The sequence below is a fragment of the Anas acuta genome, chromosome 1 (genome assembly GCF_963932015.1).
Source record: "Anas acuta chromosome 1, bAnaAcu1.1, whole genome shotgun sequence".
NCBI classification, from domain to species: Eukaryota; Metazoa; Chordata; class Aves; order Anseriformes; family Anatidae; genus Anas; species Anas acuta.
The window spans coordinates 96,124,258-96,386,700 of record NC_088979.1 but is presented as its reverse complement, the minus strand read 5'-3'; the positions used below and the strand labels follow the sequence as shown (position 1 = coordinate 96,386,700).

General features: G+C 46.1%; 3 protein-coding genes and 1 long non-coding RNA gene across 22 annotated transcripts; 1 reads left to right on the top strand and 3 right to left on the bottom strand.

Moving 5' to 3' along the window:
• Positions 1–36,071: 36,071 nt before the first annotated feature.
• Positions 36,072–37,250, bottom strand: LOC137859937 (uncharacterized). The gene is made up of 2 exons (XR_011098681.1): positions 37,055–37,250; positions 36,072–36,719 (listed from the first exon to the last, which is right to left on the bottom strand). It is a non-coding gene; the product is annotated as an uncharacterized lncRNA (long non-coding RNA).
• A 4,271-nt stretch (positions 37,251–41,521) lies between these two features.
• On the bottom strand, positions 41,522–193,155 carry TIAM1 (TIAM Rac1 associated GEF 1). 18 transcript variants are annotated; one of them, XM_068689424.1, is made up of 29 exons: positions 192,872–193,155; positions 175,500–175,579; positions 160,158–160,217; positions 126,384–126,564; positions 120,560–121,539; positions 107,242–107,689; positions 105,516–105,688; positions 101,340–101,564; positions 99,713–99,898; positions 97,154–97,300; positions 95,143–95,217; positions 93,953–94,123; positions 88,048–88,152; positions 84,082–84,163; positions 79,610–79,696; positions 76,364–76,588; positions 65,843–65,949; positions 57,816–57,995; positions 57,322–57,390; positions 56,864–56,989; positions 54,591–54,699; positions 52,292–52,471; positions 52,043–52,161; positions 50,068–50,176; positions 48,787–48,845; positions 47,716–47,818; positions 46,889–46,976; positions 45,867–46,039; positions 41,522–43,936 (listed from the first exon to the last, which is right to left on the bottom strand). In XM_068689424.1, exons 5-29 carry the CDS (start codon positions 121,526–121,528, stop codon positions 43,452–43,454), a joined length of 4,800 nt encoding a protein of 1,599 aa, XP_068545525.1. In that variant the 5' UTR covers positions 121,529–121,539; positions 126,384–126,564; positions 160,158–160,217; positions 175,500–175,579; positions 192,872–193,155; the 3' UTR covers positions 41,522–43,451. The 18 variants fall into 18 exon arrangements, with proteins under 18 accessions (XP_068545525.1, XP_068545589.1, XP_068545520.1 ...); XM_068689488.1 differs by lacking the exon at positions 126,384–126,564; XM_068689419.1 differs by lacking the exon at positions 175,500–175,579.
• A 16,316-nt stretch (positions 193,156–209,471) lies between these two features.
• On the top strand, positions 209,472–214,066 carry SOD1 (superoxide dismutase 1). Its single transcript, XM_068689370.1, has 5 exons — positions 209,472–209,632; positions 210,297–210,390; positions 210,884–210,953; positions 212,665–212,779; positions 213,507–214,066. The coding sequence occupies exons 1-5, from the start codon at positions 209,558–209,560 to the stop codon at positions 213,615–213,617; spliced, it is 465 nt and encodes a 154-aa protein (XP_068545471.1). The 5' UTR covers positions 209,472–209,557; the 3' UTR covers positions 213,618–214,066.
• Positions 214,067–216,512: 2,446 nt separating this feature from the next.
• On the bottom strand, positions 216,513–262,119 carry SCAF4 (SR-related CTD associated factor 4). Of its 2 annotated transcripts, XM_068689357.1 has the most exons (21): positions 261,809–262,119; positions 249,862–249,945; positions 249,188–249,232; positions 247,725–247,886; positions 245,593–245,728; positions 242,980–243,119; positions 242,248–242,424; positions 241,838–241,938; positions 241,254–241,301; positions 239,992–240,100; positions 239,489–239,656; positions 238,231–238,316; positions 237,428–237,618; positions 235,172–235,272; positions 234,031–234,144; positions 233,161–233,317; positions 231,547–231,701; positions 226,381–226,543; positions 226,166–226,246; positions 225,876–226,064; positions 216,513–218,098 (listed from the first exon to the last, which is right to left on the bottom strand). In XM_068689357.1, the coding sequence occupies exons 1-21, from the start codon at positions 261,836–261,838 to the stop codon at positions 217,257–217,259; spliced, it is 3,279 nt and encodes a 1,092-aa protein (XP_068545458.1). In that variant the 5' UTR covers positions 261,839–262,119; the 3' UTR covers positions 216,513–217,256. The 2 variants fall into 2 exon arrangements, with proteins under 2 accessions (XP_068545458.1, XP_068545461.1); XM_068689360.1 differs by lacking the exon at positions 241,254–241,301 and having other exon boundaries at positions 261,809–262,118.
• Positions 262,120–262,443: the final 324 nt, after the last annotated feature.

Genomic DNA, 262,443 nt, shown 5'->3' with positions numbered 1-262,443 from the left:
AACTCTAACCAATGAAAGTATGCTAAAAAATAAGTTGTTAAATAAAAACCCAGCATTTTTCACCGTGTCATCTATTTAGAAAGCCAAAAACTTTTTCTCTGCCTACCAAGAAGTACTATTGAATTGAATTTTATATGAAAATTCCTATGGAAAACAACAACAAATTCAAAAGCAAACTATTTAAAATATATATTTCTCTATCTATTTCCTAAAGTCCTTTTTTTCAAATAGGTAAGAAATTTCCATAGACTGTGTTCCCTCACTTCGCATATGCACATACACTTTTTTCCCTCCTTTAGAAAGGCAGACTGTACAAGCTGCTGTTCCTTGGTTATGTCTACTAAAGGAAAAAGGAAAGCCAGTAACACAGTGCCACAGCCATGTCCCTGCCTCAGGCAGCAGACCTGACAGGAAAGCAACAGACTTGTGCCTGAAACTATGGAACATTTACAGAATTCTGGGCCCCGACTAGGCATATGCATCTCCTGGACTATAAGAAGAAGAAAAAAGCAGTACTGATCAAAGCTCTGCCCCTGGCACAGGACTGTGGAGAATTCACAAACCAAGCCTTGAATTGGTTTCAGCCACCCTGAGCCACCTGAAGCCCCAGAGCTTTGCAGGTGCCCACGGGAGCTGCTTCAGCCCCAGAGCAGTGATATTCAGGTGCTTGAACAGGCTTAGAGAGAAAAGGGATGAATGTACCCAGACCAATACAACTTTGGTAGAGCGAACATATCAACCAGAGTCCCGGGAGATGAAGGATTTCTCAATACATCCATTGCCATCCCAGGGGCTAGTTTCAGCCCTCAGTCCTGTCTAGATTCACTGTCAGCTGCTGTTTCTCACCCCATCCGGCCAGGGATACAAGAATGAGTCCCAGGGTCTAGATTAGGGTTTATCTGCCCTATACACTATACCACAGCACAGAGACACAGGAGCTCCAAACCAGGTTGGGTGTCCCAGCAGCTCCAGGTGAGATGATGGCTGCCTTGGCTAGGCTACTTCTTCTGCTGAGCACACAAAATTATCTTCCCTCAGCCTGCCAATCTGCAGGCTACGTGCACACTTCAGGGCATGCACCCTTTTATATATATTGACAGATGAAGAGACCATACAGTGTTGCAGCATTTAATAATACAATATTTCTCGTACACAGTTTCTTAAGTCCATCCTTGGAAACATGTAGAGTAAGGGGGCTGTGTAAGTCAGTAACTGCTCACCCCTTCTAATCAATACCAAGCAAAAAAAATACAGCTTATTACAGACATAAACAATCCCTTAAATGTGCATTTCAGGAACATTTAAGTGATTGCAGTCTGTCTAGCTGCTTCACACAGTTCTCACCTCAGTAGTATCTGAGCATCTCCCAGTTTATGGCTATAATGTTGGGTACCCCTCAATTAAGCGTGACAATACCTGGCACTTGTCAACAGCCCTTGCCAGCTGGTAAGCACATTACACTTATTAGTTAAGCTTCGTGATATTCATCAGATGTAGGTTGCTAAATACAGTATGGTTACCTCTGTTCAGTGACAAAAAGCCACTAAAGTGGTTACAGCTGTCCAGTGATCAGAAAATGTATGTGGTTCATGCCTCAAAATTTCAATATTCTGTTATATCATGGTTATCATCCCTCTCAAGGACTGAAAAGGCTCTTTTCTTCTGTGCTTTCCTGAAATACATACCTGCATTGTCAGCATTTCCAGCTCATTTTCCCTTCCCGTTAAATCATCAGCAGTTTAGAAGCCATTAGGATATAAAACTTGCTTACTGGCTGCCTGGTCTCTGAACACGTCGGTGAAACAGACTCTCAAGCATGCACATGAGGGTAGGGAGCAGGACCCTGCCACTCTTAAAAAATTCTGCTACTCCAGCTTCAAAATGCCACGTATTGCCTGTAAATCAGTCAGTGGGCACAAGGTGCATGTGAAGAGCAGGAGTGCACGCGTCTGTAAGCAACAGCAGACATCTCCTAAGAACATTAGTGGGCCAAAAGGTCTACACACAAGCCAGCCACCAAACGTGTGGTGCAGTCTGCTGGGACACGCACCTGGTAACAGCCCAGTTCTTCCTGAACAAGGTGCAAGCACCGATAACCTGAAACAGTCAGGGCAAGCTCAGAGGCACGACTTGATTCCTGCCTCTCTGCACAAAAGCATTGGTGGAACCTGACGTCTTTTGTTCACAATGCTTTGGTTTTGGTGGAAAGGGGAAAAAAAAAATCATAGGAATCGTGATTTGGAATACTTCTCCTGACTGCTGCAAGGCACCCAGCAGCTTCAGGACAATTCAAGGTTACATGTTGGCCCATTTGGAGAAGTCAACCTTGAAAAGAGATAAGTCTTTGCTTTTATCTAAAACAGAATAACATTCCCTTATAATCCCAAAGATAGGAGGCTCAAGAGCACGTCTGCAACAGTGATTTAAAGCAACCTTTTGACTTTGTTCTGAAAGAGCCTGGAAGGCCTCATGCAGTCACTTACAGCTGTTCCTGGCGTCCTGCTGTGGCCCGAGCTTCCTGTACCGTAGCTAGGAGGCTAGATGGAGCATGGAAGGACAGAGCTGAGCCGCCTCTGCCAAGGAAGGGACAGGGAGAGATGAAGGGCAGAGCTGAGAGAAAAGCCCCAGAGAGTGAGGCTGCCTGCTCCTGCTGCCTGGAAAAGTATCCTAGCAGCTCCCTCCAGCTCTGGGACCTGGCTGCACTGGAGTCATCACAGGGGGGAACTGACCATTCCCACCACCCCACTGATGGCCACCGCCAGCTCTGCCAACACCTGTCCTCCAGACAAAATCTCCAGTGCTTTTTTCTGCTTGGCCAGGCAGCAGAAAGGTTTTCCCCTGTGGTTTTTCCCCATTGCTGTCCTTAACCCACAGCCAAGAGCTGCCCTGTGCCAGGCTGTTTGGCGGGCAGGTGTCCTGGAGGTCCATCAGCTCAAGGCCATGCTAGCTCAAATGAGCTGGTGGGCCTTGGGGTATTGCAGGGCCTTTGCCAGCTCAAGGCCACACAATTGCTGGTTTCTGTGCCTTTGGGAAAGACTGGCATAAAACATCAGTAAATACTTCCAGGGTCTGTTCTATGCCCATTGAACTACGTTGTGTACTTATGCCTGTTAGGTTAACCAAGGCTTTTAAGTTAAGTTCTTTGAATCTGTTTTGGTTGATTGGCTCTAAAATCTCTAGTAACTGCACTCATTTGTAATATAAAATATATGTGTGTGTATATATATATACGTGTATATATACACAACCATTTAATGCAAAATAAAATTAGTATCAGGGTTCCTGAAAGGTGTTTTACTGCAGTTGTAAAAATTACTGTTAGCTTTTAAATTGGACCATCGGATTAGTGTATTACAAATAACAGCTCCTATGCCTTGAAACGTTACATCCCAAATATTACAGCAATTTACTATCAAATAAAAATGATAAGGTCACTTCTTCTGGCAACATTGACCAACAAATTCTGTTCAAATTATTTCAAAAGTGCTATCCAAACATCACTTTCTTACACAGTTAAAAGAAGAATTATTTGTCTTTTGACCATAAAACCTTACACAGAACTACTAGTCTTGGTTTCTGTCCAAAAAAATTAAAGATGTGATAGGTAATGACTGAAAAAGTAGTAAAAACCTGCCTGTTCCCAGTGACACTGGTGATAAATTCTCATTTTTGCAGTTGATACCAAAGAAGGAAGAGCTCCCATTCAAAGGGACCTGGACAGGAACCACGTTAGGTTCAACAAGTCCAAGTGCAAGGTGTTGCACCTGAACCATGAGCACAAACTGGGAGAAGAACTCATTGAGAGCAGCCCTGCAGAGGACTTGGGGGCTCTGGTAGACAAAAAGCTTGACACGAGCCAGCGGTGCGCACTTGCAGCCCAGAAGGCCAACTGCATCCTGTGCTGCATCAGCAGAGAAGTGACCAGCAGGTCCAGGGAGGTGATTGTCCCCCTCTGCTCTGCCTTTGTGAGGCCCCACTTGCACTGCTGTGTCCAGGTCTGGGGCGCCCAGACCAATAAAGATGTTGATCTGCTATAGTGGGTCCAGAGGAGGGCCACAAAGATGATCAAAGGGCTGGAGCACCTCTTCTACGAAGAAATACTGAGAGAGATGGGGCTGTTCAGCCTGGAGAAGAGAAGGCTCCGGAGTGACCTTATTATGGTTTTTCAGTACTTAAAGAGGGCTTATAAAAAGGTGGAGAAGGACTTTTTTTCTCAGTCGGATAATGACAGGACAAGGGTAATAGTTTTAAACTGAAAGAAAGTATGTTTAGATTAGATTAAAGGAAGAAATTCTTTTTTTGTTTGAGAGTGGTGAGGCATTGCAACAGGTTGCCCAAAGAAGCTGTGGATGTCTCATCCCTGGAGGTGTTCAAGACCACGTTAGATGAGGCCCTGGGCAACCTGATCTCAGGAGTGGCGTCCCTGCCTATGGCAGGGGGGTTGGAGTTAGATGATCTTTCAGGTCCCTTCCAACACGAGGCATTCTATGATTCTATGATTTTCTTGTTTTGGGATTTCTGCAATAAATGTATGATAAACAAGATGTTAATCCAAAATTTGCCCACTATAGGAAAAGGCTATACAGTTATGAATCTTTTTTGTTAAAAACCAAGGCAGGTCAGAATTCTTTGTAATGATACTTTCTTCAGTGCAGTCCTTACTAAGGGATAGGCACCACATGTAGGAAACTGAAGGAGACTGAAAACTCAAATGTGATGTAGATAAATGAATGAGAAATATGTGGAAGAACTCAGTGTGAAGACAAACATACTTTTTTTAGTTAATCCCTTCCCTTCCCTCCTCTGCAGCATCCCAAATAATCCTTATCTAAATATTTTATTCTGGAACTATGTTGTCTCTTATCTTCTTACACCATGCCTTTGTATTTGATCTTAATCTTCTTCTGTTTAGCTTGTACCAGCCTCTGGCCCTTTCACATTCAAGAATTTTCTTTCTGCAGAAATTTCCCATTAGGAGTAGAAAAATATAAGTGTTTCTGTGGGTAAATAACATAAGATCTAATGTTATATGTGGAAAAAAGATATGGCTATCTTAGAATGAATTCATTTTCCTAAAACTTAAAGACAAGTCACATAATTTCTTTCTTGTAATGATATCTTCCATAGGGTGGAGGCATGCTGAAGGCAGTGCAATGAAATTACAACAATTTACAATATTGCAACACATCAGAACTCCAACCTCATGTCTCAGGAGTGTGCCTCCAGCTCCCATAAACAGCTCTGGAGTTCTTTGGAGGAAACATTTACTTTATAATTTCACCACAAACTAGAAAGTCAACATCAGCTATAGTGTTGCGAAATTATTCCCCACTCACAAAAGCAGCTGTGAAAGAACATTATCATTACAGACCTCAAACATACACTTTTTTTTTTTGGTTACAAATTCTCATTTAAGATTGTCACTGAATATTAATTCTCATTAACTCAAAATACCACTGAATGTTCATTCAATCATAAATTCTTTGTCAGACAATCAAGATGTCATATTTTCTATGGCCACTTGAGTTTATTCTGGTAGACAAGGAACACCTTTTCATAACTAGAGTCTGAATTTTGGTCGTAATTCAACCCTGCACCTTTCAGAGCAAAATCAGAAACTTTGTTCTTGTGGTTTCTCCTCTCTGCTCTAAGACTATTGCCAAGACAGACTGTTTACAGAATCAGCATTCCTCTTCCTCACTGATTTCAGAGCAGGGGTTGAGACAAATAAATCTAAGCATAAAAAGAAAAAGCTTTTCTTTACCAAATATGTATTTACTCTGACCTTATCATGTACACAAAAGCTGGACCTGGAATATATCTTTACTGCCACAAAGTTGTAACTGCAGAGCACGTAGGGAAGCCAGCAGTACATTGACCCCTGTCTGCCACAGGTAAGAAACGAAATGCAAGGATGGACTTTAGAGGAACCTTTAGTTCAGTCTTCAAACTTATCCTGAAGTCTGAGCCACTGACAAGCCATTACTACTGTTGCTTTTAGTAACTAAGTAGAAATTGGGACATGTCCTAACGCTGTAATCACATTTCTATTTAAGTAGATATGGCAATTATTGTACAGAGTTATCAGCAAAAGCTGTGCAAAATATTTACAGTGAGTGATGAATCCTCAAGCTTATGTTTCCAAGAACTTGGACCCCAGTTTACTGGCTTCATAATTATAACAGAAACCTCCTCCCACTTAGCCACCCTCACACCATGCTGCCTGAAGTTTTCTAAACTCATATAACAAATGAAGACACTGAGGTCAAGCATAACTGAGAGAGGGGGTGAAAAATCTGCTGTAATGAATTCAGCCTGGATATTTATTAATTTTCCTCTTGCTAAACACCCAAACAAACCCACACAGGATGTTTGCTTCCAACCAATGCAGACTGCAGGGTTTAATTAGCTGAAAGCTCCACAAATTGAGCCCTGCTGAGTTTGCTGCTGTGGTTATAATCCAAGTTTTAAAGGAGACAGAAACAGCCATAGGACATCTCATTATGTCCTGCATCAAAGTGAAATGGTGAACACCTGAGTTCAGGTGATAATATCATCTTTTATTATTATTATTATTTTTTTTTTTAAGTGCAATGAAGATTGTCATATTTGTTCCAGGGTCTTTTTGAACTGTTGAAGTACTGTGCTGTCTGGAGAGAGGCACAAAAAAGCAGCTAATGTAGAAGTATCAAGCACAGTCAAGGTGAGATAGTGTGCTGCATTCTTAATACTTTTGTGGTTGTTCGTAAAAGATAAATAAATAAAATAGAAGTAATATCTTGGCAAACTTGGGAAACATTTAACCCTTATTTTTCTTTCTTGTATTTTAAATGAATATAAAAGTATCAAAAATAGTGAAGCTGCAGGAATAGCCTGCTTTAATAAGTTGATTATCATTTTGTCAAATATGGCTTGTAGGGCTTAATATCTCTTCTTTAGATTTAATAACACAGTTACTTTTACCATTCTATACTTAAAATATATGGTTGCTTACTGGTTCCGGGCAGGAGTGCAATACTGAATTCTCATAAATATGATGAAATCTTGCACCATTGTCTAGCAGAGAAAAGAAAAATCGAGTCAACCACACAGCAGCATTCTTCCTGAAGTCAGCCCTTGTTGGAAAACCTACCTTCAGGAATTGATCCCTTTGCTCACCAATGAACTTCCTCTCTCTTCTCTCTAAAATGGCCTGGAGCTTTTCTGCATCACTCTCTGCAGTCCTGGCTGCTAACCCTTGAATGAAAGGGCTGTTGCTTTTGGAAAGCTTTCAGGAAGCTGTCCTCTCCCAGGAAGAAAGAAGACTCTAGAAGTCTGCCTCAAAAGAGGCATGCTGTTTTGCTTGTTTTCTTTGGCTTCTCCTGGTTTGGTTCCTTGGGGAACTGGCTTACAAGCTCTCATCCCTTGGGAGTCCAGCTGTCTCCTGACTGTAGCACTGGCAGTCCTCCTAGCTTCCCAGTGCACTGCTTATCCTCCCTCTGCTGCTCTGGACAGTATCACCCACACTAGTTTGTTCTGCATAGAGGTTCAGTAAATAAAGGAGAAATTCTCACCTGGGCACCCAAAGGGCTGCACTGGGAACTCCCACCCCCAGAGTCCACAAGGTTGAGTGCTTTGACAGAACACAGTACTGTGACCACCTCTTATTGCCATTGTCACCGTATTATTTGTGTGCTTACTGTATATATATACATACAAAAAAATAGTGATCATTTGCTATGCTATGTCTTTTAAATAACCTTGGCTAGAGAACTTTCTGCTCACCTGAAGGTCAGGGAGGATCACTTATAAAGCTAAGGTAAGAACTGGGGAGTCCCTGGCCTTCATCCCAAGGGTATAACCTCATTAAATGAACTCACCAAGTGAAAGAATTTGAGGCTAGTCTTCATCTGTGTATATACCAAATTTTATCAAAGACTCTCAGGAAAAGTAACCACATGACTGTGGCACTGCATCATGCCAGCTCACGCTACTAGGTTTGCTTCCTTGAAATCACTGAATTTGTATCAATGCTGTGTTAGTGTAAAATAATAGAAAAATAGGTACATGCTCACTGATATTCTGGTCAGTGCTGTGATTGTTTTAATGAAGCCTGTTTCAATGAGCTGGTGCCAGCAACAAACTGTCCGCTATTTCCAAACTCGTCTTCCCATGCTTTGCATTTTGAGCACTCATAGATATTTGTGCCAACTACATGTCATCTCTGTTCTGCCATCATTTCACACCCACTTTACATAAAAGTCAGCAGCCAGACAAGGGGATGGCAAGGAAGAACATCTCCTTTGAAAGCAGCCTCCCTGTCTCTTCCCCTGACGCCACCTGACTGCAGGTCCTGGGGGACAATCCTTGGTGACTGAAGCTTATGCAGGGCTTGGGGACAGGGTGGTTGGTCCCTTCTCCAGCTTCATCCTCCCTATATGTGTGGGACCAGCAGCAATGGAGATAGCAGAGGGGTTTCCACCCCCATCTCCCTGGAGAGATTTCACTCTCCACACAAATCTTCACCAAAGCCCAACAGAAAATGTCAGCTTGTGTCTACCCCGAGAGCATCCAGCAAAGGATTTATTTACCTCCAGGGAAGGAGAGAACACCAGCACTCCACATAGCAGCAGATCTTCTTCTAGGCTATGAATGCTGAAGCCGTGACCAGGAAAATGCCTCCCCCCAGAGCAGCACAGGGCTGGGCAGAGTCCCATGCTATGTGGACCACTTTGCATGAAGCACTGCTTAAAAGAAGGCTGCCAGGAGAGGCTGTCTTGCTAGGAGCAGTTGCGGGGGTGGAATAAAGGTGTGTACACTAGGAAGTTAAAAACAGCTCTGAGCCTAATGACTGTTTTAGTGGTGACCTGGAGACAACACAAACGCAGGAAAAGCACGCTGTATGTGCTCTCTGGTTTATTACCACCTATTGTCTAAAATAAAGCAAGTCAAAAAGATTGTTAAGCCCTGCTGTGGTCTCAGGTACTAAATCTGCCAAATAAATAATTCCGTTGCTTGTTGTTAACACGTCCCAGAAATGTGAAACAAAAGGTACAAGCCATATGTTGCTCCCCTCTCTAATTCTAAATGCACTCTTTCAGACAAGATGTTTCTTAGCACAAATTCATTACAAAGCAGCAACAATAGAGAGGCAAAGTGAAATAAAAACTCCACATCTCTCTGGGGAAGTACAATCCATTTCTGCTTTTGTGTAGACAACCGGCATTAGAAGGTAAGCAGACATAACAGAACGGCATGCTATTGCCAAGCCGTGGTTAAAAGAAGAAAGGCTAATGTGAGATTGCACTGCTCTTCAGCTTACAGTGCAAGAGAAGAAAGGAATGACATCAGTCCGAGGCACAGAGGTGGGAAGAATTGCCCTCAGTTTTATAAAAGATGGACAATTGTTTCTCTGTGTTATGGAAAGATCCAGATTAAATATTATAATTAGCACAGAATGGAAATGGATGTTGCTTTCATACCAAATAGCAATTACCAAGGAGGCCTGGCTTTAGAAGCTAATTTGAGTTTGTAATGAATAGGGACCTATGGAGCGGATATACAGGGAGCAATTTAATCATCCCAGGGATATACGGGGCCATGGTCAGCTCCAGTGGGCATGGAGGAACGAAAAACACACGTATTAAAATATCAATACAGGGAACAATGCAGCCATTCAAAATGTAGGCTGAGTTAGTCACTGTGTATTTCACCAGACTGCATGGTGCTACCAAATCAAAAGCTATTCATTCCACTCACCCAGGATGTAAAAAAAAAAAAAAAAAAAAAAAAGAAATGCATTGTCCCTGCACTGGAAACACAGAGAGGCCTGCAGGTCCTTCGTGAGGGTGATGGTCACCCAAAACTGCCCTCCAGGGACATGGTGGGGAGGGGGCCTACCTCCTGCACTGCTGTTCTACGTGACACAGAAAAGAACAATAATGTTTGCCAGGTGAGAATAAAAAGGAGTGTAGAAGTTTCTAAGGCAAGCAGAGGAAGATGGCAATGAGGGGAGGCAAGGGCAAGGCAGGAAGGGAGCAGTGCTTTGGAGAAAGGGAGGAGAGGGTTAAATCTTCAGGGGAAGAGCAAAGTAACAAAGAAAGCAGCAAAAAGGAGAGTCCCACAGAGCAGGTGGAGGAGGGTGGCACACTCAAATGTTCCAAAATCCCAACAGCGTGAGCCTCGCTCAAAGATTTTGGACTCTGTCCATCTGTCTCTTAATACTTATCATCTTCAAGCACCTGCAGGAACATTAATCCTAATACCAGTCTTATGAGGTAGATTTGCAATGTTATTGTCCTCACCTACAAATAGGGCAGCAGCACGATGAGAAATGAGACCAGACAGAAGGTCTTTAAACTGCGTCTTAAAGAAGGCATTAGGTGGTGTTTTAATTCACTTTAGCCAACACCAGTGGGGTTTCTGCACCTTTTCTTCCAGTATGAACATGCCATACTTCCTCCTCTGTCATACCAGCACTGATGTATAGGCTGAAACTGCATTTAATCACTGAGGAGGAGAGACCAGCCTTTTCAATATAAGGGTAAAAAGAGGACTTAATGATGGAACATCAATCTGGCTGAGGGAAAGTACCAAAGAGGAGAGGGGAACAGAGCTGAGGAGCACCCTCACCATCAGCCAAGGGTGTGCAACACCAAGTTATTGCAAGCCAGATGACATGCGTGGAAAGGGGGAACTGGGAGCCACTCCTCAGCCACAAAGGAGCCTGCAGTTTGGTGCCCACTGAAATATCATTGCTGTGAGGGCTGCCGATGCTGATTAAATTCCCCGCTCGCAGCTGACACGTGGGCAGCAGCGGAACCTGCACATTCATCCAAATATTTCACTGAATTCCTCCCCAAGTGCTTTTAATATCTAATCGCTTTTATTGTGAGCTGATTTGATTTCCTTTTAGTACCACCAGCTGCTCTGCAAACAAAAACAGTTGGCTGTGAACTTTAAAGTTTAGTGCTGATTTTTGCTGTGGTTTCATACCAGGGTTCCTGTAGGAGAAGATGGAGAAAGGAAAGCAGCATGTTGGGATGCATTTCGCTTCTCTTTGTCCTGTAAAGGTGCTCCTCAGGTATAATATGTTCTTCTGCATACATAAATACAGGAACAATCCAGCAGACCACAGGCCCATCTAGTCAACTCCCTTTTCCAAAGTAGCCATTGGTAGAGCACAGCTGTGTAGTGGTGTGCCAAGTGATACTCTTACCTAGAAAATCCGCACAAGACCCCCTCAAGCAATTCTCAGCTTAGAGTCTTTTCAGTGTTTTTGTATTTAATAGCCTTCTTTTTTTTTCTTTGTTCTCCCAATAATTTGTTCAATAACATTTTGAGCCATCATAACCAGCTATAACACTACGCAGCTCAAGATCCCACACCTGAACTGCTCCCCACGTAAGGGATTATCTCCTGCAGCAAGACCCATGGATGGCTGTGGCTATCTCATTTGACCCATCCTAGCTCTCTTATTGGAAGAGTCAGTAAACAACCATTCCCTGTGCACCCTCTCCTTGTCACTATTGATTTAATACATCTCTCTCATATCCCTTTAGTGTCATTTCCTTCTCAACCTGGAGAATCATTGCTTGTACAGAAGCCACTCCATACATTTGATTACCCTTGTTGTCCTCCTTGGTATTTTTTCTGTGTCAGCTGCATGCTCTCTGAACTGAGAGGACCAGATGCAAATACACATTTAGGATGCAGGCATGGCATGCTGCTTGCCTGCTGCTTTCTGTTTTGATCTTTATGCTTTTCCTAACAATTCCTAATCTTCAATGTGCTGGTATAATCAATAGCAAGCACTGTGATGGTGTTTTCATGCAACAATCTATTAGAAACCTAAGAAATCCTTCCTGAAAGGCAGCAATCATCTTAGAGGCCATCATTTTATATGTGAAATTAGTATTGTTTTTCCTATGCATGCAAGTTCACGTTTCCTGGCAATTAATTTCACTGACCACTGCATCATCCCATCATTCCCTCTTACAATGTCCTTCTGTAGTTCGCACAGCCCTGAATCACTTAGTATGATCTGTGACTGTTGTCACCTCATTTTCTCCATTTCAGATCACTGTGAATATGTAGAAAAGCATGAGCACCACACACAAATCCCTGCAGGACTCCAGTCATGACCTTCTTCCACCATGAAAGCTGACCATTAAGTTTTGCCTCATGTTTCCTTTTAACTACCCATGCAAAGACCTTCCTCTTTACCCATGGCTGTTTGCTGCTATGACAGCTGATGGCAAGGGACCTTTTTAAAGGGGACCTTGGAGAGTAGTCAATTAAATGAATCACCCTTACCTACATGCTTGTGGAATCTCTCAGCACGTAAAAAAATAAAATAAAAAATTGTGTAAGCAGATGTGATTTTTTCTTCTCCTGGATGTGAAGCCACATCCCAAGGCAGTGAAATTTCTAGCAGTGATTCACAAATATCAACAGCAAAGTTCTCCCCATCCTCACATGTACAGCTTCACAGCTGCATAATTCAGCAATTACAGAACGACTCCCCCATCTTCTGCACAGTTTATGCTGGCCTGGGCACTTCCACAGAGCTGCTTTCCTCGGAAGCAGAAGAATAGACTATAAAATAACTGGGAACAGGAGTTGTAACCTGCAAGTAATACCAAATTTTACATCAATGTCAATATTTGCTATTTCTATTTGAATTTGACATTCCTGTTTGACAAAGTGTTACATCTTTCCAGTTATGTATACATCTATATGTCACAACCTTCTTACTGCACTGAGAGTGGTTCAATCTTTTTTCTTTTAATTAACTGATTTCTATCAGTTAGAGAAAGTTCTCATAAAGGCTGGGTTCATGTATGTTAATCAGCTGCCTTCCTTTATCTGACTTTGGGCAATTCACAAGGAAAAGTAGTGCATCAATTCTCCTAAGTACATAAGAGAGGATCTGAGCCGATGATTCCCAAATACCAGCATTTTGAGGATTTTCAGGCCAGTAGCTCTCAAACTCTAGGGCCAAGCTTCTCCCATTACTTAAAGAGAAGAAAACAAGCTTTTCTGCTTTTTACAATACCAATTGGTTGCCACATTGTGAGTGAACCAGGCACTGACCTGAAGTAGCTGAATAAACTAAAATGGAAAAATAATCCCTCTACTGTCAGAAAAGACTACTCTTGTCAGTATTCATTCGGAACCTCGCTGAGTGCTGCTTGGTCAGCGAGCATTCACCAGCTCAGCAGCCTGCCTTTTGTTTAAAACTTGGGCACCAAAAATATGCTGCTTTGTGTTATCTGATAATCTATTTGAACATTCTGAAATAAATTTGATTATATTCCTTAAACTTTACCTTGTCTTGATTTTAGATTGTTTCTCAATGAAAAAATAATAATTAAATTTAAGGAATCAATCCTTGCAGCAGACATCAAATTATATCTACTGTGAAGTCTCTAGTATCACATGCTCGGTGGATAAATCGTGCAATTGTGTGGGGAATATTTCAGGGGTAAGAAAAAATTTGCAAAGCGGGGGAGTGCAAAAAGCTTAATGAATTCATCCACAGAAAAATAGCCACTTCTGCTGCCACGACAGCTCCCTGTCCCCAGGACTGCCATCCTGGATTGTGCAGTGCAAGGGTTTCTATGGGGCTGGAAATATTGCAGATAATATGATTTAGTTAAACAAAGCACCTCCTTCCCCCCCCCAGAAATGGCTTGGCAGCAGCTCCAGCCGGATGGCTGCCAGCACGGCACACGTGGCTGAGGAGCAGGGCTGAGCCTCGGCAGGAGCTGTCGGACACAACCGGGGTGGGCTCGCATGCATCAAAGGGATGTTTGCCTGCACCGCTGCTGCTAAAGCTCTTCTTATGTCTGGGGAAACTGGAATAAAGCTGTTGCAGTAAGTGGTAGCAGACAAGTGTAGGAGCTTTACGGGAGTGGGAAAAAAAAAAAAAAAATGCTTCTTTCTGCTTATTTCAGGTTAGAAAACATTTTTAAATACTCTTGCTTCAAAGGGTGCTGGGACAGGCACTGGCCAGCCAGCAGAGGTGATGATTGTACACAGAGCTCTCCCAAAGAAGTTTAACAATGCATTGTCCCTTACGGTCCTCTGCCACTGTATTCAAATATTTTATCTCTTTCCAGCACTCAGGATTATGTATTAGGGAAAGGAAGGAAGGATCTGGAAGATTGTTTTCCTGTGTTCTGGTTAAGCTTCTCTCTCTCAAGCCTGATGCCCATATGGCCTGTTAATAATGCAGCACCGTAATTTAACACAGTTTGCCTTCAAATAAATCCCAAAGTAAGCATGGTCCAGGATAATGCTCACTTAATATGAAGTGCATGTCCCAAAGGGAACCAAAAAGCAAGCCAAAATATAAATGTGAAAAGGAGAAGGAAAAATACAAGCTGTCCCAAGCACTTCAAAAGTTCCTCTTATTATTGTCTTGAGGTTTCATCCTGCCAGCTTAAGTGAAAAAAATATTGGATCTTAACAGCCTTCTGCAGTTCTGGTGACTTCCAGTAAAGTGCAAAGGTTTAACCAGAACATTAAAAGTTTTGTGTGTGGGGTGGTGTTTTTTTTTTTCAAACATACAAAAAGCTTGTATTTTTCTTCTAGTATAATCAAGGGAGGGCGCTTCGCGGCAAATGGTGAAACTTGTCATAATTTATTAGCATAAAAAAGAAAGAAAGAAGGAAAGAAGGAAAATGAAGGAGCTAAAGAATTGGACCAGAAGTTCAGCATGGTGTTCACAAAGCCAGGAGTGAACTAAGTTGGTTTTGCAGCAGCAGGTATCGCTGTGATACACATGCAGAGCTCACAGGTTTCAGGTCAGCTGCTGGGGACGGGCACACAGCTAGGTCAATGCTAGGACACCCCAGCTCTTGGGGTGACACAGCTGGGAGGAAAGGAGATATGACAACCACAACCCCGGTCACTGTCCCACATTTACCCTATGTGGGCTTTGAGACACAGCCATTATTTGTTCTTCTGAAAGCATAAGGAAATGTAATGAGCCAAAAAGTAAGAGACATTTCAACTTGAGAAACAGTGTGTCATCTCCAGCACGTTATGACTGTGATTAAACTGTGCCTTTTCATTAGCAATCATAGCATTTAACCGTGCAGGCCCTGCCTAAAGAGAACAAACAGAAAACAAACAGAAGGTCAGCATATGGTTTGGCCAGTACATTTAATTTTAGTGCACCTCCCAAGCCATGTCCTGCAAGGTCAGAACAGCAGCCGGAGCCAGCAGCTGGTAGAGGTCCATTAAGACCTGCAGAAGAATTTCTAGTGGTCATATGGGCATTTTTACTGCCAAGAGCTGGCCTGACCTGACCTGACCGGCAGGACAAGGACAGCTCTCCTACAAGAGCTCGTTTCCTCCAGCAGCACTGCACTGCATGCCCTGTGCTGCCTGCTCTCACCTCTGGGTGACAGCAGGATCAGGATGCAGCCCCAGATGAAGTCCACAGGGCTTAGCATAACAGGGCTCTCAAAGGGCTTTTATTTTTCCAACAGAGAGACCAAAAAGTTTTACTGAATGTGAAACTCAATTCACTTAACGTGTTTCCAGGGATAATTCACTAACAGTTACACTTTTTATTTGATTTCTGCCCACAGCACCCAAGCTAACATAATGCTAAAGTATTCAGAGGAGACAAAAACAATTATGTAGCTTTGTGATATCTAAGCAATAATAATGAAAAAGCTCCATTTCTTTTACAGTTATGGAAAAACAAGACCTATTATTCACATAACATTTAACTCACTTTCAATATGGCAGTATAGCTCTCCTGTCTCAAAGCATTAATAAAATGCAACTGCACTGCAAATACTGTTGAGAAAGCAGTATTTACCAAATAGATTTACCAAATCTATGAAAATATCTGAAGCTTTCTGTTTAAGCATAAACAGATAGCTGAAATATTACTGCAACCATGAAATTAATGGCTTGCCAAAACACTATCCCCAAAGTGCACATGCAGTCTGAAAAATAGATAAATAGCTATGAGTTGAGGAACAAAATATCAGATTCAGTTTCTGCTTTAAAGAAATTATATTTTTTCCCTAAAATTACAAGTGTAAGGATTTTTTTTTTTTTTTTTACCAAAATTGCATTTTTTATAAAAGGCGTTTCCAAAACATGGAAGCAGAATAAAGTGCATTCCTCCATATGTATCACTAGGATCTGTCAAGTTGCATTCTGGTTTACATGCCTGAAGCCTGTACTGTTGACATGTCCATGAATTTGGAAATGAGAGATAAAATGCCCAGTAAAAAAAAAAAACCAGGGAGTAGCTGCCTACACAAGAAACACTGCTGAAAAAGATCACAAACCATTCACTGATCAGCAACGCGACACTGGTTCTGAAAGAGTGAGTCCTCATGGTGTTCATTTACAGGATTATTGTCCATGAGGCCTGAGAAGGAAATGATCATTTCTGTCCATACTGGGGAGGCCTCATCTATGCAGAAGTGTGTACCTCTGGGAACTGTGCTCCAGCAATGCCCTAGGAGAGGTGGAAAGAATACAGAGACAATCTTCATAGTGGGTCATTGGACCTACAGGTCTTCATGAGGAAACAGTAAAGGAACTGACTTCTGAAAACACTTTAAGGACTGTTAGAGAGCTAACCATCAGAGAAGAATAGGACTAAGCTACGTTAGAGTGCCACAGAGCAGATCATGGTATGAAAAAAGCACCATGTAAGGATGTGGTATGCTCTAATGCACATTTAAGGGTAGTAGAGCAGTGGAAGAGAACACCCCATGGTACTGCAGGTTCTTCTTTGCTGTAAGATGGAAGAACAGGTGAGACGAACATTGGTCGAGGGACGAACTGCCCTCTGTTCTTATTCCTAGCCAGCAATTTCTATCCCCACTGCTTCCAGGCTCTTCATGGTGCTGGGTGGCACCCTAAACACCAGTCACACTCACATCTCACTGAGTCACATATATATACATATATACATAGACACCCACACATGTATATACCACATGTCTAATTTCTAAAGAAATACCCTAAAAGTCAAGAGCACTACTATAAAGAACAAATCTGGCATTTTATCAATCTGATAGAATAGCCCATGTCTGAACAAAACGGTCCAGCACAACACCTAACTGCAGATTTCTTGATGAACCCTTCACTGTATTGATTACATGAAAAGCTAAGTAAAACCTACATTAGCTATTGATAGAAAAGCTTGGATTTGGGCTGAGGATTAATTTAAGAGTTTTTATGTGATGCAGGCAAATCTACTTTAGCTTTGCAAGACTATAGCACTCCCAGGTTCAAGAGAGTTTACTGTACAAAAATCCGCTTTTCCCCATACTTAAAGTACGTGTGAGAACATAATAGCATAATTCTTCATGATCTACTCATAGCTATCATGACCCAGTTATACCAGCTTTTGTAGATTTTGACTTTGTAGATTTGTCATTGCCAATGGATATATTTATTTCTGTTTCTGTTTCAGACTTACATAAATATGATTGTCCGAATTTTTGCTTATCTTTCAAAGTTTCTTCTAAAAGAAATAGCGGTATGGCATCCAGACAGATGACTGCAGAAGGAAGTTACCTATGAATGCATACAAAGGATTTGTACCCTTAGCATTTTCATGAGTGCAGACTTTTTAAAGCCTACTTTGTGACTTTTGCAGTTTAGATTTTTAAGTCTTTGGAATGGAAGAATTTAGGGACACGATGGTTCAATATGGAGACAGGGATTTTTCCTGCTAAGCACTATCTGCAGGGAACAAGTAAATATGCTAAAAGTCCTGTCTGTATGCAATTTTCAAATAGGACTGTATATCCTGAAGATTTTCTGCACTGCATCAACACTGGAAAACAATTAAATCAAGTTTATATATATATATATAATGAGACACTTCTGAAGTACAAGGACGAGCCCAAAGAGGACATTTCACACCAGGCAACCACCAGATGGGTATTTCTGTTAACTGCATGTCTATCTAGCAATGACTCACAGTTTGAGATATTTTCATGTTTGTTTGCATTGCATTCCTATGTCTGTAAACAGCAGAAGCGATGCACCAGCTAGAACCAGTGTCTCTTCTGGAATACATCCACACCATCTCTGAGGGATTTGGCAGCCCCTTACTAACACAGACAGCTCTTTAAGGCTGGTTAAATGGTGAGCATCCTTCTCACTCTGCAGATGGGCTACAGTTGCATTAGCATGGGTCTCTTTAGCTCTGGTTCACTTCATCCCTTGTCCAACCTTCCTTCAACAGCCTCTCTGCTTCCTCCAAAGAAAGTAAAGATCCTTTCTGTGCAATCATCCTAAAGCTTGACCCAGAGCCTCTATAATAACTGGTTAGGACTAGGACAGGAATAAGCTTCTCTCAGCTGTTTATCCAATGTGAAGAGCCCTGGGGGAGGAAAGGATATCATCCTCCTTATAGTAATTACCTTTACATGTTTTGTTTGCATCTCGCTTGTGATATTTGTACCAGCATCACTAGGGCATTTAAATGGCAGTCATTTTAGGAAGCGTGTACTAAAGACATTTTGTCAATTATTTTTAATTTTCTAAGCCAGATCAAAAGCCACCCAATTGTGGGTGTCCTCATGTGCAAAGCCTGCACTGTACTCAGGAAGGGAATGGGAGCGATATCACATTTCTCTCAGTACACAAGACCTCAATTTGTAGCAGACCCAGTTAAATCCTAACACACCTCAGCAAAATGGATCCCACTTTTTGTTGTCCTTTTAGCTATTACAAGCCATCAATTTGTGTGTGAATTACGGGTGTTTTTATGCTTCCTCTTATGTGTAAGGCATTCTCCTCAAAACATATGTTTCTGCTAGATCTTTATAGCTGCTTTGTTAGTGGGCAAAAAGATTCCTGTATTACACAGTTTAAAGTATGTAGGTGTTGCATTGCTAATGCATCAGTTCATTTATGCTTATGGTACGTTTAGCTTAAGCCTCTATTGTAGCATTTCTGAAATACCTGTCTGTTTTCATTGGGTACATTCAAAACAGGGCATTGCTATGTGCAAGTTTTGTAAAGCCCTGTTACATTGATCACTATGTATTCACAATAAATAGCATTATATTTTAATTGGATTGGGGGAGGGTTGTTGTTTGTTATTTTTTGCTCGTCGGGAAGCAAATTTAATATAGATTTTCATTAAAGGCATGAAGCCAGAGCATGCTGAAGATGGTGCCAACTGCTTGTTGCAAATTAAACTGAGGCAAAGCACATGGTAAAAATATGATAGACTCCCTCATTCATGTACACCTGCAAAGAACTGCTGCTTCTCTCAGATCCTGACAGGTACACGGACCTGGTATGAAGGGTCCAAGGATTTTATCACTCCCCACAACTCCAGCCAAAAATTTTCTATTGTTTGGTGCATGCCTTGGTTGCATTCACTTATGATTTTGAACTGGCTAAGAAAAAAATATGGTTATGGGTTTCTGAAGTTGCTTTCTCAAATGAGATACTAATGATGGGTTATCTGTTCTGCATTTCTATTTTATTAAGATGAGTGCATGCAGATTCTCATACACTTTCTTTCTTCATGCTGCATAGCTCTACGACAATGTAAAATCCTAACTCAAAGGAGATTAAATTAGATTTGGGAGATGCAAACTCCCAAAAAAGAAAAGAAAACAAAAACTCTAATCAGCATATTGTGATCATGGAAGACAGTCTAAAGAAATTTAGTGCCATGCAATACATATTTAAAGGGCAGCTTTTTACAGCCATACACATTTCTCCCCTTTGCTTATTCACGGTAACAAGTAGCACCAAGACACAGTATGCATTAGAAGCCACCACACAGGAAAGCTACCCATAGAAATGACAAGGTAATTTAGCATCAGCTTCTTTTGGCTTCAGACAGAGATGCAAATGGCACATGCTGGCAGTACTGGGGTGATGCAGCTGTTTGTCCTGTGTCTTTTCTCTTATTCCGTAAAGATACCACCTTGGTAGCTGGACTCTTTCAGTACATGATTGTTAGGGGAGCACAAAACATAGTCTTATGAGTACCTGCCTGAGCCAAGGGGTCTCACAAGTGTCCTGTTCAGTGGCAGGGAAAGGAGTATGTATGTCACACTTGGCTCTGTGGAAATGCCTTCTAATGAAGGGCCAGACTGAAGATGGAGCTGCTCTGCAGGAGTGCACCTCATGCACTTGGCTGCTAATGGCATTTAGTGCATGGGACCAGCCTCACACTAATCTGACGTAGTCCTTCCAAAATGCACTAATGTACTGTGGTTATCAAGTCTCCAGCACCAAGCAGTTCTTTCTGTCTATACATCTGTTCCTGCTGGACCACAATACACGCTGATGCAGACAAAAGCACAAGCATGATAATCCAAGCTGTGCAGAGACATCATGCTCCCTCTGAGACTCAGAAACCCTCAGCTTCCTCCTACATGATCATCTTTCCTCTTATACCACTCTATTCCTCATACACTGCTGACCACTGGTACAAACAGAGACATGAAACAGCTACGGATCTTATGCCATCTTTTTCCTAAACACCTCAGAGACCACTGGGAAAGCATAGGTACACAGGAACTTCCCTTTCACCCCAGTCCAAGCAAGACTTTTGAAGACGTATTTTTACTGACTCATGGTTGTGGTCCCAACACAGCAGTCTCCTCCCCTCTCTAAACTCAGCTTTCCTTTCTTTAGAGTAGTACCACTGGTATGTGTAAGTGCTGGGAGATGTTACACACTCTCCAAAAACAAGAGCATTCTGCTCACAATAAACAATATTTTCAAAGGATGTTCAAGCTGTTCTTAAAAGTGGGATTGAAAAGGGGTAAAATTCGTCCAGTGAACTGTACTGTACTCTGTTCGGGCAGTGCTTTGGCTCTAAAAGGGTAAAAGTCCATGCTAGAAATACATTTCAGTCTGTACTTTCACTATTCCTGAGAGCCCTAAAAGTCATGCTTCTGAAATTTTGAGGACTTCCATCAAATCACTTATTGCTGCCAAATGCATAGAACAACTTTATTAAGGTAAAAAAATAGACCATTAAATGCAATCAGAATCCTATTAATACAAGAGAAAACCATTATTCCAGTGACCCTAAACCCTTCAGAAGAAGATACAAAATTGTTTCTGCAGACAGATGGAAAAATGCTCCTTAATGAGTCACCTTTTAACAATCAAGAATTAAATCTATCTGGACTTGCAGAATTACAAAAGTTTTTTAAAAGATGGTTTAGTTTGAGAGAGTTTAAGACAGGCATATTACAAGTAGTAGCCTTTTAAAGCAACAGGGTCAAAGACAGTGAGTAGGCCAGTAGCAAGTAAGATTTCACTTTGCACAAACTGCAAGTTCACTTCAAGAAGCCTGGAGTCTTTTTGTTACCAATAGTTTACAGGCAGAACAGACCATTATGGAAAAGGTAGCATCCCAAAAATGTAAAGGGACAATAAAACAAAGGATACATCATGAGACACTAAATCAGATATAATCAGGGAAATAATTTTAGCCCAAACTCTTAAAACCTTCCCATAAGAACCTCTCGATAAGTATGTTGATATAAGAGTGCAGAAAATATACATTTTTTTAGCCGTCAGGCACTCAAATAAATCTTTAAATTTATCCTTAAATGAAGCAGGAACTGTTTCAGTGTGTGTTGGCTATATCTTGTCCTGTTCTGCGACTCTGTGTTGCATTGAACTGAACTCCTGACAGTACTCCCATTCCCTGTTTGAACTCTCATTTTTCTTTCCTTGGGAACAGGGGTATGGAAAATAATAAGGAAAAAAAGTCATTCCTGATGTGTCTGCAGATTTTAGCTCACACCATGCACAATTTTCTACAGAAGTATGACAGGAAGGGTTGACTAGGCCAGGGAACTGTGAGCCCCCTAGTCCTGGATGGCCCTTCCCATGTGGCACCGACCAGCAGAGACTGCCGGATCACCCTCATGGCCTTGGCACAAAGCAGTGATCCACAGGCTCTGGAGAGCAGAGGACCAGCACTGGAAAAAGCATTGACCCAGCTAGAGAGCAGTGGCAAGACAGGCTGGTGATACCATGCTGGACATGATGTGCCGGACAATGCTGATGGAGGGAGAAAGCTCCCACAGCCTGGGTGCCTGCCCATATTCACACCTAACACTTTTCATATCTCCAACAAGAAATCTTAAAATAAAGATCACTAAGAGAGAGGAATCATATTTTTCACCTACCCCACCCTGGGACTTTCTGGATCTAGAGCTTTTCAAGCTCCAGGCATGTGAGTATGCCAAACCTATCACAGATGGAAACCACCACACCATTTTGTTTGGGTGTTCTTCTTTGCCTAGGAGAGAAATTTTAATAAACAGCTAGTAGAGAGGAAGTCCTCACCATTAGCCTTATTCCCATACCTTCCATTTTCACCAACATTATCAGGATGCAGCAGGTCAGACAGCATGTCCAGCTGGATACTGCAATGTGCTCTTTTGGGGAGTCTGCAAGTCCCATGGCATTCTCTGAGATGGCAAGGAGAAAGGACAACCTGCAGAGTCTTGCCTTCGTAGGATTTCCCTTTTTAAAGAAAACTTCCCTACAGGATTTGTTTTGTCAAATACCATTTGTCACCGTTATTCTTTACAGAGATGTCAGAAAGAGGCAACCTTTCCTTTTCAGTCTTTTTCAGCAGATAAGCTTTCCTGGTCAAAAAACAATACAAATTTTTATAAAACACGTGAGTCAAATATGATAATTGTCATATCTTTGAAAGGAGAGCTGCAGAGGCACCTGAGGCTCCTGCATGGTTCCAACATATGAGAAACTCTCTTTCCTTCTGCTGATCCAAAGATAATTAGCCAAGGGAGGCTGGATATACAATTTTCTTCTTTCACTGTGTCTCATCTCACAGCACAGCATCTATTCCAAAATCTGATGAGGCTTTGGAATTTTTCCCTTTGATTTAATTGGTGTTTTGAAGAAGTCTCTAGTTATACTTCGGGTTTTGGAGTTGACGTGTTGATTCTACAAAGTTTGTAGGAAATAGGGGAAGCTTTGAGTGACCCTTTGTGAATCTCCTTCCTCAGTGCAGAGCTTTCAGAAAGTATTCAAAATCAGCAATATTAGTAAATCTGTTCAGATCACCTCGTTGCTATCTATAGCTGAGGAATCAAGAACATTTAGTGGACCAAATAACCTAGGTCAGAGTCTTCCTGTACTGAGTACCTCAGCAAGGTTAATCAGTTCTCCAGAATGTAATTGAGAACAGAGTCTAGGGTACTTGAGGCAGAATTCAACAGTCTGTAATGTAGACATTGTTACAGATTTCTTTTGTGCATCCCCAAATATAGAACTTACTGTGACTAATCATGTTCCTGTTAATTCTCTTCTTGAGCATTTGTCCTTTAATTTTCTTCTCTACAAAGAAAAAGCTGAAGGACTCCACCATATGGATACAAAAATATTATCTGAGATTGCTTGTTATTTTATATCATCCTGTTGCCCATCCACAGTATGAATACTTGCATGCTGCCCATACATTAGCAGCAACTACTTACTGTTAACATCTGCCCATTATTGCTGCTCTCTGCTCCCCAAGGAAACACAGTTATGCAGTTGCACTGCCCATCCATCCTTCCACCTGTCTGACAGTTTCCCCAGTCCCTCCTAAACAAGTGCTGGTTCTTGGCCAGTTGCAGTGACATTCGACAGAAACGTTTAAAACCAAGAATTAACAAGCTTCACAGAAATGAAAATCGGACGAAGGAGACAGGCCCAAATTTCTGTCAGTGTTGCGGGAAGAGCGGGCAGAGCTCAGCCATCCTCCACCTGGCAGCAGCCACCTGGCCAGCAAGCCAGCACATCCTGCTCGCTTGCCCATCAGCAGGCAGGGTCCCTGCCTAACCTCTGCATTTGCTGTCTCTTGCCTTTGTGTTCACACAGGAGCAAGTGCAGGGAGGAGAGGTTATTATGACAAGGAAGAGGGCTAAAGGACACAAACCTACAAAAAACTCAGCTCAAGGAGCTAGAGGTTTCACTAGCTGTGCAGCTCAGGGAACAACCTCTCTTATTCCTGTGGCAGCCATGCCTGAAAGCACCTTTTCTGCACCAGACCCCAATTTTTCTCAGTGTTGTACAGAAACTGGGTGTAAAGACAGCTCTCCTTCTTCCTATCAGAGCTTTAGTCATTCTTATGGCAGTTTCTCTCTGCTGATTGTATGTCAAATAAAAACAATAAAGACAACAAATTGCGTAATAAAGATAACATAGAGTGACAGGAAAAACACACGTAAAAAATGTGTAATGAAGCCAAACCATTTCAAATATAAAGCCTCAAGTGCAATTAGTAACTTTGGATATGTTACTACATTTATTTTCTGTTGTCACTGGATATGTCTCTGACAGTACCTTCAGAGGGCCAGATTTCTCAGAAGTAGATGCTCAGCACTGTGAAAGAAAGTGAAATCTGCACATGGTGTTTGTGCAATTGCTGATCCAATGTGAAAGGATGAATTTATTGTTCCCTCAGCCAGAAGTTCCCCTCCCCGTAGCTGGGATGAGTGAGCTGACCATATGCATGCTCCTAATCTGTTATAATATGAAAGAATAGGTAGCTTTTTTCACACTTGGTCTATTTCTGGCTCCCATAAATGAAAATAAATCTGCCCTGTCACCTCAACAGGCATGATTTTTCCTCTTTCTCATGGGCACTAAGAGCTTTTGACAAGAAAACTGCCTTTTATTTGAGGAAAAGGGGAGGAAGCAAAAATACATATAATGCAATGTCTCAAAAACGCAGCCAACCGTGCAATTCCAAATTAACCAGGGAGAAGCATAGCCCTTCACCCTGGCCCACCCAAAATCCTCTCCAGGGTCACCGTGAGACACAGGGGAACAGGATGGGCACTAACCCCACCAGATGTATGTCAGCCCAGCAGGGCCGTGGCATGGCGGGTAGCCCATCCAGGTAAAGCTAGTTTTCCTCCTCCATGAATCTAACACCATGCTGGGCAACTTTCCCCTGCCAAAGCATCCCACAAGCTCAATATAACCTGTGTAACCCAAGTATCCCTTGCATAAATTCTGTGCCCTGACCTGAAGCAGCCAGAGGTGCACGAAATAGGAAGGCAGACAGGCATTAAAAGCCACACAGGATCTGGGGAAAGTGCCACTGGAAAGTACTGGGTTCCTTCAGCTCTTGACAGCAACAAACACAATCAATTCCAAAGCATTCCCCACCACCACCACCAGCACCCCCAAAAAATAATAAAAAATAAACAGCCCAAAACAAAACACAAGCATTGGGTAAATAAGGTATGTAAACAGAGAAAATAAATGATGGTCATGAAAGCTGAGTCCCCTTGCTTTTGACCATATAGAAGCACAGAAAATTATCTCCAAATCCACTGATGATATAGTTTTCAATTCCAGAGGCTTATGTCTCAGTGAAGATGATGAATGGTCCCCCAGTTTATTTGGTCACATTCTGTTTTAATTTTATTGCTTCTTTCTGCCCTAGTGTGCAAGTATTTGGGTGGTTCAAGAAATCATGTCGGGTGATGAGGAAGGACCTTGGTGCTCTGCACCACTCCACATCAGCATATGTTCACAGAAAAAAAAAAAAAAACACTCAGGAACAGAACATTCTCCTTTGTTTGCTTGTGTTGTGTTTTTTTTTTTACCTGCCCAAGGGCTAAGACTCCTTCCCCTATGTCTGAATCAGGAAAAATGGGAATTGATTTAGGAGATCTTTGCCTTAATCCTCTCCACTGAGGAACAGTGTTGTCTATATCATATCACCTCAAGGCCTCATACCAGAGGATCCTCTTTTTAAGGAAAAAGAAAACTCAGTAGTCCCGTTTTTATTCAGTGTTTATGTCAAAACTATTTGCAGGCTCTTCTAGTGGCTGAAGAGCTCTTTCATCTACATTCAGTTACTTGACTTAATTTCCTTCAATTCATTCCATCGGCTGCTGCAATTATTTCTCTTCACAGACACTCCTCGCCTTCTGTTATCGAATTCACGGCAGTGCTCATGAGGGGTGTCAGATCCTGAGCAGAGCGCATCTCCTTCTAAAGGACAGATTAGTAAGTAGGAGCTGTTTGCTTCCAACACTTTCCTCCCCCAGGGCCATACAGCAAGCAAGCCCAACTGAAGAAGAAAGGAAACACCATTCACGCCTGTATGGTTTATTCTGAAAGACTTTTTCAGGGGAAAAAAAAAAAAAAAAAAGGCAGCCAGTGCAGAAGAAAAACAGAAGTGTACCCCCCCAGGCTTGGTTTTGGCTGCAAGACGTGTTTTCCTGTTGCAGCCATTTAGCATGCTGCTCTCTGGTATGGTCTCAAATTAGCAAGGCGACGTGTTGTGGCAATGCAAACGGCACAGAGAAAACAAGAGCCCCCCAGCAAATCCATGGGTAAGGCAGGCCAGCACCTTGGCCATCCATCCAGCAATTTGCCTGGCCCCACTGCACCAGGGCTGGCGTGCTGCTGCGGACAGACACAGAAATCCAGCCCTGCTCTCCAGGGGCCCATTTCAGGTGGTTTCCAGGTCTCCCATCTTTCTGTGCAGCCAAAAATGCCTCCCCATTTAGACTAGAGTTACTTCCCTGCCACCCATCCACACAGACCTTTTCTCTACTACCTCCCTCACCCCTTCACGGCACATTTCAAGTTCATTACTTGATACTTACCTCTCTGGTGACTCTGCTTCTGTTTTGAAAGTGGAAGGCTCTTGCAGGCCAAAGTGGGTGATACCCTGTGGTGTCCAGTCTCCTCATGATGAGCTGAGGGGTGAGCGCCATGCAGAGCTCAACTCGGGGTATTTTGGGGAGGGATCATGCATCCCGCTGCATAGCACAATAAAAAGTGAGCTGTGCTCCTGAGGCACTGTAGCTGCTTAGCAGGGTGTTGCTTCTGAGACAGTATGTCCTACTCAGTGGGGTCAGCTTGCTTTGGGGCAACTCCCTCTGGAGTGGTGATACCGCTGCTGGGTGCCAGGGCTGGCCTGGTGTGTGCTTGCTCAGGGATTGCCAAGCTGGCCTCCTGCTCCTGTCCTCAGTGCAGCTGCTGGCTTTGGTCATTCTGCAGTGACCAGTCTAAAGAAAAGCAACAAACTCGCTTACTTTTCAAGACATTAACTTGGATTGGGACAAAGAAATTAGATGACAGTGACTTTGTTTCTGCTTTCTTACCTTTTTATCTTATTTCCTAACTAATTTCCCTCCTCTTTACATCTCTTTTTCTCTAATCTTTTCCTCTCTTTTGTGTCTTCCACTTTCCTTTGTCCTCCTTGGGCCTGCACATCACCACCACCTCCCTCCAACCTGGTTCAGAGCTGGGACAGAAGAGCCCAGTGCAGGGCAAGACTGACACGGACAGGCCTTGTTGTACCCTGCTTAGCACGTAAATGCAACAAGCTCTCTTCATGAACACAAGTGCAGAAGTCTGATGGCTCTTTCCAAACATAAAGCTCACAGGTCCACCTGGGAAATGCTGTCTGAAAGGAGCTGAAGGAGCACGATCCATTTTCATTTGTTGATGCAGACAGAAGCAGTTTGCACAGAGTGGGGGGGGAGAGAGGGGGGAAAGAAAAAAGAAAAAAGAAAAAAGAAAAAAAGAAGAAGAAAAAAAAAAAAGGTGTAATTTTCTATACATAGTTTTCATAGAAATCTTCCATATAGCAAGCAGTATTCTTCTCAGCTGGATTTCACAGGGCTGTTCACCACCACCAAGTTCATTCTTCTCTGGTCCAGCCCCCTGTTCTGCCCCCAGGGCCTTGCAGAAAAGTGGCCCTCAGCAGCAGTGACTGAGCAGGGCTGGTGAATGCTTTCCCTACTCACACACCCGGTCTGTAGGCAGATCTGACAGGTTCCCTGGAAGAGGTCTTTCCCCTTTGCAGGCAGGGTTCCACAGGAGCATATGGTCTGTGTTGGGAGCACCTTGCTCTTGCACAAAGCCTCCGGAACTGCACAGCCTAATGTATTCTTGGTGTACGTCTTATAAGCACTGATGCCTCCGGGCTATTGACTCTTTGTTTTCCTTTGTGTTCTCTTCTACACCAGTGGCATTTTATCAGGTTGATAATTCAGCTGTATAAGAATCCCCTGGTATCAGCATTAGTTTTGTCAAATCCCTTTTCCCCCGCATGAAGACAGACAGGCATTCTGTTGAAACAATAAATCCATTATGTCAACACAATTAATTCTGTTCGCTGACTAAAACATTCTGTCGAGGAACAAAAAGCATTAACCTAATATCTTCATCTAGTTGACAAAAAACAAATTAGTTCAGAGTCTTTGATGTCACTGTGTTTTACGCCAAAGAAAATCCTTCCTGTTGACATGCTATTTTATCTTCCTTTTGCGCGGGCTCTACCAGGGCTCTGCCTAGTGACACGGGGAGAGCTAATACCTTTGCTCGTGCCTGTATTTCCCTCTGCCTGCCTGGGCTGGGGCTTCTGCAGAGAACTGTTTCTAATCGTGTGCTTCTACCGCGACGGTCTCTTCCCTGGGTCAGGGACCGCCATTCCTCTGTGCATTTATTTATATAACACAAAAGGAAAGAAATGGGTTCCCTCTCTGCTCTTGCAGCACTAACAATAAGCGCTTGATTTCTCTTGGCACTTCCTAATGCTATTATGAACCAAATCACTTTCAAAGTCATTGGTGAACACAAGGGGGTTTGGGGCTCCAAGTTTCTAAATGAGATCTGCTATCCATGCGTGCCTCCATATGCCTTGAGCAAAGTCCCTGTCTTCTCCCATGCATGTTTTTTACTACTGCCATTGAAAATAAGAGGTTCAAATCTCACATTATTTCTTCAGGGAATTATTTCATGACAAAACGACCTCAAGTTTCATTCAAGACATTAGCAGTGGGTAGCATACGCAGAGGGAAAGGAAGTTTTACACCAGGGTCATGTTCTTGCCTTCCTGCTCCTCCTCAGAAGAGGTGAGTTACGCCATGAGATGAGGGGGCTCCTCAGGTCCCCTGAGGAAGGCCCTCTGTCAGAGATGCCCATTTTGTTTTGCACTAACAGTGTTAAGCGCAAGCATGCAGCTCAGCTTTCTTGTCCTTTTCCATGGAAAGGCAGAGAGCTGTCAAATCTCAATCAGTTCTCTAATCCACCACAGAAAACAAGCATATGTCCAAGGTTTCCTTTTATTCAGTGTCCACCTGGAAAGTGCTCATAGCAGCACTTATTTTCTTCATTCTGAGAATAAAGGTACCACTTGAGGGCAAAGATAGTTGTGAACTACTACTGTATCCAATAATCTGAGTTAAAAACTACTAAGAAACTACTTCAGGAAGGTGGATGTGTTGCAGTGCTGGCTTGCCAATCCAATCCAGCCTCCTTATGTACCCTCCTTATGGGAACGCAGCAGGATGCCACCTGTCCCTGAAGTACTGCAGGTGCCACGTGCAAAACTGAAGCACGGGACAGGGTAGGGGATTGTGTGAGATTCATCCCACCAAATTGCTTATTAGGAAGTTATATTTCCCTTGTCTATGGGACTGGAATTGCATAGCAGATTTTAGGAGGTTTGTTTTAAAAGGAAAATTATGAAGAATTAAGAAGATGCTTACAATAAACATCTAAGGAAAATGCTCAAATTACACTTCATCATATTTAAATCTCTTTCAGGCTACTTCTCACATTTCTTTTTATAACTGCTGGTATCTGCGTTTTCCTCCTTACACTTTCTAAAAGGCAACAGTGTAACTCCACATAATGCAGGTAAGATGATTGTGAATTGTGTGGTTATCAATGGATTCCTGATTAGCAATTTTTCTTCCATTTATGCCTGTAGTGATTAAGAAATATCCATCTCCATCTCCTTTTTTTTTTTTTTTCCCCGATGGAAAAGAATCTGTTTTGGTTGATCTATGATTTGGCCCTCTGCTATTGTCATGCATTGTTTTAGAGTCACTTATGAATCATGGCAGTGAGCTGAATTCCTAATGTACTCATGCGTATGCTTACCTTTAAGCTGGCGAGTGACTCTTGCAAGATCAATAACACTGTGTTTAAGTACGTGCTTAGGGGCTTTTTTGTGGGACTGAGACAGGAGTGTTCAGGTTCTACAATGCTGAATTCCTGCTGGACAAGTGCTGTAAGCCTTACATGCATTGTAGTTTTAATTTTGAAAACAAGGATTTCTTATTTATTAGATAGGTGCTGTCCCCTAAGCATATTTGCTATGACTTTTTTTTGAGTGATCACCTCCATGTTCCCATAGACCTCATCTGTTGTATCAGCTAGGACAGTCTGTTCTCTGAACTTCAGAGGCAGCACAGAAGTTATCAGCACTAACAAATTATGTGATACCTATTTTGCTAATTTGGTTAATGAGATGCTTTTCCAGTGTGAGACAGATGTTGCAGTTACACACAGGCACGGAGAGAAACCTAAATCTCTGGAAATTGAATTATTGCCTTCAGGAAATGTTCTGTCCAACATACTCACAAATGCTCAGGGGAAGCCATCCTGTTTTACCTAGCTGAACGAGGTAGGTAACCGGCTAGGGATTTTCTATCTCCAATTTTAAACTTTTCTGATATTATCTAAAATGCTTCGATACTCAGTCTCTGAAGTTTTGATGTGTTTCCTAAGCTACACTGACTGAAATCAGCTGCAAAACCTTATTAAAACATTGTTTGAAAGCATTTCGGGTTCAAAGCCAACCTGCCAAATGTACTGTCATAATATTTTAGATAGCATCTGCACAGACATCTCTTAAAAAATAAAGTCTTAATTGTGTATTGTTTCTCTGTTATGTTTTTCCACTTATTTGCCCAGTATATTAAATCTGCTGTACACGAATTGTTCATTCTTCCTAAACATAAAAATAAGTTAAGCTTTCAATACAAATATTTCCATTCTAGAATCAAAAACACCTCTTGTTTTGCAGCAAATAAAATGTTAGAACATAATATAAAAATGTGTAAATACTTATGGCCTAGTAGAACAGAACCAAAAGAGGGCAACACCACATCGAGTTGTTATTAATATGTTGTACTGGGAGAAGAAATACAGAATCATCAAATTACAGGAGAATGGGTGAGGTGGGATGGGATCTCTGGAGGCTCTCTAGTCCAACCTCTGCTCAAGCATGGTCACACAGAGCAGGTTGTCCAGGACTATGTCCAGATGAGTTTTGAAGGATGAAGAGTCTGCAACCTCTCTGGGCGACTGCTTCCAGTGTTTGATCAACCTTGAAGTAAAAACAAACAAACAAACAAAAACAATCAAACAAAACAAAACAAAAGAATATACATTTTTTCCTGTCTAATAGAAAATTATTCAGATGATGGCTTTCACAGATGGCCACCATGAAGTCAGCAAGATGGTGGCAGTCCCAACTGCAGTGTCACAAAAGGGTACCAGGGTGACAGAGAGACACTACAAATTGTATCAAAGTAAGAAAGTGTTGATGGTCTCTTCTAAATAGATGGGCACTATCACAGCAACATAGAGCACTCTTGCTTTCTGTAGGCCACACCTAGGACAAGGACACACAGTAACTTGTAGAAGGGACCAAGTGAAGTAAAGCAGAGTTTGGGGTTGACAAGGGACACTCCGTTTCTCAATATATATACATGAAGTGGGGGTAGGAGGAAGGGAAATTGCTGGCTGATGAGTGGTGCCACAGTGCCTGGTCCCTGAACCACCCTGCAGCTCCAGTTTTGGCCATCATCCCTATGCACATCCCCTTGGGGGACACTGCAGGCTTACTCATGTGGGTGAGGCAGACACACCAGGACAGCCCACTAGACAGCCCATCCTTGGCCTTTGTGGGTGTTTGGGTGGTTGAGAGGGAAGGTAGAGCAATGATGTCCTCTGGGTCCTTGTGCTGCACCTCATCAGCCACATGTCCTGGGTGGATGTGTTTGGCTCCACGTTGTCCTTGGGATGTGAATGGTGGTATGCCAAGTGCGGCGGGGCACATGATTTTGCTACAACATTGTCCTTGCCAGCTAGTATTTTGGGAGCCCATGCTTGCAGTCAGGAGGATAGCTACTGCCCTCTGACGACCCATGGCTTCCCTACACCCACCAGTCAGCAGCTAACCCATTGGAGATGGTGTGATACTACACATTTACACAGCCTTCCTCCAAACTTCCTGACTTTGGACTCTGACTAGCAGGTACCAGCAAAAAATCACCTGACCCTGCACTTCCCAGGGCTTCCCAAACTCCACGGTGGCTGAGACCCAGATCCCCATCCAGAGTCCATCCCCAATTAGCTGTGGTTACTCAGGCCACACAGCACCTGTCCCACCAGCCCTATGGCAGGTGGTGCCAGGTGGAACGTGCCTCCAGCCCTCCTACTGGGGGCTGCCATGGGAAAGGCTGCAGGCAATGCTGCAAGCACTGCCCTGTGCAGCTTGTCGTTGTGACCAGAGCAACAAGGACCAGATTTTGGCAGCTGTATGCAGAGCCCTCAGCACAGGGTCGGTGTGGCCACCCACCTCCCTGCCTGCACTGCAGAGGGGGGCAGCAGCTCTGGGTGTGTAGGGGTGGGCCACGTCAGGACCCAGATTCCTTTTCAGGGTGGCAAATGTCAGCAGATGACTAAAGAGCACCAGATGGCTTGTCAGGTTTGTCTTCTCACCCTCTTCTCTCACTCCCTGACAGCACTTGATCACGATATCTTCTAGGCAAGCACACTGTCTTTGCCCACATCTCTTAGGGCCCCCTCCCAAACACTGCTATGGGGAAGCAGAATTATTCAAAGCACAACCAAAACATATTCCCCAAGAGGGTTAATGTGGCCCCTAAGTATCAGGAAGATGAGCGAGGGCTAGTGGGGAGGCCCTAGACCTTGTGTGGTAGGGATCTGGAAAGCAGGCAGGGAGGGGTGAGGGCAAACCAGGTGCAAGCGTTACTCACAGGATCAGCCCATCCCTTCAGGGACTAACAGCAACAAACCCTGGCCACCACACCAAATTGAAGCAGTAGGCATGGTGACCCATGGTGTAGAAGAGGCTCCAGCCACCAGGCCCTCAGCAGGGCCTGGTGCTGAGCCAAGGTGATGCAGGGACCACCACTGAGGCCCAGGGATGCAGCAGAGCTGAGAGAGGGCACAGTCCACCCTCAGGGGCAGGGCACCCTTCCCATCCCTCCTCCTCCATAACGCTGAGGGCGTATTTGGCCTCTCTGTTGCTGAAGAGGCACTTCAGAGTGCTGCATGACCTCCTGGTGTTTCAAGAGCCTCTATTAGCACACGCGGCTGGTAAGAGCCCCGAAGTTCTCAGGAGCTGCCTGGCTGGGTCATCGGTGCAGACCCTGACGTCCTCGTTAGAGGCCAGAGTGCATGAGGTGTGCTCCTGGAGCAGATCCTGCAGTCTCACTCAGCCCAAAAGGCCGTCAGGTCACTGGCAGCAAAATCCCTCTGTGACACGAACTGTGGCAGGATAAGTGGGGATGATTGGGACCTTCGCTTGGAAAGCACACCCCGGAGCCAGCTAACGCTATTGCAAACGTGTGCTGAGGGCTCTGGTCTGTACCTGCTGCTTGCCTGATCTAGTGTCCAGCTTTTAAGTGAAACAGGGCTTTTAGACTGTCCTCAGCCACTGATTAACCGGTCCTCAAAGCAGATTTTCGTGTGGAGTCTATTAGGGTGGTCTAGGGCACTTTCTTATTTGTTTTGGAAGTTAAACATGAATCAGAGTGCAGAGGGGAAAATAAATAAATAAATAAAGGAAAAGGAAAGAAGGAGAATAAGGATGTATTTTTGCTACTTTTTTATTATTTGAAGGTAGACTTTTCAAAGATGAATGCCTGACATTTGACTATGCAACCTGTTGTCACACACGGCAGCCAGCAGTCACCAACAGCTCTCCTGAAACTCCCATAAACGCAAGCTGCAAGACTCATCGTCCTAACTAAACACTCAGTGCGACACCAGAGCACCACAAAAACAGCCAGAGGAAACTGCTGAAACCCACTAACATGATGTGACAAACCACACCGAGTTGTGATACAATGTGCCATAAGTCACAGGGCTTTGTGCTCAGCACTCAAAGGCTTGTACACCAGTGGTGCTGTGAGAACAAGACTTGTTCTCCTGTGTTCCCCTGTTCTGGTGTGGAACTGCCTCCACTACCAGAAGAGAGAAATTTTCAAGGGGTTGCTATCAGGTAGATATATCGGCACCTCTTTAACAGACAGTTTTAGGAAACAAACATGATTCATGCCCATGTTATCCACAGGCACAACAAGGCTCCCTCTAAATGTCGTAACATTTTGCATCGCCTTAGACTGAGCTGCATCTGTTCAGGAACACAGCTGGGCCGTAACCGCTTCCTACATGCCCACTAACGTGTCCCTGCAAGCAGGGAGAGAGAGAGACAACTGGGATCAGGAAGGGCAAATACACATTGCCAGAAATTATGCATTTCCATCAGCACCAAGGCAGGCAAAATGCTGGCACCCCATACCACACTGTAGACAACGTGTGTTTGTTTGAAATGCAGTGTTACACAGAATATAGTGCATATCGTGTTCTGTTTTCTCCTTAAAGATGGAAAACAAGCCTGCTTTCTCTCTGCATTACAGAGACTTACATATCCCAGCCTCCAAAACAGCCCCAAAGAGGCGATCGCCTTCTTGCTTGATGGGGTAAATTTATGTTAGCTCTCCATGAAGGAGTTACAGTGGGAGGAACTTCCCCTGGCCAGTGGTAGGCCTGAGCACAACTCAGCTCTCATTGTGCTTTGATTTTGATTTACTTCTTTTTAAATCAGGGCTGTCAGGGGTACACTGAGCCTGCCAACTAGTGATACCTTTTTCCAGCTCACGCCACAACAGCATTTTCACAGAGCGGGAGGCTGCAGCGTCCCCATCGCCTGCATCACCGTGGTGCCGCGTGGGAATGGCAGTAGCCAAGTGATAGAGCTCACAGTACAAACACAGCTTTAATAGCACCAGCTGAAAGAGCTAATGCAAAGCCTCCTTGTCGCCTTCAACCCCACTGCTGCTCCAAGGGAAAGGGCTGTACATGTAATGGGTTTTTACCAGCCAGCACCTGAGCACGAGATGTTTACACGGGTGCAGGACTGGTTTGTCAGCATTTCTGTCTCTCGCTTACACCGTGCTGTATTAACAGTCCCTTCAGGCTCAAATTCAGATGAATTTAAATGAGTTAGCAAAGTGACATTGTCCCTTCACAGGACTAACATCGGTAGGTTTCGGAAGCACACACTGCATACAGCGTCTCAAGGATGTTCACAAAACAACCTGCAAGCGATGTAGGAGCTGTAGGAAGAAAATGCTCCATCAAAACCAGGTGTTACAGGGCCACTGATATGGCCGTCAGCTTACAGCTGGAGAGAAGCCCTTGCCCAGCTGTAGAAGCAACATAGGCAGTTGCAGTTTGGGAGCAACCTTCATCCTTTCTTTTCCTTAAATGCTTTCAGGACCAGAGTGGGTCTGAAAGCTCATTCAGTACGCTTTGCTTCCCACAAGCACATCTGTTCTCTGGCTGGAGATCAGTATTGCACACTGGTGCTGCAGCTTTTACACAGCTGTGGGATTACTTGTCCATGTTATGATACTGCTCTAAACTTCTGCGTTTTGGGGATCAAGGTTTTATCATCCTGTAAGAGTCTTCCTCATTCCCCAGTAGCAGTCATTCCAGGGATGGGACATCTTCGAGGACTGACAAAGTACTTGGGACAATTAATAGCTTTGCAGAGCATTAGTTCATTTGATTAATGCCAAGCACACCCTCTGCCTATTAGTGCTGTGTATGTTAATGCTTATTTATCAGTGCAGAGCCATCAGCCAGCATTTTACAGCGTGCATGATTTCTTTATAGTCCGTTCCTAGAACTGTCCAGGTGAGAGCAACAGCATCCGTGTGGGTTTCCAGTGTCAGAGCCAGCACAGATCTACCCCTGTGCTGCAGACCTGAGCATAACACAGGGCTAAAACATGGCTGTGAGAGCTGGGTACGGTGAAATTAAAATTCCTGGGAGTGGGGAGCCCCTTGGCAGCCCAGCCCAGCTCTGCGTGGTGTGGTCTGCCACAGCCCTCGCCATGGAGCAGGGACACGCTCTGCAGGTTCAGGCTATTCAGCCTCAATACCCCAAAGTAAAACATCCTCCCCAGACCTCACCAATGCTTCCAGACAGCAGATTTAATCCCAGCACGCTCTGGTTTATTTTACTTTTAACAACAGCTCCCTCGTTACTTTCTAAAGGGGAGGCAGGGAAAGAAGGGTCACTTACAAATCACTTCATTACCGGCCACCTCATTTTCTCACACTTTGAGGTTTTGAGGGGGCATAGGAGTAGCTTTTCTTATCATTTTTAAGTTATTTGCTGCCGTTATCTCCTTTTCTTGAACTATTATTCCAGTGTATAATTCAACTAATAGCCTGTTATTGCAGTGACCTTGAAGAAAGCTGGTGCTCTTCCTGTAGTTGAGTCTTCTAGCTGCTTCTTCTATGATCTAAAGCGCTTTTTTATGCTGTGTTAGGAGCCTGGGGGAGACGAAGTGGATCCTTCTGAACTATATTTCCACTAATGCCAATGTTAAGCATGCCTCCATGTCCCTCTGTCTTCTCCAACAACAGGTTTGATTTCCAAAACTCTCTGTAGTGGCACAAAGAACTCTTGAATGCTCTTCACTTGCCATTTTTAAGGACATCGAAGCATTACTCAAAGGAAACTTCAGTGATGCCAGGTTCTTGTGTTGGCCCACCCAGCCAACGCACAACCACGGAGCAGGGCATGCCAGAGAGCCTGTGCCAATCTGCAAATGGTGGGTGGCTGTTGGCTACCACAAAGCCCTGCAGACCCTGCAAAAGCAACAGGGTGAGTACAGGCCATTTGTAAGACGTGCAGGTACAGAATCAGTTTCTCCTTTACGCAATACCTATATCCATAACCCAAGCACCATCACCGTGCTGAGCAGCTGGCCACCTTCAGCACCTTTCCCTGCTAGGAGGTGCTATCCTGTCCCTTCCCTCCTTCCCAAATCCCTGTTGAGCTCCTACGGTCCCTCTGGGGAGTCAAGACACAACACTGGGCAGCCCTTAGGGAGAGCCTGCCCTCGTTAATCAGGGACGATGCCCACCGCTCTGAGGATCAGTCCCGCTGCAATTAGTGCTTGGACGACTACAGAGATACCAACCTCTCCAATATCCCTTGAGGAGTTAATTAAGGGGGTTTAATCTCCACTGAGACGAAGCAGATCCGGATCTATCCCTGCAAATTACTTTCTCCCGCCGAATGACGCAGGGACCACCCAGCGCCCTGCGCTCGCAGAATTGCCTTGTGTAACGCACAGCCCGACTACCGCCGGAGCACGTGTGCCTATTTATTTATTTATTTTCCTGCTTGTTTGCTTAATTAAAGCGGTCATTAACGCTGGCTTTTAAAGCCGGTTCGCGATGGGGACGCGGGAGCGAAAGGCAGCGCATCTGCAGGGGAGGAGCGACCTCCGCTGGCCGGGGAGCGAAAGGAGCCCGGGCACCGCCGGCAGCGGAGCATCCCCGGGGGGGGAGCCCTGGGGAAGGACCCGCTGGGCTTTCAGCACCGCAGCCTCTGCAGAAACACAGAAATTCACAGAATCACAGAATTTCTAGGTTGGAAGAGACCTCAAGATCATCGAGTCCAACCTCTGACCTAACACTAACAGTCCCCACTAAACCATATCCCTAAGCTCTACATCTAAACGGCTTTTGAAGACTTCCAGGGATGGTGACTCCACCACTTCCCTGGGCAGCCCGTTCCAATGCCTCACAACCCTTTCAGTAAAGAAGTTCTTCCTAACATCTAACCTAAAACTCCCCTGGTGCAACTTAAGCCCATTCCAGGTGAAGAAGACTTTAAAAAGAAGCTGCCCCCTTTTTAAAGCGAGGTTCATGCCACAAAACGCAGACACGGTGACCCTTCAGCATGGAGGGGTGCTGGGCTCTGCCCTTGCCCCGTTTCATGCACTTGGGCCCGGAGCCTGCTCTCGCTCCCGAGGCAGGGCAGCAGCACTTAGCATTCAGCTCACGTGTCTCTGCAGCCTTGTGACTCTCCCTTCCTGGCTTTGATCCGGTTCCTGCAACAGTAATTAATTTCAGGCCCTCCTGCTCCCTCTTTTTTCTTCCTTTTTTTTTTTTTTTTCTTTTTTCCAGCATGCTATTTCTAATTATTCCTTCTTTCCTCGGGATACCCGTTTCATCTCGACCACATTTTCCCCGAGAGCAGGTTATCTGGCTGTAGTAACAGCGTGTGATTTCACACGGGTCGCCAGCTAATTGCACGGCTGTGACACGGGGCCCCGGCACACCTCTCTAGCTCACACCCTACCAGAGCCCACCCTCAGAAATGCATTCGCCTCTCCAAACCGTGCACACAATCGCAGGAGAAAACCACAGGAGGAAGTTTCCCTCGTGCTTCCTCTGTTTCAGGCAGGCTGCTGGCTCATGGTAGCTCTGTGCCAAAGCGGTGGGGAGGATTTCAGCTCTGGCACGGCGAGGTGCACAGCGAGCCGGCGGGCGTGAGCCACTTGTCACCACGTGGTGCCTACTCCTCTCGCTGTGTGCTGCTCGCTGCCCGGGCCCTGGCTCGTGATCCTGCTGCTTCACTGACTTCCCAAAAGTTTCAGATTAGGCTGGCAGGATCGCAAGCCGAAAATAATCCTGCGTTAAGTAACAAACGTTAACTTGCTGCAGGAGATGCCGCAGGTATAGGAACTGCTGCGTGTAACCATAGGGCATTTCGATGCAATTTCTTTTCCATGCCTTTTTACTGTCATCCCCAAGGGGACAGGGCGCTCTGCAAAAAGGTTTATAAAATTACGGATGGCGTGGAGAAAGTAAGTAGAGATTGGCAGAGTTTCCTCCAATGCAAAATAAATAAATAAATTATTGGGAGTCAAATGAAACTCTAGTGGGATCAAAATTCATAATGAGCAAGGGCTGGGGGCACAGCCCTGAGCGCGAAACAGGCCCCGAGGCTCTGTGCCAAAGGATGTCTGAACACAAAAAGTTCCTCTGGCTTCAAGGGCACACTGGACAGCCTCCTGGAGCAGAAGTTGTCGAAGATCTCTTAGACCTGCAGGATGGGGTTCAGCTGCCTCGTGCCATCTGAACTGCCCCAGGACTCCCTGCCATATTCTGGCTGCCCCTCCGGGACAGCATCACCCACCTGAAGCTCCTGCCTCCTCCTGGCCCCACGCAGATGGTGTCTTGCACCTCTGGGGAGGCACCAGGAGGCTGGATGTGGGCAGCAGAGTTGACCTTGGGCTCTGCGGGATGCCATGGTCTTCTCAAGTGTCTCAAGGTACTACACGGCAAAACAGCACCACGTGCCTGTGTTTAGGCAACTAAATCCACCCCTTCTGATGACATCCCATTCAGAAAGACCCTTAGAATGCATGGAAGCTGGAGTGCAGTGGGGAAGCATCACAGATGTTTGCTCTGTTCTTCCCTTGATACAGGTCTGTGGGTGCTTTCTGAGGCAGGACATGGGGCATGTCTGCACAGGAGCCCTGAGGCGCACCCTACCTTCCACTGTCCCCTGCAATCAATCTCTCCCAAGAGGTCCCTCCTTCACAGGAGCTGTGTTTTGGCTAGGATGCTGGCCTTAAATGCCTACCAGGCTCTGGGATGTGGGAGTAGCACCTTTGTGCTAAACCAGGGTGTTAAGGGGAGAATTTCTCATCTCAAGTATTCTGCTTCAGCTGGGAGAAGACAGCATAGCAGAAAATGTTACTTTTGAGTACCTAAACTTAGTTTAGATCTAAGTCCAGTGATGTTTCACTCCCACGCTCCCTAGGCAGTCAGTATGACTTTTTCATCTTTGTTACTCCGCCACGAGACATGATTCCTTACTAATTCTGGTTACTTCCTTACATTAATGAAAGGGAAACATCACCCAGCCTGATGGACAACCAGCCTTCTGCCAGCGCTTCACTGGTACCACGGGCTTGCTGCGTGACCTTGTGTGTACTCCTCTACCTGCCTTCGTTTGTCAGGCTTAAAATGGGAGCAATTTACCCAGGCCCTAAGGCTACTGTAAGACTTCGTTACTGCAAAAAGCTGCTCCAGCTCGTGACCACGGATGACACAGGGGTGATGCGTGTTACCAACAGGACGCAGCCAAAGGAAAGGAGAAACACAAGAAGCAACCTTTTAAAGAGTGTCTTTCCTCTCCTTACCTCCCCAGCAATGACGGGTCTCAGCAGGCTCCCGAAATGCTGGACTAGATTTGTTCAGCAGCACCGACACGCTGACAGCCTTCAGTCACCACGCAGGGCAGCTCTTGTAATTGCAAAGATTGAAAAGGAGAACTCCACTGTTCAACCCTTTCTCAGCGATTGTTCAGAATGAAATTAAAGGGAAAGGAAAGCAAGCTGTGAAAAAGCTTACGACATCAGGAGTGGGAAGAGGAGCTGCGGGGGAGGCAGCACTGCTGTCCCCACGCTTATTTGGCTGCATTTCAGCCAGCAGCACACAGGCAGTAGGGTCACATCCTCAGCCTGTTATTTGCAAAGACAACCACCTCAGAAACAAAACACTCCCTGTGCTGTTCTGAAGCAGGTGCAAGCAAAGCAGGCCTTTGAGGAGGCCTAGAGAAGACGACAAACTGCCTGCTGAAAAAGAGTTAAGGGCAGCACTTCCCAAACCCCAATGCTAAGGGGTGCCTGTGCTGTGCCCACTGATGACTGGGGCCCTGCACGGCTCTTGTAGCCCTGTTTTCTAATAAACCAGTTCCCTGCTCCTTACACTTGGAGTACAATTCAGTGCCCCAAAGGGACCGGCTTTGGCCAAACCAGCCACAGCAAGACTGGGGAAACTCTGCTAATATCAAGAGAATTCTTCTGGCATTTGCTACTTCCCCCTCTCCACACTCCTATTTTTTTTAAATACCTACTTATATTTCTTGTGAGCATCACAGAAAAAAAAAAAAAAAAAAAAAAAAAAAAAAACAGGCATAACTGGCTATGAATATAGTAGAGAAAATGGCAACTCTCACGTCTGTAAGGCATGAGCTGAGCCCTACCCACATCCAGTCTGCACGGTTCAGACCTCACGTCTTTCCTAAGCTACAGAGGCTGGCAGGTGGGAATACAAGAGCTACGCTGAAGCTTTGCACTTCCCACCTATCAAACCCTCTGTGAAAGGCTTGATATGAGATAAATTAGCTACATAATACTAATTTTTGATGCAAGGCGTGATGTTATTGCAGTGGGACGAGCTCTTTGTATACAGTCTGAAGGCTGCAGTCAGGTGCTGGAAATACTGCAGTAGCCAGTAAAAACTAAACCACAGAGAAGATGAACGTGTGAACACAGCCAAACATCACACATTAAAGAGAGGTTATGGCTTTTAAAATAAAAGTTCATACTTGTTCACGTTTGTTCTCAGGTAAACTCACAAGCAAGCATTAGCATGCTTTTCACTCTTGTTTCATTAGAGGATGAAGTTTCACACGTTTGGGGAAAAGCGTTGATAGTTAGACTTGAATATATTATTTTAATATGGCTTAGGCTGCTGAAGCAGGGAGAGTGATCCTGCAGGCTTCACCTGCCAGAAGACATGCTCCTGCTTGCTGTCACCGAGAAGGACCTGTCTTGGAGCACACATGTACACATACCAGCTGGTTTTTTTTTTCCTCCATTATTTTATTTCTGACAGGCATTTACAACGTTCCATTCATAGAACTAAAAACATAAAAATAGACCTTCTTTCAGCTTATAAAAGAAATATATAAGAACCTTTGACATAGACATGTCATGACATTATGTACAAGAACAACGGTACCTTTCCAGTACCAGCCTTCCAGTATTCCAGAACTGACTGTATTCCGCTGGGTACAGCACAGGACAGCTAAAACCTCTGCTTTTCTAGTATGCTGGGACACAACTGACAGGTGGGTGATATAAAACAATGGCGTGATAATACAAAGGGTATAGAAACCTTTCTAAAGCTTTTTACGAAAAGAAATGAGAGGATAGCAAAAAGTTTAAGAGAGAAAGCTATCGTAAGAACAAGTATAGTGCACCAGAAACCAGAAGGGGGTGGGGGGCAAGGCAGGAATGCTAGCTGGGACACAAAGACAGTGATGGATTTCGGGGGGAATAATTTTCATTATGTTTTAAAATATAGTCAGAGTGGATTTTATAAAATATAATCCTAAAGCTATTATAAAATTTCAGGTTTTCAAAGTACCTACCAATGTGTCAAACATCAATAGATACCAAAAAAAAGAAAACTTCATATAATCTTCCTTTTTTTTTTTCCATAGGTGAAACTGAAATGGGAAAAGCTATATAAATCTTTAAAAAAAAAAAGTGCTATTTTGTGTTTTGTATTTGGAAGTTACTTAAAAACCTTTTATAGTCACATTTTACCCTGTTTTAGATGTTTAAATAAAAGATTTAAAATGCTAAAGAGGTTTGCTTGTTTAGAACTTACTCATATTCTATTGCAGTGGAAAAGCTTTTATAAAGGAACGAAAATACACTAGTTTCACCCACAGCAGGAGAGTGGATGAGGTCAGTTTTTTGGCCATGAATTCCCTGTCCCCTATGCCCAAACTGTGTCAGAGAAAGCAGACCAAACAAATCCATGATGTTGCTGCACTAGCTCCAGCGAGGTTACACCATAGATTGGTTTGCTCCACTACAATTCGGTCATGCCATTTTATTCTTTTTATTACCTAACTAAACTCCAGTCTCAAACATATACAGTAATCCTTTTCCTGAAGAAAGTTATACCTAAATAAGAGTTTCCAGTTCATATTTTAATATAAAAACCACCTTTCCTAACCCTCTGCAAAAAGCTAGCCTCGTATCCTAGACGTGGAGCTAAGCTAACACTGTAAAATTCTTATCCCTTTGTGCCCCTGCATCTCAGGTAAAATACAAAAAAATATTTCTTCAAGTGTTAAATTCGGGTCTCTTAAGAGAGTTTGGCATCTTTATAACATTATGCAAAACTAGAGCTTCCAACATTGACATTAAATTAGACCAGCCACAGACCAAGAGGACTTAACACAACATAAATCCCAAACCTTTCCTCACACATCCCTAAAATACATGTATATTCTCTTACATTTAAAGAGGGAAAAGTAGTAAGAATACTGCAACTGTACAGGTTAAAAAGGCAGTTTCCTCATTAAGGAGATGAACCTACGGTTGACGCTTTACGGTTAGAAAACCCTTTTTTTTGTTGTGCTATTGGATAAGCTAGGTTGCTGCACGTAGGTTAAAACATCCAGAGTAATTTGTTTTCCAGTGATGATGTTCTCCCCACACTTAATTTCAGCCCCTGATTATGTTAGAATAAATAAAAGTGTGTGAAAGCCCTTGGTAACGTAAGACAGGACCTTAAGCTTACTCCGTTCCAAGTTTTGAGCAGTTTACAGTTGCCTAGAGTGTGGCCGCATGGCTTTGGACCAATTCAGCTGCCGAAATGGTGTGTGCAAGTGTGCAATCTACGGGGACCGGCTCTTGGCGGTGTGCCGGGGGTGGGCGGGAGGGCGGGCAGGACGGGGAGACCTACGCATCCAGGCGGGGAAGGGGGACCGGTTTAGAGCTCCGTGTTGAGTTTCCTGCTGGGAACAAAGTCTTCGCGCCTGACCCAGATGACCTCCTCGCCGTGGCCCTCCACGTCGCCGTTGATGCCGGTCAAGGCCGCTTGCTTCTTCAGCTGGGTCATCCTGGAGGCATGCGTGTCCATGGCCGGGCGCGCGCGGTCTCCCCGGCACGGCTGGCTGCTCGTGATGGAGGCCGCCTGCAGCCGCTCCCGGAGCTCTCGGTCGGCCACGGCGCCTCTCACGGCCTCGCAGTACTCATCGTCATCGCTGAGGATGTCCGTTTCCTTGATGTCCTCCTGCTCCTCATACTGAGCAAGGTCAAACTGTTCCTCTACCCAGCGGTCAGTGTCCCCACTGTGCGTGGGCTGCTGGGGCTCTTTTTCGGGGCTGCTCGCGAAGACGGCATCTGAGTCAATGGTAAACCTGTTTCGGGCCAGCCGCCGCCTCCTCCTCCCAAGAGACTTGCTTGGGGCTGACACTGTGCACACACAAAGATAAAACCCCAGAGGCTTTTTACACACGGTACAACTCCCTTTAAAAAGTTAGTCTTCCAAGGGCCCTTTATTTAACACCGCTAGGCACAAACCAGGGCAGACTCCCAAGAATGACCTAGTCATTCAGCATCCTCCCTGCAGGCAAGTCATACTTCACTCAGCTCCTCGGCACAGGTCTCTCTCCAGCTGAAAAAGGAGTTTCTGCTACTCAGATCCACAGTTGGGCTAATGGCCCACAATTACTGTTCCTCCTAAGCGGTAGGCAGCCAGCCAGCACAAAGTGCATCTGTTCGGCTCAGCTTCTCAGAAGCAGCTCCCTGCTGTCAGTACACAGCAAAACTCAACTAGCCTTACACGTCGATACGGCAAATTGCTTTGTCTTGGCTAAGAACAACATTTTAGGCTTCCAAGTAGCTACCTCGGTACTGAAGGTGCTGGCACTGTTGCTTTATGGGGAAGTTTCCTATCCAGGTTCTGCTACTCCCTTCCACACTTTCTCCTTATTAGAGAGGAAAAAACAAGAAAACCAAAGAAACCTTTCAGAAGTTCCTTATGCAGCATCAGCTGGTCTGCTAGCTTTTGCATCTGGCCCAATTAGCAAGTTCACATCTTCTGTGTTGGAACATTTTCATGAGAGGCTTGTGAGACAAAGCAGGGGATGAATCCTGCAGCCAAAGGAGCTGCAGGCGTTCCAGCACTTTATTTGCACACACAGGTAGCTCCATCACAAGCAGGTGAACTCCAAGGTTACAGTTTGTCTCTCTCCACTAAACAGCACCTTAGCACTTGCAGTTTTTATTCATCGAACTCTAGCAGCTTGAGGGGAAAGGGTTACACTTTAATATCCCTGACCCTCAAAACATGCATCAAGTTCAACAGTTGCAAGTCTCAACTATAGGGAAAAGTCTGAAGATTTTAATTGCAGCAGAATTCATCATGCAAATGCACTGCCAAGCCAAACTAAAATAAGTTTTGGCATCTACACATCAATCCCACAGGCTGACTGAAGAAGCACTGTGGTAAAACAGAATGCATTTTGGTCCTCTGAATCTTCTTACTTAACATTTTAAGTGCCTCTGAGGCTGATCTTGAGGTTCTGAGGCATCACCTCAAGTCAGAAGCCGTGCTGCAAATGTTATTGGTCTGGCCAGCCTATTACAGAAGAGGAACAGAAAGCCTGGTTGTCTACATTGCTGGATCTAATGAGCAGAAAAAAACAGACCAGAACAAAACACGCAGCAGTGCTGTGTATTTTCCAGTTGAAATCACGTGTTTCTTCCCTCCATCATCTAGTATTCTGAAAGTGAAACCTGCTTTTCCCTGGGATTTTCTCATTGCTTTTGCCTGAAGTCAACCAAAGAGGAAAATCCATGCTTTAGGACAGACCATTACAAAAATAAAGCATCAAGTGCACGCCTCTCAAAGTGTGAGAAGTACAAGTACGTGCCCTCTAGCAATAGAGCTGAAAAGGCTAAAAACGGAGGACATACAAAGCTGTCTCTCCAAACCACATCACGCACAAGAAAAATCAGCTCCCCCAAGTGAATTTTAGTTAAAAGTGCTAGGGTTAGCTTGAAAACTCTGTACATGCTTTTGTTTAAGAAATATGCAGCGGGCTTCTGTTTTGTTCAGCTGAAACCCATTTCCAGATTAAAGTGCACAGCCAATTGGTATTGACAGAAATCCTGTTTCTTCCTTCCATGCCAGAAGGACTTCTCTGAAGCTGAACCTTGAGTGCAAAGCAAGGTAAACAGAGGCAATTTAAGGCTCTCGAGGAGGTGAAGCATGGAAAAACAGCAGTTTTTACATACACAGGAGAGAATGCCAATCCTAATACACAAGTATCAGATACCACCACGTCTTACAATGGTGCTGGGGTTACTGGGATCTTGAAAGTCTGTAGCCCTACAGTACCTGCCCTGTTCATGGCTGGCCTTGCACCTTTTAGAGCACACAATCTTTTTCCACCAAAGGGGACATATTGCTGGGATGAGGGCAAACTTTCGGTTTTAAGAAGCTGTCTTCTGTGTTTATCCCGCAGAATCGAATGCACTGCCTTCAGAAAGTCCTTCCTGTGTTCTGGTGAACTGAAAAACAGGGGAAAATACAAGAGGCAGAGTTATCTCTTGCAAACTGCTGAAAGCTCACTGTAAATAAGATAAATAATAATCAGTACTGCAATTTAAAACTGAAGACTGACTGGCATACATTTCCCCAGAGAAGATTCAATTTAAATCAGTATTTCAAGGCAAAGCTAAATCTATAGTAATTGCAATGGACATCCAAGGAAATAAATACTCTGTATGTTAACAAAACATTTAGCCTTGAGCCTTCCTTTTCCTTCCAATACTAACCACAAACTTTGCTTTCTCTGATAAACATCAAACTGACCTATAGTGACTAATTCGATCTCGGTTTGTCTCCCATAATCACACACCAAGAAGTAGCCCTGCAAATCTTTACTACCTAGTAGTGGGAACTGGCTTGATATCAGTTCTGTGGGACCCCAGCAACCTTGCACACCAAGTTCTGATTTGAAGCCTAAAACACATCAGGGCAAACACTGTGACACAGACAGACAAAATTCATTTAATAAAATTGTAATGTCCTAAGAACAGGGGTTGGAACTTGCTGGCATGGAAGGTCAGCTGAACAAGACATGCAAACATCTACCTAGCATAATGCTGGAGTTTAGTTGGGTGTAAATCTGTGAAAGAAAAGTTGTAATAAGGACATTCCCATACAAGTGCAAGGCTGATCAGATCTGTGCCTTTATCTTAATGGACTTTATGAAACTCTGCCTGCCAGAAACGAGGTTCTCACACCCTCTGCTCACTTCCCCCACCAGCTGTTCCCAGACTGCCTTAAAGAAATGACATAGGCAAGCTGGGATGCAGAGATGCAGCTGCTACTAGAAAGTTTGGAAACATACTTACCTACAGCAAAGGTGAAACGTTCTTTCTGGCCTGCCTTCAGACTCAGATTTAACATGGACAATCTCACATACAGAATTGGTCTCTGCATCTGGAACAAAAAGTAAACAGCATTTCATACATCAGGTTCTCATCGTAAACCTCAGTTACAATATTTATTCCATTACCCTAAAAAAATGGTTTAAGACTGTCTGAGACAACAAATTATACACTGCAAATATTATTAACTTATGGATGAAAGGCAGCAGTGGGGAAGTGGCCAAGAAAGAACAAACACCTGAACTGGCCAAAATCTAGTAGAACTTCATATTCAGTAACTCAGTCCTATAAAATATGGGGGGGGGAGGGGAACAGCTTTTTGGATATTTCATATAGTATTGTCACATTTTACAGGCATAACTTCTACAGGCAGCTACACCCTATGCTCTTTCCACTTTCACTTATGCAAAAGAACAGGAACATATGTTAGAAATATTGAAGTTTTAAACAATAACCTTCACATGAAGCCATTTACCACAAGAATTCACTAGCCCTATTTTCTCACAGCTGCAAGATCTCCTTCAGGACTTGAGAAGAGGAACAAAACAAACCGGAGTCAGCAACTACGTCGTCCTGTTTTTCCAGGACCTTGTCTGCCTTCAAAAAAGTACTGACAAGGCAGAGATATAGAATTGGAGCTTCTGCCCCCTTCTTTTCTCTCCAGAGCTATTAGATTCCTTTCTCGGGTCCCCAAAGCTGCATACACATGTACTAAGGACAAACACTGATCAGCAAACGTCCCCAAAACAAACATTAAAAAGACTGCCAAATTCATGCAGCTGGAACATTACCTGCACTTGCCAATGCTCGAACCTGCAGTGCTTCCAAAGGTATCATGTGGCGAAAGCGGAACGGATCCCAGTCTTCATAAATTGAAGCTCTATGTGATCCTCCCTGGAAGAATTTCAAAATACCCTTAAGAAATTAGATACCTTAGGATATTCAGACACCAAGGTCTCCATTGCTTTGTACTAAAAGTGTCCAGCTAGAGACCTGCTGCAGTTCTTTTCTCACTACAACATCTCAGTAACCAGCAGCACTGAAATGCCTGTCTATGAAGATCTTGCTAAATTCCAGACAAAAGCAACCATTAGACCAATCAACTATCAATGCCTTCAAAATTTTGTTTGCAACTAATCCTGCATTCTCACCTTCAACTGCACACATACTTATGAACATGCATTCATTTTGCTTTGGTCACTCCAAGCTTATTTTATGTCCAGTTAACCTTAAAAGATGAGTATTTCAAATAACGCTTTCGGTTTGTGCCACGTGTGGGAACCAAAGTGTTTCCTGTAATACTATCAACTGTGTTCCCTGTTGTAGCAAGTCATGTGTTCACTGTCAAGCTTAGCTTTAACTTCTAAATTCTAGATTCTACTAGGATCCACTGATACAGAGTGTAGGCATACCTAGTTTAGCTGAAAGCAGCCAGCTCTTGCTTAGTTCCATATTATACTTGGAGATAGTAATAGCCAGAACTGAAGCAAAGACATTGTGCATCACAAAGAAAGCCAACAGACAGCTCTCATGTTTGATTCATTAGCACTGGTTGAAGAACCAAATGGAAGAGACATGCTCAAGGTGGTACCTTGTTTCATCAAAGTCCACTCCACGGCATAAAATGGATGTGTCGTAGGCAACATGGATAGTCCAGCAGAGAGCAAAGGGTAAACTAAACAAACACTTGCAAAGCACTGAATAGCAGCCCACTCAGAATTACTCAAATCCTCAGTTGTGTGGCAGGGGACAAGGACCACATATGCAAAAGCACGCTCTCACACCACAGCTTTAGGGAAAGTGATCTTGATCACTGAACTACAAATGTACACAGCATCACAGAAATAGTTAACACAACTTACAAGTTTCTTCTTCTGTTTGGAACCATCCTTGTACACAAGGACCACAGCTGTTTTGAACACTGGAGAAGAAAGTTAAAAAACAAAGGCCATGTAGTCAATAAGGTTGGGAATGGGTCTCCTACACACCCAAGCTCACAGAACTTTCAACTCCTCAGATAGCTCTCAGCTGAGCCAGGGAGGGAAGGCAGGAGTAATCCTATCAAAAAAAATAAGCTCAACAGCTTTTAGCATGCAAACACAAGTTTCAAATGACTTGAAGTAACCTAAGAGTTGCCAGTTATCTGAACAACTGTTCAAAATCCAGCAGTTCTATTAAAAGATAATTAAGCAAAAGTAATCTGCCTGGATAAGTCCACCTCAGACAAATGAGCAGCATCCCACCACATGATGCCAGTCATCAGGTGAGACCACACAAAGGCAGAATTTGAAATCTGAACCACTCCCAGGTGGGGAACAGTGGTCTATACTGAATTCAGAAGTGAACAACACTTGTAGACAGAGGTGCAATTTGATTCTCTATTATCATGTAACATCCACATGGAGTTAGAATTTGTCTTTCAAGACTGTTTTTCTTCGTGTTCTCTTTTGTCAGGCCTCAAACACACCCCTTGTCTTAGAACTGAATTGCACTGACACTTTATTTTGGACTAAACACACACTGCTTAACTTGACTTCAGTCTGAAAGTAACAAATGCATGATTTGAAAGTATAAGTGCTCATGTACCTTTCCAAAGAACCACGGTTTGATACAGTGGAAAGACCTTGAAATCTATGCCAATAACAGTTTCAATTTCTCTTTTGGCCACCCAAGATACAGTTCTTGGAGGAAGACAGATCACTCCAGGACTCTCTGGGAGTCCTGGCCTAGCTTTAAGACCACCAAAATTTAGATGCTCGGGTTCTTTTTGCCAAAAGGCACGGAAAGAAGAGGCAGAGCCTCTTCAAGCTTGTCCAACAGGATGTGAAGCAGAGTTACATGGTATGCATCAGACTACTGAAATGTATCTTCCCAGATACAACAAATACCTTTCTGCATAGCTCTCAATTTATAGCCTTGGATATGAGTTTAAGAAACTCTTTCACTATTAGAGCAGTCATCTCCAAATTATTCACCAGATTTAAATCAACACAGAACAGAATTTGACCATTACAGAGACAAACACAGTTTTAAGTTCCAGCCAACCCTGCAGAAGGCAATGCTCAGCTACCTTCAACAAATATCTGCTAAGGCACATTATACAGTCTTTTAAACATCTGAAATGAAATTACTAGGATACAAACCAAATGCTGCCAGCTCGGGTTCCTTCTTCCATTTCCCTAGCGAAGCCGGAGGATTAAGCCATATCACGGTATTATGCAAGAGCAAGTCCCCCATAGAAAGGTCTGCAACCTGCCAATCACAAACACATGCACAAAGACAGAATGTGTTTCAGTTCAAAGTTTTCTTCAGTTCTAGAAAACTTTCCTGGACTTGATTCTTAAATAAACAAACACAAATAAATTTTTGGAATAAGATATTCAACCAGATGACTGCATGTATGTGCAAACAGACTCTGACAGTTGGCATTAGACGCACGTAAATCTTTAATTGGTTGGCATAGATTGGGAGAAGACAGACAGAGAGCCTAGCTCTCACAATTTTATAAGTCAGGGCTTGCAAAAAAAACACAGAGGAGCAGAAAAGCCACACTGAATCTTTTTCTGCTCCTTTGTCCATCTTCTCCTTCACAAGTTTCTTGCTATTTTGTTCAAACATTTAAGCATAACCCCATCACACACACACAATTTGGGGTGTAGTTCAAAGACAGCACCAGGTGAAGCAGTCACAGCAGCTTCTTCCCCCCCAGCAGTTGCCATGGTTCTTGATTTTCCCCAGATTTTCAACTGAGGAAGACATATTGCTAGAAATGGACTAATAAACAAGTTCAGAATGACTGTTGGGAAATGCATACTAATGTCACTGCAGCACCCAATCTTTCTTGTTGACTTCTGATCGCCTGAAAGTGACAATTCAAGGGCTATCCCCAGTCTAGGGGCCATCTTACACAATTTCTCCCCCACTTCTCTCTGTGAAGTCTGCCTTTTGCAAAAGAATAGCACAGAGAGCACCAGCAGAACAATCTGAACTCTCCGTGATAACAAGAGTAAACACTAAGATATGTTTGCTGTGCCTTGGTGTTCATTTGGGAGAGGCGACAACTGCTCTGCCAACAGAAGTCCTTACATGCTTTCTCCAATCCTTCTTGCCAGCATCAGCAAAGGTTTGGCAAAGGCACCTGATCTCTGCCCTCTACCCTCCTGATCTCTGCCCTCTACCCTCCATCTGCTTCTCCCCAAAGAAGATGGTGCCCAAGACACACCCCCAAAACTTCTCCAAGACCAGACCACTCAATCCCAGTCCCCTCTGTGTCCTGTATTTACCCAGTGACTCTTAGGCTTGATCTTCACCCCAATTGTTGGCAAAAGCCCACAACCATTACTTCCTATGGTCATGTCTCCCCAGCATTCACCCATATCACTGCTCACATCAGCTCTTCAGCACGTCTCTCCATCATCCTTCAAGTCTCCCCTGACCTTGCCCATTACTGCCCACCACTCTCCTTCACTGCACTGATGGACCGAAAACCTACATTTTAAATCAGAAAATGGTGAGTCCAGGTCTCAGTTTGAGTTTTCAAGACAACTTCCACAGGTTTCTGAGATGGTCACCAAAGGCTGAGCCCACATTCAACCTTCACATGTTTCAGTATGTGCTCTGTGAGACCTAGACCAAAGCCCAGGGCTCTGTCACATACCAGGTCCGCTAACACTTTCTAAAACAGGAACACTAGTTTCTCACGCACTGGATCTCACACTTTGATATCTTTAAAGTGATTAAAGACTTAAGTACAGACTCGCCTCAGCACATCAGACCACTCAGATTGTTGGGGTGAGATTGTGTGGAACGAGGAGAGTCAAGACAGACAAAAAGGTAAACGACATGGTCAGAATCCCAGCCCAGCAAAGCACAACTTTCTAAGAGAACTAACCCACTTCTTTACATCGGTCCCACTCACTGGAGAAGCAGTTTTTGTACATGGAGAAGCATGTACATGGAGTACATGGAGAAGCAGTTTTTGAATTGGATTGGGATTTACCTGTTTGCACCAGGACCTACTGAAATGACACAACAGGGAATATAAGCATTTGATAAAATTTAACATTCATGATACAGACACCAAAATATCAGCCCATCTTCTAAATTTGATCATGTTACCTCCTTTTTTTCCCCCGTTTGTTCCGCTATGAGTTGGTCAAACACCGCCCCATATTCCTCATGGATTTTCTGCATTTCATTAATGTGGCTGGCAACTTTGTTCATTGTTTTTATGGCCACTAGAAGAGAGAGAAAACAAGGAAAAGAAAAAAGGTATTTTTAAGCCTATGAGAAGAAGGGTAGGAGAAAGGCTTAGAATTTAAACAGGGAAGTTTAAACAGAGAAGAGGAATGTAATTTAGGTCCTTACCATCAAGGTGATAATGTTCTTCACTGTCTACATCCGTCAGAGCAAAGAGCTCCTTCAGCAGGAGAGGGTATTTCAGTATCCGCTGGATGGGTTTGATGAGGTAAGACTCTAGTGTGGAGGAGTGCTGCCGTCTGGGGTTCTGAGCATCCAAAAATGCCTTGAAAGCAGTGTCTGTCTTGGCTAGGAGATTAACGTGAAGCAATTGGGTAAACTGGAAATAATAACAGCTGCCCCAGTAAAGTGATTTTTCCAGCTTTAAATTAGTTTATCCAGACATTTTGCAAGGAACTGCAGATTTATCTGATCCACATTACTGGATTTCTGCACTTTAGGTTTTGTGCTCCTGACACTTTACCACAGAGATTCTATTTAGGTTTTAAAATCAAGCACCTACACACTGTACCAAAATACACAGTTTTAGATTTCACTATCCATGGTATTTCTGGCCCTGTAACTCTTTTAGAGAAGCACAAATTCTTTCTATCACCTGCTTCCTTAAAGAAAAGGCTCCGTTGGATATTTGTAATAAGTCACAGTAATCATGAGTCTAGTCTGACAGGTATACCCATAATATTGGCAAGTCTGGGTTTTGTGTTTGTTTTTTAAATATCATTAAACTTTAAAATGCAGTAGTGAACAACAACAACAAATAAATCAAGAGCTACTAAGGAGGCAGGAGGCAGTAAATTTATACATCTTATGTTGATAGTGCAGGCAGACTGGGTACCTGATTGCTATCATCATTTTTACTGTACTGTTACTGCATTTCTAGAAATACTATTTCCCCTGTTGCTCCTTCTACTAGAACATACATTTGTACAGGGAGGGAAGCATGGATAAGGTAGCAGTATTAGACATACAAGTTATTCAGTGCAGAAATAATTCCCCACAACTTATTTAATGGGAGCCACATTCCCTGCTCAGGTTGGGTGGTTTTCTTTCTGTTTCTTTTTGCTTCATCCCTCAGGCAGTCACCCACCCTAATAAGGCAACTTCAATTTCAAATCCAAAAAGTCACCTGCACCTCAGCTGAGGACACTAAATTACACTTAAAACACACTCTCAGGTTTTAAAGGAGATTTAGATTTCTGGAATCAAATACGAAGTTCTGTTTGTCTCATAATTCAAGCTCAACCATTTTTCATTTATAAAAATAGTCAGCAATGAAAAAAAAAAAATCACTAGAACTACCTAGTCTATGCCCTTAACATTAAGGTGAAACGGATGCCAAAAGAAAGCATGAACATGACTAGCAACAAATCATTAATTCATGTATTCCACAGAGCTGCCAACTATTCTTTGCAACATAGTAAATGAAAGTTTACAAGAAGATATGAAAGAAGTTGCACACCAAAAAATGAACAACCCAAGCAACAACCCACAAAACCCTTCATATTGACAGACATCCAGATGTCTGGATATCTCCCCCCTTAATGGCAGAGCTCCTACAAATGGAACCATCTGTTTATGTAACATCTCAGCCAGAAATGAATTGCATGAAGCAGCGCTAGCTCTATAAGATTAACAGTTTTATGGGACAAAAACCATCACTCCAAGGCAAGGGGGCCGGCGAGCACTTATATGCCAAACCACAGTTCATTCATCTCCAACTCAGCAAGCCAAGCTCTGCTAGGAATTTGTACGTGTAAACTTCTCAGGCAAATTGGATCGAAAGCAAGAAGAGGAAGAGAGGGGAAAGAGCACGGCGAAGTTAAAACATTTAGACAGCTTCCATAAAACAGTCTCCCAGGCTCGTCTTTTCCTAGCAGCTGTCAGCATTCAACCACATTTGCTGGAGCTTCAATGGAATTATGACAAGCATGGATTCACTACACATACCCTAAGAGGAACCAGAGATCATCACCACTTCTGGTTCCAAAATACATAGTGACCCATTCGTACAGGCTACACTGCCTGTTTATGAAGACTTTTCATCCCCCACATGACTGAAGAGAAACTGGATGTGTTGGGGGAGAATAAATAAGAGTGGAGGAAAAACTGCACCTGTTGTAATGAGTTAGTTGGGTATCATTACATCAGTGGTGGTCTAAGAACATCCATGGCACAGAGCAATTTGTGAGCCTGTCAGGACAGACAGACTGAATTCCTCAAAACTGCAAGGACTCCTAGAGAGCAGCCAGGCACATGTGCCCCCACTCCTCAAGCACAAATCTCTCCACATGGTCTCTGGTGTACAGTAGACACATTTCATCATCCACACAGCAGCCCAAAACAGCCCAAACCAATGTGTTGATGCCACAACTCTTTGTGGTCTGTTTGACCAGCACACCGCTCTTACCTTTCACCAGTACTTTTGGGACTTTTGTGTGGCTGGCACAGAAGGCACTGTACAGCTTGAAACGGTCAGCGTAGTAGAGGAAGGATCCACCCAAGGAAAATAACACTTTCTAGGATTAAAAAAGAAAGAAAAAAAAAGCATAGAATGTTTTTTTCCTCCAACCTGTGCACTGGGGTAGAAGCATAGGGGAATAGTAGAGAAGCATGAGTGGGATGGAGCGTTTCCATTTAGCTTTCAAATGGCAGACACTGCCTTTTTAGAATATTTTCACACTACCTAGCAGAAAACAGGACCAGCCTTGGCACCTGAATCCAACCTTGATACAGCCTATGTTGTTTACATAATTAGCTGTGCTCCCAGTCAGGCTGATCTGAAGACACATCACCTACCAGGGAGCTAGGTTCACAGCCCCACAACTGTATTTAAATGCCTGAGCTTAAAACCTTCTTGTTTAAATAATGGCCATAGGAAGGACTGGATGTATCCAAATTTGCAGTGGATCAGACATTGAGGAAGTGCAAGCAAGACGAGCATCCCTCTGCACGAACACAGCAAGGCCTCTACCCTGCTGAAAAAGAGTTTGTGTTATGGGCCAAACACAATCCTTCCCTCAGATGACTCTGTCTTTGGCTCCACTACCCTCTAAGGAATAAGAGAGTGGCATGGGAGGGAATGTGATAACATACAGGCAGCTTGCCTACACTCTGCTGAAGGAAACAAACTACAGAAATGAAACCAAGCCCCAAAGTCCCATTTTGCATGCTGCTTTCAGACTATGCCCATAGGACAGCAGTGAAAATTAAGTTGGTACACATTTTATGTAAAGAGGTAAAAGTAGCAGTACTCAGAGCACAATTCTTTCTCTCCATAAGGAGGAATTTTTAACAATTTTTCTCTTAAAGGTCCAAGCAGTGATTACAGAGGCTTCTACCACTAAAAAAATGTATTTGCATTCCCCATTATGGGCATGTGTCCTACAAAACAAAAGCGGTGTTCTAGTTAGGACAGCAGCATTCAGGACTGATGCTGATTTTAAATGAACACCTGACGGCAAAAATTGCATGCACACACACAAACACTTCTTTCAGTAGTTCTTCCAGGGCTATATGTTAGCTGAAGAGCAATCCCAATGGAATTATTATTATTCATCAAGACATCCTGTCCTCTGCCAAGGTGAGTTGTCAAAGCATGGGTAAAATTCCCCGAAGACTAAGTGCTGTATTAGCTACTTGCCATAAATTCAGTACATAACTACAGAAAGCATAAAACAATTCCCACTTCCACAATTTTGTATGTGTACGTATATATATTTATTTATATATATATATATATATATAGAGAGAGAGAGAGAGAGAGAGAGAGAGATGGAAAATACACATCATAGAATCACAGAATGGCTTGGGTTGGAAGGGACCTTAAAGATCATCCAATTCCAACCCCCCTGCCATGGGCAGAGATGCCACCCACTAGATCAGGCTGCCCAGGGCCTCATCCAACCTGGCCTCAAACACCTCCAGGGATGGGGCATCCACAGCTTCTCTGGGCAACCTGTGCCAGTGCCTCACCACCCTCTGAGTGAAGAATTTCCTCTTTCCCTCTTTTAGTTTAAAAACATTCCCCCTTGTCCTGTCATTATCTGAGCAAAAAGTTGCTCTCTATCTTTTTTATAAGGCCCCTTTAAGTATTTAAAAGCTGAATTGGAAAAAAAAAAAATATATATATATATAGGAGAAAAAAATATACGTATATATTTTTAATGCAGTATATAGGCCTTTAGTTTACACTTCTACATTTCACATACAGGTGCTGATACCCAGAAGTACTTGCTATATAGTTCTGTTATGCACAAAAAACTAGATGCAGAACTCAATTTATGTTCTGAACCATAGCCCTAATGGGTTTCTGAACTACTGCATTAGGCCTGTCAGAACAAAGATTTTATGTAATATTCCATTTCTAGATTCTCCTTACAGCTCGAGACAAGAAATCTCACAGAAGGGCAAGAATAGCATCCTGAAGCACATGGCATGACATATTCCTAGTGCTCCATACAGTTCAATGTAACATGAAGTACAATCAATCACAGATCTTCAAATGGTCCCAGTAATAGCTCACAATTAGTCTCCAGTGTAAGTACATACAAGTTTTCACATGCAGACTGACAGTAGCCAAGACAAGTATAATGAAGCATGTCAGAGGACAGCTTCTGGGATATTTCATCATTATGTACAACATCAAAATGTAAGTCTACTCTGAATGTAAATAATGATTACCTTAAATTGCTCAACTTTCTCAAGCTTTTCCAGGTCTGGAACCAGCCTTACTCCATCTTCAAGAGTTTTCAGGAATTCTACCTGGAATGCTACCATTTCAGTCAGATTCCCAAAGAGAACATCCAGCTAATAAGAGAAAAAAAAAAGCAACATGCTCAAAGTATCACTGTTAAGGTCACTTTGCAGGTAAATCATGTTTTTTAGAACTTCAGTAATTCTCAGTCCAGTTATACACGTATGAGTGATGTCAGGGATGAAAAACACTAACTATCCATTATTGTATAACGTGTTAAAATAAAAGCACGGCATAAAGGTGCTGCTCAATCAGCTGTTTTAGAAGAAATTGAATTCTAAATTTCTCTGTAGACTTCACTGGGACTAGCAAGCCAGCTCTAGGGAAGTGGAGTACTGTGTGCATGTAAGCTATCTAGCAAAAAGGTAAGGAAGAGTTAGCATACCTCATCTGGTGTGAGGAATGTTTCTTTCTGTAGAGGCTTCAGATATCTCTCCATCAGACAGTTTAAGTCCTAAAAATTCAGAAAAAGATTCCCATGTTGGTTTCTTGAACTGCTTCTGAATATATATTGAAGTGGCTAAGACCACAGTTTTCCAAGCCTACACATGTTTCCTCCGCACACATAAAACAAGAGTCAAATTTCACAGAATTTACAACTGTGTAAAAGGAAACATCTACATAGTTACCCACAAAATCATGGATCACATGGAATGTTGTTCTTCTGCATATCAAACAAAGTCATTTCAAAATGACTGAATGAATTCTGAATGCCTACTTATTTCAGAGATTTGTTTAAGTTATTATTCTAGTGACAGATTATGGAATTGGAGGTAAATTGACAAGAGATACATGCACGGATTTGAAGCAGAAAAGAGACTAACAAAATTTTCCAGAAGCAATATTAGCAGACTGAACCGACACACTGAGATCCCTTACTTTGACATAGGTGCGCTCTGTTTCCAGAAGTTCACAGATAACCTTTCGCAGCTTATCCGCATCTGTGAGCTGTCTCATGGTGGCCAGCTGGGGTCCTGTGAATTCCTGAGGATGAGCACTTGAGTCAGAAGGGTTCATTTCATGAAGACTGCGACAGAAAGCAGCAACCTGTTCTGTACTCTTTAAAAAGAAAGAGGAAAGGCTAGAGGTAATATCTTAGCCAAGAGCTAGAGGAACAACAGAGCTGAGAAGCCTTTGCAATTACACAGTTGCAGCTTGGAGGCTTTATAATAGTCACTGAAGTCCAGAAGTGTAGACATCATTTCATACATCTGTCTACTTTATCTTTTAGCAACCCAGGATAAGGGAAAAAAAATGCACAATTGAAGTTAACTGAAGTGCTGTTCAGTAACATTCCTGGTTTCAGATAAGCACTAACTTTAATAGGCTTGTCCAGCACTTGCAATTGAAACAAACAAATGGGCCCAAGAATTGAGAACTAAAAATGACTGTGAAAACAAAACCCTCCAGCCCTCTGCAGTTCCCTAATCTAGTCTGCAGCAGTCCTGTGAATGAATGGCTGTGTCAGTAGAGCCACAGAGACAATGCAGAGATAGAAACCCTTTCAGCTGTTTTAGGGGAAGCAGAGCCATCAGGGTAACCAAAGCCTAAGGCTTGAAATGCAAGCTCTTTGGGAAAGTAGCTGCATTTTTGTTCTGATCTGGAAACACACCTTGCAGGGTGAAATTCCTCCCTGTAAGTCATTTTCTTTTTTCCTTTTTTTTCCCCAGAGCTGCTACATCTAGCTAGTTTCTTTAATGTTTAATCATCTGACTCTATATAAAGAGAATTATCCTCTCTTCACCTCCTCTAGTCAGATCTCCTACTTGCATCTTTCATTTCACTGAGAAGTTTGGAGCAGGTACAGTCTCCGGTGTCAATGACGACAGCCCCAGGCTTCTAGGGTTGCTAAGGCTGCAGCGTGCCCTATCTCCTTCCCTCCCCAAGACCTGGCGAGGGCACGGGAGGGGAAGGAGCTGCTTTACTTGATCACACCTCTCTAACCTTAATCCTGCCACAGTATCTTAATCCAGATTTACAGACTTCCAGCAATGCCTCTACATCCTTCCAGTCCACGCTGAAACTTCCTGAACTTACCCCGAATTATCATTTTCAGAGGATACAGGGGCAGAGAGGGCAGAAATAGGGACAAGTTGGGAAGAAAGAAAAAAAAAAAAGAGAGAGAAGAAACAAGCATACCATCACCTTACAGTTTGGGGATCCAGCCCTGCCCCCTGGGAGATGACTCCCACCAGGCAGTAGCAACAACAGCATCAGGAGCCTGAACCACCCCACACCTTCTGATGAGCACATGCCAAAAATGCTCCACATTTGTTGGGCTGCAGAGCCTGCTCACACACGTTTTCATCTAAATTCACCTACAAGGCTACACAGCCATGAATCCTGAGAGGAGCATTAACCATTTGAGTGGCAAGTAAGGGATTTCACTCCATAATGGAGTTCCTTTCCCTAAAGGTACCTTATGGCTGTAAATGTTTACCCACATTTACCACTGCAAGGTGGCTTGTTCTGCAAAGGATAATTTTCTCCAGGACACAACTGGAAACAGTGAACTAATTGCAGCTGTCTACACAAAAATGCCTCCTGGACACGGTTTCCTAAAGGAGAAGTATTCATCTTCAGAGTCTTAGACTTAAGCTCGTATCAAGAAGAAAGGAAAAGTGGGATAAAAAAAAAGGGGGGGGGAGTTGAACCAATCCATTTTTTAACTAATTCAGCTCTGGTAATGGAACACGTCATTAGATTTATTAGTCAAAGTACCTCCTTTTATTTCTCATCGAGGTTCCACCTATGCTTGCTGGACGCTTAAGTACAAAGCACACCCAAGCCTTTAGGTTCAGTTTGCATTAGATTTCAACATGTGTCACCTTGATCTCAACAGCTCCAAATCCAAAAAGCACAGTAGGTTAACGCCCGGCTTCAGTGCAGCCAAAAAACCTGCCTGAGCTACCTGCTCTGCTGGAAAGGGATGAAGAACTGACAGTTAATAGCTGCTAATGTAAGCCTGCAGAGACCCACAATAGGCTGGATTTTCCTCAGAAGCATTTAGCTTTGTTAAGAATACCTCTTGAAAAAAAAATACATGAGGAAGCCTTACCCAGTGGCACTTCATTTTGAGATCCACGCGTACAACTCAAAATAGTTCCGATGTAAAAAACAGGGTAAGGAATCAAACTCCAAAAATAAATGAAGTGCTTGAAGCAGTTTGTGCTCGGTACCCTGCAGGCAGCTCACCATCATGCTTTCGCAGTAAGCTGCCGGGAAAGATGGGTCACCCAGAGAGAGGGAGTGCAAATCCACTTACACCGTGAAACATCAGCCGAACACTAACAAGTGGCTGAAAATTGGATAACTGTCACACAGACACTGACTCTGCCCTAGAGGGAACAGCTACGCCCATAGGCCAAAAAGGAAGTCCAAAGGACTTTTAAATGCCTTATCTCCACACGTGCACACTCCACAAAATGCTTGCTGGCTTCTCCCACAGCCAGCTCCAGCTCTGGCTTCTGCCTTGCCACTCCCATGCCCCGCATCTTTGTGCATTTCCCAAATATCATTCGTCCTGTGCTCTCCAGATGGATGAAAAATGAAAAGGCTCAAGCACATCTACAAACCTGCTTGCTTGCTTGTTCATTGAACAAACTGTTTCATGCCCAAACATGATCCTTTCTACCTCGTATTTACTTAAAAATCAACTGCTAGACAGGAAGCAGGTGTGTGTCACACCCAGTGAGGTTCAGAACAGAGCTGCTTGCTTCAAACTCCCAAACAGCATGAACAAAAGCACCTCTGCCCCCATTTCCCTAAGGAAGTGGATACAACAGGGAAGGCCTGGAACAGAAGCACATCCCTTTATCTCCCAGCACCAGCTCTGCTTGCCAGCCACTACTGAAGTGGGATTTCTCCACAATTACAGCCTCACACTTGATTCTGCCAGCAGTCCCATCCAGCAACCTTAAAACGAGCCAGAGTCCTTGCACAACTGGGCTGTAGGGTGAAGTTTACCTTGCCAGTACATTAACCCCTCCTCTGCAGGGGGCTCAGCAGAGGAGCTCAGCTCACACCCTTCACATGCAGGGGAAGCAGGTCCTGAAAATCACCAATTAATTGCGTTAACAGTGCCCACAGACAGGAGGTTTGGCTGCCAGCCCTGTAGTTGGGAGGGTGGTCTCCGATTTCCCTTTTGCATTCCCCTTACCAAAAGATACGGGTGCCTGGGCATCAGACAGAATAAACACCCTCTTGAACTGCATGCAACACCTCTGCTCCACAACAGGCAGCAGACTCGAAGCCATTGACCTCCCAGCCAAAACTCAGGCAAACTGCATCTTTTCAGGCACTGGCAGGGCCGCTAATGACACTGCACAATAACAAAAAGCCTCTACAGGGTCCGTGCATCACAGCTCAGCCTCGAACCCACAGCCCTACAATTAAGACAGCATGGGAACTCCCGTTAGCTGCTAATTACTTCTCCCAGTCACGCCGCGCAGCTCTGCTCACCAAGTACAGCATGCGGTACAAGGAGTCGCCAGCTCGCGCAGCGCCTTCGCTCTTGCCTTTACGGTTACCTCGCCACGGTGCCGACATGGCCGGGAAGGCAGGCAGCATATACTGGGGGAGCCCTCACTCCGCCTCTCCAGGCTCGGCTGTGAGAACAATCCCAGCTCGCCACATCTTGGGCTGATGCGAAATGCCTCCCCGCTCCCGGGAGAGCTCCCGCGCCGCTTCCTCGCGCAGAGGACAGGCGCGTTTTAATGAGGAAGGGCAGCGACAATATTCATCCAGGCAGAGCCTCTCCTCCTCCTCCTGTGTCACTTGCCGTGGGCCTCCTTCACTCACCGCATCAGCTGGAATTAAAAGCCGGCCAGGAGCTGCAGCTGGAGATTTAACGCTGCTTTTCGTAGCATCGCGTAGAGGGAAACTTCAGCAGGAAGGCTGAAATGCAGCAAAGGGGAGGCGAAGGCAGCCCCGGAATATAAATGTCTCTTGCCTGTGGCTGAGCATGAGCCGATTGGCTACGAACTGCGCTGCCTAAGAATATTAAACATCTGAAGGGACAGAGGCAGAGAATTAAAAGAACTTTAAAAAGCCAGTTATGCCACTGGAAAACCTACCCCTCAAATCCCCGTTTTAATCCTTTCACGTCTATTGCAGCACACTGAAGGTTTCTGAGGCTTAATTCTGGTCTTCGATAATGGTGCACACAGAAGACGACCTATTTTCTTCCAAAAAAACACCTCTAACTGGTATGTGTGTACACACACACACACACACACATACCCTTACAGCATGCTCCCCAAAGCAGGAGCACTGCAGGGGTAATTAGCTTCACTTTCAAGAGGCAGATGCCCCAAATTAAAAGCAAGAAGGAATGAGCGTCCTGCAGCATTGCAACTGATTACAGGTGGTATTTGGGTTTTGATTTTTGAAAGCATCCCTATCAAAGGACCATTATAGGAAAAAAAATACATATCCACAAGGACTGCTCTTGGGATGTAACACAGCACGCAGCTCAGCTCTTGGCAACCTGCAGCACTAAGCACTTACACATATCCTCACTTTTCAGCGTACCTCCTTTAAACCTCAATTTATTCTAAAATATTTAAAAGGCCAAAACAGGTCACCACACAGGCAAGTAACTGTTTAAGAAATTACTCTCCCCCCTTATTCTCTCCCAGCTCTCTTCTCCTCTTCAGTGCTGGCTCCCACATGAAATGAAGAGAGAGAAAATGAGGAGCCCATCCCAGAGAAGAAGCAACTGGGTGTACAATTCAGCTGCAGCGCCTACAGGACCAAAAAAGTTGCACCCAGAAAGTACACATGCTTGCTAGTGTTTACGAAGATTTCAACCAAGAGGTCCCACACATAGGAGTGCTGGCTGATTCAGAAAAGGGATCATGAAATTAGACAGGAAGGAAATTCGGAGAAAAACAGCTGCCCCATACCACTGCACTGCGAATGCCTCAACCCACCTTGGAAATTGGATTCTAGTATTTTAAACCACTTTAAAGTAATCTTATTTTTGCTTGTTATTATAATGGTTCCTTCGAGGATATCGAAGGAGAAGTAATTTCTGTGTTATCAGGTCTGTAGGATACACAGAAGATATGACTTCCAGAAAAGGGGGGAATAAAAGGGGAGAATCCTCAAAGCTCCGTGGTATACCCTCCAAATCCACAACCACCATCAACAGCTTGGAGGCTTTTGCAGATTATGACACAAATGCACCACTACTAAGCAAACACACACCCACATGCACACATGCTGAGCTAGGGGAAGGGAAAGAGACAGCTGGAAGGGAGGAGGAGGAGGAGATGAGCCACACTGAAGTACCTCCTGTGTTACCCATCTACCTATCACCTACATGACAAAGTTACAGGTAGAAGGGATCCCAGTCCAGCTTTTGGTAGGATTTCACATAGCTTACCTTCATAACAAGCCTACCCAGTGTGTGCTACAAGAACGCATGAAGGACAGCCGCAGCGCTACGTTCCTCTCCTTTTCCCATCAATTATTAACTCTCATCTAGACTCACATTGCTGGCTGGCGAGCTGGGAAATTTCCTTGGAGGAGCTGGGAGCTCTCCTCAGCAGCGCGCTGCGGACATCAGCAGGCTGCCACGCAGTGATGATCTTTGCAGGATTAAGCCCTGTCCCTGAATCACGCTATTGCACAACCCAAACACTATTTTCTGATCTTCAGCTGCTAACGCTGCATCTGCACTGAAAGATGGGGAACTTTGCATCTAGCTAGGAGGCTCCAGCGTAGCTCAACTGGATTTCCTCTGCTGCCCAGCGGTGAGTGGGTAAGAGTGCTCCTGCTCAGCTTTGCCAAGATGGCCAGTAAATAAACACGTGGAACAATCAGAAAGTCCTCTTCGGCATCCAAGGAAGACTGGAAGTTGTGGTGGAAATGGTGATACAAGGAGCATGTCCCTTCTGGTGACTTGAGGGCAGCGTTTCACTTCCCGTGTACAAAAATAACCCGTGTAAAACAGCACTGAGGACACCAACTTAATCTGCTCCATAATCCCACGAGCATGGAAAGGTACAGCAGTGCATAAACAGGAAAACACCTTTGCCGTTATCCTCATAGTACCGGCCAGGAGGTGATTTTCCACGGGTCAAAATGCCCTGCAGACTCCTCACTCCCCATGCAGATTGGCTTTCCTAAGCACACAGAAAGCAAAAGGACCAGGAAAATCTTACCATGCATTTAGCTTTCTTCAGTTAGGTGCCCTTTCTTTTGTTCATTTGTTTCTCCGTATTGTTGCTGTTATTTAAAAATTAGTATTTCAAGCACTAATAGTGCTCTCTACTATCGCCCTTTACCATTTACTAGATTTCTCAATAGGCTTAGCAAAATAATTTGGGGATTTCTATAGATTTAGTTCATGAAAAATCAGAAAGAAAGCCTATGTAGTACAGAGTGTTTCTACAGGGGAAGTAAATATCACATAAACAACACAAAATACCCTTCTGAATTGTAAAATAAAATATGCACAAACCTTTTTATTTACAGAAAGACAGATTTTCCTCTCATTGGAAGGTAAAGCTCGTTGGAGTATGGAATTATTCTTCCATTGCATGAATATTAAGTATTAGAGCTGCTAATGCACATTTCTCAGTTTAACTAAATCTGCTGAGCCGCAAGGCTAATCATGTAATCCTTAGGTCTCGCTTTAGGCAATTACAGCTCTGAGGATCAAGGAGGAAAGATGCAATATGGAGCCCCCCAGCCTGGCACAGTTCAGAAATAAAAGAAAACACAGCATGCACATTTATTCCCCAAGTAGCTGTGTGTTATACTCAGTGCTCTTCCCCAGCCCCCGTGCTCAACAGAAGAGAGTCTTTTCAGAGCACATGAAATTCCCACACCCTTACAGTTAAAAATAGAGAAGTGTCAACAACCGCTTCCACTTACTCGAGAAGAAATTCTCTCTACTTACAAGAAAAAGTTCTGCAGTAAAGCCTGGAAGCAAAACATAAGAATAATCCCTTTCTCCACATGCAACCTCTGCATGTATTTCGTGCACAGGAATGTTTTCTGTTATCTGACTTCCACTCCCTGGCTATCAGAGACAAAACTACAGGCTAGCATGACATCAGAGGTCAGGAAACAAGAGGCCGGGGTCTTTTCCTTTTCCTACAATGAGTAAGTAAAAGAGTACAGGGCTCACTATAACATATTTTAGCTAAAACAAGAGCTAAGAAAAACCACACCTGCACACAAACAAAAACTGAGTGAGATCTCATACTCATTAGATCAGGAATTCTGTGGAAAATTAGCTGGAAAATCTCACCATCACTTATGCATGAAATACATACAAACAATCAGTGCCTTTAAAATAATCTCACTTGATTCTGCCTCAAAAGCCACTAATCATCGCAGATAACGTTGTGTGAAACTCCCCAACACCAGCCTAGAGCAAACTACCAACTGCTGTGAAACCCACCCCTTAATAGATAGCAATTAGCAATCCATTTGCACAACCTCTTAGCTATAATTGGAGAGTATTGCTTCAATTTAAGGTAGATTGGCTATAATTAGTTTGCATTTAAAAACTAGCATATGCACTATGCTATTGATTTAAGGAAATAGTGTTTAACTTACATTCCTCCCATGCCTAGAAATCAAGAGAGAATAAGAAATAATAATAATCTGTCTGATTTTCTGGTTCAGCTGCCCTGCTCTGGAGATGATAAACCATCCCATTTAGAAAATATGTGGGAATATTGTCACAAGATAGTGAAGATACGAACCATCCCCAGCAGAAGGGTACAAGTTCTGATGGTGATTCAGTATCATCTGTAAACACCTTAAAAGTAAGATTCACATTTTCCCAAGGAAAGATGTTCTAATCAGGTGCAGCTGGGAAGTCGGCACATCAGCTGGGAGCTCGGTGTGCTTTCACTCCTTGGCATGTGAAAATGAAAATTTCTCACCTTGCTCATCTTATCGGCCTCATCAGATGATTCCAAGTCTTGCGCTTCTGCCTCCTCTGGAGCCGTCTCAACGGAGCTGTCCGGGTCACCACAAAGCGAGTGCCCTGCTGAAATTGAGATGTGTGTGAAAAGCCACCCATAATTTCCAAAATTTCAAAAAGCTGCGGGCAGCAGACATTGAGTTCCCATGGATGGCCAGGCCTCATCCCGCACACAAGTAGATGCTGAATTTATGCCTGAGGCACTCACTGACCTGGTAGGACTGCCCTGTTTTGGAACAGGGACCACGTTCAACTGCAGGTGTAAAAATAAACAGGTTATGGCCAGACAGCACCATTTAGTTGGAAATTACAAATGCTGATTCTGAGATAAGGCTAAAATGCCATGCTGAAATTCTTGCATTTATTTTTAAGTTCCCTGCTGACAAGGAATTGCCTGCCTTTATACTTGACTGGTTTTAAATGGAAATACCAGGAAGTGAATGAGTGGGCAGTGCCAAGGAGAAAGCCTTTGGTCAGCCCTTCCTCTGAGCAAGCTGAACATAACGATTTTAAGTTGTACACCTATGCCTTAACACCCTTCTGGAGACTACGTTCTTGATACAGATAATAACTGCTTGCAACTTTTTGTAAATAAATGGTGGATTACCTGCAAGAGGCAAAGGGATGAACAGAACTAATCCCAACCTCACAGCTCTGTGTGTAAGTAGCTTTTTTTTTTTCCTCCTAGGATCTCATTCTCTAACTTAAATAACGATAAGAAGCAGTATTACTATACCTTAACTAGCCTCCACAGAAAGCAGATTTCACATACACTCAACTTCTAACTATCACAAATCATAATGAACGCTGATTAAATGAACTCTGCTATGAAATTCCTGCGTGCCTGGGTTGAGCTTCAAGCCAGCGCAAAGACTTTCCAGAAGCAGAGTCCAGATGCTAATTCCTTTCAACTTTCCTCCCTCCTCCCCCCAGCCCCATTAGGAAAAGGTTTTTCATCAGTACCACTCCTGGGGTGGATTGGGAAGGGTGTTTTCATGGTCACCCCTCCCTGCCTGCATCCTGCCACACAAAAAAAGACAGTGAGCGTTCCACCAGGGATTATGCTTTTTATGCCATTATGTTTATTCTTCACATAATGCAGAAAAACATAATCAAAATTCAATGGATGCAGCAAGACAGAAAATCCCTGCTTCTTCAGAAACCAAGACTAAGCAGCCTACTTTTTTTTTTTTTTTTTTGGTCTGGAGAGGTTGTTGCTAGCATGTAACATTTAAACATTTTGGTGGAAAACTGACTCTTTTCTGTAACAGAACAGATTTTTTGCAGGCTTGTTTTGTTTTGTTTTGCTAGCCTTATCAACAGATGCATCCCAATGGCGCACTATCTTGTTGTCAGAGCCCACTGGTCCTGCAGCCATCCTCTCTAATTCAGTCCTAGGCTGAGACATGAACTTTTTACAAGGAACAACAGTAATTTAGCACATCAGATGCAGCACCATTTCTATGTTAGTCCCATGCTGACTCTCACGTTCCTTGCTATTTTCAACTAGACATTTCAATTTAGGTAAGCCATGTAAATGTGTCTGTAAGGAGCATTTGGCTAAATAGCAATGCTGGAAGTAAAAAGGCCACAGTGACGATAACACACATCTGTTACACTGATAAATTGCAGTTAAACATGGTGTGATTTGGCCAAAAAGGCTAGAGTAGCGTGGATGGTCTATTTATTCAGCTAAAATGGCAAGCTGCTGTACAGATTTAAAAAAGAAACTCATTAACCACGTCTAGTATATTTGTTTATATTTGTACTGCTCTGAAATATGGTTCATGAAATAGAAACAATACTCTTTAAGAAATATGTTTCCTAATTGAATAAGGAGATTAAATTCTGCTGCCTCTTTGCCTCAATTGAAAAGCCACTGATCTTCTTTCATAGTTTTTATGTTAACACATAACATTGGCTCAAGAACACATCCTAGATAAGGTTCTCTACATCAAGACCGAGGGCAGTGATCCAGGTCCGGGGTTTTTGTTTCTTACAAGCTTCCAACCACCATTACAAAAAATAAAATAAATTAAATAAATAAATATATATTTTAAAAGGCATGATTGTACAAGACTTCCACTTTTAATGGGTCTGAAAATTCAGAGAAACTGGAATTCAGAAATTCAGATATAAATTCAGAGAATATTCTGCATACTGGGATGGATCTAAATTGGACAGCAAATAAAATGAAAACAACATAAAAGGCAGTTCATAACTGAGCTTTCAGAAGACATGATTCTATTCTGAAAAGATGAGAGCTTACCTTTTAAAAAGATGCGCATGCAGGGTATGTTTGGCAAAACAAAATCTATTCAAAGAAGTGTTTTATCTGTAAGAAGTTACATTTTCTGAGTCTCGCCCATACTTTTATGAACTTGGACTGTCATTTTTTTGGGTGTTTCTACTAATGTGTAAAAAAAAATTATTAAATCCCTTATGCTATCCATTAAAAACCAAGAGTAAAATGTGCTATGTGTCATAATTCGGTTTGGGCAGTCTGTGCTCACTGCAATTAATTTTCCATTATAAGTTGTATGAAATACATCCTACAGCTGCTTCTCATCCCCAAGCCAAGGCAAATAATGTTTGTTAGGGGGGTTGGGGTTTTGCTTTTAAGCTATCACTTTTTCTTTTCCTGTATATTAAAACACCACTTAATCTGTTTCCTGCAGTATAAACACTTCTACCCAGTAGACAGCAATCTTTCACTTACGTCTTAATGAGCAGTCACACAGTGCATGTGTTTAGGGTATTTCTGATGTCTTAAGCTGCCAAAGCCAACGTCAACTTCAGCAGTTCTATCTGCTGGTTGTTAAAACACAGGCAATCGGTTCAATAATGCTGCACGTTCTCACAACAGCCTTTTAATACCTTCCAGTTACTGCCCCATTTCTGTCAGGTTCATTACATCGTTTTATTTTTGCCCTGCAAATCTTTATTTAGCTCTGCAAGGAGCTCCGAGGGGAATGCGCTCATTTCCTTCTGTAGCACCTGAGTGCTGCCCAGCAGCTACCATTTGTTAGGGACAATAACACATGGGCTTCACTTGACATTAAGGAATGGGAAAGGGAAATCCAAAAAAGCAGCAGGAAAAGGGGGTCAAATCCATGTGGCCACGAGCACAGGTGGAGGTCACAGGAGCACCCAGGTTGCCTTGGCAGTGCAATATCCATGACATTATGACTCATGCCCATTAAATAACTTCAACTTATGGCTAGAACTAACAAAATAAAAGGAAGTCTTATATCACCCGAGCAAAGGTGCAGGGGCTTAAATGCCTGGAGAATCACGTAAAGCTTAAGGAGCACACCAACAGTTGGCTACAATTTTCCATGGCTGCTGCTTCCCATTTGCAGAGCTGCTATCGCCTAAGATTTTAATGAGAATTCCACAGTATTTGGTACTGCTCTTAAAACCTGGCTCTCGGTGCCAGATGATTTATTTTTTTTTTAGTGCAATGGAAATAAATATTCCTAGCCAAGCTTTCTCAGCTGTGGTGCAAAGCTCAGAAGCATTTATCCTACTAACACAAGAAGCAGAATACAAATCAGAAAACCCTCCATGTTCATAATATTTGTATCTTGATGCTTTATTCCTGCATATGTGGAACTGGCAATACTGAATTTAGTCCCTTCAGTGGGAGCAACAGGGAGGTGTTAGCAAGGCCAGCCATCTGCCAGCATGTTATGCGCTGCGGGCCAGAAGCAACAACAGGCCGAGATGGCTGAAACCTTTGGCTTGTAACTCCTAGGGTGCCTCAATCTCTCAAGCAGGGTGCTTTACACATCTCAGCTCCCTACACAACACCTTGTATGTCTTGTGGGTGAGGCACTGGGAAGGCAACAGGGAAGCAGCTAATGCTGGGTGGTCACCCAGGAGGGCAGCGCTGGCTCCAGCCCAGCCCTGTACTGGCTCCCCCACTGGGACTGTGCCACAAAGGGATCCCATTTCCATGTTCAGGTTGGGGTAAAAGTGGGGTGCAGAGTATCTCAGGATAAACCACTACCATGCATGCTCAAAGCACGAGGTACCTGCTTTAAACAAAGGGGGACTTTGAAGTCAAAAAGGGAGTCACCTAGTGAGCAAGGGTATGGCTTCATAAGCATTTCTTCCAGCTTGGCCATGCCCTATTCATTCTTCTTCTCTTGTCCCCTTGCTTCCAAGTTATGCTGACACAGCTGTCTGTGCAGCCAGACAATAAGATGAATGGGAGTATCCATTTATTCATTTATTGCTTTCTGCTGGCTTCCCTAACCTAGTTCATCGCAGGGCCACACAGGCCTTTCCTACGGGAGGAAAGCCTTGAGCCCTGACGAGGACTGCTGAAATTGAGCTTGTAATTAACCTGCTGCCTTAAGCAGCATCAAGACAGCACCGAATGGGACGTTTCTAAATCGTATTTCTGAAATTAACCAAACTGAGGGGCCTATGTCCCATGACGAAGATGTCCTCCAGCAAACCAGGTGGCGGAAGGGATGCAGAAAGCCAGCAGACCAGGCCGCAGACCCGTGCCCAGCCACCATGGGCTCTCAGCTGGTACTGCCACGAGAGGCAACTCTGTGGGACACTGCCTGTGGCCCAGAGTGACAGAGGCAGAGATCTGTCACCTCTGCGGTCAGCCAGCAAGTGTCAGTGCTGCAGAGCCCAGCCCCGTGCCCTTCCCTGCCTGCCTGCGACTGCCCCCTGCAAAAGGTGCATGGTCCTCCTCTGTACTCCTTCCACTGATAACACTCAGCGGTACTGAAGGAAAAAATACAGTGATTCCTTAATTCCTTTTGTCAGGAAATAAGGGGTGACCCCATGACTACCCACTCTGAGTCCCAGCCAAGAAGCTTGGGAATCTGTGCTCCTGCAAGAAGTGCTGTGGAGGTTTCAGTGGCCAAAGTGCTTTCACAGGGTTCACGTCTGACTTCTTAGAATTATGGTTAGCTTTGAAACACTGGAACATAAAAGGAAACATCATTTTTTACATTGAGGTGTTCTGTCCCTTTGGGAAATCCCATAGAGTTGATAGCCTCACCAAGGATTCATAAAGCTGTGTTACAGCTACCCCAGTGACAGGCAACTGAGTCACCAAACACCACAGGAACAACTGGAAAAAGCTGCCTTTTCTGGAAAGCTACAGAAACAAGAGCAATGAGTCTCCTGTCTTTCTGCCAGAGTGCTATTGCTTCCCTTTCCATTTCAATTAGATCATAAATTGCTCAAATGTAGAAAAATCTATGCTGAACGTTATTCAGTTCAATCACTCTTTTTAGGGAAAATGCAGATTCGATGAAACTTTCCCTGCATCGATCACTTTTATCCCTCCTCAGTTCAGGAACCTGGTCAAATAAATACCTGCACCACGCTTTGTTGCCTGTTTCGAATAAACAGGAATATTCACAGCCAGAAAAACGAGGCAGTGCTCAGGGACCCTGGGAACCAGGGGCACTGCAATTGCAGAAGTGGAAGATTCCTTCCACACTTACCGAGTTTCAGCCTGTGGTTCACGAAGCCAGCAGAGGGAGTGGCAACACAGCAAGAAGATAAAGATGACAAGCCCCACTGCTAATGAAGTAGGCATGCTTACTGCAGCTAACATGGGAAGACTCCAAACCCCAAAGCTGCAATCCCAAAACCAAGGTGCTAACAGCCACACCGCTCATTTCAACAGCAGCTCAGGTAAACTTCAGAAAAGCCAGAGATTAGCCCTCCAAATATAATTCTGGCTGAGGTAACTTCCATTAGCTTTTGCTTTTAAAAAAGCTCATCTTGTGACAACAGTTCTGCACATCTCTGCTTAATTACATGCCACAGCCTCAATGGCTGCTGCAGTAAACGCTGCTGGAATTGTTATCAAGCACTGAATGATAACATTATTTTTTGAACATGCTACAAAAGATATGAAATTAGTTGCTGCCTCAGGAAAATAACCCAGAAGAAATTAAGGTTACTGTTAGTCTCAGCTTGTTCTGAAATCCAAATTACTTAGCCTAAGGGTAACTGCGACAGGACCAGGACGGAATGAGAAACAGCAGCAATTCTTGGAGTGCAATGCAAGTTTGTTTCATGTTTTTATGCCATATTCTTCAGAGCACGAGTTAACTTTAGCCTCTAGTTCTCCTTTTTTTTGAACAACAAAATAATAGACTCCTTAAAAACGCTGAGCTGCTTCACATCTAGAAGATTAATATACTCATTCAGAACAGGGAAATACTTCTTTTTTTTATCAGCTACCTTCAGCACAATGATTTATTTGGCTCTTGATTATCCCTGCAGAGCTATCCCTCACGCTAGAGGTCTCCAAAATACTGAACTATACAAAGCCTAACCCTCGGAAACTCTACCCTGGACTGCAAAAAGGTAGTGAACTGGGGGGAGACCACAAATAAATATGAATAATACTCCCCACTCCCTTTCCCAAAATATGTCCTTTATGCTTTGATCATCTGGAGGAGATGTGACCCTGTGTTTCCAGCTTTCAACCTCTCATTCCCTGGACTGAGTGGAGCAGGCTGTGGAGATGAAGCACTCCTCATGGGAAGGGGACAGAGCTCTCACTGATCCCTTCAGGCAGTAAGGAAAACAGGTTGCGGGGCTCCAGACGGAATCAGAGCTGCTCCTCCTCAACCAGATTTATGCAGGCTGTGTTAGGAGAGAAGATTGAAAGCCAGGAAAAATATTATTAGATGAAAGGAAGAAAACTCGTGGCTCTGCAAGCCTGACACGGAGCAAATTCCTAGGGGAAAGTATACATCATATCCGAGATGGATTTTTTTTACATCAATTATAGACCTAAAATCCAAGGTCATCTCCAGAACAGCCTGTTAAGAAATAACACAAAGAAGTACCAGCTGCCAGAGAGCTGATCTGCAGGCTGTAGCCCAAACCTCTCTGTATACAAGGTGGCTGTAGAAAATGAAGCAGCTGTACGTCACACTGTATTTAACAACCGCACTGGCAGGCACTTCACCGAGGTCAGCTCCCCGAAACACGGTGCAGGCTTTGCTCATGGAAGACCTCCCACGGAGTAACAAGGCATGACCAAAGCTTCCTTAAAAACAACTTTAAAAAAAAGTGACTATTTTCCATTGAAAGGATGCAATATGGTATGCCTCACACAGGAACTCTGCCCTTTGCTGACTTCATGGGAGATGAAGAATTGCAATAGTGAAGAAGATGACAGGACATCAGCGAGATCGGTCAAGCAGACCAGGAGGTTCTGGAAAATGGATGGGTCTATAGGTGATTTATACCTGCTGGCATTCTGGCCCCGTAATGCTTCACTCCCCTGCTGAAACAGAGGCTGTACCAGTTCAGAACTGAAGAAAAAAATCTGTGTGCTATAAATAAGACATCGAATAGAAACAACTGAGCTGATTTGCCTAGCCAGCCAAACTGCCAGCAATCAACAAGGGCACAAATAAATGGGTCAGTGGGTATTTCATACTTGACTGCTCTCTACAAGGAGCTGCAGAGCGGAGACCAAAAACCTACGATGCAGTTATGGCCCCCCAAATCAAAGCATGTGCCCCTTTTTAAAATTTCACACGGATCCAGTTTGGGGTAAAAGAAAAACTGGCACAGCACAAAGCCAGAAGAACAAAGGCTTCGGTACAACATTGTGTTCTATTAAAATCTAAGTAGGGAGAAATTGATGGAGAAGATCAAAACACCTGCCTCCAAATCGCGAAGCTGGATGCAGATCGTCGCTTTCACTCCCACCTCAGGGTAAGTCATTCCAAATTAGAGCATTGGCGTTGTTTAGCTTTAAACACTGTCTTAATGTCGCTCTTCAGAGGCATATTTCATACGGCAATTACAGGCACTTTCAGAAGCTGCCATAAACACCTGCACATTTGCTGATGAGCTATTGCGCTGCTTCGTTTGGTTAAGCAAGCATTCCTACCCCTTTGAGGAGCGATGAAGGCAATTGCCACCTGATTTGCTGCACTTTGAGGGAAAGTAAATGTCAGGACTGCTCTAATTTCTTTCCGCCTGTCTCGTGAAAGAGAAACCAAAGGACCTGGCTGCAGCACACCACAAGTGCTGGACAGCTGTGCCAAGAGAAACCTGAACGGAGAAGGAAGCCCTGAAGTTGAGCTCCAATCCTGGGGAGCTCCTGAAGATGCAGGTACTCTGGGGCAGCAGGCAGTGCACAGGCTCTCTGCAGGACGTGGAATGACAAGCAGACCTTCCACGCCGCTGGGATAAATACAAAAACCTGGCTTGGGAAAAACTGCCAGAAGATCACAGATCAGATCTGAACCGAGAGCAGCACCAAGGAAGCAGGACCTACAAAGCAGCAGAGGCAGGTGGGCTGGTTTTGCTGAGATGTGTTCATCAGCCACATCCTGTCTTCATTTCACATGGTACCCACAGCGCTGTTACTGGACAGCACGAAAAGGTTCTGCAGGCTCTGCAGATGCACTTGGCAAAGCATGCACTGCCTCTCAGCAAGGAAAAGGTCCCCTCCGTGACCTAAACATTCAAAATAATGATGCAGAGCACTGACAGAGGCAGGGAAGCTGCTTACTGAGCCCAGCTCTTGAGGCCCTGTGTTACGAAGTGTGACTGCTCTGGCTTTGAAATCATCACGCTGCATAAATATGGAAGTCTCAGATCCCATTTGTTGCACCCAGGGCAGATGCTCCAAGGGGCAAGAGTACTCTGCAGGGATTTTACAGGAAAAGTATAGGTAAAGACAGAAGGATGGGGTCCGTGATGAATTGGTGTTACATAGGAAATGGGGACATCTTGTGGCCAGCTATCAATGTTTATAACACGAGTTTAAATTAAATGAGTTGATTTTTCAGAACAGAAGCCTAACTTGGAAAAGTTCAGTGAAAATTAAAAATGAAGAATGCCCTTCAAAAAAATGTTTAATTTTAACTGCTTCTGGGAGTTTATTCCACATCTTACATGAGGCTGCTTTTATCAAGATCCTCAGAGGATATTGATATTGATGCAAAAAGCTGATTTTAAGCTTTCTTGTTTGTGCTACTCCACCTGCTATGAATGTATTACACTCCCAGGCTTGGGGTCGGGCTTGGGGTCCATTTTTCTCCATCCCCACTATGTGTTCCTGTTACCAGAACAAGGACGTTTTTGCTAGATCACTTTCAGTAAATACTTTTCACAGAACAGAGCAGCACCCAGAAATGTTGAGAGGCAGGCTGTACCCACCTGACCCTTCGCAGGCAGAGATGAGTCAGCTTGGTCCTGAGTCCAAGCAAAAAAACCTTTCACTGTGGATTGTTTGCCCCTGCTCAGCATGATACTAACGCACTTACACTGCTGCTGGGTTAGCTCAAGTGTGCACCCAGAGCCACCAAAGGAGTCCCTACACTGGGTGACTGCAACAACCAGACCCACGTGTCCTGGGAAAAGGCAGACTTGAACCCTGAGAAGTGCACGAACAGCCCCTCCTGCTCCAGTTCTTATTCCAAATGCCCAAAACAAAACCATTTCACAGATGTCAGAATGATTATTTTGACATTTATGAAACCTTTACTCTGGGGAAAATAGTAAGTATTTTGACATATTCAGAAAACATTTACTTTTTGGCTGGAAGAAAAAAATTTACCTCAATTCTGAAGAGTTTTGTTTATCTAGAAACTGCTTCTTTTGGGCCATTCTATTCATTTTTCCTGAATTTTAAGTTATTCAAAAAAAAAAAAAAAAAGCAAACATGAACATACAATATCCTCTTCTCTTTTCAAACAGGCAAGTATGAGGAGACATAGTGCAGGAGCTTTCCTGCTACCCCAGTGCAATTCCCACCACTGCTCTCTTAAAGAGACATAATGGCTAGATCCCAAAGAGGTGGTCCTGCTCTCCCACAGCCATTTCTCTTATCCCAGCACTGACACTTGTCCTCAGCTGGTTCGGGAAGCTAAACTAGCAAAAAACAATTCACCTCTTCCAGAGTTTATTTTTCTGCAGTTCAGTTCTCTGAAAATCCCAGCGTGGAGGGCAGGAATGACTTTTCCCCCCCCCAGTGTGCTGTGGGGCCAGTTAGGTTTGGCTGTAATGTCAGCCTCTACCTTGAGGGGTTTTGAACTGTCCCTGTGAGTTATTTATGTGTCTCATCAAACACACGGGGCTCCTGGCTGATCCCAGAGAGGGTGAATGCTTAACCCTTCTTTCTTCCCTGCCCAACACATACCCTGTGGGCAAATCAGGAGTTAAAGGCACCTCTTTGTGCAGCCCAGAAGTGAGCGAGCCATCAGGTCTGTGACTTGCTGGAGGCACAGCTAGATAACACGACACACATTCGGCGATGACATATTTCACAGCCTAACCATGTACACATTAATCCTTCATTGCTACTGTAGCTATACCTCACAGCTTCCAGAGGTCTCATTTATTATCCACGCAGTGCATTCAGACTGCAATGCTGCTCACTTTCATCACAGAAGTACCAGATCAATGGGACTACACCAGCACACTTTAAGTGTGAATTCTCCTCCTCGTAATTTCGACACTGTACCTTGGTTGCTCCCAGCAAACACCAGCGTGCTGTCACTCAAGTCAGATGGGTTTTCCAAGCGACGTGGTGGTGGCTGCATTAATTTCTGCCCTTCCTCAATCTCAGGATAGGTACGTACAGTAAGACACAGTGAAGGCTGAACAAGGACATCTTTCAGCAAAGCTGAGTCCAAATCTTCAGCAGCTTTTTTGTTAATCTCCACAATTTCATCACCAGCTTTCAGGCCTGCAACGCAGAAGGGAACAGGTAAGACTTGCACAGCAATGCTTCTGTTACCCACAGACATCAAGGAGCTCAGCTGGGTATTTATAAGGTGCCAGACAGTGTTATGTCTAGACATAAAATAAACATTTATGACTGCAAATTACATTGAAATTTGATGGACTTCTGCAAGATCTGCTGTCAGGCTGGTACTCCAGTACCCATAAGAGTAAGGTGCCCAGGAAGTCCCTCAGGAGGCACCAGCAGGCACATACCCTGTCCTTCTTCACAGCACTCTGCAAGGGGACAGCTGCTGTGCAGCAAGCCATCATACAAAATAAAATTCCTCATAAATAAATGGATGCTTAAGGACAGAGCCAGACTTCTCAGGCTCTGCACACAGCACAGGGGAAAGACGGAGCCGCATGAAGCATTGTGAGCTGGGTCTGCACCTCTCCTTGGGAAGCAGAGGCTCCCAATGGGCAGCCCAGCTAATCCCCTGGGATCACTGTGTCAGCTGTGCTGCTGGATTGGGTTGATTCTTGCTTTTAATTTCTCATACAACTGTATGCTTTTATTTGAAGTGATCACCCACTGATACACTTAGGAGGAGGGAGCACATTTCCCACTTAATCGGTGTTGGAATTCAGACAACCTCCTCTCCGGCCCTGTCCGAATTACATCCCAGCATATGGGGCTTCAAAAGGCAAAATTTAGCAGTTGGTAGGTTAGTGATGGTCTTTTCCAATCCAATTTCAGGAGCTATTTATAGCCCAGGTGCCCGAGGGAAAAGGCAACCCACAGAGGAAGCAGCTGAGTCTCGCTTGCCCCCGGGCAATGCAGCAATACGACAGACAGCGAGCAGCCCCCCGGGGTCCCACAGGAGACCTGACCTTCCCCTCGGCCTGCTCTCCAAATCACAACAGCGAGATGGAACAGGCTTTAAACCCAAATAACTTCCAGCGTCACTCAGCCTACAGCTCAGTCGCTGGGGACACACTCATCGCTGGTGGGCCCCTGCAGGCATCTCCCCGAGAGAGAGAGGATTGAAAAGCATGCTCTGCAACAGCCACCAGAGGGACCGTTGTGGCATCCTAGTCACCATCCTGGCATTTTCATGGTGGAAAGCTGGAATTTACAGGGCCAGAAGAGCTGCTCCTTGCGGGCAAACCTACCCTTGGTGACCTGCTGTTGTAATTGACTTGCCTTGCTGGCTGGGAGACCAGGGCAAAGGATGACTCTTGGCACCTTTCAGCGATGAGGAGAGGCCCCAATTTGACAAGCCTGAGCTGCAAGAATTGCTCAGCTGAATCCTCCAGGACAGATTACCTACCCTCATCTGAGAAAGAAACATGGAGGCTAAACAGCTCCAGCCCTCTTTAGGAAAATTGAGATCTCTCTTAAACGCATGTAATTGTGCCCAGAAACTGTAGTGCAGAGCGCAGATTCAGAAAGAATAAAATGAAATAAGTAGAATGGCTACGAAGTAAATGGACCATAAAATCATATTCAAAATGAGGACAAAACAAAGCAAGTCGAGCATTTCACATTATTTCATTTATTCTGCTCAGTGATGCCATGTCATAATAGCGGCACATTAATATGCTTGTAACCATAAACATCTCATCTAGGGCTCCATTTTACTCATTGTAATCCCTCTTTTGAATCATTTGGGATGAAGCATCATCTATATCTCACTACAATCAGGCATCGGTATAATTCCAGCAATGGCCTAGCTAATGCAGACCAAGAGAAAAAGATAAAAGCATAAATCATAAAAATAATTAGGAGAAAATAAAATTTCAGAGTTTTTCATTTGGAAAAAAAAATAAAAAAAGATTGAAGAGGAAATACTGCAACTCTTCTAGATAAATTTACTGCAGGAAATGCAGTCAAGTGCAAACATAAATGTAAATAATGCGAGGAAGAGAGAAAGAGCTTTCCTCTCTGCTAACTATGCGTATCTTGTCATAATATCCTGCCAAATCCTGTTATTACAGAAGTGGCTTTTTATATCAGTTATGAAGAGCAATGGATCACTGAAAGTGTGTTTTAGCATGACAGCCCCACAGGAGGCAGTGTGTGTTCATGCATTCATTTAAATTTTCATTCAAACTTCTCCCGAAAGCAAAATAAAGACCTGCTGAACCCTGTACCCTCACCGTAACACTCCCTTTGCTAACGGGTCTGGGAAACAGTGATGGCAGTTTCCCAGGAAGCAGAATTGGTTCAGCCAGAGCCAGCACCAAGCAGGGGGCTGGAGCTGTCTGGGGGACAACAGGCCCCAAAGCTTTCAGCAGCAGCAAGCTCTTGAGTGAGCTCTGCACTACCACTTAACCACTCCCAAGAAAACTCTGCAGGTGCTTTTGAGGACTCTGCATATACTAATGGGCAATGATGAGGCGAGCATTTTCCTGCTCTCCTTGTTCCCCATATTACTCCTTAAAATTTGGTTAGATTTCAGCTGCCCAGCCCCTCCTGTGGCTGCAGGAGCAGCAGTGCCAGCACACGAGGGAGGGAGATGAGTGGGAAAAGCAGGATGGGTATGGGAGTATCAGGGTTGGCTTCAGCTTGGGTACGGCATGGCAGAACCGTACCCCTCTCTGCACTAGGACTCGCATGGCAGCCGAGTTGTCTCTGCTGCCTTCTGGCGCAAGTGCTGTCATGCTTTCTGAATATGCTGGGAGCAAAACTAGAGGCAGTAATCCCACCCACAGAGGGTAACCTGAGAGCTTCTACCGTACCTGTTTATCTTGCAGCCACTGACTTGAGAGGGCCCTGGCATTTCTTTCTAGCTGCAAGGGAGGTGCTGACCCTCCTACACACAAAGCAACTTAAAATTAAGAGTTTGGCTATAGAGCACAGCTGATTCCGGGAGCAGAACAACCCTATATGCATTACCTCAGGTTCTTGCCAAAAGAGCATGATCTTTTCTGGACTGGGATCCTGTTTTGGTGTGTTTATAAAACTTCCATCCCAACAAGCTCACGATGTACACCAGGATTAAACAAACAATACCAAACGTGACTTAAGAACGTCTTTTACCTTTCTTGAAAGCTAGGCCTGTCTCTTTGACACCATTCACATAGAGCCGACGAATCCCTTCTTCTTCCACGGAGGACAGAGAGAAACCTAGGGAGATCCCCAATGACATGGTTAGACAGCAGCAAACAATACAGCATTACCTAACAACTGCACGCACTACAGTTAGGGCTGTGCAGTGCCTGTTGCGAGCACTGTTCCTGACAAAGTGGTGGAGAATTCCTCCCTTCTCCCTTTCCTTCAACCTTTACAAATAGAAAGCGAAAAAGTGAAAGTGGCCGTAAGAAAAAACTGAATTGAATTTCTGAGCTTGCACGTATAAAGTTATATTTGAGTATACCACAGCTGCAAAATGTTGGAACACACTTCCAATTCTCTTGCCACAAAAGGTCACTGCGAGAAGTTTGCTGTTTGCAGACAAAGGCTGCACAGAGCTGTGGTTTGTGACCCAAACCAACAACAGCCAGGAAACTGGGAGTTACGGCTGACATGCCATCCCTAGCTCGTACAACACAGACCAGTGCCTGCTACAGCAAAACGTCAGCTTCGACTTTCTGAATTTCCTGGGCTGGCCGAGTTTGTAAAAATGCTGCCTCCCCCTCTGCCTCTTTCTTTTCTCAGCTGCTCCTGGCACGACCTGCTATTTGCCAAGTCTCGGCTCAGCCCACGTTTTATAGCGGTGTTTGAGAGCCCCAGCACAACCTTACCATGCAAGTACTGACACAGCCTGTAATTTTAACAGCGCAAATGGTGCTGTTATGTTTGGTTTAGGTGATTTTCTTGCCATTTGTGTTTGACACGGTCCAAGATAACAATGTGTAAAGTAAACACAATGTGTTTAGTTAAATAGGCTTTGCTTATTTACTGGTGAGAGTTATCTGAAGAAGAACATTTGCCTTTCTGAAACTTCATTACTCCCTAAATGGGTGTAGGAAACCATTTGCTCCGTCTTTTTCCAACTAGAAAAACATTTACAAACCTCTTGGGGGGGGAAGATACTTGTTTAACATGGAATCAGCCACCAGCCAAGAGGAAGCAGATGTGCTGGGAGCCTGTTCTGACTTTAGGACTCCCTTCAAGTCGATGGTTATGGATGAGAAGTTATTTTTTCCATATATCATTAAAAAAAAAAAAAAAGGAGGGGGAAGAATGTGGCAGCCTAGAAGCTAGGAGCATATGGCCCTTCATGGCTTACTGAGCTACTTGGAACCCACATGCAAGCTCCTCAGCCTGAATAAAAGGAAATTTGTGAAGCTCACTCAACACACCAGATTTGGCAGAGGGAGAAACTCTTGACTAAACAGAAGAGCAGATGTAAAACAAATAGTAGCTAGTGATTGTCATCGCCATGAAGCCTACCTGGAAAACCTTCACCACAGGCCCAGTGGAGCGTGCCCAGGACTTCGGTTTGAGTCAGCACAAATTATCAGCTATGACAACAATCACCCTCCTGCAGCTGAAATGCTGTTTGACTGTACTGCCTTTGCTCCAACGACCACACAGTTAAAACAAGGCAGAGCTGCTCCTCAAGTTCTTGTGGCTAACTGGGAGAAGGGACACAACCTTCCCCAAGCTATCCTTTTTTTTTTCCCCAGAAGACAGCTTCCTCCTCCGATCTGTCATTCAACTTCCAGTCCAAAAATAAAATCCAGAGCAATAATTACTAGCAGAACGGGTGGAAGGAGACAGGGGGATCATCTGGATGAGAAACACTTCAGTCAAGTGTGTATGTACATCCACCTATGCTTGCACAGATGCATATTTGCATGTATGTGTATGTCTGCATTGTATATGGACACATACAAACGTACAGGTTTTGTCTGGGTGAATTCTCCAGGTGCTGCCACAAACATGTGCAAGCACTGCGTGAGAGGAAGGGCAGGAGTGGGTGGACGTGGCAGCGGTTGCATAAGCTGGCATCGCTGCCAGGAAGATTATCATCAGACTGTGCACAGACCCTGAAACACAGCTGTGGAGAGAGGGGTGGTGACCCAGCCAGGGCCTTTTCTCCACTGCAGCGTTTTGATGGCAGGAGAACAAAAATCAGCATCTTAGAGCACACAGGGCCACAGAAAACCAACACAACACCAGAACAAAGCTGCCTGCACAAAACGACCTCAGCACAAAGGCAGGTACCAGTGAAAGAGGAGAGTATACGTGTGCCCAGGCAGCACAGCTACAGAAACCAGCTGACATGTCCTGAAGGCAAGGTCCAGCACACTGGCCAGGTACCTCGAGAGCGCCTCTTATCGCAGAGACGTTGCCAGGATTAATGAATGGCTGCTTGTGAAGGATCCTGAAAATTCAAGGTGATTTGCAAACATTATTATTACCGTATCTGGGATACTAGCAACAGCAACAGGCAAGGCCACTAATGATTTTCATAATTTTATTCGTTTGTCTTCGTTTCATAAAGACTTTTCCAGTTCTTCTGGAGGAATCATGGCCCAGGGGATTTGGACATATGTTTTTAAAATGTACAAGAAGCATGAGAAGGGTTGACTGAAGCTGCAGAGAACAAGGAAAGCAATCATAAGAATGAAAAATCCCGTAGCACCCTGGCTGTTCAGCTGTGGTACTGGCTCCTGACCCCGTTCCCAGCACTTGTGAGGGGCTGAGCGCGCTTCTTGCTCTGCCCAGCTGCCTGAGAACCAGCTTCAAAAGCAATCCTGCTCACGGGAAGACTTAGGCGAGATGCTTGGAGACTCTGCAGCCACGTTATTGATTTAGACATCTTTCAAAACAAAACCAGTAGCAAGAGCCCTCGAGCAACCCCGTTAAAAAGAATCTGCACGGAAACCAGACAGCTCTGATCTTCGTGCTGCCGTAGCTCGTGTATGGGCTTCAGCTTGCTCTCTGGATTGTAAGAGTATGTGCTGGCAACGCTCATCCCATAAAGAGACTGAGAGGATGTAAATGTACTTAACAGACAGGACTGGAAAGAATTTCAGAACGAAGCCCAGCACCAAGAGAGGGTCAGCACAGCTCTGTCACCTCTCCTCTGTTCCCCTGCAGGGGAGGATTTCAGCTCACGCTTGTCACTCTGTGACCACATGGTCCTGTTTCAGAGGCACACATAGACTACAGAAATTCTGCTGTTGTTTAAAGTCAAAGCAAGGTTTGCTGTTTCCTTTCAATGAGAGCAAAGTCAGCTTTTTTGGGCGCATTCAGCATTTGCCCTCTGCAGGGTCAGAGCCACTGAACAGATACACCCCGCATATCGCGCAGCTGATCCCCTTTCACAGGGCATGACAGTGCATTTCGTTGTCTCTCCCATCACTTAAAAAAAAGTGAAAGGAAAAAAAGAGAAAGAAAGAAACAGGAAATGCCACAATACCCCTAATTCTTGCAGTCCTTTCAGCCCTAGCATAATTACTGAACCTAGGGCCATTGCTGTGCTAGTTCTGATTTCTTTCTCAGGCCTTCAGTATTCAACCCACAGTCAGTACTACTGCTTTGTAGCAGTGCTCTCTGTTCGGATGGCCTGCAGCTGTATAATAAGCAGTTCGGGAATTCAGAATTATTCTAGTCATTAAAACTGAATATTTAGATAAACAGTAAAAAGATGCAGATTGGCTTCCCGCAGGGTGGGTTGCACAAATAATGTTAAAAAACACTACAGAGCTGTAATTGCTAGACCAAAGGGCAACGTCGCCAGGCTAGAGGTTTACAGCTTCAAATACTCAAAAGATAACACAACCACCCCCACGGAAAGACTGGGAATTTTGCTGAAATCACACAGGGAGGAGTTCCCCCATTTTACATGCAGATCTATATATGATGTGCCAGATTCTGGCTGCAGGAGTCCAAAAGGGGCTCCTTGAGAACTGGGTGTGCTTGGGGCCAGGCTCCCGTAGCCTCAGGAACAGCAGGGTAGGATAGGGACCCACCTTACAGACCTGCAGCAGGCAGGGAAAGGGGACAAGGAGCTCACAAAGGGATGCAGGCTGCATCCCTGCCATGGTGCCTGGTGCTGCCCCGGGGGGACTGGGAGAGGATGGGGTGAGGAGGGGGAGATCCCACTGGCAGCCCCAAGCTGCATCAGCAGCCCTCTGCCAAACCCAGCTCTGCTGCAGGGCCCCCACGAGCACTGCAAGGCAGGAATTCACGTGGGATGTGACAAGCAGCAAAGGATGCCACGTGCTGCCAGCGCTCAGTCCCACAACCTCTGTGCGTGGTGCTTTGAGGGACGAGAAAAACAAGCAAACATTTGTCCTTTCTGCCACTGTAGCTCTCATCAAAGAGCCGCATATCCCACAGCCTGAGCACCGGGAGAAACAGTGCTGAGTGCATTACAATAAAACCATCCTGCTTCAGGGCAGGGGAGCCAGCTTTCTGTGGATGGCACAGGAATGGGATGTGCTTTCCTTACTTTATTAACAGGCCTTTCAGGTATAGCAATCAATAGCAAGCAGTTACTTACACTAGAATTGACTTGGTAGGAAGATAAAAACAAATCGAGGAGAGAAACTTACCATAAATATCAGAGGATGCATCAGACTTCTCTATTTGAATGTGCTGTGTAATTTTCTGACAGATTTCTATTTCTTTGTAAAGCTGAATAGAAGAAAAAAAAAAAGAAAAGACATAAAAATGCTTTACTGTGGGAAGACACATTAATTGCGATAATTTTGAACAGACTTCTTTCTTAATTACAGGATGGAGACATAGACTGTGATCATTACCTATTGGAAAATTTTTCTCCACATGCATGAAACGTATGAGCAGTGTCACTACACCTTACTGTTAAGAAAATAATTAAAGAGGAGGAAGCCAACATAAAAGCAAGGACACATCCATTCCACTCTCTCACACAAGAAAAAGAGCTTCGATGCCTACTCTTGTATTTAGTGGGAAGTCATCATTTATCATTAAGTATTTATATTACTTAGAGTAAGACATTGCAGGAATTGAATGATTTTATAGTATTAAAGTCACAAGTAGGGATTTTGCTTCTTAAATACATGCCTTAATTTGCTACAGACTTTATATGCAGCTTTTTTTTCAGCATGAAATTTCACCTTTAGCACGTTTATGTTTATTTGTGCCGACAAAAGCTCCCAAGTCTTTGAAATTGTCATTAGCATCCTTCCTGGGAGACCAGCACAAATTCACACCTCTGGGTGGCAACCCAGAAGCCTGAGCACCCGCTTGCAATTCGCATGCCAAGCAAGGCCTCAGCTGCACCCCTGCACTCTGTACCCCTCCCTCAGAGAGCGCAGGGTAAGGTAAGAGGAATTATGCTTTTAAATCACTTAGGTCCTTGTGCCTTGCCTTACTTACTGTTGTATCACGGTCCTACCTCTCAACTCCTAACACATGAGCTGGTACTGGGGCCTGTCACACGGTCTCAGACAGGGAAATCCCATTTTTCCAGACATTTGGAGACTCTGAACTGACATCTCTGGGAGTCAGCCCTGACTTTCTCAAAGCCATTCTGAAAACCTTAGTTCTCAGCACTGGTTTGAAGCTATTTTTTGCCACAGCACAGGCTGGGACTTCGCTAACAAATCAGCCTTTCATCTCTGGAAAAAATCATACCCACAGGTGAATGCAAGTTCACAGGTTAACATTTTGTTTAAAATGTTGGTGTGACTGTGTAAAAAAGCAATTCACAATAATTAAGTTAACATTTTAAAACCGTACATTAGTGTTTGGACCAAAGCGTTTAATCCACTTCTTTAAAAAAGAAAAGTAACTCATTAGTAAAGGGTTCCTTTAATAAATATATACTTTTATCTCCTGCTTCTACCAACACTTATACATCTGTTTAATGCAAATATTATGCGCTACAGAACAGTTGTATACCCACTTAAATGGTTTTATATAGCAAGATAAAATGTAAAATTCTATGAGGATGCCATGCTATCGTTGCTTTTAAAATGTGGCTTTCAAATATGGGAACATATTATTCCGCACTTGAAAATGAGTCAAATGACATTCACAAAATCTCAGCCAGATTTCAGTAAAGATTTTTTTTAAAGTAGAAAGGAAAAAAAAAAAAAAGGAGTGAAAACTGCAGTGTTTTCAGAACAAAAACTGTCTGAACCCTGCAGTTATCTCAACGAGAAAGCTATCTGGATGAGCATGCAAGACTTGAAACAAGGATGGCCAGTGAGGGATCCAGGGCACAGGGATACAGGAACTGCTCACTGCCTACATCCCAAGAATCTCCATGGAAAGGAAGGCAAATATCTGGGACCCACAAGCTGCTGTGGAGCTGCCCAGACCACAGCCAGACCAGGCAGCAGCACTGAGCTGACACCAGGCCCCATGGACTCATCATTCCGACCCCAAAGGCAAGCAGCACATTTGGGCTGTGGATGCTCATGCTGCTGGCACTGCAGGTTTGTGGGGGCTGCACTCGGAGGGGTTTAACAGCAATACCAGGAGCATCCGAGGGGGTTTGCTAATAGGTTGCCCAGGGAAGTGGTGGAGTCACCAGCCCTGGAGGTCTTTAAAAGACGTTTAGATGTAGAGCTTAGGGATACGGTTTAGTGGAGGACTGGTTAGTGTTAGGTCAGAGGTTGGACTGAGTGATCTTGGAGGTCTCTTCCAACCTAGATGATTCTGGGATTCAGGATTGCCTCCTGACAACAGCTGTCCCCTTGATCCACTTCAGTCCCTCTGCTCCTCCTGGTGTTTCTTAAAGCAGCGTTGGAGGATCTACCATAACCTGAATTTTCTCAAACTTGCCACCTGCTTGCTCCTTTTTCCTCTACACTTTTGGTCTTGTCCCAGCATCCTTTCCCAGGGCTACTTTTGACTGCAGCCCCAATGCCTTCACCAGTGAGATTTCCAGAGAGGTCTCCAGTCTCCTGCTTTCTTTTGAAAGCAACAACTAAATCCTACCCAACGTAGGAACCCAAGTCTGGCACGTCACGCTTCAGTCAAAACATTCCAACGCTTAGTTTACAATAAAAGGTGTTTAAAAATACAACTGCCTGGTGCAGCACCTAATGCTAAATATCCGTCTCCAAGCCTTCAGTAACATTTTTAACACGTAATAAACCAAGCTTGTGAATTTTTGAAAGACTACGTCAGAACACAAAGCATCGCCGTTAATGTTTTAGAGAGGGATGGAATATGGATATTTAATCTCCATTTCTTATTTAAATGCATCTTCTATGTGCTGCAAGAAAAAGGAATACCATCAGAAGAAATGATGTTTACCTTTTCTGCAGTAATGTATTGTAAAAGCATTTTAGTAGGTGGAAGATAGCTCTAGCAAGGTATTATTATGGCAAAACTATTATAAAGAGCTTTTCAGGAGACCACAAAAATAGGGTCATTAGTTTCATCATGCTGCAAGAGAATAATTTCATTTAACACTTGAATAAAAGTAACTCCGATTTTCTCGTGAAACAAGCATACATGCACACACAAGCACACATACAAATGCATATTGATTTAATGATGCTGCACTAGGTATGATCCTACCTACACTATAACCTTTCAGCATGTCATTAGTCCTACAGACTGTGGAGTTGTGTTGTGATTTCAGTTTTTCAGAATAAACAGCAAGTGATGACCATGTCAATCCTATATCCCATCAGCATAAGGCAACTCCCCAAAGCCCTTCCAGGCAATGAAAGCCACAAGCTGTCTTCTCTGGGTTTTAATCACCACTCCCAGCTATGTTTCACCTCCCGGTTTTAGTACTTTCTCAGTAACACTTTTTTTTTTTTAACAGTGATAACTGCAAACCCCAGATCTTTTAGTAAATGAACAAAAGCATTCATAAGTGGGAAAGTTCTACTTTTTATAAAATAAAACAGCCACCAATAAAAAGGACTTTAAAACGCGTTACAGCATGCATGTGTAAAATCATAGAGTTAAAGCACGACACTAATTCTGTTTGGTCTTTTTTTTTCATCTCTGATTTCAAAATTCCTTTGAAGTCTGCTTTTGAGATTCATGATATGAAAACATCCCAATGAAGCAATTAGGAACGTATATTCTCACACATAACTCCAGAGCTTTTTAAGTTCAACATTTACTTTCCCATTCAGAAAAAAAAAGGAAAAAAAACCTTGCTTTTCCTCCCTCCCTTAAAAAATCAAAACGATCTGAAGAAGTTGTATTCAGGCCTCAACAGTATGTCTTGAAAATAAACAAGGAAAATAACAAGAGAAAAAGGCAGCCTTGAGAGATATTAAGCTTAAATGTACGATACAGTAATCCTCACCCATTACCAATGGTTCTTCTTTCTCTCCCTTCCACACAGAGCCATGCACGCACACACATAAGCAAAACACCAACTCTCTCCACTAGATGAAACGTCTGGAGAGATTACTTTACTGGAGGCCAATTTGCTATGGCCTTCATAGCGCTGTAATTGCAAGTTAAAAAGCATAACTGCTTATTACAAACACCAGATAAACTCTAATTAATAGTGTCCTACACAGTGTCATGTAATTTTGCTCAGGGGGTAGCATTACCAATTCGTAGATATCCTCTTCTGGCTTTGGTACGTAAAACTGAATCTGGTTTTCAATCAGGAATTTCAGACGCAGGTAGTGAGCGGAGTGATCCAGCTGGTGAGTCTGTCAGAAATGGAGAAGAGGCTTTTTAAGACAAGAGCAATGGCTCAAATCATCTATACTTAGAAAATGGCATGACATTCAGAGAGAAAAAAGTGGAGGTGCTCCAGCACCATCTGGCATAAGAGGACCGTGAGCTCCTAACTCAAACAAGAATCCAAACCTTCTCCTCTTCCCCAAAAGAGGGTGCTCATTTAACCTGCTCAGGACGTCAAGGGCAGCTCTACTACCCTAAGCAGCCGCTTCGCTGCTGCTTATTTCACAGTTCTGCTCCATCTCAGGAATACACAAACACTATTAAAGCAAAAGACTGGGAGCAGACCTTTTGTACACACAGTGTGTTTAAAAGGAAAAAAAAATTCTGCTTGTTTTTTAGCATCTTCATAATTTAGCAAGTATATATGGTGTAGTAAATTTCAAGCAAGGTTATACAAAAAGATCTGTACATCCTTTAAATTCAAAACAACCCAGGACAGGCTGGCTTTAAGAGGCTAAAAGAAGCCGGGAGTTGTGTACTGGGTTACCTCCCAGTGGAAACAGGTCACACCATTTGAATGAATTAGTTATAATTAGCTGAGGATATGGCATTTGGTCTGGGAGATGTTAACGACCTTTCCTCAGCACGATTAATAAGCTGAATTGAAGCAGCGGTTAATGCAGTGTGTAATCAAACACGTTCAGAAGGGTGATAAACACCAAGAACGTCATTCAGGAGTTACTTGCAAAGTTCATAAACCGTTGACTAAAGCTGATGAAAAATCCAGAAGTGATTCACAGATAGAGCAGGTAAATTCACCTCACCGCCACCTCTGAACTCCCATTATTATTCCATGCTTTGATACATTTGCCTTTTCATCTCGGATTAGCAAATTACCCAAATCTCCAAGGTTGCACTAAAAACAACATCTCGTCTGAAAATTCGTGCACAAATGTCACCGTTCCCTATTTGTTAGGTGTTGCCCTCGTGCTTTTTAAAGGCTTGCTTATCCGGTTGAAGCCAAGCTGATGATACACCGAGACTCAGCTGACTGATGAGACAGCCCGGATGATGAGTAATGCACACCGAGTGACCTGCAGAGAAGAGCACGCCCAGACTGAGCAAACTCTTCAGCAAGTATTCGAGGCACAGCAACTATTTTTGAACATCTGGATTAGGCAATGAATAAAAAATAGCCACCGATGCAAAAATACAAGGCAGGTCTGTTGCTGCACTCTACGTATTGCTGCATCCCAGTGTGTCTGATTCAAAAAAACAAATTGTTCTTACATGAAACTGAGTACCTGAAATGGGATAAACCCCTGCAATCTGGACAAATGCCTAGTTCATTAAATAAGGAATCTGAAATCCATCAAAAGCCAAAATAAAGGAACTGCATGTGGGAGAGCCTCAGCATCTCCCCCCTTTTTCTTTTTTAGTAAACATTTGGCCAGCCCTGCTCATTGTTTAATGACCATTTTTCCTAGTTTTGTCTCCTACATGCACACACATATGAACACCCCAGGAATTCCTGGGAAGCAGAATTGGTTGTAATTGTTCAGAAATTCTCCATAGGAATCCTAGATCAGTTTCTGGTCAGATTAATTTAAGATCCCTAGACACAAACTGAAGAGCATCATGCACACGAATTAAACAAAAACAGGGAGGAGACATAAAAACACAGATAGCACATCTGAAGACTGGAGGAGAAAGCCTGTGATGAGTCTCACTGAAAGTTCGTGAAACACTTGAGCCATTTGAAGCAATTAGTGGGGAAAAAACAGTATGTGGAAAACCCATACTAGCAGAAAAATTAACCAGGCAACCTAACAGCCTGCTCCTGCCACTGAATTGAATCTTCTTGTGTTCTCCTGTGCTGAAGATCTTTTATGTCTTCTGCATTTCATACAGCTCCAGGTATGGCCAAGTGAAAGCCACCCAGCAAATGCCAGGTCAGCCAGACTTGCGCTGTGTAATTAAGTGTAATTTAGCATAGCCCGGGGTTCAGTGAGAGCCCCCATCCACAGCTGTGTGTTTTTATTGCTTCCAAACAGACCTCCAAACGCCTTCCCATTGCAGAGGACATCCAAAGAGACACTTCTCGGGGTGCCTGAGGGGTAGTCGGGAGGCCAGCAGAGATCACAGCCTGTTGTAGAGGGACATCAGTGGATCCAGCTCAGGGCCTCAAGGCACTCGGGCACAAGATGCCGCAGGTTGGGAGCAGCCTCGGCTGCACTGGTGGGGCAGGTTGTGCTCACATCTACCTGCCCCGAGCTGTTCAGCCCCTGCCCTGATACCATCCTAACAGAGAAGCCATCCCCAAAGGCAAGTGGCTTCACCTACGCTTCCTGGCGGTCCTTGAAAGGGCTCCTGCTGGCTTTGATACCTGCATCAGGCGCAGGGACGGATGCTGACGCCTCTGATCTCACGTCCGTCGGTCCTGCAGGGAGATTTGCTCGGGAGAAAATTGTGCAGGACGTTTTAGAGAGTAGGAGGGAGCTAAACACAAGATGACAGATGCTGCATGGGAGCTCTGAGCTACCCAGGGCAGGGCACTGTCGAAAGAGGCCACTGGATAAACCTCACGTAGCTTTTGAGCCACTCATTTCTTCCAGGAAACACCACTGGCCATGGTGGATACTGCTGCATCCACTGCATCCACTGCACTGCATCCACTGCAGTGCAGCCCCATCCATGCCAGGAAACGGGAGTCATCACCATTAAAGCTGTGATGCTGCAGCACATGAGCCAGAACATTTAGGTAATTAAAAATTGTACAGCTGCAGCAAGGCCTTGTCTGCAGTGAAATCTGATATTAGTAATTCTCAAATAGAGGCACAATTGTCTACTGACGTGAAAGGAAAGGGTCCTCTTGAAGAGGAAACAGCTAGTCTGCCCTAAAAGCCATACTTTTAACCCATTTTTTTTCCTGGTGCTGGTCTAGCTGCATCCATATGTGGGAAGGTGGGAGCAGAAACAGTGCAGCTTTAGCGATATCCGTACCCTTTCAAGACCACCCAAAACACCTTTTAGCAGTACAAAGAAGCTGCTTGGTTTATTTATTTCTCTCCTAATAAGTCTGGCTATATCTGGACTAAATTAAGCAAGTAACCCAATTTAAAGCCTAACCTGACAGCTCAACCGGTGTGCTCTTGAGGAAGAATTTACAGGCTGGGGTGTGAAACAGTTCAACAGGCTCCGAGTGGCGTAGCGGGAGGGCACACAGCCTGAGCTAGTCACCCACTTCAGCTCCCCGCCAGCTGAAGTGGGGACAGGCACCTCCTGAGGACCATTCGGCCTGACCGTAGACACATGCAAGGCAGCTGGATTCATCCCCCTGCTCGACTCCTGCCTCAGCACAGGGACGTACAAGAAAGGCTGTATTTTTTCAGCTTGGTGTGGGAGGGAGCTAGCACTGATGTTACAGCATAGTGGAAACACGCTGGTGAGCCCAGCGCGTTACTCCAGCTTTGCACCTGTGTGGCCCGAGCCTTTTCTGCTGGAACACATCAGCTCCAAATCAAAGCAAGCCCGCAGAGCATCAGGCTTAAGTCACTGCCTGGAGACTTCTAGCACAGATCCAAAAAGCACGGGGAAATCTGCCTCTTGCCCCTCACGCCGTCTATTTTGGTAACAGTGGGAAAACAGCAGCTCTTTTGCTTCTCACTTTTTATGCAGTTCAGGCAAAAGATGAAATGCCACGTGGTCTGCTATGCTCAGTTTCTGGTGTTATTCTCTCCATACTGCTCCTGCCTACATCCATATGCACTGTACGTGCTTCTGCTCAGTTTTAAGACATAGCCTTATGCAAATTTCAGTAATTTGTACACACACGCTCACACCGATAGCTATTATCCAATGGAAACAACTTAATGCATCTATACTGATTTTTTGCCTTCCGAGAGATGCTATTAGTTAAATCTTAGGAGAAATATTCGAAAAACCACTTCAAAATATGCTTTAGACTCTCCTCCCACCAATCTTGAATCATAAAAGTGTCACAAAGCAGCCTCCAAAACCTAACTCGCTGTATAATAACAAGCGGCAATGTTAGTATAAGAACACATTTTCTACAATGACTTGAGTGCACTTAATGTTCTCCAACAGAATAATCAAGCTCAGTTTAATAGCACAGATAGATTTAAGCACATCTACAAACATGAAGAGGTTTTATATGAAATGTAGATCTTGAAATGTTTACTGTACCAGAACTTGACTGGTTCTCAGATGGCAGATGGCATACTGATGTGAAATGATGTGGATCAGATATTAAAGGGGGGAAAATGAGCTGAATGCAAGAGACAGAAGAAAGAGATTGATTATTAGAAGTGATAGAAAAGAAGGCATCCATCAGTGTTTTCCAGACTGAAAGCTCTTACAGAAAAGGAAAGAAACAGATAATAGCTGTTTAAAAAAAGCAAACACTCACCCACCTCCCCATCTCCCTACATACCACCACCCACTACGACCGAAACACAGTGAGAGACCAGATCCTCAGCCGGTCGATACCGAAACTGATGGAGCTCCACCAATTTACTCCAGCTAAGGATGTGGCCCCCCGAGTTAATCACTCTTACCCAAAGGAAAATATAAGCCCTAAAAATAAATCATTACTAATAATGTGTCATCCAGCTTCCCTATTATGTCTCTCTCCAAAAATGTCAGCTTTCCCTGAACACAATGAAGAGCTTTCACAAGCTGCAGCAGCCTTTAATAGTGCACCTGGCGGAGAGATAAGCACACTGTATAATTACTCCAAACAAACGCCTTGCTCTCACCTTCCCTCTCTTTGGAAGCACATGCAACATGTTCTAGAAGTCCCCAAAGTTGGGCTCCTAACAGCAATAAATGTTTTCTTTTCTCGTGCTGTTGTTGTTGTACAAAAGAGGACTCACTTTTCAGAGCAGCACGTGACACGAGTTGGGTCTAGTTTGCAGTCAGCTGGGTAGTGGAAAACAGACATTATGCGGATGCCAGAACTGAAAGCTTGTATTTAATTTGTCAAAGCTTTAAACTTCTCTGCTGAGACGTAACTGTTTTTAATGGCCAAACGTCTGATATTTCATCTCGCAAAGAAATCCAGGTGTTTTTTCTGCAGATAAAAGCTTTCTTCTCGCTTCCCTCCCACCACCTACACGAGGCGAGTCTGTCTCCGCAATGCAGACAGCAAACACCGGCACCTTCTCCCACTCCTGGCACTGCTGCTTCTCTGTGCCTTCCTCCCTCACACCGAGCAGAGGGGGGAAGCAGCATGGGGAAAGAAGGAAGGAAGAAGAGCACCTGGGAACAGGGTGGCCTGGGAGAGATCAGCCTGCTTGTCTGGTGGCGGAGGAAAGAGTTTATGGGGGGGTTGGTGGAGTTGGGGGCACTGGGATGGTCGAGAGAGCAAGGGGCAACTGCATGACTCCAGCAAAAGGACGCAGGATGGGGGACAGGGGCTGGGATGCTGGGGGAAAGAGAAAGGAGAAGGGTCCTGTGCACAGCTTGGCCTCTGGTAAAGGGAGAGAGGGTGGGTGGGTGGGTGAGAGGCAGCAGCACCAGTGGGGCAGGGTGTGAAGGCACTTCAGAGACTCACGCACAGTGCCTGGAGTGCAAAGGGCGGAAATCAACCCGCCTTCCTCTCCTCACACCCAACTGTGTTTGTCCTATGTGGTGCTGGTGTGATTTTACAGAAAAATTCGGTGTAATTCACATTTCTCATCTAACATACTCAAGCACGGGAGAAAGTCACTGTAAGGCTTAACCAAAAGGACTCAACTCAAAGCGCTCAGGGTTGTAGGGTTGCAGGCATTCCGCCCTGCTCCAGGGCAGGCTGGCGGCCTTTACCTTGCAAATCATTTCCAGCACATCTCGCGTGGTGTCCCCAGGGCGGATGACTGTCAGGGCAGGCTGGTTGTTGGGCAGGCAGAACCAAGACGGCGTGAAATACTCGTGAACCCAAATATCACAGTCGGGATTGTGCTGATGGACACTGCTCAGCGCCACTTCTTTTTCCCTCTAAACAGACAAAATCCATTATGACTCGAAGAGCCAAGAAAGATCTCCTTCTGCATCAGTTACAAGTGCAAGGAACATTACATGCTGCATAAAAAAAGCCCTCCTGTAAGTGAAGACATTTTATTCATAAACCTAGATCGAAGGCTTGTCTGGACTGGCAAACTTTGCAGTTTTACCTGAGCAGTGTAAAGTCTGCCTTCCCGTGCCACCCACACAGCTAAGCTGGTGCAAAGTGTGTATCCTGGGATTTCACCCTATGGCTATTGGGAATGCTAGGAATGCAACAAAAAATAATAATGATAAAAAGAGCTTTAAAATTAAAACTTCGCACTTTATCTCCTAGTAAGCCAATCCAAGGCCAACAAAACTGCTGTAGGTGCTGCAGTTCCTACGCCTAGCAATGGCAAAGCAGCAAATTTTAGCATTTATTTTGATTTTCCTGTCTCTTCTACATCCGTGTTATACTACAAGCTATAAATCTCCATGAAGTGATGAAACTGCAGAATTGCTATTTGCTTCAAGTGGGCTCACGCAGCTAAATCCATATTCACTACATGAAGAATGTGCCCCTTAGCACTGTCTTAATGCTGTTTTATAGTTGGCTTTCTCTGGGGAAAGAGAAAGCAGTTGTAATTGTTTCTACAAACGCAGAAGCTCACAGAAGCACGAGAAAACAAACCAGAAAACTCTGTGCTTCATAGTTGCAATAACCTTAAATTATGAAAATCCCATATGGTCACCATAATAAGCTATTTCCCAGAGCCAGCGGAGTCTGGTCCTCCTGTGGGAAGGCACCTCCCTGGTGTGCAACACCAACACTCCTCTGGGCCTGGCACCCCTCTCTGTGCTCATGATGCCAAGTGCAGTGAATGCTTGACCACAGGAAATCAGCTCAGACTGCCCTGCAACACACAGAGGATCCCTCTTCCTTCCCTTCCCTTCCCTTCCCTTCCCTTCCCTTCCCTTCCCAGGGCTCCACGTTCCCTCTTGCATCCCAAAACCAATGCTGCTGCGTTTACCTTGCCATCTGGGACCGTGTCGTCAAAGATTCCTTCGAGGGATTTCTTTACTGAATCAACTCCTTCACCAAACACCTGAGGAACAGAGCAACTCTGTTTTAAAACATGAACAAACCTCTGCACCATCTGCAGGACAAGACTAAGGCCTGACTTGATTGAACTGCTGCATCATAAGGGTTTGGGGTAAACAATGTATCTAATACCTAGCACAGAAATCAAACTGAAAAATGTAAGCATTCATCTCAAAAACAGAAAAAAAAAAAAAAAAGGAAAATAGCTTGTTAAAAAGGATGGGGAGTGCAGTATAAACTGGTTGCTGGGCACCACACTGAAAGATGAGATGTTGATTGCGCTTAGTGGTCTGTCACTGGCTTACTATGTAGAGCTGGACAGATTTTATCTCCTTTTGTGTTCAGTTTCCCCATCTGGAACAGGGTGGGGGACTGCACGGGACCGTACCAGGCAGGCACCCAACGAGGCACACCTGCAAAACCCAGCTTGCCCTGTGCACAGCTCTAAATTAGCTGCAGCTGAGCGTAGGGGAGAACAATAAGGTTTTTGCTACAGCAGATACTTAAGCTTACAGCTCAAAAGTTAAATTTTACAGCTCTACGTCACCACAGGTTTATGATCAAGTTGCTGGTTTTGACTGTGAACTATACTGTACGTAAAATGAAGCAGAAACAGGTCACTTCACTTAGAGAATTTACAGTTTACTGCCTCAGCTTTGGGAATAATTGCATGCTACTACGCAAGCGCAGGGGAAAAGCATTCAGACTTTATATTTAGGCATTCCACTGCTTTCTCAAAACTTCACTTTTTGTTTGACTCTCTCCGGCATGACTTTTCGTTAACCTGGAACAAAATCCCTTTTCATGCCTGGGAGTACTGGAGGAGTTAGGGGGCTGGGGCTGGGGGCAGGGACAGGAAGCATGAATGCATTTATCCCCGCTGGAAGGAAAAAAAAAATGAGTTCAAAACACAGGGTGAAGACACAGCACGGGAAGGACCCTAGCTCAGGACAAGGGATTGTGCTTGATGTGGGGAAAATAAGCACAAAGCAAGAGGGATGCCACAGCACCAGCGCGAAGAATTGAGAATGTGCTCACAGAGGCATCTGGTACTTCCCGGTGAAGCCCACAGCTTTTGCTCAGGCATTAGATATTAGTTGAACTTTTAATGTCTCACTCAAAACAAGCTCAACAATTTTACAGCATTAATCTCTGCTAAACAAAACAAACACCCACTGGTGCTTTAAAAGAAGGAAGGAGTAATCACAGGGCACGGAACAAAACAGGTCCCGAGCATTCCCCCCTTCAAAAAGTGAAAGAAGACAAAGAAATGGCAACATTTCCTGCAATTAGATGAGGTATGGCTCTCAAAAACTGAAAGCTGTAATTAGAGATGTTTGGAAAGAATAACAGGGAAGTACCTTCTTAGCACACTGAAACACATTTTCTAGAGAAATATCTGGGGAGTGACTGGGTGGAAATTTTTCACCTTTAGCTTTTTAAAAATTCAAAACAAAACAGTGACTGTCCCTACTAAATACAAGGGGGTTTGTTGCTTTACAAAGTTTTCCCCAAACTCAGCTACATTTAAAATATTCTACAAACTCCTATTTTGGACTTAAAGAAACAAACAAGTCTCCACTTTTTTTTTTCCTTCCAAAGCTGTCTGGTTTATACTGTTGCCTTGTTACTCCTGAGTTTAAGAGAATGGCAAAAGCTGAAGCAACAAAAATGCAACAGGAGTAACGCAACCCAGTCAGCAAAAAAAAAGGTATAAATCTAAAGCTCGTTTGAACAGGAGCTGCTGTATTCTTATCTGTAATTACCATCACTGATTTTTGAAGAGGATGTGGAATGTGACGACTCCACACCGTGGAAGATTAAGCAAGCTGAAGGGTGGCTGTGTGTGTGCTTGATGGAAGTGACTCTCTGCACGAGCTACATTCTTCATGCAAACAAGTCAGCCTTGAAACTAACACCGCAAACTTGCACGTGCTTACCTGATTGATGCTCGGCCTCCCTTGCTTTTTCTTCGAGGTAGTATCCAGCCCCCAGAGAGAAGAAAACCTGCTTCTCCTCTTACTGGCAGATCTGGACATGGCCTGCGTCCGTCTCCTCACTCCAGACTCCCCAGTGCGAGCCGCCACCTGTCAATGCCACATGGTTTGCAAATCAAAGGTTGCAGCATCCCACAGCACCATCCCTTACATAAGCTAACATTGGAATAGCCTTAAAAAAAGGCAGACGCTGTAGCAATAACGTAGCAACACACAACGGGGACTAGCTTGATGCTGCCAGGCTACTTCCTTCTCCCTGCAACAGAACTCTTTTCTTCCAACATCAAGAATTAAAAATTAAAAGGGAGAGCACCGCATGTTTCTTGGCATTTAATATGAGGTATTTTAAAGCATCCTACTCAGCACAGAGCAAAGCCTCAGCACCAGTGAAGGTGTTTGTTGTTTTTTTTTTGTTTGTTTGTTTTTTAACTTTATTTTATAATGAGGTTTCAGAGCTGGACACACAAAACCTGAGATTTCAAAACTTATCTGCTGCTTCCAAAAAGCCTGGTCTTTCTCCTTGCCCTTTCCTGTGAAAGCGCTCTGGGCATCCTGGAACTGACTCACAACTTTTACAAGGCCTGATAAAGGTCTGCAAATAGCTCAGGGTATTTAAAACCTGCATTTCCTCACCAATACCCAACTGTGGGAAGAGTGGGCAAAACACAGGAAGAAAAGGGAGCTGAAATGCCCCTTTGGATTAGAGTAGTGTTAACTGCCTGGGTACTTGAAAACTGGCCTGTGGCAACCCCTTCAGAGGGGAAAGCTGTTTGCCTTCACTGACACCAAATATTTGGGGAGCTGTTTCCCAAATAAGGAAGCTCTGGTAGAAATGACTGCTACATTACTCAGAGGTGAAGCGTTTAGGCCAAAGTTGAAGCAGATTTCCCATCCAGAGGTGGAATCAGGACAGCGAGCTCCTCTCTTGTGAAAAAGGGAGTGTTAAGAGCGATGGCAGGTATGAACGGAGCAAAAGGCGAAGCTAGACAGACAGACAGACAGACAGACCCACCCTGCAGACTTGGCCCTGCGCTTCCTGGAACGCCTTTGTACTTGATTCCCACACCCGAAACTACCGAAATGCGACTGTCATTTGGCAGCCCCAGCTGGAAAAGCCAAACCTCTGAGTGATGCCCCAAGCTAAGGAGCTGAGGAACTGGTTGTTTGGGTGCAGAAGACACAAAAAAAAACGTGTAAAGTTGGGAATAACAGAAGGCTAGCCCAGGTATCCAGGGAACTGTCACCGGGTGAGTAATGGTGAGTCTTGCTCAGGAACGTTGAGAAATCGAGGAAAAGGAGAACTCAAACACAACTGTGAGCTTCCCCATTTCCCCATTTCTCCTCGTGAGAGGTTTCTTAGCTGTACCAGGGACGTTGTGCAGAGGCACCAGGAGGACTGAGCACATCCTTGGCTAATGCACTGAAGAGTATCTTCAGGCGAGCTGGGGATGCCGTGCTATCAGCATGCAGCATCCAGCTGGAGCCTGAGACTTCGCTGCACCAAATCCGCGCTATCGAGGGCAAAGGGGGACACGAGAGCTTGCTGCAAGTAAAGAAAGCACGTGTCTTTTCCAACACGACACATTCAAAACGTTTTTTCTCGCTTGGCTCTCAAGAGACACCAGCATGAAGAGGCAGACTGTTTTTCAGGCTAACACTCAGTGCTTTGCTAGATGCAAAAAAACAAGCACAAATGTAAATTACAGCCCGCCACTTAAAAAAAAATACATAAATCCACTAGCAATTATCAAGATGATGACGCTAATCTTTTCATATATAAAAGAATAAAACGCCCCTGACTGAATTACAGCTCTGGATTCAATTGAAGGGTACAGCTGACATCTACAAGACAACAGTGGAGCTCAGCTATTTCTGTGAAGCTCCAGGAGCCCAAGCTGAAACTACAGGAACATAATTTAAATTCATTAAAAACTCACCACTGTGCAATACATTTCCCTGTATTTTTCAAAGCTGGGTTGTTACGTGATTTAAACAACCACTTTAAACATTATTTGCCATACCATAAATAACGGAGAAGAACATTTCCCCTCCCTTGTGGAGCATCAGGTACTGATCACTGGAGACAGGATATTAGACTAATTGGTCAGTAGCTTCATCCATATGGTAGAAAGCAAGCCATGCCCGAGACAGGCTAAGCCAAGGCATGCTGAGAGCCTCAGGAAGACTCCCATTGACCTCACAGGGTTTTTGGATCAAGCCCACGTATGTGAACATTAGAGATGAGCCCACTCTTGTGACAGGAGGACCTGTTTCTAGAAAGCGTGTTTATATTGCAGAGGTGAAATCAAAATCATACATTTAGGAGAAACTCAGTTCTTCCACTTTCATAAGGCCATGGCTTGCAAGTACCTGCCTGTTAGTTCCTACCCAGGGCTCACCCCACAGGCACAGACTGCTGTTTGTCAACTCCATCTTTGTACCGGGCATGTGAAGCCACCTGCAGGTTGGCAAAAATGACCCCTGGCCTCTGCTCAGACTTACCAGGGCGTGGAACGAAGAGACTGAAAAGATTCCAAGACGGCCCATTGCAACTTTAGTCGGACGGCTGGCAAAAGCAAGCAGTCTTTTAGGGTTTGGGAGCTCCCCTCCTTGGAGACTAGCCAAGTAACAGCGGTACCGAAATAGATCCATCTGGAACTGCTCAAGATTTTGTTCCCAAACGAAAATCTGCATACAGCAAAGATTGAGTGAGATGCAGAAATGGAGAGAAGGAAGAACAGAGTTGTAAATATCTTGAAAAAAGTCTACTGTTCCCAGCAATATATTTTTTTTTTTACCAGTGGTGATCTCATTTCCAAATTAAAGAAACTTTGATTCACCTTCTTTCTCACTCTCCCCTACCCTCCCAATCCCCAGAAGGATAAAAATATTTTTTTTAAAGTTTTCATTAGATGTTAAACAATTTTTTATGTTCAAGGCAAAAATCTTCTCCTAGGACAACTGCCCCTTTGATACAAAGCTAATTAATAGGATTAAAATTCCATTTTTAATTTTCTTCATATTCCACGATTCTCTTCTGAGCAGTCCCTTAACAGGCTTCTTTCATGCATCAATGGCAGCTGAGAAACAAAAAGACCCAAAACCACCCAATTCCACCAACAGAGCACCCCAAACCAGCAGCCGCAGCAGCAGCACTGCTGTAAGCATCAACAGAGCTGGCTACACTTGAAAAAGTGCAGTACACTGGGAATAATTAATCTTATCAGTGGAAGAGCACTGTAATCAGTCTGTGTGAGGACTTATTTAAATAATTCAAATTGCTGATCGGAAACAGTTTCAAAGTGTTTAGAAAAACTCCGTTATGTAAAACGAGAGACCGCTTTGCCCTCTCGCTGTGACTGACAGCTTTTGAGAGGAGCCCTGTGAGCAGTGGCAAGCATCTCCCCCCTCTCTCACGGGCGTCTAGGCAGTACAAAATCTCTTCAGCTTAGCGCGTCAGGGCCCTGGCCGCTCCCTATAGCTTGCATTACAGGCACATTTGGCAGCCGTGGTAAAAGAGCTACAAACTAATGAAGCAGGCACCATATGTTAGTTTCCTAAAATAAGGTGCCGCTGCAACAGTGGGAGAGACATCTGCTCTAGGCTCTCTGCTTCTCAAACACAACTACGCTGTCCACTTGAAGTCAGAGAGACTGGTCCCAAGGGGCAGCGAGCGCTGCAGCCACGAGGCCGGCGCACACCCCCACCAGGAGCAGAAAGCAGGGATGGCCTCTTCATCCCATCTGCCCCTGGAAGAGCCAGCCTCTTCCATGCTGAAGATAATGCCAAGTGCAGCACTTGCTGGTCTATGACCAGTTGTTCCCAACAACATCCTTATGTGTGGTAGCCTCTTCACTCCCCAAAGCCCTCACTCAACCTCTGCACAGCTGGCCAAATCTCTTGTTTTGTTGTTTGCTTCCTCTGCTGTACCTTAGCACACATTGTTTGGAGAAACGGTGTGGCTAGGGCAGCTGGCACCACCATCCTGCCCACACACGTCCTGCCTGCTCAGGGGAGCTCTGCCAGCACACACGTGGGGCAGAGAGTGAGCAGACAGCTGTGCTGCTAATCTGAAGAAGGCCCTAAACATTTGCTGGGGGGGGCATTTCCCATAAGCAAGCAAGATTACTTGATCCAGTATGGTCTTCTTCTTCTTGGAGTCCGTCACTGAGGACAGCTGCATTTCACCCATTTTCTTCATCTTCTCATCCATATCGATCTTCTGCTCCAGCTTCTTTATCTCCGTTTTCAGGAGCTTGACGGTGTCCTCTTTGTGATGCTGCCTTGCCACTGCAGTTGCACAGGCGGAATGGATCGCGGTGATCCAGTTCTCGAGCTCCGTCTGGCTAGAGGTCTGAAGAGAAGGGAAGAGGGGAAAAGAAGTCAAGATCCTCTTTGCAACTGATTGGAGATTAACAAACGCAATTCCGAGGAGTTCCCTTTCCCTTTGATCTTAAGAATGAAAGCCTTAAATCCACTTACGAGAGAAGTAATAAAAGACCTTCATTCTTGAACAGGCCGTGCCTAGCCTAGCACCAGGCATTCAGCACCCAGAATTACACCTAGATCTGCATCTTGCAGCTGTACAGTGTTTTCCAGCAAGTTCTTAGGAATTACCTTCCTTGTTCAGCACAGTGTTGCTGGAACTTGTAGCTCATCATTTAATGACGTTTTCTAAACTCTCAGTTCCATAAAGCAGCAAATGCTGCAGTCTATGTGCTCTTCACAGTATGGAGAGCTGATCTGGCGTGCAATGGTTAATAATAAATTAATGGCATAAAACCCAACCGTGATATCTGTTACTGACTTTATTATGACGCAGACAGAGAAGCTTTCCCCTTCTGAAGATCCCAAAGCTCTCTGAAGATGACCCTATTATTATTAAAGTCGAGCTCGTCATAATTTTTATGGCTCTGGCACTGTCCCTTCCCAAGCATGTGTATGATAGTTTGGGAAAGGGGAGCTCTTAGGCTGGGGCATGGGACACCATTAAGTTTTTCTGGAAGAGCGATATTCTGATTAGAGGCTTTTGACACAGAAAGAAAAATACTTCAAAGCATTCCTTTTCCAGACTTTCAAAATAAAGCATAAATCTTCTCAGCCTTCTTGCTAAACCTCAGTCCTTTTTACAGTGCATTGTAAAACAAAATTTACAGCCAACTCAGGGTTGCAGCAGACTGGCTCTGAGAGTCAGCTTTTCACAGTAATCATACCAGTACTTGGCTCATGGCTGCAGAAGTAGCAAAGTGCCAAACCACCTTGTTCTAATTAAACTTTCTGATGATACCTGCTCTATAAATAGGCAGCACAGTATGACTCCTCCAGTTGCTAGCACAGATGAAGAAGGTCATCCTCACAGCTCTCCTTGCAGTCACAATTAACGGCAAAGGCTGTGCCTTCCTGAAGCCAAGGAGAGGCTCCCACGGAAGCACAGCTCTGGAAATCACTTATGTCCAGACCAGAAATCGGGATGATGTTCCCCAGACTTCTGTGGGACAAAGTAGGTGAAGCACACCTGTCTGAGAGGGACAGTGCCTTCCTTCACTCAGATTAGGAGTCCTAAGCAGAAGACAGGGTCTATACCAGAAAGTCTGCTTTTCTACTCCTGTTTTTCTTGTCTTCTGTTGGCACCATACAAAGAATGTTGCTTAAATTGGGCAGGCTTCCTGCCCAGGTAGTACTACTAACAGGACTCATTTATAGATGGAGGCTTACAAGGTCTTACTGCCAATGCTGAAGACATAGTGAGCCCTCCTTGCTGAGGAGTTTCTGCTGAAATTAGAGAAATATTTGCAGAATGGATTATACTTTGCCTACAGTCAGATGGTGAAACTTAGCCCCTCCTACAGGAGAGGGTGCTACTGGAGTTGTAATGAGCTGGTATGTTTTGTTAGCTCCTGGCACAATCATAACAGCAAGAGGTCATATTTTTATTTTATTTTCAAATATTATCTGTATACCATTAGATTTAGTTTTCATCTGGGCTTCCTTGGGGGAGGGAAAAAGAAGGATCTGGAAAGTATTTTAGGAGCTGAAGACCCTTCTGGCAGCTGAGTAGGCAAGGGGAATCACTGCTTCTCAACGGAACAGACCACATCAACAAGCTGCTAACATCTGATACACAAGTATGTGGTGTCACAAGTTGCTCGAGCTCCTGGAAAATACATGTGACATCTGCAAGTAATGGATTTGTGTAGGCATGATGAGAACTGACTGAGCAAGGAATAATAGTGTAGGAGGTATGTGATGTCTCTAGGTGCAATGCAGTGGGAAGGCTTGTTACAAGATGTCCAATATCTGTACGCATCATAAAGTAACCCTATTTTTCTCCCGAACTATACAGTCTGCACAGAACTGAAAGAGTCTTGTTCAAGTCTGGGGTGCCTCTTCAACACAACCACTACTACAGCCCTGTGGGGATGTACGGGTATGACATTAGTAGTTAATAACACTGCTGAACAGCCACACATGCTTTGGCTGCTCCGCACAGCGGAGCAAGCCCTACAGCACCGTCGCTCACACTTTATTTCCACCACTATGGCTGATCTCCCCAAATTCATCCCTTCTTTCTCTTCTGCTTCTGCTTCATTAGAATTGCATGGGTTTCATGACAGAGCAGACACATCAAGAAAAAAATTCCACAAGGCAATCTATATTATTGCTTTTCATTTGAAAAGGTTCATTTTTGCGCTTCCTCACAAAACTATGTAAAAATCTACCCATGACACAATGACACAGGGATTTTAATGAATAAGAAGGCTGTCTGTTGCCACAAAAGAAAGGTACTGAATGTGACATCTTCACTATTTTGCATCTACTGGCATTACTTTTATGACAATTACGGTTTTTCCTTGGAAAGCAGCAAGGAAAAAAATTTACAACTTGTATTAGTAGACCAGGAGGAGGTGGTGTTTGATGGCATTTCAAATACATAGAGAGCACAAACACCATGCTTACTTCCTAGGTGAAGCTCTCCAGATGGCAAAAAACATTTACCCTCTCCAAGAAAGGCAGGAAGTAAAAAGGGACAATGCAGGATTCTACTCTTAGGTAAGGAAGAATCAAACTGAAGCAGCAGAAAAGCTAGTCCACAAAATGAAAAAATAATTTAAAAAAAAAATCAGTGTGCAATCAGACAGTCATTCTCTTTGATACGTAAGCTAGCATCACCTCCTGAGTCAGCAAGGATTTTTATTTTACCTAGTTTGAGAATCTAACCTCTTGTTTAAGACAGCTGAGAGGACCTCTAGAGTAATTTTAAAGATTTGGTCTGGGATACAGTGGGGTGATGACGGGAGGGCATATCCTACAACAGAGAAATTCTAGTTTAAGAAGGCAAGAAATTTTACATACACAGTCACAGGAAATGGAAATGAATAAATAAGGGATCCCTCCAGTTAAGAATATTAAATCCGAAGATGAGGAAATGGCATCATCTCAACATGGGCTGGCAATTACAAATATGAGCATTACACCTTGACTAGTGACAACTTGCAATAAGAAAGTAGAATGCCCCCCCTAAAAATCGCTCAAGAAAATCTAGTTACCAAAAAGAAAAATTGTTCTTAGTGAAATATATCAGTTAATGCTTGGTCTTTGATACTGAGTTCTGCATACTTACTCTACGAAAGTCAGACATTTCTATTTTCTGATTTAAAAACAAAACCAAACCAACATTCCCATTCGGCATGCTGTCAAACATCAGCACAACGCTGCCTGATGTCTGCATGAAGAGGGAACAACTGGATCCTGCACAGCCATCAGGAATGAAAAACACATCTGGAGTTTCAAACTCCCCCTCACGCTCAAAAAGCCTCTTGGTCATGTAAACCCCCTGAGCCTCTCTTCAAGGTCCCACCTTCAACATATGTCTCTTTCAAGACACAGAAATGTGACGGCAGTTAAGGCACTGTTCTGTCCCCTAGATGGTAACTGGCCTGGACTGTGTGTGGTCTATAACCATGCTGCCAAGCAATGCAGAATTCCCAATTTTTACAGGGATGTATGATTTTTTCTTAATTCTTACTTTGTACCGACCATCTATACAAACAGGGTCCTGTCAGGCTATAAAAACAGCAGATCTGACAGTGATTCATTCGCATGTGGTGTTGGGTCTCTTGTCCGGCCTTTACAGAATCTATTGTGTCCTTCGTCTTGCACTGCCAGAGGAAAATCCCAGACCTACTGGAGTCAGCAGGATTTTTCCACTGATTTGAGTCAGAGCTAAGATGTCCTCCCTGGTCTGTGGGATGAAGGAGAGAGAGAAAAAGAAAACAACGATGTAAAACCCTCGACCTGAACCAACCTGGAAAAGGAAAGCGTCCCCAAGGGAATTGCTGAGACAGAAAACAAAGTCCTTCTTGGGGTGTTCGGGTACCGCCTGCACGATGCTGTTTTCCACCCAGACAGCGTGCTTTGGGATGCTGTTGTGGTCAATGCCAGATCTGCCGTCGGTCTCATAAAAAAACAACGTGCATCCTAGAAGAGACAAACAGATATTAGTAAGCAGCACATTGAAATGCAACAGTCACCCTGCATCTATTCAGTGCTAAAACTTGGGACTGTAAACCATCCGTCAAACTGTCGTGGGGCTGAGAGAGGATTTGTCAGGGCCTGTTCGGGCTGTCAGCCCCGCAGCAGAGCGCACCGGCAGCGGCCCAGCTGGCCCCTCACACCGCCAGCCTCGCGGTGGATCCACCTGAACCCCAGAGGAGCCATTTTGTTTGCCCCACGACTGCTAAAACAGTGGCAGACGTGAGCAGGGAAGGTCACGGGCAGTCATATACAGCCCTGGATGAGAAACATGGCTGAAAAGCCCTCTAGGGGGGTCATCCACAGCCTTGCTGTCCCGTGAGGAGACCAAAAGGGAGATGCAGGCTGTGAGCTGGCCCTGCTGAGCAGCCAGGCCCCTGGCAAGCCTCAGCGCCCTGCCTCAGCCTCCTGCAGCTGCTGCTTACCGCAGTCCCTCGAAGGCAAAACTTGGGCTGCTTAATTACTGTATGCAGATGAATAACTGGAAGTAAAATGGACTGGAATGAGCTGTGCTCACTGCAAGACTGACGTACACACACACACACACAAAAAAATAATCCTTATTGTAACAGTTCAGCTCTGACTCACTGCGATACGGACAAAAACAAAAACTCATTCTAGTCAAGGACAGCAAAGAACCTGCTGGTTTTACAAAACAATCTTTACAATTCCCTTGGAAAAATAAAAAAATAAAAATACAAATAAAAATGAAAAGGTAGAGCAAATCTGCAACTATAGGGTCTCCTCTCCCTGCAGCCTCCCAGCCTAATCCACAATTGTTTAAAGCTGAAACTGGCACATTGTTTCTCTGCCACTGGAAGCAGCCCTCTTGGTGCTAAGTGATGCCCTGTTACCCAGCCTCTCACAAAACTATTTGCAGCCAAACAATAGCAGCTGGTGACTTCAAAGCTGCCTTTAAATGCTAACATCATTAAGGCACAGCAATCCAAGGAGCAAACACTCAACTGGAGTCAAAGCACTTTAAAACAACATCGCCCCTCTGCTCATCCTTCCCCTTTCTCCTCCCAGATGTCCCTTTGTGTGCCTGCCCCTCACAGCAAGACCTTCCTGCCATGGGGCGGGCTCCCAGGAGAGCAGGGCTTCCCCCTGCCTTCCCACCTCAGCCTCTCCTCTTTTGTCTCCCCAATTTCTCCAACCACTGCATGAAGAGCTGGCCCATACCATTACCTCTGGGTTTAAACTAGCACCACAAATGCTCTGCGTGAAGGACAGGACTTCAACCAGGCTCTGTGGCCTGGGAAGCCGAGGAGGCGTCTTTGATACACGCATGCCATAATGCAAGCATGTCAACAGCTACCAAATAAAACACTCTGATAAAAACAGGACTGTTTGCTCATGCTTGCTACTAATCACACTGAAGCTGACAATGGCTTTTTTTAGGAGTTAGGCTATTGATTTCCTCCACCGCTGCAATACCCATCCCACAGGATACAATGTGGACACCCGTCTGAGTACACACGTGCTCGTGTGCTCCGTACCTTTCAGGGAAACCCAGTAGTGCTTCCACTTCCTGCGTGTGGCCGACTCCACTTTCTTGTTCTTCTTGTGCACCAGGAAGTTTTTCACCGCCAGGGCGCCGGCTTTCCGCACCGTGCCCTGGGCGGCCGTCAGGAGGATGTCGGACTGCCCCGGGGAGCTGAGGGTGCCGCTGCTCTGCTCGTCGCTGAGGGCCGAGCCGGCCTCTTCCAGGTTCTCGCTGTTGGTGGTGCTCATCTCCAGCTCCCGTCGGAAGTTCTCGTACACCCCCTGGCGAAGCCCGTCGCCCGTCGAGCTGCTCCCGCTGTCGCTGCCGATGAAGGCCCGGCTGGCCGTCGGCGAGTAGCTGGAGTTGGTGGCATTGGAGCGCCTGGACAGGAGGTCGGTGTCGGTGGCTGCCCCCTCGATGCCGCTGTCGGTGAACTCGCTCCCCTCGCCTGCGTTCACGTCCTGCGTGCAAGAGAGACACGGCGTGAGGCGAAGAGCCACACGGCCTTGTGGAGGCACAAACAGAACCTAAAATTCACAGGTCACAACACACTTCGCCACACTGGAGGTGCCTCACAGCTTTCTCCTCACGACCAACACCTGGAAGAGAAGTTACGGTGGGCAGACCTTCGAGCACAGCCTAAGGAAGACCAAACGCAGCAGTGTGATGGCAGGGAGCGCCTCTTGGGCCTCGGCGTTTCGGAGCACACCACGCGGTGCCACTTGTTCACATCAGGCTAAGGCAGCAGCGCTAAAGGTTTACCAAAAGGAGGACAGATGGCAGCAGAAACCGGCGGCGTCGAGCAAAGCAGCAGTCAGCCCACGCGTTTTGAAGAGAAAACATTGACATTGGAGGGTCACACCTACAGCTGAAGATACATTTTAGACATCCTAAGGCTGTCATTTCCAAATTATATAACTACAAATGTATTTTTTTTTTCTCCTAATAATTTAATGCACCTGAAAGTATTTCTGTTTCATTTCTACATCCCAAATCCTGATGATGAGCAATGACCCTGTTGTGATAGACCCTGTAAAAATGCCGCACCAGAAGGCAGCTCCTGGTCCCCCAGAGCTTGCAGATGGAAGACAGAAGGGACAAAGATACAATTGTCTTGAGCAACAAAGGAAGCAACACAACTGCATTTGGGTTTCGAAAGGCTGTGCACAGGTGGCTTAGCTTGCCCCATGCAATGCGGCTATTGCCCAAAAGGGGACTTTAAGGGACCTTGTGGCAGTTCAGCAGCCAAGGGACAAGCAGCCCAGGCTGAGAGCAGTAGCCTAACTATTACCACCTCAGCACCCAAGGGCATTTGTGGCAGCTCTTGAAGGAGGACGAATAAAGGCCGAGACCTGTAAGTGGAGACAAATATCCTGTGGGTGATATTCGGGAGAAGAGGGACCCAGGGAAGAAAATGCAACAAAGTGGGAAACAGCCAAAACAACAGGCATTTCGGCCTCTACCGCTCCTACAAAAGAGGCTAGTGCTTGATTTACAAGTTAAAAACAAAACAAAACTAAAAAAAACAGGGAGACTCTGCAAAGAGGTGGCAGATTGCACTATTTAACTCGAGAGAAAACAAACTTGTAGGTGTTGACTTGAGCAGAAGTCTTCGACGGATCCAAGAGCAGCTCTGCAGAAACCAAGAAATCCTCCACCAAACTCCAAAATCTTTCTCCCGTGGAGCAGGAGCTGGATGAGGAAACTCCAGGGGGAGGGGAGGGGTGTTTCTGAATTTGACTAACTTACACGGCATTAATTTGTAACGGATGGGCTAGCTCTTTATAAACACCACCTCTCCAGGGAGACCTGCAGTCCAGCTGGAAGAATAACCACTTCCTTCCCCACTCAATGAGCACAGTTATCCCAGTCACCCTGGTTATTTAATGCAACACATGGTGACAGACAAGCTGTTCTGGACAGGCCAATGTTCCTCCCCTCCCACGGCAAGTGAATGAATTGAGCAGGGCTTCCCGTAAGCGCAGTCAGCTGCCCGTACAGAGCAGTTTCCACAAACATTTTGTCCTGCTGTTCCAATACACTTGTTTTTTGGAAGCCAATTACCTTCCCATTCCTTGCAGCACTGCAAACGAGGGCTATCTGGAGAGGGAAACGGGTGCTGCTCAGAAACCAGAGCTTACAACACACTGCCACGAGTGGATTTGTGCACCCCATCACAAAAAGCCGGGTGGTGCAACTTCCGATGGCAGCACCCCGTGTGAGAGCCCGGAGCTGAGGAGCCAGGGCTGGCACGGGGGCTCCACACCCGTACACCTCCAGCAATGCCCCCTCTGCCAGCACAGCCACATCGGTGTAACAACAGAGAGACGAAGAACTGACCCAGATGCCCCCTTTTTACCGGGATGGTTAGTCAGATAACGCAACTGCCTTTTGCATTTGGTTTCTGGAGCCTTGTTCCTCTGGTATTTTTTGAAAGGGAAAACGTGCGTCACTCATAGAGCATAAACAAGCCTGCATGCTGCAGGGAACGGCACGTAACTGTGGCAACAAACATTATTTGAGGGTTTTGAGATTTTTATTTTAGGTAAATGACTTAATAAATATACAATCTGTCTCGGGATTATTGTATCCGTGTGGTATAAAAAGTACAGAGCTGATTCCAAAATTTCATCCAATGTTAACTTTTAGGAAGTGTACCTCGTGCTTTAACTAGCATTATGTGGTTTAAAGCAGTAACGAGGCACTAAAACAGACCAACACCACCAACAGAGAGGAGATGGGACTTGTAATACCGCTCACCAATGCACGTGCAAAATGTTGATGCTCTTTAGCAGATACTGTTAATTTTTTCAATAGCAGAAGCGTGCCCAGAGGTGTTTAAGCGGAGATCTGCAATGCAGGCTTTCAGGGTTCCTGGAGCCCAGCGTGACACAGCCTTCTTGTGTAACCTTGATGAGACACGGCGTCAGTCGCCTCAGTTTCCCTGTCCGTACATGGGAACTACCATCAGTAAGTGATGCAAGGGCATAACAGCCTGTTATTTGTACAAAAAACGTGAGGATGGAAAACTCAGAGTGAATGTTGGATACGCTCATAAGCTTAAATTTTAGCACATATTGCAAAAATCTCTATGATTGTTACCACAATGAAAGCAGTATGTTGGATGTGTTGAAAGATATTTTCAGCCTAACGCTGCAGTCTTGCCCCAAATCTTCCTGTGCTTGCTGTGCTCCCCTTTCCTCTCTGCAATGCCCCATTATCAAAGATTTGTAGCCATCTGATTCAAGCCCTTCGGTGGGAGGAGGGTCTGGCTACACAGAGGTCAGCAGAACGGTTCAAAACGTACAGGCTGCTAATATTGTTTGTGCTCATGAATGATGAAACGCAGCATTCACGGAGATTAGCACTTGAGGAAGCCTGCTGTATGAGATGATTGGTCTGCGGGTTAGTAGGGTTAAGAGCATTCATTACACAGGTCTTTGACTTCTGGGTTCCTGCTGTAATGTCAGCCAGTTCTCATCGGAGGCTATGAAAAGCTCTCAAGGAGCGGTTTGCATCCGCTGCGGCCGTCTCGCAGCGCTGTGCTCTGCACACTGAAGGGCATTCAGTTAGGAGCTAGGCACAGAGAGCAGAGGTTCAGTGTTGTGCTGCTGCAGAAACGTGCTGAGCCTGACCGGGTAACACCCCCCAGACTGGCAATGAACCACAGCAGGTTTGACCAGCCCCTCACTGGGGGCACAGGATTATTCCCCCAAACTTTCCAGCAAGGATGCCAGCAGCGTGGTGCCCTGCCCACGAGACCGGTGTGGATGCAGACCCCAAGGTTTGGGGTTCAGCCTTCTGGACCTCCCGACACGGCCACCGGGCTGCTGCCCAGACGCAAAGCGAGCGCTGTGTCACCTCCACGAGATCTATGTGAAAATTACTCACGCTTCCTGCTCAGCCTCCCAAAGAGCCCGCGGGCGATGTCCACATATCCTCCAAGAATGACTTAGCACTGTGCCAGGTCCGTGATGGGATGTGCCACAGAGGCTTGTAACGAAAGAGGCATTTTGCTCCTTGACAGGAGTGCCCAGGTCAAGTTTCTGGAGGCTGACAGCTAAGGCACGGCTCAGCCTTCATCGCTCACCTCCCTGGCTCCTGCCCAGGCTCTCCGCTGTGCTCCGGCAGGATGCAGACCGGCGTGCGCCAGGCACATCACAGGAGCTGGGAGACAGCTGGAGATGGCAGAATGCACATTTCTCAAGCCTGGAGATTCAGACATTACACACAGAATATAACAAATCATCAGCAATTTACCCTGGACTTCTAACTTCTATCATCGAGGGGCTCCGTTTCATTTCACTAATTCAAAAAAAATTATATTATTCAACTCCATGTGAGATTCGGGACATTGGATCCGACATTTTGCACCTCAGCAGAGACCTTGTGTTTCGTATTTTCAGCCTGGCAAACAGCTGTTTCCACACAGAGGAATACTTTTGCCCAGAGAGACTATCACAGGAACCAAACACAAGGGTGGAACTAAAATCTGTGCTGCCCCATGCAGCCTTCCCACTGCTGTTTACCTAGCTTTGGGCCGGGGAGGGCAAGAGGGCACAGCAAGGGGGAGGTGGAAATCATTAAATTGGTCACACAGAGTAGAAAACATGCAGCAGAGAAAAGACAGTGTATTTCCTCCGAGACAGAGGGATCTGGGAAGTCGTGGGAACGGCAGCTCCTGGGCTTCTGCGAACAGAACAGGTCTCAGTCCGCGAGGATGACAAACTGAATAAACAGGGGCTTTGTCCCGCTGGCAGGAGGCTGCTCCACGGGAAGCGGGCAGAAAGTAGCATAAAGGCTGCAGGAGGGAACTAAACTGGATCTAGTGACCGTGCTGCCCTGTGCAGGTGCCTCAGCAGGGAGGCAGTGAGCAGTAGCACAGCGTCCACCGGGATCCTGCAACCCCACAGCGGGTGAAGAGATGGAGCAGGGGCACCATTTCTCACAGAAACCTAGAAACCTAGACAAAGAGGTGCAGCAGACAGCAACCGAGGGAAAGAGGAGGAAAAGGTGGGTGCCCTACGCCAGGAGATGCCCTGCAGAATCACGAACCAGAGACAGGCTGAATGCTGTCGTTGTCACTAACACGGCAACGAGGTCCAGCAACAAGGCCAAAACAGCCCCGGCAGCATTCGAGCCGAATGAGGTGGAATTATCACAGCCCCATCAAACGCAGAGAGCAATTTCACTGATAAATCGATTGGGTAAAATAACGGTGAAAATATTAGCAATGCTTATATGTTTTTTTCTCGCACAGAGGGGCAGGTTCCAAGCATCTTTGTCCCCTCTTTGGGGACATTTGGTCGTGGCCTCAGCTGGGAAGAGAGCCCTGGGTGGAATAAGCCTTGCCCAGCTCTGGTTGATGACTGGACTTGTTCAGAGGGTGCGTACAGTAGCGAGGCACTTAGCGAGCTTCCCACCAACAGCACTGTGACACAGACCATTAATATGGCTTTGTGAATCACTTTCTCCTGCTTAACTGGCAGCAGATTCACGGACACTTCAGGCACATTGGACTGATTTAGTGGGAAGACTCTTACAACATTAATATAAAGAGTTCCTGATGTGGATAATAATTCCTCCTAACTTACCCATTAGATTGGAAGTCCTGGGTAGTACAAGGCGACTGATTTTCTTGGAGGGGCTCCCTCCAAGAGGACACAAACTGTCTGTTCCCCATCCTGTTGAGCAACAGAGCACCGAGGTGCTGACATGCAGCAGCACCCTGGCATTGCACACAACCTGTCTGGCTGCTAGTTATGCAAGCACCACCGAGTGCATTGAAAATAGAAGGGGTAAGCAGCCTGCTGGTTTGCATGCTTTTATGTGCCTGGTGTCTCTTTGAAGCTCCTGTAGAGAAGAAGATTGTCCTGATACTGCTTCTCCTTTCTTTTCAGTGCTATCTCTACCATCATTTGTTGGTTAAGGTGCTCGGTTAAGGTACAATTTGTTCCAAATCAAAATGAATTTCTTTCCCCAGACTTACTCGAACACCTGGTAATAAATACACCAGCAGGCTTATCTGTCTTGAAAAGAGTCAAAACATTACATGAAGCAGAGGGAAATCATAAATTTCATTGAAAGCTGAGAGGGAGAAATGGTTTGAAAGCTGCCGTGGAGAAACACAGAAGCGACTCTAAGGCTTGCTCTGTCTGGAGGAACACCGCTCTGCAGGCTGCTACAAACTCTCTGTAGTGTGTCCACTAATTCCCTGTACATCTGATGGATTGTGATGACTGCTAATGCAGTAATGAACAAAAGAGAAAGTCTTTCTTGGAAAGACAGACATGGCACCCAGCAGATACTCAAATACAGGAAGGGGGTGTGCATCCAATCCATCAAGCATCTGTCACCCCCATTTCCTCTGCAGGCAGCTCTGCTTGATATATGGCCATCCCCTCAGCATTACACGTGGCTCCTCGTCTCCACGTTAAGCTATTGCATTAGCTTGGTGTCTCCAACATGGGGGTTGGGAACATTTTTGGTTCATTGACCTCCTAGGCTGACATGGCACAACTTAACCTCTCTCTCTGACGTACTCTGCAGGGCTCTTCACTGACTCAGGACAATGCCGTGGCATCACTCTGCAACCTGTCCGTCACTGGAGGGGGAGTTCGATATCCCTAAAAGCTAAAGTGCTGGGGACAGGGAACGGGGAGGATGTTTTCATTTTGCTTTTGAATAACATGAGAGAAATCCAAGCCTGTGAGATAATGCGCAGTTAAGGGACGGCAGCCCCCTTAGCAGGAAACGGCACGAAGCACTGCCACGGGACCTGAGCAAAACAGCTTTTGCCTGGCTTTAGCACTGCCTGTTATAAAGCAGTTAATACCACGAATGAGAACCCAGCCATAACACAGCAAAGCCTCTTGCAGTGTGGTCCCTGCACGCAAAACCTTGCAGCGCAGCTCCTGCCACCTGCGCGGGTTCGGGGTGGAAGCCCGGTTTCCATCACCCCGCAATGGGAGGAAGCCTCACGGCTTTTGAGCATCACGGTGCTTAATCCCTCTGTTCCCAAACACTGGGCTGAGGACCCCCCAAAACTTACCTTGCTTTCATCCCAGTGGACCACCCAGATGAAGAAAGTTTCTGGAGGAACTACGCTAACCGTAAACTAATGCAAGCAGCCTATAAGTGCTCGAGTGAAATAAATGGCCACACGCCTAGCCAAAATCCTCGAAGTAAAATACGGGGTTAGGTTACTTTGTGTTCACTCGGTGCCAAGGAGAGGCAGTTCTTCCCGAGAAATGCAGCAGAGGGGGGAGAAGTGGGAAGGAGGGAGAGCTGCTAGAACAGCAACTCGAAATCAAAGCCTGTCATCCAGGAGGTGTTCACCTGAACAGCCAAGTAGCTGAGGGGAGCAGGGAAATGCCTGCCGCCTGGGATGGCGACCAGTCCCAGGATCACACGCTGGAGCACTCTGAAAAGAGAGGTTTCAGTGGAGCACTTCACTGGAAAGGATCGCTGCTGCAAATTGCATCCATCTAAGTAAGAACAGCCCAGCAAGCAGGCAGCTGGGGCAACCTGTCTGTGATTTTCGAGTGGAAAGTACTCGAAACTAAAAACATGCAGCACATACAGTTTTGCAGAGAGTACAATTACAGCCAGCGCTACAAGCACTTCAAATGTTTAAATGACAAATTCCCACTGTTTAAAAAAAAAAAAGACGACTGAATGGAGCTGGATCAGATATCAGGACTGCTAATTTGCTTTCCACTGGCTCCAGACCAAGAGCCAAGAAAGAAAAACAAATTAAGATCTTCGAAAGAGTATCAAAATATTTGCCAACAGAGACCGTAGCACTCCTTTTCACATGCTCCTCTCCTTGACAGTACCGGGGCAGGGTTGCGTGCTCCGAGGGAGTGCCTGCTGCTGGCTTTAAAATCTCCTGAGCAGGCAATACCTGCTCGAACGCCACCCAGCTGGGAACGGCAGGGCAGCCCTGAAGCCTTCTGTTCACGCTTTCCAGCTCAAGCTGGAGGCGTTTCCAGTTAGCCAGGCTGCAAAGGGCCCATGTGGTGGAGCCAAATGGCTCTGGTTGTTTGGAGGCACTGAGAACTCCAGCACGGGCTGCAGCGTGCCCCACACACGGGGATGCTGCCTGTTTGCCAGGGGGCTCGGCACAGTTACTGGCTGATCAGTGCTCTCGGGTGGGATTCAGCCCCTAAATCACCTGAGCATGACCGTCTGACTCCAGGACCTCTGGCTTTTGGGGATTTGGAGGGGAGTTCAGGCTGTATCTGAGACCTCACTGCCACAACCTCAGCCTGGAAAGCACCATGGGACTGCGCGAACAGCGGCTGGAAACAGCAGGACGCAGGCTGCAACAGAGAAACAGCAACATCTTACTTTTAGGCACCTATTAAACGGTGTGCTGTTAATTATAATTTACTGATACATGACTTTACCGCAGTCGGACTGGCTGCCTTTGGCTCCATCTGGAGCCAAATGACTACGATTAAATTATTTGGGTCAATCTGATTAAGAATCATATTTACATTGAAAATGGCCGTCTTCTCCCAACTCCAGACTGAAACGGATGGAATTGCTTTAATTGGAGCAGAGCTGCTGGAGATACTCTGTTTGGGAAAGCCACGACCAAGGGGGGCTGTAACAGGAGGCCGTAAGGTCACTGGTGTTATGTAGAGAGCGAACAGGATGCGGGGGGAGCCAAAAGCAGAAAACGATTTCAGAAGAAGAGAAGTCATGGGGGACAGGTCAATCTGACAGCCTTGGATGCAGTCCTCACTCAGGAAGCCTCCAATTGCTAATTTTCTGGGATCAGGAAGAATGCCCTCAAGGAAAGTTCACTCTGCACTCTCCCAGTTTCTTTCGTTCCTATTCTGAGCACTTGGTGTTGGGGAGCAAGATACAGGGCTGGACAGAGCGTGACCCAGTGGGGTCCATTTACATTTCGAGGCTACACCCTCTGTGCCACAAAAGCATTTGTGAAGAAGTTTTAGACAACTTACACCGAAAAGCATCAGCTCTCTGGAGTTTAGCCATCCTGCAGAACGCCATGAAACACTATAACCTGTCATAAAACTCCCTGAGATGGTAAAAAAAAAAAAAAAAAAGAGTCAACTGGAAAGATACCCTGGATTATTTTTAGATTGGTTTCTGTCTACGTCCTGATCTAATTCCCACACAAGCCTTGTTTTCATCCCCTGCATATTCTGTAAAACTTTTTATACACATTTTTTTTAAGGCTTGATATCCTGAGTTCCTCCAGGTTACCTCCAGAGGCCTAAAAATAGTAACAAAAATGAAAATCTTTAAAAGGGAGGGGATTTAATGCACCGAGGAGATAATCGGGCTGGCACTGAAAAGCTCACGGTTTCCAAGTCAGAAGGGAAGTTTGCTCCCTCTCCCCCTGTCCAGCTCACAACAAAGGCTGGCCCGAATGTGCTGTAAAGAACATTTGCTTTCCCTGCAGAGCTGAAGAACATCTTTCTGGTCCTTCTCAGGAGTCATGTGAAAAACCTGGACTGCACCATGGTACTGCTAATGCTGCAGTTGAGCTCTGCACAGGAGATCCCAAGCTGGGCTCTAAAGCTCGGTGAGGAACGAGCCACCGGAGAGGACCACGGCCAGCCTTCTCCTGCATAAAGTGGTCCAGCAAGCAGAAATGCTTTGGCCACCAGGTCTGTTTGGATTTTAGTGCACACAAAAGACACAACGTGCTCGTAAAACACCATCACTCCCCCCAGGAAAGACCTGTAGCTTCAGACCTACTAAGGTCTACTCCCAACGGGTCAACTGCAAAGCAAACACCAGTGCTGAAAGCCCAAGGAGGTCTCAGGCTTTGGTGGCAATTGCCACCAGGAGATGCCTTCACTGGGCTGTACTCCCAGCAGAGTTTGAAATGTTGAAGGAAGTTCATGCCCTGTGCAAGGCTGGATACCCCCGTTCAATGGTCAAGAGGAAAGAGCAGCCAGAAATTGTCCACAGAGGGGAACGTGGAATAAGGAGGTGGCACGATGGGCTTGGAAGTGGCACAAAGCTTTATCTCAAGATTTCCCTTCCCCTAAATTCCCCCAACAAGACTTTAATTAGGGCTCTTAACAGGAGGGGAGCACGAGGTTACGTTTCTCTTGGAACACCCTCCAGAAGGAGGAGGGTGTCTCCAGCAGGCAGATGTTCAGCTGCAAGCAGGACACAGCACAGCCACGTCACAAAAAATCTGGATCCCGACGAGCAGACTGTAGGATCCCGGGGATCTCACAGCCCACAGCCAGAACAAGCTGTATCCAACAGGACTTTGCCTCCCTTCAAGCAGAAACGGGTGAAAATGTCAGCCAATTAAGCTCTTTCCACCTACATCCCATCGGCTCCAAAAGCCGAGCAGGATCCCAGCAGAGCTCTCCGGGAAGCCTCGCTTCGGCAGATCCGAACCCTGAATGTTAAAATGTTACAAAAAGCAGAACTGCGTGGGTGCCCCAGAGCCACCCGGTGAATATTAATCGCTCGCGCACACTGCATCTAATCGCCTCTCCAGCATTAAAAGGCTTTCCTTCTCAATTAGTGGAAAGTGACTCCCACAGCTCAATTTAAGGTTTAAATTTGGAAGGAAGAAATTGTCTTTTTTTCTTTTTCTTCTTTTAATGTAAACCATGTACTTGTAAAGAACCGATGGATAAGGCATTACACCAAAATCTGTACAGCTCTGATCACAGCACCTCCTTTCTGTGATGCAGTCGCGGGGTTGCCTTCCAGCAGCACTGGCCAGCAAAGCTGAGAAGCTACTGGTACCTGTCACACAACATTCAGCTGTCACAGAAAATACGGTGATGTCCGTACAGCTGAACGGGCAGGTGACATTGGATGGATCCAGGAAGCAAACATCGCTGTGGTATCAGACTCACCCTGTGCTCGGCGTCTTCTGCTCTCATTGGCACCTCCCAAAATGTACCTACAAGCGGCCACCAGGACCTGCTAGCACTCCTAGCACCAGGGCAGGTTAGACTGAAAAATCATGCAATTATCCCACCTGTGACTTTCCAAAAACTGGAAAAAAAAACAAACAACCCACTGGCAATTACAAACCTGAATTCTTGTGAGGTTGGGCAACAGTGCCCAGGCCATAAACCTGGCTAGGAGGCTCAATTAAGTGACTCTGAAGAAGGGAGCGACCGCTGCACTTTGAAATACCACAGGAGCAATGACAGGTCACTGGCCTGGAGGCCAAGACGGAGAGCTGACTGTCCACACCACAGTGCATTTGGCCCCGGGTCACCTTTGTGCGGTGCCCTTCCGGCCCTAAAAACATACCTAGTGTTTTGTGGGGTGGAGGGAGGCAGGTCAAAATGCTGGAAATAACAGGAAGGTTTTGCCTCAGTCCACTAAATTGTTTTTAAAGCACAAAACGGTTTACAGCAGGAGGGCTGGGGCAATGCTGGAAGGGGGCATCAAAAGCCTGAAGCCCATTGAGGAAGCGTTGGAAGCCCGGGCAGGGCAGAGAGAAACCCAATTCCCCGCGCTGTGCCCAAATACCTGCTGGCACAGCCAGGCCATCAGAGCTGTGCCTCAGCTTCCCACCTGCACGCCAGGGGAGCCGTCGCCCTCTCGACACCAGCGGCGTCACGAAAAGCTGAGTGGATGTTTTCCGAGTGGGGACCTGACACAAGGACAGGTTGCTGGTTGCCCTCCTCTCACCCTACCCAAAGCCACCACAATCAGGTTCACCAAGGAACTCGTCCTTTGATTTTGCGTGCAAATCTGCACTTCCTTTTCACTCTGTTTATCAAGCCCTTAATGACAGTCATTTCCCTGCGCTCGCTAAAGGTAGGTTTGGGCTGACACGACTTCGCTGCTGACAAGCATCTTATACTTACTCTGCGCTGCTAGGATTAAAGACTTGGAAGGAATTTTCACCTTTCCAAAGCTTTAATTTTGTTGATTTTATTTGTGGTAATGACCACTGCCGAGACTCCTCACAGCCACCGTCTCCGGGCTGAGGAGCTGCACCTAGAGCAACCAGCCCGCAGTGATTTCCCTGGGCACAGCCGAGGCCTCACAAAACAGCATGCAAATCCCAGACTTTCACTGAGCGCCTCAGAGGAACCTTCTTAATGGCAGGAAAGCCACCAAGAAGGAAAATAAATGTTTCACTACACACAAGCGACACTGCTCTCTTTTTCCTCAAACACACTTGAAAGAGGGCTGGAGGCAGCAGTTGCACCCAGCAATCTTCATGAAAGCTGTGACATTCAGGGCTTCCAAACAACGTCTTCCTTTTGTTGTTGTTCTCCTGCTTTTTATCCTGCGCTGCCTTGACGGAGCACCAAAGGGCCCCTGCGCTCACGCTGGAAAAAACACCTCCAAAAAAAATAAAGAGCTGATTTGGAAGTACAAAGCTGCTGTCATGGGACGCTGCAGCATCTGTTTCGTCATGTCGTTTTTATATTTAGCAGCAGCCAAACACTCAAAAAGAGCGCAGTATTCCCGCAAAGCAGCTGCTCCACGTGACTTGTCCAGGTGGACGGGGGTCGCAGCCTTTTTTCCCAACCCCTCTGGGAGCAGTCTGCCCCTCGGTGTGAGCAGAACTGCTGTGTGCAGCAGCAGGCAGCGCTGTGGGACTCGACCAGGCTGAACACAGCCAAGGAAAGCAGGGCAAAACCCGAGACAGCCCCCACGGCAGCCGCCAGAGTAAAGGTCACAGGGATGCTCTCCCTGCCTAGGAGAAGCAGCATCTTCTCCACACACCCCCCCTCATTTTTCAGTCCACAGCGGGTGAGCACAGCAGCTTGCAGGACTGGCAGCCTCCTCCAAGGGGAGAGCAATGTTTCTGGGTGATGCTTTGCACAGCTGAGAAGGCCGGGTAATGAGAAGAGTGAAATTTCAGCTCAGTGAGTGTTTATGGTGGAAGGGGGGGGAAACACTCACAGGTTTCTCCTTTGCTCCCAGCCCTGAGAGCTGAGGAGTGCGTGCGTGCGTGCGTGCACGAAGGAGGGGAGGCGGGGTAGGGAGGACACAGAGAGGAGAAACAACGTGTGTGAGCTCCACAAGTAGTGTGATCTGAAAAAAAAGCCACTCTGAAAAAAAAAAAAGGCACCGTCAGCGCTGTAAAACACAGAGGAAAATCTTTAGTGGCAAACTCAGATTTATCTTCTCCTGAGAGTGCACAGAGTGCAAAAGGCCCCAGTGTAGAGCTGCAGAGAAGGAAGGGAGCACTGATGTGATTGAGCCACCTCCTGAAACCGCCTGGACACAGTCCCCTCCATCGTCCCTTCCTGGAAAGGGGGTGTTGGATGAAAGCAGAGCCTGGAAAAGGAACAGCCTAGCAAACGCCGCACGCTTCCACTTCCCGGAGAACAGAAGAGCCTTACCTGAGTAGTTTTCGCCCTCCTGCCCTGCATGCTGTTGCTGTGGCTGAGCTGCGGGTTGGTGGCCCCTTCGGACAGGCAGTGGGACTTCCTGCAGGGCAGCGTGTTGTAGTTGCTGTAGGAGGGCGCATCTTCGGCAGCGCCCGACACCGCCTTATGGCCGCCGACACCCGGGATGTCGGACACCAAATTCCGGCAGTAGCCTCCGAAGGCGTTGCGGGGGCCTCCGTTGACGGCAGCGCTGGGGGTTTTGGGGGAGTACAGCTCGCTCATGGAGTTGGCACGCTGGCAGGCCACCAGCTGCTGGGGGCCGCCGCCGGCCTCCGTCCCCCGGGCCGCCTCGGTGTCCTTCTCCTCGGCCAGGCCCAGGATCTCCTCGTTGCTCGTCAGGTGCTCCTGGCTGAGGTCTGAGAGCGAGAACTCCAGGCTGTCCTCGCGCCAGATGTCGGCCGATTTGGAGCGCTTCTTCTTGAAGCTGGCCGTCTCCATGAAGCCCGTCCCGTTGGGCGCGTAGTGGTGCGGCCTGCCGTCGCCCTCGGCCAAGAAGGGCGGCTCGTCCCCGTAGAGTCGGCTCTCCTCTGAGCCGGGCATGCTGTGGACGGAGGCGGCGGTGAGGACGGTGCTGCTGTCCACGCTGGGCGTCACGGAGGAGTCGGTGTGGTAGGAGACGGGCCGCAGGCCCATGTCCACGCGGTCCACCCAGATGGGGCTGCCGAAGTCCTCGAGGGCGGCCTCCTGGGCGAAGGGCTCCAGGCCGTTCTCCGCCAGCGACTGGGGGATGCTGGGGGTGCTGCTGGAGCGGGTGCTCACTTCCGAGTTCCTGTGGATGATTTTCCCAGAGGACGCGTGCCGGGTCCGCCGAGAGGCTTTGTTGGAGAGGCGGAGCGAGCGCGAGGTGTGCTTGCGGCCCAGGCTGGCGTGCTTGTCTCCGTAGAAGGCGTGCTCTACGCTCTGGCTTTCCGCGTTTCCCATGGCTTCACAGTCTGCAAGGGAAGAGAAAGAGCGGAGCCCGTTACATAGGCAAGGCCTGCTTCAACACTGCCACCTAATTCAACAGAGTTCATTAAGGGAGCTAGCAACCATAGCAGCAAACTTAGAGATACAAATCGGATAAATCAGTACTTAGCAAAAAGGCAGACCATCGCTACGCTGGGGTGAGCAAGGACTGTACTAAGGGGAAAGACTAAACCTTGAGGATTGGTGTGAACTCGAGCTGGTTTAGCAGAAAGTACGCTTCCAAACCCAGCTTGGCACACACTCACTTGGTTATTGATATCAGCTAACCCTCCGCAATTCTAGCAAACACTACAAATTCAAAAAATCATCGTGCAGATAAACAATTGTGGTCATCTGTACGTAACGAGATGCCAAAACGTAGATGGCTCTATGTTTTCATCTGAGATTTTGCTTTTTTATTTTGCTAGGAACCAGCACCAAATAGCAAAGTACAAACTCAACTATTCGGTAGCAAGGTAATAACAGGTTTGATTTCTGGAACAAAAAACAGTGCAACGTTAATCAGGTACAGAGAGCCCCACACAAGAAAGCTGTATTATGAAAAATACATTAGCATGAGTGACTCAGACTATACAAAAATAACCTTTCCTTCCCACTCACTCCGAAGCAGATAGCTCAATCTAAGTGCTTTGATCTCATGGAGAGAAAACCGAGCTGGAACATGGGGACTGGGTTTCTGTCCCCAACTCTGTAACCAGCCTCCTGCAGTATTAAGCTGTGCGCACCCCTCTGTGAAACGGGTTTCCCACCTAGCAGCTGGGAGCCAGGATCTGGATTCAACCTTGGAAAACACTGTGATCTCACTCAACAAATGTCAGAAATATTTTTTTGAGTAGTATTGACTCCTTCTGGCCATGAGCCAGGAGAAGAGTAAGAAAGGTAAATGTTAAAGTACGTGGCTGTTCAAAATTAAACAGGAGAGATTCTGAATTGCACACAAGCCAATTACATCTAGATAAATAGTCCATTAATCTTTAAGAGAAAATCTAGGAGAAAGCTCCCCCATTTTGAGATATTTCTATTACTCTTGGTCGAAAAGAGAACGCCTTCCTGGCAGGAATCTGGAGCCTTCAGTTTCTTGGGGCAGCTTCTTCTCCGCTCACAGGACGCGCCAGTGGGTATTGAGCCAGATGCTCAGAGGATGAGCGTGGTGCTGTCTCCTGCCTCGCCACCTAAATACACAGGATCACTGCTGCACAGAACTGAATGAGCCCTACAGAAGTTACACAGAAAGCGCTGAATCGACCACGGTACACGTAGGCACAGCAGTTGTGCCATAGGCTGCTCTGGACGCATATGGTGGAAGTGAACTTCTGCAGCAGCATTTCTGAAAGCAGGCAGAGGACAGCAGCACTCAGCTCTGCTGCCCAGCTAAGTGGGTCACGTCTGAGGCCAGAAAGCTGCTCGACGCTAGAGCAACAGGCACCTCCAGCAGTATCTGGACACTGCTGTATCTAAAGTAAACACACTCACGTGCCAAGTAAACTATACCCTGTGTCTACTGAAATTAATGGCTGAACTCCCATTGACTGTCCTGAGACGTGGTTATCGAGAATTGTTTAGAAAAATAAATGTGCTGAACAGAGAGCAGGTTTTAATCTAAAAAAAATGACAGCATTATAAATCCCTGCGTAGGGTTTATTATTCCTTAGAAGCTCCAGTTCTTTGATATGGACTGGACAGAAAAACAAACGTCAGCTAGCTTTTACTTCTAAAACACTTTCAAGCACAAAAACTGCATTTTGTCTTCCACACAGATGTCTGATGCCAGACCTCAACACTCCCCCTCTTGCAAAATAAACCCTCTTGGGGTAATGCTTTTAGCTGCTTTGATTCCAAAATTCTTGCTAACCGTACTTTGGTTTGACAGGCTTTCCACCGGCTGCAAAGCACATCAGAGCATGCAGTCATTTCCCCCCGTCTCCAGCCATGCAACCAGCACTTCAGCATCTATTTAAGGAGAAACAGCACTTTTAAAAGCTCTCTCGAAACCATGAAAGATTAAAGAGTGGCTCTTTACCTCCAGAGACAGAGCTGCAGAAGGGCAGGAGCAGCCCTAGCGCACCGCACGGCCCGGCACACTCGCTGATGGAGACTCGGGGCTACAGAAGGCAGCGCTGTGCCGCCACCTCGACCGAGCATCCGTGCAGAAGGGGCAAAACTTAACCAAAAGCCTCCTTGTGCAGGGAAGGAAGAGCAGCTCGGGCTGTGTCCCCAGGGAGAAAAGACTTTCCGGGAAGGAGGGAAGCATTTCCTCCCGCAGAGGGCTGCAGGAATGTTTTCTGAGCGATTTCACAGGATGAGAAGTATCTGCTAGGTACTGGCGAGAAGTGCCAGACTTCAAAGGAAATAGCTGTCCCTTTTTAATGCGGTGTCTTGACCCTTCAGGTGGGGATGCCTTTGCAAATCCCGCAGACGGCTGGCTATCCATCCGGCTATTAGCCCACAGCACCCAGTGAGGACAGTGTCAGAGGCAGTCATCCCGATCCCATTCAGGCCTTTATCAGACCATGCAGCTGAGTTCACAAAAAGAGCAGAAAATAAACCAAGAAGAAGAAGAAAAAAAAAAGGCTCTTATTTAGTTTATTTTGCTGGGATTGAGTGGAACTCAGGCGTGCCAGCAGCAGCACAAGTAAGCCTGCCTTGGGACACGGTGAGGATGGAGCAGCGTGGCTGGAGGGTGACATGGGGGACAGGGAAAAGGGGACAGAGAGAGGCAGGGAGCAGCGTTTCCCCATTCCTGACAGCAGCAAGATGCTCGTTCAGCACACGCAGATGTGGGAAGGCAGCCCTGAAGCAGACGCAGTGTCCTCAGCTAGCAGGAGCAGGCGCTGGGCAGGGGAGGGGAGCCCCAGCCCTCCCCTCCCAGGGGTGGCAGCAGACGCCCTGGGGCAGAAATGTCTCCAAGTGCTCCAGCTCCAACTGCCAGATGCTGCCCGTCTACAGCTTAACCGAATTTAGCACACTCAATGAAAAAAATCTGTATCAAATTAAGAAAATGAGTAATGTTAATGGGAGTTGCATGCGAACGCTGATAGGACAAAGGCTCCCCTTGTTAGCTCACCCACCTGAATCCAAAGGTGACCATTAAAGACCTATCAAGGTACCTACAGGATACCACATAAATCAAGTATGACATGTCTTGATGCTTTAAACAGGTCTGTCAAGCACGGCCAAGGATTGCGACGTGTCAGAAATCTGTTCTGAATTATTCTCCAAAGCCAGTAGAGATTAGTGTGCACAGACCATGTATCACAAGCAGAACCAGTTGGAAAATTTTCAGCAGAAAATGTTGATTCATCAAAACCCAAACTTTTCGTGGGAATAGACCGGTTTTGATGAAAGGCTTTCTCTGCTCCAAGGGGGAGAAATCTGAAAACCGAAGCAGGGAGGCAGGCACGTCTCCTGGAAGAGGCACCAGCTCAGTGACTCAGTCGCTTACCAAAAACGTGGAAGATCAAGATTTGTATCTGCAACCCCAAGTCAAGCAAATGAGGGGTTGCAACTTGTTCCTCCACATCCTCAAGAGGCAGCCTCTGACCATCAAGCTATATCAGCTGCTCTGGGAAATGGCTCCCTCTCCCAGAAAATCTGCTCCTTCCTAGTTCAGAGCAGGAAAAAAGTCAAAGTCATGGAACTCTTCACGGGGCCAGGAAAGTCACTGTTTAGCCAGCTTACACATCAATAGACAGTAACGATTTTTTTTTTTTGGTGGAAAACAAAGACTTAACTGTGCTATCAACATTAGGATATCAGCAGGGAGAACGCAAATCCTGCAGCAAAGCTTTGGACAAAACAATGCTCCCTATATCAACTACTGCTCTAAATAGACAGGTTGAACTTTAGCTGAACTGCTGAGTTTTTGCTGGATGAGTCACATGAAGTGGTTACGGATTGAGACGGTCATGTTCTAGGTGACCACTGATGATGGTCCCATCTAAGAATCTCATTTTCTTTGAAAACCCCGATTTTTCCTTTCTCTTCCCTTCCCCCCGAAGTTAAGTATTTCTCAAAGCAGTCGCAAACCCAAGATATTAATTTCAAAGAAGCCCAAGGTAGTAACTCTCGAACTTCTACAAAGTTAGGCCTTTAGATTCCAGAAGAAAACCTGACGTACATTAACTTCCAACCAAATTTGAAGCACCTCGCAAGACAACAGATTGCAAATTTAAATTTAGATTCTGGTGGGAGGCCCTGGTGACAAATCTGTATTTTTCTCCTGGAGCGGAGCTTGAAGGCTGTGAGAACCAGAACAATGATTAAATCCACAGTGAGCAATGATTCTACAGAAATAAACTTTTGCGCAAATCTGCCAGCCAACAACAAAGATTTTGACTGAAGTCACAAGAACCGCATAGAAAAATGCACAAGGCTAATAACCGAGTGCGAATGTACACATTTTATTGTAATTAAAATGTGTTTTTCAAAAGGGGAAGAGGGAGACTGAAATTCCACAGCAAGCCTCCGAGTTTCTCAGAAACTCCAGCAGTATATTTAATTGCTTTCAAATAAGAACCTTTTAACCAGCCATTTCTTTTTTTTTTTTTTTTTTTTGTAAGCCACTCTCACATATGTTAAAGCACGGGATGGACTCCAAAAAGGCCCTGCAGGCAATTCAAGTAAGAGGAGGAGAGAAGAGAGAGGGAGGAAGGGATGTCATCAGTAGCTGCTTGATAGCAATTCAAATGCCTTTGTATTGCTAAATGGGTGTAACCATAAACCACATGCAGCTTATCCAATTTTTCCCCTCCCACGAACCATTATACAAACACAGCAAACTCCTCAAGAAAATATACGGACACACATGTACCTTCCAAGGCAATACTGGTATCCAGCGCAACCTTCCCCAAGAGAACTGTGGCATTTAGAGGTATAGAATTGCAAATGATACCAAAATGAACAGTTACTGGGATTGCAGAAGCTGTCAGCACCTGCCACTCAGCGCCTCCATTACTCTCTCTCGTCAGAGTCTATGACTATATGCCAAAAACCTGGGGAGAGAGAGGGGAGAAAAAAACAGAATCAGACAAAGGGTTAGCAGGAACAGCTATAAAGGAGGACATATTCTGCCAAGTCCTGTTATCATCACTTACCTAAGAAACACAGTTCGATACAGCATGCAAATGCTGCTTTTAAATTTCAATTACACAACCTGAGGAGAGCAGGATGACCGAAAAACCCAAACGCCTGGAGCCCAGGCTGCAGAAGGGACGGGGCTCCCCTTCCCGCCACTTTCTGCAATAAAAATCCCTACAGAAACTGCTGTGCCCCTGCTGGGGACAGCCTGTCTGGTGCAGGAGCAGAAAAGGTCAGGTCAGAGCACACACCTGTGTCTGCTGCTGGGGCAGGAGCCCGAAAAAAGCCACTCAAAAGGGCAATCTCCCACAGACACCGGCTTCACTGCTGGCAGCAGAGAGGCAGCAAGCCGGCCGGGGAGGGAGGGGGGGCCTGAAACTGAGAGACCTCAGACGAAATGTCTCTGTGCAGACAGTGTAATTTATGAAAAGGGGAGTAATCCGAGCAGTGATTTAATTAACATTTTTCAAGGGCGAATCGGAGGCGTGCGGCGGAGCGCTGACACGCGTTTTGTGCAGGGTGAAAGGCTCGGGGGGTGGGGGGGGGAATTGCGCTCCCCAGCGCGCAGCTACCGGAGGCAGGTCGGTGCCCACCAAGGCCTCAGACAAGTCACCAGCTACACACACGCACTCGCACGGGTACCAAATCCCAACGCTTTTATTTTTTTGGCACCACTGGGAAGGGGCTTGGCGAGCAGCCGCGTGAGGCCTAGTGCCGGGAGACGCCGTGGGCCCACCTGAGCATGGGGTGCTGGAGGCACAGCACTGCCCCTCCACAGCCCTGTGACAGCAGCAAAACAACAACAAAACACCACGAGCCTGGTTATACAAGTTAAAAATACTCCTGAAAGTCTCAGGGGATGAAAAGCAGTGGACAAGATTACTAATTCCTGTCACGTTACAAGAGCTGTTTGGTGGGGAAACCGTGATCCCCACTTGGCTGGGTGCTCAAAGAAACGAGAGTCACCGGCTCCTTTCTAAATTAAAAACATTCCCATTTTCTTTTTTCCTCCTTCATGTTCCTCTCTCTGTTCCCCACCTCCCCCTCTCCCCCCAAGCTGTTGGTTGAGATCTGAAAAACAGTTCATGAATTGCTCAGGAGCTGGCAGAAATTAATAAAATGAAGCTCATTTATATTGAAATGGCCTCATTACCATGCCAGCTGCCAAGAGTTTCCAAGACAGGAATCTTGCTGACAAACAAGGTCCTGCAGGCGAGAGGCTTTCCACCTGCACCCACCGCCTGATGGATAACCCCATGAAGCACATTCCTCACCTCCGGAGGAATAGGGATTGTGATAATCTTTTCTTCAGATGTCTGCTCCGGCCACGGAAAACTTGTCCAAAAGTAGAAAGAAACAGATGCGGCCAAGCATTATCGGCTTTTCCGTCGTGAAGTGGTTGTTGAGGAGGTTGTGATCCACCTCAGAGGGATTTGCTCCAGGCCGAAGCGAACCCTGGGCACTTCTGAGAGAGAGCAGCCACCTCACACACCGCCTTTGCTCCTCCAGCATAAGTTGTTCTCTCTGCTCCCCCGGTACACCAAAGTTTAAGCTACACGGCTCGTTTGCTAAAAAGGTGAAAAGATCCAAAGTGGATGTTTACAACTGGAAGCTGGATTATCCAACTTCTCACTCGGCTCTAGTACATCCGAGGGGCTGGCAGCATCCCCTGCCACGAACAGATGAGTACTCCTGCACACATGGTCCCTCCAGAAGAAAAGGATTTATCATTACCCACGGGCTTGTTTCTGAACAGGTTTGTTCCTATTAACTTTTACAGCTTGGAGAGAATTTCCCAAATGAAATCAAGCTGCACTTTTCTAGGAGAACATCAGTTTTTCCTACTTCTCCTTGTCTGCCATTAAAATATGCCTCACTGCCACACTTCCCAGTTCACCCCAACAGCCCCAGCTGTGCCACAGCAGAAACTTTGGATGCCCTTCGGTGCCAAAGCCTCAGACGAGGACTTTCCTCCAACAGGGCAACCATCAGAGGGAAGTCCTCGTGGCAAAAGAGCTCTTTTAGTGTGTGAACTCTCGAGCTCACACACGAACAGCCCACCTCATTAAAGAAGAAACACGAAAGAAACGTTTTCAAACTGCAATGCTCAAGACAAAATACCCAGCCTTAGAGACGGTTCCTGCACGCACAAACACACACACAGACACATTTACGGTGCGTATACGCACGCATGTATGCCAGTGCCTCCGTATGTCAGTGCAGCTCCTCTTGCTCTTTGAAGGTCTGGAAGTAGCACAGCTGTATTTATTTCCTAGCCACAAAACAGTGCCTTGAAAAATCAGGCCAAGGAGTTCCCACAGGGCTCAGCACACAGCAGCTTAAGTCAATCCAAACTGAGGAAGCTCGCAGCAAACCACTATGAATGGATTAAATGAACGCATAGTAAGGAAGCAGAATGTATTAAAGGAGCACCTAGTTATTCAGCACAGCTGCTACCTGTGACTCTAGGCACAGCAAAGAGAGGTTTGACTTTCACATGTTGGGATGAGTTTGCAATGCCGAGAGATTAATAAAAAAATACAGTGAATACGCTTTCTGTTTGCTTGCAGACACTCGACACGAGCATTAAGAGATGACAAATATGGAAGCTGTAGTTTTCTAAAAGCCTCTTTTTCACAGCAGAACCCTTCCTGCCCAGCAAGAAAAAATTAGCATGCAAGTGTATCTGCTTGTCCAGCAAACACGACAAGCTGGCTAGAAGAATGACAGCTCTCTTTCAGTTCTATCTTTGCTTTTTGATTTTATGATGCATCTTTTTTGTCAGATTCAAAACGCAACTGCAGCTGTGAGATCAGTTGGTCATTACACAAATCTTCACCCAGCTTTGTGAAGCCCTCGGTAACTCCATAATAAAACACCAGGATGTACACGCATAGACAGCAACGGCCCATCATTTTGTACATCATTTCGTACACAGAATATTTAATGTTAATCAGTGGCTCTGGGCTGTATTCCCCACCCACTATCCTAGTGCCACACCGCTGTAAGTCCAGTGTTCAATCCTGTCTACGAGAGTGGAGAATCAGGCCCTTTATTTGTAACTGGAGGCCACATTTTGTTCGACTTTATTACCTCTTGTGAATATGAAATGCTGCCAAAATCAATGGTAGCATCTACCCTGAGAAGAAGGTAAACGCTCTAGCACCTCCGGGGACCTGCTGCCCTGACAACTCTGGATCTCCCCATCCCGTATTTCTGGGCTGCTCACAGAAAACAAAACATGGATGGAGGGATGGATGGGTGGATGGATGGATGGATGGATGGATGGATGGATGGATGGATGGATGGATGGATGGATGGATGGATGGAGGGAGGGAGCGAGGGAGGGAGGCACTGAGCTCAGGATCCAACTCTAGTCGATTGCAGAAGCTGCTTAACTTTTAAACCAGTAAAAATCAAAGACAAATGTGATCCTCTATGTTGTCCTTATAGAAAATGTCACAGAAACCTTCTGTTTGTGAGAAAAATGAACTCTAAACCAACCACTGCTTACACTACCTGTCAGAGAGCTCCTAAAACTGGAGTCTAACGATGATGACCATCCAGAGGAGGTTGGGGAGGGATGCCCACGCGTCTGCTAGAAGCAGCCAGCAGTGCTGGAACTGCAAAAAGCCTTCCCAGCCACCTGACTAACACGCAGCCTCTGTGTCTGTCACGGTTAGGGGAACAATGCTGGGTGATCGCTCCAGATGGAGAGGAGGAGAAAGAAAAATAAACCCACATTCTGTTTGTGCAGAAGTCATAAAGAAAAGGTGTGGGAAGCCTTGTTCTTCCAGCTGTAGCACCACACCTATGAGAATCTCTAAGGAGGGGAAGAAAAAGCAGAGAGAGAGAGAGGGAGGAAGGTCCATCAGGAGACTCACCATCTCTGCGTAAGTGGCAGTCACACATCCCCAAACTACAGCAGAGGAAGACAAAAGCAGACACCAGGCACTGACAAAGCACCTTGATAATGTTAATGGAAGGTAGGAGCAGAGAGCCAGCCTCCCAGGGGAAAGCCCCCTGCTCAGTGTTTCTATATTTATACCAGGGGATGTGAATAATTGACACGATTGAGGGCTTGTTTATTTTCTAATCACTTTTACAAGCATCTTCTGTGTTTCAAGTCTTTCTCCTTCCCTTCCCTTTTATTTTTAATGGTGGGAAAATCCCCCTTTTCTTCCCTACGGGAAATCTGCAAGGATTTACACGTTTAAAGCAAAGGGCAGAGCAGGGAAAGGATTCTAATTTCAGATCATCAGACATAAGCAAATCTCCGGGAAGCCAAGAGGGCAACTCCCTGGAGCCTGTGGGGCAGACCAACAGCAGCTTGCAGGCTGCGCCCTGGGAAGCAGAGGGGCTCTGCAGCCACGGGGGAGCTGCGGGAAAGCAGGAGCCCACTTGGCCTTCGTGGAGGGCGAGAAGGAGAAGGGGAGCTGGAAGGACCGTGCGTGCATTTAGGCATTACTTAAAAGAGGAAGAGAATTCCCCCAGTAGAGCCGAAATAAAAATGAGGTGTGGCCCGTTTGTTTACCTTAGGGTTGCACATTATTGTTCTTGCACTTTGATTGAGGAGCACTTTCTGCCTGTGCCAAATGAGCCGAGAACTGCTGATGCACAATGAGGACGGGACGTGCCAAATGCATGGAAAAAAAGATGTGTTTAGAAGCAACATGAAAGTGTTCAGGAAAGAAGACACAGCACCAAGCAGGCAGAGTGGTGCACTCACTGCATAACCAAAAGCCAGCAGCGAGGTAGCTGCTAACAGCGAGGCAGCTGAAGGACAGAGGAGGAGGGAAGAGAAGCAGGACACGTTGGACGGACACTGAGGAACCACCCAGAGCGATGGTCTCGAGCAATAAAAGCTGAAACCCTTGGCTTGAATGAGCGGGGAGCCAGGGCAGGCAGGATGTGAAGGAGAAAAATGCTGTGGAAAAAAAACTAAGGCCAATAATCGGAGGGGGGCGGGATTGGAGAGGAAGCATTGAGCGTGGATCCTCACCGAAGCACGCAGGTAAGCAATGTGATTTTCAAGCAGTGCCAAAGACCTCACACAGATCATTAAGATGGTGCCTGAGATAGGAACACCAGTATCTAATTATAGATCCCCCGGCGTAAGTACCAGGGAGGGATTCCAGAGGTCTACGGAAAAACACACGGCAAATTAAACCCAGGCAGAGCAGCTCTCACGTTTTGGCTGCGCTCACTCCGACGAAGAACGAGGCACCTCACCGGGGTGCAGCAGCACTGCGAGGGGTGTGATGAGCAGGAAAGGTGTCAAAGTCACAGCAGCTTCTGTGGTGAGGCCACGTGGGGAGTAGGGTAGGGAGAAGTGTTGAAGAGGAGGGCGTCCTTTTAAGATGATGCCTTGCAGAAGTTCTGGTACCAGCAAGCTCCTACCTTTAAATGGGTATCTAGCATGATTCAGATGTCACCGAAATCAAGCCAAAAACTGGGGAACCCCCTGGCTGTGGGAAGCCACCAGCCACCAAAAAGGGTCCCGGTAAGGAGGCAGCCGTGCTCCACCAAAGCTGGCACTGGTGACTGCAGCACTGTTTATTCAGGGCCCGGCAGGAGAGGCGAGCACGCCTGTAACCACACGGCTGCTCCTCTCGGTGCCATGATCCCAGCCACGCCAGAGCAGGTTTCTCAGCCTGGCATTACCCTGGGACAAACCCTCGCCGTTTCGCCAGCACGCATAGCAAAAAAAAAAAAAAAAAAAATTCATGCAAAGCTCGGCCGGTCTGTACCAGCTTGCCAGTGTCAGAGTTAAATTAAGCAGGCAGATTTTATCTTGCACGTCCTGACAGAACCTGATCGCTCGAGCGCCGTCACCCAAAGGCTGTGTCTAGCTGGGCTTACCGGTTTGGGCTGCAGCGTGCCCGTCACACCGCCACACCGCTCCCGGGCTCCCAGCCCTTCCCCGAGGAAGGGACGCCCAGCACCGAAGGCCACACGCCCCGTGCTGCTCCCCTAAATCAGAGGGGGCAAAGCCTACGGGGAGCTGCAGCCCCGCGGGATGTGTCCGGAGCTCACGGGAGCAGGGAGCCCTGCTGGGGCACGGGGACAGGGCTGGTTTCTGAGGGGAGAAGCCCAGGTGCCACGGTAAGGGTAAGGCAGCTTCGTGCTGGAAGCTGAAACCAGCCAGCTCTCAGCCTGGGCTGAAACGAAAACGAATGCTTGGCCTTCCTTTTCAGTAAGGGCACGGGGGAGCAAAGCCGCATGAATACCACATCTGAGGCATCCGCGGAGCACGATTCAAAGGGTGTAAAATCTGCCAGTCAGCAGCAGTTTCTAATCTGCCTCCCCAGACTATGAGAGAAGTGGTACAAGAAACCGCAGGTGTGTGCACGAGTGTTTTTCTGTTAAAACCTGCGGATCAGGATCACTGGGGAAGGAGTGACCCGAGGAGCGACGTAGCCGCCTCCTGGCCTCCATCGCGTGCAAGGCTGGAGAGCACAGCTGAGACTGGAAAAGGGAAACTGAGCAAAACACCCCCCCGATTGCAGCATGCTCATCTGATCTTCTCCACCAGGATAACCCATTCTAGGGGAGGGAAGGGCACAAGGCATCTTTCTGGGAAACAATTAGCTAAGCAGCGGGTGACAAAGACGCACACAGGAGTTATGATATGCACAAGAAACTTTGCGAAGAGGTTGAGCTGGAAGGAGAATTATCTGACTCAAGGGATGAGGTGTTTTAATGCTTTCAGTGATGACATGCGAAGAAAAAATGTGCTACTGACACAAAGCAAGAAAGTCACAATATAGAAGAGCCCTTTTGTCTCGTATTGATGACAGAAGGCACTGATGTGATAAAATAGTGATAAAACAGCAAATGTAATCAAAAGCTGCAGAAGGCAGGTTTTCCCAGAAGAAACAAGAGTGAATGCTGCCACAGAAGCCACTGACCTCATCCAGAATAACACGTGCAGCCCTCATCATCCATGGCAAAGGCTAACACGGAGCAGAGTGCCTTCAAGAAAAGCAAGGCAGATGCAATGAAGCCTGGAGCGGGATTGTCTCGTGTAGCAAACCAAAAAGGCTGCAGAAGGACATGATCTGTATTTACAGGCAGCAAAAGGTAACTTCAAAAATTCACCAACTCAGATAGATGTATTCGTAGCAAGAGGCAGGGTGGCTGTTCAAGTTCTCCTCTAGCTTTGAAAGCCACGGTCCGTACAGCAGGAATGTTGGTGCTGGCACCCACAAACTCCCTGTCCTCGGTGTGAAGCCAGCTGCAGAATGGCCAAAATGACCGTGGGGTTTGTGCCTTTGAGCTCCTGACATCCTAGAGAGCAGGTGGCCAGAAAGTGCTTTGGTTTTCTTCTTCTTGTGAAAACAATTCAAAAAATACCGCCAGAGAAGGAGCTGGAAGAGGTGTTCCAAACCCTTTGGGAGACTTTTCCAGCATCGCGCTCTCACTTTCTCCTACTGCCTCCCTACTTAAATGCTATATGAAAAGTGTAAGTGGCTAATTACAAGACAAACTGTTGACAACTGTCCCAGGAGCACCCTAAAATGGCATTCCCCAAGACATCCTTACATGAAGGAAGGGAGAGGAGGAAACCAAAGGCTGAAGGCTCACCAGGCAGAGCACTCTCACCAGGACCTCCCCTGTCCTGGAGGAGCGACATCCTCTCGGCTACAGGACGAAAAGCGGCGTGTGGGTGCATGCACGTACACGTGCGTTCATGCAGGGGTGCGGGTGGGGAAGCCGCTCTTTCTCTGCTTTATTGATCTGTCAGGAAAATTAAGCTCTCAGCTGAAACCACGCTGTGAGTTTGAGAGAGCCCTGGCCCCAGCCTCGAGCCTGCCTGACTCCGTCTGCGAGCTCCAGCCGCGCAGCACGGGCTGAACGCGGCCCTCCGCAGGCTGTGACTGCTTCCAGAGTTTCTTAGCTGTCCCACATCCACAAAGCACATTGCAGTGAATAAACCATTCACCAAAAAAAAAAAGAAAAATTGATCGCCTAGCCCGAGGTGAAACATTACTGGAAAGTCACCGGGTATTGCTATTAGAGAGCGTGCCGCAGAGCCTGAAGTCCAAGCAGAGCATTGGTGGAAAATTGCTTACTGTCAGCTCTGGTTCAATGTTTCTTACAAGAGCAGGTCGCTAATAAAAAAAAATCTAGCTTAGTATTGGTAAGAAGAACGTTTTTCTTACCTGTAGCTGTTACACTGTGGGGTATGGTCACCGAAACGAAACTTTATACGGTGCTAAAATATTATAGCATACATACGGGGGGAGTTCTTTTTTTTAAAAAAGGAATTCTAAAATCCATATTAGAAATGCAAACATTTACTGAAACAATAGCTGTACCTCTCCAGAAGCGCCAGGCTGGTGAAATATCAGCCACGCCACCAAACGAAGACGCCGTAAATCTGCACAGCACTTTATATTTTCAGCAGCACTAAGTGTCATTCCCTCATTTCAGTGCTTCGCGCTGGTATGCGGCCCAAAATAGTCCTAAAAGAAAATAACTGGCTTCCTCTTTAAATTTAAAGAGTGGTGGATGATTTTAGTAGCTGAGAAAGCTACCGATATTTTCTGTGGCATCGTTCCCAGCCCATGTGAAAATAAAACCGGCGGTGAATGCACACATCGTGTATTTGTGAGCGTGCTGACCATGGGCACCTATGCCCGAGTCACAAGTGAATTATTCAGCCCACCTGAGCTCGCAGCAGCTCCTGAATCCACATAAATGGCACCTGGGTGACAAAGGGAGACGCGTCGGACCTGCAGGAGCAGCCGCTCTTTTCCCCTGCCTTCCCAGCACTGTTTTTATAGCTACGCACAAGGGACCCACACAGGTGCTGCAGCCTCGGTAAGGCGGAAAGCAGCGCCGTGGAGAAAGATCCCACTGTGTTACCAGACAAAGTGAGTTTTAGTGAAATGGGTGTTAAATATAGCATCGTGGAGCCTGAATTTCAGGCCTCTTGCAAACCGAGTTTCCTCCCTCCCGTGCCCAAGCCACCAGGAGCCGTGACTCTCCCGTGCTTTCCACTCCATCACAGCCTCACGGCATCACCGCACTGATCCTACAGACCTACAGCAGAAGGGGTAACTTACAGACACATGGCAGACACACCACAAAGACAAAGAGCACTGCCATTCTTAAAGGGAATTTTGAAAGGAAACCCCCTACGCTATTTTTGACAAGCCGAAAGAAAGAAGCACGGGGCACCTTTACGACTGAGCTAAACAAAGACTCCTTCATTTTACAGTGCTGCCTCTCTTTCTGGAAGACGGTCCTTCTTTATGTTGTTTCAGTTCCCCAGTAGCGAGCTGAGCACCCTACAGGTGCTCTGGTGACCTCTGGAAGTTTTGCCATCGGTCTTCCCATCCTTAACGCTCACCTCGTCACTCAGCACCAATGGGCTGCACGTCCCGTCAAGTCACGCAACAGCTAAATGAAAATACTCCCCATAAAATTCCCTCCTGCACTTGTTTATTTGTTTGGTTCTCTTTTTTCCACACCTTTTCAGAGCCAACACACCTAAATGAAAAGAGGAGGAGGAAGAAAAAAAAAAAAGCCAATGTTTTGCACTTCATCCTTTACAGTCAACCAAGCCAACTCATCCGACACCCCTGTCAGAAAGTTATCTCCTGCACACTATGGGAGGGAAGCCAGCTCTGAGCAGGGCAGGCACCTAAGCATGGTCTCAAGATTCAGGACCGATTTAAGCCACAAATATTTGCCAGCAGAGACACGTCAGTCACCAATTTGACAGAGCACGACCTCTGCTTATGCCTGCAGAGCCCACTGCCAGACAGTTAGAGGCGCAAAGTTGTGACACAGCTTATGGTAACCTATTTTCTTTCCAAGAGAAAAACGAACTTAGAATAAGCTATTTTAGCCAAAGTGCTGCTTTGCTGGTGAAGCATCCTGATAGCTTTTAAGTGCTATCTGCAGAAGAAGGCTTTATACCACTACAGCGATGCCACGTGGGTGCCCCATGGCAGCAGGGCGCTGTTAGCACGTCTCTGTACTTATTGATGTGATACCTTTTTATTTTTTCTTCCTAAATCAATGCTTTTGGCGTGCTGGGAGGGTAAAGTACTTCTTCTTCCCTCGCTGCAGCAGCACCCAGCTGTTGCAACAGCGAGCTCTCCTTTCGGAGGCAGACACTACACGGGATCACTTCCAGCCTGCCAGGGTGCCAGTTCCTGCCTGCGCCGAGGGTGGGCAGAAACCTCAGGTCTTCTGTCAGGGAAGAAAAAACAAAGTGTCTCCCTGCACTCTGCTGACACCGTCTTTTTCTTCAAAAGGAAGCTGTTGAGCTTATGCAGATCAGCCTCGCGCGGAGCAAGCCGCCACATGAGCAGCCCGGCAGCCCTGCCTGCAGACACAGCAGCTGCCCCGAGCGCCTCACCCGGGGCCTGGCCCCAGAGCCCTGAGAAATGGCTGCAAAATTCATTCAGCGGGCCCCCAAAGAAGCAGGAAGGGGTTATAAAGAGACAGAAATGGGAAAGATCAGCCCAGCTTCTTCCCTTTCAGCTGGGGAAGGCCACACGCAGCAAACCCGCTGATGACACCCTCGTTAACATACGCACCTATAAGGTGGATGTTAGCAACATGAGAGCGACACTCACCCGAGCAGCACCCCAAATCCCACTGCAGGGATTAATACACGGGGCAGCATTTACCCTGACCGCTTCTCGGCACCGCGGCTCACGAGGGAGACGTAACTCGACGCGGGCCTGCCTGCAACGCTCCGGACAGGAGACAAATAAAGCACGACGGCGACAGCCTCACACCGCGAAGGCCCATCGATATCGTGGGGTGGAGGGCAAAGGGGGAGGAAGGGGGCTCGTGGAGGGGGACAGGGGGACAAGCTGGTTCCTGGGCTTTTATCCAAGCAGGGCCGGGCGGGATCTCCCTCCTCGCGTCTCCAGCTCCGGAATATGCAGCAGCCCTAATGGGAAAGGGCTGCGAACAAAAGCAGGCAGGCATTAAGTTTGGTGTGTCTTATCTACACCCAGCTGTGGGAAAGGAGGAAGGCGCTCCATTATCACTTTTCGTGCAGGTTCGTGCACGCCTCAACATATTCCCTGCCTCTTAAAAAAACATGAAAAGGAATGTATAATCACTTTTGCAGGGCACCTTTCCGCTCCGGCTTGCAGAGTCTGCCCTGCATGTACTTTTCCCATCGCAACGTAGCTTGCAAAACATTTTGCACAATGAGCGCCTTGGACTTTTAAAGGCGAACAGCTTCCCCCGGCCCCACCAGCACGCTGGGCAGAGGCTCCCAAACTCGCTAGGAAAAATGCCTTGCTGCAATCTGAATGTGTAGCTGCAAGAAAAGAGAAAAAAAAATAAAAATAAAAGCGTGAAGTGGTTGGTTTGGTTACAGGGGAGGTGCAGGAAAATCTGGCCAAGCGTGGTCACGGCTTCTTCGCATCTCCGCTGGCAGCAGCACCGCCTGCTCGGGAGCCTCCGCTTGTGCCGGGCTCCTGGGGGCTCCGAAATTCCTTACCAAAAGGATTGTGAGGCACTGGGGTAGGCTGCCCAGGGAAGTAGTGGAGTCACCATCCCTGGAAGTCTTTAAAAGACGTTTAGATGTAGAGCTTAGGGATATGGTTTAGTGGGGACTGTTAGTGTTAGGGCAGAGGTTGGACTTGATGATCTTGGAGGTCTCTTCCAACCTAGACAATTCTGTGGGGCTGCTCCTGTGGGGCTCCCAGTCCACCACAGATACCCCAACTGGGCAGGAGGAAGGCGAGCCATGCCAGCTGTCTGCCAGGTAACCCAGGAGCATCTCCTGGAGCCACTCCTAAAGGCCGGTGCTGAGCGTGAGGCCCGGCTTGTTGCTGAGGCATTCAGCTGCAAGGAAACGCAGAGCACTAGGGAAGGCAGCTAATGGGATTGGGAATATCAGAGCAGGAGGAGACACCAGAGGGATTGTAATTAACGCCCCTAATGAGCAACAATGCTGGAAGAGCTCTAGGAAGGCCCTGCGAGGGGATTTATAGGCACGATAGCAGCTCACTAAAGCTCTGTCCCTCCAACGCCGCGTTTACTCAGGAGGTAGGAGAACACAGTCCGAGTCCTGAAATTTATGTTGGGCAGATCTATTTTGATCTTCCTCCTTAAAACCCGACTTCCAACCACGTTTTGAAAAGGAAATGAGTCGCCTGCTTGTCTCGACAAGTGAGCAACACCTGCTCTGGCGCTTTTGGTTTTACTGTATTGTTTGGGTTTTCTGCCTGTTTCTTTTTTTTTCTTCAAGCCCAACCTAACAGGCTCAGGGAGAAAAGGCCCACAACCAGTTTGGGGAACAATAGAGCAAAAGACTTTATTCATCCGGCCCTTTGTTTTCAGCAAACATCCCGACGTTTCGCTGTCAATGCAACGTGAAAAATGCCGAAAACGCAAACAGAGGCGGGACGGTGCTTCAGGAGGAAAAGGTAGGGCCCTGCTTCGGATTCCAGCTCCTCCTGACAAAGCCCATGTCCTGGGACGTGTCTGTATCCTCCAGAGACTGCCTTACTGCCACTTTTAACAAGGAGGGAGAGCACAGCAGCCTCCTGTTTTCCAAGCACCATTTCTTTATGCGAGCTTTCCACAGTCCACACACTTTTCCCCACAGAAACGTGCTGTCCACTCACAAGGAAGGTATTTAAACACCGTAAAATGGGACCCGAAAAAAAGCTCAGCGCTGGTGTAATGCAAGTCAGCTCCCACTAGGCTCAGGGTATGTTTTTATAGCAATACTTCCACGGCCGAATTTAAGCATTGTTCTGTCACACCACATCGAGTTGTTTTGTTTGTGTTTTTTTTTTTTTTCCAGCTATCACTCTGACAAGTAACTTTATTAAAAAGAAACCAGATTAAAAAATGATGCACAATTCCAGACAGAGTTAACCCGTAACTCACGTGAGCAGCGCGAAGCAGGGATCGATGCCCAGCAAGGACCGCCAGCACACGGAGCAGCAGTGAAGCCATCCCTGCGCTAGTTTTCCAGTGAACTTTCCGATGAAGATGAATGGGGACAAGAGGACAGCTCTCGGTTTAACCTGTCAGCCCGTCACTTCATGCTGAATTGAATTATGAGTTGTGCATCCCGTAAGAACGCTACTTAGACGTTTTCTTGTGGCATACACCATTTAAGAGGCTATCCATCAACATGAAACAGCAAATAATCTTCGTGTTAGCTGCAAGTGTGTGGTTTTGCCCAGTTCATTCCCTAATGGCGTTTGAGAATATTCAAGAGGAGAACGCAACACGGTGCGAACAGACAAATGAGGTGTCCCACTTGCACATATTTTCTAACGCTGCCGGACTAAAGCAAGCAGTAAATAATGACTCTGAACTGTCGTTATTTATGGGTGCTGAGCTGGGGTCTCCTCAGCAGACAGAAATCTTCACGAGGGCTCTAGGAAGGCACGTCCATGGCCGCTGAAGGGCTCGCTGCCTACCAACTCCTTCCCAGGGATTTACACCTCTGCTGGATTGGCGTTAGAGACACGCTAACCGAGAGATGTTGAAAGCCACTGCATAAACATACAGGATATGAGCGCTGGAAGGGGCTCGAATTTGCATAAGGAGAAGAATAAATCAGGATAAATCGCATTCAATATCACGGCAGCGAGCCATAAATTTTAATTTAGCTGACATGCTACCAAATATGACATCCTGAACTAGACTGGCCGTGAAGTCATGACTGATGTCACATGAACTAACTTGACACTGCACCATCAGGATTAAATCCATTACGGTTTTGTTAGTTAGACTGCCCTTAAGCAAAACCTCAAACTCTACCAATATCTCCAAATCCATACAGATGGAGAAACACTGACGCAATAACTACCCCATTTTTCCGAGGAGATTACCGTGCTTTTTGTGAAAGAAGCCAGGAAGCAATTTGAAGATGCCAGGGCAGTAAACAGAATTAGATTTAGAATTAGGAGACTAATAATTCCATTTTTAATAAGGGAAAATGACAGAAATAATTAAAAACTAATAATCGTTATGGAAACCCTGCTGAAATATTTGTTGGTTTTAAATTAAAATGGTTTCGCAACGGACTAACAAAGTGTTGTATTTAGAATATTTTCAGCACTCCTTTACTGAAAAGAGGCACTCACATTTACTGCGTTTTTAATTAAAAGAATAACAGCACTCGGAAGAAAAACCTGGGAGAGTTTTATGGATCTTCGTGGTTTACTCTGCACCCTTGGTACCGTCAGAAGTTAATGACAACATCTGCAGGTACTTCACCACGTTGTTCAAGCAAAGTTCAAAAACACCAAGTTTCCTAGCACAACTTTTTGATGCCGCAGTGTTTTCTCCTTTCTCCTCACCCTTACATTTTGCTGCTTCATGGCTTTGGCTCAATCTTTCCACCTGTAGCGATGATAAATATCAAGGGGAGGCTGCCTAGGGCGTGGCAGCTGAAGGGATCTCCACGGGCACACCCCGGTGCGCTGCTCTGGTTTTCGCCTGGGCACAGGGGCTGAGCGCTGCCGACGCTGCTTTACGAAATATTTCGTCACCGCCGGGTGCTGCAGGGGCGTTGCCTTCCCACGGAGGAGCAGTTCGGACGGCTGCGGGCAGTCGGTGAGTCAGTGCCCAGCTCAGTTTGCTGCTGCAGAAGACAACACCCTCAGCTACCTTTTCTTCTGCGCTCTCAGGACCAAGCGCCCCACGTACACGCCAAGCACGGCCACTGCTGAGTCCCTCGTGCGTGCCCCAAACTCCTCTCAGCTAGTGGGAGATTTAGAGGTGGGAAGAAACCTAACTCTGGTTGCCATGCCACCTTTTTGGCAGTAAAATGAAAAAAAAATCTCATTTTACTGAGATTTTGTACAGACTTACAGCGACATGTCCTCCTTGGGTGTGCCCGTATCAACATGGTGCCACCAAAGCTGACCACGCTGAAAGAGGCGAAGGAAACCTCGCCACCAGCAGGGAAACTCTCACCTGGGGAGCCCACGGACCTCCGGGTATCTCCAGGGGCAGTCAGCTCTCCGGGCATCCCCCAGGATCACGCCCTGAGGAGCTGGCTGTCCAACTCTACTGTACAGCCAAACGTGCATGCACAGCTCTGGCGACAGCCCAAAGAGAAAGGCTATCTGCACTGGTCTGTGGCAAACTGCAAGCATAAATGGTCATTTAGTGCAAAAACACTAAATTTCTGTATAAAATCCCGCTAACCCAGCCCAGGCATGCGATTTGTATGCCTCGCACTGCAAGGGATCCGGCTCTTCCCATACATTTAGGTTTAATCCTTTTAGCGTTATTAGAGTGTCATAATGCAAACAAAATACTGGCTTCCAAGTGTGGCTGCTGAGATCATCACCCTGCACCAGAGACGATCAGAGCCCCTGAGTCCTCCAACTCCTGATTTACAGCCATCAGCTCACGTGAATGGGTAACACTTGAGCACACGCTCGGCGCTACTGAGCAAATCCGCCAAGGCTGTGCCGTGCTGGCCCACCAGGAAGAGCCATTCTCTGCCATCAGCCTGATGAAATAACCTGCAGCGCTTACCTCGGGCACCACCGTGCTCCTCTTGTTTTCCTTACGCGTCCACTGTTGCTTCTTTTCTCGTGTTCACAAAGGTCTTGGGGAAACAGCCAGAGCAGCTGCGTGGGGGATGTTTCTCAAAGGAGCGCGCCTGCCTCTAAAGCTGCAGGGCCTTTTTTTGCTAAATCTTTACATTCCAGGGGCTTCCCTTCCGTGGTGAGCTATGAATTTCAGAGGGCAGCATCCAGGCTGACAGGTTTATTAGTTAATTTAGTTGTGAAGCTTAAGAGGAGCCTGTATCTTGCAGCTAAGGTACTAGATTAGGGCTCTCCTCTCGAATTTAATTCCACGGATTCACCGGCAAGTATCTGAAATCTCCCCGCGTCTCAAATCTCGTTTTACAGATGGAGGAAACGCTTTCCCACATCACTGAAATAAAGTCAGAATAAACCCTTTTATCTAAGTGAGGTGCTCAAGCAGATGAAGCAGTGATGACAAATACCTACTTAGATAGGAGACGGTGCTCAGCGCTGCCTAATTTCAGCAGGGCATCACCAAACCACACCATCATTTTACCTCGTGTAAAAGGCCCCTAAAACTAATCGAAAGGAATCGTATGCGGCTCCTTAAGAGCTGCCCGGCATCAGCCTGCTCTACAGACTTGTAGGATCTGCTCAATTACTTGCGGGTAATATTGCAATAAATTGTAGCTCAGGCACAGCGGGCTGTGAATCGCTGGCCTCTGCCATTCATCTGCTGGGTGTCAAAAAAGGAGGTCGGGAGGAGATAATCCTCTTAGTGCTCCGTCAGCTGCGCTCCTGGAGACTCCGAACGTGAAATTTGGCCCAGCTTTAGCCATGAGAAATTAATTTCATTTGCCGATAATCCCAAACCTCTGCCTCTGGAGAACCCCGGCCAGGAGCCTCGCTCCGCCCCAGGAGCTGGGTTCTGGTGGGGAGCTGAGGAAGTGGGCAAGCAAATGCTACGGAAGGGTCGCAACAGCCTCAGCACTAATTCACTCAGTTCTGAGGCCTCCTGAGAGTTTTCTTAATATAATCATGGCAACAAGTTTTGGTACCTTCTGACATGAAGAGGGTAAAGCAATGCCAGCATCAAGGAGGCACGAAGTTGCCGTCTCTGCCTTCGGTACCAGATTCTGAGCAACACCAAGCCCTGATGAATGCCTCTCTGCAGGCGAGAAACGTGGTCACTCACAGAACGAAGCAGTAGCTCTGAGAGGGATAAAATGTTCCAAAAGCTTTTACCTTCACATATTCAAATAGCTTAAATACCTGTTGGAAATCCTTAATTCCTTCTCATCGGTACAACCCAGTACCAAAGTCCATCTTCTCTTGGCTTCCTTTCACTTCTCTCTGAATAATTTGGGACCGAAGCATGCTACAGAGAAGTCAGTTGAAGCAACAGGTGGGCAGAGGTTTCAAAAATCTGATGCTGCTCCCCTCAGTGACTCATTTTAGGGCTCAATTAGCAAAAAGTGCATTAAACATTAAAGGGATTCCTGCACAGAAATAGCTCTCTGCAGCTGGCAGCTCTCGGTGCATTTAAAGTTAGATGTTCCCTGTGATGAGCAGGTTCAGGACTCTTACAAAGCTGGCTATCTGCAGCTTGCCTCTAATCTTCTCCAAATTACAGGCCAGCTGAGGGTGCCCAGCTGCGCTTCTCCTGAGCACGCTGCGCAGAGGAAATCCCCGGCTGGACGGGGGGTATCCAGCCATCTCAGGCAACCCTGGCTGGGGAACTGTATTAAAAACGGGATGAGCAGCCCGTGGGATCAGGCTAGGCATGGTAGAAACGAGTAAAGTTGGAGCAGGCTGTGGGGGCAAGCAGCACGCAGCTCCCCAAGCCCAGCAAGCCCTGGGGCTCAGCCTAGGGCCCCAGCCCAGCGCAAGGATGCGTGTCTTTAGAGAGGCTGGAAGGCAGGGCTGCTGCTTGGAAATGAGGCCAGCCGAGCCCAAAACTGACTCCAAAGGCAAGTCCTTGGGCTTCTTCTTGCTATTCCAGAAGATGGCTCCAGGCTAAAACAATTTAGGGTAAAACGAACTCGAAATGTGCAAAGCATATTCAATAAATATCAGAAAAATGTTGTAAGCCTTCCTTAAACCTCAAACGCTGGGTGTGAGGAGCAATCTCACTTTACAAAGAGGAACTGAGGCAAGTTAAGTGAAAAACTTTGGGCAAGTCAGCAACGGCAGGAAGCAGTCTCCTACTCCAGCCACCAGACCGTGCTCCTCACTAGAAGAAACACTGATTTACCTCTTCGAAAAACATCACTGAAAGCATTTAAAGGGTCTTTTTTCTGTTTGTTTGTTTGTTTGTGGGGAAGAGGAGGGAAAGGAAGCCAGCAAAGCCTTGACTGCAGCGCAGAAACCTTCAGGTTTATTTACATGACCTCCCTTAGCAAGTGTAAATTAGCGTTACGTGCCTGTCCCACGGGCACAACGCCGCCTCCCCGAGCGGCACCGCAGATGGGAACCAGCCCCCAACCCCTGGGCTAACAACAGCCTCTGCTGGCACCCCCGGCAGGGAAGGCAGTGTCCGAGGGACGAGATGCCACCCTGGGAGAGCAGCTTTGCTACTCCACATCCACCACAACATGCTCAGGTATTTATTATCATGCCAAATCTCCTAGTTTTAGTACGATGGTTTTACTTTCCTCCTAGCAGATTTATTTGCAGTTTTGTCTGCCTGACCACTGACTGCCTGGGAGCTGGGATTCACCCCCCGTTAGCCTTCAGACTCCCACCTTTCTTCTCCCTGCACATTTGTCCCCGGCACCACGCAGGCGTTTGTTAGAGCACCTCACTGCCACAAGATGCATTTCTCCGGTGCCTTACAGTGCTGAATTATGCAGAGACAGCGTGCTCCACTGACACACTTCATCCAGTTCCTGCTGCCTCCCCGTCGGGTCGGGCTGCCACCCACCAGCCCTGCTCCAAAAAGCCGTCACTTCTTACTTTGCACTTGTCCATGGGCACGCGAGGAAGGACTGGGGCTCCCAGGGAACCTGAGGACGGGTCCAAAATCTTTGTGTGGCTCTGGATACCTACACACGCTCACCAAGCCCAGGTAGGTTGTCCTACACCTGACTGCATCTACCTCCTGCTCAGAAACTCTTCTTCCTTTTAATTTCCCTTAAAAACAAATCTTCCAAACTTTAAGATATGCACAGGTAACCACCATGTCAAGCGTAAAGACCTGCTTGAAGCAGTGAACAAAAGCTGAAATGTGGCGCATTCAGCCCTGCGCCTCCAGGAGTGACAGCTCGAAGGAACATCTCAAATGCTGTCACTCCCCAAATTAAACACAACACCAAAACAGGCTGGTAAATGACAGCGATTTCTCATTCCGTAACAGAACACAAAACAAAAAGTCCTGCTGCCCAGAAAGAGATTGCCAAGCAATCACCCAGATGTTGCTAAAGCATTACGACTCATTTGCTTTGAAAAGATACAAGCTGAAAGGAAAATGATTCCCACGGGCTTGTTTATCAGAAGTTTGGTCCTGCAACTTCTAACTGCAGCGACTTCTGCATTATGCCTTGAATCCAAGGCTGCGTGTGTTTCTGGTGCCTTCTGCCTCTGCTCACATCTCTGAGAGCAGCAGCTTGCTCGCTCCACTCTGTGACGCGATAAAAGTCAAGAAAAACCCAATCTGCCTCCCACTTCAGCAAAAAAGAAAAGGTGAAAAGGATCATATTCATTGCTGCAGTTGTGCAGAGGGGAGAAAAGAGGATCCTTTGTTACTGTTTAAAAAAAAAAAAAAAGCACATTAGTCATTTTTAAAGCAAGCGTGTGTTACAAACCCCTCGCCGTGACAGTCATCGGATGCCTGGTGAATGATTTCAGCAGCCATTGCTGGGGGTCTTCCAGGTCTAAAAGCAAAAGGTCTCCTGCTCTATGCCTGCCAGGGCAATATGTGCCAAGCACCGTTCCCTATACCAATGATTTTTTTAAATCTCATATTTATTGGTTGTGTTCACGGCTCTCAAGCTGGGAAGCTTCTACCACACGGTTAATGCCATCCAACACACGGGCTTCAAGGCTTTGGGCACCATTTAGCATAACCCCGTGCAAAATACGGAAATTATTTTAGCTTTTTCCAGCGGGGCGCAACAGTTAGCACGCAAGACACGTGCCCATCAAACAGCACAGCTTGTGTTTGAAGTCCCCCCTCTCTGCACACCCGTCCCGCCGTGGTGGCCAGGCACAGCCCGGGTTGCACAACAGGCAGCCTTTGTCTCCCCAGCTGAAGGGCCCGGAGCACACTCGTAATACACCTTCCCCGCCCAGGTGAGTGCAAATTAACGAAGCAATTTGCAGCTGGGAAGCAGGCAGCAGAAGGCTTATGTGTTTCTCCTCCGACTCAAGGACTGGAGATCCAGGGAAGCACACGGCACGCGTTGCTCCCCTGTGGATGTCCCAGAGTCAGTCTCAGCTTGCCACAAGTTTCTGACAGGAGCAGTGAAGCCCTTGGAGCACCTTCAGCAGCTGTAGGGCAGCACGCACAGAAGGGGATCGGTGCCAGCAGCCCCGTGCACCCTCCAAACACAACGGGGGCTCATGTTAGCTCCAACCCTGGGCGCTCTCCTTCCCCCTCCCTGCCTCGGCTGCTTTATGGGCTTCCCAGCACCGCCTCCCGGCTTCCCACAGCCCGCTGCAGGCTGGGTCTGGCAGCTCCCCTGAGTCACCCCCCCCCCGGTTATTATTCACCCCCACCTGCTTCAAAGGGCCTTATCTGCAGAGGGTCGCCCTCCGCCCCTCCCAGCTGAGACAATATCGGATAATGCAGCAGGTAGGACACCGCAGGGCTCCGCGAGCTAACCACCAGCGAGATAACCAAAGAGACAGGGAGAGGGGACAAGGCAGCAGGGAGCCCCTTTGGCCCCCTGAGCAGCCTGTGTGAGCCACGGCAAGGACCCAGCACGCGGGGAGCCCTCGCAGGACCTCAGCGGGGATACCACAGTAGAGCTCAGCGCTGGGATCCCTGAGAGGATTTGTTGAGTTAGCTGACAACGCCGTGCCCTGAGTCTCACTAGAGCCCTGTGCTACGTGAGGCACGATAAAAGCATAAATATTGACGTGGAAACTTCCCTTTCTCCTCTCCTTCTGCACCGCTCGCAGCACAGCTGGGCTAATCCCATTGCCAGTGCGCTGCATCCTGACCTCCTTAAACAACCCCACGCTAGGACGTTAAAACACCCTGATCTATAAATAATGTTTCCCTCTCATCCAGCACTGGATTACCGCTCTGTAAAACTCCCATTTTCCCCCTTGCCCACGCTCCTGCCCCAGTTTCTGGCTTGTGCCAGCCCAGGCATCCACCAGACCCTGCGCCGGGCCAGTCCAGGTCACTGAGTCTGCAGGAAACTGCACAAATTTTCCTCGGGGCTCACCTTCAGACAGCCATTACGTGTGACTCGAGCCATAATGGGTAGCTTCACCGATAGATAAGCCTGTCTGCTCGGAAGACCGATGCCTGCAAGGCTCCTTCCCACCCCTGCGCTCCCGCGGGCTGCAGGGGTGCAGAAGCGAAGCCTGCCCCACGCCACCGGAGCCAGCAGGAATCCCACCGCTGATTTCCCAGGGCAAAAGCACAAAGCTAAGGCAAATGCCTGAACGATGCAAATCTGTGGTTTGGCAGATTCATTCCCAGCACACACCGGGGAGAAATGAAGTGTTCCTGCCTCGAAACGCGTCGGAGCCCTCCTGGAAACAGACGGGCACCCTTTCAAGAGCAAGCTCCCTAAGGAAGGTTTAGCAGGCACGCCACGCTTGTGCATTCGGTCCCTTAGCACCATTTGCTGTGATTAGCACTGCAGTTTGCCACACACTTCTCACAACGCACAGGCACACGGGGAAATTACTCATCGCTGGTAAACTGAATCGGGTCTGAGCCCCGCTCAGCTGAAAGCAAGCCCGTGCCCGGCAGGACGCAGGAGCAGCACTGAGGGTCTCGAGGGCAGCGCTGGAGGCAGCGGGTGAGGAGCAGCCCCCGCTGGAAACCACGGGGAGAGCTCAAGTCAAGTTGAAACCTTTCGCAGGGCTCATTTCAAACAATTAAAGAGCACGGCAACCTGTAATTACGGAAAATAAAGCCAGACAGCTGGAGAAGGTAAGCATCTTTAATAAGTAACACGATCCTACATTTTCTCGCTGAGGGAACTTAGCAACTACACGCCCGGCTCCCATTCAGGCAGTTTTTGCTCTCTGTGTCTGCAACAAAAGCGGAGTGCTTTTGTACCTGCGAGCTGCACAAACCCCGCAAAAGGCAACAGCCCTTGACGAACTTATTAAACACAACTTACAAACAGCAACACCTCCAGCCACGCGAGGAAAGGACGCAAGCTGGGAGAGGAAAGCCTCACGGAGGTTCCCAGACGCACTGCATTTCGGACACTGTGACAACAGGGCATCCCACAGGCAGGTCTCACAGCCCAAGCTTCACTGCTCTCCTTCCCCCAGCCCGTCCCGCAAAGCGCGAGCAGAAGCGGAGGCCGTTTGCAAAGCGCCTTACCGTTCATCATCAGGAGCACGAACATTTTTGCCGGCCAGATTTCACAAGCCCTCGCTGCCGGTAACAGAAAGGAGGAAGCGTCAGCGTGTCATTCCCCTGCTGCTTCGCAGTGGGTGTAACGCGCCAAGTTTCATGCGGAGATGAGATGGGTCGATTGGGTGTGTTCGAAGGTTTGGGGTTTTGCCACCCCTCCCTCCTCTTCCCTCCCTTCTTCCCTCCCTCCTTTCCTCCCTCCCTCTCCCGGTTAATCCTTCCCAGCGAGCGCTGGCTCTGGCTGCTGGGACCTGCTGCCACTCAGCCCGCCGGTCCCAAAATCTGCCCTCCCCAGGACACCCCTCCGGGGTGACTTTAACTCCGACGCTGGGCAAGAGCAGCCCGTAATTATAATACCCAGCCTCGCACGTCAGCTACGTGGGGAACAGCCGCGCGGTCCCCTTTGTCACCTCACTACCCTACGCTGCTCTCAGGCTCTAATCGTGTTTTCAGGGAACAACTCTCCAGTGAGACACAAAATAAAAACTTCTGACCTCCTCCGCACCTTTTGTCATTGTCCCCGATGCTCTCGCATCCTGAAAGATCTCTCCCCAGATATTTATCCGGACTGTGCCCCCCCAAGAGTGCAGGCAAACCAACTTGTCTCAAGTTAAGCTGTCCGGCAGTGCAAAAGTGCTTGCCAAATTGGGAACTAAAGAGATGTAAAAACTGCTCATGGATCAGGTCTATCCTCATTCACTGCTTCTGCCTGTCTCTGAATTCCAACTTGAGCAGCTCAGCCCTCAAAACCAGGATTTTGTGATGCTTGCTATAAATAAGAAACACAAATGCAAGCCCTTAACCAGCTGTGTTTACCCACCAACTTCCCCTATTTTGACTCTGCACCCAATTATAAGGGAGAAGAAAAACAGGTATCAAGCTATTCTTGGAATGAGGTAGACAACACACTAATTGTTTTTTTTACAAACAGAAATCACCAAATTAAGCTGCAAATTAACATTCTGAGCTCTGCCCAACACTTCCAAAATACAGAGCGTTAGGTGACGGCCGTCGTTTTGCGGTTCTGCCCTCTGCAACCCAGCCACCACCACAGCTTGGGAAGAGGACAAAATGACTACAAAAAGAAGGAAAATGACAAAAGATGCATGCAGGACCCCAGCTCTCCCACGGGTCTGCATGCACACCTGTGGAAGTGCAATGAATACACAGCCGGAGCAAAGCTCCTCGTGCTCAGGTGCTATGGATGCTGAAGGACAGGATGGGAAGGAGGAGACTTTTCTGGGCCACCAGGGACGAGGTGCTTGGACGAGTGGATTCAGCATGATCATTTTTACACACCCCACGATCAGAAATAGGCACGCAAGCTGAGTTTTTGTCCAGTTCGAGCAGCAGAAAGGCGCGCTCGGCGCTGCCCTGCCACATGCGCTGAGTCGCCTCAGCGCCAAAATGGCTCCGCCATCAGGCAGGAGCGGTGTGCGCTCACACCCGTGTGCACACACACACACACACACGGGCAGCCTGAGCTACAAAGAGATTCCTCGCAGGTCCTAGAGAAGAAGCAGATATGCTTACGACGACAGATTGAAAGCGAGATTGTCTGAAGCGTTTCTCAGCTGAGGAGGCCTGGGCGAGGCACGCCCTGTTGCCGCAGGCCTGGCGTGGCTCTGCAGTTTGCCACAGCACTGCGGGACACCTTCTCCTGCCGGTTCCTGGTCACCCAGAGAGAGGCCGGGGGCTCCTACCCAGTATCTGCCTCCCCCTGTAGCAGGGAGGTTCAGAAAACTCCAGCCAAGCAAGGGCACACCACAAGCCATCAGGCAGTTTTGAATCGGTGCAGAAGGACTGAAGAGCAGCACCCACAAGATGGACGACCCCCAGCCACAAGATGGACGACCCCCAGCCAAAAGCGGGCTGAGGAACAAGAGGCCAGCCCGTGAGGCGACAGGGGTGGAAAGGAGGACGTGGAGCGGCCACCTGCCAACCAACAACACCTCATGGTGGCCTGTCTGTCAGTCCCAGGCCCGGCCCCGCTACGCTGAGGCGTGTTGATCCACGCCCTTTGATGTGGGCTCCCTCCCAGACACGCATGCCAGCTTGTATAAACCCTGGTGCTCTCCGGTGATTAGCGAGGAGCTACCAAAACCTGTTTTGAGGCAGCTGAGCAGATCTGGGGCTGGAGACGGCCCTGCAAGGCGACCGGAGGGGCTGTCACCTCCAGCTGAATGAAGAAGTGGCCACCAGCTATGTGGAAGAGGACATGCAGCATGAGGGGTGCCTACGCTCATCCTCCCTTCCGTAGCCAAATGAAGATGAAATGAATGGAAAAAAAACACTTTTTATTCAATCACCATCAAAAGAAAATCTTTATAGGGAGTCCTCAGGTTCTCCTGTATACCTAGCTGGGAGGGGGACACCCCTCTGCTGAGCCCGGAGGAGAAAGATCTCCTCACCATGGCGAGGTCCACGCCAGCTGGAAGAAGTCACCGAAGGATGGCACCTCCTCAGGTGTGGAAGGAGGGCAGATGGGCTCCCACCAGACACCAGCCAAGGCCGAATCATGCGTAAAGGTGTCTTCATCAGCCCTAATTAACATCCCTGGCTTCTCACACCCTGGCACACCTGTTAATTAGCACACATGAGTTAATATCATTTTAACAATGGATGATCACTGGGGGCAGAGAGGTGGTTGGGAGTAACTTCAGCACAGTGACTCACTGAGCGCAGCAGGAAGCTGAGATACGAGAGCATCAGGGCTACGCAGACCTTATCTCTTTAACTACGGGTTACTTTACAAAGCCAAGGTGCTTCAAAAATTCATGATCCTATCTGCCGTCCTTTCCACCTGCGCAAACAGATGGCCTTGGAGAATCACGCTGTCTGCAGGAGAGCCCTGTCTCCGTCCTGCAGACAACTGGAGCCGTGCAGGTCTTTTTTTTTCGAGTCCTTAATGGCAACGCTGGAGTTTCTAATGGGAGAAACCACAGAGGACAGCGTTCTGGTCCCGGCTGCCATGATTATCACCTGCCTTTGACAATCTCCTGGTCAAGCATGTTTCAGGACACAACCCGGGGCCCAGCAGGCAATTATCACCTGCCAGGAACAACAGGCCCAACATGAACACCCAGACACCGAAGGTCAGCTCCAGTTTCGGTGGTACTCCAAATATCCCATAGCCAGAGACCAATCTGGTGGCAAGCGAGGCACTCTGACGCGCTTTACTGTGATATTATAGTCCTTTTTCACAAAACACTGTAAACTACAGCCCTATAAACACAGCCCTGGCTTCAGAGTACAAGCTGACTCTTGCATATCCCTGTGGATAACACATGATTTTGGCCAAACTATGCACTGGGACTTTCACCCTGGTAAAACCCCTGTCCTGGAAGAAACACCCACACCAGTACCTGTGCGGCCTCGCGCGTCCAGAAGGAGCTGCGACCAAGACTACTGCTAAAGCAAAAGGTTGCCATTGCCCAGGGGAGGTCACAGTTTGGCTTGAGCCATCTTTAATTCAGTAATAAAGTTAGAAGGAAAGTCAACAGAGACCTCTTTTTTTTTTTTTATAAGCCTCAGCTTTGGAACTGGATGTCTGCGATGCAGAAGCTCACAAGAAGGCACTGATGGAAAACCATGATACTACCACCAGAATCACTTCCACCCCTTCAAAGTGATATTTAACGCTGCCAATTAAAGAAGTTTAACACCATGAAAAAGTCAATTGGATCGAATGCATCCATACTCCCCTTTATCAGAACAAGTTTCTCAGCCTCATGTTTCTATTTGGGATTAGGAAGGGAGTCGTGAAAGGCAGGTATTGTTCAGCCACAAACAGCTCCCCTTCAGCCTCTCTGAAAGTAAGCTAATGAACTAGAGTTCGTTGTTTGGTTTCTTTTTCCTTTTCTTTTGGAGAGGTCAGCATATATACCCGCTCCCGGGAAAGCTGATCCCAGTTGTTACAGAGCAAGGGTAGCTGAAAGGTTTCTAATGAGCTACAGGGAGTGGGTGCTGGCAATTAGCCAGCCCACTTGCCTGCAAAACCGCAGCCAACAGCAACAGGCACGCATTGCCACTGCTGGAGCGACTAGACGTGAAAATTTCATGTTTGTGTTTCACTGCAGTCAGTGCTCAATGTCCAAGCGGGGATCAGTGACGAGTGGTGTTCCTCAGGGGTCGGTACTGGGACCGGTGGCATTTAACTTCCTTGTTAAAGGAAGGACCTTGCAGCTGGCAAACTGAAGGGAAGGGATGCCAGCCAGAGGGACCTGGGCAGGCTTGAGAGGGGGCCCATGCAAACCTCATCAACCTCAACATCTCAAAAAGGAGGCCAAGTGCAAGGTCTTGCACCTGGGTCGGGGCTGTCCCAAGCACAAACACAGGTTGGGCAGAGAATGGATTGAGAGCAGCTCTGAGGAAAAGGCCCTGGGGGTGCAGGTTGATGAGAAGGTCAGCATGAGCCAGCAGTGTGCTGGCAGCCCAGAAAGCCAACCGTGCCCTGGGCTGCATCAAAAGCAGTGTGGCCAGCAGGGTGAGGGAGGGGATTGTCCCCTCTGCTCTGCTCTTGTGAGACCCCACCTGGAGCTCTGCATTCAGCTCTGCGGCCCCCAGCACAAGGAGATGGGCCTGTTAGAATGAGTCCAGAGGAGGGCCAAGAGGATGATCAAGGAGCAGCCTGAGGGAGTTGGGGTTGTTCAGCCTGGAGAACAGAAGGCCCTGGGGAGACCTTACAGTGGCCTGCCAGAGCCTAACGGGGGCCTGAAGGAAAGCTGGGGAGGGACTCTTTGTCAGGGAGCATAGTGACAGGAAAAGGAGTAATAGTTTTAAACTAAAAAAGGGTAGGCTTAAATTAGATTTAAGGAAGAAGTCCTCTACTCAGAGGGTGGTGAGGCACTGGCACAGGCTGCCCAGAGCAGCAATGGATGTCCCCTCCCTGGAGGGGCTCAAGGCCAGTCTGGATGGGGCTTCGGGCAACCTGGGCTGGTGGGAGGTGTCCCTGCCCATGGCAGGGGGGTGGAATTGGATGGTCTTTAAGGTCTCTTACAACGCAATCCATTCTGCAATGAGATGTAGCTCCAATAATTACCAGAGCCATCCAGCTGCGTGCAGACAATACACATGCCTATATATACACAGGATTAATAACTATAAAAGAGACCTGCTCCTGGTCATCCCGCCCTGAGAAAACACCCCCAGTTGTGAAGTTGTTCTGGCTATACACAAGAGCGTGCACACACACACCCTGAGGCTGCTATGGGGTCCTGCAGGCCCCCGCCCCGGTGGGGCTCACAGGCTGCACAAGCCATGCAGCGGCGCTTGCTCAGGGCTGGGCACTGCCACGTGGCACAGCAACCCACAAGAGATAACCGAAACAGGGACCGCTTCCTTTTTTTGATGAGAGGGATCACAGAGGAACATTTTATTCACGAAGTGTAATCCAACCACCTCCTCTCATTTCTTTGAAAGAAACTGTGCAGTGGCTGCTGTCATCTTCCTGCTGCATTCTGACACGCTCCTGCCACGTTGCTGCCAATGGTTTTAATTTGCTGGAAAAAAATCAGTTCACAGTGAGTGACAAGCTGTACTCTGGTGGGGATGCTGTCAGGCGATGGGTATCGTAGGTTTACATGAGTTGTCAAAATCCTTCAACACTAAAAATAGGCATCACGAGCTTCTGGATTCACAACACTGAAGTATTACACATAGGGGATGCTCATCCCTTCAAAAGGGCCCTAATCCACGCAGAGACAGGAAACACCTGACATACAGCAAAGGTCTCTGATCTTTATGTTTTTTCAGAAGAAAAAAAAAAGCAACTCACTGCCATAGGAGATTTCGTAACAGCCCAGACCGAAGTGAAGACAAGATGCTACTACAGCGTGGAATAAGACAGCGCAGTACGGGATGCAAGCACGATTAAGGGAAGGCAGAAAGACAAGCTTAGAGGAGAAGAGAAAAAAATTGCACCTTCAAATCCCACATCGTGGTCCAGGCCCCACTGAAAGCGCTGGCAGAGATCTCCCTGCTGCAGCAGTTTTCAAGGAAGGGGACAGAGCCACGAGGCCGGGGCAGGACAGGAAAGCCCGGGAGATGCAAGCAGGTTGCCGAAGGCTGACATTTCTGTACAAGGGATGACCTGTCCCCAGAGAGCAGCCTGCTGATGGGAACAGATCTTGCAGCAAGTCACCAAACAGGCAGGCCTGTAATTATTCAGGCTTTCTTTTGCTCGCTGCAAGTTCCCAAGAGCCCGGGTGCTTCAGCACACTGGCTTTGCCACATGGCATGAGCCATACTCCTGCATCTGAAGCACACGGAGAGAAATCCAGGCACCACAAGGCACCGCTGGCTGCACGTCCCCGTGCCCTGGTGAGGTGGAAGGTGCGGGGCCACCTCCAGCTGCCCTGCAGGCACCGGGGCATCGCACCGAAACGGCCTGACCCCAGCAATGTCATTGCTATGGGTACGATGGCATACAAGGGGAACAAAACAAAAAAAGGAGAAACCATTTACCCACCAGATCCTGTTTATTCATCCCAGCTTGCTGGTTCCATCTGAGTCACCAGGATGACTAGCGCGGGCAGAGTTGTCCCTGTATTAGGCCAATATTTACAGCAGAAAGAAAACGAAGCATCGCAAGGAATTACTAATGAGATGTTATCACAACACTGTGTAGAACTCAAGTAGCACTCCGATGCGCTTTATAAATAATTAGCAAATTCCCTTTCACAACAGCCCTGTGAGGCATTATCCCCGTCCTCCACGCAGCCAGGCAGAGAGCAAGTGGTTTGCTCACGGCCACGGTGCTGGCGCGGAGGCAGGGTTATAACCGGTGGCACTGCCCTTGGGGAGAGTTGCTGCATCCTTCCCCATCCTCCCTGCCCCAACAGCAGGGACAAACTCCCTCCAGCACCACCTCACCCCGCACAGGAGCCCCCGAGGGGCAGGGACGGAGGGGTGGGGTGGAATTGTGCCACCCGCAGCGGGCCCGGAGGAAGCGGCTCTGCGAGACTTCCCCTTTCCTAGATCCCCTTTCCAGACGCAGCCAGCTCTAAAAGCCCCTGGCCCTGCCCCACAGCCCCAGCTTCTCATGGCCCGCTCCCTCCATCCCAAAAGTGGCACAAATGGCACAGAAACGTATGCAGCTGCCTTTGCTCTCTGCCGGATGCACGTTAAGAAAGCAGGCAGCAGCGCAGCTATTTTAGATAAGCTGCATAAAAATAAAAGATGCTGCTTGAGTGTGCGTGCTCTCATTTTTAGAAAACACTCTCTGATTTATTTATTCTTTTTCTTTTTTTTTCCCCTTCAAATCCTTCTAGCAGATGGTAAAGAACCTCCCCTCAATGTCCTTGCAATGTGGAGAAGCCCCAGCCTGGTCTGAACCTCACCGTAGCAGAGCACCACGTGGGAATTACAGAGTTTGCCACCCCCTGGACACCTCTGAGGTTTGAGGAGCTCTGCCTGCTTTATGCCTGAGTGCCTTCACTTCCTCAGCTTTGCCAGCTAACTCGGTGTAGCTACTTTTGGGGTCTTTTTCTCCTTTCCCAGGCCTGTATCAAGCCATTTAATTGACAGACAGTCAATTTTATCAGAAAGTATTTGCTATATTTATACATCGCAGCTCGTGGAAGGGTCTGACCCAGCCAAACCATGCCGATGACAGCGGCAGACACACAACAGAACAAACCTGGAGGGCTTCTGGACGTAGCACGGAGGCCAAGAGCAACGCACAGCAGAGGCGTACTGAGAGAGGAGAGCATTTGGAAAGGCCACGGGAGCATTTTGCTTTGAAATGCTTCAGAATTACAGGAAATTGTTCAGACTCCCCTGTTAAGAAAACAAGAAACTGAGAAGCACGACCAGGAAACGCTGTTTAAGTCTTGGCTCTTTTCTTGTGGTTAGCAGATAGGGAGAAAAGATGCAGAAAAAAAAAGAGGAGGAAAGCATGAGGCAATTGGAAGTGTCTTCTCTGAACCAGGGTCTGAAGTTTTGCACTTTCTCTTGATACCAGTAGGTTTAACAGAAAAGTGAGTGTTTCCAAATTTTGTTCCGAAAAGTGTTTGGAAGAAGGCCACAGCTTCTTACAGACAAAGCAGGAAAAGTGTATGAACTGTGGTTCTCAAACAATGTCCTCGCTCCTGCAAGCCCATGGAGCAATCCCAAATCAGTGGCGACCCTGAGGGACGATACCTCAGTACATACATGTGATGTTAGACACTCGCCTGTGGAAGACCTGCACCTAAGAGCTGACCTGAGCCCGCAGCCACCAACCCCACTGCCACTTGCCCTCTGCTTTATACTTGCACAAATGTATGTTTTTAAGTGCTCAGGGATCCATTATATCCTCTAAAACAGGAGTTCAGCTACAGACTAACTACTCAAGCAAGCCCAAGGGCAGAAACCTGCCCTCTTACACTGTCTCAAACCCTGTCCTCTGACAACCATGATCATTTCAGAACTGCTGATTAATTTTCCACACCTCAACTTTTTTTTTTTCCTTTTAAAGTCCTGCCTGTTCCTTTTCTTTGTTACGAGTTTTTTTCAGTCTTTGCCTGTTACCTGACCATTGAAGCCTGGTTCGCGATTAAATACAGCGTTTGGAAGCCCGATGGCAGAGCTGCCTGCTCCAGGTGCTCCAAGTGTACGAAGCTCTAGGAGATGCTAGTGATTCGGGACAGATGCTGCTCTGCAGAAGTCTGTGTGACCAAAGGTATTTCCCTCCCCTGTATCTGCATAATTCCACGTGGAAGGGCTGCACAGTGTAAATAGCAGCAGGTATGTGTTACTCTGGCAGCAGATGAAGCAATGGAGGACACAAACCCACTGCAGAGCAGTACGGTAGCTTGATTTAAGCAGTCGCATGACTTGCACAAAAACAGTGATCAGATACCGTAAGGTTAAGTGCATCAGGAATGCTGCTCTTGGAGAAATTACTGCTCTAACCCAGGCCAACTTCTGCCACTACAGCGGCGCTGAGCAGATAAGGGAACCCTTCAGACTGCAGTGGTCACGTTCCACATTTTGGGGCACAGCAAAATTTAGCTGAGCTTATCTGGAGGTGAGCCGGGGTCAGGCCAAGCGAATCTGGGTGCCACAGGTGGGCCTCACAGCACACCCATCGGCTGCAGCCCAGGGGAGCCTCCTGCATCAACCACGGATGGGTGAAAGCTCTGGAGAGACCCCTGCCAGAGCAGAATAAAAGCCAGGGAAGGCCAAAGGTCTCCTGCAGCCTTCCCATGAGGTGATCCCACTGTGCAAGTGATCCAGAGCCACTCCAGGCAGAGTCCTCTTCTTCACTTCTGCCCCACTCTCCATGTAGGTTCTTCGGGCAGCTATCAGCTGGGGCACCATCCTTCAGGACACAACTGAAGAAGCTCTAAAGCCCACAGCAAAACAGCACATGCCCATAGCTGGTAGGCAGGTGTTAATCAGGTATGTCAGTCGATCACTGGACGTTGAAGAGAAGAATCCTAATGCCACGGTTTCCTGAGGCCCTGAGAGCTCAGCAGGTTCCAAGATACCTCCTTGCCACATCAATAATAACACCGACAGACAATGCGAAGCACCAGAAGTAGCAAATCCACCAGGCTTCTACATCTTTTCAGGGAATTTTGGCGGGTTAACTCCTCCCCAACACATTTTAAGCTAGGTGGTCTCAATCTGTCCCTTTGCAGCCAGCAAACACCATAATGGAAGCTCTGGTTAACCTCAAGCACAAGGCTGTGCTCAAGCCTAACGCAGATCTCTGCAGCACACTCAGAAGGGCAGAGACCAGTGAGCAGGGAACTTTGCTAAATGTTTCTTGAACTTCTGTCAGCCTTCAGCAGAGTACAAAGGAGGTGGAAAGCAGCTGCCTTCCCAGCACTGGGACAAACTGCCGCAATGCACTGGAAGAAGAGATGATTTCAGATCACGGTAGGAAGCACCAGGCTGCAAAAGAAGTTCTCCCTTCTATGTCAAAGCCTCCAAAGCTCCAGTACTTGCAGAAAGCTGAGCACCACACTTACAGATTGTGGTACCGAGGAGCGAATGGTGACTTACTGTTACTTGAACAGGCACAGAAAGCTGCCGCCATTGCTGCTGACCAGCCCTCTGGTGCAGACAGGCACTCAGAGGCCCTGGGAGGTAACAGAGAAACATGCCCAAGGACATGTAGGTGCTGTATCCACGTCAGCACCTGATGGCCCTTTTGACATTAGTCACTATTTGATATGATGGAATGGGAGAGAAGGGCAAAGAGAAGGAAAATAAAACCACGCACATCTTTCTCTTTGTTTTTTTTTAGATGCACTGTCAGTCCATACCCCAATAAATGTCTGTGCATCTCTTCATGACATAAATGTCAGCCTTGCGGTGAATTGGAACCTCGGGACTGCTGCACTGGCAGAATTAACATATTGCACATACAAAACATTTCATTATCCACGGCAAACTGTACGCACTTTCACTCCAGGGAAACTGCAAATGCCACCCAGCCTCACTATTGTTTTCTGTTAACAGGCTGACAGCCCTGCCATGCAGCCACACACTGGGACATTGGGTTTGATGATGTATCAGTCTTCCAGTTTCATTATTCTCTCTCTACAATGCTGACATTTTTTTTACATCTTTTTTTTTTCCTGTTTGTTCTGGTTGTGTCTTTATAGATGTGCCACATTACCAAATGATTTACTTGAAAAAACTTACCCTGGGACAAACACAAAACGGGGCACATTTGTCAAGCTGAAAATACATCCGAAGGAACCCGCAGTGCTCTCTGCAATACGGGTAGAAGGCGATTTGGAGGTAAGAAAACCTCAGACACAACAAGCAAGGCTCCAACCCATTTACACTAGTGTCCGTGGTCAATACTGATGCACTCGAGAACTGAATCTGTTCCCTTCTGTGGCTTCAACTCATTGCATTTTTCCTTCCCGCTCGTCAGTTGGGCTGGCTGTAAACTCAACCATTTGCATAAGCCACAGATTTTGTCTGCCTCTTTGAAAGGTCAAAAATTAGAAGCAGTGCAAACAAACACACATGACAAATAGGCCAGCTGGCAGCAATTTGGAGTGACCACATGGAGGAAGTGTGGAAGCGAATCAGGGCAGGACAGGAACCTTTAACAGCCTGGGTCTTACACATATATTGCAACTTACAGGCTGCCTCCAGGGAGTTTTATTATTATTTTTTAATCAGCTTTGTATCTTTGCAAAGATTAGTGACCAGCTACCCAGATTTAGCGCTGTCGTGTTCCCATAAACATTTCCAAATATACGTTCTTTGATAAAAGATGCAGCTGCTGGCACCATTTTTCACATAAACATTTCTCTGTGCATTACACTGCACATTACTAAGGAGTCTTTGCGTTTTTATTCCTAAGAGACCACTCGTGCTCTTCTGCAGGGTTTGGGGCATCACCCTGGGCCTGAGAAAGGAACTGGGACATGAGCACATTATAGTGGGGAATAGCAGCTGTGAATGGATGCACAAGACTAAAAAAAAATAACAACAAAAAAGCACTGGGGTTGTTACTCACATGGGGGCGTCACAGAAGTAAGGAGGAAGGTTGGGAACCATTTGCCGTCCCGTGCAGCTCCTAGAATAGAAAAGAAAGATGCAGGGGTCAGCTGCAAAGAGCCAGGCAGCCAGCTGCACGGCTGGCAGGAATCCACCTGCCCCTCGATACCTGCAGCAGACCTCTGCCAAACCTGGGCTGTTTGGGAGTGGAGGTGGGAGCTGACTGACAGCATCCCAAGCTACCACCCGGCTGGGATCGCTCATTTTGAACCCAATCCCCTGGGTGCTGTAACACCACCAGGCATCCCCCAGATAAATACACCTTCCTCCCCACCTGCAGAGCAATTTCCATCCAAGTGAGCCAACTTGCACCGGGGTTTAATGCTCTCTCCACGGCATCCCCCTCCACCACGGAAATCCGTGCCTGCTGCTGGAGGAGCACGGTTAATCTCTGCAGGCAGATGTCGGCCTCCAGAGCTGAGAAAACGACTTTGTTCTTCAGGAGCTGGGAATTTAAAACGCCCCGAGTCGCAATGCCTTGATGAATTGGGTAAGCTAAACCCAAAAGGAAGCACCTGCTCGCTGAATAGCCCCTAATGAAAGCCCCGCTGCTGCTCCACGTGCGCCTCACTCAACGTGAGCGGCCCCTCGCTGGTTACCAACACGCTGGCCACAGCCAAAGAGCTGCATGGCAAAAAGGAGCCGAGGTGGCTGCTGAGAGCAAAGCCCTTCTGTGACTTGTCTCAAAGGGGAACCTCCTCGGGCCGGAGCTGATCCCTGTGGGCTCAGACCTGCAGCGGAGGCAGCCAAAGCCACCCCAAGAAGACACGCGGCCCACACCGGCCTCCTGGCAGGAGCCCAGCTTGCCCCCCAGAGGCAGATTTGGGGCCCAGGCCTGGGTTTGAGCTCCCTTACAGCCACCATGACGTCTGCTCTCTCAGCAGAGCCAGGTTTTCACGAAAGAAACACTCCCAGCACAAACACTGCCCCTCTTCCACATCTCCTCCGCTCGCCCCTCAGCCTGGCCTCGCTGCCCGCACCCCCGGCCCACCACCTCTCGGTGCCTCCCTCCTTCAGGGCTGAGGGGCAGAAGTGGCAGACAGGCGGGCCACGAACCACACCAAGCAGACCCCCGGCTTCTCAAAAGATAAAACAAGACGTGTTTGGGCCTGTGAATTAGCCACAGTCCTGCCAGTCCTGTAAGCAGTTTCCTTCCTTGTGTATTTCATGTACAAGCAACCTGTGGTACCTCACGACCTCAAGGTTCCTGCCTTCTGCACCCGGGACTCCCCTCCGTGAGGGCCGCAGCCCTCCCAGGGCCCCGTTCTGCCTCCTCTACGAGAGCCTTTTATTTTCTTCGGCTATTCCAGAAGTCTGTAGTGAAACCCACGCGTCTCCAGCAGCCCCTGTAAATCCCCAGCCCCCGTTTGATGTCAGGAGGCCGTGGCAGCCACACCGTGCTTGTCCTTGTGACATGTAACTCCAACTCAGCAATCCTATTACCCGTGCTCCTCGCGGTTGTGCAGAGATTTAGCCCTCGGCTCCCCATTGCTTTATCTCTTTGCGTATTTGCCAGTGCAGAAACAATCTTGGGCTGTAGACAGGTCACGTCCAAATGCTTCTCCTATCTTGCTGCCAATCTGGAAAGAAAAGCAACCGGCACGTAGCCTGCACTGCGCTGTCGAGCTCCCCAGCACAGCAGCCAGACGGGAGCTTCCAGGCACAGAGACAGCAAAGGGACAAAACCAGGGCTATGGAGCCCTGGTGAGGGGCCTGGAGCACGAGTCCTGTGAGGAGCAGGGCTGAGGGAGCTGGGGGTGTTTGGGCTGGGGAAGGGGAGGCTCAGGGGAGGCCTCATTGCTCTCTGCAGCTACCTGAAAGGAAGGGGTGGGGAGCTGGGGTCGGCCTCTTCTCACAGGTAACTGGTGCTAGGACTGGAGGGAACGGCCTCCAGTTGTTCTTGGGTCATCTCCTATGCCTACAACCACAGCCCTGTTTGAATGCTGCCCTGCCGTTCACCTGCTAGGAAAACCCTCCCTTTCCTGCTGCGGTACCCCTCCTGTGCTCTTGCACAAAAGCCGTCTCTTACCTCATCCCATTTTTCCCTCGTGTGACGCCTCCACCACATTCCTGACAACTCACAGGTTACTCACCACTGCAAGTCTGAACCCTGGCTCTGCAGCACTTGCCGACGAGGCGGCTGTGTCTCTGTCAGAGTATCAGCCCCGCTTCCTCGACATGCTGCAGCCCAGAGACAGCTGATGGAGGGGGCAGCTGGCTAGAAATCTGCCCTTTTCCACTATTTCCACTATTACTGAGGTAGCTACACCTGCTTTGGACTTGCCTTGAAGCAGCTGTACTCGAGGAGCACTGCCTCAGGATCAGTGTGGCTGAGGCTGGCAGGGACCTGTGGAGATCCAACCTAGAGCAGGCTGCCCAGCGCCACATCCAGCTGGGTTTTGAAGCTCCCCAAGGAAGGAGACTCCACAACCCCTCTGGGCAGCCTGTGCCAGTGCTTGGTCACCTGCACAGTGAAGGAAGGAAGGAGTGAGACAAGCGGGCTTTCAAAGGGTTTTATTCTGCTCTGAACACTGACCGTGACGCTAAACCCAAGAGAACTGCAGCCAGGTGCTGGTCCCACTGGTGCCTGAAAACGCCCCCGACGATGCCAGGTTCCTCTTCAGCCACGTGGCGTGGAGCACCGGTGCTGACAGCAGCGAGACAGCAGGAACACAAGGCCCAGCAAAGGAAAACAGGGGATAACAGTGTCCCCTTCAGCAGCAGCCCAGGCTTGGAGCACACACACGAGACTTTCCAGAAAGCAACTTTATTTTCTTCCGAAAAGCAAGTCCCAACAGGTAGCGTGCCGCAATGAGCCCGAGCCACGATCCCTCAGCACCTCCAACACTGCTCAGAAGGGTTTGTCCTCGTGTTTTTGTTTTTCCCCGTAAGCCTCGAACGCAGACTGCAGGTTTGGCTTCGGCACCCATGGGGAACACCTCGCCTTGCCCCGTGAAGGCAGCATCCCCCCGCAGCCAGGCATGCCAACTAACCAAGCCCCGTTTCGCTCCCAGCGCTGTGGCTACACGAGCACGCCTACGCTTGTAGCAGCAGGAGCTGGCTGTCACGTCACGGCTACCTTTTGCAGATCCCCTCACAAACAAGCTCGCGGATTCCCCAGGGCTGCGGGCTCTGCCCTATTTCAGGCTCCCTGCCGGCGTTTTCCAAAGGGGCGATTTCACCCCTAGAAAGCGGGGAGTCGCTCAGTCAGCAGCAGGCCGGGCGCGAGGATGTTTAGCTCAATAATGCAGCTGTCAGTGGGATTTTGAAATGTCACTCCCACACCTAGCAGATGCAGCTTGCTCACTCCTCGTTTTAGAAAAATGTACTCGAGTTCCTTTTGTAATGGATGCAAAATGTTTCACAGGGCTGGAGCTTTATTTTGAAGGGAAAAAAAAAACACACTACTCTCGTTCCCTTTCAATTGAAAGACATTTTAATTAATTCTCTTGAACATATTTAAACTGTTCTATCCCTTTTAAATACGCTTTTACAGGGACAAGCTATCTCCTTAAGTAAACCCCATATGGCACGGAGTTGAACTAAAAATCCCGAAAACCGAGACAAAAAGAGAGCTGATTCAAGAACAAGGCTCCTCCACCTGTCATTCTTGGCCCTGGCTTTGCCAAAGCTTAACATCTGCGAATAACTCCAGGAGGATGACCAAGATAAATGTTTGTACAATGTCAGCTTGAACATACCAATTGCTTTCAAACAATCACAACTGGAATGACAGCATGAAAAACGAGCGAGAGGAGACACCAAAAACCTGTGGGAGAAAGATGCTATGAGTTCCAGTCAGGTTTGGTGCCTTACCTTATACGTGAGCTTACTTTAAGTAACCAGAACTAGTCTCTTAGATGAGCTTTTCTTTTTTTTTTTTTTTCTTAAAAAAACAAGTAATGTTTTTCAACAGACAGAACAATTGTACCCCAAAAGCCCCACCAACCCACTTGCACTTTTCACACGCTCTTGACCCCATAAAATTCCTTCCTCTGGCTGAATGCATGTGGAAGAAGAGAAGAGGCGCTGGAAAGCAGCCCCAAAGATTCCTACACCTTCAATCCTCAATATATGCAAACGAGATACAGGAAGAAAATTCATTTCTGACTTAAAAATTCACTTAGGAACAAACCTCTGATGCTTCCCTTGTTGGCAACTACATCTACTCTCCTGCAAGTCCTGACACCGAACCCCCTGGAAATTGGACTAGGCTGCTAGGAAAACTGCCGTGACATTTTCCAAGGGCCCAGATCTATGTACCCATATGGTTGCCTTTAACTTCATAAACCAAACAGATTGGATTTTTTTCTAAAGGTTAGAACACCGCTTGCCCTCTTTTCCATCACGCAAAGTTTAACACCGAACTCAATTGGTTTTGGTATTTGTACTATACCTAAGGCAACGACCACTTTCTGATCAGCATTAAATTCAGCTCCTTCTTAAAACTCACCTCAGTTCCCTCAATTGCTGTTCTGTTTTCACAGGGGGTTGGCTAAATGTTCTGCATTGAGAAGAAACATGTAGTGTCCATACATATAATGCGTGTGTGCATATACGTATATATCTGAGCCCATGAAGCAGTTGCTAACACTTGGTTGGAGGAAGCAAGAGCACTAAACCCTTTATCGAATCCTGGGTAGCTGTTGCCTGCCATTACACAGTTGGCAGGCGTCCCTTACCAAATTTATGCACTAAAATTAGCTCTCACAATTGCAATCAATTGTAACAATCAAGCACGAGTAATTCAGAAAAGAGAAGGTAAGCACAGAAAATGACGTTACAGCACTGCGGCGATCTTTGATTTGTTTATAATTATGGGCAGCCTTTTCATCCATGGGCCGTGAGGCTGCAGGCACACAGCCTGTACGCAGAATAAATTATTGTCGAGAAGCTTCCTTCTGCGATGTCCCAGAACACTTCCTTGCCGTTGTGTTCTTGGCGTGCTCTCCCCTGCCTCGGAAAAGGTCTCGGAAAAGGAGCTGCAAAGGGATCCTAGAAGCTCTCTGGTGAGGAAGATGCCCATCTCTGCCTCCCCAGGCCCCAGATTTACCCGATACCTCTTGGATGGCTTCACATTGTGTGCACATGGGTCGTGGGAGCATGTTCTTCTTCTCCTTGCCCCCATTCCTGCAGACCAATGGCTCAGGTGCCGCTGCTCTCCCTGCCTGCTTCGCCACCTTCCTCGCCCAGGACCCATCGGGAGGACGGGGACGGCCCAGCCATGGCTCTGGGAACTCCCCAGGGCCGAATCCTGGCCCCAGCACCACCTGTGGAGCAGCAGGGAGCACCGGGACCTTTCCAGGAGAGGAGATGAGGGATGGGACCCTGGAGCAGCACCGGGGCTGCTGGTGGCATTAACAAGGTGCAAGCAGGGACGCGCGCATCCACAGTTTGAACACACGAGCTTTTTCCAGGGATCCCTTGCTATGACACGGGGAAGGGTTAGCAGATAAAAGCCATCTCTCCCACCAACAGCACAGCATCAGTAACCCTCCCCAAAACGATCTGCATCGCAGTGAATGGCTCTGAGACAACTCCCCAGCGCCTTGGCTGGTAGGCATATTTTTTACCATCCTCCCTGGCGCAGATGGTATATATTGCGTGTGGTACGGTGCCAGAGCAGAAATCAAAGTTACAGGCAGCTCTGTACAGATTTTTTCCCCCCCTGAAACAACAACTCATGAAACTAGTAATAAATGTTATATTGTTTGGAACGAGAAGCAGATAATGTATATAAACTTCTGGAAACTAAACACATATGGCAGGAATATGCTGGAGAACACAGAATACCCTAGAGAATGCAGATAATGAAAGGCCCTCTCTCTGCAACTCAGAGTAAATATTATATCTGATTGTCCCCCCTCTCCCACATCCACACGAGCAAATCAATGTCTGGCAAGCCCCTCGGATCCCAGCAGTTCTCTGTTTTCTTTACTAACAATCGACGTAACTTCTGGCCCCCGAGAACCTACATCTTGCATGTCATCACATATTTATGCTGAATTACCTACCACTGCTTTCATTCACTTCTGAATTTTATTTTATGTTGTGTTTTTTTTTTTTTTTTAAGAGGTCACAGCTGAACTACGAAGGAACAAACCTAGACAAACAAGCGTATGGCATTGAAGGCACACTCCGCTTTGGCGAAGACAGGAGGCAGAAAAGCTCGCGTGGTACAGCTTGATCAAGAAGCCAAGTCCTGAAGCACTACACATCTGCCTCCCTACCTCAGCCCCTACCAGGGAGCACTGCTCAGACCCAGACCTACTGCGTTTAAGAGAAAAACGAGCAGAAGACTCACTATTCTTTGTATCATCTAGAAGCTATTTACAGTAGTCAACATAAATCAGATTAAACCTTCCTGGACACAATACAGAGCCCACCAACAACAGCTTAAGAATTTTCCACTGACTTCATCGGGCTTTGGCCCAAGCCTTTCATGTAGCTCCTCACTGATCTCCTTCACACCGCGGAACTCACATTCGCAATCCCCATCAGATAAAGCCAAGGAGGCCTCGCAGCAAAGTGCCCAGAGAACAAGCTGCCTCCTTGGCAAAGTCCACCACCGAGTGAAGGTATCGGCACTGTCAGCAATGGATTTAGTACAATCCCGAGACAGCGATAGGGGCAATTTGCAGAGTAAAGGCGATCTGTGACTGCACACAGAGCCTCATGCCCAGCATTTTGGCACGGTACGTTTCGTGATTCATCCTGGCTTGTATCAGAAATAGATGGCCAGCAGGGCTAGGGAAGTGAATGTCCTGACGTACTCAGCTCTGGTGAGGCCGCACCTCAAGCACTGTGTTCAGTTTTGGGCCTCTCGCTGCAAGGAGGACATCGAGGCCCTGGAGCGTGTCCAGAGAAGGGCTGCAAAGCTGGTGAGGGGCCTGGGGCACAAGGCCTGTGAGAAGCAGCTGAGGGAACTGAGGGTTGTTTAGCCTGGGGAAGAGGAGGCTCAGGGGAGACCTCATTGTGCTCTACAATTACCTGAAAGGAGGCTGTAGCGAGGTGGGGATTGGTCTCTTCTTCCAAGCAGCAAGTGGTAAGACAAGGGGAAATGGCCTCAAGTTGTGCCAGGAGAAGTTTAGCTTGGTGATTTGGAAAAATCTTCTTCACTGAAAGGCTTGCAAAGCATTGGAATGAGCTGCCCAGGGAAGTGGTTGAGTCACCATCCCTGGAGGTCTTCAGGAAAATGCCGATACAGAGCTCAGTGACATGGTTTAGCGGCAGACTTGGCAGCGCTAGGTTAAAGGTTGGACTACGTGCTCTTGGAGGGCTTTTCCAATGAAAATGATCCTAGGATTGCTTTTTCCTCTCTCTGCTGTGAGCACTGCAATGGGTTCTCCTGTAAAACCCAAATTAATTGATTTTGTTGGCTAACAGATTGAGCTGCACCTGCAGGTTTGAATCACTGTGCCCCTCTACGTCAGCAGAAGGTGGCTGTCAAAACTGATACCAGAAAACGAGAGTTACAAAAAAACAGTGTTTTTAACATGGGAAGTCTTTCAGGTGAGGGCTGCAAGTTTCGTTTCAAAGAAGCAGAGAAATCCCAAGAGCCCCATCAACCCAGTGGCCATCCACCCGAGGGGACCAGGACCACCAGGTGGGAAGGCAGAGCAGGAACCTGCCCCAGGGCTCCCACCTCCCAGCGATGCCCCGACCACATCCGAGGCGACGCTCACCCCTTCGCTCTCCCTCCGACACAAACCCAGTTCTACATCCAAGCACGGTGAGAACATTTTTGGTATGATCCAGTTTTACAAGAGAGAATTTATGTTTCCAATACAACTGCGATTAAAAGTTATGCAAAAAACCACGGGGCCGTTGCCAAGTTATTTAGAATTCCTCCTTTTGAGTTTGCATTAAGATTAAAAGGAAAAACAGCTGAAGGAGAGGGACTTAAAAAATACATGAAGTGTAACGGATAGTGAGGAGATGGCTAGAGGAAAGAAAATGGAGAACTGAAGCCGATAAGCAGGGAAGGGGAACACAACGAGGTATCAGGCTGCAGAATGTCCTCCAAAAGCAACGACAAACTAATCACAGCAATCGGCATTGCCACAATAGCAGGCAGCAGCTGAACACGGCCCTATAAACCCTCACCCTCCTGCAGGGCCAGGGAGAGGCAGCGATACCCCCAACACTGGGTCTGCACCATTCGTAAATTGGAGAGATGGGGAAAAGCAAATGGTCATGCTCCTAAAGCATCTTAAATATTTCCCGGACTAGCAAAATGAGAAACAAACAGAAATAGCAGCAGAAACGTACACACCCACACAGGGAGAAAGGAACAGCCTCCGTAACCGGCTGTCCCTCTCCTCCACGTACCCGGGACTGGAGGTCCCCGAGCAGCCCCTTAGGCAGAGAGCTTCGAACACGGCACGGCCTACCTGGGCACTACACCTCTGTCAAGAGCAGGTGCTCAGCGAGCAGATGCCTATTCAGATAATGAGCTGTAAATAAAATCACGCGCATGGCTACACAGAAGAAATATTTTGGCTTCAAAGGCATTTTTCTTCAGCGTGTAAACACGGCAGGAATTTCTCTCGTGTCTCAAATAGCATTGCTCTGCACACAAAGTCAAGTCTACTCACGGTATGGTTTATTTTGCTCCACCGGCTGGAAACAAAACACCAGCCTTCAGCCACTCGGAGAGACGGCGGCGTAACGTCCTGAGGTTCAGAGATGCTCTGCAACGATGGGCAAGTTATTTTTGGAAATCTATCTGGTTGCTAGGGCAAATTCTCGTAATGATGCGCACCATCCGCCAAGCAGGATCTGGTTTGCAATTCAGGAGGGGAGGAAGGATTCAGAGGAGGGATGACTAACCGGGGGTAACGTGAGAAGCCAAGTGAAATGCCGCACTACACAGGAACACGGCTATGGCTTCCATCACGGCGCAGCTCAGCTCCTACCTGAAACACGCCGGCTTGTTTTGAGCCAACAGAGCCCGGATCGCAGGCTTGAAAGAAACCTCAGAAGGTTGGACAAGGCATCCTGCTGCCCCAAGGCAGGATTAACTACACCTAAGCAGTACCTTACACGGGCCATACCACTACTGAACAATAAACAGCTGTTCGTACAACTATCTCCCATCGGTTTGATTTGTCTTTACACAGGGGAGTAAACGAGGCAGACAGAAACGAAGCAATTTGCCCTCGATTGCACACTGAATCTCCTGCAAAATCTGGAAATAATTCCAGATGTTCAGAAGACCACAAATAACCCATTGATCGGTTTTCTAGGAGCTGCATCGTGGTCTTCTCATTTTCAAAATTACTGGAGCCTCGGTTCACTGGTGCCTTCCATCGGGAACAAGCGGGGCCTCCACGCTTCCATGCTGGGAGCCAACAAAGTGATGTCCCCAAGAGCCCCCAAACAGCCCCAGTGTCCCCCTGGCACCCCAACAGCCACCCCTGAGCTGAGAGCAGTGAGAGAGGGCACGGGTGGATGGAGCCCACGCTGCTCATCCTCCTCTCCCTGCAGAGAGGAAGGGTGGGGGCCCAGGCATTGCCCCCAAGGCTGCAAACCTCTTGCTTGCACCCCCTCCCTGGGGCAGGTGACAGCCTTGAGGAAAACCCCAACATCCTTCATCCAAGTGCAATGCTTGGTCCGGCCTGTGGTGATGGGGACGAACCGTACAGAGAGGAGAAAGTAAAAGCAAAGGTGCCAGCTCGGTTGTCACCTCCCCTGCATCCCTGCCTCACCCTTCTGTATGACTCAAAGGAGCAGCCACAACCACTGCCTGCCACTCAGAGCTGTGACGGGAGAGGAGAAAAAACGAAAGAGGGCCTGCAGTCGCCTGCCACACGCAGCCTTCCCAAGGTGCCATCACCCCTGGGTACGCTCCTGGAGCACCACAAAAGGCTTGTGAAGGCAGGGGCACGGGGCACACGCACACACATGCATACACATGCACACTTTGGCACACGCCATGTGACAGATTTTAAGCAGGCGAGACTCAGATGTGAATATTTCAGGAGGCATAGAAACAAGAAGAAAAAAAGCAGTACACACTCAAACCGGCAAAATCTAAGAGCTGGCACAGCACAGAAGTTGCTCTCCCAGAATTAGAGTGTGTTTGTTTTCTTCCTTGAAAATACATCAGTAACTCTAAAAAAAATAATAACAACTTCTCCAAACAAGGTCTGACACAGCATTTGTACTCACCCTGGCAAGTTCTCTTACTTCCCACAGCTCTAACAACTTCTAGGTGAACACAGCAGCGCCGGGGAGTTCGCCAGCACTACTTGCAGAGAGGTACCTTGAGAGCAGAGGCTCCGAGTTTCCCTCCATGCAGTCCCACTAACACCTTTAATTCTCCTCTAGGAAGAGCACGAGGAGACTCCCCGGGGACTCAGGCTCCGGCAGCAGGATGTGCACGGCTCCCCTGCAGGATGAGGGAACAGAGCTGAGGCGCGCAGCCCTCAGCCCCGCTGTGGCACGCGGCTTGCGTTTTATGTAAGCGTTTGTGGCTGCTGTTCAGTTCTGGAGGAGGGCTTACCATGGAAACTGCAAAGAGGTGCTTTGTTTAAGAGGCAGAGCGCGCTCCTGAAGGGCTGTTCGTCCCCCGCGTGCAAACACCTCAACTGCGGGCACGGCCTCGCCTTCGGACGCATTCTCCAGAGCACGGCCAGCGCCGGCTGCAGACCGGTCACCGCACGCACGCCTCCACACGAAGCATCTCCCCCTGCCCTCCCCGAGCTCAGAAGCCAGGTGAAAGCAAAGCAGGGATCAACTCCTTCAGGTGCCCATTAGACGGTTCTGTGGGAAGTGCCAGCTCCTGCTGAGGGCCCGCGGGAGCGTGGCAGCTCCCAAAGTGCAAAGCCTCGGGGACTGCTCCCAGTCCTGCGCAGCCCGCAGTCAGCAAGTGACCTGGTAATCCAATTAGGCGGCAACACTAACTAAAACTGAAGGAAACAGGGGACAGTAAAAAGGCAGGGGGAAGGAATTATGTACAGAGCAAAGCGTAGCCTCGTTGCTCCCCTAATCCGCAGCTGTGAGCGGGGTGTGGGGAGGACAAGGCAGCGCCTTCAGGCCTGCCCTGCCGCAGGGAGCGAGGGTACGAGTGCGACACGAGTTTTAAGGCCATGTTTTAAGCCACCTCCTGGCTGGGTTTTGGCCTCGGCTGGGCCGTAAGGTGGTTACAAACGAGAACATGGAGCAGGAGATCTCAGGCACCAATGGATTTGTTTGGGGGCGTGAAAGAGCGTGAAAACGATCGCGTCAGTTTCCATGCTGGAGGCCCAAGCTATGGCATTATCCGGGTTTGGCCCAAGCTATGGCATTATCTGGGTTTCTGGAAAGGAATAAAAGCAGAATGAAAGAGAAAAGCTTTGTGTGTGCCATTGTCCTGGATAATTAGCATTTTTAATAGGACAGTAAACATAAGGCTGGCTTCAGATGATGATAACTATTATCATAAAAAGCACGTTCAGCTTTTTATGGATTTTCCATTATCATGACAAAAGAGCACCGAGCATCTTGGCTGAACTGCTGGAGTTAAAAATGTGTAACATCTGACTCCTTAAGAGAGAGTTTTCTTAGAAGAGACTTTCACGAACAAGAAATGATGAGGATGCACTTCTCCTACCACTGATCCCTCTTCTGAAAAACTTTCAGAGCATTTTTTAAGTCTGGAGAGAGAGAGACACGGTTATTTTATCAAACCTGTGATCCCAAATCAAACCCCGACAGCAAGACAGGCTGCCCAACGCAGGCACCCAGCACCTCACGCCCAGGCCGGAGAGCGACCAAATTTGCAGGGAACAAAATATTTTCCCAATCCTCTCCATGGGCAATTAGCATCGCAAGCCTGAAACGTCAAAAGCTGACTCTTAATTACTGAAGTCAGCACTTAATGACTCCAATTATATTTCTACTGATTTCTGAAAATTGGATCCTCCACTACACTTGCTGTATTTAAATTCGTTTCTTACCTCATTTGCGGTAATTATACTTCGACAAACCAAATTAAAATACAGTCGGTTTCTGAAATCCTACTTAAAAATAGTGGGGATTTAAGAATAAGACAATTCTTAAGCCTACTGCCAGTCGCATTTTCATCTCCCTCCCTTCAGAGCACAGAAATTCTGGAGTTACAAAGATGAGACAGAGATGCTAAGGACAGTGTTTGCTAAATGCTGCAGAAAGGAAACAGCATTTTAGTTCTGTGGTAACAACTCACTTTCCTATCCCCCCAAATCACAGAAATTAGCTTCTCCTCTTACCCTAAAAATCACCAAAAGCTACTCTTCTGGGGCCAAACCCGAGATGCCCATGTTGGCACAGCCGGCAGCATCACAGCCCAAACAACGCAGTCGCAGGAGTCTCAGCATTAGTGTTAATTCAAGAGGCAAGAAAGAGGACATGGATTTACATTTTCCCTTCAGTGCAGGGAAATAATACGCCGTTGTCACGGCTGCTTCTTGCAGCAACAGTTTTTCCGTTACATTTCTTTCTGCTATATTTTTATTCCCCTCGTTTGCGGATGCCCCAGCAGAACCAGCCCCTGAAGCGGGGCACGGTGACCAACAGCGGTTACCCTGCAGCTCCAGAAAGAGCTGACAGACACCATTTCCTACCCCCACACACCAAGGACTGCTGCGTGGCTTCGCTCTGCATATTGATGATCCTTAATGCCGCCTAAAAGCGGCGGAGAAAATCTCAAGTATGGATTTCACCACTTTGCCCTGTGCTTGGCAGAGAGAAGCCATAAAGATCCGATGGTGGTGACGTGTGTTTAACGATTAGAAGGGACAGGAAAGCATTCATTAAGACATCCACTTACTCTTGTGGAAAGGGACATTAAGGTGATTTTTCTCCTTGACCAGTGATGATGGCAGGTGAGCTAGCTGATGAGTAATGTTGGTCTGAAAGGGGGCTTTTACGAACAAATCCATATAGATATATAGATATTTAAGTTGGCAGTAAATAAGCCTATTCAGAGAAAGCAGGAAAAGGGGTCAAGGGAATGAAGAAAAAGGCCTGCCACTTGCCCATGACTTCTTCAGCTTCAGGCAGTGATGGAAGATTAATCCTAGGGAATAGAAACCACCTCAGTAAAGATTCCCCAGATTCAACCCTTCCTGGGACCAGCTGAAGAAGTGCTGTCACAGTTGATCTTTATTCCTCAAGCCTGGCATGACAACTGGGGTGGGACAAGGCTGAAAAGAAGGGATAATTAAACAAAAAGAGAAAGCAAACAGGCAAGAACCCTCAGAAACTGATTAGACAATGAAAGTAAATGACTTGGCAAAACAAGGTTGATTTCATTGCCAGAGTTATAAAAACATCTGAGAGATGGAGTGCTGCTTCACTGCCTGATATTCCCACCCTGCGTACCTGCAGCACTGATAGGCACTGGGATGTTTTGGGACGTTTATTGGGGTAAATGACACCACAGCTGGGCCACCTCCTTTCCTACTCTGTGAAAGACAAAAAAGCTGCCGAGGATTCCTTCCTCCAGAAAGCAAACCACCACCAAGGACTTGGGAAAAGGCTCACGTTGCCAAAATAAGGCTCGGAAAAATATATTCATCAAGCTCACGTGCCATTTGTTGCTTCCTTGTCTGGAGGAAGGGTACACCAGCATTCAGTGGGGTCACCAGAAGCAGAAAGCCACCTTCCCTCCCCGCACTTCTGCTCCGTGCTGGGCTCATTTTCCACTCTCATACAGATCCCTTTCCATCCATGTGGGATTTTGTATGGCCAGGGGAAGGTCCCAAGCCTTGGGAAGAACTACACGTGTGTTACAAATCATGCCTACATTCCTCAGCTGCTGGTCGTTTAATCCTTCTTTGTAATGCACTGGTACAGAAAAGAGACTTCAATCCCGTTTCATACAGCTGGAGTCTCGAGTCATCCCGCAGGTGAGGGCAGAAGGACACCCAGTACACATTTGCTTACCGCTGCCACCAACGCCAGCGTCGTGGCGCTGAAATATTCCAGTCGTCAGAGCAGCAGCGTTGCAGGCTGCCCTGCATTTTTAACCCTGATTGTACATAATTGTTAATCACTGACCCATTCTCCGGCGGTCCCAGGCTGGAGTGAGTTGCTAAGCAACCCATTTTTGCTCCAGATACTTTTTAAAGCTAGTTTAGAAATGGCCAAAAGTCAACAGAGTGAGTAGTGAGGCTACTGCAGGCAGATCTGTGACGGAGGTGTGCGCGTGGGAAGCAAGCGAGGCTCAGCCACAGCTCTCCCCAACACCTTGCCCAAAAACGTGGCCTGCAGCCCCAATCCTTCTCACCTCCCTGGTGTGTGCACCCAGGAGCCCCACATCCCTTCACTGTCCCCATTGGGGCAGACACGTGCTCCCAGCTGGCACGCACTCGCTGCCTGGCACCGAAACGGGGCCAGATGAATTATTTCGGCTGCTCCCTCTAATGGGCTTTCATGTCCAAGGGACCGCCACTCTTCCCAGAGCTTGTGGGGACCTCACAGCCCTGGGACTGTGTCCTTCTGGCAAGAGAGCATGGCTAGGAAAGGGGTGGCATGAAGAGGATGGCAAATGTTGCACCCCGTCCGGCTCTTGTACAAAATTCTATTTTTCTCCCTTTTTCCTTGAAAAACACCTCAAATAAAGAGCAACGTTTACTGTGCTCTGTCATCTCAGAGAATTATGTCCTCCTCATCTTGGTATTCTCCCCGTCTCATTAACAACCACTGCGGTGTGCTATTATTGCAGAAACTTGGGGTTTGTCCTGTAGCAATCAGTCATAAAACCACTACAGATTTAAAGAGAAGCAAGACCGAACAGCCGCATTAATTGTCAGGAACTGGAAAAGTTACAGGATTAGGGAGGAACACGCAGACAGGAAAGCGCCAAACTTCTGCTTTCTCTGCCCTCTCCCCCCCCTTTTTAATATAGAACCTACGGGTGTAAATTGGGCCTTTATGATCAGGCTCACAAGGCACCCCATCAGCTCGGGAAGAGGCCGTGGCTCTGTGCCAGGGTGGGTGCTGGAGCAGCTGAACACGTCTCGTTTTCATAACCATATCCCTTCTGTGCATCCATGCAGGTATGCCTTACTAAAAAAATAAATAAAATCCAAGAAAAGTTTAAGACCAGCCTAACCCAGCACACACACAGAAGCAGCAGAGGCCTCTGGCTCGTGCCTTCCCCTTACCTCAGCAAATGTTTGCTATCACCAAAAGCAGGCAGGGCCACGCTGCCAGGGTTTTAGGAGTCAAGGAGATGGTTCAAAGAGCAATGTGAGCTGTGTTTTGTAGAGGAGGGCCAGGGCAAGTCCCGTGACCTTCCTGAGCACCACGAGGCATCGGCTGCTGTGCTCACCTCCGCAAAGGCTCGACGCTGGGTTCACTCGGGCTCTGCCTTATAACCTCATGGAAGAGTTGCTGTAGCAGGATCGCTAGCTGGGGAAAGAAATGATCAAGCATGAAGAAACCATCCAAAATCAGGGCCCCAAGAGCAATCTGAATCCTTCTGTTTAGGCTGTTGTTGATGGTTTGTTATCAAGGACTTAAAAGCTGAACCCAGCTTGCCTGTGCTGTTACTCTCGGGCCCAAGCAAGCTGTTTATCACACCGGGTGATGCTAACCCCGGCCACGCAGCTTCCAGCTTGGTGGCTGCCTCCTCAGTCACTCCAAGCAACACGACACCCTCACCTCCAGCTGACCCCTGCAGCTCAGTATTGTTTCACGAAAAAATCCGGCAGCGAGGTTATGGCAGCCCGCCCTCCAGACAGGCAGACCTTGCGCAACGCCGCACCAGCGCCACACCGCATCCAGGGGCACGGCGTGGCCAGCGGGATCGCAGGCTGGGGATAAACACCCACAGCGCACGGGGAGGTGACAAGCCAGGAACACGGGACTTGTGGCTCCAAGAAGGTGGCTGGGATTAAAAAAAAATAACATCCCCAGCAGCTCTGCAGAGCAAGCTAGAGACGGCTGAGTAGGGGAAGGTGCCAAATAAAACTGCTAGGAGCTGGATGGCTCTCTGCTCACTTCTGCAAGCAGAGCTTCTTGGAAAAGAAAACAATCCCTTCTTGGTCCCCCGAGTGTCTCGAGTACAAAACCTGCACTCGGCTCTCCACCCGGCCTGCGTGCGGGCAGGGAGAGCAGGACGGGCACCACGCAGGCTCGTGAGCCAGCAGGCAGGTGGCAGGAGGAATTTCAGGGCCCCCAGCCTCTGCAGAAGGTCAACAAAATAAAAAAAGGAGCTGGAAAGAGCTCCAAAATGCAGAACGCCCCTCAGAGGAAGAGAGGTACTCCAGTAGCACCCGATAGGTTAAGTTTAAACTCATGGTGTTGGTTTCCCAGGATGCCAGGGGACAGAAACCCTCGCCATCCTCATCCTCCTCTCTTCCTACCCCGTGGCACAGAGCTGGGGAGCTGGCATGGCTGCTCTTGTGCTGAATCCCTTGTGGTCCAGCAGCCTCACGTTTGCAGGGAGTCGTTAATCCATCATCTTCAGCTCTAAGATTCATACAAATGATTTTTATCCATAATTAATTAAGGTCTGTAAATGTGGAAATTAAATTATCATTTACGGTGTAAAACAAGACAGGGCAGAAAAAACGAGGTAACAGCAGCAGCTCCCTCCTCGGCGTGAAGCAGGAGGAGATGTGGGGGTGGGGTTATCCAGCAGCACCTTTAGGTCGCAGTACAAATTTCAGCATCGTTGACAAGCTGCTCAGGTCCGTTCCCAAGAAAGCTTGGCATCCAAGGTGCCAAATTAATCCCGAAGCTCAGCTCCGGGCTGTTCTCAGCGACCCCTCTGACCCTTGCATGACAAGCACGTTTGTAAGACAGCTAAAACCCAGCATTTCTTTCTCTCTTGGCTCCTCTGCTGGAGAAGAGGTTGGCTGAAGCACTAGAGCCGCTTCTCGTCACATGTACGAGGCTCAGCAGACTCACCTTTCCACTCGACTCAGGAGGCAGCGAGAGAGAGAACATGCCGGGAACCAGATGGTCCCGCGCCGAACACAAGGCGCAACTCACTCGAGGGGCTGCGAGTCAGGGAGGGAGCAGGGATGAGCAAGCTACAGATCAGCGCCACCGAGTCAGCCACCGAGCTCAGCCTCGCGTTTCCAGCACAGCCCCGCTGTGGGTACTGCGACACAAACTGCAGCCATGAATGTTTTCTCTTTAACTCAAGGGAAAAACACTCTGGAAAGCTCTTCTGCTTCTTGTTTCAATGGCGAAGCAGCACCTGACCCAGTGATGGGGATCATGACGGTTTCGGAGGCGACTTCTCCCCATCCCTGACAGCCCGCTGACGCAGTTAGTACCGAAATCTGGAAGAAGAGTAGAAGGATCTTCCTCCCTTCTACTGAGCTGCTGCCTTGCCTGATTGCAAAGGGATATTCAGGCTGACACTGCGCTGGGGAGGGAGGCAGTAAACACTAACACAGAGAGACTGGCAAGCAGACGCGTCCCAAGACATTAGCGTACCCGGCCAGGCGGGCAGATTGCGGGAGGGGCAATGGCCGTGCTGAAATTAAGCGATGGAGAAAAGGTTCATACACGAGACCTCTGGTTCTGCACAGCCAGACCCAGCAAGGCACCAGCCACAGGGGAGTTTCGGGGCTGCTCTCCTGCCCCCAGGCACCCTCACAGCTGGCTGAAGGCAGCAGGGCTGGGACGCTGCCCGTGCCAGCAGGAGGCACGGCTTTCCCTGACGCAGAGGGAAGAGGGCGAGGCTCCCCGCTGCCCCACAGGCGCTTCTTGGGCTCAGCTCTTCGCCTGCCAAGGCAAAACCAGCGGGCAGAGTAACAGCACGGGTTGCTTGCTGCTGAAAGAGCAGGCTGGGAGAAGATGGGGAACGTGGATAGCAGGAACAGGAAGAACTGCTCCGTCTGGTCCCTCTCCCTCGTGCGCCCAGCTCCGTGAGCCTGCTGCCTCTGCGGCTCCGACCAACTGGTACATCCCCTTCTGCCGCTGACGCACGGGGGATGAGAAACCCCAATTAAGGATCCACGGCTGGCAGGCAGTCTAATTGGTGCCTCTAGCTCCGCAGGACCCCGGGAGCTGCTCCGTGAGCACAGTTCAGAGGCCAGCACTCCCGAAGTGCCTGCAGCCACACACACACAGCAGAGGTACACAACCAAGCGCCAAATACACACCTATTTTGGCACAGCCAGTTTTTAAAATCTGCCATTTGGTTCCTGTAACTTACCCATCAGGAACAACGAGCACACAGTTGCTTCCTCCATTGCACTGCAAGCTATTCCCCACTGCCTCTGAGAGCTGAGGCCCTGCAGAGGGCAAGGCACACACTTGGTTCCCCGTATTTCTGTGGGGTCTGTATTCATACAGATATGAACATAAGAGTGAAGCAGATGCCCAAATCTCAGCAGGCCGGGACTGGTGACCAGCACAGCTGCTCCTGGACAAGCCCTGCAGTCCTCCAACCTGCCAGGACACAGCACAAGCCTTTGAGACATGCAGGGTGCAAGTGACAGGCAGATCGCCCAGACTGCGTTTGCACATTTGTTGTTTCGTTTAAAACCTGCTAATCCCAGCCACGTGGGCTCCCGTTTGCTCAGTGACCCTCTGAGCTCTCTGCTCGGCCTGCGTGCAGCAGCACTGCCATTCAAATACCTGCACCCAGCTTGGGATGGGGTCCTGCAGAAGGAAGGGGACCAAGGCAGAGACAGCTGCCTTGGTCCTTTAACCTTACCCTTTAAAACCAGAAAGCCCAAACCCAAGTAGCCTGGGTTTGGGCAGCACACACCAAGTGTTCAAGTATGGGAGGCAGGAAAAAAGCAATTTCCTCATCAGTATCACTTTTGTCAGCAACAGGACCCAAAGAAGCAAAACCACGTTCTGCAAACCACCCTGAGCGAATCACGAGCGCATCACACCTCATAAATATCACTCTTCAGCTGGGGATCAAGCACTTCTCTCTCTAATGAGCCTTCCCAAACAGAGCAGACGTCGACCACAAAACAATTACACAGAATAATATTGGAAATTCCCAATTAGGTACAGCGCGAAAAAACACTTCAAAGAAGAAAAAGAGCCCAAGAAAGACACTAATTACATATTTTTACCCTGCTATAGACGGGGCTTATTTAAAGGAAAGCATTTTGCTGGAAAACGTGTTTGTTTTAATTATCTAATACTGATCTCATACACAAACAAATCCAAGCTATGGAAAAAATGCCATGCCCAGGCTTTTACAACAGGGTTCAGCCAAGGAGAAGAATGTGTTAAGTAATTAATGGTTTTTTGCAATCTGAAAGGTACCTATCGCTCCGTTTTGCCCATGGGAAATAAACGCTGTTGCAGAGCGATAAAATGCTGTTGCAGAGCAAAATCTCTCTGTGGCCCAGCCTCACTGCTGCCTGGGAAAAACAAAAAGAAAGCCCTTTTTATTTCAGCTCCGTTTCTGCATAGCTGAAGCACCCCAAACTGCCTGAGGTTATCGGCACAAGCATCCAACGTGCGGAGTGTGTTAAACGCATCATCAGCTGGACGAGCCCGATCGCTGAAAGCAACGCCAGCGCTGGACGTTGGTTAGCACGGAGCTAACCCAACTAAAACCAGAATCCATGGGAATCAGGCATAAGCGAAAACAGAAAAATCACACAGATACATGGACAGCTCAGAAGAAAGCTCACCAGGCAATTAAGAAGGAAAAAAAAGAACATGAAACTTCACATCAGAAGAGAAATCGCCATCCAGGCTATTTCATTCCATTAATTTTTTAGCAGTATTACCCACTCCAGTCAAGTATAAGATAGAGAATTTATATTTTTAGCCTGTTGAAGCAAGCCTTCTTCCATAAAAAGGAGAAGCAATCTCACAGTAATTCATCCACAGTGCAAAAAGAAAGGAATTCCCTCCCTCACACAGTGAATTCAGTGGCAAAACTCTATAAATATTGCAAACCAGTTCCAGCAACACAGGCGATTTAAAAGGAACTCGGAAGCCGAGGCTTAAACCAAGCCATTCAAGTCAAATATTTTCACAGCAAAGGGTTCAGAGGTAGAGGATGGCGGGTTGATTTTTTTTTCCTCCGACTCATGACTCTTCTATCAAAAGCTTACTGTAAACCCCAAAGGGAAGGAAAAAAAACAAAACCAAACGATCAGAAGAAAGAGAATAGCAGATGTTTTGGCTTCTTTTTCCCCAGCTAGAGCCACAGCCCACACCTTAGCTCTTCCACACGGGGATGCCCTCATCTTCTCCCGGTGACCCGACACCCACAGCTCACCTCCTGCCGGCACCAGTCTTCACCGCACAGCCGCTTCCCCCTCTCAGCCCCTGCGCCCACCCCTGTGCAAACTCACATTTGGGGCTGTGTGGAGAGGTGCAGCTCTCACCATGAAGGCTGAGCGCAGTCAGGGAGCTCCTAGCACCCGGATCACTGCTGTAGGGAATTTGTGCTGCCCAGAAGGGCAGGGAAATAGCAACTCCATGAAGCTGCAAGAGAGATGCTAAACAGAGCAACAACGAAACGCAAAGATGCACCCTGCTATTTCTGCAGTAACTAATTCAGTAAGGAAAAAAAAAGAGCAACTTGATGCTTAAAAATATTCTTCGCAGGCTATGTAAGATCCATTACTTCTTTGCTAAAAGGAAACATCCAGGATGAAGGAGAGGTCCTAGGGAGAAAACAAAATAAACTCGTTCCACAATCGCGTGCCATTTGCTTAAGACCACTGTGATGAATGCACACCAGCAGTCTTCGTTTGGGGCTTCCCCTACTCATCCGAGCGCTCAGCTCTTCTGCTCCCCAGGCTGAGTGAAATAAATAAATAAACACCGTACGCATGAGTAGCTCCCGACATAAATATTTGTTAAAGACTTTTATTGTTACTCCTGACACGGGCCATCTGCACCGTAGAGACGTTCAGACCCACGGCACAAGCAGCGAGGCTGGAAGGGCGAGCAGCAGCGATGCCCTCTCCTACCCGCAGGTCTCGAGGCCACCAGGCAGCAAGGAGGCGCTCAGGTGTCACAGCAGCTTGGTCCGATGGCAGGTTTCAGAGAGGAGTCCACTCCTGAACGCTGCCTTGCATTAAAGCACGCACAGAAGTTCGAGCAGCACTATTAAAACGAGCCGGAACAATCCTATTACAGCTAGGCTGGCTAGCCTCGCACAGACAAGGCTAATTAGCTGTTTTAACACACTCTCCTTCCACAATCAGCTTTTCAGAACCAAAGCAACCACCGGTTGCACCGCCAGCACATGGCAGGACAAGACAAACTCACAGCCCTCCCTGGATGAGGCCCCGGGCACACGAGCACCTGGTAACCTCACAGCCCCCGGCAGGGGTTAGGCTCACTGGCAACAAGACCGAAGCGTGGGGCAGCAGCATCTCGTGATCCTTGCCACCTCATGTTTAGATATTTTGTGTTTTTATTTTTATTCTTCCTATATTTCTGCGTGTTAAATATGACACGGGCTAGTTTGCTTGAAACTCTGAAACACCCTGTGCCCTCGCTGACGCAAACGCCCCCCGAGGGTATGCCAGCTTGTGTTCAGCTCCCAAAAAACAACTGAAGAGGCTACTTGACCGAGGCAGCAGCAGGTTTACTTTAGGCTTCTGGAGTGGAAGCAGGTATTACAACCAGAGTACAAACAGAGCTGTAAGCGGCAGCAGGCCTCTGATAACGAGAAAGAGAGATTAAACCAGCCCCTAATGCTGAAACAAACCCTTCAGGACCTTAAAGGGAGAAAGCCAGGCTCCGATTATTCCTTTGACATCAGTGCTGCTTAGCTGCACGTAGGTGGCTGGCTATTCTGCTAAAGATTTCTGTAAGTTTAACCTTACTTTTTCAGAAGTTGCACAGAAACACCTCCTTGGTATTTAAATGCTTTCTCTAGGAGCCTACAGATGCTCGGGCTCCAAGCCTCCTCTGGCAGCGCCGCACGCCTGCAGCCCCTGAAGCGCAGGGTGTTGTCAAGCTCAACGGCAACGGGAGATTCAACATTTTAATCTCAGCTAGGAGAAACTGCCTTTCAAACACAGGAAACATTGGCACAGGTTAACAAAAGGAAAGAAATGGATTCAATCTCTTCAAAAGCTCAGACGGGTGGAAGAGATCCACCGGGCATTAAGGCAGGAGCTTGGAAGGAGAGCATCCACGGGCGAGCGACACCGCCACAGCTAACTTGAAAGAGGAGATTTACGGGCAGATTAAGCAGCAGCATTCGTCCCAAGCCTGGAATATGGGGTAGTGCATGCAAGAAACATGCTCTGCTTGCTCCGGGACACAGAGCAGATCCTGGCACCTCCTGATTCTTTCAGAAATGCGGTCACCTTCAGTGCCTCGAGGAAGAGGCAACTCCAGTGACATCCAGCTTTCAGCACTTGGCAGGAGAGGATGGGAAAAAGCATCCATTTGCTTAACCAGGGATCTGAGGGTTGGGAGGGAAAGGCACGTGCACCAAAAAAGCCAGGAAGGAAATCAATGAGCAGATGGGGCACGGTCAGGAGGGAGGAGAGCGCCTCCTGCTAAAATGAGACTGCAACCAGCTTAGAACTAAGTTATAGGAAAAACATCCCTCCACCCCAGGAAAGCCTGCCCTGGACGTGCCAGCCTGTCCTTTCCACGGTGAGGGTGAAAAGCAAGACAGCTTCCCCAACACGTTACCCTCAAATCTCCTGTGGACCCAAATTCATCAGGCAGGCAGGCAGTGGCCAGATTCAGCTACACATCAGAGATTTATTTACTCACCAGAGTCAACTGGAGGGAAGGAAAAAAAAAATATATAAACGAACAGCCCAACAGCCCACACACTTCCCTCTCCCTTCATTTATTTCTGGCGTCTTCCTACTTTGCATGGCTTGTGACACCACCAAGCCCAGAGCATCCCGCAAACAAAAAGCAGAAAAGCTGGTCTTTCGTGGGGATAAAAGAAGGCACAGGATCTGCCCTGAACTACAAACAGGTTCAGACACCTTCTCTGGGGAAGATAAAGGTTGTTTCGCATGTAATTCCTCCCACCGCCTCCAGCGCCTTTAAAGTACTGGGGGAAGGAAGGAAGAAAATAAGGATGTGTCAGGAGAAGATGGCACATTTGCATCAGGCACTTTGATGGCAGAAACGCTCCTGCGCACCCCCGGTTATTGAGGAGGCACTCGTGGGCCCCTTACACAAGAGTGGGAACAGGCAGCAGGCGTGCCAGGCTCGGTCTGCGTGCCGCATGGGCACAGGAGGGCTCCCTCCACGGCTTCCCGCATGCAGCGTGGGGCCACAACCGTCCATGAGGAGGAGGAGGAGTGGGAAATGGCAAAGTGGCACGTGGAAGTGTTTGTAAACAAACAAGAAATGGAGCACAGATGTTCTCTGCATCTCCTAAACACACACGTGCCCACGCTGGGATACGCTGACCCAGCACCAGGGCCTCCAGGAGTGACGTTGCAGGAGCAACACAAGGTGGCAAATCCACGCGGCTCCTCCCGTGCCACGAGCTGCTGCCCCATCCCCTCCACGCAGCTCAGTCCTCTCCTGCTGCTTTGTGCTTGCCAAACTGGTACAATTAAGGCATCAGTCTTCTCTCACTGACTCCTACGGACTGCAAAGCCAGTCCTCTCTTCCTGCAGTTTCAGCTCAAAGCAATTTTTTGGCACAGCTCCCAAACGGGAGCAGTTCCGACAGCGAAGTACTACTGACAGCAGAGACCAAAAACACAATTCGGTGACACGAAGAGATGCTGGGCATCACAGATCAGATAACCAACATGCTAATGCTAGGAACAAATAAAAAATAAATTCAGATTTCAGACAGGGCAACATCCCCAGGTGCCATTCAAAATGTTTGACGACTTACTGCTTCCTTAGAAAGCCCTGAAAAGTACAACACGTAATTTCCAGCTTCTGCTTGAGAGAGGGCACGCTTGCTTTTAGCGAGGCAGCCCCCAGCCCTAAGGGGAGACTTCTGCGTGCTGCAGACATCACTCTGCATCTGCATTTCCACCTTCTTCCCCCCTCACACTAGCCCGGGATGTGCTTTCAGCAGCTGCTGGAGCTGCAGACAGCATCCCTGCAGCTGAAAGTCATCTCCACGTATAAACAGATGGCTCCAGAAGATGCCCACCCAGCAACAGCACCGCCAGACGCCCCATGTTTGCAGCTGGATGCTGAAAAAATAAATGAATAACACTTTGAATGAGCCCTCCCTGGCCGAGAGAGGAGCTGACACCCAGCAGGTGGATTTCCAGCCCCAAAAGCCAAGGTTTCTGGTGGCCCAGAGAACAGTGGGCTGAACGGGTGCCTCCCTCCTGTGGCAGCCCGTGTGTGAATATGGGGTGGAGCAGAGGTGGCAGAGGCTGCCCCTTTGGCCAGAGCACAGCCCTGAGCAGGACCCCCAGCCCAGCTCACACTGCTCTGCTGCTGGCTCCCTCCTGCACGTGCTGTGTCACCACGGGAGCTCCCCTCTCCCCTGCCCGTCAGGAGGAGGATGCGTTACTGCCCTGAGGACCAGGGCTTCATCATTCAGGACTCAGAGACCTTGAGCACCTGCAGCAGGCAGCTCTCCAAGGCACGTCCTGTGCTGCTGGCCCTCACCCCGCTGCATGACAATTCCCCTCAGGGTGCCCCCACCTCCCCCGGGGACCTTGCTCAGGATTTCAGCTGGCAGGGAGCCCGAGGGCTTTCTCTACCAGCAGAGAAACTGGGCTTTTGCTAACGCTGCCGGCCCTCACAGCGTGCCAGCAGGGCACAAATCATCCTGGAGAAACATCTCGTCTGCTGCTGGCTCACTGCTCCAATGTCACCCTTTTTCCCCTCCCACTGTGGGATGGAGCAGCCAAGTCAGGCAAGACCCATATGGGCCCCAGGACATCCTCCCACCCCTCCAGTGCAAGGTGGGGAACAGGGTACCCCCATGTACGCTCCAGGACAGAACGAGGCAGCAGGCAAAGTGCTGACAAAGAGGGGATTGAGCCTGTAGGGCTGCTCCATTTGGATGGGACAACCCCAGCCAAGCAGAGAGCAGGCATCACCCAGACGAGCCCGTACTTCACGTCTGACAGTCCGCATTTAGAAACAAACCAGAGGGGCCGGGGCCACAAGGGCAGCAGCAGCTCAGCAGTGAAGAAGTGAAGGCACTTCCTTAGAGTGCTGCTCACCAGACCAGAGATGGATTTTTTTTCAAGTATTTTTACTTTTGAAGACAAACAGGCAAAAAAGATAGGTACAACGAATGCCACCTCTGGCGCCTGCACCAGGCACAGTCCCTTCTCGTGCAGCTTTGAAGCGATACCCCAACAAATCTGGCTTTCTCCTGGTTTATTTCAAGGGCAACCTGCTTCTCTCCTGCCCCAGGCCTTCCTCGGCCCATGGCAAGCCCCGCACGTAAGCTACACACAGGACGTATGGTCCACAAGGATGCTGCTGCCAAATGTCAAGCTCACGTTATCTGCAGAGAAATGCACGCAGTCATCACAAAAACTGGCGCAGACCATCAGGAATTTAGCAAGAAAGGAGAAATCAGCACTTGGGTACGGCTGCATTGGAGGATGCTGTCTCATACGCCCCATGACAGGCTCCCAAGGACACAACATCCCTTATGCCACGGTATTTGGCACGAGGCCTCTGCCTTCCTGCTCGTATGGCAAAGCACCAGAAACCCCTCATGAACTCTAATGAATTTCAAGGCACCGTGATGCAAAAAAAATAAGATTAAAGAAAACATAAAGCTTCTCCCAGCAACCCTGACGGTGCACGCACACCAAACACAAGCTGCTGCACATCAGTTGCAGCCATTTCAAGAAAACGCCCCCATTTGTGCAACGAGCTGAAACACCAAAAAGCTCAGGGCAGCAGTGAAGCAAACCTTTGCTGGCGATCAGACCTCGATCCTCCTCACTCTGCGGCTGTGCTTCCACCGGAGGCAGAGGGCAGCAGCCAGAGGGCACCTGACCAAACGTCCACCCAAACTAGCTCCTGGCCATGTTTCACCAAGAAAAATAAATTGAAAGGCACTCAGGTAACATCAGTTACCCTCCCCGATGCTGCAAGGAGGAAGGACGTGCACCAGAAGTGAATCTGCCATCATGGACCCAGGATGGGGTTTGCACCGTCCCCAGCTGGTCGGGCAGCTGGGGACATTGCAAAACTTTTTTTTAGGTTTATTACCAGAGGAAAAAGAATATTAAACTAAAATTACAAACATGTAACTGATGAGTTCAGAAGCAGTTGGTGTAGCTCTGATCCCACAACGAGAGGTCCCCAGCATTATCGACTGTCAACAATTATCACTCACAGACACACAACACAGCTTTGTTCCCCACTGGAAGCCTCAACTGCAGGCAGCAGGAGTTGCTACTGAGGGCAAAACACAAAGCACAGCCTCGCCATGCCAAGTGTTCTCCAAAGGGAGACACAGGAGTGGGCACAGAAGCCTCGTCTTCACCAACATCCTTTAAAACAAACAGAAATGAGAGTGCACACCCCAAAGGAGGGGGCCAGCAAGGAGAGGGGACCCCAAAGAGGCACCAGGCTTAATGCATGCTTAATGAAATGTCTGGTTCATTAGGTATTGAACTTCCATCAGCACTTGGAGGGAAAGCTACATGCAGAAAAGATGAAATGCAATCAATTCCTCCTGAAATTGCATACATTTCCCCCACATTAATCCTCGGCAAGCTCTTCCCAACTGATATTAAGCACCAGATCAATTAATACTAATTGCTCACCTTATTTTCACAGAGGAAGCTTCACACCTCAGCAAGCCTCAAAAAAAAAAAAAAAAAGTATTTTTTCCAGATACTTGCCTGGTCTTTTTATATTCATTTAGCTCTGCACTTAATTATTTTGGCAAGTAACTGTGTCAGCTCAAGTTTCCTTACTCATTACCCTTTTGCCGAGCAAGAGCACGAAGCAATCCCGTTTTTATAAGCGCACTGCCGCCAGCGACAGAATAAACAAAGTTTTCTCTGAATCACGGGGTGAAATCCCCAACCCATTGCCTTCATTAGCAGGCTTGCCATTAAATTACTACGGCTTGTCCGACTCTCCCAGAAGACAGCCATGACCAGGCGAGGAAACGGATTGTGCCTGCAAGGAGCCAGCCCTGCAGGATTTAGGATCACCTTTCATGGTGATCCTAAAGATGCAGCACGTCCATTTACTGTGCACATTTTTAACACAAGCCCTACAGGTAGCACAGAGTCAACAGGAGCCACATTTCTCATCCCCCGCTGTAGGAGGCCAACAGGTTTTCTCACCACCACCTGATGAATCCTCGGAGGTTTCTCTTCCTACACGCCACAGAGCCACATTGTACCTCACCATCCCCCTCCCCTGCTATCAGGGCTTAATTTTTTTCCTCTTTTCTAAACACAGGTCCATTACTGTCTGCATGACAAACGAGACAAATAGCTTCGCAAACGAAGTGGCTTAATGAAGACGTTTTTTCTTCCTGGTTAAAGCTGTGCCTGGGGACAAGGGGGCACCAGCACCCCTCAGCCTTTGGGAGGGCTTTTTTGGCTTTAGCTGCGGCTAAGCTCAAGCCTTCTGCAGCCAAGGGCATCTCAAGCTGAGTTAGTTACACGGTGGGAACCCAACAGCCTCACCTCAAAACGCCTCTCTAGTCGTCCACTCTGTGCACTACCTGCACCGCTTTGCTGCCTTGCCCTCCACCTTGTTGCACGGCAGACGTCAAATCCTCCAGAACAAAAACCAGTCCCCTCTTAAAAGCATGACAGCAAAGGTACATCGTATTAGGGGAAAAAGAAATTAAAACATCCATATCTATGGGTTTGGTTTAGTTTAGGATTTTTTGGCTAAGGTTCTCCAGATTTCCTGTCAAACAGATAACAATTTGGAAAGTGCCTCTGAAATTGTGCCACCCAAACATTAGGGCAGGTCCATGATGAAGGAACAAGCACCAAAGGAGGCCTCGTGAGAGTTATGCCAACATGGAAAAAAAACACAGGTAGGGCACGAATGAAGGTCTTACTAATAAAAACATCAAACAGCCCCAAAACTCTCCAGGAACTCTAGGCTAGGAAGTGGCACTGGAAAGGCTCTGAGACACGCTGCTGAGAAGCAGAAAGCAAAGAGACGCCAGGAGCTGGCTCAACCGAGGTGGCAAGATACAGATAACCAAGCTATCTCAAAGATAAACAGGTGTGATCATCCAAAACAGCAAAAATGTTGCAGCTATAATAAGGATCTGCTCCCAGCTGCTGACCCCTGGTGCCTGGCGGCGCGTCACTTCCCAGGGAGGGCAGACAGCCAGGCAGGGGGAGAATGTGACTGCAAATCCAGAGGGTCCACGCAGGCTGCTGTGCAAAAACACTGGGGGGAAAAAAAGTCAAACCAGGAAGGTAGAATTTGTGTAGCAACATCACAAGTTTTCTCTCTCTGCATAAAGAGGGACAAGATAAAGGGGATCAAGGTATTCGTGTTCTTGCAGAGTAGTGCTGATAAAGCAGGAAGCCACGGACAAACTGCTAGGCCACGGCTCTCTGGCATGAGGTTTTAAATCTTCAGATATAAGAAGTTTTGAGTGAGAGATGAGAGATGCTTTCCAGCTGTGGCTTAGCTTTAGCCTAGAGATATGCAGTTGCTCTACAAAGGTAGTTCCTAAGAATATTTTTTTTTTTTTTTTAAAAAAAGCAACAAAGGGAGAGGAAACTCCAGTCATCCAGGAGTGCTATCTATCGCCAGCCAGGCTGCGATTAAACAGCGAAGCGGTGACTGAAGGGGACACAGGATGAGACAGGACAAAGCCTTCTTTCCTTCGGTAGTTGGGTTGGGTTGCAGATCTCCCAAGGAGGCTGTGCAGCCCATGTGGTTTTACCTGGGGAGAGCAGGAGAGCGGTTCCTCTCTGAAAATACACTTTAGAAAGAAGAGAGACGGGAAAAGCCTCTCCCCTGCCAGAGGGAAACGCTGCCACGGCACCCCGCTCCCCACTGAGGGGCAAATCTGCCCACACCAGCACGAGGGCTTTCCAGGAGCCCTGCCATCAGCAGCCTGACTGCACAGCCCAGCCCTCTTTGCAGCCAGGTCTTCGCCCCCATTCTGCCAAGGGAAGGACGGCGCTGCCCTTCAGGAAGGGGCACGCTCGGCCAGAGCAAGCGAGCTGTCAGCGAGGCCGCGATCACTCAGCAAAATGGCACAAACAGGATGGCAGACGCGCGCTGCCAGCATCCGTGGCGTGAGAGTAATAATTTTGAAGTGCTACTTGATGTTTCTCTGATGAAGCTATTTTCAGCCGCTTTGAATCTTCTTCAGAAAAGCCAGTCTTTCCGAAGCAAAAGAGAGTCGTGACTGTTCTGGGCTCGCATGCACGCATGTAAGCAGTTCAGGTGTTTAAATTATTTATCCGCAAAGAGGAAAACTGCACTAACCTTCGGAACAGAACATATGAAAGGGAAAAACAATTACCCATAAAGACATGCTGAATAATACGAAGCAGTATGAAGTTCTCAGATGCAGATGGTAACTACGGCCAAAGGTTTTAAAAAATAAATAAAGAAAAACCCCTCTTGCTTGAAGACATAACGTGTTCCAAACACACATTTTATTGCAGCCTGGTCTGCAAAATTCCAAATCCAGAAATTTGCTGCATTCCTCACAACCCACGCTTAGGTAGGTATGCGTGACATCCAGTGCTCTGGACCAGACCATCTCTCCTCATCACCTGCCAGCAGGAGTAACCCTTTTGCCTTTCCTCTTCAATTTTGCCTCTTTCCCGTCTCTCCTCTCCAGGCCACAGCTGCCAGGAGACCTCCCAGGTGGCAGATACACAGGGTGGGAGCGACCCCACAGCCTGGTGGGATGGCTCCCTGCAGTACTTACCACAGAAGATGCTGCTCAGGAGCTAAAGCTGCTGATCCCCAGGCAGACCGAGCAGCTGAGGTGACACAGCAAGTCCGTCCTCATGAGCACAACGCCTTCCCTCCGCCCCTCGCTCCCTGCCCACTCCTCTAAGGGAAGAAGATCCTAAAACAAGGCTGAGGTTAATGGATTGGGCATCTCGTTCCAGCTCGCAGGTGCTCAGAAGACTTGGCTTTATCCACCAAAGTTAATGGAGGAGTTCAAAGAAAAACAAGGAGGAGTATTTATATTGCAGACTGGTGAAACGTCAAACTGGATGCCCTGACGCCAAGATGGATGAGTTTATCACGAAACTGATAGCACAGCACGCACAGGCAGTCTCTGAGCACCCAAGAAAAGAAATAGGTGGTTATTCCCATGAAAATCCAGCCCTTCTCGCTGTTTGTTACTGTCTCTCTCTGCTTTACCACCCGGCAGGCAGCACTGCCAGCTGTGGAGGGGGCAGGCAGCAGCCACTGACAACAGCCCGCTCCTAGGCAAACGATCTAAAACCCTTCCCCAGCCTGCACGGTATGGCCAAGATTGGGCTGATTAAATAGAAAACGAGCTCCCCATCTCTGTGAAGGAGGCCCGGTAAGAAGTTCAAGGCATTTCAATTTACTTCAAGCCATTACCAGCTGCTGCTTCAATCACGTTGCTTCTATAATCTGGGCAGCGTACCAAAGATCACAAAGGTTTGGGTTTAAGTTTCATTTAAAAACCCCCTCGCAGGAGAAGAATCATTCCTCCATTTTATTAAGCAAAAACCATAGGCTGCTGACAACGCTATTACAGGCGGCAACATCAATGGAACGGTATATGTATAGATATAAAACACTGAAAGGAAAACATTGAGCTGGAAGGCTACTAACAAAAACAGCAAGGAAGACCCCTGGGACGCTCTCTTTGCGATTCCTTTTTGCTCAAGCCAACGCTTCAAGCCTCCTGCCTCAGATTCCCAGGTAGCCTACAAAGCATTTTATGGCATCGCTGCCCCAACCCATCTGGCTATCCAGCAGAGCAGCTTATAAGGGCACGACATGCCTATCGCTGACAACAGGGCAAGGGGAAATCCCACAACGCAGATGCATCAACTTTTTTGAAATAACATCGGCTCGAATTGAGTTACACCGGGAAAGTGACCTGTTCTGATGCTGAAGGTCCTTGGCATGGCTGCTCAGAGCTGAACCATCTGTGAAACTGCACGAGGGATCCAGTTTCACGTGGAGCAGCAGCCAGAGAGATAATGCATACATTACACAGCCTCCAGCAGCACGGTCTGCCCAACTGCTCCCACCTACAGGGGATCCCGAGTCCCCTTCTTCTTAGGATCGAGCTCCAGCCACAGTAACCCTTTGCTTCACGCTTGGTTTCAGCCCGCATCAGCCTTTTTACTCATTCTGCACTTTTGCCATTAGTATTTTTTATAGATACAGATGAGATTAAAAAAAAGCACTTCCATTCTGTCCCCCCACCTCCCCTTTTTTAAGCCTTTTGCTGTAACCCTAAGGATAATTACTTTGGGGGCTGAAATTTCCCACTCTTGCTCTCATCCCAGAAGTACACACCTGAAGAAGATCTGCTTGGTCATGGAAGGTTTTTACACGTATTCTCAGACAGGTAAGCCCAGCTGCATTGCTAACAGTAGCTAAAAAACACCGGATTTCAGAAAGGAAAACCGGATGCGATGTTCCATGTTTTAGTTAACAGCCTTCCCAGACGCAAACCTCCAGTTGCTCTGGAAACTGCAGCTCGGACACCACCACGTATATACATCAACCTGCTGGCTACACACGCTAGCAGCTCCTCACGCTCACGTCACAGAGACTTTTGGCAACGATTGCTGCACCCTGGTCCTCCCTAGGTGACAATCCGTCCGTCCCGTAGCCCCCAGCACAGCTCGCCAGCTGCATTTCCTTCACGCCTCAAAAGCTGTGCAGACCCTACTGTCACAACAGCCCTTCAGATAAGGGAGAGATGGAAACAGACGCGGTTGCTTCCAGGATATGCCAGGGGTTCAAAGCGGGGCTGCTTCTTCCTGTGTTTGTGGAAGCTGGAAGCAAACGGAGGGCTTGGGGGATGAGCGAACACGGTGGACGAGTGGGGCACGGTGCACAGCTCCACCAGCAGCTGGTTCAGGAGGAGATGGGAGGAAGGTTGGAGCCAGCAGCGGAGCAAGAGGGCAATTGGCTAAAGGGAGCGGAGGGAGATGCTCAGGAGGAACGAGCACTGGATGCTCGTGGAGGAGGATTTGACACAGCACGAGAAGCCAGATTAAAAAAAAAAAATTACATACGTAGCAATCGGCCTGAGTGCCAGTTGCTGTGGAAACCGTAACTTTGAATTCAGTGGCTAAAATCCCCAGCATTTCTATTTATACCACGCGCCTCACTACGGCGCGAGAACTTGGAGAAAGGGAGAGCTCCAGCCCCAGCCAGGTTCCCCCCTGCGGCACGCAGAGGTCCTTCACACAGTGTTCTTTAATCGCTCCTTTCATCGAGCCCCTTCCGATGCTGCTGGCACTGGGTGACCACCCTGCGTGTGTACCTCTGACAGCAAGCCACTGACAGCAAGCCACTGACAGAAAGCCTCCAGAGCAAGGCAAGGAGCCGAGCTGGACCCACAGAAACCCAGTGCAGCCTCCAACAGCCAGAGGAGCCAAGGGGCCGCTTGCGATGGCAGCGCTGGTTTCTTTGATGGAAATTAGAGGCAGCTCAGGCAGGGAGAGCCCTCAGAGCCAGCGGCGGCTGAAGCGATGCCGAGCACCCCGCCGGCTCCAGGCCTCCCAAACGCTGCCTGGAGCCTAGCGGGAAGCCTCGGCTGGCCATGAAGGCAGCCCGGCGATAGCCGCGAGCCCCCCATCACAGCGCGGCGGCTCGCACATCCCCCCGGGGCCGTCCCACCCCCCCGGGAGCTCACCTGGCGGCGGTTGCGGGCGGACGGCGAGGCGCGGGCGGACAGACGGACGGGCTGAGGGGGCCGGGGTCGCCTCACGCCCCCCCCACCCCCCTCAGGCGCCGCTCCCGGCGGACAAAAGCGCGGCCGCCGCCGCCGCCGGGCTCCCCTGGCAGGCACGGGGGGGCCGCGCTGGTGCTGGCGGCGGCTCCCGGCCCCGGCCGGCCCCTCACGGCCGCCGCCGCCGCTGCCCCGCCTGGGCCCGGCCGCGGAGCGCTCGGAGCGCGGAGCCGCCGCCGGGAGGCGCCGCTGCCATGTTGCGGCCGCCAGAGGGGGAGGGGGGGCGGTGCCGCCGGGCGCCATGGAAACGGCCCGCCCATTGGTTGTTCCGCCCGTCAATCGCGGCCCGGCGGGCCAATGGGAGGAGGAGGCGGCCAGCAGCGCGGCGTTCGGACTGGGGCCGGTGCGGCACCGCGGCGCGCGCGGGGAGCGGAGGGGAGGGAGGGGAGGGAGGGGAGGGGAGGGGGGTGCGGGACCGCCTCGAGCTTCCCGCGCTTGGCGGCTCGCGCCCGGCCCGCCCTGAGGGGAGCGCCTCACGCCCCGGCCCCAGCCCCGGCCCCAGCCCCTCAGTGCGTCCCGAGCGGCCCCATAAAACCAACACGGGCTGAGACCGGCCACCAGCCCTGCCAAACGCGCCTGTAATAAAAGCAAACACGCTTGTAATAAAAGCAGTTCCAGGGGGAAGCGCCTCCCCGCTTCGAACGTGGCGGTGGGGAAGTCCGAGTCAGTCCTCGCATCTCTGTCAAATAAAGTATTTGCTTCTAAATCCTACGCGTCAAATGTTGAGCCTCCCTTAAAAAAAATAATCAAAATCTCACTAATCGTAACGTTGCTTGCAAAACCCAAACACAAAGCATCAGTTTTCTTTGTCGAGACGTTGATTAATGGTAGGCGTTAAATGGCATTAACGCACTGGGCACTGTAGTTGAGCCACTTAACCAGCAAGATTAAATGCAGGACTTTCCCCAGCATCGATTTTTAGGAGAAATCCCCCAGTGATTGAGCACCTAGGTCTTACTAAAATTTGTTAGCGTGCTACAGCCCTGGATTAGGAGATTTCGGCTAGTCACTTGGCCATTCAGAACAGTTACAAGAACCCAAGCACGCAGCAGCCATCCCAGGCACATGGTAGGTTTTATACCTCAGACAATAGCACGAATTAAAAGCAGATCTTCGAGCTGTCCACTTATGAACAAGCATACCTCATCAGACTATAGCTTGATCAGACTATAGCAAAATCCACGGGTAGCCAAGAGCTGAGGTAGACCAGTCCTAGCCCTCAGCCACCACAGCCTTTCTATCACACCTAAGACCACAATGGAAAGTCATCCCAGACCTACCTGAGAACCGTCTGGGATGAAAAGCCTGGCTTGGTAGGTGAGGGGAGAGCAGTGGATATTGTCTACCTGGACTTCAGTAAGGCCTTTGACACTGTCCCCCTTGATGTCCTCATAGACTTCAACTGATGAAGTATGGGCTGGATGAGCAGATAGTAAATTAGACTGGATGAACAGCCAAGCCCAGAGGATGGTGGTCAGGGGTATGAAATCTAGTGGGAGGTCAGCAATGAATAGTATACCCCAGGGGTCAATACTGGGTTCAGTCCTGTCCAGTACCTTCATTAATGATCAGGATGATGGGGCAGATTGTGCCCTCAGCAAGTCTGCTGACGACACAAAACAGGGAGGAGGCACTGATACACCAGAGGGTCACGCTGCCACCCACAGGGACCTTGACAGGCTGCTGTAATGGGCTGGCAGGAACCTCATGGCCTTCGACAAGGGGAAGTTCAAGGTCCTACAGCTGGGGAGGAACAACCCCAGGCACCACCAGAACATGTTGGAGATCGTCTAGGCAGCAAAGGACCTGGGGGTGCTGGTGGACACCCAGATGAGCATTGGTCAGCGATGTTCCCATGCCTCAGAGAAGGCCATTGGTATCTTGGGCTGCATTAGATGTGAGCTGCTGGCTTGGCTGAGTGGAGCCAGGCAACGATGATTTGTAGAGGAGCAAGTCATCGCCTGCCAATTAAGGCCAGTGGTGAGCTGCTGTCCTGCTGAGCTGTGATTCTTTAAGGTCTCACTGTTGGGTTGTAGTTGCATGGTTAACTTGATTTGTAATTCTGGTCTGATTTGCCATTTTGGAAAACTTCTGGAGAAAGGGAAAAGAAAAAAAAAAAAGAGGAGGGTGGGGAGTGTCTGCACTTCCAAGGCTTGACCAACACCAACCAGCAGCAGAGCGCTTTGACAATGAGCCATCCTCACAGAGCAAAATCAGGACAAGGAGCCAAACACTCCTCCCTCATGTGATGCAGCAAAGGAGAGCCAGAAGGACTAAATTAAGCTCAGCATGCTGAACTGTCCATGCGTTACAGATGAGAATACAAAGCTGCCACCCCACACAGTAAACAAAGCAATTCGGAGAGAGCTACCTCAAAATGAGTCAGGGGAAGGGAGAAAAGCAGAGGCGAGCAGACATACTGGGCTGAGGTTGGCAGCGCAGAGCAGAACTTTCTCATTATATGGGGCACAAGTGGCATAAATGGGACCGTAATTCACAGGAAAGTGAAGCTGACAGGGACCTCCGGCAGCCTCTGGTCCAACCTGCTGCTCAAAACAAGGTTAATTTCAACATCAGGGAGGTTGTGCAGGGACTTGCCCTGCTACTGGGGCAAAACTGCTCATGGTTGGCTTTCGTAGGTGTCCAAAGGAGAAACCCCTCAGCCGCCAGCATGCTTTGAGACAAACACAAGGCTATAAACCAAGCAATCATCCAGCAGGTCCCACTGCATCCTGCCTCCTCCAGTCCTCAGCCTACGGCTCCCGAAGGGCACCCTGCAGCCTCCAGGCTCCTCTCACACCCGATAACCACTCTCTGCCCTGTGCCCTCTGCAACACATGGAGAAGAATGATGAAGAAGACCTAAGGGTGAAGCAAGGGCAGGACATTTCCTAGCAGAGGAGGGGGCTCAGCACCATCCTGCTCTGCCAATGCTTCTGTCAGCACCGGGCAGAAAGACGGGGCCAGAGGCCAAAAACCCCTCGGTCAGGTGTGTGTGGGTGGACGGCGGCTCCTCAGCAGACCTGCCTGCGGAGCTGGGGCTCACGCCAGCTAATAGAGGCATGTTTTTAAGTAATCCCACTTCATTAGCAACTTTTCCAGGGCCTGGGTCTATACTGAGTGAAAGCCATTAGTCATCTGACAGCTCTAGTTATTCTGCATGTCAAGTCCTATCTCTTCATTTAAACATCCAGACTGTTATGGCAAGCTGGTGTGCTCGTTGTACCCCTCCACCTACTCCCTGCTAATTTAAAGGTTGTTATTTTTGGCTCACCGTAATTGTGTGCATAGAAAGCTTGGTTTCCTCCAAAAATTTGGAAAAGGAAGCAGAACGAGGGACTGAACAGAAAACTCCCCTTGCTAAACGCCGTTTGCCCAACATCAGGAAACCTTGTTTTCAGGTACTTTACCATAAGTAAAGCATCCTCCTATGAAGGTAAATCCAATCAAGCAAACAAAAAAAAAAATTGCAAATCACAATCAGCAGAGCATAATCTATTGCAAGAATGGTAATTCTGTGATTGAAAACATGAAATAAAATTTGTTCACCCAAAATTTTGTGTGTTTGAGGAAAACTGAAAGCAAAATTCTGTCTCTATGTTAGACATTCCTTGGCCATTCGTAAAATTAATAATCTGTAAATAAAGCACTTTCCCCTTTGTAATGCCTGTTTTGATGTTTCTTCTCAACACAAACGCAGACTTATTCCTGAGCACCATACTCACGTGCCTGAGAGGCAGGGGTAGCAGAGGCCATTTTGAGTTGAAAAAACAGAAAGGGAGTTAAAAATATTAGGGAAATTGTTCTCTGAAAAATAGTTGTAGACTATTCCCAGTACCCTTTCAAGGATGTGCTGTTGCAGGCACAGCGGCTGACATTTTATTTACTGCGCACAGTTAGCAGAAGGACCACTTACCACCAAAGTCCTAACCTGGCTGTCAACATCGTATTGAATTGGGACTCGCTCTGTACTGGTGAACGTCCTTTTATTTATTTCCCTGTTTGTTTTGCCTTTAGCTTAAAAAAAGACATTCATCACAACCCAGAGGTTGTTGCCTTCTCTTTTTCTTTGAAAACATCAAAGCCGATGTAATAACGGAGGGTTTTTTTTCTGGCTTTTAAGTAAGAGTAACTCAGGCTGGCCCCTTCAAGGGACTCCTTATAGTCCCTTGAAGAAGCTCGCCCCAGCCTTCGCGCTTGTCAAGCACTGTAATAACACCTTCCCTGCTTTTTCAGCCAGTGTTTATAGGAATAATTGTCAGGCTGCAGCAAGGCTAATAGTAGCACCTCCAGGATTATGTAAAAGCTGAGGTGCATTTTGTGAATTATTGTCCACCTTAGCCTCTCTCTGGAAAACTGCTGTTATCTGTGCTCACGGCCGGTTGCAAGCGAAGCGATATGTGAAATCACAGGGTACTTTGCTTAATGGTAAGGTCGGAGTTTTCCCGGGGGTATGATTGCTCATGCTGTAAGTACACGGACGGGGAAGGTAATAGGCCTGGCTCCCAGTCCCAGTTTTGTTGTCATTTTATGGTATTAAAGGATTTCTTTCAATGTCATTGCTAATTTATGGATAAAGAATGCATTACTGAAAAGCCTATATGAGAGGAAGAAAAAAAAAAAAAAAAGACTATCACTGAAAATGTTTGTTTCTTGTTGGATTAGCTTAACCCACACATGTAAACCCAAGCAAAATCTGTGTTATTACATTAGCTTCTTACTTCTGGAGAACTGACCTCAGCCCCGATTTAGGTCACAGACAGAAAACCATTTATTGTCCTCGACTAAATCCCAGAGGGGACGTTTGCCCTTGCGACCGTCTCACGAAACCGGCAGGATTTGGACCCAGCCCCGCACGGCTGGCTTCTCCCTCCGTGAAGGGAATCAGGAGGGAGCCACGAAGGTGGGCAGCGGATGGGACAGGGGCAGCACAGCCCGAGCCTGTAAATCAGGGTATTTGTAGGAAAAGGACGTTTGGTTTGGCATTGGGTGGCTGTTGGGAATTTTCACTCAATAGTGTTGAAAACAGCAGCTTTCAGGCGCACAAGCCCTTCCTCCTTTCTGAAAGAGGAGCAGCAATCTTCATGTGAAGAGCAGATTGCGATCAGTTGTTCTGGGTCTAATTGAATTATGTTAATCAGCTGGGCCATCTGAGAACAAGCTTGGTCAGCACTTGTGAAGTGCGCACAGTAGAGGCAGGTAAATACTGCTTGTGGGATACTGAGGTGTCAGTAGGAGGGGAATAGCAGCAATATATCTTAAAAGTTAGCATATTCTTTATAGTTGGGATCTCTTTTTAGCCAGTAGGGTCTTTACTTCCAGCTTCACCTATTGAAGATGCTCTGAACGGTCCTCTGAGTGCCTGTTTTAAGAGAAACATCCCTGCTTTCAGTCTGGCTTTCTGTCTCTACAGGTTTTTTGTGTGTGAGTTAGTTCTGGTGGCCAGTGGCTGCCTGCCCCCCAAGTCCTTCCCCCAAAGGCAGGGGTGCACCGAGCGGAGCAGACATCAGCCTGGTGCCTGCACGTGGGTGCTGCACCCATCCCCGCTGGGCTGGGGGTGAGCAATTCAAGAGAGGCACTGGTATTCCGCAGAGGTGATGCGTAAGAAATGCCTGTATGATTAATGAGAATGGATTTAAAGAAAAATAAAAATCTTTCTACCTTCGGAGGGGCATTGCTCAGCTCGCAGTTATGTGGGTTCAGAGATGCAGCCCTCACGCTTCCGATAGCTTGCTCTGCAGCATCATCTGCTGGGGGCAGCAGGGAAGCATCGTCCCTCCGTTTCTTTCACAGCATCTCAAAGATGCTCTTTGCTGCAGCATCTCATAACCTCCATGCCTCTCTTTCTTCTCCCCAGCACTCCTTCTCCTCCAGGTGAGCTATCCTCCCACAGCAGCTGGAGTCACAGGAGGAGCTTCAGGAGCACTTGCTTCAGGTGGCTCTGAAAGCCTGCTGATCCCACAATTTACCCCGTGTGATGCTTACCCCTCTGAGGAGGGTCAGCAGGAGCCACCTACACTTTGGTGAGCGTGGGCTGTGCTGCAGGGCTGCATTTCCCCTCGCAGCTCCAGCAGTTCCTTGGTCAGCTTCCCAGCCACCCTGCCCCAAGCCTTAGAGATGTGTGGGGTTGTTCTGAGCCAGGAGCAGCACCCAGCACCTCCCCTTGTTGCAATGCTTACCGCTGGCTGCAGCCCATTGATCCAGCCCACCCAGAGCCCTCTGCACAGCTTTCCTTCCCTCCTGCAGACACATAGCCCATCTCCTGAAAGAGCTACCTGGGGAAATGTGCCCGTAGCCAGCAGAAAACAGGGGGAAGGGGATGAGCAGGCTGCCACAAGCCTCACCCCAGCCTTCGAGCCTGCCCTTCCATCCCCGGTGATGTCGAATCAATATGCCTTTCTCAGGCAAATTTACAGCTAAAAGCATATTTATGGAGAATTACTCATACTTCACCCTGCGATGTGTCAGGGCCTCGAGACTTTGAGAAAGACACGGCTGCTCATGGAAGGATGGGCAGAGAACCCCCCCTGCCTTTCCTGCCTAAATCATAAGCCTGGAGCTTCTCTTCTTCAAATATTAATGCTCTTCTGATTACCTGCTCTTTATGAAAAGGTGATTGTGCCTGCAGACTCTTCGAAAGCATTAGATAATTCATTTAAAATATTAATGCCAGAGAGAAGCAAACTTTTACTTAAGAGTGGGCTAGAGCCAGCCTGCCCGTGCCATCCTTTCCCCAGGGAAGAGAGCAGGGGAAGCGCTCCCAGCACCCTGCTCCTTTGGAGAGGACAGGACGGAGAAGAAAAGCAGTGCTCAGAGGCACTACAGACCATCCTCTGCCACATGCATGTATGTGGGGTGGGAAAGGAGATGGGGCGGTGCTTAGGATCATTGCTTCTGTAGGTAGCCACTGCTGGGGGCACTGCCTTTCCTCAAAGAAAAACAACTTGAGCAGGCAGCACAAACCTGTGCCATTTTTACTGCCGATATCCACAGTGCCAAAGGCATCCCAGGTGTCATCACCCTTTGGGTATTTTCATGGTGTTTCCCAAGGTCAGCCAAGCACCTGGCTTTACCTCCTGCGATTTAAGACACAGCTTAACAAGTGGCTTGGCAGATCAGCTGCCACACGCTTTGAGCCCCTGGCCCAGGCATCCACACCTACAGTCCCTCTGGAAGGAAGGGCATGGCTGTGAAAGGGATTGGAGGTGTGGTTAAGATGCACTGGCAGGTGAAGGACAAGGTGACAGAAGAGACGACTCCTTGCATACGTGTCCCACCTAAATTAAGAGCGTGGGAAGGCGCTGGGTGGGATCTCTATTGCTAGCTCAGCTTTGAACACGTGCTGGTGGGAGGAGAGATGGGAGCAAACCCACCCGTAGCTGGTGTGCTGGAGGACACAAAAGGGCTCTGTAGGCGCTGCTCTGGCTTTAGGCTCTGCTTTGGCAGAGTAAGGGGGCAGGGGGAGGCCAAAAGCTTGGCAGCTCCTTGCGGGATCCAGCCCCTGCGGGGTGAGGTGGGCATCGGTGCCACCCCGGCACCCTCTCATCATGAAATCCTGTTACAGGATCAGCTCGCCTCTGTTGTCAGCATCTTGGCTTTCATTTCTGAAGGATGGCAAATTGTTTAGTGGCCTGTGTGACTGGGAAATGCTGCTGGAGGAGCCAGGTGTTGTCTACTTCGATTTTCCTGCCTCGTGCGTGCAGGGGGATTCTGGTTTTCGGGACTGATACGTTCCCCGTGTCGCCAAAGGGCCAGGCATCGTATCCTGACATTTGTACTGCAGGCATCAGCACTACACGATTATTGCAAAACTCACTCAGTGTCTCCATGCCATTCAGTTTTAAATCCTTTTTTTTTTCCGCGGGCAGCCCATGCGAACATGACAGGCTGGTTCCACGCTCTGTAATGGATGTTTTCTTCCCCACAAGCAAGCCTTATCCCCCTTGTTGTTATTACAGCCTGATGTAAGACGCCACATAAAGATCTTCTCTGCGCTCCCGCAGGAATTAGAGCAGCCCTTTGTACGAACTTGAAGGCTTTCTGATCTCTTTTCAAATACGTTGTTTTCAGCCCTGGTGAGACAAATTCTCTCTTCCAGAAAACTATCAGCCGTCCTCTCCAGACACTGCGAGATAAGGAAGGAGACTTTTTTTTTCACAGTTTGTGTTGTCACACTGCCAAAGATGCACGAAGATTTCCAAACTACAGACTTACTTAGAAAAGGGCAAATTTATTTGCGTTCAGTGGAGGAGCCTACATCATTTCTGCCATTTGCTTCCTCAGAGCTCTCACACGCATACCTTAAAGCCACCCAACACATGCAACAAGCACCTGGGTCTTATCCAAGTCCTGCTTTTGCCGGATGGTCCAAGGCTGGAACCCGTATGAAAGAGGATCAGGTGGCAAGGGTGTTGGTTGGGTAAAGGGATATCTTGGGATGAGGGCAACAGGGACTCTGCCACGACAGCTCTTGTTTAATGGAGCAAAGAATGTGCAAAATGTTCCTTACAGGTTTTGTTTTAACTGAAATGGACTGACCTGTGTTAAAGCTGGGGGTCGGTGTCTCACCATCCCCAGGTTTGAGAGCCCTGCAGGTAGGTGCAGGGGTTCCCCACCAAGGGCTTTCTCTGCAGAGCCAGGCACTGACACCAGCACCGTGCACAGCTCCGGCTCGGCTGAGCAGGGCCTGCCTGGATGCAAGGCTGCTGAGAGTCGAGTGCCTAAAAATGGGCTGAGACGGGCTGCAGAAGGCGAGTGGCATCGTAGAAAAGCTGGGTTTTGAGGCACAGCTGAAATTTCTCCTCTTGCCTCTGGGTTTCCTAAAGGATGAAGATGGTAATAGGTTCAGGAGAAGGCAGGGGGAGTCGTGTGTCTGTATAAACTAACCAATGTCCTTGTTTATTTGTTTTATTATTTTATTTTATTTTATTTTATTTTATTTTATTTTATTTTATTTTATTTTATTTTATTTTATTTTATTTTATTTTATTTAAATTAAATTAAATTAAATTAAATTACACATTTTCAGGCATTTTAGCAAAGGAGGAGCAGATGCTAACTGTGGAAAGTAGTTTGCCAAAGGAAACCCGGCCCCATGATGCCATCCAGCGGCCAGCACACACCAGCACACACCTTCCATCTCAGCCCTGAACTCACAGGAGCAGACACAGTGCTCAGTTCCACCCCACACACACTACGCTACAATCATTCACGCTGTGTTTTCTCCTCTTGGTCCTACCAGAGCCCATGCTTACCCTGAAAAAGGAAAAGAAATGCTCTCAGGCACAATTAGGATAAATCACCTGCAACCCCTGCACGCCTGCTGTGCTCACCAGCACTTGTCACGATGCAGATCGTGACAGACACCGATATGAAATGTCCGGGCGTTGTGCGTGTAGCTGGTGCAGCTGGCACAACATGTGCACAAAATACCTCCACCTTGCCTTCCCACAGCGTGATGGAGCAGATCCAGCTGCAGAAAGCAGGACGAAGGCGAGCGTTGATGAAAGCAGGCAGCGGAGAGGTGCCTTTGGGCTCCTGGTGGCTGCTGGTGGCTTCGAGGCGCTTGCTGGCTCTGGTCAGAGGGTGTCAGCCAGGCCCTGCCAGCAAGCAGGGCTGCCAGCGGGCAATCCAGGCCTCTTTCTGAGCATTTTGGGGCTGAGTGAAGTGGGCCGGGTGCCAGGAGCGGTGAGGAGGCTGAAATGGCCGCAGCTCTGGAAAGGGCTGCTGACAGGGCTGGACGTGGCTGGGTGCAGGCACGCGTTTCAGCGGGTGCTGCAGCCTTTTCCAGAACAGCGACAAAGCCTGTCCCCGGGACAGACACGCGGGCTGGCTTTTAAAAGCCTCTAGCAGCTTACGAGTGAACAGAAAGGGGAGTTTTTCTTCTGCCCACCAAAACCAACAGGCATAATGCCTCAGTCCCGGAGGGGAATTTGCGTATCTGCTCCGGGCACGCTTCATGAAGCGTTCTGGATCATGCCAACCCAAAGAGACGACGAGCCCCGCGTGTGCACGCTGGGTGCAAAGTCTGCATGCTTTTTCCTGCGGTGTACTTTGCGCTTTTGGCAGGCTGGAGGTGTTTGCCGACCCGTGGAAAAAAATCCCTAATGGATGCAAAGGTGGTCACATAAATATTAATTACGCAGCAGTGTGGCAATTGGATCGTAATACCTGGCTAATGCACGTTGTAGCTGTATCCCCACTTATTAGTTAGTTGTATTAAAATAGCACCCAGGAGCCTCATTTCCCTGACTGCTCTATGAACCCATGCTCCCCGAGTCCTGTTTCTTACTTGTGGAAGAGCTCGGTCACCCCCCGATCACCTCATGTCCTGGGACCATAAATCATGCTTTTAAAGATCCAAATCAAAGCACATCTTTGTTATTTTGGAGACCTGCCTACTAGATGAATTCAAATACTTTTGGCAGGCTTGATTTCCTACTGCAGAAACATAATAGTTTATGCCACCGAAGCACTGAGGTAGTTTCTAATTGTATATTAATTAGCATTTTCACTGTGCTTTTGTACTGAATCAAATGATTGCATCTCCAGGATTATCCCACACAGCTGAGTTAAGCAAAAAAAAAAAAAAGAGGCAATGACAACAACAAAACCCACCTCATTCTTTGGTATACTGACACCTGCTGTGTTACAGAAATGGAAATGTGGTAAATATTGAAGAGAAAGTGCAAACAGTTCGTGACGGGAAGAGCTGAAAGGTATATCCATGTGAAACTGCCTGGGAAGCTACTTCAGCGTGTGCTTATGTGGGTAGGAATCGAAAAGCAACTTGCAGACCAAGTGACATTAAAAATTTAGTTACAACTACAAGGATTCACAGAGAAAATCCTAGCTAAAAATATAAAATTGGGATTTTGTTTTTCTATGATGTGATTAAAAACCTTGTTAGCTCATTTTTTTTATACTATATATATATATATAAAAGATATGAAAAGATACAGGCGTTCCCTGAACGTTTCTGGCTGTTTGCCAGGAAGGGGGTGAAGGACTCGCAGGACTTTGGTCTGCCCCACGTAGCCATGCCGATGGCTCCGTGTTCCCCTGAGAGCAGCACAACAGCCCCTGTGGGCCTGATTCCAGCTGCGGTGCCCTGGTGCTTGAATAGCACCAGGGATTGCAAGCCCAGTGCTGGGTACAAAGGTCCTTATCACACTTACACAACCTCTCCGCCAAGTCTCACCTTTCAGGGTTACTCTGCTCGTAAAGCAATGGAGAGTCAGGGAGTACAGCAGATCAGCTCAGTTCAGCTGTTAACAGTGAATGATATTTTTAATCTTGTACATCGCATTTAAAGGCTTTCCAGGCTGGTGCTGCTTTAATTACATGGCTGCTCTGGTTATCAGTGCTACACTCGCTTAATTGTACGGCAGGCTTTTCACTAGGGAGCCACAATCACAAAGTTTGTAGTGAAATAGCATTTAATAATTTCCAGGGCACTTGTCAACTTCCAAATGCTCTACAAACATTAACCAAGTTAATTACTTCTCCCAACGTCCCTTTGAGGCAGGGAAGTGTCATTACCCACATGTAATCAAGTGGGAAGACATCAATGACATGCGGTGCTTTCCCCGGGACAATGCAAAGGCTCAGAGTCTGGTGTGGCTCTTCAGCAGCGGTGTCCGGCGCTCTGTGAGATACAGGGGAGCACCTTAAGGGATGTGCAGGGGGCTGAGGTAGGGAGTAGCAGCACTCTCCTTACTCAGTAAGCCTGAACAAGCGTGTGTGTATTGTGTTCTGTGTGCATTAGGTGACTCACAAACGCTGCAAGTCCTCGCTGGTGCCACAGCACAAGGCCACACCAACGTTGGAAATGCAGCTTCCACCTTTCCACAGAGAAGCTCTACATGAAAACACCATGCAGCCTGCCCGTTACAGCACTGGGAAGCCAACGCTCAGCACTTTTGGGTGACAGGGGCTGCTCAGCTGCTGAGCTGGAAGCTTGAGTCAAGAATAGCCAAAGACCTGCAGCAGGACCCACCCCATGGGGAATCTCCGTCCTTAGAGACCGAGGTTGGAGAGAAGGGACACTTGTCTGCTTTCCTTCATGCTGGGGTGAGCACATCACACTTAGCTCACCAGCAGTCTCCTCTTCAAAAACACACATTCAGGGATATAAAGGAATATTAATCAAAATTCAGGTTGTTTCTGTTTGCTTTTCTAATAAAAGAGAATAAACATAAAAACAGCATTAATGTAGATTCGTGGTCAATGATCTTGATGAGGGAGCTCCTATGCACACAAGCTCAGGTGAACTGGAATGATATCTTATTAGTTTCATCCTGCATCTTCCCGTAAGAGTCATCACAAGTAAAAATGTTATATATTTGCACAGGGTGTCAGAGTTATGGCTGCCATGGGAATCACAACCATCATAATGTCTCTAATTTTTGAATCCATATAAAATCTAGACCTGGTTGCATGTTAATCTGCTGGAGGGGCATTATGCTCAAGATGCGCCATATTTTTATAATACAGAAGAGTTTGGGATTTTTTGTTTCTACGCACATTTTGCTCAGAAGTTGATGAGCTTCTATGTAGATTAGACTTCTATTAACCTACATTACATGATAATTCATTTGTCCTTTAAACAAGAACATTAGGAAATAACCAAGGCTCTCTTGAAACCTAGCTCTTCAGAGATACCTGTGTGTCTACCATTATGCAGTGCAAGCAAACCTTTTGATCTACACTAAAAAGTGCTTCACTCCCTTGTTAAAACAGCTGCATTTTGCAGGCAACTGCAGAACAGGGTGAATAGGCAAAGCCATGTGTCCGCCCAGCCCTAAGGCTGTCCCCCTGTATTCGTTTCACCCCCCTGGGCTCCAGGTCAGCCCCCTTTATCACCATTTTATCTATAAAGATGCAGCCAGGCCCAAAGTCTAGGGTTCTTCCAAGCAGAACAAGTTTATAGGGCAAAAGGGGATGTCAAACAAAGTTGGCAGAGTTGTAAAAGACAACACGCTGTTTTTCATGTCGGCTAGAACTTGTTTTCCCTCAGTTCATACTATGAAAGCTAGCAACCACACATTGCACTTCTTCTTTTCTCTCTCCTTTGAGTCTGATATTCCAAACACTAAAATAAGGAATTGCTACCAAACACCCTGTTTCCACTTCTTTGTGGTGGGTTTTTCACAAAACTGTTCCCTACTGGTGAGACTTCAGAAGGTAGATGAGTTAAAAGGAAGCGCATAGGAGAAAGCAAATCAAAAAACTTTCCCTAGCTTCTTGTATAAGACTCTTGTGAAACAACACACTTGTAAACTAATACTTTTGCATTGCTATTGTACTTGTGAAAGAAAAGAGGAACAGGAAACACTCCAAAGGGTGAGGCCATGAACTATATAAGATTACTGATCTCTTTCTCCAAGTGCCATAGAAACTCCTGTACATTAGTCCTTGAAATCTACCTCTCTCCTTTAGCCTTCCACTGCTGATCTGTTCACTGTGCTGTCTCTTAGCACGTCATCTTTGTTGGCTGCTTTCTGTCTACTTATGCAGCTTTTTTCACAGGTAACCAACCATCATCACTGCCTAATGTGATCTGTGAAATAACTTCCATGAATTCCTTCACTTGACATGTTAAGAGGCCTGGCAACATCTGGTTCTTAGCCCTCTGTTTGCCCTGCATTCATGTGGAGGCATGAAAAAGGGCAGATCTTGAAAATTTACCTCCAGGAAGGAAGGAAGAAACCTGGCTGATAAAAACAGGAGACTGGCCTAAAATTAAGAAAAAGTATTATGGCACAGTCCTCAAGATGTCCCTCTTTATGAAAGGACATTGACAAGAAAGATAGGGATCTAAGAAGCCAGAGATGACTACAAGTAGAATGAGTCACTACTATCCTTCCATGTTTACAAACCATTAAAAAATCAAATGAAGCTTGCCCCGCAGGCACTGGAATTTTTCCTTTTGATCTAGCCAGCGTTCAGGATGCTGCAGGTTGTGCCACGCACACAAATTTGTTTGCTCACCAGTGGTTTACAGAGCCTTGGCTCTCCAGGCGCATCAGAAACAAACTCCAGGGAGCTGAACTACTCGCAATGCCAAGATGCCTCCCAGATAGGAAGCAGTCCAGGATTCTTTCCAGGATTAAACACATGCTCTTCTCTCAGTCAAAAACTCTCTGTGTTTCTTGTTTCCTCTGCCTTTTTTTTTTCCTTCTTTTTTTTTTCTAAGTGGAAATACACACCATTTAAACAATAGTTAACATCAGGATTTCTTAAGCTTCTAGGACTCATGGCTAAGCCGAATGTGTGAAACAAACCTTGTACTTCTTTCCTGACCATAGGGCATTCCCAGACAGGTTCCTTAAGACCACCTGGGCTCTAGGTCCTTTACCTCTCAGTCATGTACACAGACTTCCTACAGTAAGAGGAACTTTAAAAACATGTTATGTTTCTGATTTAATGTCTCCATCAGCAACGCAGCAGGAAAACAAGCAACATGGGTTTGCCAAGGGAATTCATTAAATGCAATCTTTTATTCTTAAAACACTCAAACTGTTGCAGATCTCTGAACAAAAGTGCAAAGGTGCGTGCTCTTCAAGCCTGATGTTAACTTTCCCTTAGAGTCTAAGGTGCATCAGTACTGCATCTGCATGGCAAGGGCTTGGCAGCTTGCGGGGCTCCAAAAGGACCACATCGCTGGCCAGAGCTGAGCCCATCAACTCACTAATGCTGGTTGCACCTCTGCGAGAGCAGATTTAAGAAAGGGGAAAAGCTGCTGTGCAACAGCAGTGGGGAGAGAGTGGAGTGAGAAGCAGCCCTGCAGCCCGCAAGTTGAGTGCAGGAGGGCAGGAGGTGCTCCAGGCAGGCAGCAGCAGTTCCCCTGCGGGCTGTGCAGGGAGAGGCCCCTGGTGGAGCAGGCTGTCCCCCTGCAGCCCATGGGTCCCCCATGGAGCAGATCTCCACGCTGCAGCCCCCCCGTGGGTGGAGGAGCCCCCGGTGGAGCAGGTGGATGTGGCCTGGAGGAGGCTGCGGCCCATGGAGAGCCCCTGCAGGAGCAGGCCCCGGGCCGGAGCTGCCGCCCGTGGAGAGGAGCCCCCGCAGGAGCAGGGGGTCTGGGGGGAGCTGCTGCCCACCCATGGGGGACCCGTGCTGGAGCAGTTTGCTCCTGGGGATGGATGGACCCCATGGGACGGAGCCGTGTGGGAGCAGTGCTTGGAGAGCTGCTGCCTGTGGGCAGCCCCCGCAGGCTCAGTTCGGCAAGGACAGCGTCCCGTGGGAGGGATCCCTTGGGGAGCAGGGGCAGGGAGGGACCGTGAGGGAGTGGCAGAGACAAAGCGTTAGGGACTGACCGCAGCCCCCATTGCCTGTTCCCCCTTGCTGCTTGAGGGGAGGAGGTGGAAGACGGTGGATGGAGTGAAGGTGGTTTTGGTTTGCTTTTAGTTCTCACTGTTTGAGTCTGTTATTGGTAGGCAAAGAATTGTATTAATCTTCCTATACTGTTTTGGCTGTAACTATAACTGGTGAGCAATCTCCCCATCCTTATCTCAGCCCAAGAGCCTTTTTTCATCATATTTTCTCTGCCTGCTGAGCTGTTCGTTGGCATTAAACCACCACACTCCTTTCTGGTGCCCAATGTGGGGCTTGAGGAGTTTGAGATAACCGGGAGAGGTAATGAGCAAAACATGGTCTGGACATTGCCAGAGTGTAATAACTGTGGAGAATTTATGAGATAATGTGGCGGAGGGACAAAGGGCAGGATGTTTGGAGGTTGTCTACCTTTGTCAGTGCTGTGCTGATATAATGGTGTGGGGAATTCTTTTTGTTGGTGTGAGTGAACTTCATGAAGATTCTGTGATGCATGTATATTTTAATGATATTTCTTAAATATGTTTAAAACGTATTTTGTCATCTCTCCCCAGCACTGATCCAAGGCTACACCAAGAGACTCCACCAGAAGCAGAGCTGTCTACTGGATACCTTGCCTGTTACTGTGAGTAGTCTACATGGAACGGCACCTCTATAAAAGCCTACAGCACACCAAGGGAAGCCAGCAGCTGAGCACCACCAGCTTCAGATTGTAATTCAGACAGTTTCTGTACGGGGAATAAAACATCTATGATATTTTGGACGGAATGGCTATTTTGCAATATAAAGCTACTCATAGGAAACTTCAGGGCAATGTTCGTGCTTTAAACAATAGTTCATGATGTAATACAACTCAGGCTGCGGTAACATTGGAAGATAGCCTCTGGGGGCGAGGATATAGTTAAAAAATAAATGCAGCGCACAGAGCCCCTCATGGAGGCACACCCCCACCGGCCGCCCGCCCGAGGCGCCGCCATTACACAACGCCGCGCGGCTGGGGGCAGCTCGCCCGCCCATTGGCCCCCGGGCTGGCGCCGCCGATTGGTTCCCGCGCAACAACTCCCTCCCTCCGCCCCTTGATTGATCGATTCTCGCCTTATGACTGCGCGAGGAGAGCGGAGGGCGCCCTCTGATTGGCCGCGGCGCCGGCGGGCCACTCTATATAAGGTGGGCGGGAGGGGCCGGCCCGTCAGTCTGCGCCCGGTCGCAGCGGGTTCGGGGGGGGCAGCGCCGCTCTGCGCCCGCCGCCTGCAGGAAGATGGCGACGCTGAAGGCCGTGTGCGTGATGAAGGGGGACGGCCCCGTGGAGGGCGTCATCCACTTCCAGCAGCAGGTTGGGGTCGGGGTCGGGGTTGGGGCCGGCGGCGGGCGGGAGCGACCCTGCTGGGTGGCGGTGCTGAGTCACGGCGGGGGGCGGGCGGCCAGGCCCGGCCCTGCTCTGCCCTCCTGAGCCCTCCTCACCTCACGGCCGGGGGGGCGGTTTGGGGGTGTGTGGGGGTGTGACCGTTGTGACCGTTAGTGCGCGAGGCGCTGACCCGCCGAGCAAGGTGAGGCAGCCTGCGGGAGGAGGAGCGGCACTGGGGTTGCTCGTGGCTGTGAACAGACCTGAGCAGCCTCAGGAATAATATGATAAATCCATTGCCTTCCTCTGCGGGGGTCTTTGGAAGCCGCCTGGACGTGGCAGTGAGCAGCCAGCAGTCAGTGGGTGGCCTTACTTGAGCAGGGGCTGGACCAGGTGACCTCCAGCGGTCCCTTCAACCTTCTGGGGTTCCTCTTGCTTGGGGATAGCCACCCAGAACATTCTTACTAGCTAAATGCAGCATTTCACAGGGAACCTACCTTTGCTGGCATATGGGCTCAGTTTAGCAAGGTAATTACTTGTGTTGGTAGCTGAACTTAGTGGAGTCTTTACTGCTTTAGATTGTCTAGGAAGCCTCACCTGGCATGAGGCCCCTTGCTGTGGTTGTTTCAGCAGCTATAATCCCCTTCTCTTACAGGGTAACGGACCAGTAAAAGTTACTGGAAGAATCAGTGGCTTGTCTGATGGAGATCATGGCTTCCATGTCCACGAATTTGGGGACAACACAAATGGTAAGATATCTGTCCAGGCTTTTGAGGTACAGTGTACTGTGCTCAGCTTTAAAGAGCTTCTTTTAGTGTTACACAACAACTAGTATTAAGTGTACTTAAACTTAATGACTGCAAGTCTGATTTAAGAAATGATGGTGTTTCCTAAGGAATTGATTCTTATTAAATACCTCAAACATGTTGGGGCTAGTGTTCAAGATGTAGTATATTGAGCATTAACCTAAATGCTTTGACAACCTAGTATTAAGAAATCAGAGCACATTATCTGAGCCCAGAACACTGGAATGAATAATTGTAATTTAGTGGACTTGGAGTAATGTCTGACATTGTAATAGTTCCTTATATCCAAAGGATCAGTGGATCTGGCTGGAGAGTGGCAGTTTCATTAATGATCCTACTTCCTTGGGCTGTAGGAGTACTACCCTGGTATGCTGCATAAGCAGCAGATTTAAGCTGGTTATTGCAACAAGGCTACTTTGGCTGCCTTCTGTTTCAGGATGTACCAGTGCAGGTGCTCACTTCAATCCTGAAGGCAAGAAGCACGGTGGACCAAAGGATGCAGAGAGGTGAGTCTAAGGGGCCTGACCTCTTCCTGGGTAGCTGCTTGGAGCAGCAGCTATCTGAGTGTTGTGCTGGGGATCCAGGTTCATGAGTAATGCTAGGAAAGTACTAGGAGAAAGCTTGTACTTGCAGCAGGACTTCTGAGGTCAGTTAGCAATGTTTGGTAACTGTAGGGTGGTGTTTCAGAGACCTTAGCACCCAGAGCGTGTGAAATGCAGCCTCTGGTGCATTGTTGGAGTTATTGTGGCCTGGGGGGGGAAGAAGAAAAAAGGGCCCTTGGTGAGTGTTCCTTAGGATATGAGTGAAAAGGGGAGGGGGTTCAGGATGTAGTCAGTGGTGCTCTGCTTCTGTTTTGGGGCTGGCTATTGACAATAGAGGCCCCAAACCGTCACTTGTTGAGCTGCACACAGGCTCTTGGTGTGCTATAGGGGGGTCATCGGTTCTGGACAGGTGCTGTGGCCAACCTGCAGCGTTGGTCAGGCTGTTAAGCACCTGCACCCAGGTCTGTACATGCAGCGTCTGATTGATCAATTCATAGTGGAGCGAGTGGTTCAAGCAGGCTGGCTGCGAGCAGGGTGAAATGCTGTGCTTATGGGCTTCACAGGCAGGCGAATGCTCCAGTGCTAAAGGTCACAGCTGCATGAGCACTGTGGCTTCTGCTGGGCCTGCTTTGTCAGACCCTGCTTTTAGTGTAACTGCTGGCTGGGGAATTCTCTGTGAAGGTAAAAGAACTAGGTCATGGCTCTGTCAGTCTGCAGCTGGGGCAGGTGGTAGTAAAATTTCCTGAAAGCTTAAATCAAACAAATTCCTAAAGGGAAAGCTGCCCTTGTCCTCATTTTATAGGGCTGTGTTAAACACACGGAGTTTGCACCCTGCTTTCCAAGAAGCTGGCAGTCAGCACGTGGCTGAGCTGGTCACCGTGTGCACGGAGAGTTTTGGAGGCTCTACATCCATAGCGCCTTGCAGAACACCAGCTTCAAGTGAATGCTTTATTTGGGGTTGGTGTGTGGGGAACGAGACACCGGAATGAGCAATAGGTCTGTGAGAACTGAGCTGGCTGAGGATTCGTTTTTCAAGCAAGATGCAGTGAACCAGCTCTGCTTGGAGCTGCGTAGGAGAGCGTAATGCTGTCTATGGGAAAGCAGCAGCCAAAGCTGAGTGTCTCAATCACTCCTAGTGCTGGTTCGAACTCAGCCAGCACTTAACGCATCCCCTTTGACCTAGTACTTGATAGGCTGCTTTTACTAATCCTATTTAAGCTTAATGCCTGCGGCTGCTTGCAGAATAGCTGATTTGTGCTATACATTAAAAGTGAAGTGTAGGAGCAGTGTTCTTACCCAGCCTTGTATGCGCAGGAAAGGTTTAGGGACTGAACTGAGAGCTCCCTCTGAGCAGACAGTCCCCTTCCATCAGCACGGAGGGGTTGGGAGCTGGAAAAGCTGTTTGTTACTGGGCAATAACAGCACTGCCCCTAGAGTGGGTCAGCCTGCTGGTTTCAGGTCCTCCCTAGGACTGAATTCTAGTTTCTTTTGAACTGAAAGAGTTAAGGTAGTGAAAGTAATCAAGGTTCACTGGTGGTAAATGGAAACGTGTGCTGTGCGAGATAAGGTGGTGGAGTCCTGGAGTGTAGGAACCCTGGGCGTTGTACTGCCCAGGCCACCTGTTAGGGCTCTGGGTTTAACCAGGGTTTCCACGAGGTTCTCTGCCTTTGTGTAGGCACGTGGGTGACCTCGGCAACGTGACTGCTAAAGGAGGAGTAGCAGAGGTGGAAATAGAAGATTCCATCATCTCTCTGACTGGACCACACTGCATCATTGGGCGCACCATGGTGGTAAGTGTCCTGCTCCTAAAGAGCTCCAGGGCAGCACTGCCAGTGAGTGGAGACTTCGTGATGCTGGAGGCTGGTTCCTGGTGTGCTGTGTGACTTGTAGTGCAAAGCTTCTAATATGGGGAGTTCTCTAATACATAAAAAGTATGTATTAGTATGAACACTGTCACCATGAGATTATCTTGAGGATATTCCTCTCCAAGTTTGCTTCTGGTTGTGCATGATTAAAGCAAACTGAGCTGAGGAAGGAGCTGACAGTGAGGCCCAAATGCTGCCAGTGAAGGCCTGGCCGTGGACACTTCCCCTTGTGCTGTGTGCGTCTCCTGCACCGAGCAGGCTCAGTCTGATGACGGAGCACAGGAGATGGGCGGTGTAACAGCGCTGGGCTCTGCGCCTTCACCGCAGCCTTGTGCTGTGAGGGTGAGCCTGGGCTGCAAGTCCAAGTGTGTCCCTGGATCAATAAATACTAACTTCCTGAGTCCTGGGGTTTTGGTAGCTTCCAGTTCAAACAAACGCAGCTGAAGGTGATGAAGCGTTCTGGGCAAGTCTAGTCTTAAACTTTCAGCACGAGTACCAATTTGGCATCCAGTGTTACAAACAGGGTGGGTGCTGGCTGTTGTGTAATGCCCTGCTGGTAGTTGGCAGTACTGCTTGTCACTGCTTGTGTGTGTAATGAAATGCCTTAAATCACGTTGCTGCGTAACTAACAGCATCTCCCATTCTCTTCCAGGTCCATGCAAAAAGCGATGACCTGGGCAAAGGGGGAGACAACGAGAGCACGCTAACCGGGAATGCCGGGCCTCGCCTGGCCTGTGGTGTCATCGGAATAGCCAAGTGCTGAGTGGTGTGCCTGAAGTGCTCGAGGCGACATTGAGAAATGGGCCAGTGTTCATCGTGGTCACCGTACTTGCTCTTCCTCGTTCAAGCAACAGATTTCAGTTAATCTCATTACTACTCTGCATTCTTGAGTATCAGTTAAACTGGTGAAGACTGACTTAATTTTGTATCATGTATATTGCAATTAAAGTGATGTTGATGGAAAAGCTCTGTAGTCTCCTGCTAAAGCACCTGCTGTAACCACTTTAAGAACAATCCTCACTACCTGGAGCAGCTCCTGCTGGGTGATGGGTGTTAGTGTCACATGCTGGGCACAAAGCTGCTTGTGCATGGTGGGGCTGGGGAGATGCGGAGCCTCGGGAGCTCTGCAAGGGCTACCCACCAAAGAGCAGTGGGCGCAGTTTGCCACGTTGTACATTTCAAAGTTGCATAATAAACTTGCTGGCAAATACACCTTGGTCTTGCAGTCTATTAAAAAAGCTATCAGCTGATTCCACAATGTGGAGGGAAGGCTTGGGCTTACTGACAGCAGCAGTTATTTGCAAGGCACCAACAGCATCCAGGAAACTGCTTTGAGGAAGCAACCCTGGAACCGCTGACCAGATCAACTGGTATGTGAGTAGCGAAGAAGCTGCATTCCTCTAGAAGTACTCCATGCCCTGTAGGAATAACCTGATACCCAGAGCCTATTACATATGTGTTACGTACCCAACTTTGCAAATATCTGAAGTGCTGAAGGGGCTGTAAGCATCGAATGGTCCGACTCCAGCACACATCTCTGTCACTGTGTGGACCTCAGGGTGTGTGGGTTGGGGTGTTGGGGCAGAGGTGAAAGCCTCCCCTCAGTGAAAAAAGTCTGGCCACATGGAATAGGTCCTAATAATGGAATAGGTCCTAATTGAAGAGCATACATGTAAGCCAGAAATCCTGTACTCAAATTCTTGAAGCTTTCCAGTGGTGTGATCACCATGTAGTAGTGCCAGCTTTCAGATTTCCTCATATGCACCTCAGACATGGATTGACAAGTCTTGTAACAGAAGGTTATTAGTTTTAATGAAGACTTGCATCAACATTCCTTTCACTTGTACATCAGTGAGATTCATGGAAGTAGCTGGTTCTACTTCTAGAGACACCCAAATCCCAGTGTTAGCATGGTGCAGATGGAGTGGCTTTTTGTATAGCAACACGGTAAGAAAAAAGCACTTCAACCTCACGTTTGTTACAGCTGGCAAACAACTGTGTGCAGCCCCTACCCACCTGCACCTCCTCCCGGGGGCTCCCCTGAAGCTGCAGCAGAGGGGAGGTGGTGAATGCACCTTTCAGGCTGCTGCTTAAGCATCAGAGGGCACAGAAGGCTTTGAGTGTGCACAGGTGCCGCCTCTTTGTGTCTGAGAAGCCCAGAGGAGGGCTGCGGGAGCGATACTGGGACTACCTATAAACACCCCTAACAGGCAGAGGCTCAGAGCTCAAGGTATTAATTGCCAGCACTGTAATGTTCTTACTGGTGGAAGGTGCTTACGCTGAGCTGGCTCATCCAAAAGCCAGAAATCGGGCAGCTAATGCAGGAGTAGGATGTGATACACTGGCGATGCCTCCCAGCAGGTTCACCGTACAATTGCTGTTTCCGAAGGCAGTCAGAAATCATCCTGCAAAGGACATTTAAGGCTCATCCCAGGTGCTGTTCTCAGCTTCCTAACAAGGGAGGGAATGTGAGGTGGCACTTGTGTGAATTGTAACAGATCAGCCTTCCAGCTGTCACTCGTCTTAAAATCTTTTAATAAAGTGTATTTTAAAAAAAATCCTACCTCCTTACAGAGCGATGGCAGTTCTCACTAAGTGCCTTACACATAGATGTCTGGCTGTGTATGAAAAAAGTTCCACTGGCCCAGCATGAAACAAACATTAAGGACACAACGTTTTAACACAGGGAAGTTGAGTTCACTACAAGTATGTAAACAGTTTGTTGTTGTTTTTTTTTTTCTCTCTTTATTCTGCTATTGCAAGAACATAAAAATATATGTCCTCTCCCCAGTCCATAGCTCCACATTTGCTTTCCCTCCCCTCTCCCTCCCCCAGAAAAAAAAAAAAATCCCTCTGCCGCAGAGCAGCTATGAAAAAGTACTGATGTAAGAAAGCAGCTGCCCTTCACGTAGGGAAAAATAACCCAACTTTAAAAGTAGAACACACCTATATCAAGGAGAAAAAAAATATTAAATATGCACAGGATTCATACAATTTTTTTTTCCCACTACACCCCTAGAGCACAACAAGCTGCAGCTGAACGCCTGGTGCGCCGCGAGCCGCGCAGCTCAGTGCGGGGCTGACCGGAGAGCGCGGTTCAGCGTGGGCTCGTCAGGGCTCTGGCTCTCCCCAGCACAATGTAGCGGGCTTTCCAAACTGTTTGCACCTGAAGGGCCAACCACGAAGAACGAGGATTCGCCCTCTTAAAAAATCTGACAAAATTATTTAGGTAATATGGCGAGAAGATGGTAAAAACTTACACAAACACAAGAATAAGCGTTCTTTTTTTTCCATCAGTCCAATAGGTACAACACGAGGTGAGTAAAAATTTTAAACCTACCTCTTGCAGGGTTACAGGAGGTAGACATCATTAACACAGACAACAGTAGCAGCCCCGAGTTGTGTGAACGAACAGGCAGCATTTTAAAATCCTTGAGCGACTCCCCGACCTTCTCCCAGCCCCGCTTAAAAAAAATAGGTTAGCATTTCATATTGTGTTTTGGTGTCTTTCTTTGATTCCTCTCACCCCACTTTCCAAAAAGCATCAATGAATAAACAGTACAAAAGATGCTGAACTGGTGCGCTCCCTTGCCCACCACACACAATAATTTCATAACATTACAAGCAGAGTAGACTAAGTATGTCTGAAAGTGTCCACTTTTCTTTTTTTTTTAAAAAAGGCTAATTAGGGCAACATTTACCATAAAACCAGCTGGAGTGGGGGAAAAAGGAAAAAATAAAAATAAAAAAAAATTGATTGCATTGCAAACACTAAACAGTTACCTCTTCAATTAACATTTTAAAACTAACTTTCACCTAGAATGGTCAAGTAGAGCATTAAAATGCAGCAATCTAAAAATCAAGATGACTGTTACAATTAAAAATTGCTTCTGTGAATAGCTACACAAACAGATGTATTTCTTTGAACAAATATAAACAAAAGTCTAATTTAGACTCCAGTACAGCATCAACAGTTCAAACTTTAAGATGTTGAACAATCCTTTTCCACTTCAGTGCAGTGTAGGAAGAATAGCACACGTTAAAGTTTGTTACGAAAATAGAGTTTATTAAAAACACATCCCTATTGTTTTGAGGAGCTTTCACCGTTACCTTTTCTTAAATTAAAAAAAAAATAGAAAGCACTTCTACTTCTGATTTGTAAACTTTTTAAAGTCAAAACTTTAAAAAAGTTACAGCAAAAATGGGTAATATTTTAATCATATCTTCAGTATTTTTGTGTTATGTTGTGGCTATTTTAAATAGAAGGGAAGCAATCAAATTGCTTACAATTCCCCACCAACTACTGAGGGGCTGTGATATAAGCAGAAGCAAATATAATACAGCAGACTGTACAACTCTAAAGCTCTACACTCCCACAAAGGTCACCGACAAATTCCAGTCTCTAGCGAGGAGCCTCGGCAACTGAGCCCATATCCTTTTCGGCTTGTTCCACGGATGAGGTAGCCTCGGATGTTAACGCGTCGTCAGGTTTTACACCTGAAGGTTCAGACTCTCCTTTGGGAAGTTCTGAAACAATGTCTGCGTCCTCCATTTTGCCACTATGGGACTCGTGGTTTTTGTCGCCGTCTGCCCTGTCTGTCATCTCGCCTTTCTCCTTGCCTCGGTTCTCCTCCTTGTCTCTGCGGGACTCCCTGTCTCTAGAATCTCTCTCTCTGTCTCGGTGTCCGCTGGACCGCCTATTTCTGTCCTCCAAGTCTCTGTGCCTATCGCGCTCGGGGCTTCTTCTTCCCCACTCTCTCCGCTCCCGATTACCGAGGCGCTCGTGGTCTCTGTCGTCATTGCGGTTGCCGTAGCGCTCGCGATCGTTCTCTACCCGATTCCCGAAAGATCTCCTTCCAAACCTCTCCTGGTCTCTGTTGGGAGTGAACGTCTGCCTGTCGTTCCTGAACTGCCTCCCGTCTCGATTATCCTCGGGCCCGCCCGGCCCTCCGCTGCCCGGCATCCCCCCGGGCCTGACGAAGTGGCCCGGCGGAGGGAAGGGGGTTTTCATCCCGTGGGGAGGAGGCATCCCGAAGCCCCCCGGCCCCGGCGGGGGCCCTCTGTGCATCATGTGGGGCGGCATGTGGCGCGGCGGCATCAGGGGGAAGCGCTGCATGGGCGGTGGGGGCATCCCCGGTGGGCGCTGGAGCGGGATCAAACCTGGCCGCGCGCCCAGGAGGCCGGTGGATGGAGTCTGCAACCCAACAACGGGGGCGGGCGGCGGTGGCGCGACGCCTTGGGTGCCTGGAAGAGAGGAACAGACACACGAGTTAGAAGAAGAGCGGGGGGGAACAGCGCTTTCATCCGTTCAACATGGTCAAAAGTTCTCAAGAAATGAGGAACACAAAAGTTGTGTGTGGGGAGGGCAGCAGGCAAAGCGTCTTGGGCTGGTTTGCATACTGTCAAGAGCACGCTGTCTAAACCAGAAATTTCTTTTGTGCTATGAATAATTACTGCTGGAACGGGTAGTAACTATCCACCTATCCTTGGGGCCTCCCTTTGTGAAGAAGCCATCGCTGCTCTGCAGGTCAGAGCTCTTCCTCACCACCAGCCCAGCGCTCGTGTTGAGTGCTGACCCAACACCTTCCCAATAGGTCATGCTTCCTAAATACAGGCGCATCATCTGCTTTTGCTGTCTTTAAAACTTATCGCCTCTATCTTAAACACCATCTAAGGAATCTCTGGCTAAAATGTCTGAAATTTGAAGTGGGCCGTCAACAAGCTCTCCGAGGCGCAGAAGAGGCAGCAGGTACCAGCGAGCGATGAAAGCAGAGCTCCGGCCAGGACAGGGCTGGGGAAGGAGCAGGAAATGGCACAGCAAAATTTACCAGTCCAGAGAAAATGCATAAAACAAACTAAGGTTAGTTTTAGTAGAGTGTACCTTGCAATGTAAAACTAAAAAGAAATGCAACAGGTAATTTCTGGATTATTTGTTTTTAAATACAATTTTGTATCTGTTGTAGTGCATATCCAATGCCAACTATTTTCCACTCTTGCTCCTGGCGTACCGGAGTCTTGGCTTTAGCATGGTCTTCATAAGAGGAAACCCAGGAGCTCCCCAAACATGCCACTTTCAGGAAGCTCAGCCCAAAGCCTGCTGACATCAGCACAAGGAGCTGTGACTGAAAACAGGAGGAGTGCTGAGCTCCAGCTGAGTACTTCACACCTCTGTGTGTGCCGGCTCCTCGCGCCTGGCTCCAAAACTTTGTTTAAATAAGTAACGCTGTTGCCTCATGTCCTCTGTGGTTTTTACACCGGATCTACCAGGTCTGGGCCCTTCTACTCACTAGCATTTTACCTGAAAATAAGCTTCGTGTATCTAAGAAACCATAGCTATATATACCAGATATATACACATACATACACATACACATATTTAAAGCAAACTCCAACATTAAAGAGGTCATTAACAGTTGCCAGACTGAGGAAAAATCTCTCCTGCTCCATCTTGCTTTCCTTTTTAAAATATGTTAAGACTATCCTGTTTTGTTTGCATGTCTTAATAAAAATGAAGTTAAGAACGCAGGTTGCATGAAGGTTTTTAACTCCTGCCCTTGGGTAGAACTACCATGTCAAATAGGTATGTAAGGTAATATTGAAATTAAATGCTCAGCAGTGTCACACCAAAAACTGCACTTGGAGAGCGATCAGAGAATCATTAGGGTTGGAAGAGACCTCCAAGACCACCTGGTCCAACCATCTCCCTTCCACCAGTGTCACCCACTAAATCATGTCCCTAAGCACCAGACCAGCCTTTCCTTGAAATGGAGCGGCCGTGCCACTTTGCAGATCCCCCATGCCCCAACCAGCCACCCCAGCTTCCCTCTTCCCGTAACTAATTTATTTAGCATTTCTATCCCAGCTACGAGCAAGCCTTCTGAAGAGCTACTGCCCGGTCATCACGCTGCTTCTTACCCTAAAAACATCTCTTAACAGAAACCTTTTTATCTCAGTGCTCTTCACACTCAAAGGAAATTATGTTTTGTGATCAGTAAACTCAGGGAGCAAAGATGTGAACATTCATTCCTCCAGTCCACCGTATCATCTTACCTTCCCCTCCAAGCAGTCACTTTAAGACACGGCTTGATATATCTTACTCTTTGAAAGAAATGATCCATCAGCAACAGCTTGTTTTGTTGTTTTGTTGTTTTTTTTTTTGAAGGTTTTTGTTTCTAAAATGAGCAGCCCTCCCCCCTCGTGTTCATAATCAGGCTGTAAGTCACCTCGCTTCAACTCCTCCCATGATTTACTACTACAGAGCTGGCAAGAGAAGCATATAGCCAGTGACACCCAGAGACTTTATTTTGCTGAATTTTGAGGTCTGAGGATATTTTAAAGTAAATTCATCCACGGAATTTAAAAAATAAGGCAGAAAGGAGTAACTGAGACCTAATGAGCTGAAGAGGATAAGCATATGTTTTCACTCTCTAGCGGCAGAGTAGGTGAGGTTTATGACAGCATCGATGTGAGACAAGTGATAAAAGTTTGTTTAATTAAACAAATATCAGTCATTTAATTTCTTAGTTGTACTTCTACATAAAATTATGCATGGAAGCAGCATAATGCTATCTGGAAAGCCATTCTCTTTCAATCTGGTTTGCATCATTAAGGCAGCTGAACACTTTTTGTTTTGAGTAAGCCCCCCAAATTCTCAGGCTGGAGTACAATGTAGAAAGTACTACTAGTGTCCCTACTGTGCTAACAAATTAGGCACTAATTAAAAATTTACTCCAAAAGAGTTTTCCAGAAATACATCCAAATTTACTGAACATGGTCAGTAAAATTAGTGGTACAGATCATGTGCAGCACCTGGGAATATTTAAAGCTCTTTGTTGCTCTCTGTAGGGAAAAACAGCATGCAAAATGTAAATAGCTTGCTAAACTAAAAAGAAATAGCACAGCTCTTAGAGAAGCAATTAAGTGATTTAATGACCATCTCATACCTGTGCAAATGAGCGATGGAATTTATCTGCCCCGGCCTGTATTTCATTACCTTGTTCAGAATTTTAGGCTTTTTGTAGCTAACCTTGGCACCTTGCTTATGGGTATGAATCTTCAGCCAGCCCTCTCACCAGCTGCTTATTCCGCACAAGCTGGCTAAGCCATGGCTTTTTATTACAAGACCTGGCTTTTACTGCTGGTGACATAAAATCCTCAGAGCTTATACCTAGTATGTTAATTCTGTTTAAACGTGTAAAAACAGACTGCTTTCACAGCTTCTTGTTACTTGTGACTTTTACCAGTGATGCGTAACAGAAGATCCTCAGAACTTGCCAAGAGTTTAGTATGAAGAACTCACACCAGAATGACCCCATCACCAACCACCTGAGTGTTTCCAGAGATGTAAGAACAATTACACAGCATCAGGTTTCGTGCTTTCTCTTTACTCATAAAGCATAGCCTGAAATGCTACAGCTGTCCTGAAGAAGTGTCTTCTATCCAGAGAGATCCCAGTAGCTGTCTTTAACCATTTTGATACACTACGTAAAAAGCCAGATTTCCATGCCACTGTAATCCAGTTTCTGACCATCTTCTCTTCTGGCTGGACAAAGCCCATGTCGCTTTTGTGATAATTATCAGTGTTAAAAATGCTAACGCAAGACAGAAGTGCAACGCTTGACTTCTTTGGTTTTGAACTGAACTCTGCTCAGTAAGTGATAACAGTGTCTTATAATTGTTCAATTACTGCTCTGTTGTGTTGTTAAAAGAAAGCAGGTGGAGGTGTTTTCTGTATCTAACATACTAATCCTACTTCAAATATACCTCCTTCTGCAAATGGGACAGAAGTACATATGAGAACACAAAGTCAAAAGCCTGGGGATCTAGCAAAACAACAAAATGAGAGGTTTGCACAATGACACTGATGCTCACGTGCTGCAGCATTCAACATGTCACACTGGATTCTCCAGCAGGGAATTCTGCATGTTTAAACTAAATCATTAAATACTATCAGGAAATTCTTGGAAAAGGTAACAAACACAACGTTAAGTCTTGTGTCTTTTTCTGGTGTTTCATAAGGAATCCTTCAGAACATGTCAAGAATGTAAAGAAGCCTAAGCTTTAAGAGCCTAAATACCAATTCACAGTTTAAGTAACTTGCCTTAAGTACCAACAGTTTTCACCATCGTCAACGCCCACCACTGAAGCCAGTAGGAACTTGCTCCTATTCACGTAAGATGCTTCAACAAGGATGCAAGAGTCAAACTTGCGTGTGGATAGTGTTGGTTGCTGGTATTTGATTTCTAAAATTCCTTCTTTATACAACATAAATTGATCCAGGGCAAGGGATTCATCAAGGCAAAACTGAATTCCATGAATGGTGCTTGAGAATTCACGTTCCCTTACCTCTGAATTCCCATTCAGTATTATGAAAGCAACATTCATATATATGGAATTAGCAAATGTGCAGTGTTATGCTTTTCAAATGAGCTATCGTAAGTCAGAAATGTATTAGGTTAGTCACGGTTCATATCCTGTATTAACAGAAGCTCCTTCTCCAATTTTCCCCATACGCAGTTTATAATAGTTTAATACTCAGATGAGCTCAGAAAATTGTACACTGTCTTTTATAATTTAATACATATTACAAGAAGACCATGTAGCTACTGAAGAGCAATCCAGCAAGGGAGCAAAGAAGAGTAATTCAGCATGCATTAACAGGAAATGAATACCAAGCTCATTGAGAACTATGGTATATTATTCTTTGATAATATGTAATTATCATTGTAGAAATTTTGGTGAAAAGAGCATTAGACCAGAACCTACAAACTGCAATGTGGTGTGTTTAATCAAGATAATAGACCACAGAATCTGAATATTCGAAACACAGCATCTGCAACAGAAATTTATTACTGGTCCAAATTACAGCATTTGCTCAACACTAAGAACAAGCTGGTGAATCAAAAATGATTTAAAAGGCTGTCACTTTCTGCAGTATGTACACATAAAAGGAGTCTAAAATATCTGCTGAGCAGAAGATTTAAAAATGACATGAGCACACACTCACAAAAACGGTTACAATCTGGATAATCTTGTCCAAATTAAGAACAAGAAGCTGTAACAACAGTGAATATGACCAAGGATACAACTAAGGCAAAAGAACCTGAAGGTGGTTTTTAGAAATAAGCACAAAAAAAATTAGACGTAATGTCCACAAGAGATCACTTCTCTGAAGCACAAACACGTCTTTGTTGGAAGTGATGAAAGAATTACATTGGAGGAACGAATGAAATTAGTGGAGGTGAAACAATGTAGAACATATGAAATCTTACAATCATCAAGTTAGAATTACTTTGTAACATGTCTTCCACATAAAAACTGAACAGATAAGCTTAATTTTGAAATTACAAAGATTAGAAAAGAGCTCCTCTGTTTGTACAGATTACATAAGGTATTCTCAAGCAAGATTATTAAATTTGGCTTTTTCAGAGTCTCTTCAAAGCATCTTCATTCCTTGCCTTCAGCTTGCTGCAGTTAAGTTCTTCTATCCTGCCCAAATACCCGAAGAACGTTTCTTCATTCTTCTTGTTAAACTACTCAAGCCCCTTCATCCCTACTTCCCCAAGCAGAGTCCTCATGCCATACTTCACGATGCTGTCACACAAATCTTTCTTCCACCTTCTTATCTCAGCTTGGACAGCCCCATCATGGGCACATTAAGGAGCAGTTTAAGAGGACTTTGTGAGAAACTTGTCACACCATCAGTCATATACTGAAATGGCTAAACCATGTACTTGTAAATACAAGTTCATTTCAGCTGAAGCATTTGATTTCCCTCACCTGTACTTGCCCATGGCTAACTGAGGGTGATGCCGTAGCTATTCACTTACTTTGTCCAGTTCATTCACCTCAGACCTGTACAAGACTGTGCACTAAGGCTACATTTAAACCATCAGGCCTGCAACTCCTTCTGGGCTCCAGGACATGGGATGCAGACATAGACTGCATCTCCCATCCGCACAGGTGGTGAAACCCTGGCACACTCCATTTCCCACACTTAGATTTCCCCAGGAGTGAGACCCGACGCACAGAATGAGAAGGGAGGAATGACGATGCAGCCTGGCCAGCTCCCAAATGCAGATGGTGGGGAGGTTAAGACTTCAAGGGACACTGCTTTGCAATCTAGATCAGCGTGCATGGTGGTAAACGTCACCTCTGTCATGTTTTAATTCCCATTTAAGGAGAGACCACATCTGAACTCTCGCATGCAGAGTTAAGCTCAATTGTTGAGTGAATCAAGGTGGTTTTAGAAAAAGTGTTTCATTTGTGTTAACTTACTGAAAAGCCTTGCAAGAAAAGAGACTGATAATAATCTTTTACTTTTAATCATATAAAATAATATGATCTGTTTTTTCCAGTTTTCTTGTATCATACACCTTGTGGTGAATAGTTCCCCTTAACTCCGAGATGTCAGGATGGAAGGATTTTACCCAACTCCCTGATTTAGTATTTTCTTGAAATAAGACAAATAAATGCATTTTATGTTGATGAGTAAACACACAGATCTCTTCGCTATTCAAGTCTACGTTGTCAGCTCACATTAAGACAGACTTGCAATCCCATAAAATGAAAAAATTCTCCTATCTGCTTGTTGATGAGACTGAACACTGAGAGCAGCCATTCTGACCCCATGGGCAGCTTTATCCTCTAACTACTTGGTAAACAAACCAGTAAAAGTAAAGGTAGATTCTCAATTTTCAGATCTAGCAAATTCAGCTTCCTTGAGTTTGTAAAAAAGCTGCTGTCTGAATAGCTAACGTGAGTATTTCATTTATGTCACTCCCATCTTCATTTTATAAAATCTTTCTTCTGTGTATAGCAATACATGCAGCAAACTGCAGAGTAACTTAATAGATTTCAAAAGCTTGGAATAAAATGTTAGTTATGCCATACAAGACAAGGTACTATGAAATTCCAAGACATCTGGTTAATACTGTATTACAAGTACTAAAAATGCCATTCAGTCATTAAGACAAGAATGTCTGAAATATATGGTCCAATAATCCTTATCGCTACTAAATTCTCTCAACCTATGGTGTCACCACAGGATTATATTTATTTATTTAAAACTTTTCTCTGCTTGTTAAATATCCAAGATACTCTAAAACGATTAGGTGCTGGTCTTGGATGTCTGCTTTGATAGATTTTAAGACTGATTTTCAGAGGCAATTTGTTTTTTAAAAAAATCCCTTTAAAAGGGATTTTGTTTTTCTAACATTAAGCAACCAAAAATCAGTAGTCAACAACTGAAAAATGGAGGCATCAAATCCAACAGCACAGTTCAGCTCTCAGGGAGACAAATCCTTCTTTGTTTTGCAGTATACAATGAACATCGCTGGACAGAAACACACTTAAAAGTATGTTTTCCATTTGCTTGTCAGGCTCTCTTTCAGAGGTGTGAAATACCATAAATATAAATCTCAGTTGGAAATGTCTTTTGAGTGTATTCTTGACACTGACGCATGAAAGGATGCATTTGTAAGGTAGCATATAGGTAAAAAAGGTTTCAGAACCTGTAATACCGCAGGACTAAGTAATAGCTTTTTTAAAAACCATTTTATTAAGATAATTCATTCAATACATAAAAAAGTATACTGTATTTTCATAGATTAAAAAAAAAATACACTAAAATAAATACTGTTCCTCTGTAAGATGTATTTACAGAAACCTCTATACACGTAATAGTTGAGGAGTGTAAAACAGTTCATATGCCATACAGATGTTTTGTTGTAAACTACTTTTCTATATTGTATAAGACTCAATTTATTAAAGCAGACAGCATGTCATTCTGTCCTGAATTTGTAACTTAAATGTTACAGCTTTTTTGTTTCTTCAGAAAACAAATCTTGAATAATAGAAGTTCTACTGCTTCTTCCATGCAAAATCAAGCCTCCAAAATTATTTGAAGGCCAAAAATAAGGACAGATTTTTTTTTTTTAATAGAAAAATATGTTTTACTTTCCCACAAACTAAGTCAGCAGCAAAATCAAAATTTGAAGAATATATACAAAAGTGAACTTACCAAGAAGCGGAATAGCTTGGGTGACAGGAGCAGGTACATTAGTAGGTGCTACGGGAGGTGGAACAGTCCCATACATTTTGGAACTATCACTAGTTTCAGCATTTCCTCTGGATCCAGAAACCACTGTTGGGATGGGATTTCCTACAGATGCATCTTTTGTAGTGTCTTCATTGACTCCAGCTGCTGTAGCTAAGGAACAAGGCATTGGCATATTAAAAAAATACATCAGCTTCTCTGCTTGCATGACACTGTCCTTCCACTGCCGCTTGCTAAAGATTTTAAACACTTACAGTTTGGGATGTTTACTGCTGGAGTGTGAGGAACAGATACTGGAGGAGTTATAGGTGGTGGTGGTCCAGGAGGAAGGAAGCCTATAAAAGAAAGTACATACTAACAGTGAGCATCACTTTACCAACATGTCATGTTGTTTATATGGCAGATGCTGTTACTTGCTACGTGGTTAAAAATGGACTTTATTACTTGGTAAATATATAGATATATATACCTGGAGGTAAATGCATTGGGTTAAAACCAGGTCGTAAAAATGGAGGTGGTGGTGGTGGCGGCACTCCAGGAGCAAATCCAGGAGGCGGGATTCCTAAAGGTGCTGTAAAAGCAGGAGGTTGGAGCGCGCCAACCACAGGAGGACCTGATGGATGCGGTGGAACCTAAGGGAAAAACGAGAAAAAGCACGTTACCTCAAGACTGAATCAATTATTTGCTGTTCAGATACCGACTACTTTTCTCTGTATTCAGTTCATTAAAACAAAACAATTTAAACTACCTTAAATTGCTTCACAACAAGGTGATATAATTAGCAGTCAAAGCATTCTTGCAACTTAAAATGTCAACATTGATCTTGTTTGCCTCTGTTCTTGAAGAAAAAATGATTCTCTGTGGTAAACTGTTATCAACGCATGATGGTAATTCATCTAAATATACCCCTTACATAGTAGCTGGAATTCATTTCAGCATTCGGTATGATGCCCTATTACACTACAGATCTGAAGCAATTAAAAGCTTTCTTTTTTCTCCTGAGTTTGTATGTTAGTGTGGTTTGTTTCAAAGCAATCGAAACAAACAAAAAAAAAAGCTTAATCAAAATGTTTTGCATTTCAAATTTGTTTACTAAAGTGAAGGAGAGCTGTGTAGTCAAGTGACCATAACTAACTCATCTGCATGACCATCAAACCTTCAGACCCCTCATATCCTTTTTTCTTTTTGAATTGTTATTTCTGAAGTAAAGAAGGAAAAGCCTTTCCTATCTTATCCCCAGAACCGAAAGAAATGAACTAAGCAAAATGTTCTCCTTAAACCTGCAGATGTTTAAAGCTGCCAGGCACCTGATATCATTTCAGATTTCTGTTTCAGCTTCTCTACCAATGGCTAGTGAGCTGAGGCATGTTACAGCTTGTACCATTAGTATTTCAAAATCAATTAAATATAAGAAATAGGTTCAAATTCCTTGATTATTAGGCTTTAATATAGGACTGCATCTTTTAATTTTAAATTATTTATTTATCTTTGGTTTATGACAACATGTTGATTAAACCCTGGCCTGAAGTTAAACTAAATTAACAGGATCTGAGACACTACTGGGCGTGAAAGGAGAAACTGCCGGTCAGGTAACAATGTGAGAAGCTGACAGAAGTTACAGGTGGCACCATGAGAGACGGCTGGTTGGATTCTGCGTGTGGTTTAGGGAGTGTTATGTGAACAGCCGCCAAACCTCCAGATAACCAGACAGGAGCACTGGGGATCTTCTGAGGACTAGGACCTCGCAAGGCCAACTTTGAAGTGTTAAGCATAACCCAGGAATACTGTGTGTGGCTGAGATTACCTAGGTGAACATTAACTTTGAGTAATCCTAGAGCTGTTTCCATTAAATCCCAGCTAAAGCTTTAGAAAAAGTGCTCTGAAAACAGTAACCTAATAGTCCTGGTAGGTCCTTTTGTTTGCAGACACTCCTGCAAAGAAAAACAACTTGAAGGAAGTTAGACAAAGATGTAACTGTTGACTGCACAAATGTTCTGTGAAACTAGTTTGTACGCAGTGTGTGTGATCAAGCAAGGGTATCAAGAAGGTAAGAGGTCTAAAACTGGGGGAACTTCTGAAGTGTTGGCAGCCCTGGGGTAGTTAAAAGCTGAGAAAACCATGTATGAAGCATGTATATGCAGTGGCTTCAGAAGGGATGAGGAATAGTAAAACATTGTGCTTTAACAAGAATAGAAATAACAAAGGAAGGTGACAGATACATAGTAGAGGATGTTCATATCTAATTAACAGTGCATAACTGCTTTACTTTTTTCCCCAACAAAATTAACCCTCTAACATATGATTGTAAGCAACAAGGTAAAACCTTTCCTTTAAACAAAAAAGTGTGCAGTAAAAATTCATGCAAAAATGTCATAAATTCTAATTTAAGATACAGTTAATGGCTAATAAATGCTGACAGATAACAAAGAAACAGAGAAGCAGTGAACAGTTTCACAACAATAGCTGGTGGACTGGAAAAAAACAAAGTAACAGTAACATCATTCTATGATTCTCAGATTGAGAATTGAAGGAGTATCATTGGCCCAGTGACCTGAAGTAGCACAGTCTACATCCATGCTCCAAGACAACTAAATACATATTTAAGAGCACCTGAAGTCTCCATTGGAAAGGCTGGAAAGGAGCCTGCTGGTTTCAGTATGAAGAGCATAGGATGGACACTGGATCAATGCACAGCTGCTATATCCAGTTATACGAAGGAGCATGAGGGGTTTGGTAATATATCAGGAAATTCAGGAGATACACACATCTCAGACAGAGTGGTCTGAATCTATAGGCGAGAAGGGCTCACTCCAGTGGCACAACACAACAACAATATTCCACCTATCTTGCCAACAACCCAGGGCCGTGCAGCTGAAAACAATGCCGTGCATGCCATCAGGCCAAAGAACCAGACTTACCTACGAGGGCTGTCACTGGTAAAGGAACATCATCCATTTTAAACACCTTACTACTGGGTAGATTAATGGGTCCCAGTGGTACTGGGATGCTGTGACAGGAGGCCAGGCTGCAGGCAGTTACACCCCTCACACATTAAGCAATGTTAAGCAGAGCAGGCCTCCTGTGTGTGCAGCCCACGCACTGTAGGCCTGTTTGGGCTCTACCACAGAAAGGAATGATGCAGATCCTTCTGATCCTAACCTTTCAGTGGGACAATGTCAGGGCTGCAGGCAGATCACAGAGGTTACAGACAGTGCCCTAAGTGATGGCCGGATTTGTCAGGTGGTTGGCGGGGTGCTTTGTAAACAGCAGCTACGCTTCCCAGTCTGAAGGAAACATCTTACAGGGAAAAGGACCTTGCAAAGTCAATAACGCCTAAGTAACCATACCCAGGAATAGCATGTAAGAACCACGTTATTTAGGTAAAGGTATCAAACAGCAGATCTGGTTATGGATGCTGCATAGCTGGGGTCTACGTGGGAAAACTCATTAGGCTACAGTTGTTTACTTGTGAGGATGCTGCAATGGAGAAAGAGAAGAACAACCATAACAAAAAGAGGGTAAAGAAGCGAGAAAACGGAGAGTAAGGTACGGGAATGATGCAGTCAGAGTTGTTTGGGTTTATCTGTCAGGCAGCCCTATGCCTGATCATCCCAGCCCAATGCAAGACAATGCATGTGATATGCACCTCTGACCAGATAAGCAGGTTTGGTACATTATCACATGTATCAAACATATCACACGTACCAAACCTGCTTATCTGGTCAGAGGAAGCAGGGTGGACAGGGTATTTTCCCTGCCTGAAAGGCGAGCAGATGGACAGGCTGTGTGCCCTGGTATTCCTGTACTGATGCCCGTTTCCAGGCTGGACAGAATCAGCAGCTACCCAGCTCCTGTAACAGCCTCCCCACACCTTACAGTCCTGAAGACGTTACTTTTACCACTAGCACCATTACCATCATTGCAGCTGAACTTAATTTGCAAGTTTTAAGAACTATTTACAAATTAATAAACTGTTTCAGTTTTATGACACCCCAGAGAAGACAGAAGAACTGATCAAGTATAACACAGCCTAAAAAAAGTTCACGGCAAAACCAGAGATACAGGCCAACCATGATAAACCAGAGATAAAGGCCAGTTCTCTGATCCTGGCCTGAACTTTTACAAGTGCAAGTGTCTTTGCCACGGTAAAAAAAAAAAAAAACAAAAAAAACCCACTGAAGTTGGCGAGGCTGAGGCAAACTATCACCACATTCATATTCTGAAACTGGTCGATTTTTTTCTTTACACTTTCTTTTCCAGCATGAATTTAAAGGAAAATAAAAGTGCTAATATTTGATAGTTAATTCTAATTAAAGCTAATTACAGCTAACTGCTATTAAAGCTCTCTGAAATTTGAGATTTGACTCAAACGTTCATTTCCTTAAAACGCCTTGGAGCATTTCATGAATTCTGTGTCAAAATAACACTGAATTCAACTTACTATGTTCTCAAATCAAGTAACTGTTAAATTGTGTGTCTTCAAATAATGTGAATTCTTGGTCTTTACTGACTGTCCACCGTACTGCAATTCAAAATTTTTCACAAATATTTAAAATAGCTTTACTCAAACTTCCTCCCCCTTGGAGGATGTATGCTACTATCTTAATAGTGACAAGAAAGAAACTATTATAAAACTTGTAAGACTCTTATCAACAAATAAAGCTAAAAGAAATAGACTGTAAAACACTAAAGGGAATAATTCTTGTCACACACTACTTAAACTAATGGTAAAATTTCAGTCAGTGTTGTTTTAACAAACACACAACATCAATGTTGCCTAAAGAACCATTATAATAACAAAAGGCAGAAATTTTTCAAACGCAATTCCCAAAGGCTGTTCAAAGACAGCATACACAATATGAACCAAGATGAAAGCGCTATGCTGTTTCAGAAAGTCTATAGTTTTCCTTACTACTGGTTTAAATAAGCTAATTAGGAAATCACAGAAAAATAATACATGCATTCATAAAAATGAGAGAGTGCAATTAATCTCATTGATAAAAATACTCTACTGTAATAATTTATTCAGACTGAAACGTGCAGATTGAAATTCAGGTATTTGAAGTGCAGTCCTACAATAAACATTTCCAACAGTGTAAGAAGCTTATGTGTCTGCCACATTAGCATTAAAGCAGCAGTGAAGTTTTGGAGCATATGTCCATCATTCCTGCTAACTACGTGCTGATTCAATTTCCAGGGCTGTCCTGGTACATGCAAACTACATCCTTTTTCAAGGAACCCAAACCAGATACTCTGCTCCTGCTGGGCACAAAAAAAACATTAGGATTTGGATCATGTTAAGTTTTTCAAGCCTTCCATTGCCACTGCAACTTAGCAGAAAAGGAAGAGTCTATTTGACTGCATTGCTCCTCTAGGTAAAGAAGATTAAGTAGTGGATTTCTGGTGCATATTGGATCTAGTTATTTAAAAGTTATCTACATAAGATGTCAGCACAGCTAGCCTGCTAACAAGAGCACGTTTAAGCGGGGAAAACAACACAACAAACGTGCACAAGATCAACTACTTATTCACTGTATTTTCTCCCTTCTATTTAATTTATGTATTGCCATAGTAAATAATTATCAAAATTAAGTTTTTGTTCAGATATCCAGAGCAAGTGCGAAGCAACTCTCACCTGTGGAGGAGGTACTGTAATTGGTGCAGGCATGGGAACGGGAATTGGAACAGGTAAAGCTTTAGGTATAGGTGACACTGGTTCATTATGTGTAGCTTCTGCACCTCCATTTTGAGCTACTTCATTTTCAGACTTCTTGGGAATCCCCTTCCACTCTGCAAATAAGTTATATATGAATCAGTTCAGAAGAAGTGGACAAGTAGTCAAGCCATTTAAAAAACGTGTACTATGTAATGTTTACAAGAATAAGATAAAGCATTTTTCCAGATGAGAAGCACGCAGAGCTAAGAAACATTTACATATATTTCTGAGAAAAAAAATCCAATGTCTTTGAACAGTTACAACAAATCACTGACAAATGGCAAGCAGGTTTATTCCTTTCATCAGTCATTTAACAACTCTTTGCACTAAGAGCATTTATACGTCTGGGATTTTGATGTTATTTATAGCAAAAACAGTAAGGCTTTTTTGGGACAATTTCAACAGATTCCATTATTCTATGGCAAGAATAAAGCATTTTTTTTAATGATTTGAGAATTCATTTCTGAAAAAAAATGCATTTTCAAGTCTTGAACAAAGGAAAAGGAGAATACAATAATGAACAATTAGAGCAAAATAGGAAAATGAAAACATCAAATACAGCTTAGGTCATTTTAGAAAAAGAAATATGGCCCTATTGTCTGTCAGAACTTCTTGAGAAAAGACAGCTAAAGAGTAAGAAGGGATCAGAGAAGAGGCATTAGTTAGACTTTGATTTAAAAACACTCTACTTATTTATGTCTATTATGATGAAGACATGCTACTATTTATAGAGTAATAACCACCCAATTAGGGCAAGTTAGACAGAGTGACAAAATCCTGAAATAATATTTTGGGAGCGAGACAGAACACCACACAATGGTTGCACTGTTAAAGCCAACACAGTAGTCTAGAGCACCAGTTTGAGGAACCTTAAGCAACTTCGTTTTCTTAAGTACTGCATTCATTTCGTATTACTTTTAGAAATCACAACAGCCAGCATGCTAGCAATTGTATATTAATTTGAAGCTGCTGATTTTAAACAGGTGTAATTTTCTTAATACGTTCTTAATACAAAATAGAAGCCTGTTATTTTCACTGCTTTACACACAAAATAACAAGAATTCTAGTTAGGTCAAGAAAAACACAAAGCTAATGGAACTGAAACTGATCTAAGTAGAAAAGTAAAAGGCACTTTTAATGGAAATTGCAAAGTTGCTGTCATCAGCTGCTACACAAATACTCCAAAGGCAGGCTCCTCTGCTAGGGAGACCCCACACAAACCAGTGGACCACCAGGCAGGCTCTGGGACTAGTGAGCACTTGCAACATTGGTTACTATCAATGGCAAATCCCAGTGCAGCTCAGTTTGTCTGCTATGCAACTGCAATTTTAGCCCAGGCCAGTAATCCAGCTGCACAACCCCTGCCTGTTGAGGACTGTAATTAACTGACAAGGTCTGTCTAATCTACTGATTACACATCCTGCTCTTTGTAGCCATTTCAACGATTCCAGAGTCAGGAAAGTGACACCAAATTCAGTGTATTAATAAAAAGGACAATTTTTAAGAGCATTTAAAGATGTAGCAATACCTTACCTGGACTAAGAGTTTCATTGTCCAGCATTCCTCCTTCACAGAAACTTTCAAGATCTTCAGGTTTCACTTTGTCCCATGGTATGTAAGTAACACCTAATTCTACATCCCAATACTGCTTGTAATCTGGCTTTATTCCCTTATTCAAAGCCCATGCAATCTTGGGGAGAAAAATAAATAAATGCAGTTAGTAATGTTTTGATTTTAAGGGTTTTAATAGTCTGTTATCACAAAATAGCATTACCAAAAACAGCTACAAAGCAAACAGAATACTCTAATTGAAACAGCAGGAAAAAACACTCTGAAAGTAAGGTTGTTGTTTGTTTTTTTTTAAGACACAATTAGCTCTTATGTCTTGGATTGTCTCTTGCATGTAATTTGTAAAAGTTTATACAGGCATTTTCTTTAAATGTTCCCCCATCACTATAAATTTTATTTTCCTTCAAAAGACAACGCCGTTCTCTAATATAGTGTTCTGCAAAATGAAAAATTCACTAATGAATGCATTTTTCCTTAATTATTAGCACTATTTGTAGGATTATAACTGTGTTTAATTATAGATGGTAAGACAAATAAGCAGCAACAACAAAAAACAGTTACGGTCCACTGGGATGACTAAAAGGACACCATTTTTGTTGTTCAGATACACAATTACTGACAGTCTTTCACAGAAACTGATACAAGTTCCTTTAATCGCATGACAGAACAAGAAGAATACTTATCAATAAAAAAAGAGGTTCATTCATATAAATTTATGGAATGTCAAATGCAGACTACATAAAAATTTGAAATATCAGAAACTCTAGGTTATAAGAAAAAAGATTCTAGTAATTACAGTAATTTTAGTACAGCCTGACATTTTCCAAGAAATACCTTTATAGATTTCTGATTGACTTTGAAGTTGCCTCGGCTCAATTTTTGCAGGGCACGATAAGCATCTTGTCTGTGAACCATTACAATATAGGCACATCCTCTAGGCGGTATCATCTGTTTGTATTTTAAGGAAAAAATAAATAGTTTCTGCTAACAGTAACAAAGCAATGAGCAACATACAAGTATTAAATTACAGTAAGCTAGAACATCAGCAGGTGCTTCAAAGAAGATTATTAAATATGAAAGAGAATGTTAGTTTAAGGGGCTCATATAGCCAGCATCTTCTGAAAATAAAAAATTCTAGTAAATTAGAAGCAACTTCCTATGCAGGAAGGTTTTAACTCTATTAAATGTTATAACATAAGCTCCTGTTGCATATTTAATCCTTAAAAATTTTAAATAGTAGTGTACATGGAAGCATTACAGCACTGGAATCAGTTAATCTGTTGGAAGAAACACGATAAACTAATACCCCCAACTGTATTCCAAATAACACAAATTGCTATCTGCACCTTCATTCAGTTTCACCTGCAGTTTTGTAATAATTTTTATTATTTTCAATGAATTTGAGAAAAAGCTTCAATGATGTTTTAACAAAATTCGGGAATAGCAAGACAATTAGTCACATCTTTTATGGTTGTTTAAATAAAGTATCATAGCCACTGGAACATAGCTTTTGTTTACATATAAAGTATCCTTAATACAGCAATATAATAATGGTTTTCTATGCTTACATCTAAAACAAACAGAAGAGCAACTAGCAAAAGAAAGAACACCAGCTTAAATTCCTATTAATTCCTGTAATGAACCACAAAATGGAGCAGACAAGGAACTCAGTAGGTACAGGAACCTCTCTCATTCAATTCCCTCTAAAGAAAGCATGAGTTGCATGAAGATGGGGGTAATTAAGAAAATTATCCCAGAGGCATCAATATATAAACAGCAAGCAACTAAAGCAACTGCCCTTTTTTATTTTTCTTCCCTAAAAGTGGCCAAACGAATTGAGTTTGCACATTAGAAAACAAAACCAAAGGAAATGACAGCTCTTGAATCTTCTGAATGTATCAAAAATAAAGCTAGCTTAGAACAGTCTGAAAAGCATTTTTGAAAGCAAGGCTTGCACTGCACCATTTATACTTACATTTATTGACTCAATTGGGCCAAACTCCTCCAAAAGACTTCCAACATCCTGTTGCGTAGTCCTTTTGTCAAGTTGTCCTACCCAAAGCGTAGTACTACAAACTACAAAGAGTTAACAGCCTGTAAGAGCGCTTGTAAATACACACTTCATAAGCCAAAAACAGTTAAAATAGTCATGTTAGGTTAGCCAGTTACAACAAAATGAAAAAGCCAAATGAAACAGAACAACAACAAAAAATGTATCTTTAGGAGTATTTGACAAAGGCCTCTTTCTTCTCCTGCCCAGAGCTGAGTTAAGAGTGAACCACAGTGACTGCATCAGAACCAATCCCTGAACTGCACATGCTGAGAAGCTGTCCAGTTAACTACTGTTAAAATGGCTTGTGAGTTCTGATGATCATAAGCTCTGCAAATAATTACAAAAAGGAAAGTATGCTTTGCTGCTAAGATTGCTCTATGAAATACCCTTACACATGCACTGGATATTTCACAAGATAATTCTGCTACATATGAAATCCAAACTATGGGCCAGCACCACAAGTTATGGGTGGTACTTACTAGCAAGATGAGAATTAAGATTGTTTATGGTGACAGGCATGCTACTAGTGGAATTTTCCTCCAGAATGCAGTGGCAAACTACAGTGAGTTTATCATCTTTAGCAACCTAGTCACTGCCACTTCTCTCAATGGTTAACTGAAAAGTTATTGACACAAACTTCTTCTTTTGGGAAAAAGTAATCAATACGATTACCTCGCTTCATTCCTGAAGGCAATGAAACAGCAGATGAGCATATGGTATCACATTCCCTCAAGAGCACTATCACAACATTCAGTACTCACCTATTTTTCCCAACTACCTGATACAAAATCGCTAACATAAAAGGCATTATATGACAATCAGAGAGATGTTGGCAGAAGCTATCTTACACCACTGCCATTAGATATTTTAAATTAAATTTTAATTCTTAGCAGTCTCTTTAAACTGCTGTTATTGCCATCCACAAGGTTTGGGCTAGTTAGAACTCTGTATTTTTTATCCCTTTTATACAAAGGGATTGATTTGATATGATCTGATGCCCCCAAGAATATTTAGAAGACAGCTACTACATTTTGTCTGCAAACACAGGCAAAGCCAACATTCTTTAAGAAGTTGTGACGTTAGCCTATATGCTTTCCAGGTCAAAGATCTCCTTCAGGTTGGAAAAATACACAACACTGAATCGTTAGAAAAAAATCACAGCCATGCACTCAGCTTCTTGTGCTCAGTTTGCTTTATGTTGTATGGCTTGAAGGAAAGAAAAGAAAAACAGTGTTTCATCTTTATCTTTTCCTACCTTACAGCCAGAATAATTCTGACTTGAAGCTATCCCCAAAGGCCCAATTGTCTATTATTAGTGTAAGGAAGAACAGAAATGTGATGGAATTGATTCCTGACAGCTTTAAAATAGCTCAGAAAATAATTCACAGTACAATTTACTTCTATTTTGTTTGGCTGAGACTTGGAGATTATATCAAATAGCACAAAACACAAGAAAAAGGGCCAGAGAGGGAAAAAAAGGATTCAGATCAGAGGAAATATTCCAAATGGTACTAGGCCATCCAGTGTCTTCGCTCCAGTGAGAGAAGGCAAAGTAACTAAGACAGCTGATTTTTTTTTTCACGTTTTAGCTTTCTTGCTCTTTGAAGTTACAATTACACATTATCAATGAACTGACGCTTATTTAAACTCTGATTTCTAGTACTATGAAAAATGGAATCACAGCAAGAGCAGGCAATAGTTAAAAATTACACAACCGGATTTTTTTTTCCCTGTCACAATACACTGGGCTATCTCTGGTGTGTTCTTTGGGAAGATGGTAGTTTGATAAATAAAAATAAGAATTAACACACATCAGATTTAGAGTTTTCCTCTGGGAGATTCTCATCATACATCATATATTAAAAGGTAAGTGGACTAGTCAACATTTAAGTTAAAAAAAAGTCTAATTAGTGTATTTTTCAACATTTACAGTTTTTCTAAAATACTTAAGTTTGTCTTGCTAGCATTTCCTTTTACTTAGGCACAGTATTTACAATATAGTGCCTTCAGCTTTTCAGAACTGTAAAATTCATTATAGAAAACACTGGGAACACACACGCATGCACACAAAAAATCCATGTATGAACCATGAAGATGCTGAGCATCTGAAAAATGGTACTATGAGAAATTTCAAGGTTACATCAATTTGTCAGTGATAAACAGAAAAAGTGAACTTACCACTAACAGTTTCTGATTTGATCTGCGGAAGACCTTTTGATCTACGTTCTCTCTCCCTCTCACGTTCACGTCTTTCTTGTGACCGAGACTTAGGAGAGTGTCGGCGTCTATCTCTGGACCGCGATCGAGATCGACGATGACGCGACCTTCGAGAGCGGGAGCCTGATCTTGAACGCCTCCTTTTAGGTGACCTAGTTTAAACCAGCAATTTACTTTTAAAAAAAATTTTTTTTTTTTTTTTTACTCCTTCCAGAAGGAGAAGGAATTCAACTAAAGCCCCTGACAGCTTTGACTACCAAGTTTCACTAGTGTTGTCCATACACAGAATCATATATGGAGCTATAATCTCTTGTAAGTAACCCTGAGATTAAATCAAAATGAGACTCTTGCTAAATGTGTCTTGGAATGCAGTAATAGAATCCAACCTGCACAGCAGAACTAGGCACTTCTGAGAAGTGATCCCCAAAGCAAAGCATGCATGCTGAGTGAGGCACCCACAAAGTCAACACATATACAAAGTAACAAGACTGTCCTAAGGCATTGAAAATGAACTCCAAGAACAGTCTGAGGAATTAGCTCACCTCTAAAGTATTCTCTGCTCTATCACAGTTAGAAATTGTCACCCCCATAGTAGATTTGGCAGCACAGAACCAGATTCTCTGAGCTCCAATCAGCCTAGCTCTCCCCAGTACTCAGAATGCCCTTTCAAATCTTTGGACATGATACTCCTAAGTTCTTATGTTAAAATCCAATACTCCATATAACACATACCCTCACTAAAATAAGAGATTTCACTAATTTACCTTGACGCAGATCTAGATCTTGACTTTCTGCTGTCAGAAACATGTCGTTTTCCTTCTTGAATAGGTGGCTGTTCCACTTCCATGTCCTAAAATATTAGGTTTGACTGGTGTTACAGGTGCAAGCATTTTGTTTCATTTTGTGCTTATACTGAATTATGTAACAGCACTAAAATTATATTAAATAGTCACACACATGAAATTAAAATATAATGCCATTTTCCTCAGAAACCTCACCACTACTAAAGTCACCAACAGGAAGATAGTCTGGTAGTAAATTAATTTAATACAACCACTGAAAACACAGAAATAATTTGGACAAAATTCTCATCTTCAACTTGTAAATTGTTTCTCCACATTTTCCTTTATTTCAGCATCATTTAGATGTCCAAAAAATATAATTAAAGTCAGTCAGTGGTTCCTGCTCTGTGACCAAACTCATAGGCCCTGGTAGGGAATATGCGAACAGACTGTTTGTTAGAATTTACTGATTCAATACACTTCAAGACTAACAAACTAATTAGGAAGATATCTTGAGAATTCGCTCTTTACTTCAAGGGGAAAGCAGAAATTATTTATAGAACCTGAGACATCACAGGTAACCACATAACAACAGCTGGGTATCGTTTCTTTTTCTCATTTTAGAATTTTTCTCAGAATAAATGAGGTAAATATGTTCAATTGCTGTAAGAAATTTAGTTTTTGTTTTTTTTAAATACAGGCTTAGAAGGAGACTTTTCTTTGATTTCTTCTTAGCAGTCACCATACCAACAATAACCTCTGAAAGAGAGAGGTATATACACATATGTTGAATTTTTAGAACTTTTACAGACTTCTGAGTCCATTTTCTCTATTTCAGAGTCCACCAAGCCCTTAAAACTTAGCTTTTTTGAACTGTTTCTCTCCAGAACGGGATTGCCTTGTTAGAACTTCTTAGAACAAAACATTCCTTAAGGATGATGGAGACAGGAAAGGGATGATGAGGGGAAGCAAGAACTCAGTGGACAGAAAACGCAATCCAAAGTCTGATACAGAAAGAAGCATACAGTATGCATATGCTGTTTTTGCTAGATTCCTGAAATACCTAACTCATCATGTGGCACTGTGGCTATCCAACGTTCTCTCAGATGAACAAACCTCACAGCCACCACTGAAGATAGTTAGGAAATTTCCTCTCCGGAACAAATTATGTTCATTTGATAAAGACAAGTATTAGAGAGCACTGTAAACTAAGAACTTATTTGTTCCAAAGGGTCCTCACCTGCTGATGTGGTTTTTGCATGTGTGATTCACTCTGTACTGGGAAAGGAGACTGAAAGGTTTGCTGCACAGGTGCTGCTGGCGGTATCACAGGCTGAGCCATTGGTGGAAACTGCGGGGTAGGCAGGAGACCAAAACCTGGCATTTGCCCATTAGGAGGAAGTGGGACCTTTCAAGAACAAAACACAAAAGTTTCCAGTTAGGAAAAACACATTAGGTTTTCCAGAAGTAAGTTTGTCTCTCTGCTCCAGAGTCCCAATAAAAACCCAGAAGCCTGGGAAAAATGAAGTAGGTATGGCGGTTATGCTTATAGAATAAAAACCACGTTCTTCAAAGCTTAACCAGAATAGACAACAAAATTCTCTTCTCTGGGAAAGTTGGAGGACTAAGCCATATTCACTTTTCACCAACAGAAGTGTCATTTCCTTGTTTCTCCGTCAAACGAAAGTACAAAACACAGAAGACATAACGGATAAGGAAGAAACTAAAAACCCCTGAAGTTACCTGGTGGCGCATTGGATCCTGTTGCATTCCCATCATTCGCTGCTGAAAAGGATCCATATTTGGGAGTTGAGGAAATACTGGCTGTTGTATACCTTCTCCTGGAAATCCACTAAAAATAGTAATATTTTGGTGAGACAAGTCAGTAGACATACAGACTTTTTCTTACCTTTGACATACTTGTACTACATTACACATTCTTGTTTTAAATTTAGACAGAAAAATTGTATTATTATCCCATTTCCTCTCTAAAAAGTGAAAACAAAAACAATGTCTTCTTTATCTTTTCTCCATGTTCAGAGCAGTCCTTTAACATATAAAGAAACGCTACAAAGAAAAAAAAAATAAAGCCTCTTTCTTCCCCTTCCTCTTTCTTGTATTATCTTGCTAAAGCCATAAGTTTATGGAAATTTTTCATGAAGGTTGTCCACCTTAGGCTAACTATACTCTTTTCCAGTTCATCTTGTGGGAACAAAAGACAGTGACCATACTTTTACTGGAAAAAAAACAAAACAAAACACCTTTTTGTTTGAGAGGAATTTAGGGCAGAGAAGAAAGGGATATGTATATCGCACAAGGATCACAGTGATATCATTCACTTCCTGATTCAACACACAGAATGGACAGTGCTCAGGGAATTAATGAGGTCTGTGCAGCTAATAGAACCTGTTTAAAGGATGCAGTTTGTGTCAGAAAACAAACAGGATTTCAAAGAAGATAAAGAAATCTAATGGTGATGTGAAATGAAACTTTGTACCATTTTAAAACATAGGCACCATACAATTCTTACATGATTCTGGACAAATCAGTTTTTCATACAAATTTGAAAATACCTCTGATTTTCAGAGGATACCTCTGATTTTGTTTGCTCAAGGAGAGACTTCTGGAATCCAATTTTCAGAGGCATTTTACACAAGAGAAGGACAGAGGCTCAGAACTGCTACAATCAGAATATAAACAAGCTCGAAAGCCTAGTCCAACAATTATCAGTTGGGCACATAGAAGCAGTGGATATATTTGACCTACCTCATCTTTCTGTACTTCAAGAGTTCCCATCTGTATTACAGGTAAAATACTACCAATTTACTTAAATATTTTAATTAACTAATTAATATTTGTGGAACATTAAAGTGATAAAACACACTAAGAAAGCTGATGACAAAGTTAGTGATTTTGTTTTTCAGAGCAGGGTTTGGATGGCATGTACAGAAAATAAGACATGGGGCCACATACTGAAGCAGGGAAAACAGGAAATATCGACTAACCCAGATATTGAGCACCTTCCAGCCTGTGCACTGAATGAGAGAGAGGTCCTGTGGAAAAAACTAGTATGTGATCATGTAATTTAAGACTTTATCAGAATTCATAGCAAAAGGGAAAGAGGAGTCCGAGTTAGTTTGCATGGGTATTTAATCTTTGAGATTTTGAAGCTTCAAAGCCAATTTACTTATAATAGCTAATAAATAAAACTTTGTTTATTAAACCATCTTTTCCCCAGCCAGCAAACAATCCAGCTGCTCACTAACAATGCCCTGACACGCTCAGTAGTGCAATAAAAATACAGAACTCATCTTGAAAACAAAACTGAGCTTTCCCGCTAAATGCACTCTTCAATCAATGATGCAACATGCCAAACCCACACTGAATCACCAGGGTATAAAAAAAACAGAAGTTAACAACATTTTAACTTTGGACTGTAACAGTTAACCACTGAAGTAACCTGAAATTTTAATAAGCTTTATAACCTAAAGATTTTTTTTAATAACAAAACAGGGTTTAACTGGTTAACATGGTTATTTTGATTAAAAAATAAAAAAAAATAAAAAAAATAATAAAAAACACAACTTACAAAGCTGGCTGAGAAACTGAAGGAGAAGGAGCTGAATCTTCTTTCTTTGACTCTTCCACTGCTTCTGGCTCATCATCATAGTCAAACCGATCTAGCAGCTTCTAAAAGGAATTACAGTGAGCTAAATATTTTTGCCACATTTTATACCACTGGAAACCAAAATTCTAACATCTCTAGAGTTAAAGAAAAGGTTAGAAGCAGGAAAAAAAATGAAATGAACTAAGCTGTCCAAGATCAGTTTTATTAAGCTTCAGAAAATGCAAGGTCTATAAAAACAGGAAGGCAACCTCCACATTGAAGACAAACAAAATTTGCACCGTTTCCCCCCAGCATCTGGAAGACATTCAGTCCACTAAACAGCTTCCTGTTGAATTGAAGATGTTAAACATAAGGAACAAAGGAAAACTTACTTTGTCAAAGGATGTTTTTTGCTCAGGTGGCGCGAAAGCAGCTTTTTGTTCTGGTGGTTGTGATGCTGTAGTTTTCAACTGAGCAGTAATAGCTTGAACCTGAGCCATCACAGTGTTATCTATGACCGGTGACTGGGGTTTTTGAGGCTGCTGGAAAGTCTGAAGAATTTGCTGAAGCTGCAAGAAACACAGAGTATTAAATAAATGTCATTGTATATATTACTATTAGAGCTGCAGGATATAAATTTTGTATCAAATCAGCCTATAGCATAGGATAAACACCAGTAGCACAGATGCATACAACCAATAACCTGACTGAACTATGAAGGTGGAGAATTTTCAACGAGACCAGAAGTCATTTTTAAATTACATCAGTGGCAAAATTCAGCACATCACAAGATTTCAGTATTTAGGCCTTCCAACACTGCAGCTGCTTAATTGAGTGTACCAAACAATAAAATTCAATTTTCATTCTATGTATTCAGTCTTGAAACTTTGTAACTGTACCAATTCAGAACTAATTCTTTAGTAATACACAACTGACTTTTCCTGAATACAATAATCTCTGGATAGAAAAGTCACGGAAGGTTCAAATACTAACCTCAGCTCTTACAAGTTTTCCATTGAAGACTCAGGGAGGGTTTTTTTTTTTTTTTAATTATTATTTTGCTTCAAATCAAGAATGTTTCTTCCATCATTTCTCCCCCCTCATCTTACATATAAACACGTTACCTGCTGTCCTTGCGTTGTTTGAAACAACTGAGCTACAGCTGCAAAGGCATCAGAACTGGGCAACTGTGGCATTGTCGGTACTGAATTAGCAGTGACTTGAGGGGGCTCTGAAGTAACCTTTGCCGGAGGGGGCGGTGAACCTAAAATTTCCATAGGAATGGACAAAAAGCTTCATTACTCAATATTGTACTCATCAATGCATACATCATTGAAACACCTGTCTATCCACAGTAGCTTATTTAAACCAAAAAAAATAAATAAATAAATTCCACACTCCTATCTGAAATACCCCAATTGCATATTTTATTCATTTTGCCTTTAACTGCTTTATTCACTGCTCGTATCTCTGCACTGGACACACTAAGAAAATATATTTAAAAAGAAAAGAGAAAGAAAAAAAGGAAAAAGAAAAAAGACAAGCCTATCTGAAAGCTAGTCCATCATGGTATTTTAGATGACAGCTCGATGCTTACATTTTTACAATTGGAGGAAAGTTAAGAGCAAAACTACTACTCAAGACAGCGTTAAGCAATACACATCGATACACTTAAAATCCTGGTTCTATTTTCGAAGTCTAAAAATCTGGACTTCTTTTTCAGGAGTATTTTAAATAAATCATTTAATGGCTCACTTTAAGAAAAATTGAGTTTTCTAATCATATTCCTTTGAAATATTGATAACTATTTTCTAACAGTAACAGAACTTTTGCTGGGAAGTCTGGTAATAATTAAAGGTTTCTACAAATTATTTCCCAAGCAACTCTTTCTGTTGGCAAGGTTTGTTCACATGCCACTTCTGCAGAGACATAAGCCAAACCTGCATTTGCTAGATAAATCCTCCTATTGTATAAATCACCATATACTAACTCTTCCAGGAAAAGTTTAATTTCCACTTAACTCCACTAAAGAGATCATTGTAAGGCATGCTATTAGCTTTGTCTACACACGCAGCTTTCCCATTCTCTTTGCTTTGAGTTACAATGTTTTTTGTCTTTTAACAAACATTTCACTAGTACAACATAAATTAGCAGCAATACCAGCAATTTCTCCATGTTGTGAGCAAGTAACTCTTCTTCAGTGAATATATTTTAACAGAATATTGCAAAGTTGTACAATAGAATAAAGTTTAAAAAAATAATTTTTTTTGAGAAACTAAGCAAATGTTTGCTTCACGGTATGAACGTCTTTAAACCCATTCATCTGTTTGCAGTTTAAACTACTGCAATGTTGACAAGCAGCAAGCAGAGTCAAATGTTGAATAACATTTTCCCAGCAGTCAGATGTTACATAAAAATTCTGCAAAAAGATCCATGATTGATTTAAAATATAATTTATCTCCCAAATTACTTCCTGTATATATTCAGAGGGATGTTTGCTTGCTCAATGGAGAAAAAAAAATTATCTTTTTGGCTAAACAGATTTTGCAGCATTATGAGTGAAAGAGATTTTATTTCATATAATGCATTAATATATTTATTATTAATCATTAGCATGTTTATTTCAGGGCCAAATTATCCCCTCTTGTGCATGTGAATAATCTGACTGAAAAATGAGGATGAACACCTACATAAAAGGCACCCGATCTGTTAGCTACCAGTAATGAGACAGAACAATAGTGCCACTTGTCTATTATAAGTGAATGGAACCATATAGCCATCAGTCTGCATCTGAGTTGAGATGCTAAAATATCCTCTCCCCACCTCACCATGTTTTAAAAAAAAATCAATAGATATATTTTCCTGAACACGACTGGAGAAGATTCCATTTATGCTACTGTGCATCATTATTTTGAGTGTCACCACACCTCATTCACATTATTACATTTCTGTCAGTCCTATTCCAACATATACAAGTGCAGCAAATACGGAGGTTACAAAAGCTAAGACTGAAATACAGAAACTCAAAAAGAAGGTCCTTCAGAGAAAGAGGGATTTGTGGTATGCATCTGCTCTTCCACAATTCAGTAACCTCACTACCAGCTTTTTATGTGGCATAAAATAGGTCAGTGAAAATACTGTGAGAAGGCAGTCATTACTTTACTCTTTAGGTCAGTGATTTTCTACCAGTAGTCCATGTAAAAGCCTACCACCAGTCTTAAATTTACTGTTCAGGAATTTGGATTTGAAACATCAGCATAAAATGTTTTGGGGTTTCTCACTGAAAGAGATTAATAGCTATTGCTTTCAGACATTAAGATGATTCAGTGTAAGCTCTTATGTTGAACATCATGCTTTATGGCATAATTCTAACATTAAGAAAAAGGGACATGAGAATTATAAAACTAAGAAGCAACAGAAAAATATTTCAGACTGAAGAAAAGATTATTTTAAGAGTGAACATTAAGTCATCTTTATGGTAAATGTGTGCATCCATATGCATTCACACAGTATTGACTTGGGGTATTTTGAAAATGATCATTCACATCCTGATAACTTCTAAAGTACAGTATCAGTACGGACTACAGCTGGCCCACATAGTTGTGACAGCAAAGTTGAATTTTTCGTAATACATTCCTATTGAAACTACTAGTAGCACTTTAACGTGAAAGCAAGAATGTTTCTAGTACCATTCACCTTTCTAAAAGAAGTAGCAAAAGCCATGATGTCATTCATACCTTCATTATTAGTAGCATTTTCTGTCATTGGAGCAGCAGTACTAGTTCCCGCTGCCATATCCAGAAGGGGTTGAATGATCTCAATTTTAAAAACACCATTTTTCTGCCAAAGGTTCAGGACACGGACTATTTTACTCTGTCGAAACAAAAGCAGACATCAACACTAAATACACCTTCCCTAATTCACAAACTCCAAATTCATCTTTTCTTTTTTAACATTGAGAAGAAAGGGTTGATCAGTCCAGTAGTTCAACAGAATTGGGCATACCTTTTAAATAACCCTCTATGTTGTCACACAGGTCAGCAAGACCTTGCAAAGATACAACCTGCCAATTTATTATCACCTGCCATTTTTCTAAGGCTGTTCTGGCCCATCACAAAATCCAGGTTTGATAAACAGCAGCAGCAGAAGTCACATCAGCCCCACTACCATTTCTTCACAGAAAGTCATAAAGGAGTGAAACAAACAACAAATGTTATGAGACAGAAAATGAGGATGAGCTAGAAAAGCCCAGTGGAGAGAGGGGCAATTAGACCATAAAATACCAGAACAAAGTTTCCAAGTTAGTGAAGACTGTTTGAAATTTTTTCAAATAACCCAACCAATTCTATGTTGGCACCAGAAAACTCATCTCTATCAGCATTCAAACGATCAGGAAAGCGGGTGGAAAATTCCTTAACTGATCACTGAAGGAAGATTAAATTAGAACCTCTGACTGACAGCTGTTATTTTAAGCTTGTTCTTTTTTTTTTTTTAAATAAAAAAAATAAACCTTAAGGAACAAGCTGGAACAGTCGTTCTTTACCCTAGCGTTAATCAATAATACCTAACTAGATGTGCTGCTTCAGGTATAACATACAAACAGACAGAAATCAGAATAAACGTTATATTTAATCTTGGCATACCCATCCTTTTTATATACTTAGTCATCTGACTTACACACATACATTTTAAGTACTTCTCAGTTCTAACGCAGCTTCCAAGAATGAGTTGATTCTGTTCTTGTTTCAACAGTCAAATGTCTTAATGTGTTCAGTTACATACACCCATAGAAATCCACTGGTACTGTCATAAGCTAAACGATTGAAGAATTTAACAAAATATTTCTACAATAGTATCAATTAGACAGAAACTTGGGATGGCTATTTTTGTACAAGATTTTGGACTGAAGAATAGTTAAACTTCAGAACAGCAGCATTTCTGGCCTCAACTATTCTAGCTCTCTGAAAGGCTTGAAAATCACTTACTAATTTCAATCCCACAATAATCTTACGAAAAGGCTATTAAAAATACTATTATCATTCACTTTTGATATCAGCCATGGTTATTCTGCATCTACAGGTCATTTTTTGTTTAGGTTCTAGACATTCAGGCATCAAGTTTCAGAGTATCAGACTCAGTCTAAAGGTCTTCAGTTTCCATCCTAGAAAACAGAGTATCAAAACATTTCAACAGCTTAGTTAGGAAGTTAGAAAAAAGTCACTTAGAAAAAGAATATTTTGCTCTTAGTGTTGCAGTGAGTAAGCAATTTTCTGCAAACCAACTGGCAACTCCTAAAATGCACTTATCCCGGCAGCCTTTTGAATGTGTTCCAACAGAGGGCATAAAAGCCATCTTCTGTTGGTAGCAACTGGGACCATTAAGAAACTAAGGACAAACTAAGAAAATTGAGGCCTTAAATAAGTCTTCACAATGGAGAGAAGCAATTAAATTCTCAAATGCGGGATGTGTCAAGACTGCAGAAATAAAGATAGTCATTTTATTAGGAAAGGTCTAGGAGCAGAACCATCACTTCCTACAACTCTGGCACTTCTGTAATACCTTTCTGTGGGAGACACCACCCTCCACACTAAGAAGGAAAGTTTTGGCATAGTCACACACACTCACACATTGTTCATGTGTCTGCATACACAGAGCAAAAGTGATGAATTTAGGCAAATTTTTTTTTTGGGGGTATAACTTAGAACTTTCATTTAACTATTACCATTGACAATCTTTCTCGCCACGTTTTACCATCTCACATAATAGTCACTACAAGCACATAGAGAATCACCGAATTAGCTTTCATGTAAACATAAATGCCACAAGAACACTTATCAATTCACAACAACACAAGAAATCATAGCTGTACCTTGTCTTCAGATGGACAGAGATACAAATACTGGAATGTGGCAGTAATATTTTTAGAGAATCTTGGCCCAAAGACATCCTTGTCCGTTCCAAACTGGTGACGAGACTGACGAACAATAGAGTCAATAACATACAATCCAGGGACTTTATATTCTGGTTTGCACTGAAAACACACAAAAAAAAGTCCTTTAGCCAGTGATACTAAGAAGATGGCATGCATTCACCTCAGTTCCCTACAAGGAATCTACACTTAGTATATTAAGGCAGGGGAAAAAAAAAAAACACATCAATGCAATTACCATTTGTTTCTAAAACTATAGAGGCTTCAGCCTATGTAGATCATGTATGGTATAAAAGCAAACAGAATGCTGAATTTCAAACTGATCACAGATCTAATGTTTATGGCAGCACCACCAAAAAAAATGTTGCTCTTCTGCAGATATTTTTTTTAATGAAAACAAGTATTTAAATAGATTCAACAGTAATAGTTATTAAAGACAACAAAAAGTGAACTGTAATACCATGTTCACATACAAATTTCTACAAAAAGATACGGACTATTTTACAGTACTGAAAGAAGTTGTTATTATGCATCATTAAGGATCTTAATCTGAAAAAACCTTCAATTTATCTAACAATAACTTTTTACACAATGTAGTATTTTCATTAAGTTGGAAAAATGGGGTGCTAACATTTTTATAGAAACACAAGTGACAGCTGTGCGTGCATACAGAAGAGACTTTTGTATCATGCTTAGGTAGAATCCTTTCAGTGCTTTACTTTTGTTGATAGAAATCGAGACAGAAGGAAAAAAATGCTTTAACATTTGGAACAGAGTAAAATACGCCTGCCTAGCTTGAAAACAACAGATCTACTACTTTCCTGTACAGACTGTCACAATTGTGTTGTCAAGCTACCTTACACTCAAACGCTCTGGACTTCTCTTCCATCAACTAACTCTATGTTCTGGTATTTAAAGAAACTTGCAAAAGAACTGCAAGTTCTTCTCTTCCACAAATGAAAAAGTATTTTTTCTGTTCACTCGGGAACTTATGTTAGGCAGTATGTGAGTTTCCTTTCAGTGAATCATTACATTCTAGCCTGTTGTTCTACATGCCTAGGCAAGTATAAAAATTGTATTTCCTAAAATATGCATTATTTTTACCAGTGAAAATCAGTTTCAAGTTCAGCATTGTTAGTTTCCTCCCTAGTTGGTGATTGGAGAAGGGGGGAGTTTTACAATACATTTTTTCTTCCTCTTCTGAATGTAGTATGGAAGATTCAAATGAGGAGATTATATACTCAAAGAGATATCATAACATATAAAACCTATAAAATCCTAAAAAAATGAATTGCTTCCGTCAATCCCTGAATAACAGTAGCCTTTTTGGATATTTACCAGCATTATTAATAATATGGAGTAACAGATGCAGACAAGTTTTGTTTTGTTTTTTTTTAAATTACCTTTTTGATAAACTTCTCTACAATCTGGACAACGTGTTTGTAGAGCTGAAAAATAAATACAATTAACACATTAATACATACAATTAATACAAATAATTTATCAACTACTTGACAGTGACACCATTTTAGAAACGTTTTAACTCTGTGCTTACTATCATTTAGGAAGGACTACAAATAAAATACTGAAATCACATTTGAGAAAGAAGCATGTTAGAATTAATCAAGCTCTATAGCTAATGGAGAAAAAAATTCACAGGGAGAACAGAGAGACACAAGCCATCCTTTCTACAGAAGTGTTTCAATATGTACACAAAAGACATCCTGCTTTTTGAGTATTAGTGAGAACTTTCTGGATTTACTTTACAAGCGAGTTCAATATGTTTTAATATGTTACGACTCAGTTGCATGCTGCAACATTTAAAGTTTTATTACACAGAAATCATAACACTAGAGTGGGTGGCATTAAAAAGCAATGATTCAAAAAATGAAGCTGGCATTATGCTACTAGTCTAAAACCAGGAGATGATGTTCACCACCCACTTGTTTCTTAATGCCAGCTAGAATAAAACATCCATGAAGCTAAGACTGGGAAGTCTGGAGATGCATTTGCTTAGAAGTAAAACAATAACACATTGCTACTGTTATGGTTTTATTTTTAGGCTATTGTACCTTACCTTAATAGCTTTAATGGCAGCTTTTGTGATGAGAATCATTTTTGCTCGGGAAATAGGAGGTTTCATCTCCATCAATGAAAAGAGCTGAAGAGAAAAAGAAAACACAAACAAATATTAAAAATGTATTATGAAGTTTAAGCTGTTACCCAAAAAGACAACATTTCAAACAACTGATTGATTACAGATGTTCCATGTTAGGTATCACTGCAACACTGGTTGGCCTTTGAAACAAAGAGACTACCAAGCAGATCTTTCTAGGCAATGTTCAAAGCTGTCTTCCTTGCGAAGTAGCCCATATTCAGCAATTTGCAAGATAAGGCCCACTGGTCAAAGTCCCACTTACGTCTAAAAACAGGTACCTGCTTATAGTATAGGAACTATTTTACAGAAGCAATATAAATCAATTAACTGTGTCTTGATTTAAGTTAGCCTGAACGTCTCCTTAAAAAATAGAAACGTTAGGACATCCCTACAGATAGCTAGACTGATATAATCTTAAAACAATTTACATAGAAGCATGCCAACTTTCATCCATCAAGGCCATTAAATCAATGCTAAGTTTTCAAATTATCCTGCTATATATATAGACATTGCAAATGTCTTTAACATAGACGGTTTGCTACAAACATCTCATATTATTAGTAAAGTGAACTGCACCAGCTGTTCTGTAGAATCCACTGCACTGTTCTCCATCCTAATGCTGCCCAGTGGAAAAGTTAGATCCTGAAGGACAAAGCTTTCAGAAGCGACTAGTCGTAACAAAGATGGCAATTTGTGGCACTCTGTGAGCTGGACTTCAAGAATAATTATACCCTAGGTTCTTTAAGCATAGCCTAGGTATAGTATATCAAAAAGTTGTAATCCTACCAGAATTTAAGAACCCCAAGTGCTGGTCTGTTAAGAAAGTTAAGCACAAAAATGAATTTCTAGTAATGCAGGATCCAAGTTGTTATTTTTTTCAAGTCTAAATTCAGTGAAAGCACTTCATATTCACAAATGGCATCAGTGTGACTTGCATCTCACATGAGAAATTTTATTACAAAATGGTCTCACAAAGTTTTCAATATAGGCATTGAGAAAAAAACACCACTTGGTCTTCCAGTGTTAACCATGACACTGGAAGCACGAACATTTCAGAAACTGAAAGAAACTAAAACCTGGATGTAGAACTGTCCCAGCTGGCACCACAGAGCCGAGGAAAGAGCACCGTGTTCTCCTCAGGTCCCCAGCACCATCTCAGTGGCGTAATTTTCCTACTCTAATTTGCTGAGTGTAGAGTTTTTTAAGAGATTTTGGAAGGGCTGTTTTTCAACACCAGTCCTACAGTCAGGCACCAGCAGCATGTGCGGCACATGCACACACACAACACCAAAATCCTGTGCACCTTTCACCATTTCCCAGCCCAGCCTGCCTACCCTGGATCTACACTGAACTCCATGTACTCCATAAAGCTGCTGTTGTAATTTCCCATCGTAAAAATAGCCAAGTGCTGAAACTACACCATATGCTACGCTATGGTTTTATGGTGTACTGTGACTGCTTCTACCCTGCTCGTCTGCAGACCTGGAAGCACAATCCACGTTGGCGTGTCAGAACAGTTTTCTCCAATCTTCTTTCCCATCTTCCAGGCAGAAACAGAAGCCAGGATGTTCCAGTACTACTTCTTAACTCCTCCTTCCTAATCACACCTCATACTTAGGTGCTCTCAGCCCACTAAATACTATTTTCTACTCTTCCCATGAACTTAATTTGCTTAATTTAATTGAGCTTAAATCTAAGCCATGGCTTACTAAACACAGAAAGAATCCTCATATTGTCACGTTTTTTGTAATGCAAGGAACAGATCTTCAACATTTCCTACACAATCATTTTTACCTTGAATTTTTCCCCACGAATCACAGAAGAAAGTTTTGCATTACATCAGTGGTTTTGTTTGTCACAAAGAAATAAAGGAAAACTAAAACCCTTGAATACTAGTCAAAAAGGTAATAAATTGCCTGCCACAGAACAAAGTGCAGAATAAAAATATCTTCATTTGACAGTGCAATGGAAAGCAAGAAGTCATTTATAAATCGCCCTTATTTTTCTATGAATTTAAAGTTTTGAGATATTTTTGAAGTGACCAACTTACACAGATTTACCTGTTGTCTCAGTTAAGGGAAAAAAAGTGCGTTTATGCAGAAGGCAAAAAAAAATTACAGCCAATTTTTTGAAGGCAAATAAACTGACAACGTATTAATTCAGCAGTTCAAAATGAAAGCTTGACACCAATCAAACATAAAGGGTAAGCAGGAATATATGTATGTATATTTTTAATTGTATTCCTAATCCAAGAGATAGGAATGAAGAAAAATTGTCCTTCAAGAGAGCGGTAGCCAGATAGCCTTTCCAACACCAACACCAAGTCATAACCATGGCTTTTCATTACGAATCTCCATAAAAGGCAAGCTCCAGTGCCAGAATATTTCATTTTAAAACCATTCAAGCTGTAAGACACACTTCAGCTAACATCTCTGCTTGCTGACAAATCACAATATGGCCAAATAAAATCTGTCTGATAAAAGACAGAAGGAGAGAGGTGTCTGCGTTTTAATTTCAAATCTGAATTATAATTTTGTATAGAATAAGTGCAAAGGCTCATGATGAACAAAGCCAATGCTTACATTAAAACTATGGAAAATCTGTTTCAAGATGCAACGAAAAACAAAACTAACAAAGAACCCAACACCCACAAACAGACCACCAGAAGGCTTGAAAAATGAGGTGGAGCAGGAGAAAAAGGAGCCAACATTTTAAGACCGGCACTCCGTATCCTTTCCCTTACGCACCACGAAGCAACCAGCCCTGCAGAAAAAGGAGGCAGCCCCTGTTCCCAGAACAAAGAAGCCAGTGTGAAAGCAGCACTTCAGCGCTCCTTCTTCAGGAACACCACAGGAGAGAACCAGGAAACTGGGAGAGCTCGTAGCAGGACAGATGACAATAAATAAGATGCAGAAAAGAAGGGGGAAAAAAAAAAAAAAAGGAAAAAAAATGGTGTCTGAAAAGGTATCCCAAGAATGATGTTACAACTGGGGGAAAAAAATGCAAGGAGCACAGAAGTGCTGGAGGGCAGGAAGAAGGGAAACCAGCTAGATGCAGTGAAGTAGCCAGGGAGGATGCAATAAACAACATGGTAGCTTCAAGAAGGCATTAATTAAAGGACACGAGAGGCTGGAGCTGAGGCTAATAAGGCAGGAATAAACAGAAGCTTTGGGAGAACAGGACTGAGCAGATGACTGCAAATTGTTCATTTGCTGTTACAGACAGCACTCTGGGCAAGAGCAACAAAAACACAGTAAAAGCAATGAGGTCAGTACACGCGGATATTTCCAGAGAGGACAGCCCAGGATGAACTACAGCTGAAACACCTACCAGATTAAGATGAAAATAGTTTTATACCTAAACACACATAAATACACACACGTGTGCATACATACTCTGCTCTCTCTTCACACACACAGCTAGCTTTTTGAATGGCACACCAAACCTTCCTTGCCTTTTGCATTTTCTTACGATTTTAGATTACCAAACAAGTGTTTTAAACCTGGTTTTTACTTAATTCTCACTATAACAGTTACACGTGTCAAAATGGTGTTGTAAAGAAGGATAAACCTAAGATTTAAACAGCCTTACTAGTTCCTTGTGAATTTTCTGTCAGAAAGGGAAATTGTTCAGTATTCTGCCCGTTCAACTAGACTTAAATCCTTTTTCATACACGTTCCCAGAACCAATATATGCCAAAAAAAAAAAAAAAAAGAGTATTTTCAGAGGTGTCTTTTTCCAAGAATACTGCAACATCTAATTCCTCAAAGTGCACTACAAGCAATTCAAGAAGCAGCCTAGGTGCTAAAGCTTAGCTTTTAGGGCACTTCCAGCAGGCTGCCTCCAATAGCAGAGCCCGTGACCTGCTCGGAAATGACTTGCTGCTCTCACCACCGCATTCCTACCAACCATAACCGCATGTTTGAGGAAAAGAAACAGCTCGTAGCTGCTCCCTGCCTTCCTTCCCTGTACAGTGATACTGCTGTTTAAAGGAACAAGCAGAGGCTACTGACCCCAGGCAGCTCACCTGGCAATCGGGAGTCAAATGGGTATCCCACTGCCAAGGATGGGGGGCACAACAGGGCAAGAGGCAGCAAGGGAGAAGAAATGAAATGAAACCTTCTTTTAATAAACCCAACAACTACAAGACTTGTATTTTTGTTTACTTTTACAAATTTCAGTAGTTTAAGAATTGTATCCTGCCATCTGCGTGGATCTTTTCACAGACAAGGGAAAAACAACGTAGAGTAACTAACAAAAGGGCTTAGCCACAAAGTGCTATCAAGATCATCATCAAAGGTCTTTAGAAAAGTTCCCTGTGTCAGTTAAAACCATCTTACCTGTTGAAAGTGGTATGGAAAAAATGCTCGGATGCTGTACACAAGCTCTGGCTTAGGACACCATTCAATTTAAGAATTTGCAAACATTTCTGGAACCTCCCTCTGTGTAACTGACAGTCTGTGTGCTGTGGCAGCACGTTTTTAAAAGCACCATGTTTTTAAAGGGATCTTTTCTTTGTTGCTCTGTATCAACCCATGTACTACAAAAAAAAAAAAACTACTAAACTCAAACCACAATATTTCTGCACACTCCCCATAACAGTATGGACGTACAGGATAAAATACCTCTCAAGCCAGGAATCTCAGAGGGAGGAAAATCATCTGCTCATTTTCAGACTAATAAATGTGACTAAATAACAGAAAAAAGAGCTGCTCCTTAAAGCTCAGCAGAGAGTAAAAAGGCGATGACCTGTTCTGCACGCTGTTTAAAGGGCGAGCCAGTAAACGTCCCCCCAGATCAATGTAAAATGCAGAAGTACTGGAGAACACGTGGCAGAACTGAGCAAACTAACAGGGCCTTCCAACTCAGACTGTCCAACCCGCTCCGGTTCATACTGAAGGCGTAGGGTGAGGTGCAGTAGGAGAAGTAGGGAATGGGAGAAGGAACAGGATGATTACCTACAGAATCATACACTGGTTTGGGTTGGAAGGGACCTTAAAGACCATCTGATTCCAACCCCTCTGCCATGGGCAGGGACACCTCCCATTTGATCATGCTGCTCAAAACAGTCTTCCGAAAACCAAATTATTAATTTCTGCTATTTGACCATTAATGTCTTTTGAGGGTTTACTTTACAAAGAAGCATGAGAAACTGTTTTTGTTTTTTTTTTTTTGAAACACAAGAGATATGCTCTACTTGGAAGTCTACCCACAGCCCTACCTTAGAACCCTAAAAAGGCAGCACGTCTGGCACAGCGTAGGTTATCAAGGATGAAATGCAGGAGTACTATCAGCTTCACTTTATTACTGAGTTCACTACAAAAAAAAAGATAAATCAGGAAGTGATGTGTGCATGCCAGAAGAGATGAACAGACGCCCAGAGGGACGAAAGGCCTTGCAGAAGGACCTAGACAGGCTGGAGCACTGGACAATCGGCAACGGCATCAGACTTGACAAAGGCAAATGCCAGGAGCTGCACCTTGGACAGAGAAGCACGGGCCACAAGCACAGCCTGGGAGAGGAGCGGCTGAGGAGTGGCTCAGCAGAAAGAGACCTGGGGGTGCTGGTCGACAGCTGGCTCAGCGTGAGCCAACAGTGTGCCCTGGCAGCCAGGAGGGCAGACTGCATTTTGGGGTGTGTTACACACAGCACAGCCAGCCGCTCAAAAGGGGCGATTCTCCCGCTATAGTTACTGCTGGTGCAGCCTCACCTTGAATGCGCTGTGCCGTTCTGCTTCCACAATATAAAAAGGATGGTAAGGTCCTTGAAAGTATCCAGAGGAGGGCAACAAAGCTGGCAGAAAGGCTGGCAGGCATGTCCTGTGAGGAGGGGCTGAGGACATTTGGGTTGTCCAGCCTGGAGGAGAGGAGGCTGAGAGGCGACCTAACTGCTTTGTACCTCCCCGAGGAGGGGAAGTGGGGAGGGAGGTGCCAGCCTCTGCTCCTGCTCGCCAATGACAGGACACACAGGAACAGCACAAAGCTGCTCTAGGGAAGGTTGAGGCTGGACATGAGGAAACATTTCTTTACCGTGAGGGTGGTCAAACACTGGAACAGGCTGCCTAGAGGGGTGGTTGGTGCCCCCATGCCCGTCAGCGTTCAAGAGGCATTCGGGCAATGCCCTCAGTAACGTGCCTTAACTTTTGGTTAGCCCTGGAGCAGGCAGGCTGTTGGACCTGATGGTTGTTGTAGGTCCCCTCCAACTGAATTCTTCTACTCTACCCTAAGACAAATAGCCAAAGAATAGAAAAAGCTCACACACTTCCCAAAACTGAAACTACTAGGGAAGAAGTGAAACAGTGACATCCTGTGAGACTTATCCCAGCGGCACAGAAGGAAAAAAAAAAAAATCAGGCTTACAATCTTCGTTGTGTTTTGAGCTTGATGCCGGACCTTAAGTCTGTTTATCTGTTTTAAGCACCAGCTAACATATTAGGAAGATAAATACCTTTTAAGTAATGCTGACTTCTCTGGCTTTGCTCTCCCGCTTAAGTCTCTTTGCTATAAAGAGATCTATTTACAAATATGGAGGTACGGCTCAGTTCATATATTATATACTCACTAAATAAAACCCACAGAAAAGGAGCAGGAGACGCATAACCTACTAAAAGAAATGCAGTGTTTAGTGGGTATCAAGCACTCGGGTCATCGTTTAAATATTCTCACTCGAACTTCCTTCTCCAATTGTAATGGAGGAGTCTAACACGCCCTCGACAATTTTTGCAAGTCTCACGTGTCCAAGAGCATTTCTTTAAGCAGGCTTCACACACACGATACAGTCATTACTCTGCATATTCACTTGTTATTTTTTGAAATATATTTACACATTTAGAAACCACAGGAGACAGACAATTTATAAGTCACTTATACACATACAGTGTAGGCATTTGTTCACGCACTTAGAGAAAAATGGATGGTAGAAGACATGACTACCAAGCACAAACAGCACAATAACAGTAATGGTGCTTTGTTAACAAAATCATTCACGGCTAGATCTTTAAGAGGTCAGATGTTTCAAAAAAAATACACATGGGTCCAAAGAAAACCAGTTAAACACATTTTCCTTCCCCTATAAAACTCATTGCTTCCTTTCTTCCCAAGGTCTCACCCAGTTCTTCCTTCAGCTGCTAAGAAAGATAACGATGTCTACCAAACTTTGCTCCTACACTATGTCTCAGAAGATCAATGTAAGTTTTAAATTCTTAACCATCAGCTGTGAAGCATACCAAGTATTAGGTGTCACAGAAGATCAGAGATCACCACAGCATTTATGGCAGCCAGCCTGTATTCTTTAGAAAATAAAGTGAGATTTAACTTTGATCAGATATGAAGCCCAGCAAAAAGAATACTCGATCCACTAAGCTATTCCTACGGCCTAGGAAGACCATTCACAAATTCAGAAGCTCTGGGGAGAAAAACCTTGACCAAAACAAACAAAAAAAAACACAGTCAAATGGAGATGACAGCATAAAAGCACTATTTTCTACACAAATGTTTTTCAAACTGATCTGCCTCTTTGGGTCAATGCTACGTTCACTAGTCAGGCACATCTCCTGAAAAGCTTTTCATCTCATTTCTTCTCTTTCCAAGAATTTCAAGTGGGACATCACAGATTTCCATATTCTTGGAAATGGTTTAGTCCAGAAGAAACAGACACCGATATTTCACAAGCAGAATGATGATGATCCTTCAACTAATGGGATGCAGTCATAAAAGCAACAAAGCAACTTGTGTCCCCAAAGAGCTGCACAATACCTCTGCAATGATTTCAGTGTCCGTCACCCACTAAGAAGGACTAAATTCAGTCTAAAACTCTAGAAGCACTCTCTTACCCTTCTTGCCCTCTACACCATCCAAACATCATTTGAAGGGCTGCTTGAGCAGCTCTCTCAGGACATGTGGAAGACAATGCTCACTTAAAAATACATCCTATAGCACCTTCTGGAATATAAGACATATTTTAGTCAGCTGCAGAAGGTTTCACTGGTTTCTGGAAGAGACAAAGGGGGTGCAAAATGCACAGAAGACTGGGACCTTTGTCTTTCCTCCAACCACAGATACTGGCAGCTGTGTTCTTCCTGCTTTGCCTTACATCAGAGGGAATCTAACCAGGACTGGTGAGTTTCAGTAAATTGGTGAAGAACCACTATGAAACCGACTAACCTTAGTTTGCAGGCACTGGGGTGGGGAGGGGAAGAAGAGGGAGCAACAGAGAATGCAGGTTACCCACACCTCGCTCACCAGAGCTAAAACCTTTGAATGCCTCCCACTCCACACAGAGAGATGGAGCTTGCTGGCAACGGCAAAATGAAGAAGAAAACAATTGGGGGAAGGGGATTGTAACAGAACATGCAAAAGGTTGTCTACCACTAGTGAAAGATAGCTGCACGGAACAAAAATACAACTGACTGGTTCACTGACTAAAGATAAATGGTAAAGAAGAAAGCTGCACCTGGAACTTAAACTGAGCTGCCCACAAAATATCTATTCCATTTGTGATCTAGGGGGCTATCAGCTGTTGTGGTGGTCGAGATTACCTGCTCCCAACCCGAGACATATGATTAAATCAACATACTGCATTACTCAATACAAATATAAGATTACAAAATAGCAGACTTGGCTTTATCCCACTTCCACCAAGACGGTAAAGAAATCTCTACTTCTGGTCTCAGACTTTTATAACCCTTAAGCTCCAATTTTTTCAGAGTAATGAAAGGGAAACATACATCCCCTAAATTCAAACACGACAAGGATTAAAACATTCAGGAACCGTGGCAGATGTGTTTTTGTTGTTTTAGAAAAACACTCACTTGCTTTCTTAAAGACGGATCTAAGTTTTGTACCATTATCAAATTACCTTTCGTGATTTACTTACACCGCGCTGTTAATGTAACAAACCATATACATCAAAAAATACACCAATTCTAACTCATTCTTCCAAGACACATTTTGAACTAATTTCCTCAGGGAAAATATACTGTACTACATAACTGTCAAATCCTACCTATTCAGTCAGTAATACCTGCTCGGAGTGCAGATGGATAAAAGCAAAGGAGCAAATGTGTCCACTGAATACAAAAAAATGTGCCCGCTCGTTATAAAAATTAGAGTTTTAGAGGCACACTGACAGGTAAACCTGCATTCAAAACAGAGGTACGAAGAACAGGACTTGAAGGAATGGGCAACTCGATCAAACACGATCAAATTGCGCAACCCCTGTAAGTTACCACCCCTCACCAGAGCCAAAGGAATGGACTCGAGTGTTCTTTTGTAGCTTGCCACAATTGCTAAGCACAACATGCAAGCTCAGAGCTCTGTATTGAAGTTTCACCTCCCGATTCAGATGGGCAGCTAAGATCGCATACTTATCACAATTAGCTGACAGGCAGAAACTTGTTACTTCACTGCAACATGATCGTATACAGTCAGAAGCCTGTAACTCATAGGCCAAAACCTGAACTTCTGAGAGAAACCGGAGTCAGCCAAAACGAGGAATGATTCGTACAGAACCGGGTGACCAGCTTCAGGCAAAGCAAATGGTACAAACTGCATTAATAAGGATGTTGCTGGTGCTTTTCCCTTTTTTGAGAGGAGGAGACCAGTGTAATAGACCAGAGGATGCCTAATTTACATGACTTGAGCTTGGACCTCCCACCATTTCAGAAATCACTGTACTCACCAAACTTGCCCCCAAAATCCCAAAAGATCATACAACCACCCAAAGCAGTAGCTCGCATCTCCTCCGCTGGCACGCAGGCTGGCTGAGAGCCGGCAGCTGCCACCTCCACCCCAGAAGGGAATGGAAATCGAAAAAGGGAAAGCTGGAAATGCCTCCCCTCCAGCATACACGGCAAGTCCAGAAGCAAACCCACGGCTGCTGCAATTGAAGTTGCCATTATAAAACCACAAGTCCCTTTCTACAATGGTATTGTACAACTGTCAGACCGTAAGTTGAGGAATCCCTGACCTACAGGGTATTTGGGGACAAACCTAATCTTTGTTGTTGAAACTGTTTTACTCTCAATAAAATAATTATTTGGTTAGCACAGACTAATACCTCTGCAGTCCTTACATCATCCATGCATTTTAGCCCAGTCTTACAGACAAAATGAGTCCTCACACACTCGCCAGCCTGCCCCATCCCCACCACCCTGTGAAAACATTGACAACTTTTGTAAAACTGCCCTTCCTCCGCTTTCAGTAAGAAAACCCAGAAAAGGAACAGTGTTTGAAGTAAATCTTTCCCTCCTCAAAAAAAGCCTGAGGTGTCTCGAACTTTATTTTGATCTGCATTGTTTTGGGTGCAGTTTCAGGCAGCACACGTTCTGTAAAGTTAAAAGGACAGCTGAAGAACTTTACGTTCTTAGCTAACACCATAAACACACCTTGCAAGTACAGCACAGTAATTATAAAAAAAAAATAAATAAATTTATTAACACTGTATGCACAAGCAGTCCTATGGAGCCACTCATACGTGCAAGTGATTGCAGAAGAGGAGTTCTTCCAAGTAGTTTTCTTCTCCATAACTGACATTGAAATAAAATCCAGCGTTTCAATACCTTTCAGCTTACACAATAAATTACACAATAAATTTCTGATTGTATCGAACAAAATAATTATGCTTTTGCTTCATCTGAAAGGAGGATGCGTTAATTAAAACATGCCTATTTCTGAAACTGAGGTTAGTCACAGAATACCAAGGCACACGGATGTCGACTCTAAAGTCGCACACGCTTTCACCCCCAAATCAGAAAAAAAAAAAAAAAAGAAAAGAAAAAAAAGTGTTTTTTATTGTATGAGAAGCATGAAGCACTGTACCATTAGGTTTATCGGGTAGCAACATGCCGAAATGAAGGAGGTAGAAGTGATCATCTGCTAGAATTTGTTTCTATGTAGTCAGCTAACAAAATTTCTGCATGCAAACTGGAGATGCAGCACGTGTGCCATTCTGCTCTGCTGTATTTGGGAAGGGTTTTTGTACACTTTTTTGTATGCCTGCTTCAACACGTAACGTGCACAAATGAAAAAAAATTGTTCACAGGACACCCGTGCTATCCATTTCTCGCTTCGTGCTGCTAAATATACGCATTTTGTTTAACAAGGAGTGGATTCTCGGCCGAGTGTGTGTGACAAGCAGTTGCAGGGAGTGAACTTTACACAGCATGACTTCATCACATGAGGGGAGCCTGCCATTTTTCTCCGTTCCGTTGGGCGAACACGCTCGGCAACCTTCAAAACGCCGCCACCGCTGCGGGAGGGCTCCTGCCTGACTTCCAGCCGGCTCTCTGCGAGGCAGCCGCCCGCGCTTTGTCGCCCACACCTGACCCGCAGGAGTCAGATCCGCCGAGCGCGGTGCAGCCGGCAGCTGGCTTATGCCGAAAAGTTTATGGAATCGGGGCCGGAGCGCTGCCTTACACAACACGCCGGCCCGGCCGTTGTCCGTTTTGTTCCGCAAGGGCTCGGGAACAAAACCCGGCCGCGGAGAGCACCACACGGAGCCCCCAGAGGCCGGCGGGGGCCCTGTGTCCGTGAGGGGCGCGGGCTCCCAGCCCTGACGGAGCAGCGCGCCGCGGCCCCCGGCGCCGTGCCCTCTCCCCGTCCCTCCCCGCCGGCCTCCCCCCGCTCTCCGCAACCCCCCAGCCCCGCAGGCCGCCGGCCGGGCGTTACCGGGCCCTGCCCTTCCCCAGCGCAGGCCGCGGGCCGGGCCCGCGCGGCCCAGAGCCGGAAACCGAGCGCTGAGGGGAAGAGAAGGGACCGGGGGGGGGCCACACACACACACACACAGCGATGGCGGCCGGGCCCCCGCTCCCTCCTTCCTCCCTCCTCCCTCCTCCTCCTCCTCCTGCCCGCCGCCCCCCGGCTCCCACCTCCTGGTTGAAGGCGTTCACGGCCTCCATGTTGGCGGCTGGCTGCTGCGGGCGGCCGCGCGGGGGGGGGAGGGGAGGGGCGGCCGGGCGCCGCTCAGGGGCTGCGCGCGGGCATGGCCGTTGGGCGGCCCCCCCCTCTCCTCCTCCTCCTCCTCCTCCTCCTTCTGCCGCTTCCCGCCTGCCGGTGCGGCGGGCAGGGCCCCCTCAGCTCCCCCGCGGGATGGCGGCGCCCCCAGGCCGCGCGCGGCACGCCGGGATGGCGGCACGGCACCGGCGGGAGGGGAGGGCACCGGCGGGAGCGCGCGCCCGGGCGGCGTCACGTGACCCGCGGCCGGGGGAGCTCCCCGGGCGCCGCCATGTCAGCGCCTCGCCCCGCCCCCGGGGAGGGGAAATGGCGGGGAGCGGGAGAGAGAGGGGGGGGGGTGGGGGAGGGAGCTGTGGATCCTTCCTTGCTTAGCATTAAACAACTGCCCTTTAAAAAAAATAAAGTCCTGTAATTGTGTCTTCTGTGTTGTCTAGAAGAACCGCCGCTTGGTGGTGTGTGCTGTGTGGTGGGAGAAGCTGTGTGTCCCACACGTAAAACCAGCACAAACTCTGTCCCAAACTCAACTATTTTACACCAGTGCAGCCATGGG

Coding starts and splice junctions, on each gene's coding strand:
- TIAM1 (XM_068689382.1), bottom strand. CDS start 161,687: ATGGGGAGCCGAGGGCTAAATCTCTGCACAACCGCGAGGAGCACGG. Junction 105,689..107,241: donor CTACTGGGTTTCCCTGAAAG/GTACGGAGCACA, acceptor TGTCTCTTCTAG/GATGCACGTTGTTTTTTTAT. Junction 99,899..101,339: donor AGAAGACCATACTGGATCAA/GTAATCTTGCTT, acceptor TGCTGTATGCAG/ATTTTCGTTTGGGAACAAAA.
- SCAF4 (XM_068689357.1), bottom strand. CDS start 261,838: ATGGAGGCCGTGAACGCCTTCAACCAGGAG. Junction 247,887..249,187: donor TAGAGAAGTTTATCAAAAAG/GTAATTTAAAAA, acceptor GTGTGTTTTCAG/TGCAAACCAGAATATAAAGT. Junction 226,247..226,380: donor CCCAATGCATTTACCTCCAG/GTATATATATCT, acceptor TTTCTTTTATAG/GCTTCCTTCCTCCTGGACCA.
- SOD1 (XM_068689370.1), top strand. CDS start 209,558: ATGGCGACGCTGAAGGCCGTGTGCGTGATGAAGGGGGACGGCCCCGTG. Junction 210,391..210,883: donor ATTTGGGGACAACACAAATG/GTAAGATATCTG, acceptor CTTCTGTTTCAG/GATGTACCAGTGCAGGTGCT. Junction 210,954..212,664: donor GGACCAAAGGATGCAGAGAG/GTGAGTCTAAGG, acceptor GCCTTTGTGTAG/GCACGTGGGTGACCTCGGCA.